Source organism: Mauremys mutica, chromosome 11 (genome assembly GCF_020497125.1).
Source record: "Mauremys mutica isolate MM-2020 ecotype Southern chromosome 11, ASM2049712v1, whole genome shotgun sequence".
Lineage (NCBI taxonomy): Eukaryota > Metazoa > Chordata > Testudines > Geoemydidae > Mauremys > Mauremys mutica.
The window spans coordinates 54,006,434-54,289,874 of NC_059082.1; the positions used below are offsets into that span (position 1 = coordinate 54,006,434).

The 283,441-nt window shown below is 51.3% G+C and overlaps 6 protein-coding genes and 1 long non-coding RNA gene across 21 annotated transcripts; 4 read left to right on the top strand and 3 right to left on the bottom strand.

The window, feature by feature from the left end:
- The first annotated feature begins 7,305 nt into the window (after nt 1-7,305).
- Nucleotides 7,306-125,223, top strand: MGRN1 (mahogunin ring finger 1). 4 transcript variants are annotated; one of them, XM_044981202.1, is made up of 17 exons: nt 7,306-7,521; nt 28,268-28,386; nt 30,227-30,315; nt 45,586-45,732; nt 53,879-53,996; nt 74,702-74,768; nt 78,452-78,504; nt 90,476-90,523; nt 98,858-98,926; nt 101,649-101,808; nt 110,622-110,731; nt 114,632-114,855; nt 117,306-117,429; nt 118,216-118,261; nt 120,312-120,419; nt 121,298-121,416; nt 122,632-122,769. In XM_044981202.1, exons 1-16 carry the CDS (start codon nt 7,434-7,436, stop codon nt 121,402-121,404), a joined length of 1,677 nt encoding a protein of 558 aa, XP_044837137.1. In that variant the 5' UTR covers nt 7,306-7,433; the 3' UTR covers nt 121,405-121,416; nt 122,632-122,769. The 4 variants fall into 4 exon arrangements, with proteins under 4 accessions (XP_044837137.1, XP_044837140.1, XP_044837136.1 ...); XM_044981205.1 differs by having other exon boundaries at nt 7,308-7,521; nt 121,405-121,416; XM_044981204.1 differs by having other exon boundaries at nt 7,311-7,521; nt 121,372-121,416.
- A 30,377-nt stretch (nt 125,224-155,600) lies between these two features.
- On the bottom strand, nt 155,601-170,608 carry LOC123344481 (forkhead box protein J1-B-like). Of its 7 annotated transcripts, none has more exons than XM_044980756.1 (4): nt 168,552-168,629; nt 167,711-167,888; nt 162,075-162,619; nt 155,601-159,563 (listed from the first exon to the last, which is right to left on the bottom strand). In XM_044980756.1, the coding sequence occupies exons 2-4, from the start codon at nt 167,730-167,732 to the stop codon at nt 158,799-158,801; spliced, it is 1,332 nt and encodes a 443-aa protein (XP_044836691.1). In that variant the 5' UTR covers nt 167,733-167,888; nt 168,552-168,629; the 3' UTR covers nt 155,601-158,798. The 7 variants fall into 7 exon arrangements, with proteins under 7 accessions (XP_044836691.1, XP_044836692.1, XP_044836694.1 ...); XM_044980757.1 differs by having other exon boundaries at nt 167,711-167,809; nt 168,552-168,570; XM_044980759.1 differs by lacking the exons at nt 167,711-167,888; nt 168,552-168,629 and adding an exon at nt 170,576-170,608.
- Nucleotides 170,609-171,055: 447 nt separating this feature from the next.
- On the top strand, nt 171,056-176,548 carry NUDT16L1 (nudix hydrolase 16 like 1). 2 transcript variants are annotated; one of them, XM_044980055.1, is made up of 3 exons: nt 171,056-171,293; nt 173,962-174,222; nt 175,422-176,548. In XM_044980055.1, exons 1-3 carry the CDS (start codon nt 171,093-171,095, stop codon nt 175,848-175,850), a joined length of 891 nt encoding a protein of 296 aa, XP_044835990.1. In that variant the 5' UTR covers nt 171,056-171,092; the 3' UTR covers nt 175,851-176,548. The 2 variants fall into 2 exon arrangements, with proteins under 2 accessions (XP_044835990.1, XP_044835991.1); XM_044980056.1 differs by lacking the exon at nt 173,962-174,222 and having other exon boundaries at nt 171,057-171,293.
- A 4,504-nt stretch (nt 176,549-181,052) lies between these two features.
- On the bottom strand, nt 181,053-206,480 carry NAA60 (N-alpha-acetyltransferase 60, NatF catalytic subunit). Of its 5 annotated transcripts, none has more exons than XM_044979574.1 (7): nt 206,323-206,480; nt 192,313-192,428; nt 191,329-191,458; nt 190,442-190,538; nt 188,414-188,648; nt 185,780-185,966; nt 181,053-185,285 (listed from the first exon to the last, which is right to left on the bottom strand). In XM_044979574.1, exons 2-6 carry the CDS (start codon nt 192,420-192,422, stop codon nt 185,810-185,812), a joined length of 729 nt encoding a protein of 242 aa, XP_044835509.1. In that variant the 5' UTR covers nt 192,423-192,428; nt 206,323-206,480; the 3' UTR covers nt 181,053-185,285; nt 185,780-185,809. The 5 variants fall into 5 exon arrangements, with proteins under 5 accessions (XP_044835509.1, XP_044835507.1, XP_044835510.1 ...); XM_044979572.1 differs by lacking the exon at nt 206,323-206,480 and adding an exon at nt 205,821-206,092; XM_044979575.1 differs by lacking the exon at nt 206,323-206,480 and adding an exon at nt 198,769-198,858.
- LOC123343952 lies at nt 199,005-204,496 on the top strand. Its single transcript, XR_006572411.1, has 3 exons — nt 199,005-199,805; nt 201,167-201,325; nt 202,864-204,496. It is a non-coding gene; the product is annotated as an uncharacterized LOC123343952 (long non-coding RNA).
- A 2,128-nt stretch (nt 206,481-208,608) lies between the features above and the next one.
- On the bottom strand, nt 208,609-223,806 carry C11H7orf26 (chromosome 11 C7orf26 homolog). Its single transcript, XM_044980568.1, has 7 exons — nt 223,656-223,806; nt 221,889-222,087; nt 220,869-221,090; nt 219,159-219,324; nt 218,034-218,561; nt 213,576-213,615; nt 208,609-210,453 (listed from the first exon to the last, which is right to left on the bottom strand). The coding sequence occupies exons 2-7, from the start codon at nt 222,078-222,080 to the stop codon at nt 210,237-210,239; spliced, it is 1,365 nt and encodes a 454-aa protein (XP_044836503.1). The 5' UTR covers nt 222,081-222,087; nt 223,656-223,806; the 3' UTR covers nt 208,609-210,236.
- A 4,980-nt stretch (nt 223,807-228,786) lies between these two features.
- LOC123344517 (deoxyribonuclease-1-like) lies at nt 228,787-244,494 on the top strand. Its single transcript, XM_044980827.1, has 11 exons — nt 228,787-228,852; nt 229,303-229,376; nt 230,040-230,267; nt 231,991-232,141; nt 234,809-234,897; nt 237,173-237,256; nt 237,875-237,990; nt 239,380-239,492; nt 240,783-240,937; nt 241,958-242,054; nt 244,333-244,494. Exons 3-11 carry the CDS (start codon nt 230,251-230,253, stop codon nt 244,384-244,386), a joined length of 876 nt encoding a protein of 291 aa, XP_044836762.1. The 5' UTR covers nt 228,787-228,852; nt 229,303-229,376; nt 230,040-230,250; the 3' UTR covers nt 244,387-244,494.
- The last annotated feature ends 38,947 nt before the right edge of the window (nt 244,495-283,441 follow it).

Here is a 283,441-nt window from a genome sequence, read left to right on the forward strand (position 1 = left end):
ATGCAGATAAAAGTGCACAAAGGGGAAGAGAGAGACAACGAGCAAGAGCCAGGGAAATGCAGCTTCAGTCTCTGACACTCCCAGCTCAGTTGCTGGACGATTACGGACTCAGCAAACAGCTCAGCAAGCCCCTTGCTTTGCTCCCAGCACTGATTAGGTTGCTCTTATGTCCCTCTGGGCCCATCTGTGGGTTGTAGTTTTTTCTACTGAGATCAGGCTGCTTTTGGCTTCTCACACTGCTCAGTGATGGTCACAGCAAGTGATGCATGACTCTGCGTAGATTTCTTCTGGCTGGCTACTTCCTTCCCAGCGAAGTAGCTGCTCATGACCCAGTCATGGAGATTGGGATGTCATCTGCTTCCTCATCCTGGTCTGGCCTGGACCATTTACAATCCTTCCCCATACCTCCACATACACACCCACTTACACATTTTCACCCACATACAGACATCCCACTCGCACACAGAATCTGCATCCAAAAACACTCTCTCCCACACTATCTGATCCACCCTCCCCTACAGCCAAACACCTAGCAGCCCCAGGGCTCCTGCCTCTTCTCTGTTGTTCATTCATGCAGCAGCCTGTGGACAAAGGTATCAGTCAGTGAGGAGAGGGCCAGGTTGGCCCTATAGCCAAGAAAGTGACAGGCCCACTGGGCAAGTGCCTGGTGGGCCAGTCTGATATAATCAGAGGCTGCAGTGACAAATGGTCGCTGCAGAGAAGAAGGCTCTTGCACCAGCAATGGTGAGACTAGGGCTGTGCCTACACTTAAAATGCTATAGCAGCACAGCTGCACGGCTGCATCGGCCCTGCAGCATAGGCAGTACCTACAGCAACGGGAGGGGTTCTCTCCTTGCTGTTGTTAATTCACCTCCCTGAAAGGCAGTAGCTAGGTTGACAGGAGAATTCTTCCACCATTCTAGCACAGTTTACACCAGGGCGAGCGCTTTGCTGGTATATCCTATACGCTAGCTTTACCTTGCCGTATACTGGTATAACCGTATGGACCCACTTGCTGGCACAGCTCCCTCAGGCCAAACCCAGGGCCTCTGTTCTTAAGTGCCATCTACTGACACCTGATCTATTAGCTAGTTAGCTGTCTACATAGGCACAGCCATAGAGCGGTGCGATGCTTGGGAAGAAGAGATGTGAGGGCTCGAGAATGTGGCTGATGTGGGAAGGGGAGGGGGAGCAGAGGACGTATGTGTGGGTCAGGGAGAGGTGAGAAGGCAGCAGCACAGCTGATGCCCAGGGAGGCGCTGATGGGATGTTTTGCCCACTTACCAGCAGGTCGTGGAAGCAGATGCAAAGCAGCTAAGGAGAAAGCCAAGCCAGGCCTTCCTCTAGTGAGGAGGGCATGCTCTTCGTCTCCACTCCCTGCTCTGGGAGTGCACACACACCAAGAGCACAAAGTCCAGCCCTGGGACTTCCTCTGCACTCAGAGCTCAGCCACTACCGGGCACAGGGAGCCAGAAACCTTGACTCTTGTGCCGTCCTCTCAGTAAAGAGTGTTAATGCTGCACTTTCCTTTGCCCTGCCACATGCCTCAGACCCTGCCTCTTGCCTTATCAACCCCCCCACCCAACACCTGTTCTCCCGATCATCCGCCTGGCCCTCGATCTCCCCATCACTCAGCTCCCCCCCAACTCTCCTGCTTACATGGCTTGTGAACGGATCAAACCAGTTTCCCTTGTCTTTCTCCCCCATCAGCTTTCCCCATGGTCAGAGCCTGCCTCCCTGGCTTTCACAGGTCCCTGTTTCCAGTCCCATCACTGCATGAAGCATAAAAGTCCCATTCAGTTACATCACATGAAGGCCAACAACTAAATAGTGACACATTTTATATGTGCTTGTATACAAATGCTAGAAGCCGAAATACTCACATGGGTGAACTTGAGTGCCTGGTATTTAATGAGGATATGGATATAACAGGCATCACAGAAACTTGGTGGAACGATGATAATGAATAGGTCACGTTAATACTAGGCTACAAAAGATATAGGAATGACAGAATAGGTCGCACTGGTGGGGGAGTGACACTATAATGTGAAAGAAAGCATAGAGTCAAATAAATTAAAAATCTTAAATAAATCAAACTATACCATAGAAATCGCTATGGATAGAAATTCCATGCTTGAATAGTAAGAGTATAGCAGTAGGAAAATGCTACCAACCACCTGACCAGGATGGTGACAGTGACTGTGAAATGCTCAAGGAAATTAGACAGGCTAGAAAAACAAAAAGCCCAATAATAATGGGGGATTTCAACTATCGCCATATTGACTGGAAACATGTCGCCTCAGGACAGGATGCAGAGCTAAAATGTTAGACACCATTAATGACTGCTTCTTGGAGCAGCTTGTCCTGGAACCCACAAGGACGGAGGCAATTCGTGATTTAGTCCTAAGTGACACACAGGATCTGGTCCAAGAGGTGAATGTAGTGAACTGCTCAGTAATAGCAACCATAATGTAATTAATGTTAACATCTTTGTAGGGGAGAAATTCCAAAGAAACCCAGCACAGTAGCATTTAATTTCAAAGAGGGGAACTACAGAGAAATGAGAAAGCTAGTTAAATGGATATTTAAAGGAACACTCACATGAATTAAATGCCTGCAAACCACATGGAAACTTTTAAAAAGTACCATGACCGAGGCTCAGACTAAATGTATACCCCAAGAAGCTTTCTAACCATGGGTGGGCCATTGGTGCCCAAACCGTGGTCCCACCAGGGCTGCCCAGAGGGGGGGGCAAGTGGTGCAATTTGCCCCAGGCCCCCACAAGAATTTTTCGGGGCCCCTGGAGCGGGGTCCTTCACTCGCTCTGGGGGCCCCGGAAAACTCTCGTGGGGCCGGGGCCCCCGGAGCTTCTTCCGCTTCAGGTCTTTGGCGGCGGGGGGTCCTTCCTCTCCGGGGCAGAAGGACCCCCCGCTGTCAAATTACCGCCGAAGCGGGACCCGCTGCCGAAGTGTCGGGTCTTCAGCGGTAATTCAGCGGCAGGGAGCCCCCACCACGGGTCTTCGGGGCACTTTGGCGGTGGGTCCCGGAGTAGAAGGACCCCCCGCTGCCGAATTACCGCCGAAGCGGGGGCCGCCTGCCACCGAAGACCCCAGGCCCCCTGAATCCTCTGGGTGGCCCTGGGTCCCACCCTCTGCACTGCCCCTTCTCCCCTGCCCTGCCCCTTCCCTCAAGGCCCCACCCTGCCCCTTTTCCCCAAGCTCCTTCTCCCCGACGCCCCACCCAGTCCCTTCTCCCCGAGCCCCTGCCCTCGCACCACCCCTTCCTGAGGCTACGCCCCCACACCGCCCCTTCTCCCCGAACTCCTGCCCTTATGCTGCCCCTTCCCCAGAAGCCCTGCTTCCACACAGCCTCTTCCTCCCAAAACCCCATCCTCCCCCCCCCCCCAGTTGTTCGTCCTTGGGGCCGATAAAAAGTGGAAGGGCATAGCCCTGCCTCTTTTAAAAGTGTGAAGGGCATGGTGCTTGGCCTCTCCTGTTCCGGCACCCCTGCTCTGGACCCCTTCCTATGGAGAGCCATCTCCTCTGCCGAGGTAAATCACTGTAGCTCATTGACTTTATGGAGCTACACTGATTGACACCAGCTGGGGAACTGGGCTGGCCCGTTGATGAGACGGCTGAACTGGTGAATCTCTGGTCCCTTTGAAGGTTAGCTGCATCTCTGGTAACACGGCCCAGGTGAATGTATCTAAACAAATATGTGTTTGGGAGGCATGAGATACTTCTGACCTTCTCACATGTCCTGCCAGTGCAGCCCTCACATAGGGCCAGATCCTGGGAGGTGCTGAGCACCCTCTTCTTCTTGTGACTATGGGACCTGTGGGCGCTCAGCCCTTTGCAGGATCAGGCCCACAGATGGGTGCTATGATGTAAGTCCCCAGGCTGGAAGGAGGCTGCCTCCACAGGTTTCCGGCAGGAGACAATTGCAGATCAAAGTGCACAATGGGGACCCACCCTGGGCAGATCACTGAGAACTTTGTATGAGGGGAGGCAGTAAAAGTCATGTGACGCGCCTGTTCCTTGGCTGAGTGTTTTAGTTAGCATGAACACGGAGCATCGTATTTCCATTCAAGTCACAGCGGGGGTCCCTGGAGACTACCTGCCCAACATAGTCCGAGGCCAAGCCCACCACGATCCAAGCTAGACACTGCACCCCAATCAGCTGCCTGGATCGTGATGGCATCTCATGGGGGCTAGTCATCCCACAGGACCCACAGCAGAGAAGTAGCATTTCCAGCAACATCCATCCCCTGTCACCAGTCAGAGCTGGAATCATCCTTGAGCCCCCTCCTTCCATTCCCGGGCTGGGACAGGACTGCTCCCTATTGCATATCTGCCAGTGCTTCACTGGTCTGGTGTTAACTGGCCCAAGTGAGGCCATTCCAAGATGATTCCACAGCCCAAGCCATCTCCTGTCCAGGGCATGTCCCCTCCAACCTCACCCATTCCTTCCATGACATCCCTGGGTCTGCACTGAGTACCTGATGGGTCCCCCTTGATCCAGGCAAAGCGAGTGGGCACAGAGAGTACCAGGCCCCTTTGGGGGAATGGCCCCATGCCTGTGGGATCCCTGCAGGTAGCACCCTGCTCATGGCTGAGCACTGCAGGGCAAGACCAATCCCTTACCCTGGCAGCTAGGTCTACCTGTCTCTGTAATGCCCCCAGCCTGCAGATCATGTAATAAGAACATAAGAACGGCCATACTGGTTCTGACCAAAGGTCCATCTAGCCCAGTATCCTGTCTTCCGACAGTGGCCAACGCCAGGTGCCCCAGAGGGAATGAACAGATCCCTTTAGATAACAGTAGTTGCTATTATCTGCATTAGATTTTGTATAGTAAAAGATAACTGCTCACATTTGAGCCCCCATTAAAAGTGGAGATGATATGCAGAAATTTTGTGTGTGTAAAATATTATATGTACAAAAAAGAGCTAGGTAAGTTCATGCATAGGTGCCGATTATCAGCAGGTAAGTATGCCCAGTGTTCTGTGATGGGATGTTAGATGGGGTGGGATCTGAGTTACTACAGAGAATTCTTTCCTGGGTGCTGGCTGGTGAGTCTTGCCCACATGCTCAGGGTTTAACTGATCGCCATATTTGGGGTCGGGAAGGAATTTTCCTCCAGGGCAGATTGGCAGAGGCCCTGGAGATTTTTCGCCTTCCTCTGCAGCGTGGGGCATGGGTCACTTGCTGGAGGATTCTCTGCAGCTTGAGGTCTTCAAACCACAATTTGAGGACTTCAATAACTCTCAGACATAGGTTAGGGGTTTGTTACAGGAGTGGATGGGTGAGATTCTGTGGCCTGCATTGTGCAGGAGGTCAGACTAGATGATCATAATGGTTCCTTCTGACCTTAAAGTCTATAAGTACAGGTAATCATCAAAAAGAGACAAAGAGTCCTATGGCACCTTATAGACTAACAGACGTATTGGAGCATAAGCGCTCATGGGTGAATTTGACAAAACACAAAGAAGGTATCGATGTGAGATTTCTAAAGATAGCTACAGCACTCAACCCAAGGTTTAAGAATCTGAAGTGCCTTCCAAAATCTGAGAGGGATAAGGTGTGGAGCATGCTTTTAGAAGTGTTAAAAGAGCAACACTCTGATGAGGAAACTACAGAACTCGAACCACCAAAAAAAGAAAATCAACCTTCTGCTGGTGGCATCTGATTCAGATAATGAAAATGAACATGCGTCTGTCTGCACTGCTTTGGATTCTTATCAAGCAGAACCTGTCATCAGCATGGAAGCATGTCTTCTGGAATGGTGGTTGAAGCATGCGAATCTTTAGCACATCTGGCACATAAATATCTTGCGACGTTGGCTACAACAGTGCCACGAGAACCCCTGTTCTCACTTTGTTCTCTTGACATTGTAAACAAGAAGCAGGTAGCATTATCTCCTGCAAATATAAACAAGCTTGTTTGTCTGAGTGATTGGCTGAACAAGAAGTAGAACTAAGTGGACTTGCAGGCTCTAAAATTTTACATTGTTTTATTTTTGAATGCAGGTTTTTTTGTACATAAGTCTACATGTGTAAGTTCAACTTTCATGATAAAGAGATTGCACTACAGTACTTGTATTAGGTGAATTGAAAAATACTATTTATTTTGTTTATCATTTTTACAGTGCAAATATTTGTAAGCAAAAATAATATACACTTTGATTTCAATTACAACACCGAATACAATATATATGAAAATGTAGAAAAACATCCAAAATATTTAATAAATTTCAATTGGTATTCTATTATTTAACAGTGCAATTAAAACTGCGATTAATCACAATTAATTTTTTCAGTTAATCATGTGAGTTAACTGTGAGTTAATCGACAGCCCTATTTTAAACCTGCTGCCTGTTAATTTCATTTGGTGACCCCTAGTTCTTGAATTATGAGGAGTAAATAATACTTCCTTATTTACTTTCTCTACACCAGTCATGATTTTATAGACTTCAGTCATATCCCCCCTTAGTCATCTCTTTTCCAAGCTGAAAAGTCCCAGTCTTATTAAGCTCTCCTCATATGGAAGCCGTTCCATACCACTAATAATTTTTGTTGCCTTTTTCTGAACCTTTTCCAAGTCCAATATATCTTTTTTGAGATGGGGCGACCACATCTGCACACAGTATTCAAGATGTGGGTGTACCCTGGATTTATATAGAGGCAATATGATATTTTCTCTTTATTTTCGATCCCTTTCTTAATGATTCCCAACATTGTCTTTGCTTTTTTGACTGCCGCTGCACATTGAGTGGATGTTTCCAGAGAACTATCCACAATGACTCTAAAATCGCTTTCTTGAGTGGTAACAGCTAATTTAGACCCCATCACTTTATATGTAGCATACCCGAGGATGCTCTGCGTGGGGGCTCCTGCCACCCTCCCCCACCCTGCTGGGGGTGGTCTGGTTATGCTATGTGGATCCCAGTGCGGGGAGGCTACGTCACCCTGCCCAGCTCTGCAGGGGCTTCCCTATCAGAGATCCCCAGCGCCCTGGCTGCGGGTCCAGGGTGGGCTGCTCCAGCTGACCCCGCTGCAGCAAGCTCAATCTTCGCAGGCTGGGCAGGGCTGCCGGACAGGAGGCAGCGCCCTCTGCTGGCGGCTCTGCGTGTTACAGCTTCCACATTCCCGGATAGTCCATTGGGTGAGGGGGCACGCACCCTACTCTCACCCCCAACATTGATGTTGGTACGGCCCGGCCGAGCCGTCGGGCTATGGTGTGGAGGGCCGGGCGCAGTGGCTGCTGGGAGCTGTAGTCCCAGGGGGCGGAGCTGCCTTGCGCGACGGGGCGGGTGGACTCGCTTTCCCGTGCTGCCCCGCGACTGGCTGTGGTGGTGCGAGTCGCTGGGTCCGGGGCGCTCGCTGGCCGCTTTCGCCGCTTCTGGGTCCCCGGCCGGTACGGGCCGGTGCCGCCATGGGCTCCCTGCTGAGCCGGCGCATCGCGGGCGTGGAGGACATCGACATCCAGGCCAACTCGGCCTATCGCTACCCGCCCAAGTCCGGTAAGGGCGGTTCGGCCCGGGGGCAGACCGCCCCCCCCACCCCTCCCCGCCTCCCCTCCGGGCCTCGACCCCCGGCCCTCCCCGCACCGCTTCGACCCCCGGCCCTACCCCTCCGGCCCTCCCCGCACCCACCGGGCCTCGACCCCCTTCCCGCCCGGCACCTCGACCCCCGGCCCTCCCAGTGCCCCTGGGCCCTGCCCCCGCATCAATCGCCTCTCAGCCCGCCCGCGCTCCCCCCCGGGCCTCGGCCCCCTCCATTCCTCCCAGCGCCCCTGAGCATCGCGCTCTCCCCTGGGCCCTGGCCCCCCTTGGCGGTGCTCAGGTTTGGGGCTTGGCCGCGTCTCTGCCCCAGGAGGTTGCTTTCACCCTGCACCCGTTCCCCGGGGCCTTGGGAAGGTTGGAGGTTAAAGGCCACCGTGTGGTGCAGTTGTGTAGGTGTGATCAGCGCAATCCCAAGGTCCACTGACCAGTTAACGCCCATCCGGCACACCCCCCCACTTGTCTTGTTGACAGTGAAGTTGTTACTTCAGACAGCACTTGCTGGGCCTCACGTGTGCAGTTTGATTGCTGCTATCACTGCAGCCAACCAGGTCCCTCTTTCGGGACCCCTGTCCTAGCCCAAGGGTGCTGAGTTTGGGTTGCACACATGATGGGAGAATTTACATCATGGGAAGATTTTTTTTTTCACCATGGAGCTTATAGAGACCTTTGCTTATCAAACACTTAGATCAGGCCTGCACAACTCGTAAAGCGGGGAGGGCCACATTCCTCCAAAGAAAACAGCCGAGGGCCGAAACCTCCAGGCCCCGCAGAAACACCCCACCCCAGGGCCGTCCAGCCCTGCAGAAACAAACCCTCCTTCCCCAGCGCCGCCCCACCAAAACAGCTGTGGGCCAAGAAGGAAGGTTGGGGGTGGGGAGGTGATACTTTATTTTAAATCAACCGGGGGCTCCCAGCTGAAGAGGTGGCTGGGAGCCCTCAGGATCAAATTAAAGGGCTCGGGGCTCCGGCGGCTGGGGGAACCCGGCAGGGCCGGCTCTAGGTTTTTTGCTGCTCCAAGCAAAAAAAATTTGGCTGCCCCCCGTCCCAGCCCTGGGCTCCTCCCTGTACCCCCCTGCTGCCCCAATCCTGGGCTCTCCCCCCACTGACCCACACCCCCTGCCGCCCCAGCGCTGGGCTTCCCCCTTTCCTCCCCATCGGTGCCCTCCCCCCACCGTGCTGCTCCCCCAACCCTGGGCTCCCCCTACCAGTGCCTCCCCCCCCCCACACCTCCTGCCTCCCCAGCCCTGGGTCACTGGTAACGCTCCCAGGGCAGGTCATTCAGCAGGAATTTTGGATGTGCACAAAACACAGACAGGATTTGTTCCCATATGGTTACAAAGCTGCAGTAAAGTGGAACAATTTTCAGCTTGTGTGATTGGAGGATATCTGGATGCATATTATAAGAGTGTCCTCCATAAATGAGGAAAAGTTGAGGTGCCTTTATTATTCTTTTGTTCCACTCTTTCTTTCTATGGGGAATTTGCCAATGCAATATCACTGTCTTCCTTTTAAACAAACAAAAAGGCAATGGCTGTTGAAAATAGCAATTCCAGTGCTAATAAGCATTTCTTGCTCAATTTTATCCTGCTTTTTCTACAGCAAGTTACAGTGGATCAGTATATTTGATTTGGGAGAAATGAAGTAACAGCTGCCCAAACTGAGCTTGAGCACTCCTGAATTTTGAGGTGTTCAAATCTGGAATGCAGGTGCTGGGCCTGTGGGCTCCACGGGGGAGCATGGCAGCAATGTGTCTGGAGCTGCATAGAGCCAGACACGCTGGTCTGAGTGGCACGGTAAGGGGGCTGGGGGTTGGAGAAGGGGTAGGGAGTTCCAGGGGGCAGTCAAGGGACAGGGAGCAGGGGTGGTTGGATGGGGCAGAGGTTCAGGGGGGCAGTCAGGGGACAGGCAGCAGTAGGATAGGCATGGGAGTCCCAGGGGTTTATCAGGGGACAGGTAGGGGGTGGGGTCCTGGGGGAAAGTTGGGGGGGGTCTCAGGAGGGGGCAGTTGGGGACAAGGAGAAGGGAGGCTTAGATAGGGGCTGGGGTCCCAAGGGGCAGTTGGGGCAGGGGTCTTGGGAGGGAGCAATCGGGGGACAAGGAGCAGCGGCATTTAGATAGGGGGTGGAATCCTGGGGGGCAGTTAGGGGCAGGAGTCCCGGGAGAGGGGTATCAGGACCAGCAGTGTTAGATAGGGGGTGGGAGTCCTGGGGGGCAGTTGGGGCAGGGGTCCGGGGAGGGGGCAAACAGCGGCCGCGTGCCAGGATTCAAATGGCTCTGGGCTGCCCGCAGCCGTGGGGAGCCCTGAGCCCTTTAAATCCCAGCCGCGGCTGGGAATCTCTGCGGGCAGCCCAGAGCCCTTTGACTCCCCACGGCTGGGATTTAAAGGGCTCTGGGCTCCCCGCGGCTGCGGGCAACCCAGAGCCTTTTGATTCCCAGCCGCGGCTGGGATTTAAAGGGCTCTACGCTCCCCGCCGCTGCGGACAGCCCAGAGCCTTTTGATTCCCGGCTGCGGCCGGAATTCAAAGGGCTCTGGGGTGCCCGCAGAGCGCCGTGTGCGGGGGATTTAGAATCCCCTCGCGGGCCGCATGTTGTGCAGGCCTGACTTAGATGATGGGCCTGTAATGCCTGCCAGGAGTCCTTTGGGTTAGTACAGGAGAGAGGAGCTCCCTGGGAAAAGAATGGGTGTGGATCTGCAAGTGGAGTTTTAAGAGCACTTCATGGGCTTTTGGGGCTTAGCCTTGCTCCTCTAAAACTCAGAGCATTTGTTTTCTTTACACCATAAGGGCTGTTCTCTATTTCCCAATCTCTGCACTTAACTTCCTTTTTGTATGGTGTAAACAATACAGAGTGTGTGATGCTCAACAAAAATTACTGGGTGGGATAATGGTCTCTGTCAGGGAAATGCTTCCTTCCAGCCAGTATCTGACCTCAGGGTTAAAGACACAGAAAGCAACACCTTGCAGTAAGAAGACAGCATCTCCTCAGACTAAATGCTTACTGCTGTCACTGCATGGGTTGGAGACAGCCCCTTGCACCATCAGAACTTAACAAGAAATGCATGCCTCCACAGAGCAGGGAGAAAACCTGATTCTTACTGAATCAATAAATCCGTAACTTCCAGGCTGTCCGGCCCCTAAAGTCCTACAGAAAGGATTTTTTCGCCTGACAGTGTAAATGTGTTGCTTAAATAAAAAGGTTCTGTTTGATTATTTTTTTCCTTTCACTCTTCCCTGGGACCTGTATGGTTGCAAAGGCTCCCAGCCTGCCACTTCTGTTTTGTTCCATCCATCGTTTTCCTTTCACCTATGAATGGGAGGCTTGTTCAGTGTTATTAATTCTGCTTACGGAGGGATTTTTGTCTATAGTCCATGGGACAAGGTCATTTGATTCTTCTGATTGGTGAATTCCTCAAACTGGGAGGTCCAGAGACCCCAGAATGTGACTACCAAGCTCCAGTCTGAAGGTTGCACAAATCTGAACTGAAGAGGCGATTGCCTGTCATTGGTTAAAGAGAGTTGGGAGTGTTCCCTCTAATTTTTCCCACACATGGGCTGGGTTGGGGCTGGGGAGGGGTGTCCCTCCACCCGCTGCAGCAGGTTTGGGCTGGGGGAGGGGTGTCCCAGCTGTGGCAGGTCTGGGGCCGAGTTTGGACTCGGGGAGAGGCACCCCTCCGCTGGCCGTGGCAGGTCCCGGCTGGGCGGGTTCCTTGAGTGCCTGTGCAGTGCTTAATAGGCACAGCTTGCAGGGAACTTAGGTTGGGACATCCAGTCCTGAATCCCCACAGCCTTCAAGACTCTAGGTTCTCCTAAAGGTTGCTCCTGAGTATTGGTTTGCAAGGGAAAATAGGAACCAGATCGATGCGTTAACTTATCTGTTAACGTGAAACATTTTTATCAGGTCTTCTAGCTGCTCTCCTAGCAATGACAAACACACACAAACATCTGTATTGCCAATGCCATGTGACTCTTTGTCCTTTGTGTCTCTTACCTTACCCCAGGATAATTAATTGGCATCCAAATAAATCAGGGGCATCTGTTGCCATGGGATTGTAGAGATGTGGGTTAAATTAGACTTAACGGTGAAGCTTTCAGTGGGGGCAGAAGTGTTTGTGTTGCACCATTTAAGAGGTGGCTGTCTCTTTTCCCAAGGGCTTCTTAAGCAGATGCCTTTGTGCTTGTTCTGGAGAGAGACTGCTGTGATCAACAAACCTGAGGCGCTGTTCACTGGTATATGTCAGCAGTGGTCAAATCAGTGTATCAATAGAATCTTTAAATGGCTGATGAGGGGGAAAGGAAGGAGGATGTTTGTGGCCTTGAGGTGATTTGAATGTATAGGGGAACCAGCCTACTAACTAAAAAAGCAAGAGACTTATGATGCTGCTTTGTGTAATTGGGATGTAATGCCAGTCATCACAATGGGTTCTAGATGTAGGCTCCTGACGGCTGTAATTTGTCAGTCATCGTGGTATTTAGATTACTGTGACATTTCTTCAGTGGGAATGATGAACTAATTCATCTTATTTGAAGAGGCTCAGAGTATGTATGGACAGAAGACATTGTTTGTGAGACATTTCTCAGTAGTTGCAGCAGTTTGATTATAGGGATGTTCATTGATTGGTCCCCAGGCAGTTCTCTATTTCCCACAGTGGGTACAGAACTCCTGACCCTGAATTTCCAGAGATGGACAGCCACCTTCAGCATTGTGTTCTGTGGGGATGGGCCTGATTCCTAAAGGCATGCACAATCCTGACCCTGCCTAAAAAGGCTTGAAACTCAGGCCTGGTCTACACTACACGGTTAGTAAATTGCCTTGCATTGATCTAGCTATGAAAGCATCTTCACTTAACTTTGGCTCCTCATGACGTAAGTGCCTCTCTACGCCGATTTAGTAACACCACCTCCTCAAGTGGCATAGAGTCATGGTCGATGTCATTAGGATGATGTGGTGTCAGTGTAGATACTGCGTTGCTTATGTCAACTGTTACTGGGTTTCAGGATCTGTCCCACATTGATAGAACAATCGACACAAGTGCTCCTGGAGAGGACACGCACCGCCAACACAAGAAACCAAGTATGCGCACACAAACGATTTAATAATTGCGATGGCTGTATGATTTTGGCACCATCCCATCTTGTCCCAGCGTACATCTACAGAAAGAGATACTTCTCTATGGTTATGCAAGTGTTGGTGGATCACGGGGGACACTTCGCCAACATCAACATGGGCTGGTCCAGGAATGCGCCTGATCCTTGCATCTTTAGGAATGCAGGACTGTTCAGAAAGCTGCAAGCAGGGACTTTCTTTCCCAACCAGCGGATTACCATTGGTGATATTAAAATGCTAATAATGATCCTGGTGGATCCAGCCTACCCCTTACTCCCCTGGCTCACGGAGCTGTATACCAGCCACCTGGACAGCACCACGGGAGAGATTCATTGGTTCAGCAGGATCAGAATCCCAGCTGAATGTGCTTTTGGTAGATTGAAGGGATGCTAACGTTGTTTACTCACCAGATTGGATCTCTGTGAGAAAAATATCCCAATGGTTATAGCTGCCTGCTGTGTCTTGCATAGTATCTGTCAAGCAAAGGGGAAAAGTTGCTGCCAGGGTGCAACTCTCCACTGAGCCAGATGCAAGGGTTATTAGAAGAGCTCAGTGCAGAGCTGTACAGCTCAGGGAGACCTTGTGGCTGGCTCACTGTTAAAACGCTCTTTCAGTAATGCATTGCGGTGTACTGTGCTCTACCTGGCTCTGCTGTTTTGGGGGACTGTTGGGAGTTGTGTGCTGCTTGGTGTACATCTGTGAATATAACACTGCCAATGCACCTATTAATTTGGTGGTGCTTGCTGTACATTTATGATTATTACACTGTCACTGATCCTATGAGTTGTGTCATGCTGACAATAACAAGTGGATGCTTTCAGTTCTGCTAGGCATTCTGCAGCATATGTTGGGAATTAATAAAGATGAATTATTTTCCGAACAATAGAATTTTATTGAGTAACAAAACCCATGTGCAAAAAAAATTTTTTGTGCGTGCAATTTAAAAGCAAATACATAAAAATCTTAATACATGAATGGTATTGAACTTAACAAGGAGAAAGAATGTTCATGTCCATTTTGGCTACACATACAGCAGCCGGGGCTTTCATAGGTCAGTGAATGTGAAGCTACTAGCTTGTGTGCTGCAATGGTGCCTGGCAATGTTATCACCCATTGGTGTGGGAAAGTGTCCTACTGCGGAGGAAGAAATAAGACTGTCATCCCTAGAAACCTTTTGGGAGAGGATTGTAAAGTGTCTCCAGGAATGTTTCATTGAGCTCTCTCCGGAGGATTCAAGGGACATCCCTGTGCACACAAATTGCTCCATATGGCCCCCTTTGTCAAACTGTACAGGGTAATGAAAAGCTGAGAACTCCTCTACCTCTCCTAGTGTAAGTAAATTAATGCAAAGTCGATAGCTGTTACATTAGGGGTGCCATCAGTATATCATTATAATGAGACATACATTTACACACTTACCTGATGTTCCTTCCCCTGCATCAGGCTCGCCTGTGCTCAATGCCATGACTGATTGAACTGCAGTAGAGTCTCAAACGGATCCTGGATCGAGGTATAGCTGGAGCCCCTGGATGCATGTAGCAGGCATAGTCGGTTGGGCAGTTGCACACAACAGTAGAGGACTGCTAGGGGTGCTTGCCAAGTTGTACAATCAGGAAAAGGCATTTCAAAAAACTGCGGGGTTTTAAAGGTCAGCTGCTGGAGGACTGTTAAGGTCGACATAGGTAACGCAGTGTCTACACTTTCACGGCATCAATCTCAGTATGTCAACCCTGGCTCTACACATCTCAGGGAGGTGGTGCTACTGCATTGCTGTAATGGAGCACTTACATCGGCGGGAGACAAATTTAAATGTAGAGACACATGCACAGCAAGTTAATGCAAGGTGGTGTACGTCGACCTAACTTTGTAGTGTAGACCAGGCCTTAGAGTGACCTTGCTTCTGGACTAGGTAAACTCCAACCCTCTGACTTTTTTTGGAGGAGAAATTAAAATGATTGAATTGGCTCAATCTGGACTGAATGTACAAACTCCATCCTCAGTGGTGGTTACTGTTTAGAACAAAGGACTGACAAAAGACAGTGCTGGGTTGAAAAGCCAGGTAGAGCTACCAGTAGACCAAGCATAATCCCAAAACACGTGTATTCTGGGCTGTCCAGCAGAGATGGAAAATCCAGAGCCTGGAGCATTTATGGAAAAGCTCCTTGCCCTAGTGTTATATAAATATAAATTTGAGAAAATAAATAATTCACCAGAAACCAAGATAGCCGCATCCTGGTTTGGAGACAAAAAGTTATGAATACAGCCAAAAATAAATCCACAGCAGGGGTCCGCAGATAGCTTCTGCTCCTTTTGCGCCACCTAAGCAGTGCAAAGGGAGCAGAATAGGGCAGAAAATCTGTCCCTAAACTGTTGATTTGTGACCCTTGACTTTTGGGAATAACATGTTTGGCCCTCAGGCTGAAAGATAGGCTACCAGAGGACATGGGCCTGAGAACTGAAAATGAAATAGACCAGAAACAAATGCAAGTGACTAGTTTTGATTTCACGGTCTAGGCTGGGAGAAACTGTGCAAAAGTTAAACTGTGCAAAGCAATTATGTCTTAATTATTTGTGGATCACAATGTGGTAGTTAAAACTTGTTTTTAATAAGATTTTTAACTTGATGCTGTCCCTTTGCATCTACCTCTGTTACTGAGAGCGATATTACAAGGAACCTTTGTTTTTTCTTTAGTTTTGCTGTGTGTCCATGCGCGCACATGCCTGACCAGTCTCCTGAGTACATATACTGTGTTTTTGGCGGTCTTTCAGAACATCTCAGCTGACATTTTTATCCACAAATTCTATCCTCTTTTAATTGCTAATTCGTCTCCAAGTGTCTCCTGTTGCACATCAGGTTCTCTGCCACCTGTGATTTGAGCCCCTACGGCTCACTGTGAGCGTGCATGACATGCTGCTGTGACAGCTCAAATCGAGTGAACCAGTCTCTGGATCATTTGCAAAGACGCAAGTTTTCAACTAGGGACAAAATCCTTTAGGCCAAAAATGGCTTTAAAGAAGGTTCCCAGAAAGGACACTGTTAGAAATAATGAAATAATGCAGCTTTTAGATAAGAAAGATGACAACCTTCATGTTGAAAGGAACATGACTGCTTGCCAGGTCATGCAGAATGACAGCACCTTGGTGGGCTATCAGTGGATACGAGGGCTGTGATGAATGCTTGGTTTTCATGTATGCCCTTCTGATGTGCCTATGCTATGATAGCAATGCAGGATAGTTAGCAGAGCACTGGTGCTGCGTCCAGCTTGGCCCATATTCTTTGCCTCTCTTTGTATTTCTGATGGATCATGTTGGAGGATGGTTACCAGTGAAGTGTTGCCAGGCCTTTTACCAGCTATCTTTGTAGAGGAGATGCTTATACACTGTTCTACAGCAAGACTTCTCTGAAAACACCATCTGCACCTCCAAGAGTTGTCATTTTTTTTTGGCTGGCTGCATTGTCTCTCATAGGGAGGTGGGGAGACAAGACAGGCACTGATAGAGCTAGGATCTTGCCTGTTGAGGGATTTGTAGAGGAAGAGAAGGACCTCTTGCTAGTCCCGCAGTCATTCTACGGTTGCTGGACATGCAAAAGTAGATTAAAGCTGTCGCTCCAGGAGCAGAGCACCATGTTAGCTATTCCCACTTCTCAGCTCCCTTCTCCATGTGCTAGCAGAAGACCTGGAGCTCTGCCTTGGTGCTGTGAGCTCCCAGTCTAGCAGAGTGGAGTGAGTTAGGATTCCGTCTAAGCCAGGGTTGAGCAAACTACGGCCCGTGGGCCATATCCGTTCCTTCAGATGTTTTAATCTGGCCCTCGAGCTCCTGCCGGCGAGTGGGGTTGGGGGCTTGCACTGCTCCGGTGCTCCAGCCGGGGAGTGGGGTCAGGGGCTTGTCCCGCTCCATGCGTGCTGTGGTTCCACAAGGCTCCTGGAAGCTGCGGCATGTCCTCCCTCTGGCTTCTACACGTAGAGGCAACCAGGGGGCTCCGCGCACTGCCCTCTCCCCAAACACTGCCCCGCAGCTCCTATTATCTGGGAACCACAGCCAATGGGAGCTGCAAGGATGGCATCTGCGGACGGGGCAGAACGCAGAGCTGTCCGGCTGTGCCTCCGCATAGGAACCAGAGGGGGAACATGCCACTGCTTCCGAGAGCTGCGTGAGGTAAGCACCATGTTCTAGATTCTGAAGCCAATACCTAAGAATATGAAGTGTTGGCTTCCAAGAGCTTGCATCCCAGCAAGGTGTTTGTTGTGGCAGTTCCATTCCTCTAGCTGCTGTTTTTTGGCTGGGTGCTCCACAAAGGGAAGGAGAGAGATGTTGCTAGCATGGAGGACAGAGACTAGGGGGCAATGAAGAGCCTGTACTCAGGAGAAAGCATGGGAGACTGGTGATGGGGTAAGGGCCAGAGCGAAGGATGGTGGGATGGGGAAGGGAGAGTTTGGGGTATGATCTGATAATGACTCCATATCAACACTCCCAAGGAAGAGAGAATAGGGTCAGATGGAAAGAGGCAGGGACCTGGAGAAGTGAGGAGCTGGGATCAGAGGGGAAAGATGGTGGGAGTGGGAAGAAAAGACAACTCTTAACCAGCACACGCAGGTGTCTAGGATGAGACTTGCAATTAAATGTAACAGAAAAGGGCACAGAGTTGCAGCAGTGTGTGGCTTTGTGCCTTACTCCACACGTTATAGATATTGGAATGTGTGATCAAGAGCATGTCTTTCTCACATTTTCCTTCCTTTAGATTCTAAGCAGTGATAGCACTTCAGTGTAGATTTCCTCATGTAATGTATTTGTAAATGCACTGCAAAGTTAGTTATGGTTTCCACAATAACTGTAGCACTGCCCATATCTAGTAGGGCTTAAATTTAACTGTGCACAAATAACACAACATACCAAATATACAGGGGGTGAAGTGACAGTCATTTAGGGAGCCCTTAAAAGTGAATCTCCTGCTCCTTATGGATTTGCTCCACTGTTAAAGGGTGGGATTCCCAAGGTACTTAGTCCCAGTTCTATGCACCCCTGTGATCTGCAAAACTCCTGCTGAGCCTGGTAGGCACCTAAGCTCTCTCGATGCCTAAATTTTCAGGGTAAAACTTCCCTCAGCACCTACATTTCTGCCTCATGGCATGCACACTGTTGCTTCCCCCTAGGTGTCCGGATGCATGTCTCCTGCCTAAGCCCCAGAGCGATCCATCTACCTGGGGAAGATAGGCATTTGCTTGCCTATCTTGCGTGCAGGACCTGATCCGGTATGTACGCTTAGAGGCCGCCTACTGGCTGATCACTGGGCAGTGGGATATTCTGATGTGGGAGTACCTCAGTGTCTCCTGCTGAAGCTGTTCCACTGTGGATAAATCATGAAAGAATGACTGGGGCCCCACCGGGAGGTAGGAGACAGGATCCAATGCCTTTGCTCAGTTACTGTCATTATATATCCCCAGTGGAACAGCTTCAACAAGAAAGAGTGAGACATCAAGCAGAGTGGACTCTGTTAGTCTGGATGGCATTGTGTTCTACACGGCTGAGGTTATGGGACAAGTGATGCTGCTTTTCCACAATTTCAGCCTGTGCACGTCGGCGAAAGCACTCTATGTAGAAGTCCAGTCTTTTGTTTTGACCTTCAGGAGGAATCCACGCAGAATCCTTCTTTTTGTAGTGTTGGTAGGAAGGTTTCTCTGGGTTAGTATGCTGTTCAGAAGTGTGTTGGAAATATTCTTTGAGTGGGAGACATCGAAAGTAGGATTCTAGGTCACCACAGAACTGTATCATGTTTGTGGGGGTGGAGGGGCAGAAGGAGAGGCCCCATGATCCATTGTCTACAGCCAAGCTCTAAGATACAACCGCATTTGCTCCAGTCCATCAGACAGAGACAAACACCTATAAGATCTCTATCAAGCATTCTTAAAACTACAATACCCACCTGCTAAAGTGAAGAAACAGATTGACAGAGCCAGAAGAGTACCCAGAAGTCCCCTACTACAGGACAGGCGCAATAAAGAAAGTAACAGAACATCACTAGCTGTCACCTTCAGCCCCCAACTAAAACCTCTCCAGTGCATCAAGGATCTTCAACCTATCCTGAAGGACGATCCCTCACTCTCACAGATCTTGGGAGACAGGCCAGTCCTCACTTACAGACAGCCCCCAACCTGAAGCAAATACTCACCAGCAACCACTCACCACACAACAAAAACACCAGCCCAAGAACCTATCCTTGCAACAAAGCCCGTTGCCAACTCTGTCCACATATCTATTCAGGGGACACCATCATAGGATCTAATCACATCAGCCACATCAGCAGGGGCTCGTTCACCTGCACATCTACAAATGTGATATATGCCATCATGTGCCAGCAATGCCCCTCTGCCATGTACATTGGCCAAACCGGACACCCTCTACGCAAAAGAATAAATGGACACAAATCAGACGTCAAGAATTATAACATTCAAAAACCAGTGGGAGAACGCTTCAACCTCCCTGGACACTCAATTACAGACCTAAAAGTCGCAATTCTTCAACAAGAAACTTCAAAAACAGACTCCTATGAGAAACTGAAGAACTGGAATTAATTTGCAAATTGGACGCCATTAAATTAGGCATGAATAAAGACTGGGAGTGGATGGGTCATTACACAAACTAAAAACTATTTCCCCATGCTAATTTTTCCCCTCACTGTTACTCACACCTTCTTGTCAACTGTTTGAAATGGGCCATCCTGATTATCACTGCAAAAGTTTTTTTCTCCTGCTGATAATAGCCCACCTTAATTGATTTGGGGGGGAGGGATAGCTCAGTGGTTTGAGCATTGGCCTGCTAAACCCAGGGTTGTGAGTTCAATCCTTGAGGGGGCCACTTAGGGATCTGGGGCAAAAATTGGTCCTGCTAGTGAAGGCAGGGGGCTGGACTCAATGACCTTTCAAGGTCCCTTCCAGTTCTAGGAGATTGGTATATCTCCAATTATTATTAGTCTCGTTAGAGTTGGTATGGCAACCCCCATCTTTTCATGTTTTTATTTATATATATATATCCCTACTTTATTTTCTACTCCATGCATCTGATGAATCATAGAATATCAGGGTTGGAAGGGACCTCAGGAGGTCATCTAGTCCAACCCCCTGCTCAAAGCAGGACCAGTCATTGGACAGATTTTTGCCCCATATCCCTAAGTGGCCCCCTCAAGGATTGAACTCACAACACTGGGTTTAGCAGGCCAATGCTCAAACCACTGAGCTATCCCTCTGGTTTTAGCCCACAAAAGCGTATGTCAAAATAAATTTGTTAGTCTCTAAGGTGCCACAAGTACTCCTCGTTCTTTTTTCTAAAAGGGCCATAACTCATAGAAATGTAGTTTTAACTTTGACCAAAATGGTCAGAAAGCTTCTAAATCCAATTAATGTAGCTTGGTGCTCAAATTGTACTGTTTTGGAAAGTTCAGGAAATATTTAGCCCCAGGTGATATGCATTTTCCTGTATTTTTCTGCCTTCGGTTAAAGCAAAGTTTGTAGTTCTATGACAGTGTGAACTTGTTTGTACCATGTAATACCTCAAAGTACTTGTCATTATTTGTAGAATGGACTGATTGGAGAGAAGTTTTTCTGTCTATTTTTATGCAGTTAGGCAGATCAGGCCTACCCCCTTATTATAAAACATACTTTTGATATATGCTCTAAAGCTCCTGTGGTACAACTGTAAATTATCTTCTTGCTATCACTGAATACAACAGTACGTGTAAATGGCGTCTAAGTCTCATTAGTGTTATATAAGGGCTGTAGAATGCTTTGAACGTACCTTGTGAATAACGAAGTATAACCACTTACTCTTATGTAATTCCTACATATAACAATGAGCTAGTGAAAGTCTAATGCAACACCCCTTCAAGCTATATTTACTCACAAAAATAGTCAAAGTAATTTGCAGATAGTTGAAACATTTCTACTCCCCCTCAGAATCTGTGTCTGATGAGTTCGTTAGTCTGTTGCTACCCTTGTCACTGTCCTAGCTGCATGCGTTGGAGCACACCAAATCTTCCCTGCAACATTTGCATCTCCTTGTTGCACTGGTACATTCTCAGCCACATTGCACAAAGGTGAGGATGGCTTCTGGAGCAGGCGGCAGCACCATCGTGTTCAGGACAAGATGTCCCGTGCTGTCTATCACCCATCTGTTGCAGACGGAACAAGTGAAGATACTGAACTGTTGCATGATTCCATATGGCTGACTGATGATTTGCATTTTTCAGGTGCTCTCTGAAGAAGGCCATTTTTGGTGGCAGTTTCTCATGTGTTTTGTTCTTCTTAGCACAAATCTCATTGCACACGTTATCCAGAGATGCTTGCCTCTTCCTTTGGCTGTTTTGTGTGGAGCAAGGCAGGTGCCTCACTCATTCCCACAAGAAACACAATAGGTGCAGCTGCCTGACTGGAGTGGGGGGGCAGGGAGAGGAGGTTCCTGTTTGTGGGTAGCTAAGCAGAGACAGGCACCTCCCTGCAGCCTGAACTTACCTACCTATCTCAGAGAGAGGGAAAAGGCTTAGCACACACCCCTCTCCTTGGCATCTCCAATTGGCAAGCTTCATTGGCTCCCTGCCTAGTGAGCTGGCTTTTGTGAATTGCCTTCTAAGGTGTCGCTCTCTTCCCATTCATTGTATAGGGAGACAAGGCCCCTAACTCAGGCTTTGTGGATTGTAGTGTTGCTCCTGATTTTTTTTTCTAGGTGCCTAAAAGTTGGGCATTGCAATGCCTAAGTCCTTTTGTGGATCTGGGCCAAAGTGTCTAATGGGCATCCATCCTAGTTAGCAAACTCAGTTAGAAACCAGAGGGGTATGGAGGCATGCTTTCACTGTACTATTCTGGTTCCATAGTGTCACCATAGTGTCGAGATACTTAAAGGGATTGCCTAGGCTTCTCCCAAATACTGACTTAACTCACTTGGATTCTGTCCTGGAGCATCACTTGCTTCTCTCCAAACCCTGTATGCATTACCCTGTTGTTTGCCTCCTTAGCTTCCTCCTCTGATCAAGCTGCTGAGCTCTAGTTTCCAGCCACTGGGCCAAAGGGTTGAGCATAATCCTTTAGCACAGCTGGCAATTGTTAACAAGACTTGGCCAGCAGCAAAGAGCGAGAGATGCTAGTCATTCACAAGACGTTCTAGCTCCTGCTTTTTTAAATAAACATTCCTTCTATTGAAGCAAATACTGTGTACAAGGAGTATGGCAAACTTCTGCTATCGCTAGTAGGCGTTTTGTTTTTATAAGCAGAGGCCTCTAACACTTACAATTTGACACACATTGACTTCAGTAGGACTATTCATGTAGAATTTATTCCTACTCGGTCCTTCATTGAAGGAGTGCATGAGTAGGTGCATCATAGGGGCAGGCTCACCGCCCCATCATGCAGCTTTCTCTGTCTCATCGTTCCATGGGCTTCTGACTACGTTTCGTGCCATTTTTCAACTGCCCCTGTGAACAGTGTGCCCGCCATCTCTGCCTGAAAGCATGGATTGCTGCACTGCTCTCCAGTGATGTGCTGAGCGTTATGAACACAGCGCAGCTGATCCTGCAGTATTTCATGAGCTGTGACTCTGAACAAGAATCTGTGCTGCCAGCCCTGCTGTGTGCCATGGAAAGAAACAATTCAAGACTGATGTTGGCATTCATGGAGCAGCTGCACACGGTGGACTGTCACTACTGGACTCAGGAAACAAGCACTGAGTGGTGGGATCGTACTGTGATGCAGGTATGGGATGAGGAGCAGTGGCTGCAGAACTTTCAGATGCACAAAGCCACCTTCCTTGAACTCTGTGCGGAGCTCACTCCTGCCCTGCGGCGCAAGGCCACCAATATGAGAGCTGCCCTCACAGTGGAAAAGCACGTGGCGATCACTGTGTGAAAGCTGGCAACTCCAGACGTCTACCGGTCACTCACAAGTCAGTTTGGAGTTGGTGATGCAAGTGTGCAGGGCCATTAATTGCTTCCTGCTGCAAAGGACTGATGCTGAGCAATGTGCAGGAAACAGTGCATGGTTTTGCTGCAATGGGATTCCCTAACTGCAGTGGGGCGATAGATGGAAGCCATATCCCAGTTTTGGCCCCAGAGCACCTTGCGACGGAGTGCATCAACAGAAAGGGCTACTTCTCTATGGTATTGCAGGTGTTGGAGGATGAGCAGGGTCATTTCACTGACATCAATGTAGGGTGGTCAAGGAGGGTGCATGGCCCACTCATCTTCAGGAACACTGGCCTGTATAGAAAGCTGCATGCAGGGACTTTCTTTCCAGACCAGAAGATTCCAATGGGGGATGTTGAAATGCCAATCGTGATTTTGGGAGACCCAGCCTACCCCTTACCTAAGTTCCCTCTAAGCCACACAGCAGGCTATCAAGGGCTGAACAGATGTGCAGCCACAGGGGCCTGGACTGGAGAGGAGAGTGGCGCCTCTGCCCCGGCCCCAGAGGAGCCACAGCCAGGGAGAGGTGCCTTTTCCCCTGGTCCCAGAGCTGCTGCAGTGCGAGAGGGCTGTGCAGAGTCCTCTCTCCTCACCACAGCCCTGGGGTAGCCTGCACCCCAAACCCCTCATCCCTGGCCCCACCCCAGAGCCTGCACCCTCCCCACACTCTTAACACCCTGCCCCAGCCCTGAGCCCCCTCCCACACCCTGAACCCCTGATCTCTGGCCCCAACCCAGAGCCCTCACCACCCCACACCCAACCCTCTGCCCCAACCCTAAACTCCCTCTCATACCCTGAACCCTGCATCCCTAGCCCCACCCCAGAGCCCCCACCCTCAGCTGGAGCCCAAACCCCCTCGCCCCCCCCGCCACACATCACTTCCATATTAGTGCACATAACAAAATTAATTCTGCACATGGATGTAATTAATTAGAGGGAACATTGCCCATTTCCCCCATAGCTCATGAAGCCTTACTCCGGAATCCTGAACAGCAGCAAGGAGCGCTTCAATGACAGTTCTTCTGAAGTAATTATGTAAGATAGACCAGGGCTAAGAGTGTCACGGGTGGAACAGATACTTCAGCATATGTACTTAGCACATATTCTAAGGGACCAATAAAGGTAAAGAGGCCCATTAACACCCCTGTAGTCATAGGACAAAAATGGGGGTTAATGGCTTACAGGCGGTTGTAATAAGCCATAAATCCCGTGTCTTTATTAAGACCATGATTATTAGTGTCTAGCAAAGTTATGAATTTAAGCTCCAAGGTTCATCTTTTGAAAGTGTTGGGCGGGTTTCCTTTGTGGATGAGGCCGGATAGGTCAGACATAGAGTGATCGCTTTGTGAAAAATGTTCACCTGCTTAAATTTTCCTGACTCTTGCACACTGTATTATGAATCTGTCACCACAGGTAACTGCCATCTTTGATTTGTTAGGTAACCATCTAGCACTAATTTAGTATATTTCCCCAAGTACCCCCAAGAGCTTCTGATGCTGTTCTGGCTCTTTTCCTCTTAACTCCTATAAACCCCTTGCCCTATGCTCTCTAGGATTTGCACAGTCCTGTGTTTCTTGCTTGGAATGTCTGCCTTTCAATGAGCACTTTACGTGCATGTGCACTCACTCTTACATCTACTAGTTGCCCTACGGGAGGAGTGGAGGAATAGTGTTTGGGGTCACATAATGGCTGTCCTCTGGACCATGCACCTCTGGCTCAAGGCAGACCCTTACTACTTTAAGGCAGAAGCGCCATCCGCAGAGCAAGAATTCACATTTTGACTTGGAAGTCCTCCCCAGTTTTGGATGGCATATACAGCCTGCCGTCAGTAGGGCAAGGTTTATTTATAGACTTCTCTGTAGCACTGAGTGCCTCACACATTCATTATCCTTCCAACACCCATCTGAGTTAGGGCTGTGATATTGTCAGATATCTTGCAAGCTAAGTGAGGTCAGGCCTGGGCAGTACTTGTGAATGAGAGGACTTTAGGGCAGTGGTTATCAGCCTTTTTTTGTTTGCAGACCCCCAAAAAATGTTGAATGAAAATTGGGCCGGCTCTACCATTTTTGCCACCCCAAGCAACAACAAAAAAAAAAAAGGCCACCCGAACTGCCGAAGGAAAAAAAAAAAAAAGCTGCCCGGACTGTGCCGCCCAAAGCATGGACAGGATGCCCCTTAGCATGTGCCACCTCAGACAGGTGCCTGGAGCTGGCCCTGAATGGAGATGCGGACCCCTTTGGAAATCTTAGATATAGTCTGCAGACCTCCAGGGGCCCAATGACCACAGGTTGAAAACCACTGTTCTGTGGTAACAACAACCTTTCATGGATCCCTTAGACCAGGGGTCTCAAACTCAATTTACCTTAGGGCCAGCGTCAGTCCTCAAATCGTCCAGTAATGTCACTCATGCCGCCCAGAACCCGCTCCCCACCTGCCTAAGGCTCTGGGAGGGAGTTTGGGTGAGGGAGGAGGTCTGGGGTATGGGATTGGGGTGCAGGCTCTAGGAGAGTTTGGATGCAGAAGGGGTGAGAGGTTGGGCTCTGGGAGGGAGTTTGGGTGGGGGAGGGGATCTGGGGTGCAGAATCTGGGATGGAGTTTGGGTGCTGGGTGCAGGCTCTAGGCTGGGGCAGAGGGTGGGGATGCAGGAGGAGGAGGTGGGGTTGCAGGCTCTGGGAGGGAGTTTGGGGGCTGGGGGGTGTTTGGGGAGGGGGTGCAGGCTCTGGAAGGGAGTTTGCGGGCGGGAGGGGGTATGTGGGGCAGGGGTGGGGATGCAGGCTCTGGGAGGGTGTCAAGGGGTGCAGTGCTTACCTGGGGCTCCAAGGTGGGGCGGGCTGGGGGGACTGCAGGCTGGGGGGACTCCACCCCTGCAGCTTCCCATTGGCCGCAGGGGCGCTCGGGGCGGGGGCAGTGTGCGGAGGCACAGCCCTGCCCTGGGGCTGCAGGGAGGGGCCAGCAGCTCCGCCTGGTGGTGGGCGGGGCCACAGGCCATTTTAAATCGCCCAGGGGACGCATAGGGGGAGGAGTGCCTGGAGGCGGGGACTAAGGGAGAGACCCGGTCCCAAAATTTCTGGAGCCCTGCGGCCCACATTGGGGAGGTTCTCAGGCCGCAGATGGCCTGCCGGCCGGGACTTTGAGACCCTTGCCTTAGAAATAGTCTGCAGACCATCAGGGGTCTGTGGACCACAGATTGAGAACCACTGCCCTAGGTAAAATCCTGGGTGCTCCAGGGTGTAATATAGTGGAGGAGAGATTCTTTACTGAGTACCGAACAGATGCTCTAGCTTGCAATTAGAGGGTGGCTGTGTTGCTAGGTGGGCCATCTTCTGGATGAGAACAAAAACAGATCCTAATCGTTTGTGGACATTAAAGATCCTAATAGCACTTCTCAGAAGTGTGAAAATACTAGCTGCAATGTCCTGGCCAGATTACAGTCGGCCAATTCTGTTTCACCTTCCTAAAATCCCTCCTGCAGTTCCAGTTGGCTATGATATTCTGCCTCACTTCTCATCCGGAACTGCTACGTAGCGTAGCATTGCTGTGCTCTTTTGAACAGCTACTGGGGCTGCATTTCAGTGGTGGGCAAAGTGATCCATATGGGGATAGTGCCTGCTCCTGCAAACCTTACTCACACGAGTAAGTCTATGCAAGGTTGCTTCATGGTTGTATAAAGCACTTTGAGTTCCTGTGGGAGGAAAAAGCACCATGGATGCTCTGATGAGGCTACTAAAGGATACAACCTCCTTTGAATATATGGGGATTTGTGTACAGTAATGTTAATGTGAACTGCACATAAATCCAGATTCATTGAGATGAGCTATAACCCCGTTAACACGTCCCATTCATAGAATACCAAACCAGAGTCAAGAGCAAGCCATCTGACACTGAGCCAGGATAATCAGCCACTGCAATTCTGAGATTTCTTGCAGAGGATTTTTCCTTGGAGTTAATCAGATCAAATGCATCAAAACATCCTCCTGCTTGACCTACTTAAAATGTAAAATTGATTCCTAAATCCTGCTTTCACAAACCACAGCATAAGCATAAATATCACAATGCATCCTTGGCTGGGTGGCAATATTGAGCAGAAAATCTGGCTTGGATTTGTAACCGGAATAGCTTTTCCTTTTGCTGCTAGTTGCCTGGGGGGTCTGTGGTTTGGGATACCTCAATACTGCCATGCTGCTGCAGTGGACTTGGTACCAGCTAGATTGTGGACCTAGGCGAAGCTTGTGATTGGTGTATCCAGGGAGCAGGCTTGTTTTTAAAACACAAACATCTGGAGGCCTGTGAGCTTGTTAGCTGAACTCAGCAGTGGGGAGCTCATCATAAAGTGATACCAGCTGTGCACGGTTTAAAAAAAAAAAAAAAAAAAAAGCCTTTCTTGGAGCCAAAAGGAACCAATATAATTGAAAAAGCAGAAACCTTTCATGAAACCCCTCTTGTTTTTAGAGAGCAGCTCACCAGTTCTGGTAGCCAGATGGATGGAGAATCCCGCCCATCAAATTCCTCTCCTTCCTCTCCATAACCTTCCAGATGCAGTCATTCTAGGTAGTGCTCTTTTGAGGGGCCCAAAATTCCTGTATATTGCACCGAGCCAAGACAGTGAAGCTATATTCGGCCCATTTCCTTTCTCATTTTGGGTGTGGAAAAGCCCCATTTCAAAACTGCGGGAAGATGGCTTGGATGGGGCTTAATAGGTCTGTGCCACCTTTTACTTCTCTGTGCTGTGAACATGTGACAGCTGCATTTGAGAGCCGCAGTTGCCCAAAGCGGCTAGCTCTTTTCTGCAAGTGACTAGATTGAGTGTGGCATTGTGAGTAATTCAGTTACTGCTGGAGGGGGGGGAGGGGTTCAGTGACCTTGCTCCCAGCTTCCTCTCACACCGTTTGCCACCTCAGTGCATCCCCTTGAAATGGAATTAGATGAATCTGTGGTGAGGGAAAGTTGTGTTCAGTGTTGGGGTTTATCTCTTACAGATGTCTGTGTTTTTTACTGTTATAGCCATCTGTGTTTAATCAAGGAGAGCATCTGTGTGGGTTACCTCTAGCACCCTATCTGTAAAGACAATGTTTTTTCACTCCTCTGACTGTATGAGGAACTACATTCATGGGATCTGAAAGGAAATGTGTCTGTTCCTCATTGGCTAGGCAGATGGCGGACCTTGAAAATGAGGATGGAAAGTGGGAGAATTCCCAGAATTCAGCAGTGTTGTAAAGAATCTGCCCCTTTCCTTCCTTGGGGGGAGAAACTTATGATAGGGTTAACAACCCTGTAATACATTGATTCCAAGGCCATGAGGCCCCACTGTGGTCATCTCATCTGCCCGCCTGTATGACACAGGCCAGAGACTGTCCGTGATGTAAGTCCCATTTGAAGTAGGGCATATTTTTATGAAAAAGTCCAGTGACTTGTTTTCTGTAGGGTTCTGGTTGCTGCTTCTTGCCCAGTGCTGTTGGCGCTGACTCCACATGATGCAGCGTTGCCAGGAGCTGTCTAATGCGGCTCTGTGATTTATGGCTGTTGCCTAAAAAAAAGTCTTGTTTGTGTCTTATGCTCCCCCGTTCAGCCGCCTTCCCCCCAGCTAAAAGCTGCACATTTCTGCCATGCTCCAGGAATGAATCTCACATGAATTTGTTAATTTTTTTCTCTTTCCAGGAAACTACTTTGCAAGTCACTTTTTCATGGGAGGTGAGAAGTTTGATACCCCACATCCCGAGGGTTACCTCTTTGGTGAGAACATGGATTTAAACTTCCTGGGGAACAGACCCGTTCAGGCAAGTTCACATGCACTGTTAATTTCACATCTGTATGTGTCTGTCAGTAGGCAACCCAGCTTTGATACTTACCCAGGAGGTGACTGAGCATTGTCTTGGAGGTGGTGCACAGTACTAGGGGATCAGGATGTTCCTGTGTTCCATTTCTGGCTCTGCCAGTGACTTGCTGTGTGATCTTGGGCAGTGGTATATTCGCGAGTGGGCATCTGGTATAATGCCCCCATCAGCATGAAGGATGCCATTTTGAGAACAAAATGGCATCCTCCATGTGGCAAAAGTGCCATCCTGCCATGAATCCAGCCCCACTGCAGCACAGGTTTTGGGCAAATCACATAGCCTGTCTCTGCTTCTGTTTTCCAATTTGCAATATGGGATAATGCCTACCCCTCAGGTGTCTGACAAGCAGGGCCGGCTCCAGGCGCCAGTGCAGCAAGCAGGTGCTTAGGGCGGCCAATGGGAAGGGGCGGCATGTCTGGTTCTTCAGCATTTCGGTGGCGGGTCCCTCAGTCCCTCTTAGAGGGCAGGACCTGCCGCCGAAGATTTGAAGCGGCGGCGGTAGAGCTTTTTTTTCCCCGCCTCTTGTGGTGGCAAAAACCCTGGAGCCGGCTCTGCTGATAAGACTGTAAAGAGGTCTGAGATCCTGGCATGAACAGCAATATAGAATTGCAGACTGCTCTGTTTGGAGAGAGATTTTTTTCATCTCGTGATTGCTTTGGTATGAACAGGAAGTAACAGTGCTGCAAGGTTCAGTTTGTCACGGGTGACAGCTCCTGACTCTCAGATTTGGCATTTTATACAAGCTTCCAAGCTTATGAACAGCCTTGATATGAATAGCCTAATTGCCATTAGTTCTTTTACCCTTTAATGCAGACTGCTGAGCTGGGTAGTTCTGACCTGATGTCAGCACTGAGGATGAGACACACTGATTCCCGTATAGGTTTCAGAGTAAATTTGTTAGTCTCTAAGGTGCCACAAGTACTCCTGTTCTGATTCCCGTATAGTTACCTTGGAGTCACTTGTAAACCTGTTGCACTGCTATGACCTCCTGGATTCTCCTGCAGGGAGGTTTTAGACCTGGGGATAAATTCAGTGCAGGCTTTCAGCCAACTCCCTGCTGCCAAAGACCCTGTCAAAGACCTTTTTCTTTTCCCCTTTGTGTGCACCTCTGAGGCTATTGGTTCTGACTGGGAGAGAAAGTAAATTGATCTGTCTTGAACAATGACGTAGTCTTGGTCCTGGATTTCCCCGTGGGACTTTTCCTCAGACTTCCCCCTTTTGAGCAGGAGAAGAGCTCAGGTGGCCAAGCCTAGGCTGTAGTACGTAGGAACGTATTGCATTCCTTCTTATCAAACTAAGGATGGAGATTTATTTTAGACTAAACAAATACCAAACTTTCCAGGAGGGGAGTAGAAAGCACAAACATGAAGAGGTGCCGCCTCCTGCCTGGGGCAGACAATTTAACAGTAGATGTGCGTGAGCTGTGGGGTATTTAAAAGATCGATGTCTGGTTGTGGTGAAAAGTGCTGCATTGGGACAGCATGGGCAGCTTCAGGACAGGCTCTGCACTGTGTCCTGTGTGCATACACTCTGCTGTGAGGACTGCTGCTGAGCTGGAGAGGACTGATTAGTCTCTCTAGCCTATTCAGCTTGAGTCTTTCTACAGAGCCTGCCAGTGAGATTCCTGGTTAGTGCCAGCTGTGGTTGGTTGCAGCCCAGTGTTGACATAAGCATGATCTCGGACAGTGTGGATATTTCTTGTATTAGATAGGTTGCATCTTGCTTAAAGTGTTAATTCTCAAGCTGGTATATTAACAAAGCAACTCCTTGCCTCTCATTCTAGTTTCCCTATGTCACACCAGCCCCACATGAGCCTGTGAAGACGCTGAGGAGTTTGGTGAATATCCGCAAAGATTCTCTACGTCTTGTGAGGTACCTTTACTGACCAAACTGTTTGTTGCATTGAAGGCAAAGGGTGGGTCATACCTACATTTGATGGCCTTCTCTTCAGAGCACTAAGTGACAAGTCCTTATTCCAGTGTCACTCCCAAGGGATTTCAGAATATTCAGGGTTCACATGTGATTATCTGAACAGGCCTGGACAGCACTAATGCCCATTAGTTATTTCCCTAGAGTCGGGTAATCGGCATTTCCAACCAGCACTGGGGAGGCATCTTTCTCCAGAGGCTGAGTAGAGCAAATGCTGCCTTGTAGGAAGGTGTGACACTTGGGTCTCACTCAGGAACACTAAAACAAATGGAAAATATTAGTCATGTCACTAAACCTGCAGACAGATTTCTTTCTGAACGTTTGTGTTTGCAAAATAGAAGTTGTTTTCGGTGCAAGGCCCAGTCAAGGAGAACTGATTAGTTTTGAATAAAACTCTGCCTTGGATTTTTCTTGCTGGCTAAGACACAGTGTAGTCCCACTTGATCCACATGCTTTTAGGTGACTGTATCCCACACTTGTAGGGAAATAGGGACCCGTTAGGCTGGATGATCTATCTCACTGCTCTGCACCTAAATCAAATGCAGCGATAGCTAGTTTGTTCTGTGAATTAAACGTAGCTGAGGAGTGTCTTAACAATCACCCTGTGGCTGTACTTGTTTAATACAGGTGTAGAGCCTTGGGGTAGATCTAGGTCCCAGCATACAGTCTGAGCAGCCTGGTAGCTGCATGGAGCATTTCATACAGCCCCTGGAGTCTCTGTGCAGTTTGTCATTTTATGGAAATTTATGCATTCCTGGCAAGTTGCCACTTTCAGGTCATGGCTGGGCAAGGTTTGGGTGCTTTGGTATAAAGTGTATGGCAGTGCAGTTGTAGCTGCTGGGAGCTTAAATGTATTACTTTGCTAGACACTAACAATCATGGACTGAACAGACACCAGATTTATGACTTATTACAACAATCTGTAACCTACTAACCCCCTCTTTCTGTACTATGACCACCTTGAATGGTCATAAGAACATATGCTAACTACTTATGCTAAACACTCTGTTCCACCTTGCATTTTGCTGTGACAATGGGAGTACCTTTCCCAGCCCTGAAGAAGAGCTCCGTGTGGCTTGAAAGTTTGTCTCTCTCACCACCAGGAGTTGGTCCAATAAAAGAATTTGCCTCACCCACCTTGTCTTTCTTGGTAGAAAAGGGTTGGGATTAGCCAGAACTGCACTTGAAACTGATCAACCTTGTTTTTCTTTGAAAACTCTGATTTGTCTTATTTAATGGTCAAAAACTCAAAGTGATGGTCTCAGAATGAGCTGGACGGATGAAGAAGGAAGACGCTACTGCTCAGATAGTGGGCCTTGGTAAACATCCATGTTCTGAAGATCTCTTGGCTCTTCCAGCTAAAGGGTATATCTGTCTCCATTGGAATAACACCTTAGTTTCTGCTTCCTTTGAAGCCAGTACTTGCTCTGTAAACAGTGTCTTAGGGCTTGGCTACACTTGCAAGTTGCAGCGCTGGTAGAGGCTTTCCAGCGCTGCAATTAGTAACCGTCCACACCTGCAAGGCACATCCAGCGCTGCAACTCCCTGGCTGCAGCGCTGGCTGTACACCTGGTCAGGTTGGGGTGTAGTGATTGCAGCACTGGTGATCCAGCGCTGCTCATCAAGTGTGCGGACACACCAGCGCTTTTATTGGCCTCCAGGGAATAAGGAGATATCCCAGAATGCTTTTAACTAAATTACTCTCTTTGTTTTGTTATGCAGCCTCTCTTTGTTTTGTTGTGAACTCTGATCGGAGCTCCGTTGAACTGCTTATCTAAAAAAACAAACACTGATCACAGCAAACAGGAGCTATCTGTACCTGGCTGTGAACGATCAAATGAGAGGCAGGGAGTGAATGTTTGCTTGACAGAGAAACAGCATTGGATGCAGGCTGTTTGCAATTAAGACTAAGGGTCCGCGAACATTTTGTGATTTTTCAATCCAGGAAGCTAACACACAGTGTTGGCTCCAAAAATCCACTCTCTCTCTCTTCCCCACTCCCTGTCACAGTACACCACCCTCCACCCCCCTCTTTTGAAAAGCACATTGTTGCCACTTGAATGCTGGGATAGCTGCCCATAATGCAACACTCCCAACAGCGCTGCAAATGTGGCCACACACCAGCGCTGGTAGCTGTGAGTGTGGCCACACACCAACGCTGTTCCTGCACAGCTGCATGACCAGTGCTGTAACTCCCAGCGCTGCAACTTTCAAATGTAGCCAAGCCCTCAATCCTCTAGGAAGCATACGTTAAGAACGCACCAGCTCTCAGATATGCAGTCTTACATCTGTGAAAGGGCCTGCTGCTAGTACAGGAATTTGTAAGTGCTAATCTTAGCTCTGTCACTGGCCTGCTGATGGACAAGTTATCTCCCTGCTTTGTGACTTAGTTTCCCTATTTGTCAAGTGCGGAGAATGAGATTGACCTGCCTTCCAGGGGAGTTGAGGCTGCATTGCTGTTTGTAAGGTGGTGCCACAGCGATGAACCCACGTAGATGCAGGTGGTAGCACTATCTGCTTTCAAGAGTTGGCCTCTCACATGGCAGCCAGTCTTACTGGTCCTGGATCAGCTCCAGAGTATGGTCAGCGCTGCGTTGTTTAATTTTCTCTTGAGATCAGTATGTTTAGAAGTTCTAGTGACCAGACACTTAAGGAATTCTTTAACACTTAAGGGATAGCAGCCTTTTTCACAAGGGAACAGTCTCAGTTTGCATTGTGCTGCCTGTCCTGAGTGGAAGTTCGACCCCTCTCTCTAGGAACATGCAAAAGCCCCTCCCTGACCTCTCCAGCAAGGGTTTCTATGTGATTGCAAACATGGAAAAACAGCTAGTTCATAGTTCTCTGGAGATTCTCCTCTTCTTCTTCTTCGAGTGATTGCTCCTATGCATTCCAGTTAGGTGTGCGCGCGCTGCGTACACGGCTCTTCGGAAGATTTTTACCCTAGCAACTCCGGGGGGTCGGCTGGGCGCCCCCTGGAGTGGCGCCGCTATAGCGCTAGATATATACCCCAGCTGACCCGTCCGCTCCTCAGTTCCTTCTTACCGCCCATGACGGCCGTTGGAACAGTGGAGTGCTCCTTTGACCTCCACATCCCTAGCTTATCTCTGGTTCTTGTTGTATTTAGTGTATATAGTTATTTAAAATAGTTAGTTTAGTTAGTTCGTTAGTGGATTAAGGGGAATCGGGGGGGCTTAGCCCCTCTTTTCCCGAACCGGTGCGGACTCATGCCCAAGGCACCGGGGTTTAAGCCCTGTTTGGCTTGCCAGCGGCCCATGCCGATCGGAGACCCTCACGACTCCTGCCTGCGCTGCTTAGGAGAGTCCCATCGTGCAGATAAGTGCCCTATTTGCAAGTCGTTTAAGCCGAGGTCAAAGAAAGAGAGAGACTTTCGGTTAAAGCAGCTCCTGATGGAGTCGGCACTTAGCCCTACGGTGCCGACACCAGCAGCTCAGCAGTCCTCTTCGGTGCAGAGTGCACCAGCGGTCCCGAGCCGGTCCGGTACCGAGACTTTGAAAAAACAACAGCCGGCACCGGCGTCCCAGCACCGTTCCCTCTCTCCTGTGAGGAAGCGTAAGCCGGCGCAGACGGCCTCCAAACCTCCTGCACCGGGACCACTCACCCAGCCACCGCCGGCACCCCTGGCACCGACTGTGGTGGTGCACAAACTGTGCACAGTACCGTCGACTCCGGCACCGCAAGAGCCGTTGAGTCCGGTACCGCCCTGCTCCCTGATGCAAACCGTGGTCGAGCTGCCTCTCCCGTCGACGCCCGAAACTTTCTCGACGGCGAGAGAGCTGATAGAGCTCACCAAGCCACCATCTCTCCAGCCCCCGGCACCGCCGGTGCGGGCTGTGAAGTCAGTGGGCAAACCGGCCATCATGAGGCCTCCTTCCCCTGACAGACGGGATAGAAGGCATTCCAGGTCCCGGTCCCGATCCCGGAGACGTTCGCCTTCTCGCCGATCCAGATCCCGGCACTGGTCACAATCCCGGTACCGTTCTCCATCTTGGTGCCGGTCGCAGTCCCGGTACCGCTCCTCATCGCGGTACCGGTCGCACTCCCGGAGACGATCCCGGTCTCGATCACCCGACCGTCGGTACCGACGAAGGTCCGGATCCCAGTACCGCTCGCGGTACCGGTCATCTCGCAGCCGCTCCCACCGACGTCAGTCGAGATCTCGGTCGACCTCCCGGCACCGGCACGGTCGATGGTCCCGTTCTCGCTCCCGGCACCGCGACGACCGGCACCGTTCCCCGGCACCGTCCAGGGACAGACCGGCGGCATCGACGGCACAGTCCCACAGTGCCTCTGCCCCCCCGTGGCCTTCCCGCCAGCCTTCAGTCTCCTCCCAAGCGGGCAGTGTGGGCGATCTACACGCCGACCCCCAAAGGCAGGACCACGGCCCCTAACAATGGGGCTTCTGGACCCCCTGGGCCTATCACGAGGCTCAAGGGGTCCCCTTCACTCAGCGACCCAGGACTTCCGACCACAGGGCGCCGGAAGCCACGGTCAGCGGACCTCCTCCATCACCGTTGGTGGAGGAACCGCCGCCACCTGTAGTGGCGGAGGCCTCACAGCCCATGGACGAGCCCCCACCGGAAGCCCTGACCCAGGGCCTGTCATCGTCTTCCCCACCAGATGTGGCGGGGGCATCGGCATCGGGCCCTCCACCGATTGACCTGCGGGCCCACCAGGACCTGCTTCGACGGGTGGCCCAGAACATTAACCTCCCTGTCAAGGAAGTTGCTGAGGACGATGACCTGGTGACCAGCATAATTGGAGCTGAGGCCCCGCTGCGGGTGGCCTTGCCCTTCATTCGGACCATACAAAGAAATGCCAATACGGTGTGGCAGTCACCGGCTTCCATCCCTCCCACCGCTCGAGGGGTGGAAAGGAAATACTCAGTTCCACCCAACGGGTATGAGTATTTATACACGCACCCACCTCCGGACTCCTTGGTAGTGCAGTCCGTTAATGACCAGGAGCGGCATGGGCAACCAGCTCCAGCGCCAAAATCAAAAGAAGCGCGGAGGATGGATCTGTTGGGCCGGAAGGTCTATTCGGCCAGTGGCCTCCAGCTAAGGATTGCCAATCAACTGGCTCTCCTCGGTCGCTACACTTACGATACCTTGGTGTCACTCTCAAAGTTTACGGAGCTGGTACCAACAGACTCCCGACCTGAATTCTCAGCCCTTATTGAAGAGGGCAAGAAAGCCTCCCGGTCCTCCCTCCAGGCCTCTCTGGACTCAGCAGACTCAGGAGCCAGAACTCTGGCCTCGGGAGTGACCATGAGGAGAATCTCCTGGCTGCAGGCCTCCACCTTGCCGCCCGAGGTCCAGCACACCATTCAGGACCTACCATTCGACACCAAGGGCCTCTTCTCTGAGAAAACGGACTCGAGGCTTCAGACTCTCAAAGATGGCCGAATCGCCATCCGCACCCTGGGCATGCACACGCCGGCTACCCAGCGGAGGTCCTTCCGGCAGCAGCCATACCGCCAGTTTAATCAGGTCAGGCCACGGCCTGATAATAGGCGCAGAGGCAGGGTGAACCGCCGTAGACCGTCGGGCAACCGGGGTAATCAGTCCCAAGTGCCCTCCAAGCCCCCTGAGGGGCCTAAGCAAGCCTTTTGATGGGACGCCCGAGGACGGCCCATCAGTGTATTCACCGGATCCTTCCCTGTTATTTTTCGACCGTCTTTCCCACTTCCTCCCGGCGTGGTCCCATATAACAACGGACAACTGGGTACTTCGCACGGTGGAGTATGGTTACCGCCTTCAGTTTGTTTCGCTCCCTCCCCGTCCCTCTTCAGGGACCCCTCTCACGAGCAATTCCTCTTGCAAGAGGTCAAGACTCTGTTGAGTTTGGGTGCCATAGAGGAGGTGCCGAACGACATGCGAGGCAGGGGATTTTATTCCCGATATTTCCTAATCCCCAAGGCGAAGGGAGGTCTACGACCTATACTAGACCTCCGAGAGCTCAACAGATACCTACTCAAGCTCAAGTTTCGCATGGTAACCCTGGGGACCATTATTCCTTCCCTGGATCTGGGAGACTGGTTTGCTGCCCTCGACATGAAGGACGCGTATTTCCATATCGCGATTTACCCTCCTCATCGACGCTACCTGCGTTTCGTCGTCAACAACATGCGCTACCAGTTTACGGTGCTACCCTTCGGCCTCTCCACCGCGCCGAGGGTCTTCACCAAGTGCATGGCAGTGGTTGCCGCAGCCCTCCGCCACCGTCGCATATCTCGACGACTGGCTGGTCCGTGGACCATCCCGCCAACTGGTAGCATGTCAACTAACCGAGATCCTAGCCCTGTTTCAGCGCCTAGGACTTATGATAAATGCCGAGAAGTCCACTTTAGCGCCATCACAGAGGGTGGAGTTCATCGGAGCGGTCCTGGACTCCAATTTGGCCAGGGCCTGCCTCCCTCGACCTCGGCACCAGACTATGGTTTCCTTTGTCCGGGACCTACAATCCTTTCCCACAACAACGGTGCGGTCCTGCCTCCGACTCCTGGGCCACATGGCGTCATGCACATTCGTGACCATGTACGTTAGGCTGCGTCTTCACACATTTCAATCTTGGCTTGCGTCGGTGTACCGCCCGCACCACGACTCCATAGACATGGTAGTCACAGTCACGAAACCAACCCTCGACTCGCTCAACTGGTGGTTGGACCCAGAGGTCGTGTGTGCCGGAGTCCCATTCCATCCTCCTCGCCCGTCAGTCACCCTGACCACGGATGCCTCGGCATTGGGGTGGGGGGCACACCTCGGCGACCTTCACACCCAGGGTCTCTGGTCGCCCCGAGAGCTCTCCCTCCATATCAATGTCAGGGAGCTGCGGGCGATCCGCTTGGCGTGTCAAACCTTCCACGCCCATCTCCAAGGGCGCTGTGTGGCTGTTTTCACGGACAACACGACGGCGATGTTTTACGTCAACAGGCAGGGCGGGGCTCGCTCCTCCCTGCTTTGCACGGAAGCGATGCTCCTTTGGGACTTCTGCATAACCCACTCTATTCACCTGGTAGCGTCGTTTCTTCCAGGAGTGCAGAACACGCTGGCCGACCATCTCAGCAGGTCGTTCCTCTCCCACGAGTGGTCCCTTCGTCCCGATGTGGTGCACACAATTTTCCAAAGGTGGGGGTTTCCCCAAATAGACCTGTTTGCCTCCAAAGAGAACAGGAAATGCCACCAGTTCTGCTCTTACCAGGGTCGCTCCCCTGGCTCCCTATCGTACGCATTCCTGCGCCCCTGGACGGGTCACCTGTTATATGCCTTCCCTCCGTTTCCCCTCGTGCACCGCGTGCTTCTCGAGCTCCGGAGGGACAGGGCCTGCCTCATACTCATCGCTCCGGCCTGGCCGAGACAGCACTGGTACACCCTGCTGCTCGAGCTCTCTGTACGGGATCCCATTCCTCTCCCCTTATGGCCGGACCTGATAACGCAGGACTTCGGCAGGCTCCGCCACCCGGGCCTGCAGTCCCTCCATCTTACAGCTTGGTGCCTACTTGGCTGACCCGCGCGGAATGTGACTGTTCGGCTGCGGTGCAGCAAGTCCTGATGGAAAGCAGGAAGCCTTCCACTCGCTCAACCTACCTCGCGAAATGGAAGCGTTTCGCACTCTGGTGCGATCAGAGAGGCCTTAATCCTTTCGTGGTCCCTATTCCTACGATCCTGGACTACCTCTGGTCCCTTAAGGAGCAAGGACTCGCGGTCTCCTCCTTGAAAGTACACCTAGCGGCCATGTCCGCCTTTCGACCAGCCGTAGGAGAACGATCCATCTTTTCCAATCAGATGGTTTCCCGCTTCCTTAAGGGTCTAGATCGCTTGTACCCGCCGATACGGCGTCCTACCCCGTCCTGGGATTTGAACCTAGTTCTAGCCAAGCTTATGGGAGCCCCCTTCGAGCCCTTGGCCATGTGTTCCCTGCTCTATCTGTCATGGAAAACGGCTTTTCTCGTCGCTATAACTTCAGCGAGACGAGTTTCCGAGCTTCGTGCCCTAACGGCTGGTCCACCGTGTACCATCTTCCATGGAGACAAGGTGCAGCTTCGGCCACACCTGGCCTTCCTCCCTAAGGTGGTGTCGGGCTTCCATTTGAACCAGGACATTTTCCTCCCGGTCTTTTTCCCGAAGCCACACGCCTCAAGTCGTGAACAACAGCTTCACACCCTTGACGTCCGCAGGGCCCTCACATTTTACATAGAGTGAACTAAGCCCTTCCGGCGTTCGCCCCAGCTATTCGTAGCAGTTGCTGATCGCATGAAAGGCAAGCCGGTCTCCTCTCAGAGGATTTCCTCCTGGGTAACATCATGTATCCGGACATGTTACGAGCTTGCTCGTGTGCCAGCTAGCCGCCTCACCGCTCACTCTACGAGAGCGCAAGCCTCGTCTGCCACCTTCCTGGCCCATGTCCCCATCCAGGACATCTGTAGAGCGGCCACCTGGTCTTCTGTCCATACCTTCGCTTCCCACTACGCGTTGGTGCAACAATCTAGAGACGATGCAGCCTTCGGCTCAGCAGTCTTACACTCTGCCACGTCTCACTCCGACCCCACCGCCTAGGTAAGGCTTGGGAATCACCTAACTGGAATGCATAGGAGCAATCACTCGAAGAAGAAAAGACGGTTACTCACCGTTGTAACTGTTCTTCGAGATGTGTTGCTCCTATCCATTCCAGACCCGCCCTCCTTCCCCACTGTCGGAGTAGCCGGCAAGAAGGAACTGAGGAGCGGACGGGTCAGCTGGGGTATATATCTAGCGCTATAGCGGCGCTACTCCAGGGGGCGCCCAGCCGACCCGCCGGAGTTGCTAGGGTAAAAATCTTCCGAAGAGCTGTGCACGCGGCGCGCGCACACCTAACTGGAATGGATAGGAGCAACGCATCTCTAAGAACAACAGTTACAACGGTGAGTAACCGTCTTTTCTCTCCCTCCTGTCCCTGTAAAATGAGGCTGAATTTGGCTCACTTTTTGATGGAAGGTGAGATCTGACTGTAAAATTCCCACCAGCTCTTTGGCTTTCCCTGGCTCTGGATTGTTAGCTGGAGTCTCACCTGTCTGGAGGGCGAGGTGATCCTTCTAGATTGCAGTTCAGAGCTTTGGGGGGAGGGTGTGAGGAAACTTCCACTCTGGCTCCTGGCCATGCTGTGACTGGTGAGCAGAGTTCAGAATGTTGCCAATCCTGAAGTATTTATGGTGGTCACCTGAAGAAATTCCACACTCATTAATGTTCCTGCCTGGACATCTGTGTCTTTGAGAACTTTTGCGAATTCCTGATTTCCTGCCAGGACCAGATTGTGTTAACTTCAGAAGGGGCAGGGGTGGACTCTCCTGTTTAATGTAACAGAGTCAGATGGCCTCACTTCCCTCTTGCCCTGCCACTTCATAAGCTGACTGTGAGTTCCTGGTAGGAACTCTGCCATCTGCTGAGTCCCCACAGGAGACAGAACAGCTGCAAGCAAATTGTCACCACGCAAAGTCCTGGGAGTCAAATGGCTGAAGAGGTTTTCTCCTCTTGGTGCTGTGAATAAGTTTGAAAGTAAGTCAGGAAGCCAGCATAGGTCAGCAGCTCCCAACCTGGATGGCATCTCCAGTTCTCGGAGGGAGATTCAGAGTCCTGAGGTGCATTATGTGTGTGGAAAGAGGCCATCTTGTGGTGGGATCTTGTTGCCCTCTGCCGCTGCTGCTTTCTTTGGACTTATCATAGAACTGGAAGGGACCTTGAGAGGTCATCTAGCACTCAAGGCAGGACTAAGTATTATCTCTAGACCATCCCTGATAGGTGTTTGTCCAACCTGCTCTTAAAAAATCCCCAATGATGGAGATTCCATAACCTCCCTAGACAATTTATTCCAGTGCTTAACCACCCTGACAGTTAGGAAGTTTTTCCTAATGTCCAACCTAAACCGTCCTTGCTGCAATTTAAGCCCATTGCTTCTTGTCCAATCCTCAGAGGTTAAGAGAACAATTTTCCTCCCTCCTCCTTGGAACAATTTTTTATGTACTTGAAAACTGTTATCATGTCCCCGCTCAGTCTTCTCTTCTCCAGACTAAACAAACCCAATTTTTTCAATCTTCCCTCATAGGTCATGTTTTCTAGTTTTTTAATCATTTTTGTTGCTCTTCTCTGGACTTTCTCCAATTTGTCTACATCTTGCCTGAGTTGTGGGGGCATAGGGAGGCTGCATGGGAATGCTGGAAGAGGCAGGCAGTATACTGCTTGGGAGTCTGCTCAGAGCGATTTACCTGGCACTTGCTAGCAGCAAATAGTTGCTTATTTGAAATTGAGGCCTGCATCTTTGTCGCATCACCCTACTTCTGTAACTCGGCTCCTGCTTCATGGCCAGCTCATGCTGAGAACCGACAGGCCAAGGGATAGAAAGTAAAACTCCTGCTGTCCCCAAGAGAGAACTTTAAGGAAGAGAGACAAGCAGAGGAACCCATGTTGCAGTGGGTGCGGCTTGGATCAAAGCAGCCCTGGAACATGTAGGTGCTCAGCAGAAAATCAACTGCCTATGCATCTTTCATTGACAGCACTGGGAGCTGCAGGGCTATTTCACCGCTGTGTGACTTCATTTAACTTGGCCCAGGTTGTTTTAGGGGCCACGCAATCCTGTTCTCCCCTTCCTTCATCACGCATGGCATTTGCTGCTCTCACTTGTATCACTTCTGGAATCAGGTGGTAAGCTCCTTGGGGCAGGGATGAGAAGGGACCATTAGATCATCTAGATATCACAGGCCATATTACATTGCACTCAGTTCCCCTGTGTTGAGCCCAATACCTTATGTTTGACTAAAGCATCTTCCAGAAAGGCAGCCAGTCTGGATTTGAGGACATCAAGAGATGGATAACCCACTACTTCCTTTGGTCATTTGTTCCAATGGTTAATTACCCTCACTGGAGGAAGGATAGTCCAGTGGTTAGGGCACTGGCAAAGGATGTGGGGAACTTGGCTTCAATTACCTGCTCTGCCATGGTCTCCCTGTGTGGCCTGGGGCAAGCCTCTCAGTGCCTCAGTTTCCCATCTGTAAAATGGGGATGATGTTTCTCCGCCTCAAGGGGTTTTGTGAAACACATTGAGATCTGCTGATAAAAGAAGCTCTGTAAGAAATAGACTTTATTATTGTTGTTAATACTGATAAATATTTGTGCCTTATTTCCAGTTTGAAATTATCTGGCTTCAGCTTCGAGTCATTGGTTCTTGTTCTGCCTTTCTCTGCTAGATTAGAGAGCCCTTTAGTACTCAATATTTGTGCCCTGTGAAGGTACCTGTTCACTGTAATCAAGGCACCTCCCCATCTTTCTCATAAGCTAAACAGCTTGAGCATTTAAGTCCCTTACTCTGGGCACTTTCTTCAGCCTTTGAATCATTTCTGTGGCTCTTTTCTGTACCCTCTCCTATTTTCTCAACATCCTTTTTAAAATGTGGACCCCAGAACTGGATGTAGTATTCTAGTATCAGTCCTGCCAATGCCATGAAAACGCTCTCCACTCCTCACTACTTCCCATTTATCTATTCCAAGGAAAACATTAGCCCTTTTTGCCACAGCATTGCACTAGAAGCTCATGTTCAGTTGTTTGTCCACTATAATGCCTAAATGCTGTTCATAATCACGGCTTTCCAGGATACAGTCCCCCATTCTGTAGGTCTGGCCTACACTCCTTGTTCCCAGGCATGTAACTTTTGCATTTGGCTGGATGAATATGTTTTGTTTGAATGGGCACAGTTTAATGAGCTATCCAAATGGCGCTGTATGACTGCCTTGTCCTCCATCATTATTTCGCATTATATCAATCTTTGTGTCATTTGCAAGTTTATCATCAATAGATTTCTATTTACTTCCAGAAATTTGATGAAAATTGTTGGCTAATGTATGCTGGCTAGCGCGCGTGTGTGTGTGTGTGTGTGTGTGTACACACACACTAACATATTATCTGCAACATATAAATATATTGGTATGCCTTGTGCACCATTAACATTTAAGCACAAATATTGTAACAGTGATATAGCCTAAACTGGCCTATATCATGCCTCCGCCGATGATATTCCTGGCCAATGTCTGCCTGCCTGCCTATGTGAAATGAGGTCTATGTTTTGGTATATTTCCCACTGAAGAGGTGTCCCCATCACCATCCCCTTCCCCCTCAAAATTGGTAGTGATTCTCTTCCTCCCCACCACCCCCACCCCGCTGGTCAGTGGTGGGTGGTGGCATGGAGACAGACCTCTCCTGAGCCGTTAGGGGGGGTTCTTCGAGCTCAGGGGCAGGCACACTGGCATGGGATGGTGCAGGGAAGCTTGCACTGCTGCTCTCTGTGTTGTACCTGTCTAGAGCCATGGTTTTCAACTGGTGGTCTGCGGCCCCCTGGAGGTCCACAGACTGTCTAAGATTTCTAAAGTAGTCTGCACCTCCATTTGAAATTCTGTAGGGATCTGCAAGCGAAAAAAGGTTGAAAACCGCTGGTCTAGAGATTTCTGCTTCCGTCAGTGTCCCAGGCTGTCAGTCTGCTTGAAATTCCAAAGTTACACTCGCTCACTTGGAGAGCTTGCTGATCTGGCTATGCCTTGCCATGCTTACAGCCTTGATCTTTGCCGTGAATTTATTCTCTTGAGTGGCACTGGTAACCACACTTAAATCAGGTCTGTATCTATTTGCATAATAGTGCAAATGCAACCTGGTCACGTTCTTCTTTGGCTGCCTTATGTAGGTCACAGCAGCCATGGTTTGAGAATGGCAGCTATTTCTTGCTTTTGTCCTTTTTAATCTAGCAAGTTGGAAAAGCTCTGGTGAAGAAGCCAGTTCCTGTTTTGACCTAGGTGAACCCTGGAGAAAGGTCTGTCATCTCCTGCTTGATTTGTGTGAAGTATTCCAGATAGCTGTGCACTAAGGAAATAAAAATAAGGCTGTAACCATTCCCTGCATTGCTTGTTTAATTTGACTATTTTTAATCTTTACCTGGCAGCTTTTATATTAAATCACTGATGCTTTAAAACCTCATACCTATTAAATTCCGCTTAAGGTGGAATTTATGTTGGTGTTGTCCGGAGGAAGCAGCAGTTATTGATCTCACTGAATGAGGTCTAAATGGGTTCCCTTGGAGACATCCTGCTAAAATTACATCTAGCTACACCTGCTGTGTATTCCGGATAACCTCATAGAGTTCTATATGGCCATTTGGGAGAGAAGATCTACAGGTGCTGTAGAACCAGAAGGATTCTAGGCAAAAGCCCCTTTGTTATCCAGACCTTCCTGAATGGTTTGTCTACCTAATTTAACCAGCTGAGCCTCAGATGTGCTGCTGGTAGAATGTTAGAGGCTGGGCTTGGGCAGGAAGCTCAGTATCATTATAGGCATTTAAAAGGCAAAACTGATCCACAGAAATAACTTTTCTACAAGAACATAAATAACTAAGGCACTGTAATGGGGCGGGACTTACCACCTCGGTGCCTCCTGCTGGCCGTGCTGGGAATTAGCTCTTGGTTGCCGGTGAGCCTTCCTCTAGTAATGTGTCACTGCCATCACTTCTGCTCCACCTTTAAGACCCGCATCACTCCCTGGTTTGCAGCATCCTCTTCTGGGCATGGCCCTCCGGCCGTGCCCAGCGCTCGAGGCCCCTGCAGTGGCAAGGAACTAAGTGAGATAGACCCAGCTAATCCTGGCAAGTGACCTGCACCTCAAACTGCATAGGAAGGTGAAAAATGCCCCAAATCACTGCCAATCTCACCGAGGAGAATGTTCTTTCTTGACCCTACATATGGCGATCAGTTAGACCTTGAGCATGTGAGCAACAGCCAGCCGTCTAAGCATGTGAGAGAGAGAATGCTCGGTGCCACCTCAGAGCCCAGTGTCCTGTCTCCAGCCATACCCATCGCTGATGAAAGGAGGAGATATTTAAAAAAAAAAACCCTCCCCAAATATGTTGTGGCGGGAATCCCTTCTTGACCCCTGCAGGTGTCCGGCTGAAACCCTGAAGCATGGCCCTAGGAACATAAAGATGGTGGTGGAGTAGCATTTTAAATTACATACTTCTCTGATTTCCAAGTGCATCTTGTCCTTTCTGTATCTCTCTCTTAGGGCATGTCTACACTACAATCTTAAATTGACCTATGTTAGGTCAGCTTACAGCCACCGCAGTAATTAATGTGATGGCTGATGTCCACACTGCCCTCCTGTTGGTGGTGTGCGTCCACACTAGGAGCACTTCCACTGACTGAAGAGGGGCAGTGGGGGGGGGGCTGCGATCCAGGGCTCTCAGCCCTGCATTACTTCCCACCGGGAGCCCAGCTGCCTGGTCAGGCCTTCTTACCTCCCTGCTGAGAGCGGAGAGGAAGCTGCCTGGTGTGTTTTACCTTCAGCGGGGTGATCCATGCCCGGAGTCTGGTCAGCTGCCATGCTACCAGCAGGGAGTCGAGACACCAGGGGACAGCAGGGCTCCCTCTGGGGAGCCTGGGTGGCAGCCCAGCTTGGGGCAGAGACCCAACAGCAGCCTAGCTGGGAGCTGGCTTTCTTGTCAATTTCATGGCTCCAGTGGAGCCGTGAAATTGACAAGAATTATGGCCAACAGCAGCTGATGTAAGGAACAGTGTCATGCTGAGGTAAGCCCTATGCCTCTGGTGGAGATGGAGTTGTTATGTCGGTGTACTAGGGCACTTACATCGGCGGGAACCAGGCTGTAGTGTGCATTGTCCATTGTGCGGATATCTTCATTTATAGTGCTTTCTCTTCTGTGGGATTGTGAACGTCACCTCCCTGGGACTGAATAGACTGACACTGAGATCAGTTAACAGACATCAATAGCAGGCATTTTGCAGTTAGATAACCTCTGAATGAGTTTCAGCTGCTTCTTAGGGCAGATCTCCTCCTCTTGGTTTAAACGCTCATCTCAGTGACTTGCGCCTCTTGGGGTTACTCCCAAGAACAGGTCACTTGGATGAGTTTAGGGAGGTATCTTGATCTGAGGCAGATAACAAGGAAATTTAGGCTGAATATCAGAAAAATCTTCCTGACAGTGAGCTCTGCCAGTACGGTGGAACTCTCTGCAGTGACATGGTGATCCATCGCTTGAGTCATTAAGACTGTACTGGACAAAACTTAACATACTCTAGGAACACTCTTGCGCTGGCCTCTGGGGATGAAGTAGGTGAGATAGTAAGTCTCTTTCATCTGTAATGTTTGTCCTGACTCTGGCTTTTTCTTGTAGGTATAAAGATGACCTAGACAGTCCTACTGAGGAGAACGGGAAGCAGAAAGTCCTGTACAGCCTAGAATTCACCTTTGATGCTGATGCCCGCGTTGCCATCACAATCTACTGCCAGGCTACAGAGGAATTCATCAGTGGCATGGCAGTGTAAGTCATGGGAAAACCGATTTAAAGGGGCACTGGCGACTTACAGGTCACAAGTCTCTCTGAAATTTTTTTCCTGGTACAACTAAAAGGAGGCAGGAGAGAGAGCGAGGTTTCTCCTTTCCAGTTTGCTTGCTTTGTGCATTTGGCAGCTCTGAATATTAGTACTTTCCCCTGTTGGTTGGTTGTGTGGGTTTTTCCATGCACATTTTGGGAAAAGAAAACTAAAACCATACGGTTTGTCAGGGAGACACGAGGTGTAGCTCCTGAAGGTGTAAACTCATTTTTTTTAAATTGACTGACTAGATTTGAAGAGGCTATCCCTTTTCATTGGGACCCCTGGGTCAATGGAACTGATGCAGTGAGAATGAGCGCCCTTCAAGGATCAGGAGAGGGAAAAATGTGTAAGGAATCGAGCCGCCTCCCCCCTCCTTTTGTGGTTAAATGACCATCTTATAAAATTAATTATACTGAAGGGGCTCTCTTGTGTTTTATAGGCAGTACTGCCTGTTAGATGTTTCCCTCCAGGTGCCTACTCTAACATTTGCATGGTCGATGGGGGTGGTCGATGTTCGACCAATGCAATTTTAGTGTGGCTTGTATCGTCAATATAATTCAGTCATGAAGACTCAAAGGCCTCAATCTGACATAGATTAAGTATGCAATGCTTAATCTAGGTCAGCATATCTAGGCTCTGTCCAATCAAGGCGGAGTGTCATATTTTTGGGATGTTTTAGTCTCAAGGGACATGCTTCTGTGTTTAAAGACCTAGGGTGCTTGTAACTTTCTTTGTTTCCATGCAATTTAAGTACACATTTGGGGGCCTGGTGACTTACTACTGCAGGCCTCTGATGGCATGATTTTTAGACCCCTCTGTTTATAAATAGCTCATGATCTTTTGTTGCTAACAGAAATCTGCAAGCTGGAGAAGCTTAATGTAGAACTATAATTGATGACTGACATCTCTCTACAGTTAGCAATAAGGGCTTCTGCAATTGTGTTCTACATCATACTGGCTTTCAAAGGAAACTTGTGTAATTTAAGATAAGTGATCTATTGATGATTAAAGCAGAAAAAAAATCAAACAGAATTCATGTCAAAAGACTTGCTTTAGGCACAATATAAACATCCTGCTAATGATCAATGAATGTTATTTTTAGAAATGGGGCCAAAGGCTGAACATTCCCATCCAGATGTGAATTCCTCCAAACTTGGAGAGTGTCCAAAGTCAGGATTTTGATCAGGCTCCTCTCTAGTTTTGTTAAAGCCTGCAGCTGTCTTTACTCTTTGTGAAAAGTAATAAATTAGCTTCTCTTACAGAGCTTTGGCTCCTCTTGGGAAGTTTTGAAAACCTGGCTCTTTAGCCCCAGTTTCTCCTGAGCAGTGCAGTATATAGGCAGGCTCCTAGAAATCCTAACTGTTTCCATGTTATGTTTTCGTAAGTCTTTAAAAATGTTTCCTGTGAATTTAGTGCTAGCAAAGGTCTTAGCTTGACACTCTTGGCACTTGAAGTCCTCTGTCCCTAAAACTGGTGCAACATGGCTAGGCAGCAGTGCCAGCTTCCCTCCTACTGCCCAGCAGACTATCCATCACTCTTGCTCTGGAAAGGGGACCATCTTTAGGGACTATGCCTTTATGTTGGGGTGGCATAGCTGTTCAGTGCGCAAGCCCTTAGACTGAAAGAGCACAGCTGGGTTCTGTTCCTGCCTTTCATTGACCCTTGAGCAAATCAACCATGCCTCAGTTTCCCCACCCATACAAGGAGGATAATGAGGGCTTATGACTGGTGGTGGTGGTTACGGTTGCAACAGAAGCCGATGGACTCTTCTGAAGCCAAGATCCTGTTTTCATGCAGATGTGGTAGGTAATAGGGATCTGGGGAAGAGAGCAGCAAATATAGACTTTATAAACTGCTTTAATTCAAGCCAGACTATTTTCCCATGTGATGGTGGCGGCGGCTCTGTAAGCACATCTTGGGGCTTGTGCAGCTGCCTGAAGTGGGTATCTCTGCTTCTCTGGATTTAGCATGCTGCTACTAAAAACCTTCTTTTAAAGCCCTGATTTTAGCTTTGCCAAGCAGTTCTATAAGGGCAAACACTATAATTACTTTGATTTATTCTCTTCAAGTTCTGGTGGAAAAAACAACTCTGGGCTGCATTTTTAGAACACCTCAAAGAGGAGAGCTGCATTTTTAGCACACTAATTGGAGTGCACGATCACTGAGGGTACTTTATCTCCATTGGTTTGATGGTAACATCTAAACTGAAGGGTCAGTGTGTGCAACTGTTGTGTGTTTTAGAATCAACACCCCCCACCCCCTTTCAGACTGATATGCCCAGCGCTTCGGGGGGGAGGAGCAGGATCTCTCTGAAAACCAAACTCACTTTTTCATCTTAAGTGGAAGCCAATCTCTGAAGCAGGAGAGGTTTCCTCCAAAGGGTGCCAAGGCGAATGTGTTCTCCTAAGCACCAGCCTGCAGCGTGCTCCTTGGAAGTTCTAAATGGCTGAAGCTCACTTCCCTGGCTGCTTTGCTGAAAGACCCACCCCACAATCCCTAATCACACTAACATGATGTTTGCTTCAGTCCCCTGCTTGGAGCATGGCTTGGGTCTCTTAGAGTCATTTTGCTGCATTTTGGAGGAGGGACTCTCAGGTCTTGGGGAGAGGTATCCTGTGCAGAGACCATTCATCCATAGACCACAACCCCCCATGGCCTGCTTATCCTGCAGCTCTATCCAGAGCTAATAGGTCTCTTTCCCTTTGCTAAGAGAACTGGGGTCCATTTCACAGACAAAAGGAAATCTCCTGGAATGGCTCAGCACTCCAATTGAAAAAGGAATGGCATCAGTACCATGGGAATCCATCTTGAAGACACAAGGAGGGAAGACTTGTCTCTTCTCTATCTGAGACTTGTCTGTCTGTTTCATGGGACCAGCTGTGTTTTCTGGAATCTGTTAGGCTGGGGAAGATGGCATGTGTGTGTTGTATGGGCAGCCTGTGTGTCTCATTGCACGATTAGTAGCTTTGAGATCCCTTCCCCCATCTGTCCAAAGCCTCTCACCACACTAGCATGTCATGCTCTTTGTTAAAATAGGGTACCTAGGGATTTTCCAGCTCCAGGTGTCTTGCTGAATGTCACAGAACCATTTCCTAACTGTGAGGTCTGAGTGTTCAGTAGTCCCCTAAGGGAAAGTGTTGGAGTCAGCCCCATGACTGGAGTCACTTAAAACTAGCCATCTGGGCTGGACATGCGCTTTAAGGAACAATTCTGTGCTGCCAAAGGTGACCTGATAGTCTTGGTTTCTAACTCTGCGTGAGGATACTGCTCAGTACTTGTGCAGCGCTTTTCCTCTCCGTGTGCTTTAGAGACAAGAGATACTATTCCCTGGATGACTTATGCTGCACTGTTTTCTTGCAGGCACAATGAAGCACAGCTGATTTCATTGGAATGATTTATTACATTTCATTTCTATTAGTATTAGGTGTTGCAAAACAACCCCACCCAATCCTCTCTCTCTTAAACTGACAGCACATGTGACACCGGGTCACTTACCTGTTACACATTCTGTTTGCACGTGGGATTTTGAACTTAATTCCTTTTGATGGCGGTGAACCAGCTAATCACATTTATGGGCTTGGCCTACTGTTGAGTGTGTACAAAAAGGAGGCAGCAGCCTCTGGTCACTTAATAGTTTCATGCTTATTCATGGCCTGTGAAAGTCCTTTCTGCTATTCATGCTTAATTTGGCTTCTCTGTACAATCAATAAGTGTGTGAAGCAGTCCAGGGCTGGGTATTTGCTGCTGGGCACAAGCCTACTTCTGTCTTTAAGGCCAAAGACTGCTTTGAGCCATACAGATAGCAGCCATAAAACTGGAACTCATATGCCATAAAACTAAATTCCAGAGATTTCACTGCTCACAGGTAAATAAGACTTTACCCTCCGCCCCCTTCCTGTTGCCTTACATGCTAGTGCAGCTGCAGAGAAACCGAGCAACTTGGGCATTCTGGGTAGAGTAAATATGAATGCAGCACCTCTTACACAGCAAGTCCAGCTCACAAATCTAATCAGCTACAGTCTTGGGATGGTGAAACCTGCCTGCCAAAGGGCAGATTTCACACACTCAGCAGGCCAGAGTTTCTCTGGGGCTGGTGCGGAGAAGCTGTGCCTCTTCCTGGGAGAAAGGAGAGAGATGACATTGCACTATGTGGCAACCTGCCACCAAGTCAGGAATGGACACACAAATGGACATAGGATCAAACCCCAAACACTGTGTGTGACCTGTCCTGCATGGGTCCTAACTGCTCTCAGAGAGACCTGGCTTTTCATACTCAGCTGTTTAGCAACATTTGTCTAGCTTATTCTGCCAATAAAATTTCATTGAATTGAAGTGATGCCTATGCCTGACTTGATACACTTACGTCTGAAGGGGAAATAAAGTTGACTGCAGATCCCTTTCCTAGGTGAAAGGAGCGGATGCAGTATAGGGGAGCGGGGTGTCAATTCCATGCCAACTCCTGGGACTCAGAACATCAGCAAAGCACTATTGGTTTTCCCAACTCTTGCCGCTCTCAGCATGAAAATCCACCAAGAACACGAAGACCAAAATGCAAGCTGCCTACACTCAGACTTGCAGGTGGAACTCAAGTGCATCCCCAAAAGGCAGACCCATGCTCTTAAATTGTCTTCTGTGGTGCTCATTGTACTACAGGCGGTACATACAGGCTTTTGAAGCAAGATAATTCTAAATGTGGGACTGGTGTGGAATGATGACTACCGTGGCTGACAGTCCATGTGGTGGTAGTTGTGCCCATCGATAAAATGTCTTCCTAGCTGCGATGATGAGAAAGTCTGCCTTTTCTAGCAGGTCTTGTCTGGGGAGCTCCAAATGCTGTGCAAGCAACAACGAAGTACAGTCTTGTGGCTGGGGAAGGCTGTCTTCTCCCTCATCTCTTCTAGCAAGTCACAGAATCATAGAAGATTAGGGTTGGAAGGGACCTCAGAAGGTCATCTAGTCCAACCCCCTGCTCAAAGCAGGACCAATCCCCAGACAGATTTTTACCCCAGTTCCCTAAATGGCCCCCTCAAAGGTTGAACTCACAACCCTGGGTTTAGCAGGCCAATGCTCAAACCACTGAGCTATCCCTCCCCCTAAGAGTTGTCTAATGATTAGCTCAGGGGATGGGGCCTGGAACTTGAGGCATTTGTGTTTCATTCCCAGTGCTGCTCCCAGTTGGATGTGACCTTAGGCAAGTCCCTTTCCTTCTCCGTGTCAGTTTCCTCATCTGTATGATGGGGCCGTTAACACCTAGCCAGCAATTGAGTTGGTTCTTTGATGTCATTGATGGAAGGAGTCAGACAGGGACACCGTGTGCTCGCTTTAGCTGGTTTGACTGTACGGTAAGTAAAACCACACTCACCTGCGTACCCTATAATTCACACACAAAGCAGCTGTCACTTCCCACCTCCCCACAGCACTTTAATAACAGAGGTTGCAGCGAGATCTCCTATTACTACAGCTATGTTATTTTTATGCTGTACTGTTCTGAACATTTTTGAGTACATTGTGAAATATTGTCATAAATCATTAAAATGAAACTACCCCAGCAGGAATGAACAAAGCACGTTTTAGTGCAGTCCCCTGGATTGTTTTTATTATTTGCCCACCTGTCAATTTGCAAAATCAGTCTTTAGCACCCCGTGCAAGTGAGTCCACTGACCGTCTAATTAGCCTGGCAAAATTCTACCAGCCAGGTCCTTAGCTGGTGTCAGTGTCGTGGCAATGGATTTCCAGTGTAACTATGCCAGTGTACACCAACTGGGGAGGAGGTCCTGTATGCTCTCTTGCCTGGGGCATGTCATTTTTGGCTCAGGCCGGCTGGGTAAGACATCCTCAGTTCTTTCTCCTCCAGACATTTATGCTGTGCTCATCACCAAGATAGCTGAGGCCAAACTGGAAGGCCTAAAATCAGAAGTTTAAACTCCTCAAATAGAAGTGGTCTCTCTTTCTCCAAGCTTCCTGCTCTCACTGGCTTGAGTGGGATTTGTAAGTGCTCAGCTTCTCTGACAATCGGGCGACTAAATCCTAAGGACTCGACTGTGGATTTAGTAGCCTAACTTTAGGCCCCCAGTTTGAAAGTAGTGGCCTGAGTGCGTAAGGGTAAGGGAAGATGAGCAGGCGCTTTCCCTGGGTTGATGCTCCTTAATGGTAGGTGTGCCGTGGTGCACAAAACAGGCCGTGGATAGCTAACTAGTGATCACGTATGTCAGAACAGCATTACATCTCTCAGCTGTTAGGTGGTTGAGTGGTGTAGCTGTCCTGGAGCAGCCTGCTGTGGACTCCAGAGAGAACATCCCCTGCTTTAGACAGCCAACCAGCAAATTGGAAATGGAACTTGTCAGCTAGTTAAAAGTTCATCTAGGAGCCAACCAACTGTACCATGCAACCATGGCAACAAAAGCATTACCGTGGAGCTCCGGAAAGCTTTAAGCTCTGAATGCAAGACAGAAAACATGAGGGAGATGACTGCTGTTGTATAAATATGTGGGAGCTGCATCGTGCTGCTGGCTGGAGCAGAGGCAGGGCACAGTAGGTGGTGGTGGCTGTTGTCGTGTTCTTTGGAGCCCTCGTGGGAGCTGTACCTTACCATCTCTTTTCTGCACACGCTGCGTTGGTTACCTTGGCCAAGTTGTACCTTGTGGAAGTTGCAAGCGTTCTTCCCAGCCACAGCAGGCACTTTAGTTCCTAACAGTCTGTGAGCTCCGCTTCTATATCACAAAAGGGCTAATTAGATCCTTAATCCTTTTAAGATACTGAATCCGGATCTCCTAGCGATGCTTAAACTCCCTGGCTTCCTCTTTCCTTGCACACTTTCCTCAGAGCCATGGTCTTGCCCTTCACACACCTCTGCCCTTCTCTCATTCTCTTTCACCTCAGGAGCCTCACCTCCCATTCTCCTTGCCTCTCTTGCTTGGTTTCTCTCCATCCTCTGCTCTTTGAGCAAGCACAAAGCCCCTGTTTCAAACCATTTGTTTTTACAGAGCCGCTTCTGTTCCTCTTCCTTACAATGGAGGATACTGAGGATAACAGCTTATTACTATGGCTAACCAGTGGAGTTTCGCCTTTAACTCAAGTACATAAAGGTCTGGACTGTAGGTCCTGGGTTTGAACTCTGCTAAACACCCCTTTGCTTCCCCTGCGATTTGTAAGACATCACTTACACCCTGGACATGGTAAATAGTTGCACCAGGCAGAAATCTCTTTGGATGCTTACAGCCCTGCTGGAACTTCTAACTTGGGTTAGGGCAGAGAACCCAGCCGATTACAAGTGCAGAGGGTAGCAGCTGGCCCTGCTGCTCCAGGTGATGCCTCGGTTTCCGAGTAAGACCCTATACAGTGAAGAACTGTCACTCCGCCGTAGATGTGGAGGGAGAGTCGGCCAACACCCCTGGATCTGGTGTTGGTGCAGCTGGTGGGGGGTGCCCTTGAGCTAGTGGAGTCGTAGATGCTTCTCTTGCAGGGAGGGTAGGGGGCACGGGGCTTGGAGACTTGGGTGTGGGAGGAGGATGTCAAATTTAGTTTCTGTTGCTTGGCCCAAATGCTGATCCAATGCTGAGCTGCCACTGCTCTCCGTGTGCAGCCATTAGAGGGCACCAAATGCCATATCGCAGGCGGGGGGAAGGTTTGGAATGATTTATCACTGTTAGATCACTGCTCAAGCTTTCAGCTGTGCGTGTGAGGGGAGGGACCAGGCTTCCTCTTCAAAAGTATTGAGGAGACCCAAGCCTGCTAAACCATGTGCCGGCAGTGCTCGTACTCCAGATCTGTGGGGTCAGCCTTTGCTAGCCTGGGCCCCTTGTCTGCAGTGCTGTGTGCTGCCCTGTTGACTAATATTCCCAGCCAGGCCACTATGGAACTGATCAACTTGACTGCAGATCAGGGCTGTGTTCCTGCACTGTTTCCCTCTTCTGAGCCCACTTTCCGTTCCTTTTTGTGTCCAGAGTGAATGGCTGTCAGCCCCTGCCAGCTTCGCTTCTCAGAGCAGCCATTTGTGATTCCTGGGAGGCTGCAGGAGTGAATGACTTTCTTAGAGTCCAGCACAGAGCAATCACTTGTTACACTGAGTTTTCTTTTTTGCCCCCTCTCCAGATACAGCACAAAGAATCCTTCTCTGCAGTCAGAGACGGTTCATTACAAGAGAGGGGTGAGCCAGCAATTCTCCCTGCCTTCCTTCAAGATTGATTTCTCAGACTGGAAGGACGATGAGGTAAATCTCTCCTTAGATTTCCCTCTTCTCCAAAACCCTATTGTTCCAGAAACACTGGGCTCTGTTTGTTTAACTTCCTGAGTTGTAGCTGGAAAATTATCAGTCACAGCTGCTGTGGCATGATCGGTCAGCGTGGGGTGAAGGGCCCTGGGAAAAATGTGTCTGAAATATTCAGGACAACTGTTGGGTAGGTACATTAAGCCCCCCGTGCCGCCCCCCCACCCCCCCAAAAAAAGGCATGGGATGGGGGCAGATGGGACTGTCTGTCGAGATCTCAGATACCTGGGGTAGGATGGAACTTGTCTACAGCTCTCTGGGTGAATGATACTGCTGCCATCTCCAAAGGAAGCTGCTTGTTTTTCAGCCAGTCTTGATGTGATGCTCTCCCAACTGATCAGGGCACTGTGGGAGCTCAGGAACATAGAGGCATTTATCGCCTAATAACGGGTCTGGTTACACAGAGCCTGCAGCAAAGTTGGTGTCCACTTTCCGTAGCAAACATATTAATCACATGTTTGATAAGTAAACTTATTTTTAAAGAGAGCATCTCCAGTTACAATATTGACTATTTTTTTTACCCCATCAAAGAAAGTCAGAATCGTCCGAGCAGGGTTGAATTTGATCACTTTGAAAATAAATACGTATCTTCTCTAGAAAAGAGTACAATACTGAGTTGTGTTCTGAGCTATGAATTAGTATTATTATTCCACTTCTCATAATGTCCTACTGATGAATCAGTGTGTTTTTGTTTTTTCCTAGTGTGTGTCTGTTACAGAATATTGAGGGGGCTCATATGTATTCATAGATTCTAAGGCCAGAAGGAATGAGGGGCCACTGCGATCATGTAGCCTGATCTTCTGTGTAACACAGGCCAGAGAACTGCCCCACAATCATTCATATTTGAACTAGAGCAGGTATTTTAGAAAAGTATCCTCCAAATCTTGATTTAAAAATTGCCAGTGATGGAGAATTCACCACAACCCTTTTGGAAAGATGCTACAAAGGTAATTGAGCCTATAAGGCATATCTGCGTTCATTCAAGATCACCATGACTGAAGCTGTGTTGGTTGGGAAAGTGAGCATTTATGTATAGCCTTCCATAAGCTTCCCTTTGCCTGGTATCTGATAGATAAGAAGATTCTTACAAGAATCAAGTCATGTGGGCCCAAAACGTAAAGGGATATGTGACCTCCAAAATCGTACTCTGTGTGACATGTTAGTTACAGTTATTACAAGTAACTTACCTACCTTCCTAGAACTGAGAGATTAGCGAGAAAAAATACCGGTATTTTTTCTGGGTTTCTTTGTATGTTTAACAGCACTTTTGGTATGTTCAATTTCACTATTTCATCTGGTTTATCATCCTTAGGGTAAGACTTTTATGTCTGCTGATTTCATTTCAAAATTATGGTGCACCTTACTGCAGAGGAGGATTGTGGGGTCAGAGGTGACTGAGCTAGTCACTGAATTTCTTTTCTTTTGTTTCCATTTTTCCCAGCACCTGCCAGTTAGGTAAATATTGCGTGGGATCTTTCTTAGTTTAAAATATTGTGTTTACCATAGCTGACGTTAACCACCCTTGGATGGCATAGTTGTCAAATTACTAAAATACTGATGGTGAATATCCCTCTAAACCTAGCTAGGGAGCTTAAAGGTTCTCTGTTCATATAAATTGCCTGGTATTTTAATCATGCTGAAGTCTATCTCAGTTGCATCTGTGGCATTGAGATCAACATGTGAACTACACTCTGTACAAAATAGCATCTTCTCTGATTGGTTTTAAATTTGCCTCATTTCAGTTCCTAAGTTCCCTTTGTTTTTGTCTCTTGGGACAAGATTAATAGGCACATCTGACTAGCTTCCTCAATACCATTTTCTTTAGCTTATCCTCAGAACTTGTCACTAGCTATGGAAGGCTGGATTTTCTTTAGCTAAGTACTTACCTCGCCTATGTGCTAGAGGAAGTGTGGTGACACGATAGTCCTTTGAGTCAGTAACATACCAGTGCCCCAGCATGGAATTGTGGGAAGCTGTGCTGCTAGAAGTGCTGGTCTTGTTGATGAGCCATAATACCAAGGTCTTGGCCATTTGTGGTTAATGTTGCTCTCTTCTCATAAGAGTATTATGAGTGCTATTAATCTGGGTGTCTTGGCCAGATTCCAAACAAGATAGGGACCTTCTCTAGCCCTCACCCTACTGTCCAAGCTCAACTGGATATGATGATGATCACTTCCTGTCATAAACTGTTGTAATGCTGCAGTGCATGGTTAAATGTGTGGGGGGGGAACCCTATATATTTTGTGCAATCCCAGCAGAGCAGATAGCCATTGGTAAAATACACCCCTAACCATAGTTTCAAAACAAATCGCAAGGCAATTACCAGCCTCTTCCCCATGATCCTCAGAAATCTGGGCTGCAGATGTTCTGGCTTCTCTGCCAATAGATGACCTCACAAGTACACCTGTGATGGCCTGAAAACTGTCCCATTCTCAGCCCCGCTTTTCGTTCCTTTTGTCACTCACTCTGAGGAAGGAAGCAGGATGCTGGCAGTCCAGACTCTCCTGAGCCTCTTAGAAAAGCAAATTTGTTCAAATCCTCTGTTAATATCATTTCTGACCAGCCAGAGTCACTTGTAGTTGTGCAAACAGGTTTTTAACTCTTAGCAAAAGTTTTGCAGCTCATCTTTAAACAGCTGTGTGTCAGCAAAGGTGGAGGCGATCTGTGTATTGCGCATCTGTTGGTCAAGTTTTCAAAGCTCTTTGGAGTCAGAGATACTATAGAAATGTAAGCTATAAATCTTCTTCCCATCCCCTTTTCAGACCAAATTCTGCTGATCCACTCTGTCGATCTGTTGCATAATCAGTACTGCCGTCTGGCAGGTGTGCAACTGACTTCACTGGGAGCTCCGCTTGGGGAGCAAATGTAGAACAGGCAGCATGGCTCAGAGGAGGGTTTCTGTGTGTGTATCTATCTTCCCTTCCCCCCTCCACGCCCAATAACATGCATTTGGCTAGGGCTTCCTAACTACTCTCTGAAATGCAGCACTCCTCTGTCTGACATCAAACTGTGTGCTGCTCTTCAGCTGTAAGCTCTTAAACCCTGTGGACTGCTTGCCAGCTTCACTGTTGGTTTGTCAGAATAAGATGGAGTTCATGCTTTTGCCTACTGACATAGCCCTTGACCAGATGACAGGATGGGAAGTGGTATTGCCTGGGGTGGTTGGTTGGATAAACTTTACTAAGCCCAGGGTATTAGCAGATATCCCAGAATGCTTTTATAAATTACTCTTTGTTTTGTTATGCAGCCTCTCTTTGTTTTGTTGTGAACTCCGAGCTCCGTAGCTCCGTTGATCCCGGAGCTGCTTATCTACAAACACAGCTCCTGTTTGCTGTGATCAATCTGTGAACAATCAAATGAGATAATGAGGCAATGACCAGCGCTGCAACTACCAGTGCTGCAGATTTGTAAGTGTAGCCATACCCTAAGTGCATGCTTTACTTTGTCTTTACAAATGTGTTGGTTCATTAGCAAACTGTACTAAGAGGCTTTCATTGTCGAAAGACTATCTTCTACACATCCAAGAGTGAATGTGAAGTGCAACCTTTGGGAGACCATACAGTCAGACGCTGCACAAATTCAGCTTGTAAAGCAAAAGTAGTTCTGGCCTATGCTTTCTCCACCAAATGTGCAAAAACGTAGCTGTGCTCTTGCAGTAGTACATTGGAGCAGGAAGCAAAGCAGGAACCTAAGAGCTGCTTTCAGCAACACTTTAGTCAATTATCTTTAATGAGTTGAGAATGTTTGGAGTGAGACATGGTAGTTTGAAAATGGCTAGCTAGAGACGCAGCGTACCCCTGCAGAGGATCTCACAATGTTTGAGGGTGAGCTGAGACAGGAAGTGGTTGCAGTCACAAGACCTTTAATAGTAACTGGTCTGAATTGATACACAGTAGTGTCATTATATAATTGAGAACTGGAAGTTTTTCTAGGAAGCCTGTAGACTAAATATAGTTAAACATTTCCTAGAACATTTGGCCTCTAATGATTAGACTGAAGCTAGGAACAAAAGGGTAGTAGATTCCCAATTTTCTATTCTCCCGCACACTCCACAAAGTAACTAAAGCCTGGTCTACACTGCAAAGTTAGGTCGATGCAAGACAGCTTACGTGGACCTAGTTGTGCATGTGTCTATTCTTAACTTTGTCTCCCACCAATGTAAGCACACCATTACGCTGACACAATAACATCAGCGCCCCGAGCAGTGAAGAGCCATAGCCATTTACTTAGGTCAATGCAGTGTGAGTGTAGACGCTCTGTTACTTATGTCAGCCTTAACTGTCCTCCAGCAGCTGTCCCACAATGCCCAGTGCTGACAGCTTTGGTCACTAATGTGAACTCTGCTTCCCTGGGGGTCACGGAGACTGGAAGTCCCTCCCTCTCCTCCCCCCCCCCCTTAAAGCCCTGCAAATTTTTTAAATTCCTTTTCCTGATTGCCTGGCTTAGCGACCACACCTAGCAGTTGTCTATTGTTGATTGAAACTGCCCAGTTGACCACGCCGGCTGCACATTCCTGCCTGGAGTAGGCAGGAGATATTGGCTCTCCTGGACCTGTCGGGAGAAGAGGCTGTGTAGGCATAGCTCCGAACCAGCAGTAGAAACCTTGACATCTATGAGCAGATTGCTCAGGGGATGCAAGAGAAGGGGCATGACCAGGGACGAGCAGCAGTGCTGCATGAAAGTCAAGGAACTGCAGCACATGTACCAGAAGGCCAGGAAGGCCAACAATCAGTCTGGTGCCAAGCCACAGACCTGCTGCTCTTACAAAGAGCTGTATGCCATCCTCGGTGGAGACCCCACCACCACCCCCAGCACCGTGGATATCTCCGAGGAGCTTGAGTCACAGGTCCCTGCCGTGAACAACAAGGAGGAGGTGGAAGAGGAGGGATATGGGAGACAGGTGACCAGGGGAATCCAGCTGCACAGTGAGGACCTGTTTTTGATTCCACCGCAATCCAGCCAGTCCCGCCTGTTGATCCTGGGCAAGCCCATTGAAGGGGAAGGAGCCGTGGGTAAGTGTCTGTGAATAAATATTTAAATTACGGGGGTGGCATCCCCAAAGTAGCAGGACATTTTTATTAATTGACTCATGTAGAAGAGGGAGTGGTACAACCAAGAGAGGTAGAGTTGCTATCAGGTTTTCATTCCCCTCTAGAGTTAGGCGAGGGGACCAGTGGAGCAGTTTGTTTATGTTCAGACGGATGTCCCTTGAATCTTCCATATAGATCTCAATGAAACTTTCATGGCGGTCCTCTTCCATTGTCAGCTGAAGGTTGCTAGGGAGGGCTGTTTTATTTCTTCTTCCATGGTAGGACACTGTCTCATGCCATTTGGTGATCATTTTAGCAGGCACCATTGTAGTACACAGGCTAGCAGCATACAGGCCAGGCAGTTTTGGGACGCCAGCAGCAGCTATGCTCTCTCTGCCTCTGTTACCCTCAGGGCTGAGATATCAGCTAGAATCACCGCCATCTGTGTCATTCAGTATTCAGTGCCATTGCCCTGTATGACTAGAATCATGTGATCAAACAATTCCCTCCTCATTTCCCCTACCCCCAATGGACCATTCTCACCATGGCTGCTGCCGTGCACAAGCAATCCCAAGTAGAAGCAAGAATGCAGAGCTTAAAACTTTAGAGGAGCAAGGGGAGTGAATTCAGCATCTTAAGTTTCGTTTTCTGTAGTGAATATGCTGACAGTGGTACCTCTGTGTGTTTATTTGCAGCTGCTGCCATTGCGACCTTCAGGGTCTCCCGCTCCACACCCATGGAGCCAGATAAGGAGGAGAAAAGGGAGATCTCAGGATGACCTCTTTAATGAGATCCTGCAAGCCTGTACTGCACCATACCATGAGCACTGGGCCTGGAGGATGAACTGTGTGAACAGCCTGGAGAAGGAGCGAGTGGAGAAGAAAGGCTCAGGAGTCCCAGCAGGACAAGGAGATGGAGATGCACCAGGACATAATGGGGCTTCTCAGGCAGCAAACACAGATCCTGCAGATTCTGGTGCAGGTTTAACAATCTCAGGCTCACGCCTCTCTGCAGCCCATTGAGAGCCCAACATTAGGACCTTTCTACACCCCCCCTGTCAACATTCCATGCGGAATCAGGGGTCACTGCAGTACCCCTGCCACTCCACCCAGGGGCACATGGAAAAACAATCACAGCTTTACATACACTGACCCGTGACAGCTACAGTTGGTGTATTTGTAGCTGAAATGGGTATGAATGTTTTTTCCCCTTCACAAGTTCTGTTCTCTTAATAAATTCAATTTTGTTCCATTTTTAATGGATTTGTTTTGAAATTGCACATGTTCTTTTTGCACTGAATTTGTTACAGAATAAAATTCTATTATTTGTAACTATTCATTTTTATTAGTTCACAACATATGCTGCTGAGTGCTCAGCAGTTCTGAAAGCAACCAATTACCTATAACTGCACAGTGTCTCACAACTCATAAGGTCATTCAGAAACAAAATTCATAGGTGCATTGACAATGTTGTATTCCTACATGTACAGCAATCACCACACGATTCCTACCAGGCCACTAAAAAGCAGGGTGAGGTAGAGCCCACTACAACAACACATGCTACTCTGGCTCACTGTTAAAATGGTCTTACAAAGCTTCCCTGAGCTGTGTAGCTCCGCATTGAGCTCTTCTAATAGCCCTTGTATCTGGCTGTTCAAATTCAGCAGACAGCTGCTCTGCCTCCACCCATCAGCAACTTTTTCCCCTTTGCTTCACGAATGTTATGCAGGACACAACAGGCAGCGATAACCATTGGACTATTTTTCTCACAGATGTCACTGAGTAAACAACGCCAGCATCCCTTCAAATGACCAAAGTATGCTCAACTGTCATTCTGCAATGCTGAAAGAAAGTCTTTGCTTGCAGCTTTCTGAACAGTCCTGTGTTCTTAATGATGAGAGCATCATGCAACTTCCCTGACCAGCCCACACTGATGTCAGTGAAGTGTTCCCTGTGATCCATCAACACTTTCTTAACTGGAAAATTAGCCATAGCGATTCAGTGTAGACCCTACCTACACCACTGGGAGGAGTTCTACTACCCATGAGGCCATCAACCTAGCGTGTTCTGTACTGGGTCAGCTAAACTACATCGGTCAGAGTGTTGATCTTTCACAACCCTGTGTGATGTAGCGGGATCGACCTAACTTTTTAGTGTAGAGCAGGCCTAAGAGAACCACTGTTACACCTTTTAATATTAGGTTATAATTAATGGAAGGAAGCACACTGAACAGAGAAAGATAATGGGATAGTGGGTCTCTGTTTTCTATAGACATGCCCCTTGTGCCATGGTTTGAAATTGAAGCCATTCTCAGCATGCTAAATGCTCCCCTGAAGGAACATCATGAACAACTGTGGGTAAGATACTAGGTATAAAATTAAGCTCATAGCAGTTAGAGATGGAAAGACACGCTAGAACTTGAAGTTCAGTACAGGATAGTTATCCATACTCAGAGGCTCTCTTGGGTATTATGCTTTTAACTACATGGGACTTTACTCTCTTTTGTTTCTCCTCTTCTGCCCCTCCCCCCCCATTTGCCAGATGTACTCAGGGTCTCCTGCTGAGAAACTACACAGCTGAACAGGAGTGCTCTGGATGTTTGGAATTCCAGCTGTCAACAGTTATAAAGCATTCTGTTTTTGAGATACTAGCTGATAAAATCAGTCCTAGATGAAGTCTGGGGAAAAAACAAGATAAGAGGTCCAATTGGACAGACTCGTGGCTGCTCCGTGAGCGCTGCTTTTTCATTGGTGGGCATCTTGTCCTCTATAAGATAAGTGTTGTTGCTTTGAAATTAAGGGCATGGCTACACTTGCAGATGTAGAGCGCAGGGAGTTAAACCAGCCCTCTGAGACCACAGCAGGGAAAGCGCTGCCATGTGTTCACACTTTCAATTGCAAGTGAAGTGGCGTGACCACATTTGTGGCACTTGCAGCGGCATTGGGAACAGTGCATTATGGGCAGCCATCCCACAGAGCACCTCTTGTGGCTTGTGAGAAGGGCGAGTGGGGGCGTGGGGCATCCTGGATCCTGTCCCAGTGCCCCGTGATGCATTGCTTTGCATCCCAGCAATCCCTGTGCTTCCATCCACATTTGGCACCATCTTTCAACGGTTTTTGTACTGCACACTCTGTCTTCCCTTTCAGTCTGCGGGAATGAATCCCGAACTTGTGAGGAATATGCTGATGGGTCTCGCCAGCACGTCACAAATTGCAGTCGAGTTACTCCTTAAGCTACAAAGTGACAGTGAGGAGTCTGACGATGATGTCGACACGCATAACGCATACTACACAAGATTGCTTGTGGTATTCATGGACATGCTTACTCAGTGGAATGCTGCTTTGGGGCTCGGGAAACAAGCACTGAATGGTGGGATCACATCATCATGCAAGTCTGGGATGACGAGCAGTGACTGCAGAACTTTCGGATGAGGAAAGCCACGTTCATGGGACTGTAAGGATTAAGGATGCCTTGAAGGAGCAATTTGATGCTGAAAGACACCAGTAATGTTTGGTGCCCTGCACAGGAATGAAGTGCAGTGGTTCCAATGCTAGTAGGCATCTGTGTTTGCTACGTATGATGCACTGACTTGCAGTGCCTGTTGCTTTCCTGGGCTATGCTATCTTTTACTTAATGCGATAAAGATAGCAAAGCCAAAAAATTCATTTATTGAAAAGAAACACAACTATTGGGGAAACACACATGGCATGACATATCTGTGCTGTGTGGGAGGAGGGAAGGAGGCGGATTGGGGAACGGGACAATCACAGATTTGCGTATGTCCTGTTGTTATATTCAGCCTTCCTGTCTGGAGTGCCGTGCAACGAGCACTACGCTTCAGGCTGGCTAAAACGCATGGTGATGGGGGTTGAGTGTAGTGGGTAAGAGTCGTAGTTTGCAGGGCTGGGTGGTGAAGCTACAGGTTGTTGGAGGCAGCTGGTGTTGGCGATAAGAAACCAGATGTTGGGGAAAGTGGATCGGCGGTGACAAGAGGGCACAAGGGAAAGAGTTTTGTGACAAGGGGGGCGGGCGCGGATCTGCTTCATCTTCAGTGCTATGAGCGCCTGCATCGAGTCCACTTGGTGCTTCATAATGTTTAGGAGCCACTCCGTGGTTTGTTGCTGGCGATCTGCATTCTCCTGGCGGAGCCTCCTTTCGGTACTTCTTGATTTTCAGTAAGGGACTGCTGCATGACTTCATGCAAAAGGCCCTCTGCTTCTTTGCGGACCCTTCCTGATTCTTTGCAGCCTTTCGGCTGTTGATAACAAGAATGGCTGGGATCTAAAGGTTGCATCTGTAAAGCCAAAACACAACATTTAACAGAGGCAGCATTGTTCACACTAGACAGAGCAATGATTCGGCCGAACTTGAAGACAAGCACAGTGCATGCAATAGCAGAAAGTGCCTGTCCCAAAGTGAGCACACATAACCCACAAGAGCCCTGAAATGATGAGTAAGCACAGGGGCAAGGTGGACTGATTGTTTCAGGGCCGTACTGTCCTCTGGGGTTCTGTGCCTTTGGAAGAGCCAACAGCTGCAAGGGGCCCCTATTTCTGTTCCCACATTTTCCACAGGATGAGTATAAGACTGTGGAGCATCATTCTCATGCCTTCATTTCCAGAGTGAACCTTGAGCATCTGGAACTTTTTCTGTAACCTCCTACAAGAATTCATTGTTCTCTTCCTTTTCCAGTGCGCGCACACGACACTGGCATGTGCGGATGTGTCCAAACCTCTTCTGGCGCCTTTCAGAACGGACACAGACACTTTCCTTTTTCACAGTGTTTTGCTTTGGTGAAGTAGCTGTGAGAGCCCTTTCTGGAATCGGGTCTTCCTGTGGCTTTGAGAGACTCCAGTGACCCATAGCATGCAGGCATTGACTTCTTTATTGTCACTACTGCCGGATTGGCAGGGCTGGAAAGTGAAGCCGTCAGGTAGCCATGGAATGAGCCTGGGCAGTGTCATCCCCTCGCACCTCTGTTACCTCCTGCCATTGTGATTCAGCCTGGCTTGAGAGTAGGGTGCCAGCAGTCCTGTATTACAAGGGACATCCCTTATTTAAATGGAAAATTACCCGTCCCATACTAAATTGGGACACCTTTTATCCAGGATTTCAACAGCAGGGGGCCAGTACTCACGAGTGCATCTTTCCACTCCCCTCCCGACTCTGGCCCTTCAGTGCTGTGCAGGGAAAGCAGACGGGGCCATGCTCAGGGCCAGGAGGGGAGTGGACAGATGCATCCATGAGTATGGCCCCCTGCTGGCCAGGGCCCCCTGCTGACTCCAGCCCTTGAGCGCAGTCCCCTCTGCTTTCCTTGCACAGGCTCTGTCTGGCAGGGTGAGTGGTCAGGGCTGCGTGCCCTGGTGCTGCGCTGAAGGGCCAGGGTCAGGAAGGAACTCTTTCTGGCACAGCGCCGCAGCAGGCAAAGACCAGCCATGCAGCCTCCAACTCGGTTCTTGGCGCCTGTGCAGACCCTGAACGGCAGTCACAGCGGCTGCTGGCCAGCTTCTGATGCCCTGGGCTCTCTGCAGCATCCAGAGCTGGGAGAGAGAAACCTAGGAAGCATGGGGGTGGGGAGAAAGGGACTTGCCCTCAGAGGTTCAAGTCAGACTGGGGCCATCTGAGGTTTGTCCCTTATTTTTTGAATACAATGTTGGCAACTTTACTTGAGGGCTAGGTCTAGGCCGAGAAGGGAGTCAGTCTCCATGAGGCACTACCTGTGGCCTCTCACTGATGGGCCCTGATTGCTAGGAACAGAATTTGCTTCACTTGACTCATTAAACAGTAGCTCTTAGATCAGAGGTGGGGAAACTACAGCCTGCAGGCCACATCCAGCCTGTGGGACCGTCTTGCCTGGCCCCTGAGCTCCTGGCCCAGGAGGCTAGCCCCCGGCCCCTCCCCCGCTGTTCCCCCTCGCCTGCAGCCTCAGCTCGCTCGCTCCGCTGCCAGCTCAATGCTCTGGGTGGCGAGGCTGTGAGCTCCTGGGGAAGTGCAGCTGCAGAGCCTGGCCTGACCCAGTGCTGTGTGGTGACGGCAGCGGCAGTGTGGCCTGGCTCCAGCCGGATGGCGCAGCTGTAGCGCTGCCAGCCACCGGTGCTCCAGGCAGCGCAGTAAGGGGGCAGGTAGAAGTGGGTTTGGATAGAGGGCAGGGGAGTTCAGGGTGGTAGTCAGGGGTCGGGAGTGTGGATAGGGGTCGGGGGGAAAACAGGGTTGAATGGGGGCAGGGCTCCCAGGGGGGCAGTCAGGAAGGAGGTGGGGTTGGATGGGGCAGCAGGGGGCAGTCAGGGGATAGGGAGTAGGGGTGTGTGGATGCGGCCCCCTTCCCTAACTGACCCTCCATACAATTTACGAAACCCAATGTGGCCCTCTGGCCAAAAAGTTTGCCCGCCCCGTGTTAAGTGGTCCCCCAGCCCTAGGTAGGATTTCAGCCTCCCAAAGGGTAAAACAACTGTATCTCATGCTTGGTGCCTGCCACTCAATTTTGTTTGTATTTGGAGAGGTCCTCCTCCTTGACTGAAGGACGCTGACCAGGTTTTGAGGGTGTCAGAGTGGAAGATTTTGGCACCGCTTTTGTGAACTGTAGCCGAGCAGAAGTAATTAAGAATCGTACTACTGAGCCCTTGGTCATATGGCTCCTAATTGCCTACTGGCTCCATTTGGTCAGTATTTTTGCCTTAGAAATGTAACTTTGCAACCTCCATAAGCAGCAGATCCAGCTGCTCTGAGCGCTGGCTTAGTTTGTTGTTGCCGCATGCCTGGTGGTTTGGAACTGGAGTATGAGCAGGTGACAGTGGGAAGGACTCTGTCCCTTTCTACTTGTGCACATTCACTTTCTTCCAGCCCCTGTTGATGCTTGACTGGCTTGCTCTGTGGCAAGGAGGATACGCAGCATTCAGCAGCACTGCAACTCCACAAACAGATGTAAGAGGAAGGGATAGAAAGCTCGATATGTTGCATTTTCCTCTAGGGAAAAGAGTGTGTTCCCTGACAGTCCCAGCCCTCTTATCAAGGGACCAACATCCTCAAATTCTTTCCACTCCTGTCTCTTGCATGGCAGCAAGTTCCCCTGACTCCTGAGCTGAGGCCAAGAATAGCCCGGTGTTATATCTGTGCTTGAGTTAAGGGACTGTCAGCTCGCTCATCATCCCCTACTTTTGGGAGTTTATATGGTTGCAAAAAACACTGAGTCCGGGCTGCATCTTTGCATAGAGGCTCCATCCAGAGGGCAACTGAATGTCTGTCTCTGAACCCTTTTGAAAATATGACTTTGAGTACTAATGGAGAACTGGTATCTAGTGTGCTCAGACCACGCCTGCGCCCTGGAGAGCTTCTCCATGGGCTCTGCGCCGCCCTACTCTTCACTGGCTCCCTCTTCTGTGTAACATTCAAGCTGCTAGTTCTCCCCTTCAGGGCTCTAATTCCCACCTGTCTACATCTCTGCCTTGATTTACCCCTCCTCCCCTTCTTGTTCCCTAGCCCCTTTCTATCCTAGAACCATCTCCAGGTCTTAGCTCTGCGCCTGCTTTCACTGCCCTCTGGGATTGGCCTTCGCTTCCCAGGTGCCCATCATCCCCTCTCCTCCTTAAACCCTACTTCTTATGAATCTCCTTGTGCAGAGGCACCTCTCCTCCCACCCAAGGATTGGATGAGATCTGGCAGAGTTGGGGTGAGCTTGGGACCCGGCCTTCTGCATGTCTAAGAAAGCACTTGGGTCCCCGTAACTTGCCCTAGTGCTGCAGCTTTGGTGCCGCCTCCTGGACATGCTGGAGTGTTTTGGCAGAGTCGCTCTGAATCTGACGTCTGTGTGTAAAATAGGACAAAGGATCCATTTATTTCGTCCATTTCTGTGAGTGGCTCAGAGGCGCCATGGTGGTAGCACCTTCTCGGAGGGGAGCACTGTGGAACCACAGCCTGCTGGGCCAGCAGAACCTGAACCCTTTGGTAAGATGCATGGTTTCAGCTGGTGCGTCAGATCAGGAATTCTGTGGTGGCAGATTTGAAGTTTTGAATGGAAGCAGGCTGGAAACGAATAATGCAGCTGTGACAGTAGTGCCTCCGTGATCTGTGTGCATGTGTTCAGTTCTATTTATTGTACTCTGTTCCCACCTTTTCATCTTAGGGTATGCCACAGCACTTTGTATCCAAAATGCATAACGGGCCCCAGGCAATGAACTGGGGATGCCAGAGTTAAAAGCCTGAGGCTCTGCAGCATGAGCTAGGCTCTCTCTGACAACTGTAACAGACTCACACCTCTGGCTTGGGCACAGAGGGTGACTCGTAACATGCACTGACCCATGGGTTACAACTGCGTCTTAGAAGCTGCTAGGAAGGATCTGAACGGCAGTGCTGAAGCAACTTGCATTCTCTTCACATTTCCAAGGTTACTTTGCTAACGTCAAGTCATAAACATAATGATGTTAGAAAATGAAGGTACTGATAGGTTCTGGAGCACAGTTGTGTGGCAAGGAATGGATAAATTACATTCTGACCTGGATGCTTGTAGGAGATAATTTCACCTTTGTGCAGGCCTCTGGGTAATATAGATCCAACCAGGCCACTCACAAACCACTCTGTGCTAAAACTGATTATGTTGCTGAAGCTCTTTGTGTGTAATCCTTTATTTAAACCAGAAGAGATGGTTTATTTAAATACATTTCCTTTTTGGTGTGAGTGAGCATGTGGGATTGTTAAATGGACTGATGAAGCCAGTTCCTGTATGGCAGGAGATGACTTCATGGAAATATAATGTCCTGGAGTGCCAGTTTGCTTGGGGGAGGCTATGGCCCCAGGTGCCAGAGGCAAATAAAATAAGCAGGGCTTCAGATGCTCTGCAATTCCATTTGCCTCACAATCCACTCCTTGCTCTAAACTCTAAGCTTTCTTTTAAAGTCTATTTCTAGTCTATGCTATGGAGAGAACCTTAAACATATGACCTCATTGTAACCAATGTAGCAACATCTTCCTGAGTCTGCAGGCAGATACAATAGCTCTGGGTGGTGGAGCTGCCCCAGGCATCTAAATAAGGTGTGGTTTCTGAAGCATAAGGGTGACTGTTATGAGCATTAATGATTTCACTGTTGATCATTTTAGCAAAAACATTCAACTAAGGTGCTCTAATCTATAATCACTAACTGCTTCTCCTAGTATCCCAAGTACCAAAATCCTCAGCTGGCATAATTTTATGCTTCCTTTTCCCTCGTTCCCACAACATTTGAGATGCAGTTGTGTCTTCAATATGTTTTGCGGCCCATGGCAGGCGCCAGTCATAAAATAAATTGACTGGAGGTTTGTAACAACTCGCTCAAGGTGCCAGTTGGCTCATTTGTTTTCATATTTAAATAAACCTCACATCTTTAACTGACTTGAAGCTGGTATAAATATCCCGCAGTGCTGCAGAAACCATGCAACCTTGTTGCAGGGTAGATGGGCTCTGTACGGACCTGTGCAAGGGGAAGCCGATGGTTATTAGGAAGGTCCGGGGAAGGAGGCAACCTGAACAAAGTTCAGAAGGTCTTTACCTCAATGTCATGTACTCCTTGAACATGCTGCACTTGCAGGTCAGGCTTCTGTACCAAATTTGGACAGAGCTTCCGTCATGCAGAGAGACACAAGAGAGAGACTCTCTTTGAGATGCTTTAATGCACTGCCTGGTGTAGCTTTTACCAGCTGAGGCAAGGTCTGTGACACATGGCACCACCTAATGGCTGAACATTACAAAACATTTTTGCCTTCCCTCTCACTCAGAGCCTGATTCGCAAAACCCAGCGAGAGTGCAGTCAGCAGGACTTCTAGTCCCTTCTCCCCCACTCAGCTTCCTTGTCCTGTTTAAATTACCCAGCACCAGGGCAGGGCAGGAGCCCTCCTTGGGTTATGTGCTCCAGCCTGTCTCTTAAAGAGGCAGTACACTCCTTCACAGGGCCTGGAAATAAGCAATTTAGGCTATAGGATGGAGCAGCAGTTTATAGAGACTAAACAGTAGTTTTTATGTAAACACTGAAACACACCTGATCTCTTTCCAAGTGTCTGAAAGTACAGAACTACCCTCTGTCCCAGGTGCACAGGTGCAGTGGACAGAGTTGAGGGTATTTTAGCAACCTCAAGAATTCCAGTGCTTTGGGAGATTTGCTTCACTTTAGATATGCTTTTACGATGAGGCCAAATCCTGTGCAGCTCCCTGTTGATCTCCTCACTAATGATTATAACCAAGATCAGTGGATGGTTCTGCTTGAGCAAGGACTACAAGATTTGGCCCGTCAGTTTCCCCCCCTCTTTAATATGCAAACTTGTGTGTGTGCCCCTTGAGCAAACTGTAGGGCATAGCCAATGTAAACAGCCCCCAGCTTGCCGCAGAGTTGCTGCTGTCTAAGCTAGGACTCAGATGTATGTCAATAACGGTACCTTGTTTGCTTTCTACTGCGGTTCAACAGATCTCATTCCAGGGCAGTGGGAAGGTCAATCTTCAGTTGATGCCTATCTAGCTGGAGTTAATAGATTACCATTAAAGAATTTGACATTGCCCTGCCTTGGCAAACAAGGTCCGGGACCTGTAGAATCATGCGGCAGGCTGAGATTTTTTTTCATGTTATCGGCTGCATTATCAGCCACTTCTGAAAACGCTGGGTAAGAAGCTCCAGGGTAGAGGTTATAAAATGCAGCATTTGTTTCTGAAATGATGCTTAAAGGGCTATAGTCTCTTCTCATACTGTACAGACGCATGCTCTGGTCTCTTTGTTCTTGTGAAATTGAAGGCACAGGAGTTCTAGGGTTTGAGTTTGGGGTGGGGGGAGCACTTCAAGTCCATTTTTTTTACCCTATTGAAAGGAAAGGCCAGATGTTCATTGAACCTCATGAGCCTGGCAACATCTTTCCCCGGCGTGTGTTGTTTTCCAGCCTCTCTCCTTTGTATCAGCAGGCTCCCCTCCTGCCAGCTTTGTTAATTCACTATATTGGGACATCTGCATTCTTAGCGTCGTGTGTGTGTGTGTGTGTGTGTGTGTGTGTGTGTCTACATCTGCACCAGGAGCTAGAGGTGTGACTCCCCTGCTCGTGTACACACGCTCATGCCAGCTCTCATCAAGCTAGTGCTAATACTGGGGTCTCAAACTCAAATGACCACGAGGGCCACATGAAGGCTAGTTCATTGGCCTGAGGGCCGCATCACTGACACACACCCCCTCGCTGCCCCCACTCCACCCCTTCCCTGAGGCCTCTCCTCTTCCCACCCCTTCCCTGCCCCCATTCCAACCCCTTCCCTGGAGTCCCCACCCCAACTCTGCGCCCTCCCTGCCTCCAGAGGGTGTATTAGGGGTGTGGTGGGGGGCTCAGGACAGGGAGTTGAGGTGCAGCGGGGGGTTGGGGTGCAGGCAGGGGGCTCAAGGTACAGAAGGAGTGTGGGATGCGACAGGGGGCTCAGGGCAGGGGGTTAGGGTGAAGTAGGGCGTTGAGGTTCAGGCAGGAGGCTCAGGGCAGGGGGTTGGGGTGCAGCAGAGGGTTGAGGTTTAGGCAGGGGGCTCAGGGGATTGGGGTACAGAAGGGGTGTGGGATGCAGCAGGGGGCTCAGGGCATGGAGTTGGGGTGTGGAGTGCTGCGGGGGCTATGGGCACGGGGTTGGAGTGTGGGGTGCACCAGGGGGTTCAGGGCAGGGAGTTGGGCTGCAGCAGGGGGTTGGGGTGCAGGCAGGGGGCTCAGGGCAGGGAGTTGGGAGGTGGGGTGAAGGAGGGCTTCGGGCTCCGGTTTGGCAGTGGCGCACACTGAGGCCAGGGCAGGCTGCTGGCCCCGCTCCCAAGTAGCTGGAACCATGTCCCTGTGGCCCCTGGGGGAGGGGGGGACACAGGGCTCTGCACGCTGCTTGCCACACCTCCAGGTACCTCTGCTGAAGCTCCCATTGGCCACGGTTCCCCATTTCCGCCCCCCCAACCCCGGCCACAGGGACGTGATGCCAGCCACTTCCAGGAGCGGCGCAGGGCTTGAGGGGAGCAATCCCGCGGGTGTAGTTTGCTCACCCCTGGCCTGGAAGTAGGCCGGGGGGGTGGGCACGGGCCACTTGGCGCAGCCCGTGGGCCGCGTGTTTGAGACCCCTGTGCTAATATAAATAGGAGTGTAGCCGTGATAGCCCGGTTAGCTGCTGTGGAGGCATGGCTGAGCCAAGCCTGCCTGAAACTAGTGGGTATGTACTCAACATGGCTCAGCTATCCCTCTGCTGCATCTACCCGTGCTACCGTGGCTGCCCATCTAGTTATACTCAGGTAGCATGAGCAGGGGAATCACACCCCGAGCTCGTGGTGTCGATGTCACTTAAGGCACTGCTCTCAGTTGCCAGCAAGAGCAGAAGGCTGACTCCTTTCAGTGCTTTTTTTATGCAGTAAACAGCTATAATGATGAGGCCATTAATGGCAACTAACAACTTGAGATGGCTTTTGAAAGCAGCATATTGCCCGCAACAGCCCTTTATGGTTCTGTTTGCAGGCAAAGTTGATTAGTTGCTAGGGAATTTCAAATTATCTGTCCGGGGAGAGACACGTGAATAGGGTCTCCTTGCCTGTGGCATTTGGTTGGCCTGGTGGCTTTGATAAATGAGACCTGATAAAAGAGGAAAAGTGTCTGCACTGTGAGGCTGTTTTGCTGCTTTATGTAAAGGTGGCCTAAAAGGAAATTTCTGCTTATTTTTTTTCCGTAGGAATATTGGGTTTTCGTTGTTATATTGTTGGTGTTGGAGGACTTGTTGGATACCTCAGAGATCTGGCTCAGGGGCTTTCTTAATGCTTAACCATGTATCCTTTCTCCCACCAAATGCAGTACGTTACCAGTTGGACTGCCATTTCTCATACCGCCATAGATGGGTGCCTGCGGGAATGTGTGTGCTGTTTTGTAGAACAATGGTGATTATCCTGAAGTGCAGGGGGAGAACTCTTGGTCTGCACATTGGAACTTGGCTGTGGTATTCTGCTATGTCTGTGTGAGCCTTGCTCCTGTAGTTCAGATCCCCTGTGCACATCTGACAGCAGGTGTGCCGTAAGTGTGTATGACATTGGTGGATCGGACACAGTGTTTGGGTACTATTGTGAGATAGGTGCTGTAGTTAAATGTTCCTATTTTCTGAACTGTGCAGGGCTCAGAGAGCAGGAAGAGGCCTTGGAAAGGTCATTTCTGATAGTCTGACCTAGGATGATCACTTGTTCAGATTAAAATAAATCTGTGGTCCCTCAAGAGGCTCCTGTGAATAATAGGCCCCATCTTTATCCAACGGGACTCTTCTTTCTTGCTCATTAGGAGCCCAAAAGAAAGGGTTTGGCTGGCTTCTCAAGTCAGCCTTCAGTTTAAATTGAAAACAGCCTTAGAGGGCAAGTGGGGCCATGGACAACACCAGCCCTGGGGGGAAGGGCATGGAGGAGGGCAAGAAACCCAGCCTGTTTTGGGTCACCCCAGCCTCAAGAGCCTCAGGTGCTGGGTTTCTTGCCCTCCTCCATACCCTTACCCCCAGGGCTGGTGCCTTCTCCAGCTGGAAGCCAGTCCCTTTCACATTGCCTTGGAGATCTCATGGCCAGTCCTGAGCACAAGAGAAGCCATGGCTTAGTGACTAACTGCAGCTACTTAAAGCTCTGTAGCTAACAGACTTCCTTAGTCATGCTTGCAAGCTGAAGCCGGGGAACTGATGCAGTAATTTCAGGAAAACTCCAGAAATGAATCCTTGAGACACCTCCTCTCCTGGCATCTGACGATACTTTAAAGTTCCATTTTCTGTAATTTACAAGATTCCCTGCAGTTCTTAAAATGCTGTGTGAAATTCAGGCAATAGAAGCATTTGGGCCTATGCTGTGCACTCTCAAGTGAGATTTTAGATTGTCATTGTCAGTTGTTTTGAAATTCATGTTCTTCACCTACTGTGTGTACAACATGGCAGGAGAGGAAAATCCGTGTGCTGTGTTTCAGGGGAGCCTTGAGTTCAGGGGGGAGAGGTTTATGCCAGATTGCAAGTTTACTGATCTGCTGTGTGCTAATCTAACATCAAGGACTGTATGTGGCCCTCTGGGTTTCTTTTGTGGCATAGGCAGGGTCGCTAATTTATCAGCTGAAGAACATGCTTTTAAAATGCTGTAGCCTATTATTACTGTGCTGAGGTATAAAGTGGAAACCAAAATCTGTACCACTACACTTAGGACATTACCGCTGTCATAGAATCACAGAACTGCAGGAGGACTCAAGGGACCTCGGTGGCTTATCTAGTCCAGTCCCCTGCACTGAGGCAGGACTAAGGATTATCTAGAGACCATCCCTGACAAGTGTTTGTCTAACCTGCTCTTAAAAACCTCCTTTGACTGAAATTCCACAACCTCCTTAGGTCATTTGTTCTAGTGCTTAACTACCCTGAGAGTTTGGAAGTTTTTTCTAATGGCCAACCTAAAAGTCCCTTGCTACAATTTAAGCCCATTACTTGTCCTGTCCTCCGTGGATAAGAAGAATAATATAACACCCTCCTGTTTATAACTACCTTTTATATATTGAAGACTGTTATGTCCCGCCTCAGTCTTCTCTTCTCCTGACTAAACAAACCCAGTTTTTTCAGTCACTCCTCCCATGTCATGTTTTCTAGACCTTTTAATCATTGTTGTTGTTCCTCTTTGGATTTTCTCCAATTTTGTCCACATCTTTCCTGAAGTGTGCTGCCCAGAACTGGACACAGTGCTCCAGCTGAGGCCTTATCAGTGCTGAGTGAAGTAGAAGAATTACTTCTCGTGCCTTGCTTGCAACACTACTGCTAATGCATCCCAGAATTATGTTTGCTTTTTTGCAGCAGTATTTCACTATTGACTCAAATTTAGTTTGTGATACTTAGTTTGTATAAAGTAGGAAGCAAAATCTGCAACACTACAGTTAGATACTGCTACTATAGTGTACCATTCCTACACATCACTAAAGGCATTAGTTATTTTCTAAATACTTTGTGCAGCTGGAAATTGCACACGAGCACCTGTGGATATGTGAATTGGTGGGATGCAAATAAATCCAAATTGCTTTGGTTCCTTAGTCTGCTAGCCATGTTTCCTGTTTAATCACCGTACCCGTAATAAATACACCTCTACCTCGATATAACGCTATCCCCGGGAGCTAAAAAACCTTACCGCGTTATAGGTGAAACCGCGTTATAGCAAACGTGCTTTGATCCACCACAGTGTGTTATATCCAAATTCGTGTTATTTCGGGTCGCGTTATAGTGAGGTAGAGGTGTATGTTCATTTCTTCCTTCTGGAAGATAAGGGTCTTCTATGTTTGGTACGGATTCATTGTATTCATTGAAAGTGAGGATTGACAGCCCATCAGAATGATGTCCTCTCTCCACAGAACAAGTACAGCACAGGAGGTGGCCGGAGGCGTCCCTCTATACTACCCTACCAGAGTGCCTCTGCTCTACTCTGGCAGCCCCACCCCCTAAAGCTGGGAGGGGAGCTCAGCCACCCAGGCCTAGCAAAGAATCATCACTTTTTGTGGGCCATGCTCTGTATCCCGGTACAATTCCCATAGCCAGCCACCAGTCTTGAGCCTTACTTTTCAATCTGTCCTGACGTTGGCTTAACGTGGGCTTTGGCTCTCATTGTTGAAACCCTCTTTTCTTTCTTCTCAGCTGAACTTTGATTTGGATCGTGGCGTGTTCCCTGTGGTGATCCAAGCCGTAGTGGATGAAGGGGATGGTAAGCTAGATTCTTTTTCGTTGATTGGTTGTTTCTCCAAGCTCCTTGTAGGCTTAGTCTGCACTGTGAGCTCGGAGGTTGAGTCCCCTTCTCACATACACATACACTAGCTCTCATCAAGCTACCTTGAGCATACATAGCAGTGTAGCCACAGTAACACAAGGGGTGTCAGCGGCTGCATGGCTGAGCTGTGCCCAGTACGTACCCACCAGTTTCGGGGGGGTTGGACTCAGCATGACTCAGCCATGCCTCCACCGCCAGTACCCGTGCTTCTGCGGCTACCCTGCTAGCTCCAGCATGAGTATATGTACATAAGCAGGGGAATCGCACCCTTGGTTTGCAATGTAGAGATAGCTGTAGAGGGGTGCTACCCCCAAACACGTGCTTCCTGCAGGGTGGGGCTTAATGACTCCATGTGTTTCAAATGTTTCAGGAATGTGACTTAAACATCTGTGGGAAAGTGGCCAAGGTAACAGTCAAATCTGCCTTTTATGCTCAGATTTCATTTGGAGAGGAAGATTGATCTTGTGGCTAAGGCACTGGCTAGGTCAGATCTTGGTTCAGTTCCTGGCTGTGCCACAGACTGGTGTGTGACCTGGGGCAAGTCCCTTCATCCCGCCGCACCTCAGTTCCCATCTGCAAAATGGGGATAGTAATACTTTCCCTTTGTGTGGTCAGACTGCAAGTCCTCTGGCTATGTGTATGTGCAGTGTCTAATACAGGTAGGCCCTGATCTGGGTGAAACCTTTAAGTGCTGTTATAATAATGTTAATGTTTCCAAGCTGTTCAAATCACTGTTAAATCAAACGTTTTTTACAGTGAAACCTAACTTTGAATGTTGAAAGTCTCTGGTTAATTTAATGGGCAGCTGAATTCTTTCGGCCCTACTTGACAATCAACCAGAGCAGCTTTTTATTCGTTGTTTTTTAATACATTCTCCCATTTAAAAACATTCATTGCTCTTTTTTTGACGCAGGGCTGGCTAATGGATATAATGTCTAGACTGCCATTCATGTTGCATGAGGTTTGTTTCTCTGCAGGCTGTTTGTGTGGCTACCACTCCTTCTGAATGTCAGCAGTTAATGGGAGACATTTCGGTTACCTTTGCCCTAAATGCAGTCCTTTCCCTATTGAAGTCAATGGGGCCAGGATTTCACCCTAGCTTTTTTTAATACTGTCTTCCAAAGCAGAGACCAACAGATTATTTACAGTAACTCCATTTCCAGCACAGACATTGCAGCGTTGTGCTAGGGCATGGGAACCAGAAACGTGAAACTGTCCAGAAACTGATGGCAAGCAAAACTAGTTGAGAAAAATCCCCAAATATGACCCAACATAAAGTTGAGCAATCAGGCGTAATACAATATGAAGGAAAGGAGTTGTAAAATGTTTGCAGTTGTAATAATCTAAGGTGCTGTCAGTAACACTGGTAAAGAAGTTTGGTTTTTCTTATAATGAACGACACTTTTACATCTGTCTGGGGAGTGCTTTGACAATATACTTGTATATTGCAGTGGTGCATACATATAAAAATGCCTGTCGTGGCCAGATAAATAGAACAAGAAGAGATGGGGACTAAGGAAGCAAGTATACAGCTGTGTGCATACTGCGGTGCCTCTTAGTCAATAGTGCACTCTCATTTGATTTAATAAACTCTGTAAATCTGTCCTAATAACCTAGACAGGCAATGGCTTTTAAATCCCCTCCTGGGAAAAACATCAATGCACACAGTATATGACACTTCAAAGGGATCTGAGAAAATCTGATATGCCCTTTTCTTTCCTTTTAATGAATGAAAGAGCTAGTCATAGGTGTTCTGATTGCCTGGTAAATTATAGGCCTGTGCATTAAATAAAATTGAACGGCAAATGAAAAGAGCAATCAGCCAAATGCTTTGTCTGTCTGAAAGCTGCCAGGAGATGCCTCCTTTCTGTGCAGAACTGAGAGTATAAAGCTACTGGGCTGGAACTGGAACTGCTCTAAGTTTAAAAGCCTTAAAGGAGGGGAGATTTCTGTGCAACGTGTGACTGTCTAGTTCTGGCTTTGCAAGCTGCCTGAACGAACAAGCATAGTTTCCGTTCAGCTTCTCAGATCTCTAACTTGGCTTTAAAATGGCTTATGAGAGAGCTGAAGTTAATTCCATTGCTCAGACTAAAATTTATGCTGGCTTGTTTGCAGAAAAATCTCCTGGAACTTGTTTCCCCCCTCACTGATAGCAGGGAGGGATCAGCCCTCCTGGCCCCCCATACACACATTGTTATCTTTGCCAACTATACTTTACCTGCTAAGACTCTCCATGAGAGCTCGGTGTGTCCCCAATCACTCTTGCAGGGGGAGTCCATAGTTTCTCCTCCCACATGTTGCTTTTTTAAGCCAGAATCAATTGAATGGGTCGCCTTGTCGTTTATGCCTTTTGGGGCTGCAAAGGAACTACTGAGCTCCCTTCCCTTGGGAAGCTCAGTCATTTCCTTCTGCTGTTACTAGCCTGGGAGCTGGTCACTCAGAACATTCCCTGCCTCCCTAGCTAGTTGGCATGTGTTTGTGTGAGTAGGACCAAAGGCAGTTATACCCCTTGTCTTGCCTCGTGACTCCTCCATACTCTCATCTGAGGTTGTGCATGTACTTTCCGGTTAATCCTCCCAGAACCTCTGAGGTAGGGAAGTGTTATCCCCAGTTTTCATAGGAGAAAACTGAGGCATCAAGGGGAAGTGGTCATAGGAATCAGTGCTGGGAGCAAGCTCAGGAATCGTGACTCCTAAAACACACTATCTTTGCCCGGCTCCTGAGTGTTGATGGAGCCATGCGTACAGTGCTGGAAGCTTCATCAGTTGCTTTTGAGCTCTCCTGGAAGAATGAGGAGACCTCCAATTGGGAAGGGGCCAAACGTGATATCTGTTTTGGGGAAGGAGGACAGAAGGGGCCAGAGAATGAAACCAAAATGTTTGTGTCCGTACTAGATAAACTGCTGGTACAATTAATAAATGCATTGGGAATCCCTAGGACTAGAGTAAAATAAGGCAATAAACATTGAGGATTTGCCAGCTGTAGATAAACCAGCCTGATGTGTCTCTTTGCGAGGATAACAAGCTTAGGGAGTAAAAGAAACCCAGCAGGCTTTTTGCTCCCACTGCTTTGGTTCACTGGTGTCTGTAAAGGTGAAGCCGGATTGTACGGAACAACTGCGAGAGATGCAGCTGGTAAAATGGATCTGAGTGGTCAGTGGTTCACAGGCTGTCTGCAGGGTGGAGGTGCCATTTGGCCCTATTGGGCTGTTCTCTGGGCCCAAGTGTTTACCATTCTCCAGGGGCTAATGTGGAGAAGCCACTAACTGAATTCCTGGACAGTATAAACTGGGAGAGCTCTTGACACTGCAGACAAAGATTAAAATGCAGCATGGGCCAGTTAAAGCGGGAAATGGGATGGAATTCGACTTGTGTGCAGCAGCTGGATTCCCAGTCATAATTACCTGGGCTGTTTCATTCTTCATGCTGAACCACTTCTCCCCAACACGCTCCAAACCATAAGGGAATTGGCCTTACAGAGCAATAGCCATGAAATCCTTCCCCCTCCCCCGAAAAATGGGGGTGAAAAGCATAACCCTCGTTCTATTCCTTCTGTGTGTGGTGGGCTTGGAGGTGCTGACCCTGTTCAAGGTTTTAACCAATGTTGTTCTCTCTTTCCAGTGGTGGTTGAAGTTACTGGCCATGCTCATGTTCTCCTGGCTGCATTTGAAAAGGTAAACGAGTCCTGCCATTCTGCTTCCTTTCCTATGTCCACATAGCCACGTGGATGAAAGTGTCCATGGTACAGAATGTCTGTCTTTTGTTCTGTTTACACAGCTCCTACTTTGCACAGTGGGCTCCCGGTCCAGGACTGGGGCTCCTGGACGCTACCATAATACGTAACATACAGGTGTATTCAGTACATAGAGTTATGGTGGTCAACCAGACAATTGTAGGCAACAGCTCCTGGCCCCCTGAGGATTGGAATGATTCCAGCATCCAGGATGTTTAAATGTGGTGGTGTTTAGACAAAAGAAGGCTGTCATGGGAGTATGGTCAGAGCCTTAAGATCCATCTGCAGGACCAGATCTGCTATGACTCTTTGGTCTGAGACTAAATCCTGTTACAGACTGGTGCTACGTCATATGTGAAGACCAGGGCTCTCAGTGTTTGGGATCATGGTAGTAGTAGCAGCTTATTCCCAGCCAGAGGGCAAGCCTAAACCATGGTATATTACAGGGAACTCTTCTGTATGGATAGGTCCTTGTATTGATTGCGTCTCCCCCTGCGGCAGGCAGATTCTGATGGCAGTGCAGCTACTGCTGCTCCATGCTGCAGCTGCTAAAGCCTCTTAGTGGGAATCTAGAGGTTGTTCAGGGAGTGCAGTGATGCAAGCTGCGCTTGAAGGCGAGGCAGGAGGGGCTGGGAGAGCAATCGGAGGGAGCAGCATGTTTACTTTTCTTTTTCCGAGCCGTGGGGGGGCCCTCCGGTGAGTGGAGAGAGCACCGCTGGGGGTGCCATCTGCCAGCTAGGGAACTGTTAGCACAAGGAAAAGGGCAGCTCTCACCTCCTCTGGGAATTCCCTCCTGCCCCTTCCCTAAATTCTCCTGGAAGCAGGAAGAGCAAACTTGCTCTCTCCCAGTATATCTGGCCCTGCCCATACTGTGAATTGGGCGAGAGGAGGGCAGGTATTGAAGCCTGCGATGGTCAGAGCCAGGCTGTTGCCTGCAGGAGGAAGTCCTCTAGGTGACTCTTTGGGACTATGACGAGATTATGGGAAGGATCAGACCCTTGTTCCATGTGAGACAAAAATGAGTGATGTTGCATGGTGCCCAGTGAATTAACATCTGTAGCCAGACGTTCACCGTTCCCTGCTCCCCGAAGACCCTTCGTTATTCCCCTCGCTGCCGCCTTCGTGCCCTCTTGGCAGTAGCTAGAGCCAAATCCACTGCCAGTGTAATTTGTATGCAGGACAGTGGGAGGGATGGGGTTTGTCTCGCCACTGTCTGCTTGAGAAGACCGAGCTCCCCACTCTCGCATAGCGCCCAGCTTCCTGTGGTTACGGAGCTGGAGTCCTGAAATGAACCTGGCTCTGCATTCCTGGCATCATATTCTAGCACCATGTGGCCAGCCTTTATAATAAACCCTTCTTATAGACATCTGTTCCCTGGGGCCTCCGGGTGATGGAGCAAGTTTTGTCTCCTGAGCTGTGAGAATTGGCACCTCACTGTGACTGATACCGGAAGGTGCAACATTCCATGGTGCATGTTAATTCTGTTAGAAATCATTAGTGCTGCTGTGATAGTTTCCATTTCAATAGCACTTTCTGCCCCAGAGTCCAACGCTCTGGATGCACAGTGACACCGACACTCAGCTCACTCTGGGGGAGAGGCAGCAGCTAGTACCCACGCGGTATGTTGCACGGTGGGGAGGAGCAGAAATTTAGCAATGATCTTGTCCCCCAACAAAGTGGCCCACGGGCTGCTTGCTCTCCAAGCAAAGCAGAAAGGATCTCGGGGATCTGAGCCCTCCTGGAATTTTCTCTGCTTCAGAAGATCCAAAGGCCGAACCTGTAATTCCAAGGAGTCTGGGTGCTTTTGACCTGATGCATAGAGCACCGAGATCTCTAGCTATTGTAATGTGGAGGTCCATGGGGTTTCAGCTGAAGGGGAAGCATGCCAAGCGCACCTTCTGCCAGGTGGAGATGAGTGGCTCCCTAATATTCAGAGAGCAGAGCAAGGTGCTCAGCAAAACTCAAAGGTACCTAAAGCTGCCTGGGCCATTGCATCAGTGGTGCTGCGCTCAGTCCAGTGCCCAGACCTCTTGAGTGCCCCATGTTTGAGCACAAGGACTGAGAGTGCACCATCATTCCTCTTCACTCCCCAGCTGCTCTGTGCTTGCTAGCCCACCAGTTGGGCATCACCACCCTTGGTGCAGCCTGCTCTGGGTATTGGTGGTTTTCCTGGGCAGTCCTGAGTGCCTGCTGCCAGACTGTTTCAGGGAACATTGCACAGCAGCCCCTGCCTTCAGTCCAGCCAGTGTGGAATGGAGGTTGGAGTCCCGGGCGATAGGGAGTCTGTGATCACTGCATGGGGCTCCCCTCATGCTGTGGAGGGGCTGATGGCCCAGCTGATCCTAGACTGGGGGTGGGACACACCCATGGCTCCTTCTCCTAAACCATACGCCCCCATCTTCCTGCCCCCAGAGCTGGCCCTTGTTTTCCTGTGTCTTGTTGAATGTCACCTTAAAGGCTAAATGCAGACCAGCCGTCCCCTATTGGGCCTGGGACAGTCAGGCAGGATACCTTCTTCTTTGGGGTGCCTCCCACGCCCTGACTATGTTATGAGGGGCCAGGTTACCTCCTTTATTTCCTTGTTTGGCCCCCTGTGTCTTGTGGGGTTACTGGCAAGTGTGGAGGCTTATTCTTTGCCTGGTGTTTTGGGAGCACGGTGGTGGGGGAGTTGGCCTGATCTATGGCCCTGTGTGAGGTGTTGCAGTGCAGGAGGGTTGAAAGAGGGTCAGGCTGGGGGCAGGTGGAAGGGAGGTGGTGCAGTAAAGAGGAGTAGCTGGTTCTCTGTTTGCAGGCTGAGGAGCAGTGTTGTCTGCACCATGCCAGCAGGCGACTTGGTAGTGAGTGGCGGACTGTGGGAGCTGTACAATTTTAACGTTAGGGCGTTTTATAGACAGGGGTTCTTTATCAGTCCATTCACTGAGCAATGTGTATATCCCCAGGGCAGCCTTGGCCTCCCTCAGACTGCTCATGCAGCAGGCTGGGACTCTCGGTGGCCTTGCATGGAATTCACGTTGCTGGCTGATGCCATTTGGGTCTTGCAGTGGCAATTTCCGGAGCATGGTACCCACTGCTGAGCAAATGGAGGGAGCAGCTAGGACCCTTCACCAGAGGGCTAAGCAGCCAGGAGTCTTGGTGGGAGATGGGGAGAGTGACAAGGGAGCCATGGAATCGGGATATGGTCCCTTGACTTTGCTTGATGGGATTGTGATGCAGTGATGAGTGATGCATCCTGCCGTGATTCTGTCATGGCTCCAAAACTCTGCTCGCAAGGCTGAGCTACCCCACTGCAGTCTGAACAGAGAGCTTGTGAGGTGCAATGACCATGAAGGACTTTGGCATCATGGGTGCCAGGTATCAGAGGCCAGGAGAGGTTGAGCCTCCCCAAACAACCCTGCATGGCCCCACCCACACTCTGCCCCAGATTCCCTTCTGCTTCCCAGCGCTCTGTGGCTCTTCCCACATGACCGGGGCCCCAGGCTGGGGCTAGTGGGGGCCAGCCTGCAGCCAGGAACTCTGGGTGGCTGGAGCTGGTGCTCGCACTACCCACCTGACGCTCTGGCCCTGGGGGCACTCAGGTGGCCTGGGGTGTGTGTGGCCTTTGGGCTCTGGTGGGAGAAGGGGGCGGGGCCTCAGGTAGAAGGGGGAGGCCGGGGGCTAACCTCCCCGAGCCCATGGTTCACCCACCACCCATGTTTGGCAGGCTAGGGAAGGCAAATCCAAGCATAGGTGGAACCTCAGCAAAATGTCTCTTGCAGCCCCCACACTGCACATGAAAGGAATACAGGCTTCAAGCAACCAGGAAGCTGCACATTTTCTGCTCTACCAGCCGCAGCCTTGTTCCTTCCAGACAACCTCCACTCCACCCATGCCCCTCCCTGACCTTGTTTGCTTAAATCACATTTACTCTCCTTAGAAAGGTCCTGGGCTGTTTGAAGTGCAGGCCATTAATCCAAAGTAGTTTTGTTTGTTAAGGATCCAATTACTGCCGGAGTCACCAGAGCAAACGGAGAAGGATGCTCGCAGAACTCTGACATACCAGCGGGCTTCAGTAATTTGCTGTTTATGTATTGGTAAAACAAACGTAACCTCGGCAGTACGGGTATAGTCTGCTGGCCTCGCAGCTCTGTCAAAGGAGTAGACTTGGCAGCTTGGTGTCTGACTGGAAAATAGGGCTCTTGAGTCTTTTTGTGTTTCATGTTAATGATGCAGTTCTTTCCTTTTTACGACTCCCTCAGTGAACAGATGTGTGCTTACATATGTACACACTTATCGATCTGCTAGATATTTCCCAGGGCTATTAATTGTCTTGCAGTAAATCTCCTCTCCCGTCCCCAAAATATCTCAATCAACCGCTTCTTTTCTGGGTTGTAACTGACTAGTTGCCCCTTGAGTGTCCCCAGGAACACGGAGGAAATGGAAAAAAGCACAGTGCCTTGGAGTCTCATCTCTAGCATTCTTTGCATGTAAATTTGTAAATGTGTTCCAACTCTAGACATGCCAGCTAGATGAGTTAAATACAGTTCTGCTCTGAAAATGGCATCATGGGGCTCCATTTTAATTGTTAATTGTGTCCATGACTCGAGATCAAATCTACACAGCTGGCAACTAAAGAGATGGCTTTCCTACCAGCCCCGCACACTCCCCCGTGCTCTCTCTGGCTCACTCTTCATCAGCAACGATTTTCCAGTGGGATGCTACTGAGATAATTTGGGTGGTGCAAGAGCCAGACTAGATTCCAGCTCCCCCTCTCAGAGCGGGGCTGGTTTTGGAGCACTCCTAGCCATAAAACGGAGTAATCACTTGTAGTGTGTAAAGAGTTCTGGCTCTGAATACCCCCAGGGAGAAGGCATATTGAGTAAGGCGGGGCTGTTTTGACACGTCCCTCTTCAGGGTAGAAATGCCTTGTAAGTTGCTTTTCAGTGGACTTCTTTGCAAGGCTACCACTTCCATTTCCAAATGTCATCTGCAACAAATGAAGTTTAACACCCTGATTTTCAGTCTTCATAGAATCATAGGGTTGGAAGAGAACTTAGGAGGTCATGTAATCCAATCCCCTGCTCAAAGCAGGACCAACACCAACTAAATCATCCCAGCCAGGGCTTTGTCAAGCCGGGCCTTAAAAACCTCTAAGGATGGAGAGTCCACCACCTCCCTAGGTAACCCATTCCAGTGCTTCACCACTCTCCTAGTGAATTAATGTTTCCTAATATCCAATCTAGACCTCCCCCACTGCAACTTGAGACCATTGCTTCTTGTTCTGTCATCTGCCACCACTGCCTAGCTCCATCCTCTTTGGAACCCCACTTCAGGTAGTTGAAGGTTGCTATCAAATCCCCCCTCACTCTTCTCTTCTGCAGACTAAATAACCCCAGTTCCCTCAGCCTCCCCTCGTAAGTCATGTACCCCAGCCTCCTAATCATTTTTGTTGCCCTCTGCTGGACTCTTTCTAATTTGTCCACATCCCTTCTGTGGGGGGACCAAAACTAGACACGATATTCCAGGTGTTGTCTCACCAGTGCCGAACAAAGTTCCTCAGTTCCTTCCTCCCCCTGTTTTTAAAAGTGTCTGAAACGCTTAGAGCGTGCCTACATGGGTTCGGTCACAGAGACCCCCTTGGGACTGTCACCTGACGTGCTGAAACTACCTCTGAGCCCGTTTTCCCTGCCAGCTTGGGACTCCAGAACCCTCTCTTGTTGAGCCAGACATGCTACTCCGCCGCAACACAAACCCAGGGTCTGAACCACGCTCCCAAAGCTGCAGACTTTAACCAAAACTGCTCAGCAGGTTTCCTATCTCCAGCACCCAGACACGCAGTTCCCAATGGGATCCAAACCCCAAATAAATCTGTTTTACTCTATATAAAGCTTATACAGGGTAAACTCAGAAATTGTCCACCCTCTATAACACTGATAGAGAGACATGCACAGCTGTTTGCTCCCCCAGGTATTATTCACTTACTCTGGGTTTAATAATAAACAAAAGTGATTTTATAAAGTATAAAAACAAGGATTTAAGTGGTTTCAAGAAATAACAGACAGAACAAAGTAAGTTACCAAGCAAAATAAAACAAAACACGCAAGTCTAAGCCTAATACATTTAGGAAACTGATTACAGGTAAATCTCCTCCTCAAAGATGTTCCAATAAACTTCTTTCACAGACTAGACTCCTCCTTAATCTGGGCCCAATTGTTTCCCCTGGTACAGTTCATGTTAGTTCCAGCTCAGGTGCTAACTAGGGGATTTCTCATGACTGCCACCCCCTTTGTTCTGTTCCACCCCCTTTTATATCTTTGGCACAAAGCAGGAATACTTTGTGTCTCTGGGTTTCCACCCTTCCTTCTAAATGGAAAAACACCAGATTTAAGATGGATTCCAGTATTGTGACATGTTCACATGTCCTGTGAGACTTCTTTACTCACTGGCTGGCACTCATTTATACAGGAAGGCTTACAAATAAACAGAGCCATTTACAACCAATTGTCCTAGTTAATGGGAGCCATCAAGATTCCAAGCCACCATTAATGGCCCACACTTTGCATAGTTACCATAGGACTTCAGAGTAATACTTCATATTTCTAGCTTCAGATGCAAGAATGATACATTCATACAAATAGGATGAACACACTCGGTAGATTATAAGCTTTGTAATGGTACCTTACAAGAGACCTTTTGCATAAAGCATATTCCAGTTACATTATATTCACATTCCAAGCATATTTTCATAAAGCATATGGAGTGCCACATCACACCAGCTCTCCTGGTTCCCAGCCTGTGTCCTCACCATGCATCCTTCCTTCCAATGTCATGCCTTACTGTTAGTGTGTAGGCCCTGTAGCATGCTCCTGATGATGACTCTACAGCATGGTCCTGTTTGTGTGTGTGGTGTGTATGTAGGTGTGTGTGTGTGTGTGTATGTGTAATATATATATATAGGTGTGTGACTGAATTGGGACCTTTTGGAGTCACTTTCGTACTTCTCTGCTCTCTGACTGGTAAATGTGAAAAGTAAATGTTGCAGAATTCAATATCTGCATATTTCCCTTTGAGAGCATCATTAGGTGACAGGCTTCATTAGGGAACTTGTATTCTCTTGTATCTGTTGTTAGAATTCCTCTTGTCTTCCATCTCTGCTTTGTTCAGACACTTCTAAAGCAAGAAGTGGGATTCAATTTGTCATTGTTGCTGCTGGAGAAAATCTGGGTCTTAGAGAGTGACAAGATAGCCATTCAAGGGCCTTAAAACACATGCTTTGGGCTGTGCATCTTCATGTTTAAAATCTCTAAAAGAGAGGGGCGCTTTCTACTTACGTGGGTATCTGTCTGTGAGTCCTGCCCTGCTCTCTTTCCTCTAGGCCAGTGGTTCTCAACCAGGGGTACGCAGAGGTCTTCCGGGAGGTACATCAACTCATCTAGATATTTGCCTAGTTTTACAACAAGCAACATAAAAAGCACTAGTGAAGTCAGCACAAACTAAAATTTCATACAATGACTTGTTTGTACTGCTCTGTATACTGTCCATTGAAATGTAAGCACAATATTTATATTCCAATTGATTTATTTTATAATGATACGGTAAAAATGAGAAAGTTAGCAATTTTTCAGCAATAGTGTGCTGGGACACACATTTTTGTCTGATTTTGTATGCAAGTAGTTTTTAAGTGAGGTGAAACTTGGGGTACTTAAGACAAATCAGACTCCTGAAAGGGGTACAGTAGTCTGGAAAGGTTCAGAGCCATTGGTCTAGGCCACAGCTTCAACCTGATTGTTATGTGAAGTTGCAAAGGGCATATTGTGGTAGGTGTTGCCCCTTTGATTACCTGACCCCTCTGTCTTGCTGACCTTTTGATGGTAAAATTACAGCTCTGGCTGCTGCCACCAGCCAAGTTCCCAACATGACCCTTGTACTTTTGCCCATTCACATCCATTCTCTTCTTCCTAGCCCACATCAATTCTCTCACTTGTCATTTTTGCATCCGGAGATGTACTTGTAGAGCCGTTAATTGTTTAACAGGTTTTTAAAAAGCTCCTAGCTTCAAAACTCATTCAGCAGGTTTGCATTTCCATCTAGCACACCCGGGTACTGAGGTGGTAACAGAAGCGGGGTGATGAGAGGTGAGCACCTCCTCAACAGAGCATTGCGAAAGATGTCACTAGAAATCTGTGGTAGTCTCACAAATAAATGTTTGATGCCTGCCTCTCCTGTGCTCGGGTGTCGATAAGTAGCAGGATAGAAACCGTAGTGAAATGTCTGAATTATAAAGTAAGACACACTGAGTTTGCAGGAATTTTTAGCTGAGACTAGCTGCTTGCTCTTCATGCCAGTTCATATATAGGGGCCTTCTTTCTAGCAGCTGAAAGACTTAAGAGTTTGTACAAACACAAAACAACAGTGTCATCCCCGTAGGGTAGTCAGACCCCGCTGTCATGCTCTGGGGGAGCTACATGGTTCTGCACACTCCACATGGAAAACCTGCCAGAGCCACTCGCACTGCTTCCCAACAAACCCTGTCTGTGACAAACCTCTAGGGCAGGCCTGCACAACTCGTAAAGCGGCGAGGGCCACATTCCTCCAAAGAAAACAGCTGAGGGCCGAAACCTCCCAGCCCGAGGAAACACCCCGCCCCAGGGCCGCCCAGCCCTGCAGAAACAAACCCTCCTTCCCCAGCGCCGCCCCACCAAAACAGCTGTGGGCCAAAAAGGAAGGTTGAGGGTGGGAAGGTGATACTTTATTTTAAATCAACCAGGGGCTCCCAGCTAAAGAGGTGGCTGGGAGCCCTCAGCGTCAAATTAAAGGGCCCGGGGCTCCGGCAGCTGGGGGAACCCGGCAGGGCCGGCTCTAGGTTTTTTGCTGCCCCAAGCAAAAAAAAAAATTGGCTGCCTCCCTTCCCCGCCCTGGGCTCCCCCCGTACCTTCCTGCTGCCCCAGTCCTGGGCTCTCCCCCCACCCACACACACCCCCTGCCGCCCCAGCGCTGGGCTTCCCCCTTTCCTCCCCCTTTCCTCCCCCTCCCTCCACCCTGCTGCTGCCCCAGCCCTGGGTCACTGGTAACTCGCTCCCAGGGCGGGTCATTCAGCCGGAATTTTGGATGTGCACAAAACACAGATAGGATTGGTTCCCATATGGTTACAGAGCTGCAGTAAAGTGGAACAATTTTCAGCTTGTGTGATTGGAGGAGATCTGGATGCATATTATAAGAGTGTCCTCCATAAATGAGGAAAAGTTGAGGTGCCTTTATTATTCTTTTGTTCCACTCTTTCTTTCTATGGGGAATTTGCCAATGCAATCTCACTGTCTTCCTTTCAAACAAACAAAAAGGCAATGGCTGTTGAAAATAGCAATTCCAGTCCTAATAAGCATTTCTTGCTCAATTTTATCCTACTTTTTCTACAGCAAGTTACAGTGGATCCGTTTATTTGATTTGGGAGAAATGAAGTAAAAGCTGCCCAAACCGAGCTTGAGCACTCCTGAATTTTGAGGTGTTCAAATCTGGAAGGCAGGTGCTGGGGGTGGGAGAGGGCTGTGGGCTCCATGGGGGAGCATGGCAGTAACTGTCTGGAGCTGCACGGAGAGACACGCTGGTCTGAGTGGCACAGTAAGCGGTTTGGGGGTTGGAGAAGGGGTAGGGGGTTCCGGGGGGCAGTCAAGGGACAGGGAGCAAGGGGGGTTGGATGGGGCAGAGGTTCGGAGGGGCAGTCAGGGGACAGGCAGCAATTGGATAGGCATGGGAGTCTCGGGTTCATCAGGGGACAGGTAGTGGGTGAGGTCCTGAGGAGAAGTTGGGGGGGATCTCAGGAGGGGGCAGTTGGGGACAAGGAGAAGGGAGGCTTAGATAGGGGCTGGGGTCCCAAGGAGCAGCTAGGGGCAGGGGTCTTGAGAGGGGGTAATCGGGGGACAAGGACCAGTGGTGTTTAGATAGGGGCTGGGGGTCCTGGGGGGCAGTTGGGGCAGGGGTCTGGGGAGGGGGCAATCAGTGGCCAGGGGCTGGGATTCAAAGGGCTCTGGGCTGCTGGCAGCCGTGGGGAGCCCTGAACCCTTTAAATCCCAGCCGCGGCCACACCTGGGATTTAAAGGGCTCTGGTCTCCCTGCCCCTGCGGGCAGCCCAGAGCCCTCTGACTCCCGGCCGCGGCTGGGATTTAAACCCAGAGCCCTTTGAATCCCGGCCGCGGCTGGGATTCAAAGGGCTCTGGGCTGCCCGCAGAGCGCCGTGTGGGGGGGATTTAGAATCCCCCGGCGGGCCGCACAGTGAGGCTCCGCGGGCCGCATGTTATGCAGGCCTGCTCTAGGGAGATCAGGGACACCAAAGGCACAGGCAGACTGTCTATTGAGAGAACCCCATTGCTGGTCCGAGTCTAGTCCCAGGGACAGATGCTCCCTTTATCTTTAGTTAGTTTCCATACGTTACAATAGCAGCTGCAGCAGTGTTGTGGCAGCTTCAGAAATCAGGAAATCACCTGCTAGAGAAACCGACTGGGCAAATGTCCCATTTTGGATAAGGTTCCACCCGCGGGACGTTTCTCCAGATCTCCTGGCTTGGTATGGGAGTTGCATGAGAACAGTCTCCTGCACTGGGGTAGCACCTAGTGGGGGCCTGGCAATAGATACATTTTGAAGGGATTCTGACTTTTTGGTCTGAGCAGCTTCCTGTGGCTGGGTCCATTATCAATATGCAGGTGATGCCCAGGATCTGCTACTGGAGGCCCAAATGAACTTGTTTTCAGGATTGTGGTTGAAAGGAAAAGTCAGTCTCTCTGCATCCCCTTGGGCGGCCTGTGTGGTTTGCTCATGAGGCCACAGGCCAATGTACAAACAACTTCAGTTTAAAAAATATATATATATATTTAATAGTTGTTTCATTGGCTTCTGTTTTTCAGTGGAGGGAGCTGTCTCCTCCTGGTAATTACAGCCCCTTATCTGCGGTGCACTTCCCCAAAGCAGGAGCGCATGGTGCTGGACGCATTACCAGTCAGTTTGACATAGTTCCATTGTCCTGCCATACAGAACTGCTTTGGGGAGTGCCAGTGTAAATGGTTCTGTTTACTTAGCTTCCTTCCTTCCCTGTAGGTCTGTAAAGGAGACCACACAAGCTGTGTGAAACTCTGCAGGGAAAGTGTTTGTATTTCCTCTTGTCACTAGGTCTCTGGAGATGTTCTTACTCCCTTCACACTCTGTAAGGCAATCCGCTTAAAATAACCCAGGTACTAGATAAAACTAATCTCCCTCATCCCACCAGGAGGCCCCTCCTGACTTCACAGCAACCCTTTGGCTTGTGCTCCCAGTGAATGTAACTTTATCCTTGGATGGCAAACTCCCAAACAGCCCTTTCTGCAGCGTGGCTGCTTCCCCAAAGCAAAAGCTGTGGCTTTTCTTTCCCCCCTGCCGATGGTAATTTTGGAGCACACGTTGCCTCAATTACAAAATCAAAGGGCTCTGCAGAGCATTGAGCCGAGCTGTGGCTGAAGGGTCTTGTGCTGGGAAGCTGGAGTAGATTCTGTTCTGGTCTAGCTTTTACAGTCGATTAAGTAAGCGAGGCCCATTAGCGCGGTAGCAGTAACTAAGTTTGCAGTCACAGGAGCACATGGTGACCATCTGTAAGTCCGGTTTGACACTCTGCCACATGCTCTGTGTGTCTGGCAAATGCTGGGAAAACCACAGCTCTGCCTGGTTGTGGGATGAGGCCCCTAGTCCTGTAATGCTTCAAGTGACACTTGCAGATAGATAAAGTAAGGGCTAGTCCTGGTGCAGCATCAAAGGATTGTCTACACAGGGAAGAAGCCCTCAGGACCTGGGGTGCACTAGCTATTGTGCACTCATTCCCTGTGTGGACACACTAATTGTGCATTGAGTGTCTTTGCACTTTGCTTTGGTTATTTCCTTATAGTCTGTTTAACTTCTCTGTCTTTTCCCCCCACCAGCACGTGGATGGCAGCTTCTCTGTGAAGCCTTTAAAACAGAAGCAGATTGTAAGTATATGGTCCTTGTTTATATCATTTACAGAAAAAAAAATGTGCTGGGTAAAGATGTTTGCTGCCATCCCAGAGATGCCCACATGTGCCCAACAGGCAGCTGCATTGGCAGATAGCCAGGAGCCCAAGGGTCTGCACCTAATTTGTCTGGATTAAGGAGCAGATTGGAGCCTTCCTCTTCTTTATTGTGCAGGTGGGGCCTGTGCAGCCAAAAGGTGCCAGCATTGCGCTGTGGGACCTGTAGTGTCACCGGGCAGCACCTTTTGTACTGGCTTAAGTGGTGCATTGTGTTTAGATCAACATCTGTCATTCTGTGCTCCTGGGTCTCCATATCAGACTTAGGCATATCAAAGTGGTAAGTGCCTTAGAAATATCTATTGTCCTGATGTCTTCACTAAGCTATATCAACATCAGTTTGAGGCCTGTCTGAATTGCATCATTGCTGGATGTGTTGGGCAGCACAAACACCACCTGCTCAGAATCTACTCTATGCCCCTTCAGCTCTGTTCTGTGAGAGAGGCTTTAGAAGTCTAACTGGGTGGACCATTTTTTGGCCATCCCAGTGTTAGCCACCTCCTCACAACTGTTAGCTCTTTCCCTTGCACATCTGCGTGTCTTAGCTAATTGCAGGGATCTCTGTACTTGTTTTCTCCCTGCACAATGTGTCAAGTCTCCTTATTCGCTGAGGAAAGTGAAGTCTTTTCCTAGTGATAGCCTAGGAACAGCTGGGGTGACAGGAGCAGCCCAAGGAGATCTAAATGGAGGGTGCTTGATCCACAGGCAGCTAAAAGGAAACCTGGGAACAACTGCAAGAAAGCAGAGATAGAAGAGCTGTTAACTCACCTGATCCACCCTCCTGCCAGTGCAGAGGGGCTTGAGAGAGATGGCATGGATGTTGCCTAGCCAGAATGAGCAACAATGAAGCCATCATATAATTCCAAGCAGAGTTGAAGGGAATATCCTGAGAGCTGGAAGACTCCCAAGACACCGAGGTTCCCAAGGAATTCAGACTTGCGGGGGAGACGTTTGGTGTGATCCCTCTGCCAGGTGTAAGGTGAGGTGGCTTGGGGGCACTTGCAGTGCACAGGGCCTTGAAGAAGATGCAGCCACGGATGTTCAGCTGAGGTAACGGAAGACCGAAGAGCAAGCTGTGGTGAATGAAGGGGCTATTCAGTCTGATCCAGAAGCAGACTGGGCATGTGCAGTTTCCACTCATACCCTTGCTGGAAGACCATTTTAAACTGGTTATATGATGTTTTTACAGGTGGCCCCTTCCTGCGTGGGAATTTGGCTGAGCTCACTGTGACATTGAGCTGGTGATCTCAACAGGTCTGCTCAGTAGGGAGGAATTAGTCCAGCACATCTCATGCTGCAGACCGGAGGCACCGGTGATGTGGAGTTTAAAAAGAGCAGCAGTTTATTTACAGTTAGACTCCTTTGTAGCATAGCAACAGGATTGATAGCATGGCAAAAACCCAGCCTGATCTTCTCCCTCATGTCGCCACTGGCAGCCTCGCTTCCCTTCCCATGGCCAAAGCTTGGAGAGTTGGTGTCAAGTCTCAGTTGTCATTTTCTATTCCCATCCAGGCCCTTCCTAAATCCTGCTGTTGCGTTCTCTGCATTTTGGAAACTCGTTCCTTCCTCTCTATCCCCACTAACAAATTCATCCATTCTGTGGCACCCTGACCAATGACCACCTTGACTTTACGACGTGTATTGCGGTTGCGCCTAGGAGCTAAGGTCATGGCCCAGGACCTCATTGGGTTAGACACTGAACAAAGACTTCTGCACCCACCCATTTCTCTCCTCTCCCCTGTTCCAGTCCACCCGCAGTGCAACTGCCCATCTCCTCCTTTCCCGCCACCGTAATCATGTCTCCCTCTTCTTTGCACCTCACTCAGCGCTCCCCAAGACTTTTGGTGCCGGGGCTTGCTCTTCCCTGGCAGACGTGTGCCTTATTTCTAATGTGAATATTCAGTTTTTGAATGAAGCTGCATTTTCCCTGAGCTGCTTTAGAGAGAGCGTTGCCTGTTAGAGCGCTTTGTCCTGATGGGCTGATAGAACTCGGTGAGTGGGGGAGGTTTAAAAACCATGCCTCTCTGGAGCTTTTAGGTAGTGCTTTTTGGTGGAAAAAAATAGCAAAGTAAAAAGCCCCTAAAACGTGAGATGATGTGATGCCTTGGTTTGATGTGGACATCATTAATAAATTGCTGTTCTGGTTGATCTTTTAGTAGTGGACTCTGTCTTTGATCCGTGATAATCATAATACTTAACAAGGGACATTTTCCCAGCGCTGTGCAAACAGCAACTCAGTTTGCTTGCCTGTTTCTACAGCCGGTGATCTAATTTCTGCACCTGTCATTTGTTCTTGGTAAATACTGTTATTGCCGTGGCACATCTGACACAGCTGGCTGGGCTGTTTCTTTATTCACTAACTGCATCCTCTCTGAGCTGAGTTGGCTCCCAGTTGCTTCTACCAGACTTGCACAAAGGATGAAATCTATCATAGCCCTTCTCTAATATAGCCATGTTAAATTTTGCTTTAGGCTGAAACTTGGGGGCGAGGGAGAAGGCTTGCTATGGAAACTGAGTTACTCAGGGAATTGGAATGGGACATGGAGCCTTACACTTCTGTTAATCCACAGCAAGGGGAGCAGCCGCATAACCTGGAGGGGTCACCTGTACGGGAGAGAAGGGAGCTCCGTCTGACTCATTTCAATCCTGGTGTCTCTCCAAAGGTTCCAACAAAGGGGAGCAAATAGTGTAAAGAAAAATATAGGCTCCACACCAGGAAACTTTGCAAATACAAAAGGCAGTTAGACTATGGCTACTTGGAAACAGCTGTTCTCAATAAACTTCTGACTCTGGAACTGATCTTGGAAACTTGTTGTCAAATAAGGCTCCTCTACTGTTCATATCAGAGCTGGCCCATTTTGCCTCCGTAGCTGCAGCCAGCAGGGAGTTAGTGGCTTAGACCATTACTGCTGGGGAAGATGAGCTGAAAGCGGTATCTTTTTTGACTTTGGTCTGGTCTACACTAAAGTTAGGTTGACCCAACTACATCCCTCAGGGGGTGTGAAAAATCCACACCCCTAAGTGATATAGTTAAGCCGACCTACCCCCTGGTGTAGACAGTGCTTGGTCAACAGAATAATTCTTCCATCGACCTAGCTATCCCCTGTCAGGGAGGTGGATTACCTACGCTGATGGGAGGACCCCTTCTGTCGATGTAGGTAATGTCTACAGCAGCGCAGTTGCAGTGTTTCAAGTGTAGAGGAGCCCTTAGAAGAGCTTTCCAGAGTCAAAGCAGTGTGAAAAGTGTCTCAAGCCTCCTGCTGTGGGACATCTACACAGCCAGAGTTGCTCGCTCTAGTTCAAGCTGCTGTAAACCTACTCATCTAAGAACTCAAGCAGTGGGGAAATGCATTCATCTGTAGTAGGCCACAATGAGGGGTGAATTGCTGATGTTCACCATAGCCCATACTCTACTCTAGGCCATTGGAGATTCAGAGAGTTTAAAGCCAGAAGGGGCCATCTAGTCTGACATCCTGTATATCATAGGCCACCAACACCACCCACTTACCCCTGCATTGAGCCCAATAACTTGTGTTTGGCTAAAGCAATATCTTCCAGCAAGGCAGTCAGCACTGATCTGAAGACATCAGGAGATGGAGAATCCACCATTTCCCTTGGTTGTTTGTTCAAAGGTCAATCATCTGCACTCTTAAAAACCGTGTGCCTTATTTCTCATTGAATACGTCAGGCTTCAGCTTCGAGCCGCTGGGTCTTGTTCTGCCGTTCTCTGCTAGATTCAAGAGCCCTTCGATACCTGGTATTTTCTCCCCATGAAGGTACTTAGACCCTGTAACAAAGTCACCTCTCAGTCTCCTTTTGGATGAACTAAACAGATTGAGTTCTGTATGCCTCTCACTGTAAGGCATTTTTTGCAGTTCTCAAATCATTTTACACCCTGGCCAGTTTTTCAACATCCTTTTTAAAATATAGAGACCAGAACTGGGCACAGTATTGCAGCATTGGTCTCGCCAGTGCCATACAGAGTTAAAATCACTTCCTGCTTGTACTCACTGCTCCCCTGTCCACACATCCAAGGATCACATTAGCTCTTCTTGCTGCAGCATTGCACTGGGTGTTCATGTTCAATTGCGTGTCCTCTCTGACTCCTAAATCCTTTTCAGTGTTCCTGCTTTCCAGAATACAGTCCCCCATTTAGAAGGTCTGGCCTGCATTCCTCGTTGCTAGATGTCTCCCTTTGCATTTGGCTGTATTAAAGCTCAGTCTCTGCTCTGGTTGTGGAGCTCCCATTAATAGGTTCAAGATATGGAGCAAGAGAATTCAGCCCAAAAAACAAACTGGTGTGTAAAGTAAAGCCCAGAGAGGGATTATCCCCAATGGTCGTTGTTCAGAATTTGAGAACTCCCAGGCAGTGTAGAGTGTAGAGAGTGCCTACAGGCTGCCCTGTGGCTGTGAAATCACAGTGAAATCAGCAGCGTCTCCTCTTCGGGGTTGGTTTTGTTTGTGGTTTTTTTTAAAGCAGGAAGAAATGTTGCATTCACAAGCTCACAAAAACAGCCTGTTCTTCTTGCCAAGTTTGCTGATGGCAAAGCATTGGCCCACATGGCAATGATCTATTCAAATAAATGCAGGTTACTGCACGGACTTGCATTACATGTGCATGGTTCTCCCTTAGTACTTTAGCCTGCTGAAGTGGCGAGCTGTTTCCTTTTAACTGGCCGCCAGGGCAGTTCTCAGCCTACCACAATATGGTGAGCCCATTCCTGCTGTGAAATGGTGTGTATTTGTCTCTCTCTCTTTGCTGACACAGTTCTCTGCCTTCCTAATTGTCCCTTTCTCTTCAGCTCATAAAATCTAGGAGTTAAACAGTCTCTCCCATAATGTTCCCAGGTTTTTAAAATAGACCCGTAAGCTGTTCCTACAAGAACACAGAGTACTGCAGAAATTAACATGGCATTAGTCTGCTCCCTGTGTGTGTAGAATGAGCTGAAAAGTAGTGGAGTGAGGTGTGTGTATATTAATGTAAACTTTTCTCCTACCGTCATTAGACTTCTTTCCTTCCCTCCCTACCGTTGTAACCATCTGTTACTCACTGAGATCTTCTGGCTGCCCAATGCTTTAAGCCCTTTGGTGGTGGAAGGGCCACAGCTAATGATCTGAGCAGAGTTCCTCTTGGCTAGATTGGGTGTAGTGCACTAATTAATACCTAAAGGTCTCTCTAGCAGGAGTTGCATTCTACCTTGGTGGAGGAGCGGATTTCCCAATCGAATGGCCCTCGTATATTTCTAACTGGCGTGTGATCCTACATTCTATTTTAGAGACCTTTCAATAAAGGGAACACATCACCCTGGTTAGATTCCAGTGCTCACACTTCCGTCCGTTGGCAACCTCGGAGCTGACCCCTTCTGCACATTTTGATCACCCAAGGAGTCAGGAGGATGGAACAAGGCCCTCTTTGAAATGTCCAGCTATAAATGCTCTGCTCCCACACAATAATTCTAAAACTCCCCAGCCTGTAGCTGGGAGACACTGCGAAGGATCTCACTCCAAAGTCCAACCACTGACCTCATTGCCTTGAAATGCAGCTCCAGCATGGATGTAGGCTCCATGCTGAGTTCAGTGGGGAGACACTGGAATTAAGCTGCTGGTTCATGAGTCAGAGCATTTTAAACTGGCAAGTGGGGTGGATATAATTAGACTTGGCCTGCATCGTCTGTGTGTGCTGCTTCCTGCAGCACTGAAGCTCATAGTCACAGACACAGCCCTTCAAACAACCAAGTTCTTGTTATTGGCTGGAGGTGCAAAACTCAGCTGGCCGACTGGTGGGAGAGTTCGAGCGTCTGATTCCAGGTAGCTTCACAGTGTAGTGGCAAAGGGTCAGTTTTGGGATATGCAGTAAAACATTTCCATGTCCCATCTTCAGGATGTCACTCTGGACAGTACTGAGGGTCGCCCTACCATTTCGCCCACTCCCCGGGCTTTTCACAGGGTGGATCCAGGAGAGATTTGCTTTTTGGTGGAGTTCACTATATAGCATCTGCAACAAAGTGCAGTGATAAATGGTTGTGTCCGCTTGGCGCTTCAGTGCGTAGAGGGCTCAGGTGAGATTAGCACTGCACCTGCCAGCGCGGCCGCCCCAGCCGTCCTCTGTAAAAGCACCTGCTGGGAAGTCCCCTGTCTGCTCTGAGCACTGAGCCCTTCTTCCTCTCCTTAGTTTTCAGCGTCTCCCACTCAACCCTTTCCTGGAACAGAAGAAAAGATCCTCTGCACTGTCTTACCCCAGCTGTCTCGTGATGCAGTGGCAGACCCCTGCCCTGCCACATCTCCCCAGTGTGGGAAACCATAACCTCAGAAGCCTTCCCCCAGTGGGAATTGCACCTATAACCTAGTTGCTACATGCACACGAGCTCTAGGCCAAGGCATCACCACACTAGCTGCTGATCCTGGTTCTCCATGGGTTTTCATGTGGAGGGGCACTAAGATGGGCACATGGCAAGGCCAAGGGTGCATAGCAGCTGCAGTACAGTCCATACCCAGTTACTGCAATTTGCCAGCTGTACCTCTTTGCGCTTGCACATGCCATCCCAGTAATTATCCATGTACAGTCCTAAAGTGGAGCCGCAGCAAGGGCTCGAGCACTTCTGTAGGTAAACTCTGAACAAAACGCACAGCACTCACGGAGCGCTCACTCTCCCAGGAGCCTGACCCTCTGGAGGAGCTTTCTCATATGGAACCATTTCTCAGTCTCTGTTGACTCATGTGTATCTGCAGGCAGAACACCACATGCTGGTAACGTGTGTTGGGGAAACTTGGCTGCCACAGTGTAGAAGTGAGGCCTGCTGCTGCTGTTTGTTCAACCTTTCCTATATGGAACGGAGCAGGCGGGTCTGAATTTCAGTATGGCCATCCATGATTAAAGCTAAGCCATCAAGAGGGCCCAGGTCCTGCAGCACCCATTGAAGCCAGCCGAAGTTGCAGGTTCCTGTTTTAGGCCTGCTATGAGCCAAGTGCGTTTTGAAGTGCAGTATTATCAGTTGTGTTTGACGTAACCACTGTTCTATCCCTGCCCCTCAGCCAGTTCTGAAGCCGAGGTGACAGAAGCTCCCTAAAAGTGGAGGGGGTCACTGGGTGCCGGAACCATAGCCCCACTTCCTAGTGCCACCCCTGTCCCCAATGCCCTGCCCCTGCCCCAAAGGCCCTGCCCTCACCCAACCTTTTTCCTCAAGACCCTGCCTCCACTCGCTCCTCTCCCCCCCTTCACCTCACTTGCCCTTACCACCAGAAATGGCCCCCTGGGCTCCCCCTTTTCTGGCATCCCTCTCTGAAGCCCCCTCCTCAGCATGAAGGTGAAGGGAGGGGCTCTGCTTGGAGGTGGCTCATCCAGACTCTCTCCTTTGCTGTATAGGCCAGGGGAGGGCAAACTATGGCCTGCGGACCGGATCCAGCCCATCAGGGCTTTCAATCTGGCCCGCGGAATTGCCAGACCCATGGCGCAGCACGGCTAAGGCAGGCTCCCTGCCTGCCCTGGCCCCACGCTGCTCCCAGAAGCGGCTGGCATCACGTCCCTGCGGCCCCTGGGGGAGAGGGGGGAGGCAGAGGGCTCCATGCGCTTCCCTCCTCGCAGCTCCCATTGGCCGGGAATGGGAAACCGCGGTCAATGGGAGCTTTGGGTGTGGTACCCACAGACAAGGGCAGGGGCAGAGCCACCTGCCCCACCCCACCCCCAGGAACCACTGTCGGACATGTTGGCCACTTCCAGGAGCAGCACAGGGCCAGGGCAGGCAGGGAACCTGCCTTAGCCCCGCTGCGCACTGCTGCCACCCCGGAGCCGCTCAAGGTAAGCGGCGCCAGGCCGGAGCCTGCACCCCAAACCCCTCCTGCACCCCACACCCCAAATCCCTGCTCTGAGTCCCCTAACCCCCTGCCTTGAGCCCCCGCCACACCCGTCCTGCACCCCAATCCCCTGTCCTGAGCCCCCTCCCGGACTCTGCACTGCCTCCTGCACCCCAACTTCCTGCCCTGAGCCCCTTCCTGCACACCGCGCCCCCTCCCACACCCCGCACTCCCTCCTGCACCCTAACCCCCTGCCCCAGCCCTACATTCATGGCCCTGCATACAATTTCCCCACCCAGATGTGGCCCTTGGGCCAAAAGTTTGCCCATCCCTTCCTCAGGCTGTGGCATGGTTCCAGGTGCCAGCCCATTCTCTCCCTTGTTGCCGGTGAAGTAACTAAAATGGAATAAATGCAAATGGAGCAGCTGTGACTCCTAGGCTAAGTGATGTCTCTTTCTTTCCTAGGTGGATCGGGTGAGTTACCTGCTTCAGGAGATCTATGGCATCGAGAATAAAAACAACCAGGAGACAAAGGTACTGGTGCCTAGAAACCCCCTTCTGCAGGCTGAGCCACATGCGGGGCCTGGCTGTGCTGCCAGCCGGACTTGGCTTCTCCTTGGAGTTTGTTTATGGGCTCATACTTTACGTACCAGAGGTGTGTGGGGGGGAAATCAGAGACTCCTCACAGTCGCTGCCCCTCACTCAGTTCAGGATTGAAATAGGCCATGTAACCTTACTACTAACCATGGCAGGCCACGCCCTTCTGTTGTGATGCCACAGTCAGTAGTGAATTTGTCCCCTTAGGTTTTGTTCAGCAGCCTGAGGATGGGGCGCTGTGCCTGACGTTCAAAGGAGCTAGAGGGAGTTAGGCACCAGCTGTTGCTGGGTTTCAGTGGGCCCCTCTCTGCATAGCTCATACCAATAACGATCCATCATGAGAAGAGTCGTGGTGGTCTCAGCTGCTGCGCGCTCTGTCTCTGGTGCCCTATACAGGCTGCTTCCCAGCCCAGAAATGTCTTCCTTTTCCTCCCCCGGAAGTGGACCCGTGATCCCACCCCCACCCCACCCTCCAAGATCACTCCTTGCAACTGACTTGTCCATTAGCACGGGGCAGGCTGAGGAGGGCTCTCTCCTCATGATCCCTGAGGTTTGCTACTGTGGCTGTGCTGTTAGTGTGTGCAGGCTGGCTCCTCACTGCCAGGGATTAAGATTCCCCATGTGCTGGACCTGCCAGTGCAGTGCATCCCTTGGGCATGGCCAGGTGTTGGAATGGACTGCTGTTCTCTGCGTGTCCCTGCAGCAGTGGAGGAGTTGATTCTGGATAGTCTCACTAGTGCCAAAGGGATTATATGGAAAATGCTTCAACTGCAAACATAATCAGCTCCTTCTTGAGAAGACAAGCCTGGAATTTGATCCTGGGTTCTTGTTTATTACATGGCCTTGGGCAAGTCATGTAACTTCTCTGAGCCTCAGTTTACCCATCCGTAATGCTGACCTTCCCAGCTCGGGGGAGGGGGAGGCTGAGAGTATTCATCTGTGAAGTGCTCTGCAGATGAGAAGCATGGTGAGTGCCAGGTGTTGGCCTCTACAAATTTGACTGCATTTGTGAGTGCTGTACTCGATTCCCCAAGGCGGTGCTTGTGGGAGGGAGCGGGGTTCGGAAGGGAACTGACCAGGGGAAGCCCTGCCCCTTTTCCCCCAGCCTCTTCCCAGTCCTGTGCTAACAATCTGTACCCTCTGTGTGGCTGCTCCACCAAGTAGCACCATGGGGAGGCTGGGAACTTTTTTCAAATCCTATTACCTGGTCTCCTAAGAGACTCCTCTTCGTGCTCCTGCTGTCTTCTGATGAGCCCTTGGACCCAGTTCTTTCAGACAGAGCCCAGTCAGTTCATGACTTCGGGCTGTTTGTCGTTCACTTCCAGTACGCTGAGCAGCCAGTGTGAAAAGGGGAGAGGAAGGATGTCCTTGCGCAACACGCAGGAGCCCTGAAATAGATCAGGAACGCACACGATGTGCGCAGGCAGCTTCCAGCCGCTTGCTAACGTGGTCAGCGGGCTGGCTCACTCATCTGGCAGGAGCAGATGCTGTCTTCTTGTTTACGTCTCGGTCATCCCACAGTGCGGCGTGTGGCCCAGCGTGCGTCAGCAGAGAACTCACACGAAAGGACGAGCATGTCTGTGCACATCACTGAGGTCACTGATGGTTGGGCCCCAACAATTGTGACTGCTCCAGCTTCAGCAAGGGGTGCTGGTGTGGGGGGAGCAGGGTCTACTGGGCTGGAAAGACACCCCCCGCCCCCGGCTCCAGCAGAGGGAGCTGCTATGACTGGGAGCAAGTTCCTCTTTGTAGCAACTGCTGCATTTGACTGTCAGCTGCAAGTTTCAGGGCTTTGTTTAATGAAAGCCATATAATAGACCCCAGACTGCACCAGTGTTACACCAAGGGGGACGGAGCCATCTTCCCTCTCCCACCCTAGGTATCTCACTTTTAACAAGGCCACAAACTCCCTGCAGCAACCTGTGGCCCCAGGGCTGCTTAGAGGCCCTTGAGGCTCTACATTGCGGCCCTGGAGGGTGACTGTCACAACTGTTGGATTCTGAATGGACCGTGCTCCCTGAGCTGCATCCAGGGCTTCGAAATTCATGTGTGTGAATCAGCAGGAGGAGATGGTAGGTGCCATCACGTCCCACCACCGCTACCCCAGCATCCCCGGTGCAGCTCTGGTTTGAGCTGTGAGCAGCTGCTGCCCCTTCCCTCCTGCTGCTCAGCAGCTCCCCTGCTGGTTGTCTGTTTGGTTGCAGGGGAAGAAGGCTGGACAGGAGCCTTGTGATCATCTAGAGGTGGTCCTGTAGGACACAGGCCAGGGACCTGCTCCAAAATGCTTCCCAGAACAAATGTTTTTCTAAACATCCAGTCTTAGTTTTAAAAGTTGCCAGTGATGGAGAATCCACTACGGCCCTTGGTAAATTGTTGCTGTGGTTAAAAAATGTATAGTGTGTTAGACCTTTCTGTGCTAGACTGGAGAGCCCATTATCAAATATTCATTCCCCGTGTAGATACTCATAGGCTGATCGTCACCCCTTAACCTTCTCTTTAAGTTAAATAGATTGAGCTCCTTGAGTATGGATTGCAGCCCCTTTACCTTTTGAGCCATATTTCACCTTTGAGCTGCAAGGACCTCACTGAATTGCAGTGTCCCTTTCCTTCCCTGCGAAGCACCTGCATTCACGTGGCACTGCCTCTCCTCTCGTAACAGCCTTCCGATGATGAGAACAGTGACAACAGCAACGAGTGCGTGGTGTGCCTGTCCGACCTGCGAGACACCCTCATCCTGCCCTGCAGGCACCTGTGCTTGTGCAATTCCTGTGCGGACACCCTGCGCTACCAGGCCAACAACTGCCCCATCTGCAGGTTGCGTGAGTACACTCAAGAGAGGGCGCTGGTCTCGCTGCCATCCAGTGGGTAGCTGCAGTCTCCCCATTCGGGTACAAAAGCCCTAACCTAGCTGGGCAAGGGTGGCTTTACCTACGAGCAACACAAGTGACTGGTTGGTGCCCTGGGATCGTGGGTGGGGCAGTAACTTGTAGTCTGATTCTCTCCCCTCCCGCTTGGCCAATGGGACCAGAATGGGAGGCAACGTCCAGATGGACCTAGTGTCCCAGCAGCATGTACCTTCATCTTCCTTTCAGTCCACTCTGTGTGTCAAGCTGGCAGCCCCATCTGAGAGAGGAAAGGGCCGTGTCTTTTATATAAGCATCACCGTTTTTCCTGAAGCAAACTGTCACTCTGGAGGGTTGATGCTAACTCACTGGCATTCTATTAAATCAATGGTGCTCTTGCAAGTGAGCAGTCTGTTCGGCTTCTGCCACCAGCCTGCTTTTCGTCCGGCATGTGGAGGTGTTAAATCCTTTCCATATCGGCTAATTCAGGGCCTATTCATTCAAAAAAATGAATGCCTGATGCAGAACAGAGTAACTGCAGCCCTGTCTCCAGCTAAGTGCCCTGTTAATATTTCAGCAGTTCCCGGGAATAGGACGGCAAATTGGATTAGGTCACAAGCATGTCCCCATACTGTGAGCTAATCAGGCAGGTTGGGGGATTGCAAGTTGGGCCTCGACTCTCATGAGCTCTTCCAGGCATGAGCATTCTTCTGAGCCTCGGGAGGGCCTAGCGTGGACGCAAGCTCGTTGAATTGTAACCAGTGTGTCTCTGGGGCTGGGTGGCTAACCTTAAACTAAACAGCTCAGTGTTATGGTTTGAAAGGGCCTGAAGCAGTTGGCTTTCCCTGCTTGTTTGTTGGCCACCCCAAAGCCATATGATCATCAGTATCAAACCATGGTATCAGATGTATTGAATCTATTCCATGCTCACCTACCTCTTCAATTACTGCCCCATCTCCCCTGTACCCTTCATCTCCAAATTCCTCAAACATGTATTTACAGCTGTTGCCTTGAGTTCTTCTCCCCCTGCTCCATCCTGGATCCCCTCCAGTCTGTCCCCCGCTCACTGTCTTGGACTGTAAGATCTTTGGGACAAGGCCTGTCTTGGTATGCATTTGTGGAGTGCCCAGCATACTGGGAAGCTGACCCTGCTTGGGGTCTCTGGGAGCTACTGCAATATAAATATTTAAGTGTCCCCAGCTGCTTCAGAAGATAGTGTTCTCTCTGGTGCTCATAAATGTACCAAATACCACTTCTGGGGGAATTCTGTGCCAAAAAAATAAAAATTCTGTGCACAATATTTTAAAATTCTGCAAAATGCTGCATATTTTATTTGTCAAAATAACACAATATAATCACACCAGTTTCAATTATTTTTGGTCATTTATTTCAAAATACCCATCAGCAACTATTTCTGTAACAATACAGACAACAAAAGATTCAGGAAATGTTTTTTGATCAATAGATTCCTTACTGGGCATATTAATACAGAACTCTGAGTAATAATTCATTTAAACTGCAATACAGAACCATATTTCCCACACCCCCCAGAATCAGTGCAAGGTTGGGGGGAGTCAGGGGTAATGGGGGAGCTGAGGGAGAGGGAAATAATTGCTGGAAAAGAGCAGAGAAATGGAGAGGGGGGCAGTAGCTTTATAGGTCCTTAATTGAAAGGATGGGGATATTTAAATCTTCAACAGAGACTTTTAAATGGTCCCACTAGACATCGTTTCTCCTTGTCATTCCTTGGGTTTCACTTCCTTGATATTTGTGATATCACCTTAGTTCTCTAGTCTTCCATAAGAATGGCCATACTGGGTCAGACCAACGGTCCATCTAGCCCAGTATCCTGTCCTCTGACAATGGCCAATGCCAGGTGCCTCAGAGGGAATGAACAGAGCAGGGAATCAACAAGTGATCCATAGAGCACTCCAAGAAAAAGAACCATCCCCGCTCAAAAGTAACCTCTTTTTAAATAGAAAACACTTACGCTTTTGCTGTTTACATAACAAAAATAATGTGACGAAGCAACAAAGGCACAGTTGAGTCCCAGATAACCATGTTAAATAAATACATGCGCGCACACACGGCCTGGCTTCATATATACTGCTGCTCTGGCTGGTTTCTGGTGGCTTCCAAGACCTAGAATATAGTGTGCACCATAGAGCACTCTCAAACTCCTCTGTTCTAGACAACACAGAATCCCTTTCAGGCATTCTTTATGCATAAAAAAGCAAACAAAGAAACCCCCCATTTGTTTCCAGATCACCCTTAAAAAGGATAGCTGGGTCTTCAGAAGATCCTGTGTTAAAAACAGCATCTGATCATGTAACTAAAGACTATATCAAAATGCATATGCATTGAGGGGCGGGCAAATTAAGGTTGTGCAGACAGGAAATACCAGATTTAAGGCTAACGTATGAGTGCTTCACTTTACAATCTTAACATTCTTTTTAACATAGTCTTTTATATCATTTTCTTTTTTTAAAAAAGCTTACTGAAAAAACTGATGCCCTCATGTGGAACCATATTGACCCTCACATGGGTCACCAGTGGGTTTGGGATCTTTAGATCCACAGCACAGATCTCTGCCACTTGAGCTGAGTAACTGGTAGTAATAGAAGGCTGTTATCTTCCTTGTGAACTGGCCACTAGAGGGAGATGAGCTGTGAAACCTACTGGCAGAGTGTTTCTATTTGCTGACAGTAGAGGAATGTAGAACTCAGGAGTAGACAGAAGTGGTGGGAAAGGATAAGAACTGGGTTGGGGGGAAGATGCACGCTGTGGGGAGACGGGCTGAAGTGTGTGGATTTTTTTTAAATAACTACTAGATAAAACGAGTGATTGTGCACATGTATGTTCCACTGCAGGCATATGGGTGCCCAGTGCCTTCAAGTCAAAGGCTTTTGCCAGCAGTACCACTAGGTGGCACATGCACTCCTACTCTCCCTGTGCATTGAGCCAAGGCCACGAAAGGGGCATGTCCGCCACCTCCCTCTCTGTTCCTTGGCACGGACAGGCACAAAAATTGCTTAACCTAACTAGGGAAAGGTCTTGTGAGGGACAGATATCCAGTTTATACCTCTTCCCCCACTAAAAGAAAAAAGCAGAAGGATTTCTGCCAAAAAGTTCACTGTGAACCTGCACATGAGATGATGGATTCTGAATCCACAAGGAATGCCCCTCCAGCTGCCTGCATCTTGGAATGCAAGTCAGGAGAAAAACACTGCTCTTCCTCTCACTGTCAGCCTCCTCAAAGCATCCGAAGCATTCCGATGCTGATAAGCGGTTGAAATCGCAGTCTTCATCGAGCAAGCCTTCCAGTAAGGCCTTCAGTACCGTTCGAGGCATTGTAAACATAAGCACTCACCAGCTCTGTCAGACTCCAGTTCCTCCAGGGCCATTGAGTCCTGTGCCTTTATCTTTACTGGGCCCCTCTTCACCTTTACAGACAATCCAGACCACCTTGGCAATGCTGGATCCACCAATGATCGAGTCAGTGCCTCTGGCTCCTTAAGCCTTCCTGTCTGCAAGAGATCTTGGGTGTCTCCTTTTACCAGCCTCTCCATAACTGCAGCACCCAGCTCTGGTATTGACTACCATAGGGTCATTGGCATTCTCAGCTCTATCAGCACCACTGGCACTGTCTGTACTGTCGACACACCTGGCAGCATCCACACAGACACATCTGGTGCAGTAGACATTGCTGGTATTTTCAACATACCCGGGACCACCAATCAAGTCAGCTTTGCCAGCGCGATAAGCACAACCGAAGCCTTTGTCATCACTGATACAGTCGACTTCAACGCTGCCAACACTCATTACCCCATTGGCATTCAGATCTCTTTATCCCATGCTATATATGGACTGCAGGGCCCATCTCTCTCAAGACCCCCATGAGCCCCAACAGGAATGCTCCCTCTGTTCCCTGAGGAGTCATACATTCCCTCTTCAGACTTGGAACCATGTCACCATCCTGACCTTTCAGATCACCTCATAGACATCATGATGGGGCACAGATTCTAAGGACTATGACTCATCTTTTTTCAAGGAAGCCCCAAGATGGTGCTCTCCACTGTGGGAGGCTCCAGTTGTGGAGTTCCCCTCTTGGCCATACTGGTTGTGGCCCATTCCAAGGGAGCTGAGACCTCCTTCAGAATCTGACCAGCCCGGGGTCCCCTTCTCCAGTCCAAGAAGCTTTTCACCAGGCTCCTCTGACTGTCCCCTATTGAGGAGGATGAGATACTCAAGTAACCCCTGGATGTCCCTCTGTGCACTTCTTCATAGTCCCCAGACAAGGCTGTCACCCGCAGAGTCACCTCCAGAGGACTTCAAGGTTGTCCAGGACCTAATGTGAAGAGTGGCCTCTTCTTCAGGAATGCAGGTGAAGTTTGTTCAAGAAAATCTGCACAGTCTCCTTGATGCTGTACAAACACCTGCTAGGGGAAGTGTGGTCCTTCCCATTGAAGAAGCCCTGCTTGAGGCCAGAGAAAACCCTTAGGCAAACCCCAGCTTCTGTTCCACTTGCAACCAAAAGACTTGAAAGACACTACCAAGCTCCTCAAATGGATTCTGATTGTTATAAGTTATCACACTCTCTGATGTCTCCAACTCACTGGTGGTTATGGCTGCCAATGAGCATTCACACCTGTCTCATCTCAAAGTCAAACTGAAAGACAAGTTGCTCGAGAGACTGGCTATATATGGCAGGAAAGCTCACTCTATAGTTACTCTGCAGATGAGGGTGGCTAACCATCAAGTTCTTCTATCCAAATATGATTGTATTAATTTTACAGTTTTAGCCAGACTACCAGAGAAGCCTAGGGAACAGTTTATGGCTCTGAAGGGCACCTCATGGCAAAAAATCCCTCCATGCAGCTATTGATGCAACTGATACGGCCCTATGATCCATGGCCACTGTCCTTGCAATGAAATGTTCCCCGTGGCGCCAGGTGTCTGGAATTCCAAAGGAGCGGCAATCTGGAATTTGCCATTTGAGCAGTCTGAATTGTTCTCTCAAAAGACTGATGTCGTCATGTGCACCCTGGAAAACTCCTGGATGACTGAGATCAATGGGGGTGTACACCCCAATCTAAAAGAGGAAACCGTTTAGACCTCTGTCCTACCACAGATCACATTTCCAGTAGAGATTCCAGGACTCTTAAGAGAGGATCCAGGCCTTCTCAGTGGCACCAGGCAGCTTTGTCTCCATCAGGCCCTTCTCACTAGACATCGACAGCCTCTTAACAGTCACTTTGACAGCATACCAGTCTCTCCATGTATCTCACCTTTTGGAAGATGCCTATTGCACTTTTACAGTGCTTGGAACTGAAATAACTGAAAGACAAGCGGGTGCTTAGCACTGTGAAGAGGAATGTGTTATCCAGTTCACCTCCCTCCCCCCAGCCCACCTTCCTTGTCCCTTTTCAGAGACCATTTCACAAGACTGTATTACTCTAAGAAGTATGGTCTCTTCTGCAATTGGAAGTGATAGAAACGGTTCATTGTCATCACAGAGGGATTCTATTCCTAATTCCCCAAAACTTCCAGGAAGTTGAACTGCTTTATTAAGAAAATCAAGTTCCAGATGGTCACCCTCACTTCCATTACCCTTCCCTGGAGAGTGGAGATTGGTATGCTGCCCTCGATGTGCAGGACACATACTCCTGGTAATACATCCAGGTCACAAGAAGCACCTTTACGTTATAGCTTGAGATACACGCAACCAATACCCGGAGCTCCCCTTTGGCTTGGCACGTGTATTGGCCTGCCTGCACTGCTAGGTGTCCAGCATTCCCCTTACCTAGACAATTGGGTAGTGGGAAGTGCCTCAAGCATCCAAGTCCACAGCAGTAGCAGAGTCCTTATCAGAGGCTCTTGTCTGGGCCTGAAACTGAATTTAAACAAAGTTGCAGCCAATGCAGCCAGGGGCGGCTCTAGGAATTCCGCCGCCCCAAGCAGGACGGCGCTCCGCGGGGCGCGCTCTGGCGGTCGCCGGTCCCGCTGCTCCAGGGGACCTCCTGCAGACGTGCCTTTGGAGGGTCCGCTGGTCCCGCGGTTCTGGTGGACCTCCCGCATGCATGCCTGCGGATGCTCCACTGGAGCCGCGGGACCAGCGGACTCTCCACAGGCATTTCTGCGGGAGGTCCGCCAAAGCCGCCTGCCGCCCTCCCGGCAAAATGCCGCCCCAAGCGCGCGCTTGGCGCGCTGGGGTCTGGAGCCAGCCCTGAAGGCAGCTCAAACTCCCTGTAACCTCTGGCTTCAGGCTGCCTCTGCTAGCAGCTGAGTGCAACAGGGAAACTCACTAATCCCTGGGTTGTCTTTAAGCATAAGCAAGCTGCATAAGTTGCAAGCCTGGTATATTCATAGGCTCCCTTTAACCTAAGTCTGAGCAAAGTGACAAAATTAGAGCTCTCCAGAGAGTGAGTTGGGGCAAGAAATGAGATAGAGGCAGGGTGAATTGACGTAAATCACCACATGGACAGCCTTGATTGCAATAATCAATTTAAATCAACTTTTCCACCTGTACTTCAGTTATTTCTACAGAAAGGTGCCATCATTGGTTGATATAACCATTAAAACATGTTGATTTACAACTAAATACCACCTTTACACTAGATTTAGGACATCTTTTTGCTCCCTAGGATAGTACACTATAACTACATACATTTATTTAAGCAATTATATAGCTTAATATTTTCAAATTCTTATTAATTGTATATTTTTAGTATGTTAGAAAATGGTGAATGATATATTGTTGTTGTTTATTTACTAGCTAATTAACTTTTTTCTCAGAATTTGTGTTAAGCTGCAATAGGATGGTAACTGGAATTTAATTAAACACACAAAACAGCACATAAAATTGATTTTTTATTAAACAAAATAAGCCCTTAATACAGAGCATTACCTAATGTGCCATATTTATAAAGCTTGACCTCAAAAGTTAGATATGTTCCCTGGATTCTTTACACCAGGGATCAGCAACGTTTGGCACGTGGCCCACCAGGGAAGCCCCCTGGCGGGCCAGGCTGCTTTGTTTACCAGCCTTGTCCGCAGGTTCAGCCGATTGCGGCTCCCACTGGCCGCGGTTCACCGCTCCAGGCCAATGGGGGCTGTGGGAAGCCGTGGCCAGCACATCCCTCGTCCCGCGCTGCTTCCCACATCCCTCATTGGCCTGAAGCGGCGAACCGTGGCCAGTGGGAGCCACGATCCACCGAACCTGTGGACGCGGCAAGTAAACAAACCATCCCAACCTGCCAGGGGGCTTACCCTGATGGGCCGCGTGCCAAAGGTTGCCGATCCCTGCTTTACACCAATAATGCGGACTTTATCTCAGAGTTTTTGATAGATGGATTCAATATATTTATTTTTTATTTAAATGTTTTTAAAAATTATAGTACGATTAGGCTTTAACGTATTTTGTATTAAATTCAGATTTCATTTTAAACAGGTTTCTTTTTAAAAAGAAAAACTTGTAATTTAAATAGCAACCTTTGATTTATAGTGAAGAAAAAAAATCTATTTTTTTCCCTCAAAAGAACCCATTGATTTGTCTCCACCCTGGGTAGAGACTGCTCTAGGGTAATAACATGGAGGCAAATGTGAGCCTGTGAATGAAATGTTCTGTGCAATGAAACAAGGGGGCCCAAGTTTAACCACCTTGATCCTTTTGTATGAGATGGGTCGGGACCCATTTCAGACCATCTCGGAGTCTTGTTCATTGGGGGATTTCAGCGCATCTGATGTGCCTCCTGGCCTCAGTGTGTGAACAAGTCATCATTTAACTCCCCCTGTTACCAGAAAATTAATGCCCCATTAACACAGTGGCCAGCTCCTCATCCCCACCCTGGCCTGGAGCCACAAATCTGAGGCTGAGAAATAGCAAGGGGAGCTGTCTCCTGTGTCATCGTGCCCCCCCCGCCCCCCCCGTGCAGTTCTTGCAGAGCAGTCACTGAGAGCTGCTGACGGTCTCCTTGGCATTCTGCGTGCAAATCTGTCAGGGCCTGGCCTGCTTTTCTTTCTCCTTCCCACTTCTCTGGGAGCAGCCCCAGGCCTGGCCCCATCCCCCCACACCTCCCAGCACTAGTGCAGCACCCCATGCACCACCCCATGCACCACGGAGTCTTCCTGAGCCATGGCTGGGGCCCCCACCAGTCTGAGGGCCTTGCAGTGTTGCCCCAAGGTGCCCGGGCCTGGTGACTGCATCTTTCCTGGGCCTGCGTTGGGGATCACCACAGTGTACTCGGGTACCAACTTCTGGCCTCCCGCCATGCGTCAACCCCTCACCTCCCTGCGGGTTGCTGGCTGGGGGCAGACTGACACAGCTGGCGCTGGCAGCAGATGTAGGGCCATGCTCAGGTGAAGCCCCACCCCCCAGGTTAGTTATGAGAATGGGCACTTCCAGAAGGGTATGGGGTTGAATTTCCATATAAATAGAGCTGCCATTTCATTCACTGCAGACGCTGCTTGGAGCCAAGGGCTCTGTCTGCTGGCAGACTGCTCCTCCCTCCAGTTTCTTGCACTAGCAGATGAGCTCAGGGGACTGGACACCAGCACTTGGCTTCCATGTGTTCAGCTGCAAGACCTTAGCCTGAAATTAGTGCCAGTCAGCTGGAGGCAGCTCCCCCCAGGAGCCCCTGCTCTCTGGGGTGCAGGGTCTCACCAAGCTGAATTCTGCCCACTAACGCAGTGTCTGAGCCATGTCCCTAGTGGAGTGGCTGTGGCACAAGGTGGCGCTGTCCAACACGCTGCTTTGGCCGTCTAGTCACCTGTACAATGTTCCCTCCTAGCCTTCCGCGCCCTGCTGCAGATCCGAGCCGTGAGGAAGAAGCCTGGGGCTCTGTCGCCCGTCTCATTCAGCCCCGTCCTGGCCCAGACCATGGACCATGATGAGCATTCTGTAAGTAACTCACAACCCTGCATGGCTTCTGGCCCTGTGTCCCACCCTCCCAGGGAGCGGAGATCGGGCAGGCTCTCTGTTCTCCATTCCCAGGCTCCATTTCAGTTGGCTTGGTCTGTCTGTGGATGTCCTTTCCTGGGGCTGTTGGCCAAGGCCCTTTGAGCTGTGTTTGGGGTGAGCCTTTCCTACTTGGATCAGCTTCGTGCTTGAGCATTCAAACCTCCTGCTCTTCTTGAACCCCTTGATAGCTGGGGGGCAGCCTTCCCCCATGGCTTGTGGCTTTTCAGAATGGCTGCTACCCCCCACACCAGGTTTATGAAGCTGTTTCAGGCCGGGTCTCCGCTCCTTTGTTAGCCAGCATGACTTTGAGCGGGAACTGCCACCGTGTGCCATTGCATGAAGAGGTTTCCCTGGGCCATGCGGGATACAGTGCCCATACTGGAGTGGGTAGCCAAGCTCTGGGGTTGGAAGAATAATTGGTTACAGTTTGAGCTTGTGTAAATCTGCATCTGCAAGTTGTTTTGATGAAATGCCGTTGGCCTCCTGATTTCCCTCTGAGGTCTGCTCGTGGGCTGGCTAATAACCCCATATGTGCAGCTCTCCCAGGGAAGCACACATCCCAACCAGTGGAAGTGCACAGCTAATTATAGAGAGATGTGAGATCTCCCAGAGCTGGTGTGATCAGCACCACTGGGGGGCTGTCAAATACAGCATTGCTAGCTGTTCTGAACGAAGGAGGTGTAACCTAAGACGGCTCCAGTGCGTTGTTCAGAGACTTGCTCCCCTTGCCCTTGTTCTGACGTATCACTATACGTACTCGTTGCTGTGCCCCAGATACTGGGACCTGCAGGTGTAAACGCAGTTCCCATCGTCCTGGTCCATTCCTTTGCGGACTCTAGAATGGAAGCCTCCATCCTGAACAATGTTCACAGGGGCTGACACCGCTCGCTGTCAGTGATGTGGTTGCAGATCAAACCACAAATAGACCCTCCTGACTGAGCGGCTGGGACCCCTTCACCCCATGAGCCTGGCTCATGAAATCTTGTCTGGGGGGGAAGCGGTCACTACAGACAAGAAGTGAATGCCAGAATGCAGAGTTTGAGCATGGTATCTCCCTGACCTGACTGAGCTGAGCAAGTTTCAGTTTAAAAAAATGTCTCTGGGCTGATTTCCAAATGGCAGTGAGGATCCAATGCTTTGCCGGGCAAAGGGCTGGGGGGCGAGACCCTCTCTGCTCAGCGTAGCAGAGAGCAGGTTTGTTTGGCCAATTACTACTCTTTGGAAAGGCAGTCAGTACGTTGAGAGAGGTGCTGCTAAGTAGCCAAGGTGGGATTTTGTGGGCAATTGTTTTACAAACTGTGACGGGAACAGAAATGGGCATTCATTGCATTTTGTAAAAACTTAGTTACAACCAGTTTTCACCCAGCAGCCTTGGAGTAGTGCTGAGACCCAGCAAATGAACCTGCTCCAGGCAGCGCGACTGCTGAAGCAGGGTGCAGAGTAAGGTGGAGACAGCCTCACGAAGAGCTAGGCAGCTAGTTATAAAGCTCTGTCCATAGGAATGGTCTCAGCTGGGAGTGACACGGGAAAGGAAAATTCTTGTTTCAAATATGATTATGATCTTAACTGTCCCTTTAAATCCCCCAAAGTGAGCAATGTCTCCCTACCCAACAGGAAATGTGCAAGGGAAACAGTGAGTGGTCGCATTAATCACCAGGAGTCTCGCTGACATGTGAGACCATTCCACGTGCGAGGGCTTGCTAACACACTGGGCATTACGAAGGAGCGAAGCCCAAAGTGCCCTGACCCCAGCCCCTGCTCCCGTTCATTCTGACAGCACTCGCCCCCTTCAGACGTTCGCTCGCCCCCACCTGCTGTGCTGGAGGGAAGCAGAATTATCCTAGTTTTACAGATGGATAAGCTGAGGCACGGAGAGTGTTGGGAGACTTGCCTGAAGTCCAAAGGGAGTCAGTATCAGAACACAGGGATTCCTGGCCCCCACCCTGTACTGGAACCCTAAGATCACAACCCCTTCTTTCTTGTTTTCCTGCTCCAGACTCCTAGGACAGGGCAAAAGAGCCTCTGTCGAGTTCCTGTTCCACCTATGGGATTGCTTGTGGGAGCTTGTCTGCATTTGTCTAGCCCCTGATCTCTTTGAAGGGCGTGCTTGGGCTTTCTTTGTAAAACTTGTTCAGAGAGGTTGGGGTTGACAATAGCAGAGTCAAACCAAGTCTCAGATGCAAGCAGAACGGACTGGGAAAGAGACTCCTGCACACCTTGTGTAAAGCAAACCAGCTTGGTTGTGAAGTTGCTTAAAAAAACCCTTGAAAACTCTTGTAGTTGACAGTTGAGTGAGTGTTTGCACCTTGGGACTTGTTCATGCTTGGGGTGCAGCACAACAAATCAGCCACCACCACTGGGCAGGGTCTGCGCCTTGGTAAGCAGGAGGGGGAAGCACAGCTGAAGTATAAATGCAAGTGATGGACCTAAGAGAGGGAGGAGCGATCCATTTTATCCCCTAGCCCTATCCCATGAGTCCTGCAGCTACCCTCATCTTCAGCACCAGGGAGGCTCCTGCTTCCTGTTGCTCCAAGCAGCCTGGGGGCTTGGCTCATGGTGGAGCGTGGCACACTGGGACCTGTGTTCTCTGCAGGTCACATCTCTTCATTAAAGATGAGGGCTGTTGTCTGATGCTGTTATACAAGCTTGACAGAGCCCGCAGCCTCCTCGCAAGCTGCAGATGCAGCCTTCCGAAGGTCACGCAGGGCACCCTGCAGTGCTGTAAGCAGAGCAATAGGCTTCAGGGACAGTTGGGTGGTTAGTGCCCAACGAGAGGGAGCCATTGCTTAAAGATATGTATAAGTTTCAGTGACTGATTCGCAGGGACCTGCGTGGCCCCTGCTGTGGAACTGAGCTACAGCACCTGAGCTTTCGCTTAAAAAGAAAACACAAAATCAAAAGGTTGGTTCTTGCCCCTCATGACTGCGACGAAAACATCCCCAATATAAACCAGTCTGTTACTGTCGCCTCATGTCTGCTGCCTCCTGAAACAGGAGCTCTGAGCTGGTGTCTGTAAACAGTGCCCCCTCCGGCTTGGTGGGGCAATAATCCTGGAACCTAGGGACAGTTTTAGTGTCAATGCAATTAAGTATTTCATTGCTCGCTTAGCCCACTGTCCCTCACTGCCTCTCCAAGTGCCTAAACCCACAATGTGCTGTACCTCGCTGCCATGTCCTCCAGCACGCATGCACCAACCTCTACCAGGCACTCGTGCTTTGTCAGTGCAGACGTTGTTGGCACTGAAAGGCATCGCAAAGTGAACTGGTTATAACAGCTCAGTCAGTGGCAGAGATGCTGAGCTGAACATATTCTTTATATTCCTCCTCCGCACAGTAAAAACTTCCCTTCGTGAATTTACCGGCCCACCCCCAAAACATGAGCACCGCGGTGCAGAATGGAGGTGCAGTTTGCCACTGATGATGGTGATTAATAATTGGGTTCAGTTGACATTGGTTTAACTGCTTTTAACAGGACACAATCAACATGTACTGCATATCCCCTCAGCCCCCGGTTTCCCACTCATGTGAAAGTCCCAGACAAACAACAAAGGAAACTCGCTATGTGGAGGAAGCAGCAGGAAGGGCTGTTGGATGTGCAATAGAAATAAACTGACAATAGCAAGCACATATGATACTGCTTTCTCTAATCTTTCCCTTAGAGAATCTTGACTGTTGTTTGAAACAGGTGTGAGCAAAACTTTAAGCTGATGGTGCCCCTTTAAATTAACTATTGAAGGAGCAAAGGATTTACTGTGCAAAGAATAAAGCAGGGATCCCAGTTTCACACTGGGTCCAGTTCAGTGGGGTTGCCTAACATTACCCCTGTTTTCCTCACCTGCAGAGCTCCGACAATATCCCTCCAGGATATGAGCCCATTTCGTTGCTGGAAGCATTGAATGGCCTCCGCTCCATCTCCCCATCCATCCCGTCCGCTCCTCTGTATGAGGAAATCAGCTACACCGGCGTGGTGGATGGGCTGCCCCCTGCTGGCCGCCCACTAGCCGGGATTGACAGAGCCATGGAGAGCGGCCCTCAAAAGAGCAAGCGGAGCAAATCTCCAGACAGGTCAGCCCCAACAAAGGAACAAAGGCGTCTGCTCCTCACATGGGCCCTTCGGGTCCTCCCCAGCACAGTACAGCCCTGTCATTAACTCCTTGGCTTACCTGGCCCATGGCTCGGCATTGCCGCCTAGCGATCCCGGCACTGCTAACCCTGCAGCAGTGGGCGGATGACAGCTCCTCAGAGCTGGGAGCTTGGGGTGGTGCCTGCATGTTAGCCTTAGGGTACGTCTTCACTACCGGCCGTATCAGCAGGTAGCAATCGATTTCTTGGGGATCGATATATCGCGTCTCATCTAGACGCGATATATCAATCCCCGAACACGCTCCTGTCGACTCCAGAACTCCACCAACGCGAACGGCGGTAGCGGAGTCGACATGGGGAGCCGCGGACGTCGATCCCGCACCGTGAGGACGGTAGGTAACTCGATCTAAGATACTTCGACTTCAGCTACGCTATTCACGTAGCTGAAGTTGCGTATCTTAGATCGATCCCCCCCTAGTGTAGACCAGCCCTTAGAAATGCCTGTCTTGCGATTGCTGGAGGACTCCATGGAGGGCTCACTGTTCACCGAAGAAAGTTGAATTTTTACCAAGCAGATCTGTTCTGCCAGCTGTTTCCAGGGTGTTTTGGCTTCAATAGCTGGTGACAGAACTCCAGAGTTTTAAACAGGCTGGAAGAAACCTCTTCCCTTCCCGATTACCCAGATGACCCTGACTTTGTATACATGATGTCATAACTCTACTGATTCTCCAGTCCTCCATGGAGTCCTCCAAGAGACAAGAGCTGAATTTCTAGTGTGAAAAACAGAGACACAAACCTTTTGTTACAATTTTTGAAGCCACCTTTATCCATCACCCAGAAGCAAAATGGGCGGGTGCACATGTGTTCCCACCGCAGGTCGCCTCTGACGTGGTTTGTGCAGGGCCAGGACGAAAGTGGCCCTGCACAAAGCAGTGTCAGAGCCAGGACGAAAGTGGGTTAGCTGCTGGCTCTGTGCTGTGCCTCCCCAGCCCTTGTCTCCTCTCATGGGCGGTGACTTCATTTCCTGCTAACAGAGAGATCCTGATCCGTGAGCTCTGCAGGCCGTGTCCGGATGAGGACTGAAAGTGGTGGTGGTGGGTTAACTAACACCTTGTTTGAAAAGTCTAGTGCAGACAAGGCAGCCTGGACTCTAGGCTCTCCCTCAGCTAGCTTCACCTTGTCAGATCCATGTGTCCACTAGGCTAGTCAGACATATTGGCCAACCCCCTTCTAACACCTTCAGTGCCAGCCTGAGCAAGGCTTATGGTCAGAAAATCCACTTCCTGCTCCGAATCCCACATTTCCCTGTTTGGAGCATCCTTCAAGAGAGCGTTTGACTTTCCCATGTGCTCTCTGCTGCACAGGGCTGGCTCCAGGCACCAGATTAGCAAGCAGGTGCTTGGGGCGGCCATTCCGGAGAGGGGCGGCACGTCCAGCTATTTGGCGGCAATTCGGCGGAGGGTCCCTCATTCCCATTCGGAGCGAAGGACCTCCCGCTGAATTGCCGCAGATCGCGATTGCGGCTTTTTAAATTTTTTTTTAAATTTTTTTTTTTTTGGCTGCTTGGGGCGGCAAAACCCCTGGAGCCGGCCCTGCTGCTGCACACATCAGTCTCCTTCGCCGCTCCTTATTCTCACGCCTGGAGCATGTGCCCCAGCTCCACCAGCAGCTGCTAACTTTGGAAACGTCCCTCCCCCAAGGCCTCTTCCCTGCACGTGCCTTCCAAAATACCTCTAGAGAGCTTGGCGCTACCAACTATTCCCCTCTGTCTTCACAGGCTGCATCACAGGAAGTCCCCAGCTTTCTCTCATCAGCTGTCCATAAGCATACTGAGCAGGGGAGTAGCCTTTCTGGCTCCTTGTCACAGGACGATCTGCTGTGTGAGGCTGGGAAGCAGCAGCCCCCGATTTTTAAGCTGGTGTTTCAGCCGTGCTCTCACACCCTGCATGTCCTGCAGCCCCAGTTCCATGCCCATGCTTCCTTTGAGCATTTTCTGGTATCGTGCGCCCCAAGCCCAGGGCTGCAGGTGAACCTCCCCTTGACACGTTGAGGCCCAGTCGGGACGCAGAGCCCTGACAAGCATTGCAAGAAGGGGCTGAAACTCCTGGGAATGCCAGGTTCAGCTCCCAACAGGCCTGAGGTGGCCCTTCGCTCTGCTGAGCAAGCTCTGTGCAAGTGACAGTTGGCGTGTGTCTCAGATGAGACGCACCAGGGGTCTGAGCACTCGGAGCAGTTGCTTATGCCCTTATGGCCGTTTCTATGAGAGGGAGGTTTGTGATCACATGTTCCCCTGCCTGCACTCTTGTGCACCTCCTGGCTTCTGCCGTTTCCACTGTGCTGTGCCTGCCGGGGGCTGGGCGATGCCATGGGAATGGAAGTCACTGTGTTTTGTGGCTCTCTGCAATGTCACTCTTCCCCCCCCTCCCCACCAGTGCGTTACGATCTCCTTCGTCTCCAATCCATGAAGAGGATGAGGAGAAGCTCTCTGAGGACTCGGACTCCCAGCCAGCGCTGAGCGGGGCCGAGCTGGGGCTGAGGGAGAACAGCTCTCCTGGAGTAAGTCCCCATCCCAAACGCTGCTCAACCCTGGCTGCTCCTTGCCCCATAGCCCTGCACCAGTGAAGGGCCACTCCCTGGGCTGCAGCCTGGCAGCTGGCTACGGGTGCTGGTCTGGGGAGCTGCATTTCGGGCAGGCTCTTCCTGAGTAACGGGGCTCAGGGTAAACCCTTTAGTGTAGGACGGGAAGGAGCCCGGAGTCCATTCCCGGAGAGCCTCGAACACTTCCCCTCCTCCCTTAACTCCACAGCTTTCTACCCCCCACCCCCAGTGCCTGGGGTTTCCCATGCTGCCAACCCCTCCCCCTGGGCACAATGGGAACAATTACAATAACAGCCAGGGAGGGCATTTCTAACCCCTTGGGGCTGGCGCCTGAAGGGCTTTGTTAACATGGGAGGCTCCTGCCGGGGCAAAAGGGTTCCTGGGTGGCATCCTTAGTGAGAGAGCTAGGTTAATTCTGGCTCCAATCACTGCAGTTGGCTCTGCAGCTTCCTAGCTCTGAACCCCCCAGCCTGGGCCTGCCTGGTGCACCCACAATCAGCATCTGACACCCGGGAACCTCCAGGAGGGTTCAGCAGGGGGTGCTGTGCCCGGACAGGTGGTCACCCTCATTCCCCAGGCAAAAACGGCACTAGTGTGGTGATAATGCTGGGCACCCTGTATCGGGGCATCAAACAGGCTGCCCCCCATCCTGGGCACAGCCTGCTGAGCACGTCGGTAGAGTATACTGGGTCCGAGGGGAGGGGTTCCAGCCTGCAGAGATTGTTCTATTCTCTCCTTTTCCAGAGCATGGTGGCTGAAGAAATCGAGGAGATCTCGTCCCTGCAGCAAGGTACGTCCTGCCCATACCTATGAGATAAGTCAGTCTAGAGGGTGGAGTTTGGGGCTGGAAGTGACCCCCTGCTAGCCTCTTGGCCCTGCTCTCGGCTTATGGCAGGGCTCCTTCTAATCCCCCGGAAGGTGCTCTTTGGGGCTGGACGTGGTCTCGGCCTGAGATCACATGCCCGGGTCACTGATCTCTGCTGAATGTGGGAATCCCTCTGCCAGGGACCGGCTTTGGGGTTTACAGTTCCCCTTGGAAACATGAGTCTGACAATGGCTAATCAGCTGAAATTCCCCAGTCTGAGGGCCTGTCTTGGCAGCAAGCTGGGGGGTAAATCTGCAGTGCACTAGCCTGCTGCGAATTAACTGGTCACATGGATCCTGCAACCATGCACTCAGGGTATGTGCATGTTTGATCTGGGAGGTGTGATTGCCAGCCTGTGCAGCTATACCCGCACTCACTCTAGCACGCTAAAAATAGTGGAGCTGGGGTAGCAGGGTCGTGGCTGGAATATGTACTTGCCTGGATCCCAGGAACATACACAGGTGGCTGGTCTGAGCAGCCCGAGCTACACCGTTGTGTTTAGCACGCTAACCTGAGCTGAGAATCTCACCTCCCAGCTCAAAGGCAAGACGTAAACATTCCCCGGTGTGCACTGAGCGCTAGGGAGCTGTGTGTGTGGTAGCAGGGTCCGCACGGCCAGTTAGCACACAGGCAGGCACTAACTCTCTAGACAAGCCTGAACTTTGTCCAAGGGATTTCCTTGGAGACTGAGCGCCCCCTAGTGCTTGTGCACAGACACAACTCCTGACCGGTGCCTGCTGGGGCCAAGGTGTGGTTCTTCATTGAAACATGCACTTTGTGCAACAGGGATCTTTGAGTGAAGAACTATCAAGATCTGCAGAGCTCTGTGCACTGCGACACTCTCCAGCGTTTCTCGTGTCTCAGATCTTCCCAAGGGAGTATTTAAAAACTGCATTTGAACAGTCGCCGAAGCTGAAGGGGAAGTTGGGAACAGGGCCGGCTCCAGGCACCAGCTTATCAAGCAGGTGCTTGGGGCAGCACTTTCACGTATTCGGTGGCAATTCGGCGGAGGGTCCCTCACTCCCGCTCGCAGCGAAGGACCTCCCGCTGAATTGCCGCAGATCGCGATCGCGGCTTTTTTTCTTTTTTTCTTTTTTTTGGCTGCTTGGGGTGGCCAAACCCTTGGAGCCGGCCCTGGTTAGGAACGAGGAAAGCGACAGTGACTGAAATTTCTCGTGCGTTCCTTCCCAGCTGGCTCTCCCTGGAGCTCAGCTCTTCCAGAGTGGGCTGATGGGGCAGATCAGTAGTGCAGCACCAGGCTGGCTGTGTGCATTTCCCTCCCCTTTGCTGCTGTCGCCATGTTCCCCAGCCTGTGCCCGAGGGCCAGGAGGGAGGCAGAGGCTCTCAGTTGGCCATTGTGCCAGGCAGCACCCACCATTCCCAAACACTTGATGGGAAATTTCACTGCAACTTAAAAGCCTAGATCTCATTCCCTAGACAAACCCTAAGTAACACCTGCCTGTTGATCCGCTGTGGGAGGTGGCCTCCACATGGGGAGAGAGGAGAGCACCGGGGGTGGGTTCTCCATCCTGCCCAATGCCAGGTGGCCATCTCCTCGCTCCAGCGCTGCTCGGTGCGCAAGACCCAGGCTGTGTCCTGCATGCGTGGGGCTGGCTCAGTGCTGCTAAGATTTGCCCTCTGGTGCTGTGATCAGTGCCCAGGGCAGGGCTGGCAGGACAAATGGCAGGAGGCACTGCGCGACTTCGCTGGGCTCCCTAGGCCTGATGTGTCTTCAAGCGTCTCGGCTGCAGACAAGAGAGGTGCCTTTTTCAGTCGCTGGCCGTGTCACCTGGCAGCGTTTGCAGGGCGCGGCAAGGGGCAGTGAGGAAGGAACCTATTCTCCCCATGCGGAGGGGGACGGGGGGGCCTTGTTGGCACTGGCCTCTCCTCTGGAGGGAAGGCAGCACAGGGCCCACTGTCTCTCTCCCGCTCGGTGCATCGGGACTAAGCTGTCCACATTCTCTGCTGACTCCAGGTAGCCGCCTGCCCTCCATGGAAGACATCCTGCCGGAGAACATCTGCAGCGAGCACAGGAGCCTTACGCAGTCAGAGAGTGACCCCGCAGTCGATGTGTACCTGCCAGGTAACAGCCCAGCCTGGGGGCGGGGGGAGGTCTCCTTGTGCTGGCACAGCGCTGATTGGTGGGGGGCTGCACTGCCGTGGCTTGGCAAGGGGTCTGTGCTGTGTGTACTTGCTGCGGGCTGAGCCACCCTGCTTGCAGCTTACTTGCCTGGATCAGCGCATCAGGCAGCTCGTCTCCAGCAGAGAGCGAAACTCTCCCCTAAAGCACCCACTTGCCATGATCATGTGGTGCTAACTGCTGCCCCCAGGGGCATGGGCGAGCGGGGCTTCCAGAGAGGTAACTTGCCCTATATCTCTGCTTCCCCTCTCTCTCCCTTTGCCGTCCCCTCCTCCCCCACCCTTTTGTCTTGCTGCTTCCAGCCACCCACCCCACCCCACCTCACCCCTTTCCTCCTTTCTGCTCTTTGGGCTGCAGCCACTAGAGGGCAACACAATTCCAAGTGTGATAGTGGCTGCCCCATGTGAGTTGGTGAGATTCTCTCCCCACCCCCCAACCAAAGATTCATGAATACGTGAGCTGCCACATCTGATCACTGGCCCTGGCACTCCAGCTGTGAGCTCCCACCGAGAGGAAGAGCCTACCTGGCAGCAGATGCCGGGCACACTGGGATCTTTATTGCTCCTTGTCTCCATACTGCTGACCCAGGAGGGAGAGGCAGGGGCTGCCACGCTGGAGCCCCTGGGCATGCATGCTGTCACCACGATCCACACGCGGCGCGCTGGGGTCATCCTGTGTGGGGGAGGGGCCTATCTCTGGGCAGACCGGGCCCCACTCACTGTGCCGTGGGTCGGGGATTGCGCTTCGGGGGGCTTCGTGGCTGAGCTGCTCCCAGCGCAGCTCCATCAGCTGTAGTCGTTGCAGCCTGTTCTCTCCCGTAGAGTCGCGGTCTGTTCTGAGCATCTCTCTAATGTCTCCTTCCTTCTGTCTACCTCCCTGCTCCTGCCCTGGGCAGCACTGGGTCCTGATTCCTGCTCTATTGGGATAGAGGAGTAAGCTGGTACGTCATCTCATTCTCTCTTACGTGCAGGGAATTGCATGGGGCGGCAGGAGCCTTTCAGGGTGGGGGCAGACTAACTGAATGTGTCACTACCAGGCTGGCCCCTTCTCCCCTCCCTGCCCTTCCAGCTCAGCCCAGGATGGTGCATTGTTGCAATGGTTTCCCCTCACCACAGGGTGGCAGTAACAGGCCTCAGAGCAGGGCGTGGGAGACAAGTATGTGATGAGCCAACTGGCCTGAAATCCTGGAGTTCAGCTGCTCCCAGGGCTTCTCTCTCCAGACTGCTCAGCTTGTGCCTCCTTTGTATACTGTCTGCAAACTGACCTGGCAGCTCTGATCCCAGCCCCTGGCAGCAACTGGCAGCATTCCTGAGTCCCCTCTGCCCAGCGCTAGCTAGGCCAAGCACCCTGCCAGGCTCCGAGGGGAGGCTGCTGGGCAGAGCACCCAGTGTCCCTCTCCCCAAGAGAGCGAGGTGAGTTCAGCCCACTCCTTGCGACTCAAGGCACATGGTGCCTTCAGCCACTGCTGCTGTGACAGGAACAGAGGAGCCCGGTCCCTGCTATGCTGAGCACCCTCCCCCAGTCCCTCACTGAATGCTCCTGCAGGAGGCCCTTTGGCTGTATGTGAGCCCATAAGCGTGTGAGTAACTCAGCCGTTAGCATGAGTGACCAGGGTGCGGAACTGGCCCAGAGACCCCCTCTCTCCCACACACAAGGAGATCTGATCTGATCTGCTTCCACTTACCATGTGCAGGGTTCCCCAAAGACTGGGGGGCCAAGAGCCTGAAACCCGTGGGGGTTCCTATCTGGGCCCCGGTGCCTGCTGGGCCCATGTCCTGCTGAACTGTGGCAGAGGGCATGGGGCTCATGCACTCATCAGCAAAGCCGAGAAACTGGACAGGAAATCCTTGTAGGTCCCCACCCAGCCCCTCTGTCCTGGGAGCCAGTGCAGGGCAGTCCCCTTCCCCAGCAAAGGAGAGCGGGGCATACCTGGCATATGCTGGAGTGTGGGGAGCATCCTGTTTGCAGCATGAGTCCCTCTGGCCCACCCAGAAAGGTCCCGGGCCCACTGGGCTCCTCCGGTGCACACATGCTGGCTGATTTCCCCCCAAGCTGTGGCTCAGCCCATCCTGCGCCCGCCTGCTCCACCCCTAGGCTGATGAGAGGGCAGCAGGGGTTGTGACATCTCTCTCTCTCTCTCTTTCCTCTTGTTCAGGGTTGTCCGACTCCGAGACCCTTCCAAGCCATGGCACCAACAGTCCCACTCAGCCCCTCCTCTTCAACCAGCCCCGGCTCTGCCCGGAGGACACGCACAGCCTTTCCTTCCGCCCAGGCCTACGGGGGTCTCAGCTGCGTCCCAAGCCACACGCACAAGCTCTCCTTTCCCCGAGGGAGCCAGGAGCCGCCCGCGTCCAGCAGGGCCCCCAACTGACACTCTGATCATGGCTCGGGTGTGTTAAATGAGTCTGTAAATGGGGCAAGGGGAAGGCAGGCGCTGCCTCCTGCAGCGGGTTTGAGCCAGGCTCCCTGGGGCCCTGGCTCCCACTTTCCTCTTGGGACTGGCCCCTCTCCTCACCAACGGGCACAACTTTTGCACAGGTTGGTTTTTTAAAGTTTAAAGTACTTCCCGTTCTAACCCCTCCGCCCCCCAGAGGAGGGGGCTGGTGGGGGGGTGCAAATGAAGGACACTCCCATGTATATTTTGTACACACGATGACTGCTCGCAGCTGGGGGCTGGAGCTGCCCCTCCCCTGTAAATACGCCTTGGGCCAGTCGCCCTTTGCAGGCCGGCCAGGCTCTGCTCTGTTTTCTCCTGGGGGCACCCAGCCCAAGGGGGTCTCCAGCTGTTTTCTCCATGTGGCACCCCCTCTTCTCCAGGCGTCGCTTCCCTGGGAGTGGCATTGCCTCCTGGCCAGCTGGTGATCCCATGATTGCTTTGCAGCTGGCGCTCACTCCCCTGCAGCCTTGTGTGGGAGGAACAGGGTGGCCGGGCTCATGCCTTCCCCTGCAAAGGGACAAGGGCCCCGGCTGCACTCACAGCGGGGGGAGCCTGCTCCGGGTCAGTCCTTCCCAGGGAAGATCCAGCCAAATCTCCAGTGTGGGGCACATGGGTCGCCGCTCCCCTTCCTGATCCTGCACCAGGGCTCTTGGATTCAGCTGCCCCTGCTACCCTGCCCCCTCCAGCCCCTTTGTGGCTCCTCCCTGCCAGGCCCTGGTTCCTGGGCCCTAGGGTGCCATGCATGGCTGCAGGCAGGCTCTTACCTAGCTCACAGCCAGCTGCCTGCGCTGTCAGTGCCGGCGGGCTCCAGGGCGGCTTTTGGAGCTCCTTAGACACAAGCACAAGCATCCTGCCGGAAGGTGGGGACTTTGCCCTGCCAGGCAGCCACCAGCAGCACCCACTTGGCTCCCTGCAAGGCCAGGGCCAGCAGAGCCTTGCTGAGTGACACTGTTCAGGGGAGCCCTTAGGGAGACTAGCCCGTTCCTCATCCTTTACTACTCTGCCCACTTTCCCTGCTGCGGTGAGGCCCGGGCACCTGCTCCTCCCAGCTCTGGAGAGACCCTTCCCTGGCCCCAGTCCCAGCCCCTGGCATCTCCCCATAGTCCCTGCACCACTGTGGTGTGTCTGAGCCCGGGCAGGGGCAGGGAGCCTGGCCTGCAGAGAATGGGGAGCAGCGCATTGGCAGTGCTAGGCCCTGTTACAGCTGGGGGAGGAGCAACCCGGCAGCTTGTCTCACGCTGGCTGGGGCAGGGCCGATGAGTCAAGCGCTCGGGTCTGGGTGGGGTGCGGCCCAGCATCTCTCCATGCTCAGCATGCGGCATTGCCAGCAACGAGGCCCAGGGAGGGCGAGAGGGGTCCTGCCCCCTGCTATGGGATTCCTGCCATGCTGGGGCCTGGGAAAGGCCTCCATGGCAGAGAACCACCCCCCAACAAGGGCCCCTTTGAGTTGCAGCCAGCTCCCCCCACCCAGGTAGGGCCTTTATGAGGCAGGAGCTCAGCCCTGGGCCCCCACTGCAATCCTGGGCTCGTGTGTGTCTGTTGCTGAGGAGATGGGGTGTGCATGGTAGCAGCGGAGGGGGCAGTCTTCCCAATACTCCTGTTGCGGCCCCTGCCCCAGAGAGCAGGCGTGGCCGTGGCACAGGGAGATGCCATGAAAAGCACCCCCCAGCCCTCGCTGCTGACTGCGGTGACTCCCTTTGGCAGCAGGGCAGCTCCCATCACCGCTAGCTTCAGGGGCGTGACTCTCTGCCCCTCGTCCTGACCTGCTGCTGCATGGTCACTGGGCAGAGTTGCTAGCGGGGTGTGGGGGTGCTGGCAGCCTACGGGGCTGAGGGAGCTCTGCACACAGCTTCACACCGGGACCTGGAGCAGGGGGTGTTTGGGCACCTACCTTTCCCCACTGTACATAGCCAGCACCCATGGCCTTGTTGGTGCCCCCTTTGCCCGCCTTGATCGATGTCGCTCAGTGCGGTGACCTTGCCGTGTGCCTTGTTCCTGCTTTCTGTGCTGTGGGGAGTCCCCCACCCCACCCCTGGGGCTGGCCCGGACCCTGCAGGAGTCTCCTGTCCCTGCTGGGAGCTGTGCCCACAAGGACGCGTTCCCGTGGGCAGGTTTGTGTGCATGGCTGCTGGGCGCTGCCGTCTGTTTCCGTTCGCTGTCACGCCTTTCGTTCTCTGCTGCTCCCCAGCGAGATGGGCCACCTCCCTGTCTCTGCGCCGGGGCGCAGAGCCGCCTGTCTCCCCCGGCAGGGATTTCTGGGGGCTCCTCCCTTTGTTCCTCTGTTTAGAGTAATAAATCCATGGAGCAATAGCCTCTGTTTCTCTGTTATTGGAGTCGCCGTGTGCATCCTCTGCTCCATGCAGGGGGAGCAGAGCATTCCAGAGCAGGCGCCTGAGAAGAGCTCTGGGTTTGTTCCAGCTTCACAAACCACCCGTTGGATGCTGGCCCCAGCTGAAACTCCTGCAAACTCCAGCCTAGTCACAGGGCAGGGCAATCACTCCCCTTCTCCAAGGGCAGCCAGCACTGGGCCCTTCTCATGCCTCTGGGAAGCACATATCAGTCTCCGGTGCTCTGCCCCTACAGCAGCCCAGACTCAGCCCTGGGTTTGCCCTGTCACAGGGTGACCCCCTGCAGGACACCGGATGGACACTGACTCCTCTGCAGAGGCCAGGCCTCCTACCCCATGGCTCTCAGACCCCAGGACGTGCACAGCGGGCCCGGGAGAGGTCTGGTGGAGGCTGGGGCTGGAGGGGTCTCCATCCTGCCAGCCCCGCACTCTGAGCGCAGCACCTGTCTCCCCAAGCAGCTCTCTGCAGGGCCCCAGGCATGGGATCTGTCTGTGGGCAGGGAGGCTCCACATGCCCAGGGGGCTGCTGGGGCCCTGCCGCTCACAACTGCTTCTTCAGGCCATGGCCCTCCCCACCCTCAGGCCAGCTCGTCTACTGGTGGTGGGGAGATGTCCCTGCCACACAAGCAGGATGGGCTCTTTCCATCTGGTGCCTGGACTCTCTGCTGCTGAGCTGGTGGCACCTTCCCCCCCCCCCCAGCTGTGCACTGGGAGTGGGTGCCCTGGTGTTCCCCTGAGCTCTCACGGTGCCCACTCACTCTCAGGCATCAGGCTTCTCCTGGCACTCCCTGCTGCTGCCATGTGTCCCCTAAGCTTGCTCCTAGCCAGTAACAGTGGTGATAACTGTGACTTCCGGAGTCAAAGGGTTAACTACAGGTCACAGTGCAGAAAACACCCTGATTACAGACAGCTGTGAGGGGCAGGTCCCTGTGGGGGTGGGGGGCCCCTTGGTCCCTTCCCTCCCACTCCCATGTTGGAGCAGGAGCTCAGCCTGGCCTCCCTGCCCCCAGCTGTCAGAGACCCCAGTTGCTGTTCACTGGGAGCCAGGGAAGCTGGAGCCGGGGGACAGCTTAGCCATCCTTGTTCATTGCTGGAGCCTGGGGTGCATTTGGGGGTGGGATGAGGGGTTCCAGAGATAGAAAGTTCAGCGTGAGCTGCTTTTATCATTTTTGGATTCTTATAACTGGGTTGCAGAGGAAGGAGACAAAACTCAGGCCCTGACCACCCCCCACCCCCAAAAATATACAGCCCCGGCCTGCCCTGAGACACTGAGCAATGGGACCAGGGGCCAGGCTCAAGATGTTTCCAAAGCTATTGCTCTCTGCCTGGTGTCCAGGAGCCCCTGACGGAAGTGGGAAGCTAAGAATGGGTATGTCTGGTGTGTAGCACAGTGTGCAGCTCTGAGATCATAGTTGGGAGCTGAGAATGGGCATGCTCAGTGCCTGGCACAGGTCCACAGGAGGGAGAGCTGAGAATACCAACTAAGGTGAATGCAGCAGTTGACACCTCTTCTTTCAGGCTGCATTCAGCTGCATGGGTGTTCTCAGTCAGCTGAGAACACCTCATTGAGATGAATGGGCCACTTCACAGCTCCCAGAACTCCCTGTGCTGCAGCCACAGATGGATGTGCAGAGCCCCCTGTGCCTCACAGGGCCCAGAGCTGGAGCAGAGACTTTGCATCTACACTCTGCAGCCCCTGCCTGCCTCTGGCGGGTTCATGCGCTCCTCACAGCCCCACCACCTCCCCTCAAGGCGTGGCATGGGCCTGCCAGGGGGGCATAGAGGGGCCAGGAGAAAGTGGAGCTGGCAGCTGAGTGGTGCATAGCTCAGTGGTCAGAGCAGTGGGGGCTTGGTCAGAGCAGCAGGTGAGAATCTGGTGGGTTGGAGATGATGTAGGGGACCAGCCAAACCCTGTCTTTAGAAACCCCAGTTCAGTGACTAGAGCTCTGCTGAAAAACTGAATTTGATCCCTTGGTGAAAAAGGGATGGTCTTCAAAGGGGCCTTTGCTCCCCCAACTTTCCCTTTTCTGATTCTGTTCTGGCAGTGGTTTTGAGCCCCAGAGAACAATCTGTTCCCTCCCCTACAAATACCCGCAACATCCTCTACACTCCCTCCCTGTGGCTGCTCCACCAGGTGGGGGGTGAACCCAAGGGTTTCCACTTCCCTCTGCTGCTCCCCAATAGGGGAAGGGAAACTAGAACTCCCCACTTCCCCATGCTCCCTCAGGCATGGGGACAGGGCACCAGGCTTACCCCTTTTCCCCCAATGATGCTGTGTCTAGGGAGAAAGAGGAGCTCAGAGCAGGATAGGAGAGTATGGGGTGGAAAACGGGTCAGAGTTGTGCAGGAAGGTATTGGGGGTCTTCAACTGTGCCTCCCAACTCCCACATCCTTGCCCTCCCTCCCCCATTCCTCCCTTCAAAACATACTGCCCACCACTGGCTCCAGGTCAATCCCTGTCTTAATCTGTGGGACCCTCACTGATGCCCTGCCCCCATGACTTTAGATGGCCAAAAACTATTATTCTAACACTGAGAAAGAGGACAACTTTGGTTAAAAGCCCATCCTTTTTCAGTGGGGAAGTGAAATTATATATAGATAAATATAGATATATATAAAGTGCGTGTGTGTGTAGGTGCAAGTGTAGAAGATTGATAAGGGAAGCTCATACACTCATAGACTTTAAGGTCAGAAGGGACCATTATGATCTTCTAATCTGACCTGCACAATGCAGGCAATAGAATCTCCCCCACCCACTCCTGTAACAAACCCCTGACCTATGTCTGAGCGATTGCAGTCCTCAACGTGTGGTTTAAAGACTTCATGGTGCAGAGAATCCTCCAGCAAGTGACCCATGCCCCACGCTGCAGAAGAAGGTGAAAAAAACCCAGGGCCTCTGCCAATCTTCCCTGGAGGAAAATTCCTTCCCAACCCCAAATATGGCGATCAGCTAAACCCTGAGCATGTGGGCAAGACTCACCAGCCAGACACCCAGGAAAGAATTCTCTGTACTAACTCAGATCCTACCCTATCTAGTGTCCCATCACAGGCCATTGGGCATATTTACCACTAACAGTCAAAGATCAATTAATTGCCAAAATTAGGCAATGCCATCATACCATCCCCTCCATAAACTTATCAAGCTTAGTCTTGACGACAAGCTTAGTTTTGCCTCCGCTGCTCCCCTTGGAAGGTTGTTCCAGAACTTCACTCCTCTGATGGTTAGAAACCTTCGTCTAATTTCAAGTCTAAACTTCCCACATTGGTACTGAGCTTAAATAATTCCTCTCCCTGATATTTATCCCTCTGATATATTTATAAAGAGCAATCATATCCCCCCTCAACCTTCTTTTGGTTAGGCTAAACAAGCCAAGCTCTTTGAGTCTCCTTTCATAAGACAGGTTTTCCATTCCTCGGATCATCCTAGTAGCCTGTCTCTGTACCTGTTCCAGTTTGAATTCCCAGCATTACTGAGCTGTGTGTCACACTGAAGCCTAGAATATTGAGTCAGTGTGAAATGATGGAGACAGCTACAATCAGGAGCTTTTTGGGTTCAGAATATCACTAGGGTCAGTTGTCACTGGGCTTAATGATCTGGTACTGTCACAGTTTTTAAGTTCTCAGCCGTTTTGACCAGGAATTCCACCCTTGTGACAGCCAGGCTTGCATCTATGCCATGTCAAGAGTAATAGCGGAGGGAACTCAACCAATCACCACCCTTACACTACCACTCATTTGCATGCAACAATTCCATTGGTTGTATGAAAGACTGCACAGATGATGGATTCTTGTCTCAACTGCTACCCGCACAAATCAACACAAACCTCCCAGCACAACCCACTTAGACACAAAGGAACACAACAATATACCCAGCACACACACTGACCACAAACACAGGTAGCTCTTATAGCAGCCCCCACCACCACCACCCTTCATCACCCACCCAGATCTACTCCATTCTCCAGCAGCACAACACAAGTAACCACCACCTACTCAGCAACACACAATACACCTTAGAGCAGGGGTGGGCAAACTATGGTCTGGGGGTTGCATCTGGCCCTTTAGATGTTTTGATCCAGCCCTCAAGCTCCCTCCTGGAGTTTGGTCCGGGGCTTGCCCCACTCCAGCCGGGGAGCAGGGTCAGGGGTTTGCCTTGCTCTGTGTGTGCTGTGGCTCTGCACAGCTCCTGGAAGCAACGGCGTGTCCCCCCTCTGGTTACTATGCATAGGGGCAGCCAGGGGGCTCTACATGCTGCCCCCTGCCCCAAGTGTGGCCCCCACAGCTCCCATTGGCAGGGAACTATGGCCAATGGGAGCTGCAGGGGCGGAGCCTGTGGACGGGGCAATGCACAGAGCTGCCTGGCTGCACCTCTGCATAGGAGCCGGAGGAGGGGCATGCTGCTGCTTCCAGGAGCTGCTTGAGGTAAGTGCTGCCCAGAGCCTGCCCCCTGGCCCCCCTCCCAGTCCCCAACTCCCTGCCCCAGCCCTGATCCCTCTCCTACCCTCCAAACCCCTCGGTCCCAGGCCGGGGCACTCTCCTGCACCCCCAAACTCCTCATCTCCAGCCCCATCCGAGAGCCCGCACCCCCAGCCAGAGCTCTCACCCCCTCCCACACCCCAACCCCCAATTTCATGAGCATTCATGGCCTGCCATACAATTTCCATACCCAGATGTGGCCCTCGGGCCAAAAAGTTTGCCCACCCCTGTCTTAGAGTTATCACTTTGAAGGCTGAAGTGTCTGGTATGAGGGACCGGTATCAGAGGACGAACTCCCCTCTCCCGCATGGCCTAGACAGGTGCTGGGGTTATTAAGACCTACCTGAGAAGTTGTCAAGGGTCAGGATAGGGTGACCAGCTAGTGTGAAAAATTGGGACTTTTTTTGGGGGGGTGGGGAGTGTAGTTGCATGTATAAGAGAAAGCGCCCCTCTCTTCCCCCATCCCACAGCAAGGTCCCTGCGTGCCTTCTGCCTGTGATCGGAGAAAGCTACAGCCAGGGCAGTCCCCACTGTCCTGTGAGGACAGGGAACTACACTTCTGTGTGGCCTATGTGCAGCTCCCCACATGACGTGTCAGGACACACACTCACTCCCCGCATCACAGAACCATTGACTGCCCCAGATCCACCTGCATGTTCTCATGGGTGCCAAGAAGTCACATTGGCTGGTCTGAAGGCTGCCAGAAGCCTTTCCAGTGCTTGAAATCTGCCCTGCTGGTGGCACCAATACCAGCCTACCCAGATTACGCCCTTCCCATCAAATGCTGCCACGTGGGGTGGGTGCGGGGCTCCCCCAGGACAGGCAGGTGGGGGGTAGCATATGCCAGCTTGGGACTGAGCAGCTCAAATATGGCAAATGGCCACTACAGCAACTTCCCACTAGAACTGCTGGCCCTTGTCCGAGGTTTCAGAGGTACCTGGCAGCTGCTCACTTTACAGTATACACAGACAACAACCCCCGGCACAGCGACACTCTGCCAGGTGAGGAGCACCGGGAGGATGCTGGGCATCACAACTGTGCAGTTCAGGCAGATGCTCTGTGTAGGCGCAAAGCACATGGGGTCTGGCATGGAGTGGGGGGCCTTGGGGGAGAGGGGAGAACAGAGCCCCTGGCAATGGGGGGAATGGTGCACACTGAGCCACTGGCCTGGGGGACCCTGGAGTCGGGGGAGCTGGGACCGGAGGGTGCACAAAACTCCAGGCAGGAGTGAGGTTGGGGTCTTCCAGGGATTCCCTGCAATAGAGGTGGTGGGAGCGTAGCCCGCAGGGAGCTCCTGGGGCTCAGCCCACAGAAGCTACGCGAGCACCCCTCTGGTTTGTTAAACATCAGCTGGCTCCCAGAAGAGTCCTATGCCCCCCCCCGCACCCACGTCTGGGGCGCCACATGCCTCCTGAGCACTGGGTGGTTCACGTGCACGCTTCCCCAGCCTGCCAGCTGGCCTGATCGGTGCAGGGTCTCAGCCCTCCTTGTGCGGCTGTGCCCTGGCTGAGCTCTGCCTCGCAGCTGCTCTCCTTGACTTGGCTGGAGCCTGCTTTTTGGATCACCCACCTGGTCATCTGCCCCTGCCCTTGACCCTTCCCCGATGGGTCTAATCCCCCCAACTCCTGCCTGGGCTCATGGGGCGCCAGGCTGCCCTTGCACCAAGGCACCTGGCCTCAGGCCCTGGAAGGAACAATGGCCTGGGTTCTCCAACCCCATCTTCCTCTCTCCCAGTGCCTAGTTTGATTATTCCTTCAGCCCCATTCACCTTGCCTGGGCACCTGGAATGGGGCGACTGCCCTCCTGGCCTGGCTCCGAGAACCAGTGCCCGTGACGAGGGGTCCCAACTCGCACAGCAAGAAAGACAGCTAAGGAAAAGTGAGGTTAAAAAAACAACCTTGAATACAAGTGACATCAAAGAGCTCTTAACAGAACAGAAGCGTCCCAGCCCAGGATAGGTGTGAGGAGCCCAGCTTGGCAAGTGCCTCTTGCGTCTGCATGGGGCCATGTCTGGGGACTGCTCTGAGGAACGGGCCACTCAAGCAGGGCCCACTGAGCCACATCGATTCACTCTAAAAGACCTGGGCTGCTTCCAGGCCAGGGACCTCAGGGCTTGGCTACACTTGCAGATGTGCAGCGCTGGGAGTTAAAGCTGTCTTCATACAGCTGTGTAGGGAAAGCGCTGGTGTGTGGCCACACTGACAGCTACCAGCGCTGCAGTGTGGCCACATTTGCAGCATTTGCAGCGGTGTTGGGAGTGGTGCATTATGGGCAGCTATCCCAGCGTTTAAGTGGCTGCAATGTGCTTTTCAAAAGAGGGGGGTGGGGTGGAGTGTGACAGGGAGCATGGGGGAGAGAGAGAGAGGATTTTTGGAGCCGACACTGTGTCAGCTCCCTGCCTTGCAAATTCTGACCATTTCCCCGACATCTCATTCACTCTTAAAAGCAAACAGCCTGCAGACCAGATAAGCAGCTGCTCCGACAGACTCCCTTCCCCCCCCCTCCCCCCGCCGTGCTGTTTCTCTCCTAAAGCAAACACTAGCTGTAGACTTTCATCCCCCTGCCTGCCTCATTCACAGCAAACAGGAGCTGTGTTTGTTTTTTAGATAAGCAGCTCCGGCCTGAGTTCACAACAAAACAAAGAGAGGCATCATAACAAAACAAAGTGTTCTTTAGTTAAAAGCATTATGGGAAAATTCTGCTGGAGGCCAATTACAGCGCTTTTGGTGGCCACACTGGCAGAGCAGCGCTGCATCACCAGCGCTGCAATAATTATACCTGAGGCAGAGCAGGAGTACAGCCAGCGCTGCAGTCAGGGAGATGCAGCGCTGTATGTGCCTTGCAAGTGTGGACGGTGTGTAAGTTGCAGCGCTGTAAACCCACCACCAGCGCTGCAACTCTCCAGTGTAGCCAAGCCCTCAGAGTCAGACTGCACCAGTCTTAGTTCTGCCCGCCTGATGTCTGTGCCTGTGCTTTATGGAACTGCTTCACTTTGACATTTTGAGCAGGATTCACGTTGCACCAGCACCCCCCACAGGCCTCTGTGTGAATTAAATTGTTGGACTTCCCTGTTCCCACTGGTAGTAAATCAGCTACTTGGTGCCAGCCAGGGCAGAAGCTACCCCCCAGAGGGCCAGAGGTGAGCAATGCCCGCTGAAGTTTGGGCAATCCTCAGGAGGGGCCTGGCTCATATCCAGGAGGGCATCTCGTCCAGCCCCACTACACACCCAAAGCCGACTGACCCAGCCCAGCTTAGAGCCAATCCTTATCCCGATCTGGCTTGCTGACTTCCCTTCCTACACATGCCAGAGGCTGTTCCATTGGAGACCTGCTGCGGATATGGGTACAGCTAACACGAGGTTTACACCATCTGCTCTGGATTTTCAAGGCCCAGCGAGAGCTCCCCGGATGCTGCTGGAACCGCGACGCTTTCCAAGGCTTGGGCCCCTCTCTCGGGGCGAACCCATTCCAGGGCGTCCTGCCCTTCACAAAGAAAAGAGAACTCTCCCCAGGGCTCCTACTGGCTTCTCCGGGATCGGTTGCGTTACCGCACTGGACGCCTCGCTGCACCCATCTCCGCCACTCCGGATTCGGGGATCTGAACCCGACTCCCTTTCGATTGGCTGAGGGCAACAAAGACCATCACCCATCTCTTCGGAATGGCTCTTGCCCGTCCCTTCGGACCAACCAAGCCTATTCACCCTTCGCCACTCCAGCCTTCAGAGTTCTTGTTTGAATATTTGCTACTGCCACCAAGCTCTGCACCTACTGCAGCTCCCCCCGGCCCCATACCTCAGCGGCCCTCCTACCTGTCACAGCATAGATCCCCCAGCTCTCATCACTGGCAGTGACTGGGGATGGCCCCAAAGCTCCAGCATCTCTATTTTCCAGGCAGGTGAGTTGTTACATGCTCCTTGGATTCCCACAGCCAACGTCCTGCTGTCTGTGCCAACCAGCACCTTTTCTGAGCTCTGATGAGCATCGGCATCAGGTGCCTAAACCCAGCATTCAGTTCATGCCGCAGTGCTCGAAAGCGAGCACCAGGCACTCCCGTCCCACACCTGGCTCCACGAAAGCGAGCTGGGCACCTCACCCACGGACAGCCTGAGAACAGCCTGAGATCATTTCAGGCCCACAACCTGCAGTCATTTGCTGTGCCAGATAAAACTGCTGATACAGATGAGCACCAGCTCCCTGCAGGAGCCAGCTACTAGATGGGTTGCTGAGTCTGTGCCCCATGCCCAAGATGGACGACTGACTCGAGTGTCCTCTGGCTTTGCCCTGCCCAGGCATGGTCAACGTCTCATCGCCAAGGGGCTGCAGGTCAGGACTGAGAGGCATCAACAGAGCTGCAGGAAGAGCTGTGTGGGTCCCCATATTGTCTGGAATCAGTGTCCCTGAGTCTAGCCCCTACCATCCTGCCTGGTCCCGCCTCCACGTGGGATCATCCACTGTGTGACCCCTGGGTCTGGGCCGAGGGGGGCAGTGGCTGGGCTGGGGGGGTTGCTCTGTCCTGGGGGGTTCCATACAAGACCCTTTCCCAGCAGGTGGGAGGGGAAGCAGCACAGAGAGGGCATGGGGAGCACAGGGCTGGGGGGCACAGATTCCCCCAGACACAGCGGGGGTGCTGGGAGGGTACACCCCCTGAGTCCCTGTCAAGCAGCATGAGGTTCCCCACCACCTCCCCCATACACACCCAGCACTACACAGAATTGGGGGTCCCAGAGACAGCCAACCTCACTAGGCCCATTGCTTCCCACTGTCCCCTGCAGGGACCTCAGATTCAGCTTCCCCGAGGGGGCCTCCGGGACAGAACTAGCCCCTGGGACAGGGAATGAGGCACAAGATTCAGCCAAGGTCAGAGAGGGGAAGTCGAGCCCAAGGCTGGATCCCCACAGCCCAGCACCCCCCCAAAGGGGCCCCGGCTTTCCTCCCCAGGCCCTGCCTCCCCCCAGGCCCTGCCACCTGGGACTGGGCCTTGCTCCAGCTGCTGGGACATGTGCGTGGGGCACAGCGCCCTAGTCCACACGGGACCTGTGCCATACAGCTTAGGCCAGTGACCAACCCACTGAACAATGGCCAGGCGGGGAGGGGGAGGCGGTGGTTGGAATGCGGAGCAGGGCAGGTGCGTCTGTCTGGTGGTGCAAGCAAGCCCCAGCTTGCCCTGTGCTAAGTACCTCACACAAACCCTGGCCCAGGGACAATGGGCAAGGGAGAGGCAGTCAGAGGGATCTGGTTTCCCTGCAGCCCCGTCCAGCAGGGCCAGCATGGGGAAGGGACCCTTTTCTTCCTCCCAGACTCAGCCTACTTCGCTGCTGCTCTGGCCCATGGCTTTGGTGCCACGAGGGGCAGGTGCATGGGCTCCTCTTCCTCTCCCCCACTGGCCCAGGGCCCAGACACCCAGGGGCTGGGCTGGAAGAGACACTTTGAGGAAGAGACCCGGCTCTGTGAGCCCCAAATGAGAGGGGGAGGAGGTATCTGGGATGGGGGGGGGGGGGACATCTCTGCCTCCAAACTAGCCAGCCAGTAAGAGCCTGGCAGCGCTCCCATCCAGACTGGCAGAGACGAGCCGGGCAAGCCTCTTGTTTGGGCCCAGTGGGCACAGACAGCCCCTGGTGCTCTCACCGCACCCTGAACCCTACCAGACATTAGCCAGGGGTTGACCACACAGCCTCTGGCCATGGGCTGAGCCCGCCGGACTGTGTATGCCCCAGACTCTGCCGGATGGGCACAAGGGCCAGGGGAGCCCCCCTGTCCCCTCCAGGGTCCTGAGCCTCATGATCCCCACTAGCAACCTCTCACCTCGGGACCAGCCTGTGCTGAGGAGGAGCCTCAGGCCCTGACTGTGGTTCCACCCCACCCCCCACCCCCCGGGCTAGAGCCAGGCAGCGACAAGCCAACAGGCCAGACTTGGCCCAGGGGCTTACCCCAGCTCGGGGTTTGGCCCCTGTACTGGCGGGGGGTGGGGGGACGTGACAGATGGCACAGCTGGATTCCCATGGGTCGAAAAGCCTGGAGCACATTGTCCCACACATCTAAGGGGAGACACCCCATCCGGTGCTATGACCAAACCTCATCAGCCCTGTGAGAACAGGCCAGACAGCTGCTGCATTGTGCCTCTCCTCCCCCTCCCCCTCTTAACCAAGGAGGGCACAGGGGCTACTGAGCCACAGGCCAGAGAAAGCCCCACCCCAGGTCTCCAAGTGACTCCTCTGCAGACTGCCCCAACTCGTTAGCCCCACAGCCTGTCTGCTCTCAGGGGCTGAGCTTCTGTGGTGCTTTCCCACACCTCCCAAGCACCTTTCTTTGGCTTCCTTCTTTCTCGCTCCAAGTTTTGCTTCCGCCCTGTTAACTCACCGGGTTTATTTCCACCCCCATTAGCACATCGAAACCAGCCCTGCGTTTGGGGGGGCCCCTGTTCTCCTGGGGGAGGGGGCAGCTCTCTGCTGGCAAAATCAAACACAAAAGCCAGCGGCCTCCCGCTCATTAATCCTGGAGAAGGCAGAGGGAGACTGGGGGGGTTGGCGGAGCACTTTGGAGCCCCCGAGTCTCTCAGAACACGGCAAGGCTATTAGAGCATCAAGAGTCGAGCAGCGGTTACAGCGAAGCAATGGGGCTGCGAGGTGCCACCAGCCAAGCCGCGGTGGGTATCAGCCTGGGGGAAGGGCTCCCATGGGAGATGGCTCAGGCCTCTGTGGGTCTTGGCGGGTGCTGCTCGGGGCAGCGTTGGTAACTCATTGGTCCCTGCCCCTCTGCAGCGTGGGGGGCAGCGCGCAGCCTTTCGAAGGGGATTTCAGACGGCGCTTCGGCTCGTTAATGTCTATGTGACACAGAGTAGGGGTGTTAGCCCTCCCTGCCCACACTGGCCAAATGCAAACATGGGCAATTGAATTTCCTCTCCATGCATCACCCGGCAGTTTCAGTGGGAAACGGCATCCTTCCCTGCTCTCCTGAACTATGGGATAGCATTGCTATGCTCTGTTCAGCAGCTGCTTCCTCCCACCTCAGAGACTGCTGCATCTCAGCCGGGAGGGAAGCAATTCTTGGGCACGTAGTTTGCAAAGCACATTGCAATCTTGCGGGCTTCAAGGTGCTTGAAAAGCAAGTGGAGATGGAGTCCCTGGGGGTCAGGCTTGGGAACAGGTGCCCCACGCTAAGGAGGAAGTCCAGGTGCAGTGACAGGCTGACTGGGCTGGGGCGTGAAGGTGCCAGGAACAGAAGAAGTGGTGCCTGGAGCCACTTCAGGAGCAACAGCCAAAGGGAACAGGGCTGGTCTCTCCTGCGTCAAAGCTCACTGGCTTGGCCTTAGTGCCCTGCTCAGCCAGGGGCAGAACTCAGCTCCAGAGCCCCAGACCTGGCCCAGGCTACTCGTCCATTCTGCCTGGCACTTGTGGGGTGATCTGGGGACTCCCCCAGCTCTCCACGTCAGGACCCCATCACTCACCCTAGTGGCTGTCCCTCACCCAGAGGTCTGGCAGGTGATGGTCACAGAGGAATCGGTTTGCAGAAAAGATGCGATGGGCCAAGCAGAGACAGACCGAACCCTCCAGCCCTGTGGCCCTATGAAACGTCCCGGCTCAGCCAGAAGGAGCCTCCGCCAGGCTCAGCCAGTTCCCAGAGCTGAGCCAGGTAGTGGGGTGGGGTCAAAGTCCTCACTCTATCTTCTTGTAGGAGCACATCACGCTTGCAGCCATGGAACACTGCTGATTCCCGGCCCAGGGACAAGGGCTGAAGGTGGCTTGAGGTGACTGATCAAGTTGGGGCAGGCCAGGCCAGGGCTGGGGCCGCACCTCTGCAGAGGTGCAGGCGAGCTGGGGTTTGCTCTCAGGAGCAGACGGAGTCCCAAGGAATTTCTCCATGACATGCAGGAGGGTAAATCACACCTCGGTCATGAAACGCAGCATCTCGGCCACCCATAGGGCAACATTAACCCATCCAGGCAATCCTCAGCCAGGCCTAGGCTGAACTCTCAGGGTTGTCAGAGCCTGTTCAGAGACCCCCTCCCCTCCCCATCCCACCTCACCCGCCATCTAGAGCAGGGTTCCCCGTGCCCTGCCTGGCAGTGCCAGCACTGCGACTGCACACTAGCTGTGGGGCATGGGCAGGCCCATGCTGCTTGCAGCTAACGCGGGGAGCTGGTAGGTGAGATGGCCCTAAGAGCCTGTGGCCAGGGGCAAACCAGGCCCTGGGTATCGGCTCTGCACCAAGTCCCAGCTGCTTTCTGGAAGTATCCTGGGTGGTTCAGTGCCGGGTAGGGTGACCAGATGTCCTGATTTTATAGAGACAGTCCCGATTTGGGAAGCTTTTTCTTATATAGGTGCCTATTACCCCCCACCCCCTGTCCTGATTTTTCACACTTGCTGGCACCCTAGTGCTGGGGCAGGCTGTGACCCTCTTAGTAACCAGCCCCCATGCCCCTGACCCCACCCACGGTGCAGGGCTGCTGCTGACCCCAGCCTGGCGTCTCCCTGGTGGTGGGTCCATGCTGTGCTACAGCCCAACCTGTGCAGGGGCTGAGCAAACCTTTGCACAACTAGGTCCAAATTCAGCCAACCCCTCCCCTGCCCCGAATTCTGCCTATGTGAGTGTTCCCCCAAACTCCAGCCCAGAGCCTCCTAAACTGACCCCTGGCAGCCTCCGCTGGGGCATGTTTGGGCTGGACCCAGACCCCAGATCAGACCCCTGAGGAAGGGCTGGACCCGGCCCCCGGATCAGACCCCTTGGGGACGGGCTGGACCTGGCCCCCGGATCAGACCCCTTGGGGACGGGCTGGACCCGGCCCCCGGATCAGACCCCTGGGGACGGGCTGGACCCGGCCCCCGGATCAGACCCCTTGGGGACGGGCTGGACCCGGCCCCCGGATCAGACCCCTTGGGGACGGGCTGGACCCGGCCCCCGGATCAGACCCCTTGGGGACGGGCTGGACCTGGCCCCCGGATCAGACCCCTTGGGGAAGGGCTGGACCTGGCCCCCGGATCAGACCCCTTGGGGAAGGGCTGGACCTGGCCCCCGGATCAGACCCCTTGGGGAAGGGCTGGACCCGGCCCCTGGATCAGAACCCCTGGGCATGGGATGGACTCGGGCCCTGGATCAGACCCCTGGGGACAGGCTGGACCCGGCCGCCAGATCAGAACGATGGGGATGGGTTTGGAGCAGCCCTCAGGCTCCCCAGGAGCATTGAGGTGGTTTGGACTCAGAGTGGAGACATGCAGCACACACGGTCGGGTTCACAGCCAAGCCTCATGCAGGCAGAAACAAAGGTCCCCAGGAAGCAGAAAGTCCAGAAGGAAAGAGGTTCTCCTGGCCTGCCCAATCTGGAAGAAGGAATGTGCAGGGAGAGCCTGCGCTGAGCAGATTCCCAGCCCAAAGGCTCGGGGGGCTCTGCACCGGACCTGTCAAGGGTCAACAGCGCTGGTGGGGTGAACGCACTGTTCTTAGGGCTCATTGTCTAGCATGCTCCTTTCACAGCCTCCATCCCCTAGGCTCCCAGCATGTCACAGGCAGCAGTAATTAATCCCTGTCGCCCCCCAGGACAGGTCAGCAGCAGCATCCCCATTGTACAGTCAGGGAAACTGAGTCACAGAGAGCCGGGAACTTGCCTGAGTTAGTGGTAGAGCAGGGACTAGCACCAAGGTCTCCTGAATGTTAACCATGAGAACAGCCCCTTGCGCAGTGCTAGGCACCAACGTTATCACCATGTTGGCTGTGCCCGGCCCCTCCCCCCCATCTGGCTGAGATCTCAGTGCCACTGGGGCAGCTAGTCTCTCCCCCAAAGCTGAGCCTCCGTGTGCTTGATGGGAAAGGGGCTGCAGCTGAATAACGGGGCCATTTTCACTTGCAGAGGTGGGGGGGGGAGATTTGGTTCAACGCTGACCTGTTCTCAAAGGAGAATGGACACTGTTTACTTTAAAAACCTTCCTGGTTCACATTTGGTGAGTCCCAGGGGCGGATCCTGGTGTCACACAGGCTGGGACGATGCCGTTAGCCCTGCTGGGGCTTCGTGGGCCTCTCCGTGGACTCCCCACTCCCGCGCAGCTGCCCCTTCCCCTTGGCATTGCTCCTGCCTCAGCAGCAGGTGAGGGGGCTAGGAGAGCAGGGATTGTCCCTGTGCGCTGCCGCTGGCGCTCTGGGAGCTGGGTCGGCCCAGTCTGAACAGCCCCTTTTGGCGGGTTGTTGCTTTGGTCGGGGAGCAGCTGTTTCATTCCTTCCCCCTGGGAGTGCAGAGGAAGCAGCAGGATGTGGCCACCCACCATGCTGTGCTGCTGCCATAGGGAAGTCCAGGAGCTGCCCCACTGCAGCAGGGGTCCTGCACACTCTGGCTCTCGTGACAGTGAGGCCTGCCTGGCACAGCCTTGTTCACATAAGAACATAAGAACATAAGAAAGGCCGTACCGGGTCAGACCAAAGGTCCATCTAGCCCAGTATCTGTCTACCGACAGTGGCCAATGCCAGGTGCCCCTGAGGGAGTGAACCTAAAAGGCAACGATCAAGTGATCTCTCTCCTGCCATCCATCTCCATCCTCTGACGAACAGAGGCTAGGGACACCATTCTTACCCATCCTGGCTAATAGCCATTTATGGACTTAGCCACCATGAATTTATCCAGTCCCCTTTTAAACATTATTATAGTCCTAGCCTTCACAACCTCCTCAGGTAAGGAGTTCCACAAGTTGACTGTGCGCTGCGTGAAGAAGAACTTCCTTTTATTTGTTTTAAACCTGCTGCCTATTAATTTCATTTGGTGACCCCTAGTTCTTGTATTATGGGAATAAGTAAATAACTTTTCCTTATCCACTTTCTCAACATCACTCATGATTTTATATACCTCTATCATGTCCCCCCTTAGTCTTCTCTTTTCCAAACTGAAGAGTCCTAGCCTCTTTAATCTTTCCTCATATGGGACCCTCTCTAAACCCCTAATCATTTTAGTTGCTCTTTTCTGAACCTTTTCTAGTGCTAGACTATCTTTTTTGAGGTGAGGAGACCACATCTGTACACAGTATTCGAGATGTGGGCGTACCATGGATTTATATAAGGGCAATAATATATTCTCAGTCTTATTCTCTATCCCCTTTTTAATGATTCCTAACATCCTGTTTGCTTTTTTGACCGCCTCTGCACACTGCGTGGACATCTTCAGAGAACTATCCACGATAACTCCAAGATCTTTTTCCTGACTCGTTGTAGCTAAATTAGCCCCCATCATGTTGTATGTATAGTTGGGGTTATTTTTTCCAATGTGCATTACTTTACATTTATCCACATTAAATTTCATTTGCCATTTTGTTGCCCAATCACTTAGTTTTGTGAGATCTTTTTGAAGTTCTTCACAATCTGCTTTGGTCTTAACTATCTTGAGTAGTTTAGTATCATCTGCAAACTTTGCCACCTCACTGTTTACCCCTTTCTCCAGATCATTTATGAATAAATTGAATAGGATTGGTCCTAGGACTGACCCTTGGGGAACACCACTAGTTACCCCTCTCCATTCTGAGAATTTACCATTAATTCCTACCCTTTGTTCCCTGTCCATTAACCAGTTCTCAATCCATGAAAGGACCTTTCCTTTTATCCCATGACAGCTTAATTTACGTAAGAGCCTTTGGTGAGGGACCTTGTCAAAGGCTTTCTGGAAATCTAAGTACACTATGTCCACCGGATCCCCCTTGTCCACATGTTTGTTGACCCCTTCAAAGAACTCTAATAGATTAGTAAGACACGATTTCCCTTTACAGAAACCATGTTGACTATTGCTCAAGAGTTTATGTTTTTCTATGTGTCTGACAATTTTATTCTTTACTATTGTTTCAACTAATTTGCCCGGTACCGACGTTAGACTTACCGGTCTGTAATTGCCGGGATCACCCCTAGAGCCCTTTTTAAATATTGGCGTTACATTAGCTAACTTCCAGTCATTGGGTACCGAAGCCGATTTAAAGGACAGGTTACAAACCTTAGTTAATAGTTCCGCAACTTCACATTTGAGTTCTTTCAGAACTCTTGGGTGAATGCCATCTGGTCCCGGTGACTTGTTAATGTTGAGTTTATCAATTAATTCCAAAACCTCCTCTAGTGACACTTCAATCTGTGACAGTTCCTCAGATTTGTCACCTACAAAAGCCAGCTCAGGTTTGGGAATCTCCCTAACATCCTCAGCCGTGAAGACTGAAGCAAAGAATCCATTTAGTTTCTCCGCAATGACTTTATCATCTTTAAGCGCTCCTTTTGAATTTTGATCATCAAGGGGCCCCACTGGTTGTTTAGCAGGCTTCCTGCTTCTGATGTACTTAAAAAACATTTTGTTATTACCTTTGGAGTTTTTGGCTAGCCGTTCTTCAAACTCCTCTTTGGCTTTTCTTATTACACTCTTGCACTTAAGTTGGCAGTGTTTGTGCTCCTTTCTATTTGCCTCACTAGGATTTGACTTCCACTTTTTAAAGGAAGTCTTTTTATCTCTCATTGCTTCTTTTACATGGTTGTTAAGCCACGGTGGCTCTTTTTTAGTTCTCTTACTGTTTTTCTTAATTTGGGGTATACATTGAAGTTGGGCCTCTATTATGGTGTCTTTAAAAAGGGCCCACGCAACTTGCAGGGATTTCACTTTAGTCACTGTACCTTTTAACTTTTGTCTAACTAACCCCCTCATTTTTGTATAGTTCCCCCTTTTGAAATTAAAGGCCACAGTGTTGGGCAGTTGAGATGTTCTTCCCCTCACAGGGATGTTGAATGCTATTGTATTATGGTCACTATTTCCAAGCGGTCCTGCTATAGTTACCTCTTGGACCAGCTCCTGTGCTCCACTCAAGATTAAATCTAGAGTCGCCTCTCCCCGTGTGGGTTCCCGTACCAGCTGCTCCATGAAGCAGTAATTTAAAGTATCGAGAAATTTTATCTCTGCATTTCGTCCTGAAGTGAAATGTTCCCAGTCAATATGGGGATAATTGAAATCCCCCACTATTATTGGGTTCTTAATTTTGATAGCCTCTCTAATTTCCCTTAGCATTTCATCATCACTATTACTGTCCTGGTCAGGTGGTCGATAATAGATCCCTACTGTTATATTTTTACTAGAGCATGAAATTTCTATCCATAGAGACTCTATGGAACCTGTGGATTCGCTTAAGATTTTTACTTCATTTGAATCTACACTTTCTTTAACATATAGTGCCACTCCTCCCCCTGCACGGCCTGTTCTGTCCTTCCGATATATTTTGTACCCCGGAATGATTGTGTCCCATTGATTGCTCTCAGTCCACCAGGTTTCTGTGATGCCCATTATATCTATATCCTCCTTTATCACAAGACACTCTAGTTCACCCATCTTATTATTTAGACTTCTGGCATTTGTGTACAAGCACTTTAAAAACTTGTCCCTGTTTATTAGCCTACCTTTTTCTGATGTGCCAGATTCTTTTTTATGTGACTGTTTATCATCTGATCCAGCCCTTACATTATACTTCTCATTCCTCTGCTCCTGACTATAACCTGGAGATTCTCTATCATCAGACTCTCCCCTCAGAGAAGTCTGAGTCCGATCCACACGCTCCTCTGCAGCAGTCGGCTTTCCCCCATCTCCTAGTTTAAAAACTGCTCTACAACCTTTTTAATGTTTAGTGCCAGCAGTCTGGTTCCACTTTGGTTTAGGTGGAGCCCATCTCTCCTGTATAGGCTCCTCCCATCCCAGAAGTTTCCCCAGTTCCTAATGAACGTGAACCCCTCCTCTCTACACCATCGTCTCATCCACGCATTGAGACTCTGAAGCTCTGCCTGCCTACCTGGCCCTGCGCGTGGAACTGGGAGCATTTCTGAAAATGCCACCATAGAGGTCCTGGATTTCAGTCTCTTCCCTAGCAGCCTAAATTTGGCTTCCAGGACATCTCTCCTACCCTTCCCTATGTCATTGGTACCTACATGTACCACGACCACCGGCTCCTCCCCAGCACTACACATAAGTCTATCTAGATGCCTCGAGAGATCCGCAACCTTCGCACCAGGCAGGCAAGTCACCATACGGTTCTCCCGGTCATCACAGACCCAGCTATCTACATTTCTAATAATCGAATCTCCCATTACTAACACCTGCCTTTTCCTAGAAACTCGAGTTCCCTCCCCTGGAGAGGCAACCTCAGTGCGAGAGGTAACCCCAGCACCATCTGGAAGGAGGGTCCCAACTACGGGAAGGTTTCCCTCTGCTCCCATTGACTGCTCTACTTCCCTGAGCCCTTCTTCCTCCTCAACAGCACAGGAGCTGTCTAAGCGGAGGTGGGACAATTCTACAGTGTCCCGGAAAGCCTCATCAACATACCTCTCTGCCTCTCTCAGCTCCTCCAGTTCCGCCACCCTGGCCTCCAAAGTCCGTACATGGTCTCTGAGGGCCAGGAGCTCCTTGCACCGACTGCACACATACGCCACCCGCCCACAGGGCAGGTAATCATACATGCGACAGTCAGTGCAATAAACTGGATAGCCCCCACTCTGCTGCTGGGCTTCTGCCTGCATTGTCTCCTAGTTAGTGAAAGGGTGGTTTACGGAAAGTAGTTTTAGAATGTAGTTTGGTATATAGGTTTTAGGATTTATGGGGGGGCTACAGGGAAGGGGTTAGGGCCGGCAAGGGACTCCCACTCCCTTTCCAAACTCCCTTGCGAAACTCCCTGTTAGCAGCCCCTGGTCGCTTGTGCGCGGCTTTATAAAGCCCTGGCCTGAGTGAATGCCCCGCCCACTGATTAAGGCTCAGCCAATTACCAGAGGCTTCGAGCTTTCAAACCTGCCTCCAACTGCCAGCCAGAGCACACGGTCCCTCAAACAACCAAACAAACAAACAGACTGACAAACACAAGCTCAGCACACAGCAAGTAACCCCCAAACACAAACAAACACACACTACAGACAGTCACTTACCCCACAGATGCTGTATTAGCTCCTCCTTCACCTGGAGAACTCCCTTGCGAAACTCCCTGTTAGTCCTGTTCACCTGGACTAAAGAAGGGCCCAAGCCCCAAGATGCTGAGCTGGATCCAAACTTTCCCCATAGGGGCCTTGTCCAAGCCAGAGTTTTGCTTCAGGCTCATCTCTAGGCCTGAGATATTCCAAAGCGCTTTACTCACTATAGCCCCAGGAATCACTTTGCCCACCACTGAACTACAGCCACCTCTAGGGTGGAGCAGGGTGGCTGTTTAACACTGCACAGCAGCACCACCCAACAGTTCAGAGCAGGAAGCAAAGAAGAATGTCTCCAAATTGCAGCAGGAAGGGAACTGGAGAGGCACACACGGTAACTAGAGTCAACTGAAAAATCAAACTGTGCCAAAAATACTGCCCTTGCGGCATTGGTTCCCTTTGAAACGGAGCTGGTTTTCACTGTTTGACATTTTCTGTGTTTCCCCCGCTAATATTTCTATTGGAAAATGTTATTGAAAAGTTTTGTTCGTTTGGAGAACCGTTTGGCCGACAATTCTGGGGGAAAAAATATTTTTTAAATGGAAAAAGATTTTTCACAAAACAATTGACCATTTCTTTTGCTCAACTTCTCTTTTCTAAACTTGGCCATTTTTTTCATGGAAAACCTTTTCGCTGGATACCTTTGGAGCTGCTGTAATACTCCTCCGGGGTGGAATGCGTCTGGACAACTTAATCAGCCCCTCTGCTCACGTGATCTGTGCTGGGGACCCCCTGTGAGCCACGTGCTTAGGGGAGGTCAAGTATCCTTCATCTGAAACAGCAGCCCAACCTCTGCAAGCACCATCCCAGGGTACAGGAGCTTGCCGGTCAGACCCCAGCTCTGCCATAGATGCTCTGTGCAACCTAGGCCAGATCTCCCTGTACCTCAGTTCTCCACCTGTCAAACGAAAATAACAGCCCTGGCCTGCTTTATAGTATTGACTTGAAGGGACGAGCGCCCCCAATGGAATAACCCACAGCAGATGGTGTATGCCAGGGCCAGGCCTGAGCAGTGCTAGGGTCTCAGGCAGGGCTGGAACTTGCTTTCAACCCACAGGCCTTTACCACCTGGATCCAGGGCACCTGGTGGAGACCTCAGGACTGACAGCTCATTACAGTGATGAGTCTCCGCTACGGTGTGGCTTTGCCATCACCCAAAAAGGCCGGCCTAGCCAATCAGCGCTCACTGCCCTTGCTCTGTGCCTGGGCCCGGTAACTGCTTAGCGAGAGAGGTTCCCCCCACTCCTGCACCTGAGCAGGGACCGAGTAACAGCAGGACAGCCCATCTGGCCTCCATCCTCCCATTGCCTTTGCCAGGCAGAGGCACAGCAAGCTGGCTCCCTGCCCTCCCCGCTCAGCATGGGTTGCCAAAGCTGGCAGGGCAGGGAGCCAGCATAGGGTGTTTGTGCCACGGGGAGCACAACTACTGCCCATACTCCTGCCATGCTCGGCCAGCATCTGGTGTGCAGTGTGGGCACAGTGTGTGGCACAGGCCATCGGTCTCACACTGGCAGGTGGGGGTGGCACCTGGGAACACTGCTGTGTGCTGGGGACCCTCCCTCCCTGCCAGCACTTTCTACGTTCCCTGTAGCCCCCTGCTGCCTATCCCCGCCCCCGCCCCCAACTCTCTCCTCCCAGCCTGCTACTGGCCACACCTTGGCTTCCCCAAACAGCAGGGTTTGAGGGGCAGGTGGGGGGACGGGGTGGGCTGGCAAAGGTTTAACTGACTTGACCCCTGGTGGTACGAGAGCCCTGGACTTGGCATAACCCGCTGCCATTTTGTGTTCTTCCCACCATAAGCTGAGAACAAGAAACCCACATAGTCAGAAAAGATAATGTGACCTTGCTTAGGCAGCCAGAGCAGCACAGCTGCAGCTTTGGTTAATCAGACTAATAAGTGACAGCCATGAGAATGGGAGTGTGACTAGCTGACCTTGGAGCTGGGTGTCTGACTGTTACGGCTAGAAGTTGCTTTGCAGATCAGTGGAAATGATGAGGGTTGTTTTTGCTGTTGCTAGGGAAATAGCCCATTAGGTATTATTCAGGGTTCTTCGAGTGCTTGTGCGTGTCCATTCCACATTGGGTGTGCGCACGCCGCATGCCCGGTGCCGGAGATTGTTCCCTCAGTGGTAGCCGGCAAGTCGGCTCAAGCGCACTCTGGTGCCGCTCGCTCATGCGCTGGTATAAGGAGCACCGCTGGCCCCAGACCCTCTCAGTTCCTTCTTACCATCTGTGGAACAAGATGCTGGAACAACTCCCCTTGCTTAGGCAAGGAGGTTTCAGTGGTTTTCATGTCAGCTTAGTTTATTAGTCTTAATGTAATAGTATAAATAGTGTAAATATCGTGCGAGTAGCTAGCCTGCCTCCTTTAGGGGAGAGGGATCCCTTTGCCCCTGGGGCCAGGCATGCCTTGGTCCCCGGGCGCCAAACCTTGTGCCACCCGTGGCAAACCTATGCTGGTGAGCGACCCACGCTCCAGTTGGCCGAAGAGTCTGGGAGAGGCTCACGCTCAAGCGTGCTGTCAGATTGGTTGTACGAAGAAAGAGAGAGGCTAGCTTAGGGCTCTCTGAATGGAAACTGCTCAGACCGGCGTCGGAGTCAAGCTGCTCGGATTCAGCACTGAGCACTCCGGGACGAAGTGCCCCTCCAGCGCCACGCAGCTCGGTGCTGGTCTCCAGCTCCGGCGCTGAGGAAAAAAACCCTCAGAAAGAGTGCGCTGAGAAAGGCCCTGGAGTGTGACCCATGTTGGGCCATTCCTCCAGCCCCGGCCCCCTGGCAGCACCGTCAACTCCGCCCCAGTGAGTCTGGTGTGGGAGCCCCCGCCGACGCCAGGAATTCATCGCAGCACCAGTGGGCTCACTGGTTCACCCCCTCCCCCCACTTCTGGCCAGGTGTGATAGAAAAGTCAGTCGTTAATGCACACACCAAAATCTCCTGTCCCTGGCTGCTCAGATGGAGACCCCACTTACCCACCCTGCATGCCTAGGATAGGGGACCTGCCATCCACTTGATTCCTCCCCCGTCCTCCCCTGGCTTGCTGCCTCCTGGGCTTCTCTCCTTCCCTGGCCCACCAACACCACCTCACCGACTCTCCCCTCCCCGGCAGCTCCTCTCTCCAGATCCCAAGTAGAGGAGCGGGTCCAAAGCAGCGGGAGGCTCCAACAGCAGCTTTTCCTTGACTTCCCTGCTCCCTCCTGCCCCTGGCCTCGCTCTGCTCTAGGGCCATACCTGGTTCAGTGGCAGGGCAGGTCGGTTTCCCTAGCCCCAAGGCTGCCACACAGAGCTCTGCCATGGGCCCAGGCCTGTCATCGTGACAGATCCTGGCTCTAGGGTGACCAGATGTCCTGATTTTATAGGGACTGTCCCGATTTTTGGGTCTTTTTCTTATACAGGCTCCTATTACCCCCCACCCCCGTCCCGATTTTTCACATTTGCTGTCTGGTCACCCTACCTGGCTCCTGCAGGCCCCAAACTCCTGTGACTCGCAATCAGATGGCAAGAGTTGGCAACTCTGCCACACTGCCTTTCCCTGGCTACTGCGAGGGTAACCCCCCCTCCCCACCATTACCCCAGCCTGGGGCCTTGCCATACAAGCCCCTCCATCTCCCACTCCATCACTAGCCTCTGCCACCGCCCCCAGCCTCCTTCCTGGGGTCCCCACATCCACCTGCACCCCATTTCCCTGCAACTGCTAAATCTGCCTCCTGCTCCACTCTCCACATTCCCTTTTCACACTGTCCCTGCTGCTCCTCAGTCCCTGTGTCCTGTTTCGCTGCCTGAACCGTAGCGTGCCAACCATGTCGCTTGTGGGGGTCTGCAGGAGTGGTGGACGCTCCCACAAAGTGGGTGGGCCATCGGCGCCCGAACCATGGCCCTGCCCCACATTACCATTCCCCTTGAGGCCCCGCCCCTACACTGCCCCTTCCCCCAAGGCCCCACCCCCTGCTCGCTCTTCTCCGACCCTACTCCCCATCGCTTGCCCTTATGGCCAGTAAAAAGTGAGTGGGGGGGCATGGCCCCCTGGCCACTCCTGTTCCGGCACCCCTGGGTGCCTCCATACCTCCCATGCCATCCTTACTTCTGCTCTGCTGCTGGCGGCAGTGCTGCCTTCAGATCTGGGCACCCAGCCAGCAGCCGCTGCTCTATGGCCACCGAGGCTGGACTGCACAGGGAGGCGTTTCTGAGCCTGGGAGCTCCATTGGACACCGCCCCCCCAAGCACCGTGCCCATGGGAAGGAGGATCCAGAGGCTGGCCTGCTGTAGCTCCAAGGGGCATTGCCCGCTCCCTCCCAGCTGGCCAGGGGTTCCAGCCCTGGGATCATCTGCACCCCCACCCTGTGAGTGGCACTCAGATGCCCCCCCACCCCCACCCCCATCCCATACTGCCCTGGGTGGTCACCTACCCCTAAGGCTGCCCCTGTTCATGTGAATTGCACCAGTAGGAAAAAAAACCCCAAGATTTGAGAGTTCTATCACGGGATTCCCGGATGAGGCTTAATTTTACTTAGAGCTCACATCTCTCATGATACATTTGTGAGAGTTGGCATGTCTGGAAGTGTCCCTGCCCAGCTGGCTCTGGTGCCCTTGGGGCTCAGGGTCCTACTTCGCAGTGGGGCCACAGATTCCTCCCCATCACATCCTCCTGGTCATGCCCAGAGGCTGTGGGGCCCTCCCTGAGGTGTGAGCCCTTTGTGCCTCTCCAGCAATCTGCGGGGGGAGGGGGACTAACATCTTAAGGGGTGGAGGAGGGAGAAGTGGGGTGAGAGAAGGGGGGTGGATGGGAATGTAGGAGCCTGACCTGTCCAGTGACCGGCGGGTGGGGGGAGCTGTGCTGGGGCCATGCCCCCAGAAGCTGCACATGCTGGTGCCAGGAGGGCCTCATATGGGAAGGATTAGTCAGCGCCTCGTTTGTGCCAAGTCAAACAGGCAGGAACGATGTGGCTGCACCAGCTGGTTGGGCCACTCCCATGTGGGCCAGGACGCTGTGCACCCCATGCTGCTCTCTGAGCCCGCGCCTCCCGCTCACTCGCGCCCTGGCACACTCGGCTCTCCTGAGCGCCACGAGACATGGCGGGCACTGCCGGGCGAGCCCAGACACGCACAGTGCACATGATGGGCGGCAGGGGGGGGGGTACACAGGGGGAAGGGAGAGAGAGGCACACACGGAGCGGGAAGGACACACTGTGGGAGGGAGAGCAGGCAGAGCAGCATGGTGCCAGTCTGTGGGTTCAGGGTTGTGTCCTGCCTGCAGCTACCGGGGGGGCTTTCCCTCCTCAGCCTTAGCCCCCACACCCGTGGCCCCTGCCCCAGCTATGTAGGGGAGGGTGAAGTGGGGGCCTTACACGCATACCGCACACTGACCCACCAGGGCCTGTGCACCACATTGTCGTGTGCCCTCCAGTGTGGACAGCCGCGGGGCGCTGGCTTTTGGAGACTCCCCCACGTGATGCTGGGCAGGCTGGATAGCCATGGGCTGCCCTGTCTCAGCACTGGGGCATGGGAGGCCTAGGCTCCAGCACTGGCAGGGATGGCACCAGACACCTGCTAACGGGGCCTTTCTTCAGCGAGCCACTCCCTGCCCTGGGGCCATGCTGGTGCCGTAGGCTACCTGGAGGGACAAGGGCAGCACGCCTGGCACCTCCCCCGCCCAGCCCCACCCGGGACACTGAGCTGGGGAAGCTCCTGGACCTGACCCATGACATGCCCAAGGGCCGAGACTCCGGAGCGATGGAGGGGCCCATTTGTGTCCCAGGCAGCCTGGCCCCAGGGCTGGGTCAGCCCACAGCCTGCTCCCCGGGGCTCCCTCCAGCACCTGGTGCTGAACCCCTGGGCCCTGTCTCTGGAGAGGCTCCGGGCCAGTCCAGAGAGCTGAGCTCTCCACTGGTGACTGGAGCTCCCCGCCCCCGCCCCCGCGAAACTACACCTATGCCGCCCGCCTCTGCTGCTGCCCCTCAATCCTGACCCTCATCTCCCCTGCTAGTCTAACCCTAGGCTGCCCCCCAGCGCTGCCAATACCCCTGAATCCTCTGTCCCCAGCTCTGCCCCTCAACCCTCACCTGCAGCCCCCCCAGCCCAGCCCAGGGCTCCCCACACATACAGCTCAGCTGCTGCCCCTCAATCATTACAGGCAGCCCCTTGCCAACCCCTGCTAGGCTGGACCAGAAGCTGCCAGGTGTGCAAAGGGATGTGGGTCAGCTCCTGCGCGCGGCTCTTGGTCCCACAGTAAACCCATCCCCACCAAGGGGCTGTGCAGGACCCCACCGTGCTGCCCTGCTTTAGGGAAGTGGGGCGGGAGCTCAGGTTGGTCCCAGGCCCCAGTGGGATGTGCTCTGTGGGGCTCAGCTGTGGGGATTCCCAGCCCCATTCCTAGGCAGGGCTGGCCCAGCTAGTTCTGCCTGCTCTGCTGTGCTCCAGGAAGCAGCACTTGAAGCTCAGCCAGCTCGTTCCTGCAAGTAGCTTAGCGTGACATTGCAGGTGACAGGCCCATGTTCCCGGCACCCGTCTTCTGCACCTGTCCCACAGCCCGGCAGTTAATCAGCCATTGTGTGCCCGGGTTCAGTGCCGGTCACCCTGGCACTGGTTGAAACTGCCAGCACCCACCCCCTGGGCTCTGTTCCCGCTCGCAGCCCGCGCCATGCAGGCCCGTGCGCTCGTGCGTGACATTCACAGTTACCGCCTGAGTGCAAACATGCCACCCACATTCCACCTGCCAGCCCCATGCAGCGAGCCCAGCCAGAGAGCCAGTCCGCACGGAGGGCAGGGGAAAGGGCCCTGCAGAGAGCCTGGGGGGCGGGGGGAGGCCCGCTGGGTTACAGCTTCCAGCACAGGCCCGTGATGCGATCCCCCATCCCCTTGGCAGAAGGGGGACCAGTACCCCCTCACACACACTGCCGGGTCTCCAGTGCCCGTCTGCCCAAGGGCTGCTCAGAGGAGGTATGAAGGAAATGCGGGGCCCAGGTTGGCCAATCATAGGGCCTCGGTCTGACTGTCCCTGGCAGCACGTGACCAGCTCGGGGGAATTGCCCCTGTGTAGGTTTGCGTGCCCCCCTGCCCCACAGGAATGTGTGGGGAAAGCCCAGCTGGGCGGGGCCATTCAAATCACTGGGTGTGGGGAGCTCAGAGGGCCCCACAAGGCAGCAGGTTGGGCCTCACCAGGTCCCACAGGGGCGCTCACCGTAGTATGTAGGTTCTTGTGCCCAGAGCTCTGGGTGCCATGGGTGGGTCTGTGCCCGGTGTTAGGTGCTGAGATTTCAGCAGGGCTTGTAGCCCGTTAGCCCCCCCATGCCCAGCCCTGGCTCTCCAAGCGCCTAGGGACTCAATCCAATGGCTTATCAAATGACACTGAAAGCAGAGATGCCCTAGCACGAGCCCCCCACCAATGGGCGGGGGGGGGGGGGGCTGGCCCTGAGCCTCATGGAGGGAGTTTGCTGAGCTCCAACACCCCCAGGATGGACAGGGCACCAGGCATGTGCTGGGTGAGGCCTAAAGATGGGGGATGCGTGTCCCATGCCCGGGGCTGCCAAGGGTCCAGCACTTCATGTGGGCCGATAAGCGTGGCAGCCTAACCACGCCTGCTGCAGCCCAGTCGCAACATCACGCACCCAGCTGCAGGGGTGGGTAGGGTCATCGCCCCCCCCCCCCCCCCGCAGGCTGTAGGCACAGGTGTTGCCAGAGAAGAGGCAGCAGCAAAGAGGGGGAGAATGGGGATGGGGGCAGAGTGTGAAAAGGGACAGAATGGGGGGCAGTCACCCTAAACCCCAATCCCTCAGTGACCCCTCAGGCTCCCACTGCCCCCAGAATTTCCAGATCAGGCTGTGCCAGGCTGGTGGGGTGCGGGGGTGGAGGCAGGGTAGCTTGCCCGAGGCCCTGCAGGGACACAGAGGGCCGTGTTCACCAGGGCGGTCACCCATGCCCTCACCAGCTGCAGCAGCAGGTATGAGTACGTGTCGGTTCATTTCAACTGTGCCAATCAGCTCATTAAGTGATTTACCTAAAATATCACCCATGGCACTGCCCAAAATGTGATCACATGGGGCACCTACCTAAGCCAGCCCTCAGCCGGAGGGGGAGTGGGGGGCAGTGGTTAGAGCGGACAATGGCAATAGCCTAGGCCAGTGTGATAAATCTCAGTGGTTCAGGAGGCAAATTAGCGCTCACCATTGCCCAGAAGAGCCCTGGCACAGTGAATTCATTGTTTCTGGCACTATCGCGCTATTCCTATGTAACCAGCATGACAGGGGAAATACTGCGTTTCTATTTATAGAGAGATGGCTCGCAGCAAAATCACTGCCAAGGTTTATTATTTTATCAGCCATAATTGGTTAATTACATAGTAAAAGGCTCCTCATTGGTTAATAACGCCAATCAGTTAATTATTAAATCACACAGGGGTTTAATATCGTGGGCTGCACAGTGCAGCAGGAGACACATTAAGGAGTCACATGAGGCTCATGCACCGCAGTCTGCAGCTCACTGGCCTAGGCCATCGGCCTTGCTAAGCAAGCTCAGCATTCCCAGCAATCTGAACCCAGCCAGTGCCCGCCTTCCCCCTCCCCTGCAGCCCCAATCTCTGTTCCTAGCCTGGCTCTGGGGACCCCTTCAGCAGCCAGCCCAAGTGCTGAGCCTCCAGGCGCAGCCCACTTCACATTGTGCTGAGCATTTGCTGACCAGCCCCAGGGATGGGGGCAAGTGAGGGGGATTTGGGGCAGCAGTTCCCAATGGTGAGATGCAGCCATTGGCCCTAGTTCCAGCTGGCTGAGCCAGCCCCACCGCTCAGGGACCCTGCTAGCTGCCCTGGGAGGGCCTCTGAGCCAGTTCTGGCTCATGCGATTCAGCCTCCTGCTTTAATTTACAGCTCCCGGCTTCAAAAGGCCGTGCCCTCTGGGGCTATGCGGCCACGAGGGGCCTGGGCCGCTGGGCGCTTTGGCTTATGCGGGTCAGCGAGCTGTTGGCTCAGTGACCCAGACTAACACTAAGCTGGTTAGGCTGAACAGTACCATGGGGAGTAGGGAGGGGCAGGGAGAAAATAGGGTTTTGCCTCTGTCCTGATTCCCATGGCATTGCTGCCAGGCCGGGTGCAGCTGCAGCTCTGAGGGCAGGGCCAGCTGGGCTGAGGATGGCCCCAGGCGGATTTCAGCATGCTAACACCCAGAGCAGCGGTGCCATCTCCCACAGCCCAGGGGCAGTCTCTGTGTCGTGTCCCTCAGCCTGGGGGCGTGAGCTGAGATGGCTAAAAGGGCCAGACCCCAGGAGGCCTCTGCCTCTCCTGGGCAGGCTGAGCCCAGCTGCCGCTCTACTGCGGCACTGACACTAGGCAGAGCAAAGAGCTCTTTCCAAACTCCTCCTGGGCGGGCTGGCACAGCGACTCAGGCCTTGCACCTCCCACTGGCTTGAGCAGCCACCCCCTGGGTTGAGCTTTCAGTGAGAAGCCCCTTCCCCCGGTATTACCCCCTTCCCCTGCATCATGCCCCTTGCTGGCCATGGTCACCCTGAGTGGCCCTGTCTGTGCCCCAAAGAACTGTGGGGGAGGCAGGGGGCAATGGTGCAGGGCATGGCTCCAGCGAGGTGCCCAGATGGATTTGAAATGGACCATGGCTTTTGCCCCTTGTGCAGAAGAGGCAGGTGCCCAGGCAAGTGTGATGAAACCCCCAGGGCCTGGCACTTTGTGTGGCCATGTGCCCCTGGGCAGCCTGAGTGTGAAACGCTCCCAGATCACACCTCCCCTGCACCAGGCAGGGCAGCACCCAGCTCAAGCTGGTGGCACAACAGAGGTGCCAGAGTTGCAGCAGGCTGGTGAGGCCCGTGCCGTGCAGGCTTGTGAGGGGCTGGTAGGGTGAACTGTGTGAGGCCTGGGCTGCCCGGGGCTGGGAGCTGGGGCCACTCAGCCACTGCGCAGGAGGCAGCCGTTCAGCTCTGCTTGAAGGGTCCCTCAGTGCTCAGCACACAGAATGGGGTGGGAGTGGGGGATCATGGGGGCCAGCAGCCACCTGGCTAAGCCTGCCTCTGGCTGGGTGTGGCAGTGCCAGGGCTCTGGCTGGTCAATGCAGGGGAGGCTCAGAGAAGGAGGTGGGGCTGAGGAGCAGTGAAGGGGGTGTGAAAGTAGAATGAATTATATTGTAAAAATAGAAAGGATTAAAGAAATGCTGTCTGTACCTTTAAGCAAAATTGCTGGAATGCTGCAATCCAGGTGTCAGGAATGCAGACATTAACGTAGAACAATTGCACCATTTAAGGGCAATTGGTGAAGCATTGGCCTTAGATTGATAAGAGTTAGTAAGGAAGTAGGATATGCACGCTGTGCCCCAGGTGAATTTTACTGTTTTGTTCTTTGTCCCTTTGTCTAATTCCCGCTCTTTTATCTGTATAAATAAGACTGTTTGGGTCTTGCATGGCCGCTCACATTATCTGGTGTTATTGGCAGAGCGCAGTGCTAATAAAACAGAGTGGGCTGACAAATTGAGAGTCCTGATTCTAACTTTGTCAGGGGAATGACCTGAAGCTCTCTATGAGGAGGGAGGGGCAGAGGGGCTGGACTCCACCTGGCTGGAGGTGCTGAGCACCTGATTGCTGCCCAGATGGTTCAAGCAGGGTGAGGCCTGGCAGCCTTGGGACACAGAGGCTCCTGGCACGTTCACGTCTGGAACAGGGAACCCCGTGCTGGAGATTTGCACCCCTGGATGCAGCAATGCCCATATTAGCCAGCCCAGCCGGCATCAGCCCTGCCCGCCACACCAGGCTTGCTCAGCTCGGCTGCCCTGCCACCTCCTCCCCGTCGGGGGTTAGAACTGCCTGGCACACCAATGGGCTGGTGTGTTCTCAGTCTGGCATTAGGAGCCATGCCGCTGTGTGCTGGGTGGCAGCCGGGCACAATCCCAGCACACGCAATGAGCTGTGAACTCTGGAACTGAACGCCACACTGTTGCAGGGATCCATTTTTATTCTTTTTGTCTTTTACAATAAAAACAAAACAAAACAAAACCCAAGGGAAATAAACGCAAAAATCCACACAAGTCCGAGACTTCAGCCTGTGGTTTCTCCCAGGAAACGCAGCGCCATGCCAGGTCGGCAGGCCCGTTCCCTGCATGCTCAGACACCGGCAGGGAAAGAACACAGTCAGCAGCACCCAGCACGTCATCCAGGGAACAGGCGCTGCCCGGTCCATGTCACTTCGGCACAGGTGCACTTAGCGCTGGTGGAGAGTTAGTCATCACTGTGACCTGAGCAACACGTATGGAGCCGTTTGCATGACGCTGTGTCCGAGGCCCAGGAAGGGCAGGGGATGCGAGGATGTGGGTGGAAGTGGGAAACGTTAAGTCGGACTCTTCTGACACACGTGAATGTGCATGTTTACAATTTCAGCCAGGTTGCAGGGCCATTGCAAACCCAGTGATTTCAGGCTAAAGGCTACAAGGACGTGCTTCAGCCCAGCTCATTTGCCCTCCGGGAGCTCAGGCACGGCTCCCACGGGCATGGGTTTGAGAAGACTCCACAGATCCATTGAGATTTTGTGCTTTGTTTTTGAAATCTCCAAGAATGCCTGCGGCCTGGCCCTGCAGAGCTGGGCTGCCAGCTGAATCGCTCAGGTGGGGGGGAGGGAGGGGAAGGGAACAACCACAGCCACACTTTCTCCCTCTCCCACGCTGCTTCTGTTCCCTCTTCAGTAGGGATGTAAATATCCATTAAAAAAGTTAACTGTTTAAATGATTAAAATTAGGTCACTTAAACGGTTAGCCAATAAAAGGGAGAGGGGCTGGGGCTGCTCTGGCTGGCTGGCCCATGGGGCTGGGGCTAACGGTTGGGGCCGGTTAACCGTTTAGTATTTTACATCCTTACTCTTAGTACCATTGCTAGCTAAGGATAACAGCTCTAAGCCGATCATCCTCAACCCAGCTCCCACCTCCCTCCCTGCGTGGCCACCTTGGGCCCTGGACAGGAGCTGAATCTCCCAGGAGCTGTTGCGTGAGGCCACCTCAGCCCCAGCTGTGGGGACTGCACCAGTGGGCAGTTCACAATAAGCACTAGGAGCTGGCAGCACCAGCAGGGTCAAGCCCTCGGACCCCTCACCGCTGCTGGCTTTAACCTCTGTCTCCTTCGAGCAACCCTGCCCCCTTCACAGCCTGCAGCATGGCTCCAGCGGCTCGAGCAGGTGGAAAGGGGACCTGCAGCAGCAAGAGCCATGTCGCCCCCTGACATGACTGGTGTTTCCCAGCCTGGCAGGGGCCACAGCCGCAATTGCACTGTGGGTGGTGCTGGCCCTGGGGGTGCCTGGGAAAGTTCAGCTCAGGGCATGGGGGCAGCTGGGTTCATACTTGGTCAGTAAGCCAGGCAGATGACAGTGCTTCACCCCAGCTGCTGGCTAGCCTGGGGTTCCCTGCAGCACCCTGCTTCTGCAGCCTGGGCAGGTCTCTAAGTGGCCCTGCGTTGCCACCATCCTCCCTCCCAGCGGTAAGATCCTTGTCCTGCATGCTGCTGGCACTGCTTAGTGCATGGCCTCAGGGCTGGCAGCGCCATGGGACAGCTGCCCAGTTCCCAGAATGCACCATCTCGCAGAGCTGCGGCACGGTGGCAGCAGGGCCCCCCCTTCGGAGAGTTTGCGATGTTCCCCTCTGCCCCAGTTTTAACCCAGGCTGGCTCCCCACTGCCACTTTCTTCACTGTGTGGCCATCCCACCATGCTGCCGAGCCCTGGCTGGAGCAGGGCATGCTGGGAGCTCGGGCCAGCCTGTAGCCCCACGTGGGATGTGGCCAGTGTAAACTCAGGCTCACTGACTCATGTGCTCAGCTAAGACCAGAGGTGGCTCAGAGAGATGCTCTGCTGAAGTGGGGCGGTGCCAGCCTGGCTCTGTGGGGCAGGCTGGACAGTAACAGTGTCACTCATATGTGTGACAAGGGGGCCCAGCATCATTCTCATTTCACAGATGGGGAAACTAAGGCACCAAGCTGCACGTGCCCGAGGTCACAGTGCAGGATAATGGCAGAGGCAGGAGGGAACAGGACCTAGCTGGTCCGTTTGCCTCTGCTCCTCGCTGGCTTCCTGCTCCAGAGGGTAGCACAGGCCACTCCCAAGGCAGGGTGAGCTCTGCCATCTTCGCCCTGAGGGGGAGGGGAGGCTGCTATGCCTAGCAGCCCGCCCGGATGAGGCCCAGTGTTCCTGGGGAGAGGTGAAGCTGGCTGGGGCCCTGCTGCAGAGCGAGGTGCTTCCCTCGCAGGCGCAGAGCAGCACACAGCCAGGGGAGGCACCTTTGGGTTGCCTGGCAGACCTGCAGCTCAAGGCTCAGCTACTGCAATGGGTGAGTGCAGGAGGGGATTTCACTGCCGGCTCATGCCCCTCCCTGGCTGGGCAGCAGCAGCTCCCAGCAGGAGGAGCAGCTGGGTCTCCATGCCAGTCACTGAATACCTGGGCCCTGGCAGCAGGGCTCACCCCATGGCAGGGCTGCTCCCTCCTAGCCCCTCCCTCTGCCAGGCTGGGGCAATACCAGGAGGCCCCTCCCAGCCCAAGGAAGCAGGTCACCCAGAGCGGTGTTGCTTGGGCAGGCTACGCAACTCTGGTGCCAGCTCTTCCCTCCTGCCCTGGGCCGTCCTGGCCTGTTTGGGGCACGATGCCATTCGCGGAGCTCCCTCCCCGGCAGGTTCCTCAGGTGCCCCCGTGGTCTTGTCCCACAGCTGCTGCCCCCTTGGCCTCCCCTGCAGCCTGGGGGCCATGACGGGGCACAGAGCCTCCTGGGGCTCAGGGCCAGGGTCCAGCTGGCCCTGCAACAGTCACTTCCCAGCCGAGTCACCGGGCTGCGGCATTACAGCTTGCTGGGGGGGTGTGTGTGTGTGGGGGAGATGGACTCCCAGTGTGACCCCTGCCCAAGGGCTCAGAAAGCTGCGGGCGCTGGCAGTCGGGGAGGGACAGGGCCTCGCCCACGTAGTGCTTGGGAGAGCAGGAGGGACTCAGCCTGCCTTCATGCCAGGGGGTAGGAGAGGGGCAGGGGCCCAGCGCTCCCTGCAGGGGAACGCTCGCACCTCGGCAACCTGGCAGGGCTCGGCTCCAGCTCAGCTGAGCGAGGGGCAGTCAGAAGAGCAATCAGTTGGGGGGCTGGGCGCTGCAGCCCAGGGGCCCCACCCCAGAGGAGAGAAGAGGATCACATGAAGGTGTCGACTTTGTCCCAGGGCTGCGTCTCACTGAGGAAGCCATCACAGAAGTTGAAGCCCTGCTCAAAGCCCCAGGGGTTGCTGAGCGCCTCCCCCCTCGCCTCCTCCCAGGGATGCTGGGGGGTGTCGGCAAAGGGGGTGAAATCCTCCCAGTGGGAAGCCCCTGGGCTGGGGTGACTGGTAGCCGGGGTGCCCCACTTGCCAGCAGGGGGTATGTACCTGCCTTGCATGGCGAGGTCCATCTCCGTGGACAACGAGCTGAGTGCTGCGTTAATATCCAGGTCCTCAAAATTGCTGCCGTTTCCCCGGAAGACGTCGTCAAAGGCATCGGCCCAGTCGAATTCTCCTCGCAGGGCCTCTGCATCTCTGCCACTAGAGGGCAGCAGAGGGGACTGGGCAGTTCTGGCTGCTGGGCAGCTGCACTTCGGCAGAGGGCTGGGGGCATCCAGCAGGGGGCAGCGTTGGCTGTGCTGGTGCAGCAGGCAGCGGGTGGCCTGGTGAGGGGTGTGCCCTGGCTGCCCATCCCCCAGGTGGGGCATGGGGGACAAGAGGCTGCACTCAGCCTCCAGGGCAGGGCGCTGCCGTGCTGGGCTGTAGGGTGCGGCTGTCGGCCGTCTCCGCTTGAACACACCGTCGACGAACATATGGGCATACTGAGGGTCGATCTCCCAGAAGCCCCCCTTGCCTGGCTCGTCCTTCTGCCGCGGCACTTTCCGGAAGCATTTGTTCAAGGACAGGTTGTGCCGGATGGAATTCTGCAGCCAAGAGAAGGAGGAACAGGCCCATGAAGGACACAGCGGCATGGAGGGGCCAGCAGTACCTGGACCTGCTGAGCCCTCCCAGCACCTAGAAAGTGCATAGCACTAGCCCCATTGGACAGATGGGGAAACTGAGGCACTGGGCATTAGGGACCATGGGAGTTAGGCACCTAAAGATCTTTGAAGATTTGGGCCTAAGTGACTCATGTGGGGAGGAAACTGGATCAGAACCAGGTCTCCTGACTCCCAGTCCCAACCATTAGCAGCATTTACCCAATCTAACCAGTCCCTTCACCGCTCCATGTCCCACTAATGTGCATGGGGTGGCCCCATATCCCTGCAGGGTTGCCAGCTTTGCACATTGCCAATATCCAGGCCTCATTGTACAGATGGGGCCAGCAGGGTAACATACATGTGACTCACTATTTGAGTGTTTGGGGTTGGGGGCCAGGAGATTCAGGTGCTACAGGCCAGGCAAAGGTCTCAGTCACATGCAGAGCAGAATCTCCGCTTTCAGTCCCGGCTGGGAAGAAATGTGTCCAGAGTGCGACCAACGCGGGGCATCTGCCTGAGTCTGCTGAGAGCCTGACCCCGGCGCTCTCTGATATGGGAAAATGCCCCGTGCATCTCAATGGGGCCTTAACACCAAGCCCTTCTGCTCTGGGGGCTGCCCTGCAGAGGCTGTGCTGGAGCTGAAGCATCCTCCACCGGTCAGGGCTGTCCCTTAGCCTCCAGATATGGATACAGGGCCCTTCCCTGCCCCCCTGACAGGCAGCTCTGGGCCGAGTGCAGAGAAGAGCCTGTCCACTTGAGGAGTTAAGGCAGCCCTGGTCCCCAGTGCAGTGACACCCCCACCCCCAAGGGCTATGCAGCGGCTGTTGTGAAGGCACGGGCAGGTCCTGAACCAACTCCCCATGTCACAAACAGCCCCATCCAGCTGAATGGGCCACAGACGCTGGAGCACTCTCCCCCACAGCTGGGCTCAGGAGCGAAGGGTACATAGGCTGCAGCCAGGGAGATGCCCCACCCCAGAGCTGCCCCTGGCACCTTTCTGAGCCCGAGGCTTATAAGACCACTGGCAAGCTAAGGTGGGGCCTGTGGGGGAAGCGCTGGGCTGGATGTGCCATGTTGGCAGCGAGGGCTCTTTGGGACACGCTGGGCAGGTGTCACCCCCACCCTGCCCAGCTCCTTTCCTGCAACACTCCAGGCGTCCCAGCAAAGAGCCCCTGTGGGCTTAGACACCATGGACTAGTCCTTTGTGTTTGAGGCTCTCTGCCCTGCCCCCAGAGAGCCGGCTGGGCAGAGCAGCACCTGCTGCAGGAACACCAGGGGAAGGGGCCGTGTGGAGCCAGGACTTAGCTGCATGGGCTTGGCTCCCCCTGGAGCTGGGGGTGGCTGGGTTGGAATTAAGCTGCAGCCGCCAGGGGGTCTGGCAGCAGCCCCACGGATTGGCACTACTTAGTCCAACCTGCCCTGACGCCACCCAGCAGGAGCGCGCAGCCTTGGTGTGTTGCTAATGGGGACCTCAGCTCGGTCTAAGAAGAATGCGTGTTGGGGGGAGAAGCTGGAAAACATGGTCCGTAGTGGCTCTCACACCCAGAGGGGAAAAGACACCCACTGCTTCCTGTGTTAGGATCACAGGCTTTCAGTGACTCTCCCGAGTCTTTGGGACCGGCACGATGGTGTCGAAACGCTCGGGGTGGGTAGCATGGGTGCCTGGAAGCATTACGCCCTCTGAGGCAGCTCCCAGGAGCAGGGACAACATACCTGGGGTCAAATCTGCCCCTTTCTCACTTGTCAGCATGGTCAGAGACCTACCAATGCCTCCTGGGACCCCCCGGCCGGAGCTCAGATGGCCCCATTAGCAGCCCTGGGTCTAGACACACAAGCCAGGTTTGTTCATCCCCCGTTCTTTATAGCAAGGGGCTTTTGATGAACCCAGGGACACTGGCTCTTGCCCCCCCTCCCCCGTCTTGTCACTTATCCCTCTGAAATCCCAGCAAGCTCCTCTCCACACAGCAGAGGGCAGGGACACGATTCGCATGGCCGTGACGAGCAGGCAGAGCTGACCCACTGAGTGAGGAGACTGCTCGGTAGGTTTGCTAGGAGCTCTCCCACAGCCGTCACCCGCCCCAGAGGTGGCTGCATTTCAGTCCCAAGCAGACACCCGCTCTAGCACCTGTAGAGTGAAAGGCCCCATAGAAAGAGAGGATGGATGAGCCACCTTTCCAGCATCCCCCACTCCAGATGACACCTGTGGAGGAGCAGCCCCACAGCTAAACACGGTGTTTGCTGGGGTCTTCCAAGAAGCAAGAGAGAGAAAGGAACAGTGCCCTGCACTCCCCTTCCCGGCACAAGCAGCCTTGATGGGGGTGACCGAGGCAGAAGGAATCAAATACCACGGCTCATTTATCAGCCTGCGGAGCCCCGGTCCTCGTGGTGACAGACGGAAGCCTCCATTGTCCATCGCCTCAACAGGGCTGTTAATTATTCAAGCCACTAACTCACCTGCCAGCTGGGCTCAGCGTGCCGGTAGTAGCAGAAGTTCTCCATGATCCAGCTGTAGATGGCTGACAAGGTGACCTTGGCCTGCTTGCTGGCCCGTAGAGCCATGCAGATGAGGGTGGCGTAGGAGTAAGGGGGCTTCATCCCAGGGTTGCTCTTGTAATCGATCTCTGCGGCGCCGAGGCCAGGCAGGTAGCTGGTGCCAGGGGAGGTGGCTGTGGAGGTGGGTTTGCCTAGACGTGGGGGCATCCCCTTGGCTGCAGTGTCTCCTGCTGGTGGGCTGGCCGGGGCCTCGGACCCTTGGAAGAGCTGCTGGGGAGGCTGCTGGACAGGATAGCTGGGGACAGGTGGTCTCTCTGGATCAGTGGTGACGATGGAAAAGTCTTGGAGCCACTGCAGGCTGGTGAGGCTGTCATCCAAGGTCACAGCCCCACCTGCATTGTCCCGGTCCTCGGGGTGCAGCAGCAGCCACTTCTCCTTGAACCGGGCAGCGATGTCGGGTGAGACGAGGATGGGCATCCTCTGCTGACACGCTCCCTCCAGTCCCACTGCAGGGCAGAGCAGAGGCACATCAGCCATAGGCCAGCCCTCTCCCATGCCCTGCACAGCTCCCTGTGAGAAGCACCCCAGGGGAGGACAGCTCGGGGTGGAGGGAGGAGAGACCCAGGCTGCAAGTATGGACAGCTAAGGCCAGGGCTTCCAGGAGCTGCTGGGGTCAGCACAGCCATGTGGATCTTTCCCTGGGAGCATAGCCCTTCTGCTGGGTGGAGTTGGCAGCAACCAGGGCCGGGTTTTCAATATCCAGGGGTCCCTCTTAACAATGCAACACAGAACTGGCTCAAGCCCCCGCCCAGTAATCAGGGAAAACTAAACGGTGGAGGAAAGAAACCTCAAGCAATGCCTTCCCTGCAGCTGCATTTGTCTGCTGCCCCTGGCCTCTCCCCTGTGCGCCCAGTGCTCAGTGATTTCAGCTCTCAGTGGGGGAACCTCGCTGCTGCAAGCAAGTCAGCACTAAGACCTGATTAGCAGGAATTCTAGCAACCAGTTGTGTGGAACAGGTCACCTTAGGCAGACCCAAAACCTACAGGCACAAACTCCTCCCCCTCTGCTGGCAGGGGGCATCTGAACCCTCTGCTTAGTGAGTTCAGTTCAGTGGAGGGTGAGCCCCCTCAATCAGGCCTGCTGCCCTTCACTCATACACTAAGGATAATGTTTCATGATCCCTGTATTCAGCTCTAAAGCTATTTGTACCCGAGCACCAGCCAGAACTGAGAACTTGGGCAACACAGCTCTGCCTGCTTGCACCTAGGCAGAGTGGGTGTGTTCATGTAAATACAGTCTGGCCCTGAAGCCCCCCACCCCCAGCTCATTACTAGGTCTCAGGGAAGAGCTCAGTCAGACCTTGCTGGAGGAGCCTCCAGCACAATATAACATGCATATCTGTGGCACCTTCAAGCAGGGACCTCAAAGCCCCTTCCAACCCTGCGTTACCATCTGCATTTACACCTGGGGAACTGAGGCAGTACAGGGACCTGCCCAAGGAGCGCCAAGGAGAATGGCAAGGAATCAGCTAGTTCGCACCCTTGGAAAACGCTCCCTCAAATGCACATGCCCCTTTTGCGCTGAGTGAGCGCAGTGCCCAGACTTGGAGTCCCCTGCTCCCCAGCCCCAGCCCCACAGGCAATGGACGGAGCTGTGCAGCCAGCACGGAGACAAAGACCGAGCAATTGCCACCTGCAAACAAAACAGAATCCACCTGCTGAGAGATGAGTTACACTGGCAGCTGGCTCTGCCCTGCTCACCTGGGACGTGCAGTGTGGAAAACAAAGTGCTGAGGAGGCCTCCAGGGAGGCGTTCTCCTGTTCCCACAGGTGGCCAAATGCTGCCACTAAAGGGCTCACATTGATGCTCATTACAGTAGTGCACCCACAGAGCGGGCGTGCTGCACAGCAAACGGGGAACACAATGCCACGGGGGAGGGCAGCTCAGGGTGGCCCCAGGCACTAGCAGCTTGAGAATGGAACAGCAGCCACAAGCGTGGCAGAGAGCCTGGAGAACCAGACCCATCGCTAGCTGCCCAGCAGACCAGAGAGGTGGCAGGATGGGGCAGCCCAAAAAGTCTCCTCTCACTCAACGGCTCCTGGGCTCTTCAGCAAACCTTACAGCAGGCAGCTTGGAGCCAGGCAGAGCCAACCTGGGGCATCTACAAGAGGGGCCCTTCCACTCTATGCCTGACACAGCCGGACCCACAGCAGGCTTCATGAGAGTCCCTGACTGCATTGCACTCAGGGGTTACTGCCACCTGGGAGGCAGGGCAATGTCAAGCGTAGCCTGTTACAGACAGGGAAACTGAGGCACAGAGCTAGTCTCTCCAGGTCACACAGAGCCAGGACACAAGAGTTCCTGGCCAAGCCCCAGACCCCCCGCTGAAGGCAATCTCCCCCTCCCCACCCAGGCAGGGGATGAAGAGCCCTCACAGCTCCTAACGTCTGAGAGACCCCCTCTGCCACCACCCACAAAGTGAACACGACACTGGTTATGCAACTAGGCTAGAGGCACGGATCCGATCGGACCCATAGCTCCAGCTCCTGGTGCCTCCCGACAGAGCCAGCGTTGCAAAGCCAACCCCCCCGCCCCGGGACCTGCTCTCCCCATCCAGCCTTTCCTTTGGGGGCGGATCAGGAAAGGAGCCACGTTCAGACGAGATCCAGATCCAAACCCGATGCCTGCACGTCTGCCCAAACCACCCGATGCGCTCGTTGCGTGCCTCGCAGCCCGGGTGCTGGGGAACAGCAGCCCCTTGGGGCAGTGCCCGAGCGGGGAGGGGCGTCTGTCCCTCGAACTTGCCAGACCCAGGGCTGAACTGCAGGGGACTAACCCGGGGCAGCGGAGCTCTTACCTTTGCAGAGAGGTGCGGGCTGGGGGCGGCGTCCCCAGGGGGGGCACCTGGCTGGCCTGGTACAGACACACTCCGCGCCTCCTGCTACCGCCCCATCCGCCCAGCTGGCCTGGCAGGGCGCCCGCATCACCTTTTGTAGGGCTGCAGGGGGCCCTTTAAACCGATCCCGGGCGTCCCATTGGCTGCGGGTGTCTGGAGTCCCTTGTGCCTTGTGGCCAATGAAACCCGGAGGGAGGCTCCCAGCCCGCTCGCAGTTAGGGATCCTCTATAAATTATCATGCTGGACAAAGAAAAGCACCTTGACTTGAGGGGCAGGGAGCAAGAGCACAAGTTGGGCCTCCAGACCACGAGGTTGGCTTAAACCTCAGGAGATTTTTAGAAATCCTACATCTGGCTTCGTCTCCCCGTTGGTCTCCTGGTCTCAGAGCCTTTGGGGGGGGTGTCACGTTTTCCAGCTTTTCTCCACAACCACCAGGGCTAGGAATGGATTTTAAAATGCAAGCTGAGTCTCACATCATCACCTGACTCCAGGAGCCCAGGCTTTAAGAAAAACACCAGTTGTTGGGAGGCTCCTGTTGAAATCGCCAGAGCTGGCTGCCTGTGAAACTCGGGAAGAGGGGAAAGCGTCTTCCACATAGCTCCTTTGCCAGTGGGCGGCTTGTGTGAGAGCTGGGGAATAAGAGATGTTCAACCACCTGCAGCTTCCAAAGCCTCAGGACCTCTGAAAATCAGCCCTTCAGAGGAGGCCCAGAAAAGTCTCTAGAGCGACGCCAGCTGCAATGCATGTTGCAGCTCCCAGAGCCTGCAAATCCCAGCATGCAGCAGCCCATACAGGCCAGAGCAGGGGCCATGGAGACCACAGGCACAGCTCCAAGCACATGGGATGACAGTGTGTATATCCTACCCCAAATGAGGCCTCTGAGTTGCATCCCAGATGAGCTGGCTGCTGGCAAAGGGCAGTGTGACTGTATTTAAATGTGGCACCTTCACCATGTTCCATCCACAGACAAAACCCAAGGTAGGGAAACTGAGGCATAGCCTCAGAGGGAAAGTTACTTGCTCAAGGTCACACAGCAAGTCCAGGACAGAGCTGGAATGGAACCCAGGAGTCCTGTCTCCCAGTCCCCTGCTCTAACCTTCCATGAACAATAACAGACCCCAGACTTTTCTTAGCCCAGTTTAAACACCAGCTACAGCATTTCCCTCCCCATCAAAGCACATGATCCAGTCCTTGGATGTTATAGGTCCCAGCATGGTCTTCAGGGCTGCAAAGCTTGGACACCTTAGCCTCTGCTTCAGCACTTCCCCTCACCAGTCTGATACACTAAACAGCCCCAGCCCTAGCTACTCAGAGGCCGGGAGGGGGTGCAGGTGGAGGAAGGGCAGAGGGGGGTCTCTTGGAAGGAAAGAAATCAAACAGCCTCAGGAGGCACCGGCAAGGACCTCAATGCACATGCATGCCACACTGCTGCCTCCCCCCAAGTCACACTGTGTTTAGAGTCTTCTATTTGCACCCACTCCCTGGTGAGCCTTGGCTCTGGGGCAGAGTAGGGCTAGATAGGAGTGCAGCTCTGCCTGGCAGCAGGACTCTGCCTGAGCAGCTTTTATTTGACCCAAACTTATTGAAGCAGCTCCTGGGGCCAGTCCCAATGCCTGACACATTCACTCTCCCCTGGACTCTAGTCCTAGACCCTTCAACCCCAATATTCCTCTTTCTCCTCCCCACCCCAGGGCCTCAAAGGGGAGGCCAAATGCTGAGCTTTGGCCACCAGAGCTGGACTCTGGAAGCCACCAACAGCCAGCAAGGGCTGGGGAGAGGGAGGCAGGAAGGGGGCCTGGGCCAGGGACCCATGGCCAGGTCACCGGTTCTGACCTAGCCCAGGGAAGTTGCAACTAGGTGGTGTTGGCTGTCCAGGATGTGGGGGGAAGCTCATGGGATGGGAATCCACCTCATTCTCTGCTGTGTTGGCACAGACGTGGCCAGATATGCTGAAGGGTTTGTGAGATGCAGAGACAGGGATCACGCTGGGCTGGAATATGCTGGTGATTGAAAGGCTTTGGGTGTTAGCTGGCAGCACCCCCTGTCCCGCCCCACCCTGTTTGACTCTTGGCCAGTGTAGGCTGCCAAGGATACCAGTCGCCACTAGACCTACAGGTGACCAACACTGGGGCCCCCCAACCAAAGCTCTGCCACAGCATCCTGGGGACCTTTCTGCAGCCACAAATTCATCCCATACACATCGGCCACCAGAGGGGTATGTGACCCCTCACCCATGTGCAAACACAGTGCTTTTATTGCTGTCACTCGTCAATGGGTCACCCCCTTCCCCTGGCATACAGGTCAGTAGACATCACTGAATGTCCTGGCTATGGTGGGCCAAGGTCAGATTGCACTGTGGGATTTTGGGCTAAATAAGGTCAAGGTCTGAGCGGGAGGCAAAGAGCCATGGCCCTAGGACTATAATCCTGTGTACACTCATACAGAATCTACCACCTGCATCCAGGCAGGCTGAGTGTTAGGTAACCAATTCCTTTCTGCAAGAAACAGGCTGTGGAGCCGGCCCCCGAAAAGAGCTTGTGAAAATAAATGCATTTCCCGTGTGGGATTTCAAACTGCGTTCAGAAATCCAGACACTCAGGGCACACCACAGGCTGTGCTGGTCTAGGGATACCTGCCAGACTGGGGTAGGAGGGGAGGGGGTCAATTCCTGGTGAGTGTGTTGGCCCAACTCTGAAATACCTGTGGCACATGGGTGGCTCATTCCTCACAGCACTACGGGAAGCAGCAGGGTTGTTGATCCAAGGTTCTGGCTCTGGGCGGGACAGCTGCTAAAAGAACCTGCACAGCAGCTGTGATAGTTGAAGTCTCAAGCAAGTTTTGCACTAAAGCTTCATGGCACATTACCAAGGCCCTTCCCCTGAGAGAAAAAGTCAAAGCCCAGCACTTCAGTGCCCCCAGGCAAACATAGCACTGACTACCTGGTTCAATCCTGACTTTGGCAGGCCCATCAGGTGCCTTTGCCAAAGGAGGCCCTTTTCAATGAGGACAGCTTCATACTCAGCACCTAAGTGCACTCCCCCCTTTGTGAAATAGGGAGGGCGAGGAAAGAGCTTCTGCCCCTACCTGGGGGTGGAAGGAAAGGAATCCTTATGGCCAACCAACCAGCTGCAGGAGTGCTCTAAGTGCCTGGCTCGGTGCCTGCTGCCTGGGAGATGTGAACCCTTTATGTTCCTGTGGTGGGACAGGCCAGTTCTCACCCCTCAGGCAGGAAGGGGTTACAGAGCTCAGCTGGGCACAGTCAGCCCCAACCTGGCACAGGTGGGAAGCTTGTCAAACTTGGAGAGGGGTGGCCCTTTAAAAGGGAGGACCCAAATTACATACAGGTGGCACTCAGAGAGAAGAGTTCCCCAGCCCAAGGGGCTGCTTACCCAGAGGGCTGAAGAGCCTCTGCTGTCTGCATCCCCTGAAGTAGAGGGATCATCCTTACTTGGTTTGGAACCCAGGGCCCTCAGCCTAATGTCCTCAAGACAGGAGGGGTCAGGGAGCCAGGCCCCCTTCCCAGACACCCCAGTCCTCTTACCTTTCAGGCAACTGCTGGGGGAGCCTGGACTCTTTGTGGGCTCCAATGTTATTTGGTTTGCCCTTGCTGGTTTTGGACTGCTTTATTCCTGGAACGGGGGCTGCCTCCCTCAGACCTACAGTTGGAGAAGCACCCTCTAAACTACAACATCTATAGCCAGAGAGCGATGTCTGGGACAGGCCCACCTTCACCCCATGGGCTGCCCTCGAGGTACAACCTCCACATTTCTATTCAGAGAAGGCCCTGGGTGTCCTTGCTTCATCCAGTCACTCCTTCACTCACAGATCTCCTTACATCTCTGCTTCCAAAGGGAAGTCTAAGGCTTTGGCAGCAAATGCCAGGCAGCTGTTAACATGCTTTGTGCGAGCGGCCCTGGGAGAGCTGTTTTTCAGGAGAGGGACCATTCCTCCCAGCTGGACTCAAACCAGGGATCCAAGGGCATCATTCCAAGCACACTACAGCACCCTGCGTGAACCATGGAGCTATTGAAGGGCACCAGGCAGGGCAGCCCATATATATGCCTGTGCAAGCTCTCCCCAGGTGGACTGCAGGCACTCCATTTAACCAAGAGAAGGTAACTAAAGAGGGCAGTATCATCCCGTGTGGGCAGAGCACTCTCCCCTTCCCCAGCCCCTTAATCCCTCCATCCCCCTCAATCCCAATCATTTGAGGGTTGATTCCCACCAGAACCTCTGAAAAGAACCCAACAAGAAGGGCTGAGCAGATGCTATTGACAATTTGGTCAGAGCCAGCTGATCTGGAGACACTTCAGCCACGGCTGGTGCACCAGGGAGCTGGAGCTGGGCTTTTGCCTTTGATTTGTGAAGGAAATAGCGACCTCAGTCTCCTCCACTCCCAATGTTTTGATACCAACTGCAGAGACAGGAGCCTGTCCAGTTAGAACAGGAAGCTCTAGTCATCCCCTTCCAGCACCGCAATGTGAGCAAACAGGCCGTCCCCATGGCAGGGTGAACAGGATGGCCGGAGCTTTCCCACCTCAACTTTGCAGTAACTGAAGCTCGGGGGAGCGTGAGGGGGTGGGAGCGTAATCCTCCAGCCAAGGCCACCGTGCTCCCTCTGAAATCCCCAGCCAGGAGCAGACACCCACACCCCAGCATCTGCACAGCGCTGTCCAAGGTGCACAAGAGGAGCGATGTGCTGGGCCGGAAGAGGGATCTGGGGAGAGGGAGGGCAGCCCTCCAAACCCAGCTGCAGTCCCAAATGCCCATCTCGCCTCACGTCTGTCACGTATACCAGATGTAGACGCCGGCTACAGAGCTCCCTCACACCCCACACGTGTTCGTCCCTAAAGCTTTGCCAGGGACGGCTGCGGGGAGCTTAAGTAGGGTATGTTACATGCAGCGCCACCTAATGGCCGAACAGAATAATGCAGATTAGTGGCCAGACCTCGTGGACACCCCCCACGACCCAGTTTTCTCCATCCAGCTACTCCCCCCAATCGCCAGCCACCGCACAGGCCCCCTGGATCACAGTGTGCCCTCCCCAGCCCCTCTCGCCAAGGGTCACAGTGCAGCCCCCACATCCCCTCCTGCCTGGGGTCACAGTGCAGCCCTCCCACCCGGGGTCATGGTACTGCCCCCACATCCCCTCCCGCCTGGGGTCACAGTGCAGCCCTCCCACCCGGGGTCACAGTGCAGCCCCTCCCACCCAGAGTCACAGTTTGTCCCCCCAGCCCCTCCCACCCGGGGTCATGGTACTGCCCCCCCCAGCCCCTCCCACCTGGGGTCACAGTGCAGCCCCTCCAGCCCCTCCCACCCAGAGTCACAGTTTGCCCCCCTAGCCCCTCCCACCCAGGGTCATGGTACTGCCCCCCCCAGCCCCTCCCGCCTGGGGTCACGGTGTGGCTCCCCCAGCCCAGGGTCACAGGGTGACCAGATGCCCTGATTTTATAGGAACAGTCCCAATTTTTGGGTCTTTTTCTTATATAGGCTCCTATTTACCCCCACACACACCCCCTGTCCCAATTTTTCACACTTGCTGTCGAGTCACCATGCCCCAAATACCTCCCCCAGCTCCTCCATCCAGGCGCACTCGCTGGTAACAGGCCCGGGAGCTCATTGAGTGACCGCCCCCCGTTGCCTTTCCTCACTGCCCCACCTCTTGGTCCCAGCAGCCAATCACGACTGTGGGTGGCAGACTGAGGTCACGGGGAGGGCGGGGCCTTAGCCCCGCCCCCTCCCCCGGGGAGGGGGCCCTGGTCAGTTGTGCCAGGGCGTCAGGATCCCCTGTCCGCCCTGGCCCGAACCCAGCATGCCGCGCGGCCGCGCCTCGCTGCCCACAGCTTTGATCTGATTGGCTACTAGGGCCACTAATGGCGTTACAGTGCCCGCCTCCTGGGAATGGCATTGGCCGGATTGGGTGATGGCTGTTGCATTGGTGTCACATGCCGTGTTGTGATTGGCTGGATGCGGACAGCGGGCTCGGTGATTGGCTGTCACAGGTGTGGCTCCGCCCCGCAGCGCTGTGATAGGTCAGCACACAGGAGGGTTGGCCTCTCTCTGGTCGCGGCTCCGTGTGGTGATGGCGGCTCTGACGGGGAGCGCGGGCGCGGCGGGGCTGTTGCCCTCCCTCTCGGTGCCCGGCGTGACCGAGCTGAAGCCGCTGAGCCGCTACGAGGCCATGCGGCTCGGGCCCGGCTGGAGCCACTCGTGCCACGCCATGCTGTACGCGCCCAACCCGGGCATGCTCTTCGGGCGCATCCCGCTGCGCTACGCCGTGCTGGTCAGCGGGGCCTGGGGCGGGCCTCGGGCGGGTTCCGTGGGGCGGGGCCTGGGGCGGGGCTCGGGGGCTGGGTCCGGTTGGGCGAGATGGGGAGCCGGGCCTGGGGCTGGGTCTGGGGTAGGGCCTGGGGTGGGTCCGGTTGGGTGAAGTGGGGAGCCGGGCCTGGGTCTGGGGTAGGGCCTGGGGCGGGTCCGGTTGGGCGAGGGCTGGGGTCGGGAGTGGGGAGCCGGGCCTGGTTGGGTGGCGATTGGGGCCTGTGGTTGGGAGCGGGGAACCGACCTTCAGGGTGCGGGACTGTCATGAGTCCCCTTGGCGGGATGGAGAGCTGGGACCCCCGCTCAGGGCTAGGGCTGCGGCCTTCCCCGGGCTACTGCACCAACTCCCTGCGGGCTGCTTGTCGCTGCCCAAACACAGATCTGCTAGTTCTACCCTGCCTGGCCGTGCTAACCCTCTGCCCCTATACACCACTAGCCATCCCAGCGTGTTTAGCAGCGTCGCCCTAGGCCTGTGGATTCTATGCTGGCAGCTGCTGCAGAATAGGCCCTTTAATCCATAGAGAGGGGCTGTGTGTGTGCATATGTCTTTACCTATTGTTATATGGCCCATATGGCTGTGAGGATGGCTTTGCAGATGTGAACCTCTGCAATTCTGTCTGCCAGAGTTTGCAGATGGGGTGTTCCATTGCCTCTGCTGTCGCACAGGGTTTTGCTGAGCAAGAACAAAGTGAATAAACAAGACTGGTGGGTTTTGCTGTTGCTCTCCACAGTGCTGTAAGTGACATTGAAACTGACAACAGTCATGTCTCTTTCACTCGGCTGCACTTTGGGAAGGGCTGAGCAGAGCCCGGAGGTAGTCACTGAGGGTATGGCTACACTTACAAATCTGCAGCGCTGGTAGTTGCAGCGCTGGTCGTCCAGCTGTGAAGAGCCAGCGCTGGTGTGTGGCCACACTCACAGCTACCAGCGCTGTAGTGTGGCCACATTTGCAGCATTTGCAGCGCTATTGGGAGTGATGAATTATGGGCAGCTATCCCAGCATTCAAGTGGCAGCAACGTGCTTTTCAAAAGAGGAGGGTGTGGGGCAGTGTGACAGGGACTGGGGGGGGGAAAGAGAGAATGGATTTTTGGAACTGACACTGTGCAAAATCAGAAAATTTTCCCACCCCCTTACTGTTAACTGCAAACAGCCTGCATCCAACATACTCTTTCCCCCCTCTGCCCCCTCCCCCCGTTTCTCTCAAGCAAAACGCAAACACTCAACCCCTGTGAATCACGCAGGGAGGAGGATCTCATTTGATTGTTCACAGATTGATCACAGCAAACAGGAGCTGATAAGCAGCTCCAGTAGAGCAGCTCCGGTAGCAAGGGAGCTCCGGAGGTTCACAACAAAACAAAGAGAGGCTGCATAACAAAACAAAGGGAGTAATTTAGTTAAAAGCATTCTGGGATACACCCTTATACCCTGGAGGCCAATAACAGCGCTGGTGTGTGGCCACACTTGATGACCAGCGCTGCAGCACCAGCGCTGCAATCCTTATTCCCCATGCTGAGTGAGGTGTATGGCCAGCGCTGCAGCCAGGGAGTTGCAGCGCTGGAAGTGCCCTGCAGGTGTGGCCACTTACTAATTGCAGTGCTGGAAAGCCTCCACCAGCGCTGCAACTCGAAAGTGTAGCCATACCCTGAGAAGGATTAAAACCCAGATGTAGGGGAGGAGCAGAGCAGCAGAAATGCCCCCTTCACAGCAGCCTGCAGAGGAGAGCTCCATCTCCCTTCCTGCAGGTACAGAGGCTGGAGCTTCACATTTTTCAACCATCCACTATCTGAGGCTGATCCAAAACATGGAGCTCTGAAACTAGCACTCTGCTCCTGGACAGTAGCTAGGAGGTGGGGACTGAATGAGCCCCTTGAGCTCACCAGTGTCTGTGTCTTTTCTGTGTATCTCTGGTTGGTAGGCTTGGTCCTCTGGCTGTGATGTGCCTGGTACACTTGTCAAGACTTGGTGCTGGCTGCTTGCAGGTCACCTGACTCCAACAGTGGCACTAGGCTGATGGGTTTCCCTTTTAGGCTCTCCATATGGTGCAGTATTGATGTGTCAGGATTCCCCAGTACTGTTTTGTCATTCTCTGGGTATCTCATAAGAAGGCGACCCGCTTGAGGCTCAGCTTCGTCCTGCAGAGAAGTAGGAATGGGCTTTCTGGGGCTACCACTAGGTAAAAATTGGAGGGGTAGGCAAGACTGACAGTATCAAACTGCTCAAATACCAAGGCAGCAGGATTTTTTGCTAAAAATGATTGCAGTGAAAGAGCTGTTTGGCCTTCAGCACTTATTTCCTAGTGAGATGAATGGGGCAGTTCACACTTCTCAGCTACAAAAACTGTCTGACAGCCCAGCACTGGGTCAGGTTTTAGGTTTTCCTTCACAAAGGCAATTAAAAAAAGAATATTGTGCCGAAGCAAATGGGGCAATGGAAAAGGGGTACAATAAAGCCTCAAACCTCTCTGATTAGGGTATAGACTGTCTTGTGCCTCACGTGGTTTGGCCCCTTTGTCTTGGAGAGGTTTCCTGTGGTGGTAAGTGTCCAGCTCTTGGCTGGGGGTATCCTCTCCTCTCCCACAGCATCCCTGGGGCTATGTACTGTGCCCCATTAACGTAATGCGCCTCTATTGCAGATGCAGATGCGATTTGACGGACTACTGGGCTTTCCTGGGGGGTTCGTGGATCGCCGTTACTGGTCCCTGGAGGATGGTCTGAATCGGGTGCTGGGCTTGGGTTTGGGCTGTGTGCGCCTGACGGAAGCTGATTATCTGTGCTCGCACCTGACAGAGGGGCCACATCGCGTGGTGGCGCACTTCTACGCCAGGCAGCTGACCCTGGAGGAGCTGCACACCATCGAGATCTGCGCGGTGCATTCCCGGGACCACGGGCTGGAGGTGGGGTATTCGGGGGGGAGGTGTCTGGAAGCTCTGAGACTTCACATCATCAGGGAATGAAACTTCCCTCACTAGGCCTGCTGGGCTGCTATCCATTGCAGCTGGGCGGGGGAATGCACCGCAGTTAACAGCTGCCAGTGGCAACTGGCGAGTGCTATGCACTGCCACATGGCAGTCCCTAGGTGTGAGTCCTGGCCCTTCACTGGGGAGTTGGCAAGGATGTGGTAGGATAGGGAGGGCTTTGTGCTGCACTTTGAAGGGGAGTTCTGATTGCTTTTCAGTCATAAAGATAGTGCCTCTGACATGGGGGTTGGGTGAACTTTAAGTAACCCTCAGCTCTGGTGGGCATCACGCGAGGTCTGGATGTGTTGTCTGTGACTGGAACTGTTATCTTCTGTGTGGCAGTGCCTTGCTTTAATCAACAAGGTGTTAGGCCCAGCTTGGATTGCACATCAGTTGGTAAGAAGTCAGAGAAAGAGACATGAGTTTCTTTCTGGGGAATCTGGTGCTACAGGATTCTCTGGCAGGGTTGGTGAGCTTGTGCCAGGTCATCTAATGCCCCTGATGTAGAACACAGATGGTGGAGGACTCTTTGTACAGCCTGGGTACGATGCTGTGATCTGCCAGGAGTGATGCTGCGTGTGCACTAAATGTGACCCTGGGTTTTGGCACCTGTTGAGGGGGACTTGGAGCCACAGCATTCTTGCAGAGTGGTATGAAGGGCAAGGCATAGACCCAGAACATAGGTCATCCCTGGGGGGCAGTTGGTGGTACACCTGGGGTGTTGGGGGTGTGGTGGTGGGGAGTGGTAGGGAAAGGTGGGATGGTAAAATGGGTAAGGAGTATGCTGGAGGGAAGAAGTGGTCTTCGTTTGGGTCAGGTGGGATGGGTAGGTAGGGTGGGTGGTCAGACTGGGGCTAGAGTGCTTCTGCAGAGGGTATGTGGGGCATCACCTGGGTTTGGTATGGAGTAATGGGCAGGGGTGTGGTATTCATGCTGGGGGTTGGGCATGTCGGATGTGGCACCTGTGCTCATCCTGGGGAAGGGAGCTGGTATGGGGAGGGCATGCATGGTCTGGGTGCTGGGGTGTGGTCTGGTGAGGTATGGCACCTTCATGGATCAGGGTGGCTGGTGGGGCTTGTGCGGAGGGTGGGCTGAAAGTGCAATTTGTTGTTACTGAATTGCTTGTGCTGTTGCAGGTGATGGGAATGGTCCGTGTCCCTTTGTACACCCAGAAGGACCGCATGGGCGGGCTGCCAAACTTCCTGGGGAACTCCTTCATCGGGACTGCTAAATTCCAGCTGCTCTTTGCCCTGAAGGTCTTGAATATGGTGCCTGAGGAGAAGCTGGCAGAAGCGGTGGCTGCCACCCAGAAGCAAAAAAAGCCGGCAGCTGAGCCCACAGCTGTGACAGCCAATGTGACAACAGCCAATGTGACAACGACAACAGCAGCTGTGACGGCCAATGTGACAGCAGCTGTGACGGCCAATGTGACAGCAGCTGTGACGGCCAATCAGATGGTGGCTAAGCCAGCAAATGAGTTGGCAAATCAGCCTGTAGCTGTGTCAATGGCTGAGCCAGCAGCAGAGCCCGCCGCTGAGCCAGCGGCTGAGGCTATGGCTGAGTGATGAATTTTTTTCTTTTTTGACTTGGTTAAAAATGGGCAAAGACACTAGAGACTTTCTTCTAACTTTCCAGACAGTCACTGGCTGCAAATGCTGCCCAGGTGACTGCTCCTCAGGTGTGATGGGATTAGATTTGCCTGAAGCAATGGAAAGCTATATTTTTTAAGGCCCATAAACAGTACCAAGCTTTCCAGTTCTCTCTTAACTGCCCCCCCTCCGGAGTCCGTGTGCTTACCCGAGGACTCTCTTAGATTGCTTTAATTTACAGGGATGCTCTGCTCCATTCATGTCCCAGCTTAGGTATTGTTTTAATGAACAGAAATGTTACTTTTTAAATTGTTCCAAGGAGGGGTTTTAGGCCCCTGCTGCAGTATTGTGAACCCAGTCACAGCTGTGTTGGGGAAGGGGTGGGGGAATAAGTGAACCCAACTGAAAAGAGGCATGTCTGCTAGCTCTAGCTCCATGCCAGGTGCAGAAATGAAACTGCCTCCTGTAGGAACAGTCCAGGGGTGCTCCTAGTGTTCCCAGGTTTCATGACTTTGGTATCACATGGAAGAGTTGAAGGTGGCAGCTTACCTGGCTAGTGGCAGTTCCCAGGTGGCTTAGTTGTTGGTGCCCCTGTGGGGTGCAGAAAGGCAGCGTGTGGCTTTGCATATGGAGAGTTGGGGGAGCAGGAAAATGAAATAAATGGCTTTGCTGTACTTGTTCACTGTTGGGATCTTTTCTTTCTTATAATGAAAACTGGAGAGCAAAGCTATTCCCGCTAGCACACTTTGAGTGGCTGTACACCTTGGTGTCTGCATCTACGTGGAATGGCGCAGCCAGAATTTGACTGCTGGGAGCTTTCCTTTGCTGAGTTGCCAGGCTCATAAGAAGTTAGTAACTTTTGATTTCATTGTAAGGTGATCCTCGGCTTTGTGCCCCCTCTGACTACAGTAATAGCGCTTGATGGGCATCTTTCCTTTTTCCACTGGATTTGCCATTTTCAGTTTACCTTTAAATTTCTCACCCCCTTTTCCTTTAGTCCACCCTGGGCCACAACCTTAGTTCCCTTATTCACTTCCAAACTCTTAGGTGGAACTGGAGCAGTCCCTATTTGGAAATCCACCAGGCATCACCACATCTGTGCTGAACTGTGGTTGCCATGCTGGAACCCACATTCTGAATTCCTTCCCCAATATGGTTAGGAACTGTTCCCAAGTCTCCAGGGGGTTGTCTGGAGCTATCTCAGTATCTCGTAATTTGGTATTTTCAAAGAATTGCCGCCTTCACTTCTGCATAACCATTTACCAAATCCTTGCTGATGGCACGAGTTGCATCCAGAGCTTTTCCTGTCAACAGGAGAACCAAACAGATGGTCCCCTCCTCCTCCTGTGGCCAGGCATGTTACTTCCATTCATTCACACCTGGCGCTCTTGTCTCCTGCTCAACAGATGGGATAATTTCAGCTCTCTATGCACCATCCTACAGCAGATTCTCCCAGCCCTGCAGCCCAACCTTGCCCTACTAAGGGTCATAGGGTGCAGCCCGGTGCTGCCCTATCCATGTTTCCTACCAAGCCCTTTGCTTTGGTCACTGAACAATCACTCTGAGCCAAGGGAGTTCTCTAAACTGAGACACTAGCTCCCCACTGGGGGCCTGTCTCTGTATCCCTCTTTTCCTGATGGCTCAAATTGCTGTAACAGGATACTTGAGGCAGGCTTCAAACCCAAGAGTGGCCAGTCCTTCACTTTCTTCCCATTCATCCTCTTTTCCACTCCCTCTTTCTCCTGCCCCCTCTCCCACTTGGAGTGGAGAATGGGTTTCCTCTAGCTTGAGAGCCAGAGTCTGACTATCTCCTGGGTTGTGCCCCCCTAGGACATCCCATTTTTCACACCAAATGTCACCAAGCTGTTACCTGGTGGGTCACCGAGATGAGCTGACCAGCCCCTCCACTTCTTCCAGTTTCTACTCCTCAGGCTTCTGATCCCAGTCTCCTTGCCCAGTAAGTTCTTGTCCCACCTGTCCAGACTGTCTTCTCCCTACTCCCAGTCTCCTTGTCCAGTCAACGTTGGTTCCCTCTAACTCCCTACTCTGCCTCCTGCCCCATATTCCCCCAGCTTCTCATTCAATCTGTCCTCCATGCTTCCCCCAGCTCCTTGTGCCAGCCACTCAGTACTCCCCCTGCACCTCTTTGTCAGCTTCATCTCCCCCAAACTCTGCTGGTTCCCAGGCTCCTCATCTGATCACTGTTCCCTCTCCTGCCCTACCCACTGGCTTCATCTCCCTCCTCCCTGGCACCCAGCCTCCAGACCCAGTCTCTGTTCCCTGGCTCCTTGTTCTATCTACTCCCCTGAGCCCTCCTCTGCAGCAACATAGGTCTGCTAGTCACTTCAGTGTTTCGGTGGGATGGCTTTGCCCTTTACAATGCCTGGTTGCCAGTGAGAGTGGGCAGGGGATGGCACCTAGCACACAGGAAAGACAGCTTCTCTACTCTCTGCTACCTGGCCCCATTGCACCCAGGAACAGCCATTACAAGGAAAGTTTGGCTTTGCTCCCATAGCCCTGGGCTTGAGCATGCTCAGTGGGGCTGTAGGGTTGGTGCATGCAGTCAGGTTGACATTAGGGGCTGGAAGGGGAGGGAAAACACACTATAACTATACAGACAGTCTTTGGAGATTTTTTCTCTCCAGTGTTGGTCCCAGATATTAGACAAGATGAGTCACATTTTATTGAACCAACTTCTCTGGAGATTTTTGCAGTTAAACTTTAGCAAGTCATCACAAAGAATAGGCAAGCTCCTTTTCCCAAAGGCTTAAGTGGCCAAACGGGTGGATTTTTACAGATAAAAATGGGGGATTGCAACTTTCACAAGAAAATCTGTATGTGTCTAACATTGAAAAACAATGTTTTGCCTGCTTCTTAGGGCTTGGCTACACTTACGGTTTGCAGCGCTGGTAGTTTGCAGTGCTGGTCATCCAGCTGTGTAGGAGCAGCGCTGGTGTGTGGCCACACTCACAGCTACCAGCGCTGGTGTGTGGCCACATTTGCAACATTTGCAGCGCTGTTGGGAGTGCTGCATTATGGGCAGCTATCCCAGCATTCAAGTGGCAACAACGTGCTTTTCAAAAGAGGGGGTGGAGGGTGGTGTACTGTGACAGGGAGCGGGGAAGAGAGAGAGAGTGGATTTTTGGAGCCAACACTGTGTGTTAAGTTTCCTGGATTGAAAAATCACAAAATGTTCGGGGATCGGAGTTCACAACAAAACAAAGAGTAATTTAGTTAAAAGCTTTCTGGGATATCTCCTTATTCCCTGGAGGCCAATAAAAGTGCTGGTGTGTGTCCACACTTGATGAGCAGCGCTGGATCACCAGCGCTGCAATCGCTACACCACAACCTGGCCAGGTGTACATCCAGCGCTGCAGTCAGGGAGTTGCAGCGCTGGATGTGCCTTGCAGGTGTGGACGGTTACTAATTGCAGCGCTGGAAAGCCTCTACCAGCGCTGCAACTTGCAAGTGTAGCCAAGCCCTTAGACAGCTAGAATAAAAAAAAAAATCACCTGGAAGCAGTCAACCAGAATGGAAATGTGGAATAGTCAATGGTTTCCCCAGAGAGATGTTAACCATCTCTGCTAGAGCTGGTCCACTGCTATTGGCAAGAGAGGAGCTAGGTCCAGCTCCCCTGAAGTCACAGCAGGGGCCCTTAACTAGATTGCCTTGGAGACTGGGAAAGAGGTCAGGTTAGCATTAAAAATAATCTTACCACAGCCCAGCAGAGGTGTATGTAGATTCAGGGAAGTCCCTGTTAACCTTGATCACTGACAATCCTGGACATTCTCTGCAGCATGTGTGTCATCCCCATGAATTACAGCAGGGGTAGGCAACCTCTGGCACGCATGCCAAAGGTGGCACACAAGCTGATTTTCAGTGGCACTCACTGCCTGCGTCCTGGCTGCCGGTCTGAGGGGCTCTGCATTTTAATTTTAAATGAAGCTTCTTAAACATTTTAAAAACTTTGTACTTTACATACAATAGTTTAGTTATATACTATAGACTTATAGAAAGAGACCTTCTAAAAATGTTAATGTATTACTGGCATGTGAAACCTTAAATTAGAGTGAATAAATGAAGACTTGGCACAGCACTTCTGAAAGGTTGCCGACTCCTGCACTACAGTGATAGGTGTCACCCCATCAGTCTGTCCTTGTAACCTGCTAGATTCATTACTAAGGTTGTGTAATGCCAATGCTATGGGGCTAGGATAACTGGCAGCCAGCAGGGCTGCACCCGGGATCCGGTTAGTTCAGACAGATTGCTCTGGTGAGGCCTCACTGGAGATCAGTGGCAGCTACAATAGGGCTGAAATAGAGGCAGAAGCCTCCTCCCATTACACTTGTGCAGGTTGGGTACTGTCAGCAAGGGAGGCTCCCCTAGGTCCTTTAAGGCTATTGGCTCTATGAGCTCTGACTGAAGGACCAGAGAAGATGGGAAGGTCTTGAGATAAGAGACAAGTATTACATCAGCCAGCCCCCATGGAGCTAGAGAGAGTAGATGCTGGGGTTATGCTTGCCCAGGAAGGGGGTAGTATGACTTCCCCATAAGATGCCATTCTCTGCACCCCCCCCCCAAATCTACATGAGGGGGAGAGGCAAAAATAGCAGCAGCACCAAGGGATGTGCTTGGATCAGGAGCAGTGAGATGCTTTTGTCAATACAACCCCCTTAATGCAGGCATCCAGAAAGTGTGTGTTAGGGTGGGGAGGAGGGGGTGAACTATGAATCTTACTAGCCCCCCAGGAGAGACCTGCTGATAAAATGGTGCAAAGGGGCTGATGATGAGACAGAAGAGCTGCTATGCAGAGAGCCCTGACAGTACCAGGAACAGTACCACATGCCACTGTCAATGGAAAGTAGCGCAAGTCACTTCAACCAAAATTAATAGGTGTGCAGGATTGTGCTGACCCTGGGCAGGGTCTCCCCAGCCACTTTCTAAAGGGAAATGACTGTTCCAGCAATAGGGTCACTGAAGCCTCTCAGCAATGCTGCCTGCTAGGGCTGACTGGGGCAAACCTTGTCTGTGAGGATGGCCCAGCTGTCTCATCCAGTGCTTCAAGGAGAACAGCTGCTTTTTGCCTGGCACCTGTGTTTATAGAACACACTAATGTGCTTGCCATTGGCAAGAGCAGCAGTTTAAATCCAGACTTGTAGTTGAAAGCAAGCAGGAGAATCACAAAAGAAAAAATCATTTTAATTAAAGACATTTAGAGAGAGAGGCTGACCGGGGCAGCAATATGCTCTTCAATAAATACAGGGGGCAGGAGGGTTGTGACAGGGTGATGTGTGGCTGACAAGCCTTTGCAATGAGGACAGTTCATAAAGGGGCATTGCAGGTAGGACAAGTAGCTTGGCTCTTCTGGACATACTCCATTGCTGGGGCATTGGGAGTTAGAATGGACAACAGCCACAGGTACAAAAACAGTTGGAAGAGTTCAAACCTAGGCCCACAGGAAAAAAGATTCTGTATTGTACAGCCATTTCAGAGAGAGAGAGAGAGAGAGAGTAAAGTGCAAGGAAAACAAACCCAATGCGCACTGAAGCATGTTTAGCAACTAACTCCTCAAGCACAAGTGTATACACTTTTTAAAAAATGTGCTACGTAAGGGAAAAAATACAAAACCAGTTACTGCAAATTAGGTTAAGCTGCTTTGAGAAACCACAGCCTCTCCCTCTGGAGGTGAGGAAATGGAATCTGCCAGGAGCCACTAGATCAAGGGTCATTTACATTGGTATATTCACTGTCCTAAACACTACAGTGTAGGATACATGATTGGGAGCTCAAACGGAGCATCTGGCTAAGTCTGGGAGCCTCTATACAGCATTACCAGGAACAGTTTCAAGCCTGGGCCAAAAGCAAATTGTCAACAGCTGCGCTGCCTGAGAAGATCTCACTGGCACAGAAGGGAGAGCTCAGGGGTTTTTCCACTGGGGACCCAACTCATTTACGGTGGGAAGAACCAACAGTCCCCATCTAAAAACACGTTGAGAATAAAGCCATCTGTCACACCACTGAATGGCAAGGCCTCTCCACGAAGGGTCTATAATAGGAGTTCAACCCAGTCTCTCTGAGTGCCTCTGTGGCAGCCCCACAACTGAAGGATTGTTGGTGACCTTACTGGCAGCTAGAGAACCTGTTCCTCTGTGGCACATGCTAATGCAGTAGCTGCATCCCAAACAGACTGATCACTCCCCCTTGTGGTTCCTGTGTGTAGAAGAGCAGGCTAACTCAGCCATGTGGCCCTCCGCTTCATTAGTGCACACAAAGTACAAATGCAATACTAGGACACATGCATTGGGATAGGGAAAGGGAGTGAACAAGGAGGTTCCACAGGGTAACTTTCCCTCCCCAGGAAAAGCCTATCAGTCCTAGGTTGTCCACATTTCCTCCACATCCTGCCCACAGCAGCTAGAAAGATTCCACTCAGGCCCAACCAGGAGCAGTACAAGTCTCGGCAATCAGGAGGAAGCTGCATGGCACCCACTCCTAACTACCCAGACCGCAGGTTGCCAGTGAGGGGCAGATCCAGTCTATTTCAGAGGTCTCAAGTCTCCTCACCCTCTTAGCTCCCATACCACCAACAGCACAGGTCCAACAGGGGAAGCAGGATGGCATTTCTTGGCTAGAATGCAGATGGGCACTGAAGGGAGAGGAAACCTCAGGCTGCTGTAAATCAGCCAGAGTCTGGAGACCTGGGCTGGGCAGATCAGAGGGAGGCTGCCCTTCCCATTAGCATAGGGATGTGCCCCACAAGGGCTGCAGCCCTTAACATCCCATGTGGCCCAGCACCTGAGTGCATAATGAATACTGGGTTAGAACTGCTTTACACTGATAAAATTTGCTAAAAGTTTCCACTGGATGATTAGGAAACAGTTCTTTCTCTCCTCCCCCCCTCAAAAAATACAGAGCACACTGGTATCCATACCAGGCAGGTGGGCCAGGGAAACAAGAGAAAAAACAAGGTGATGGGAGAACAAGGCTGAGAAGTTCTGCTCTGAGGTGGTGTCGGCCCAACCCAAGGAAACAGGCTTGGCTCAGAGTAGCCCTTTCTAAAACCCACTTCTAAGCAGCTTAATGGTCACCTCTGGACCAGCTACCAGCTGGATCTAAGACATTTCAGTGTCAGGAAGAGAGGACTGTCATTTTGCCCAGCCTGCTGGGTGGGCTGGCTCTGGCTGCAGAGCAGGGAGTGCACATACATTTGCAGAGATTCCATTCCTCCTGGGAAGGCAACTTCTTTGCAAGAGAAGGGCCCCCCCAGCCAAAAGACTTGACATGCACAAAAACAAAGCAGAGCTGGTGGGGGAGGGTGACTGATTCTCAGTCTGAATGGGTGAAGATCACTGCATGGCACTGTCTAGATCTCCCCTCCTCACTGGAATTTTCCCCACAAAACTGGTCACTGCCCTTTCTCTGGCAGGGGCTCTACCTGCCTCACTGCACTGAATTAGACACACAGCGATGGCTGCACAGCGCCACCACCAACCCATCCTCTAGTTCCCCCCCACCCCCCAGGCTCTCTCCCTTGAGTCATTAGCTTCCTGGGCTTGGCTCCACCCCACATGGGACAGGGTTACAGAGTGCAAGCTGCATCGGCAGCACACATTCTGTATTAAAAACAGGCTTCTCGGGGCTTCCTGAAGAGGGGGTTGCCAAGACTGTCCTTTACCTAGGATGCTAGCAGTGCCAGGCAGAGGCCTCTGACAAGATAAGACACTATTCCCACCCCACTTAGATAGCAGCTGGCATGGTAATAGCAAGGGGATAGTTATCCTCTACAGTTAGGCATTGACTTGTCTTTAGGTGACATCTGGAGAACTAATTCTTCCAGCAGATTTAAGTTACTTTAAGAGGCCAACTTTGTGCTGTAAGACCCCATCAGTCCCTGTCTCCGTAGTAACCTCCTAGTTAACTGCCACCTGCACTGCCAGCAGCAGGAGACAACACCCCAGCTTTAGTTCAAGACGTCCTCTGCCAACTCCCAGTTTCAAAGTGGGCACATGAACAGTGAGGATGGGGGTGCAGAGCCAAGGGGGCACAGCCTCCGCCAGGGGAAGAAGGAGCTTGTTGACAATTGCTGGAAGGAGGCCAGGCATTTACCCACAGTGTATGCTTTGCTCCTATTTGCTCAGTCCTAGCTGATCCCACTAGCAGAGCCGATGGGACAGCGCTATTGCAATGTCCTGCTAGCACTCGGGTGCCCCTCCTGTGGCTATGGGGTCTTTTTGCACACTAATTCAGTATGTGGGGAGGTCAATGTCTGGCAAGCTCCACATAGGGAGACAAGTGTCCTGCACAAGTCTTGTGCAAACAAAGCAAGCATTTCACTATTGATAGTAACGATGCAGCTTCCACAGGGACTTCAATACCAACCTCCTGGCACGGACCGAGCAAGGCTGCCCATCAGCGCACCCCCTCCACACCTCTCATGGCCTGCAGTCTCTAGAAACACAAGTGGGGCAGCAGCTAATTTTCTTCAAAAGCAGCGATCTGTGAACAAGTCTCATTCCTAAACAGCCTGAGGGAGGTTAACTCAGGTTCCAATAGTGACAGTGTAAGGGAATGGAGGTGGCTCACGCTTCCCTCTGGGGCTCCAACTACAGGAATAACTCTGTACATCTCCCCCACTCCTATCCTGGTGAGCTCTAGCTCAGACTCAAGGCAGAAGGATCTACACAGTATATTATATACATATATTTCACTATGAAACAGCAATTTCAATCCCTGTCTTCTACTTTAGAGCATCGTGAATCAGATGCTTCTTTTTAAGTCATGGGGTGATGACTATCTCTGGGCATCTCAGCAGCAGTTTCCTTCCTGTGAGTGGGCAGGAGTGTTACCAGCAGCAACACAGACTCAGCAGGAGCATGGGAGCCCAAGAGAAATGTGCCCCATTTCCATCTGCCCTTGGACTGAGAGGACATGGCGGGCCCACTCCAGCCCTGGCCCTCTGATGTATTGTGGGCTCTAACATGGTTGGTCAGTGCATGTTGATTGCCTTATCGTGCATTCCTGTCATTAGCTATGCTATGGCAAAGCAGATGACTACATCCTTGTCCATCTCATGTACAACTATGTGCATCTATGTGAGTACTGGCCAAAAGCAAGGAGAGAGGGAGGGGAGGTGTAAAACACAGAGATGTAATGGGAAGGGCCACTTGCCTACAGCACAGTGACACCCCTTATAAGACAGCAATGACTGTCAATCCACACAGGATTCCTTGGGACTCTGGGCCAAGAAGATGGCAAATCGGGGCTGCAGCAAGTCAAGCATATGGTCTGCCAAATCTCAGTCAATCCACAGCTGAGTGGTCAATTTTAAGAGGCTGGGTTGTTGATAGGAAGCCCGCATCACTGGAATCAGTGCAGAGCCAGATGATTCAGGAGATAAAGGGAAGAATTATCCTATTAAAAAGACAAGAGAACAGCTGTCTGAAAACCATGGAAAGGACAGGACAGACATTGTGCTTTACAGAACAAAGTGGGAGCCCCTGTGCTGAAGAGCTTACAGTCTAAGACGCTGGGGCTTTGCACATTTGAACCAGTGGGAGGAGAATGGGGAGTTTGCTATTCTGATTTCCAGACCCTGCAGAACTGGAGGGGGGTGGGGGGGGGCACACAGGCTCAAATGCTCAGGGCCCAGCTGAGCTGCCCTAAACACTCAAGGAAAGGGGTCACCTGCAGCAGGGATCCTGGAGTGCAGCGTTCCCAGAAGCTGGGCTCTAGCTGTTTCCAAGAGGCTGAATTGTACATTGAGGCACACAGTCTATGTTGCAGTGACCCTCGCTTTAGGCATCTTGCCTCATGTGCCCCAGGCGCTACGGTGGATCTGTTATGCCACTGGCTTGTTGCAATGCAGGGCTCCAGAGAGAAGGTAAACCCCATTCTCAGCTGCCTACCTCTCGCTTTGCCGACACCCTCTGACTAGGTCACGTTGTCCGGCTGTATTCAATGCCGCTCTTTGCGGAAATGCCAGACCATGGCAGCAGGCTGCGGAGGAGACTCTGGGCTTGGCGGTATATCCGGTGAGGAATGGAACATGGGCTCAGGCTGGCGAGCGTTGAGCCAATATGCTGTAGGTAGTCAGTGAGCCTCAGTTAAGGACAACAGGGACATTTACAGTGAAATGTAAGAAACAACCTAAAACACACTGTATTGACAGCAGCTTGTAGGACAGTAGTAGGCAATGAGCGCTAGGCCAGGCAAAGCAGCACTGGCCAGCTAACTGCTCAGGTGCAAAGCAGGTCTGTACCGCACAGTAAGAGTAAGACACTTTGGGAACACTCCTTACAATATGCCCAGGAAATGCTAGCTGAATAATCACTTTCATTCCACAGCACTCCAGCTGCTAGAGCCATGGCCCGTCTGGCAACAAAGACATTTTGATTGCTCAGTTACAACTAAACATTACCATCAGGGCTTTGGAGCGGAGCCCGGAGCTGGAGCAGCGGAGCTGCAGGTTTTTGCATGGAGCTCGAGCGGAGCTGGAGCACAGCTCCAAAGCCCTGGTTATCATTCAGGAGTTAGGGAAAAGGGACTGCTTTACGCTCCCCCCAGACTGACTGACCTGAAGCATATCCTATAATTTAGTTTGTCATCTGTGTTCTGTACCCACCCTGCCTCCCTGAGGAGTGTGAGAATCCCTAGAGCTGTTCAGAAGAGTGGAGTAAGATACCTTACTGAATAGCATGCTTCCAGCTGCATTTGGAGCCTAACACACCATTAGCGTTGGGAAGGTTCCATCTGCATGATCTACAATAGTTAGCAAGTTTCTGATATACCCAACAAAGGGCAGACCCTGCCTGTCTTCTCTGGACAGGAGGAGAACAGCTCACTAGCCCTTCATTTCTGAGACCAGACTTCAAGTCCCCAATCACATCAGTAGTGAAACCATTTGGAAGGCACCTGGTAGAAGCCACCACACAATGGAGCAGTCTCTGCTCAAGTGGAAACCAAGACCAGATCTGAAGATGATGCTGTAGGTTGGGATTAAGGCTTTGGATGCTAAGTGTTGCTAGCACGGCTGTGTCAGCTAGGAGCGTAGGGGGTGGGAAATCACACCCTCTAGCCAGCACAGCAATGCTGGCAAACCCCCCAGTGTAGACACCACTATGGTGACTGAAAGGTGCTTCTGTTGGTATAGCTATACCAGCTCCCCGAACAACATTAGCTATGCTGACAGAACAAGTGTTGGTTTGTACTCCATCTCCACTAGGGGGCTCTGCTGGCACAGCTAGGCCAGCAAAGCATATGTAGTATATAGGAGCCCTTAGATACATTGACAGAGGGCTTGGCTACACTGGAGAGTTGCAGCGCTGGTGCAGGCTTTACAGCGCTGCAACTTAGTAACTGTCCACACCTGCAAGGCACATCCAGTGCTGCAACTCCCTGGCTGCAGCGCTGGCTGTACACCTGGTCTGCTTGGGGTATAACGAGTGCAGCGCTGGTGATGCAGCGCTGCTCGTCAAGTGTGGCCACACACCAGTGCTGTTATTGGCCTCCAGGGTATTAGGAGATATCCCAGAATGCTTTTAACTAAATTACTCTCTTTGTTTTGTTATGATGCCTCTCTTTGTTTTGTTGTGAACTCGGGCTCCGGGAGCTGCTTATCTAAAAAACAAACACAGCTCGTTTGCTGTGAATGAGGCAGGCAGGGGGATGAATGTCTACAGCTGGTGTTTGCTTGAGGAGAGAAACAGCAGGGGGAGGGGGAGAAAGGGAGTCCGTTGGAGCAGCTGCTTATCTGGTCTGCAGGCTATTTGCAGTTAAGAGTGAATGAGGGGTCGAGGAAATGTTCAGATTTTGCAAGGCAGGGAGCTGACATACAGTCTTGGCTCCAAAAATCCACTCTCTCTCTCTCTCTCTCTCCCCCACTCTGTCACACTCCACCCCACCCCCCTCTTTTGAAAAGCATGTTGCTGCCACTTGAACGCTGGGATAGCTGCCCATAATGCACCACTCCCAACAGCGCTGCAAATGCTGCAAATGTGGCCACACTGCAGCACTGGTAGCTGTGAGTGTGGCCACACACCAGTGCTTTCCCTACACAGCTGTACGAAGACAGCTGTAACTCCCAGCGCTGTACAGCTGTAAGTGTAGCCATACCCAAAGCCATGTGGGGAGCCCGGGACTGGAATAGCAAGGGAGGAGCTGCAGGTCTTGCCTCAGGTGCAGTCAGCAGAGCTGTGCTGAGGGAGTTTTGCACAGTGCCCATCCACACCTAGTCCTAGCTAAACAGTTGTATTACCATCAGTCACCCAATGTAGAAAAGATATATATCCCTAACCTCACAAGAGACATGTACTGTTCTACTGAACAGATCCCATAGCACTCCTGAGGAAGTCAGGCATGAACATGTCAGAGACAAATCCAAATCTCCTCTGGAAAGCAAGGAATCCAGTTCAGTGAAGCCTACCCTTAAACTGGGATCAGTCAATTGCAAACAGACTTGCTTTGCAGGGTTTGTTTTAACCAGACACATGGTATTTGGGATATCTCGCTCTGCAGCTAATCAGATCCAGGGTAAAGGATATAAGATTGTCCAAGGAGGATGTCCACCATTGATGTATAGAACGTAGGTGAAGCCATCTTTGAGGACCCCTCTGATAGAATAATAATAGGGCAGGTAGTGGTGCTGTCTAAAGTCTCTATTTTCATAGAAGTTAATTGCCGTGTTGTTGGTGGTGAGGACATGCAAGTAGATGGCTTTACAGTGGTCTTGAGCAGTTGTCGATATATGATCCTTCAAGCTTTCAAGTAAGAGGGAACCTATCAAAGGAAGGAAGGAAGAACAGCATTACACAGAGCAGCAGTGCTCTTACTGGGACAGGGTGGAGAGTGCAACCAAGCCTCTGCACCAGCCATCAGTGCCTCTGAACAAAGCTCCTAGAATAAATTCCCTGTAAGCTGCACAACTGTGCAGCAGGCTGCCAAGGGCCACGCAGGCAGGCGGGGAGAGGAGCCCCTCCCCCGGCCCAGAGCTGCTGCAGCAAGAGAGGGCTGCGGGGTGTCCTCTCTCCCCACTGCAGCCCCAGGGCACCCTGCACTCCAAACCCCTCATCCCCAGCCCCACCCCAGAGCTTTCCCCAGCCACAGCCCTCACCCCCTGCACCTCAACCCTCAGCCCCACCCTCAAGCCCCCTGCCTGCCTGCCCTGGCCCCAGCCCTGCGCCACTCCAGGAAGGGCTGCGGCCCCTGGGAGAAGGGGGATGGAGGGCTCTGCATGCACTGCCCTTGCTGCCCCTCCAGGTACCTCCCCCAAAGCTCCCATTGGCCGGGGTTCCCCATTACTGGCCAATGGGAGCTGTGGGGGGCGGTGCCTGGAGGCAAGGCCAACGCACATGGAGCCCGGAGGGCCGCTTCCGAGGGCCACTTCTGAGGGGCCGGAGTTTGCCCACCTCTGGTTTATAACATGAAAGACAGGCCTTGAAGCCCAGTGACTGAGGTATTCCTTGGTCCCAACAATGGACCCCCAAATTGGGGAACCAAGAAAGTAGTAAACATTGGTTAGTGAAAGTTCCAACACTAAAACCCATACAAACAAGTAACTATAACACACAGAGTTCTTATTAAAGCAAGACAAATAGATTCCAACAACCATCATGGGCAGCAAGGAGGAACTGAGGGGGGCTGGGGCAGCTCCCCTCTTTATATCTGCATGCAGTAGCGAGTGAAAGCAGAGGAAGCTTGAGCTGTCCCAACAGATACCACTGAGGGAAAATTTTCCACCAGCTGTGCACACTCCCCAAGAGTGGAATACACACGTGCAAATCACTTGAAGAAAAGCTTTTTATCTGGCCTTGAAGCGTACATTCTGCCACATCAAAGAGGCAAGACTTCTTACTCTAGGATTTCCCCATGGCAGTGAAATTGTTGTGCTGTAGCTGGGGTTCACACTGATCACTGAACTCGCTTGACGGACACATTCTGATCCACATTATTATGCTACTTCTTGAATCCCTCTTGTTCCTCCCCCCCCTTTTTAACAGCTGGAGAAGATGTCACACATTTGCAGCCTCCGAGGCCTGTAATTCTCCCCCACAGCACAACACAGGCACAGTATGAGTTCCCCCTTCTCCCCCCACCATCAATATCAGCATGCCGTAACCCCATCCTGGAGGGAACAGCTTCATGGGCTTGAGGAGTTCTGTCTCCATAGCCATTCAGTCCATAGCAGATAAACTTGCTCGCAGTGCCAGCAGGACAGTTTATGACAGTGTTTTCAGCATGGTCAGCTATCCGTTGGGAATGGGACTGAGATCCATCTACTGTTTTCAAAGGCCACTGTACAGCCACCAGATGGAAAGGACTCTCAATCACACTGTAGATGCAACAGTGAGCTAGTGTGATGTAATCTGTATCCTATTTCCAATTCCTTGAGACATGACAAGTTCTATACAAGCTTAGTGTGCAAGCTACTCTCTGAAGTGGGCAGAGTCAAGGCATTCTTAGTTCTATAAGCTTCACCCATATACCAAACATGAGTCACAAGGGGTAAATAAACCACACAATGGATTGGTGCTCAGCAACAGACATAGAAAAGCTATTTAGAGTGTTCTTACCTATTCCATGTTTTCTAAATTCTTTCACCACTCCTAGACTTAAAATGTAAGCAACTTGAGTATCGACTGGAAAATTGGAAGCTAGAATATCTCCATCCTGAGTAGAGACATGACAAAGCATTTAGTAGGATACATGTGTATAGCACAGTGTATAATGTCAAAACAAAGCAAGCATCTATTCACAGAAGAGTTTTCTTATCCCAGGTGCCTTTATGGAGCTGTTGGAAATGGGGAGATAAACACAGCCCCCTAAATGGAGGAAAAGGAAAGAACCTATTTGGGCTGGGGGAGGGGTTTCTGCTATTTTCATATTTCTTGCCAGTTGGGGGATAGTAATCATTTAGTTCCTTTAATGTCTTCCACAGTTAACTGTTAACTAAACACTTGTTTCATGTTTAGTCGTTTACTGAAAGGTGTTAAATGTGGAACCCCACAATGCCATTTGAGTGTCCAGATCAAACGTCAGCAGTTTACCAGCTAGAATGTGCTTTTTCTGCCAACTCTGCATAAGAATGGCCATACTGGGTCAGACCAATGGTCTATCTAGCCCAGTATCCTGTCTTCAGACAGTGGTGATCCATGCCCTGTCGTCCACTCCAGCTTCTGCAAACAGACTCTAGGCTCTGAGTCAAGTTGGGATCCTCTTTCTTACACATCAATAGTAATACAAAGTTCTACAGGCCATGTTATGCCCTCAGCAACATCACAGCCTTCAAATGGGGTTTGCACAGGTGTAACCAACTGGAGCTTAGTAAAATGAACTGCTGGTGGTGCACAATAAAAGGTCTTGAAAAATTTGGTCTTTTGACAGCTCAAATGAGTAGCCAGGCAATGAGAGAAATGGGCCCCAGAGCAGGTAATCTCATCTTAGACTAGGGCTTGCCTACCTCTTTATGCACTTTTGTTCTGCTCTTTATCTCAGCTACTATCATTCCCACAATGGTGCCTCTGTAGGTGGCTCCAAGGGAAAAGAACTTCTTGTTGGAAGTGATGTCCTGATACCATGAGTCAGGGTACCTGGGGGGGAAAAAAAAAAAAGAGCAATATCCATGAATGCTTAGGGAACACACAGCATTTCAAATTGAGCCACGAGCCTGCAGTCAGGCCACCCTGTGGAATCTGGCAGGGTTACAGCATAAGCTGGGCCAGAATAAGACTTCAGTGGGAGACCGGCAACGAACACTCAGATGCTGAAGGAAGTAGTGCTGGCAGTCTAGTAGGTGGCACTCTTCTACAGGAGTCAATAGATATCCAAGCTAGGAAGCTTTGCTGATGGAGGGAATCTCTTCCGGATGGAGTTAAAACTAAGGCCTCTGCATGTAATCATTAAAGATCCCATGGCACTTTTTGTAAAGGTGTGAGTGTTAACCCAGGTGTCTGGACCACATCCAAGCTTGGCTAATTTCCTTCTATGCTATCAGTAACCCGACTGACAAGGATTTCATCATTTCTTGTGGAAACATGACTCCCACCTCCCTTCCCCCAAAAGTATTCCCTTAATGGGGGGGTGGGGGGGCACGGAAGGGGGAGAAGCAGCCCTCTCCAAGATTTCCCCCCTTTATTACAAAGCTCCTTATAAGATGCCCACAGTTCCCTTGGTGGGGGCTTTGGGATTATTTAGAAACAAGAGAGTTTATCTGTTTCTGCTGTTCATTCTCAAGATCCCCTGAATTCTGATGGACAATTGGCAGTGCTGTATAGGTGACACAGGACTGGACAGGCAGTAGTTGATAGTCAGGACTGAAGTACATCGGAATGTGGGGCAGCTGTCACAGTACCTGCCTATGCTCTCAGCTCCACACTTTCACACTAATTGTTTATAGACTGTCTCTCCGCATGCCCCCTCCACCCTCCGCAGGAGTGTAACATACTCTATTGGGAACCAGTCACCGCAGAGCTGTTTCACTACATCTATGTCATCGTGGCAGAGAAGACGCAGGTTTATGTCACTAACTGCAGTTGGGGGCACCTCCTCTGTCATTCACACCTGCAAAGGAAAAGGAAGAATATTAGGAAAGACGCACCTGAAAGCTTCAGGTTTGAGACCTGTTAGTATCTGGAAAAAAGGCAACAATGGGGCTAGGGGGAGTCTTCACTGCCAAGCAAGTCATTCTTAGGCTAATCTGAGTTCTGCATGGCACGGGGAAATAAAAATCATAATTTAAAAAAAAAAATGATTTTTTTTCATTTAAATTACAAGTTTTTCTTTTAAAAATAATCTGTTTAAAATTAAATCTGACGTTAGTACAAAATATGTTAAATAAAAAAAATAAATATGCTGAATCCATGAGCCTCCACCAAAAAAGCTTTGGGTTAAAGGCTGCTTTTCTACATAAAGCCAGAATTAGGGGGGAAATGTTCAAATTTGGAGGTCATGCTTTATAACTATGGCACAATAAGTCATGTACTATATTAGGAGCTTGAGCCTGTGGGAGATCCAGGCCCGTGCTACTGGATGCAAGAGACGTGCAAAGTCATCACAGGCATTGAGACCTGGCCTCTAACTCCAGGAGACACCATCTTTGTATCTCATCAGGATCATCCGCTGAGCCCACCTGGGTGATCTCACATTCCTATGTTACAGCTTCTCTGTACCTGAGCTGTGATTGGCTCAGTTCTCAAATATTAGTATTTATGATTCCACTCATCATGGATACTTACTCTAGTTATGGTGTACCCTCCTAAATGGCAAAAAAAAATATGTATCAAATCCAGTGTAAAGGCTCTATTTAATTGTAAATTAACAGGTTTTAACAATTCTGAACCAATAAGAAGCACTTTTCTTTAGAAAATAAAGGAGGTACAAATGGAAATATTGATTTGAATCATCAGTTTTAATCAAAAAGTTTCCACTTGGTGATTTAAATTAGGATTTAACTGACTGATGTAAATCAATCCACCCAGGAGGGAATATTTAAATACAAACCTTGACACCACCATCTCTTCCCACCCCAGAATCAGTGTAATTATAGCAAAACTATAAATGAAAGTTTTCTCTGACAATATTGTCAAATGTATTTAAGTACTAGGGAATAAAGCAGTCAATAGGTGGCAGAGCAAACATGCACATTGGTATGCATGAAGGAAGCACAGAGCCAGGTTGCTAGTCAGAACAAGCGTTCTCTACAAGATGCCAAGTGGCCTAGAGCAGTGGCTTTCAAACTGCGGGTCGTGACCCAGTACTTGGTCGTGGAATGTAAGGCACTGGGTAGCAGCAGCTCTGGTCAGCACCACTGACCGGGCCATTAGAAGTCCCGTCGGCGGTGCTGCCAGACTAAGGCAGGCTAATCCCTACCTGTTCTGACACCGCGCTGTGCCCCAGAAGCAGCCAGCAGCATGTCTGGCTCCTAGGCGGGGAGGAGGCCACGGGGCTCTGCGTGCTGCCCTCACCCCAAACACCAGCTGCACACAGGACAGGGGAGGGTGCCTGCAGGCAAGAGCCGTGTGGAGCCGCTTGTGCATCTCTGCCTAGGAGCCAGACCTGCTGCTGGCCGCTTCCGGGGCACAGCGCAGTTCGCGGTGCCAGGACAGGCAGAAAGCCTGCCTTAACACCCCCACTGCGTCACTGACCGGGAGCCACCCAAGGTAACTCCATGCCCCAACCCCATTCCCCAACCCCCTGAGCCCCCCCAAAACCACTCATTCTCAGCCCCACCCCAGAGCCTGCACTGCCAGCCCAGAGCCCTGACCCTCTCCTGCACCTCAACCCCCTACCCCAGGCCAGATCCCCCTCCCATACCCCTGAACCCCTCATTCCTGGTCCCACCCTGCAGCCCTCACTCCTGCACCTCAACCCTCTGCCCCAGCCTTGAGCCCCTCCCACACCCAAACCCCTCATCCCCAGCTCCCCGGGCCATAGGTATCCATTTTCTTCAACTGGGTTGCCAGAAAAAAAAAGTTTGAAAACCACTGGCCTACAGTAGTACACATGTTATGCGGAGCCAGAGCAACAAGAAGTGAATGAACAGCAACTGTTTAATCTGAATCCCCACAAGCCATCTTTAGTTATCAGTATCTCTATTGGTCCCTCCCCTCTCCAGGATCCTATAGCTTCAGAGTTTTTTCCTATTACAGCAGCTCTTAGATGATCTGTGGAGCTCTCGGTCACAATCATGAAGCATTTCTTAGGACTTCAAGCAATGCCTTCTACTAGTTGTAATCCAATTCAGGACTCTCAAGATTTCTTGTTTGATGAATACTCAAAACCAGACGGCTCCCTCTTTTTGTCTGGTGCTTCTCTGGGTCAAATTCAAGTGATCAAATATCAGAACAGCAAAACTGCAAGGGAAAGCAGTGAAGGACATAATGGGGGCTGCAGGCACCCTGCAAAAATCCTAGGGTATATCTACACTTGCAGAGTTTTAGCACTGTAAGTTTCACAGGTGAAAATACAGTGTTGGTTTGTGTACTCCCTTAATTCCTCAGGCATCAGAATGTTTACATTAGCAGCACTTCCACCCTGGATGAGAACAGCTGTCTAGGACAGCTATCCCACTGTGCAGCTCTCTCCAGTTTTAGGATGAGTCTTGTGTGAAGGGGGCGGAGGTGATGGGGGGGGCATCCTGGGTCCCTGCACAGCCTTCTCTCCCCAAACACTGATCAACTCCAGTAGCTCAGCATTGCTCCAAGCAGGGAATCATTTGCTCCGGGGAGCAGGCCTTGTCACCTGGTCATAAAAAGTGAGTATTTGCCAAGAAAACAGGAAAGGGATTTTCAAAGTTCCCGAGGCTTTATAGGGGGAAGGGATGGATGTCTGTTTACCTGATGAGTTTCACTTCACAAAGTCATTGACAAATGTAGACGCTCCCATGGTTTTTGGGCCAAAAAAGGGACTTTTTCTGCTTTAAATGGCAAGTGTAGACATGCCCCTAGAGACAAACAGATGCACAAAAGAAAAGGAAGTACCCAAGCAGCCACACATCACATTGCTGTAAATTTATTTTCATCTGATCTCTCTAATTCTGTCCTAGTGACTCAAATTGCCCTCAGGAAGGCATAGAGCTGGAGGGGAGTGGTGGTGTCTCCCAAAGAATCTCTGTCAAGACATGGTCTATAGCAGGGGTCTCAAACACGCAGCCTGCCAAGTGGCCCCCGCCCGCCCCCGCCTACCTCCAGGCAAGGGGTGGGCAAACTACACCCATGGGATTGCCCTCCTAGAGCCCCACGCCGCTCCCTGAAGCAGCTGGCATCACGTCCCTGCGACCAGGGGAGAAGCAGAGGGCTCCATCAGTGTGTTGCCCTGGCTTCCAGGCACCGCCCCCCCCCGCAGCTCCCATTGGCTGGGAACGGGGCATCACGGCCAATGGAAGCTTCGGGGGAGGTACCTGGAGGCGCAGCAAGCAGCATGCAGAGCCCTGCGTCCTCCCTCCCCCAGGGGCCGCAGGGACATGGTTCCAGCTACTTCCCGGAGTGGAGCGGGGACCAGGGCCAGAAGCCTGCCCTAGCCCCACTGTGCACCGCTGTCACCCTGGAGCCCAAAGCCCTCCTGCACCCCGCCCCCCAACTCCCTGCTCTGAGCCCCCTGCTGTATCCCACACCCCATCTGCACCCTGAGCCCCCTGCCTGTACCCCAACCCCCTGCTGCACCTCAACTCCCTATCCTGAACTCCCACCACACCCCTCATGCACCCTCTGGGGGCAGGGAGGGGGCGGAGTTGGGGTGGAGACTTCAGGAAAAGGGTTGGAATGGGGCAGGGAAGGGGTGAAGTGGGGGCAGAGCCGGGGGCAGCGAGGGGGTGTGTGTCAGTGATATGGCCCTCGGGCCAATGAACTAGCCTTCATGTGGCCCTCATGGTCATTTGAGTTTGAGACCCCTGGTCTATAGCTACAGCATAAAATAGTCTGAGAAACCCTGTCCTATGAACTTGGATGTTTCATGAGTGGGGCACTCACAGAACTATGGCATGCACAGATACAGAATGAGCAATGAGACAGGATGCAGACACTCAAGCCTCTGATTGCAGTCACTCCACCCATCCATCAGATGTCACCCCATTAACTTGTTTGAGCCCAGTGATAGTGTAAAGACCAAAGACCCCAACTGCAAGACAGAAGTCCTTTTCCTTTTGTCTCGTGGCTTTGATTGGTTACAGGTACATTACCACAGGTAATGGTATAGAGAAAAAGGTTATCTTTAGAAAGTATAGTTAAGTATAGGATTAGAATAAGGTGCCCCAGAGACAAAGCATCCCGGAGTCTATATTTTGCTTTGCTGGAAATAGAATGACTACCATTAACCTCCTTGTATTGGGCTGGTCCACAGCACATGGTAGTTTAGTAACAAGGAGACAGACAACAAAACCAACGAATACTAAGAATCAGGAAAATTACTGATCCATCTGTAACACTGTGGGAAACCCGAGAGGATCATGCTCTCACGTTCATAGATTTTAATGCCATAGGCGACCACTGGATAATCTAGTCTGACCTACCACCGGGGTTCCCAAACTTGGTTTGTGGCTTGTTCAGGGTAAACCCCTGGCAGGCTGCGAGATGCTTTGCTTACCTGAGTGTCTGCAGGGATGGCCGCTCGCAGCTCCCAATGGCCACGGTTCGCCATTCCTGGCCAATGGGAGCTGTGGGAAGCTGTGCGGTGGACGCTCAGGTAAATAAAGCGTCTTGTGGCCCGCCAGGGGCTTACACCGAACAAGCCATGAACCAAGTTTGGGAACCCCTGACTTAACATTATTCTGATATTATCCCACTGAGGGAATCCCCAAAGCAGAAGGCTATGTCTGTGCTTCCCCAGCTGGGCCAGCAAGAGCATACACATGATCCCACCATCTGGTATGTTTCTCTAAATGAAGAGGTGCTTGTCTCACAGCCCTATGCACAGAATGGGTACAGCCAGAGCAGAAACACAAAGTGTCCCCAACCGTGGCTCTTCCACAAATTGGAAGGTTCATCTCTTTGGCAAAGAGGAGAATACATGGTCCAGAGTCCATTCATCCTTGATGCATTTGCTAAGAGGGGGCTAATTCAAGTGTGGTTTTTGTAATGTAGATATCTGTTCGATCGGAAGCGGAGAGAGGCCAAAAAATCATTTCACACAGGCCACTGAGCAATCTTGGTCAGTTATACTGCCGCAGGAGGTGTGGTTACCAACTCTGACAATTTTACTGTGAATTTCAAAATATTTGGTGTTTTTCTTAAAGACTCAGCTCCCAGGTTCATATAACCAAAAATCTCCACATCTTTCAAAAAAGCTTCTAGCCCTCATATTTAGAGAAAAGCCAGGAACATGAATAGAGTACAACCTAAATGCTCAGAAATCAGAAGGCCAAAGGGAAAAAAATTCCATTTTTTTTTAAACCAAAGATTTTAAACCCAGTTTTCTAATTTTTGGAGGGCTAACTCGTGATTTTTGAATGGTTGGGGTTGGTGATACCGAAAAGAACAGTGTGTGAAAGCAAGTGCATAATCCCCTACTGTTGAAGAGGGGGCTCTGCCCAATTTACAGATGCTCCAGTAAACCTCTGATCCTAGTACTCTGAGATGGAAGAGATTCAATTCCAGCCCATGCTGTGATTGTGCAGGGTGTGCGATTTAAAACACTGTCATGATTACAAAATCACTTCAGTTACATAGAGCTCTCTACGGCTGTCAAAGAGAAGCAAGCAACTGCAGCAATGATTTGGGTTTGAGCTGCTCTGACAGCACATTCAGTGCTGACCAATCCTCCAGGGAGCTGGGAACAACATGTTCCTTGAGGTCCTTGGGAACAATTTTGGAGAAAACATTTTTAAAAGTTGTGGCTGTAGCAAAGCATGCATTCAATTCAACTCCCTGCTGAAGAGCCACTGAAGCTATCCAAAAATAACAGCTACAATCGCAATGTAGAATATTTCCATGCAAGACCAGAAGATTCCCAGGATACCTGGTCCTTGGAATACAGTGAAAACCCTGAGAAAGGGATACAGTTACCGATACTAATGAGAACAACTGTCAGCCATGACCCTGGCATTCTTCCACTGCACTTCTGCAGTCCACAGGCATGTTTCTGGAAGAGTACTTGGGAACAGATGACCATACATCATTCTTCCAATAATATGGGGCTGCTGTGGCCTAGCAGACTGAGCACCACGCTGGGAACTAGATCAGCCATTGGCTCATTGTGTGACCCTGAACAAGCCACACCACCTCTCTGAGCCTCAGATACCCCAAAATACAACAGGGATAAATGTATTTTCCTATCCTTTAAAACACTTTGAGATCCAAGGATGGCAAGCACTATACCAAACTACTGAGTATTATTATTAGTGTTTTCTGCAGTTCTCACTTTTAAGAATAAAACTTTGCTAACCCTTCCCCCACCCAGAAAAGCTTACAACAGTCCTGGGGCAGTGTTTCCCAAATGGTGGCTCCATCAGTAGGTCACAGGAAGGGTCTTGGGTTGCCTGTCACTGCCCCTCCCATCACGCCCTGTGCATACCCCAGAAGTGCCCTCCTCTTCCCCCCCTCCCCCCCGGCAGGGGCAAGAGGGGCAGTTTGACCTGGGCCCTCACACTGAGCGGCATTGTGACATGGTGCACGGGGTTGCAATGCCATCCAGGTTTGGCCCAGCTACTGCTCCATTATTCAGTCCCATACTTCAAGAGGGCAGTTGAAATTAAAAACATCACATTTAAACAGATGAGAAACTACTTTTATGCAGCCTATATTTAACATCTCTCAGGATATTAAAGGAAATAACTTAGTAAGTTTCACATATGAGCAAGAACAGCATAGCAATGATACCAGCTAGACTACCAACTACAAGAGCCATCAAATCCTCAGACTTCAGCAGATTACCAGCTGGAACAGCATTGTATTCACAGACAGACACTTTGAAGGGTTTTACATCTACCTCCCATATTGCTATTATGATAGAAAGGACACTTGACTAGAAGGATCATTGGTCCTTTCTAGTCTGGCAGATCCTGTGCATTCTGAAAGATGACAACCTAACATGTCTCTGAGCCAAGATACCAAAGGTAAAAGAGATTAAGCTAAAGCCAGCATGGACATACTCATCCAGTTACATTATTTCACAACATTCAGCAGCAGTCTCCAGCGGAAATACTGTACAGTATTTGTATTTTATTACTACACCTTCTGGTTTGTGCTCTGTTTGCGTAATTGTTCCCTGTGTATCTTGCCTCCTGGGAACTCCTGAAGCCAAGTTTAGTCTGGTCTGTCTGTATGTAACCCTCAAGCTCCTTCTACAGCAGCTGGGAAGGGTTTCAGTGTTCTCCAAGGACATGTAACTGGAGAGAAAAACAACTGTTTCCACTGGTGATGGGTCTGGAAATTCATAGGAAAGTATACTCAAGAAGAGCTACTGCCAACAAGGGAGAGAAACAAATGGATCAAGTTACCAGGAGAGGTAACTAAAGAAAAGCATGCCAGTAGGATTTTGTTTTCTTCCAGATTAAATTTAAAAAGTATTAAGAACCAATCCCTGTGGAACCCTAATACACCCGCTCAATGATGATTCCCCATTTACAATTGCATTTTGAGACCTATCAGTTAGCCAGGTTTTAATCCATTTAATGTGTGTCATGTTATTTTATATTGTTCTAGGTTTTTTTGGTTTTGTTTTTTTAATTAAAATGTCATGCAGTACCAAGTCAAACACCTTATAGAAGTCCACCTATATTATGTCAATATTACCACCTTTATCAACCAAATTTGTAATCTCATTGAAAAAGACAAGTTAGTTTGATAGGATCTGTTTTTCATAACTGCATGTTACTTGGCGGTACATTACCCTCCTTTAATTCTTTATTAATAGAGTTCTATATCAGCCCCTACATTATCTTGCCCAGGATCAGATTGACAGGCCAATAATTATCTGGTCATCCCATTTACTGGCACATTAGCTTTCTTCTAGTGTTTGGACCTTCCCCAGTGTGTCAAGGCTTATGTGCGGGGAGAGGAAGGAAAAGAGGAACCAACACCACCAACAGTCCAACAAGCTCCTAAACCAGTTTGGATGCAAGTTATCCAGACATGACAATTTTAAAATGTCTAACTTTAGTAGCAGTTTAATATCTTCCTGAGATACTAGTGGAATGGAACAAGTACTGTGATGTCATTAGACATTTCCCCTCTTCCCCAATTCAGAACAGAGATATTTATTGAACATTTTGTCCTTTTCTCATTATTGATAATTCTACCATTTCCATCTAGTAACGGACCAGTACCATTGTTAGGATTTTTTTGTTCCTAAATTTTTTGTCCTTAACTGTGCCAGCCACAGATTTCTCCTTATGCCCCTTTGCTTCCCATATTAATTTTCTATAATTCCTAGCTTCTGATTTATATTCATTACTCTCAACTTCCCTTTTCACCAACATTTTTTGTTGCATGTCTGGATCATGCAGTTATGCATTTGAAAAAGACAATTGTTTTCCTTCCCCTTATACCTTTGGGCAATGGCACTGACCTAAATTTTAGTGGAAGGGGCTTAATAATTCCCCTAAGCCTACAGATGTCAGAAGGAGGATACAACATGTTATGGTGCCATTGAATTTTAAACAGTGCAGAAAAGCTGTGAAAAATACAGGAAGGGAAAGATCATGTGAATCTAAACTAATTTTATGCCTCCCCCTTCAGTGATATAAAAAGTTTAGCAAAATAACTCTGGTTTTAGGAAGCAGATTTTTGTCGCATCAATGTGCATTAGTTATAAGGGAACCCACCAAATATTTATTTATTTATATTTTAAATTCAACTGTCTAACAGGAATCAATTGCAGCTGGAGGGGGTTTCCTGAAGACAAGGAGACGGTGGCAATTTGCATCAGCAGCAGCGGAGAGGAAGGGAGCATAGCAGCAAGGGAGGGTCAGGAGATGGAGGAGAAGCATACAAGCCAACAAAGAAGCAGGAGCACAGGGATCCTATGTAAGCACAACTCCCTGATCTGAACTATGCTGCTGCACCGAATATCCTTACTATAGCAATGGAAGGGGGTTTTCCCTCACTGAAATAAATCCACCTCACCAAGAAGTCCTCCATTGACTTAGCTGCATCTACAGTGGAGAGTTAGGTCAACCTAACTATAACACACAGGGTGTGAAATTTTTCACACCCCTGACCAATGTAGCTAAGTTTTAGGTGTAGACCAGGCCTAACAACATTGGAAAAGTGGAACAGAGGTAACAGTGGAAGGAAATGAGGGTGGATAAAAGGGTAAAGAACAACTAGATTTCTTCAGGTTAGTGGATCCTATAATTTAGGGAATGTTATCCTGATTTTCTCATGATCCAGCCATTCTGTTCTTATGGACAGTTGAATCAGTCAGTGCTACAAGTCATTCTTTAGTTGTGGAGGGTGCCAGACTTGAGAATTACTGTGGATCTTCATTACTGGGCATAGCTGCTCTGGATGGGGAACATAACTGTTTAGCTGTTACCACTCAAGAAAGATCTTGGAGTCACTGTGGATAGTTCTCTGAAAATACCCGCTTGATGTGCAGTGAATGTCAAAGAAGTGAACAGAACCTTAGGAACCATTAGCAAAAGTATAGATAATAAGACAGTAAATATCATAATGCCACTATATAAATCCACAGTATGCCCACACCTTGAATACTGCATGCCATTCTGGTGGTCCCCATCTCAAAAGAGATATATTAGAAATAGAAAAGATACAGAGAAGGGCAACAAAAATGATTACTGGTATGGAGATAAAAAGACTGGGACTGTTCAGTCTGGAAAGGACAACACTAAAGGGGGATATGATAGAGATCTATACAATCAAGAATGGTGTAGAGCAGGGGGTCAGCAACCTACCGCAAGCAAGCCGATTTTGAGTGGCACGCTGCCGCAGTCCCGGCACCCGGCCCCCTCTTGCGGGGGCAGTAGGCGTAAGCTTGGTCCTGCGGCAGCCAAGCTTCTCCCCTCCCCCGCTTCTTCCCCCAGCATGGTGCTTTCCTGCCCCTCCCCCTCTCCTTCCCTGTGCCAATCAGCTGATGGCCCTAGCGAGGGGGAGGGGGAAGAGCTGCAGCGTGCACACAGCTGGTAGAGGCGGCAGAGAAGAGGTAGGGACGGGACAAGACGCGGCTTTGGGGAAGGGGGGTGGAACAGGGCATATCCCTTCAGAGCAGGGGGCTGGGAGCACCCCTACGAGCCGAGCACCCCAGCCCTCTGCCCTGACCCTCTCCCCCACCCCCCCCCCCAACACACAAACGCAGCCCGCAGTTTGCAGTCCCCTGGTTCTATAGGCAGAAGATCCTGGAATACACAGGTATGTGCATTCCAAGCCTTGGAAAACACTGTGCATGGACCTTCCATCACACCAATGGACTGCATTCCAATGAAGGACAAGGCTCCCTGAAGTAATTTTCCAGTTCGTTTTCTACTGCATTCTCTCTCATTGGTAAAATCTTCACCTAAAAGCATCACTACAGCACTCTTCTCAGTTTCACGCATTTTTTTCAGCACTGGCTCTATCGGCTCATCCAGTTCAGCCATGGCACTTGGAGGTTCTTCTATTTCTAACATCAATGCAAGTTGCAGAAGCTTTGATTTAGCAGCCATCTGGACAATCAGCGATAGAAACTGCATGTGTTTATGATGTGGATCTAACAAGGAGGCAATAAGTGCAGGTTTGGCAGTTATGGCAGGATCATTGGGTTTCATGTGATGCTCCAGAGAGTGACAAACAGCAGCCTTGAAATCAGTGACTTTTCCATTTTCAACGGGAGTGTCGCTTCTGAGGGGAGTTTGGATAAGACTGACTGTTCAGCAGACCTGGCAGTTGTAGCGCATTTTAAAGTGGAAAATAGCAATAAGATATCCTCTACTAATTACCAGTGCTCATCTTGCAGCTGAAGTGTTCAGGTATCAGATTGTTTTGTTACAGGGCTATCTGAAAGCACAGCTGTTATGCCTACCTTTGCTCACTGAGTCATATACTGAACATGCCACAATGAATTCGAGTGAGTTTTACATGACTGAATCAGACAGTGTCACTTACCCTGAAGCTGTGTTTGTTTTCTTTCCAGAGCTTTTGCAGCCACAGTGCTGTGGTGGCAGTGTGCAAGTAGTCTACTTGCAGCTGCAACAGCACGATCCACGCTACTTGAAGAAAACTCATGATTTATGGTTAGCTGCAATGTAACATACCTCCGTGTGTTGGCGAGCATAATGTTGCTTGCATTATTGTGTATACACGCCAAGACACAGCCTGCCAGACCCTATCTTTCCACTGTAGCATTTAATTTTTCAGCATGGTTTTCCACTACATGTCATTCTGCCATACTTTTAGTTTGTAGAACCGCAGATTGAATCTCCCAATTTTCCATATAATAGCAAATGACAGTCATGTAGCTTTCTGTAGTGAATGCTGTCCAGTAGTCAGTGGTGAAAGCTACTTTAATGGCATTTTCCAATTTTTCCTGGACAGACTTCACACAGTCCTCATAGCACTTCTCTAGTCACAAGGTTATAGTCTGTCTCACAGGCACACAGTATTCAGATTCTACCAAACTTATCAATGCACAAAAACCTGTATCCTCGATGACACTTACAGGCAGCATATCTGTAGTGATCATGTTGCACAACAACTCAGTTTTTCGTCATGTTGTGTGTTACATTTTCTTGAACTGCCAGAAACAAACACTGTCAGTGTTGTTTGATTTTTGCCTTCTTTTTCACATGAACAGAGGGATGTTTCAGCTTCAGCATTGCTCCAGTTCTGTTTGCATACTTCAGCTCTATCTTACACAGTTTACATTTAACTGCACTGTCTGTTATTTTTGTGAAATGATTCCAGGCATTACTGCTTTTTGATTGCTCCATCTTCACTATGGAAAAGTAGTCACCAAAAATCACAATAACCTACATGATGCTGTTTGAAGGTTTAACACTACCAAAGTGTTATACCAGTTCCATAGCAATGGTCCTAACAATGCAGAACCTAGTTCCACATACACTTTGAAATGGTATTGCTGCAGCGTTTCTAATGTGTGCATTAGGTATTACAATGTCATGACATTATTTTACCAATCTGTTTTAAACGTTTACTGAATACACTAACAGTAAGACTGATGCTTATCGGTTAACCATTTAATATTTTACATCCCTAGTCCTAGTCTGTTGTAGCATTGCTGTGAACCATTAAAAAAAAATGCAGCAATGTACCCCAGGTGGCTGCATTTCAGTAGAGGGTGAAAATTCTTGCATATATGTATAGATACATACAGAACAAAAAACACACCTGTGTATTTACCATATTAAAATACAATCATACTAAAAAAACAGAACAAATGCGGCGGAGGAATCTACTCCAGCCACAAATCCCAGGCTCAGCAATGTCTGAAAAATTGTAAAATGCTAGGAGATCCTTCAACTGAAAGACAATGGACAAAATAAAACTGCTTCACCTCAATATGGGGGGGGGTGAGCCCTTCAGAATGAGAATATACCTTAAAACTTGTAGGTGTTGCCTGCCTAATCTAATTTTAAAAGCAAGCTCTCCCTTCACAATATTATAGGTAAAATAAAGTTGCACCTTATAGCAGCTACCAAAGTATAGCCTGGTAGTCTAGAGCAGCAAACAGCACTTCCAACCACGAATCAGTGTTTAAAAGTGACTATGCAGGAAACAGTAGGAAATGCTTAATTTAAAATCAGTTCCATCCTCTTTGCCTAGATAGTTAGCCATGAGACAAGGTGTAATTCCCTTTAAAACTTGATTTATAGAACTTTTCTGTTTCTCACACTAAAGTTTATATTAGACAATGAGGATTTAAGTTGTCACACTCATTCCAGATAGGTTTCAGTGGTAGCCGTGTTAGTCTGTGTCAGCAAAACAAAAAACAAAAGAAGAGTCCTTGTGGCACCTTACAAACTAACAAATTTATTTGAGCATAAGCATTCATTTCATACCAAATAGCGAATCAACTATGAAACTGAACCATAGTAAGTAAAAAAACCACATCCACTATTACAAACATTAAGTAAACACACCCCTCTAGGGCAGGGAAGTAGTATTACTATCAAGTTTACAAATGAGGCAAGGCACAAAGAAATTAGCTTGATTTTCTAAGGAACTGGACCACTGCAGTCCATGGGAGCTGCACGTGTTCAGCACCTCTGAAAATTGGGCCCAAAGTGACTTGCACGGGGCTACATAATGACTCAGTGACCGAGTTAGGATTACAACTCAGGCATTTCTGTCTCAAACCACTACAGACCTGACCCACACTCATCAGCCCAAATCTTTCCATTAACTCTAGATTCCAAGATACTTGTATCACAGCAACAAGCGTCCCAGACTAGGCTAAAAAAAGCTTACAAATTACAGCAATAAGATCCATGAAATGGTGACACCAGAGGAGGAATGAATTCCAGGAAGTGTGTGATCCTTGAATTCTCCGCATCAGACCACTGACCTGATACAATCTAGACGAACAGAGCTGCCTGACAGGGGACTCTGCCGGGAATCAAGAAATCCCAGTGCCGGCACTGAAGACATGGGGCTGTTTCACGAGACATGATTCGGAAGTCGCTTCCTTTACCTCTTCCCACAGCACAAGAGGAACATTTGGAACCAAAACTAAGGGCGTGTCCACACGGCGTCACTCTCCCCGACCAGGAGCCTGGCACTACAAGACGCGAGCTCGGCCAGGGAGAGCTCCGTGTGCGGACAAACCACTACGCGCTTGGAAGCGGCGCCACGAGACGCCGGCGGAGGCTCCGGGCCGCTCCTTGCCCCGCAGGGCCGGGGGACGCGCGGCTGCGGCTGGCTCCCGCGCTCTCCGGGCGGGGCGGGGCGCGGCGGTTCCGCGGGGGCACGGACTCGGGGCGGGCCAGAGGCTCCGGACCTCAGGCTCGCTGAGGCAGGGCCGAGCCTGGCGGTCCCCGCGGCCGGGGCTCCAGCGCCGCGTCACTCACCTCGGGCGGGGGGGCGGGTGCCTCGGCCTGCGGCGGGAACGCGGCGGCGGCGTCACTCAGCACATTCCGCGCCTGCGGGGCCGCCCCTGAGGAACCAGCAGGAGCCGCGGCCACAGGCCCAGACGCCTCCTCCTGGCGACCCCGCAGCAAGCCACCGCCCCATAGGCTCCCCGGCCCCACGTGACAGCTGGACCGCCGTCTCAGCCGGAACTCTGTTTGCGCATGCGCGCCAGCTGATTCTCAGGCCGGGGGTCCGGCCCGTGCTGTGAGCGCCCCGCCGGTCAGAGGCGGCTGCAGGCCTGTAGCCGCCCCGCTACAGCGCTAGCCTCGAGGCTCTGCCCGGCCCTTGGAGTCCCTCCCTGCAGCGCGCCCGGCCCCAAGCGGCTGTAGCTCACTCCTGGGCGAGGGCTCTGCCGGAGCGTAGTTAGAAGGATAGTGGTAATTCCCCTCCCCGCCCCATTTAGTGCAACTCGCTGTAATTCAGGCTTTTTAGGGGGAAAAACCCACTTGTCCTCAGCACAGCTTCTTCTCGCATGAGGCATGAGTCAGGAATCAGTCCCTGGTGCACAGCATGAACTCATGACTTTTTACCAGTCAGCAAGCTGTTTCCAAATTTATTTACCTAAAAATCATGTTGGGCGCGGCTTCGCTAGCAACGTTAAAGCACTGCTGGGTGGGGCTTGTGTAGTTGCATTTCCCAGCGCTTTAAAAAAACCACCTCCAAGGGAAGAATAGCTACCGGCACGGGTGCAGTGTCCGCACGGGCACTTTACAACGCTGAAACCTGCAGTGCTCAAGGAGTGTTTTTTCAAGTGGGTTTTTTACCCACGAAGGCGTATGCCCAAATAAATCTTTAATGTAGCTCTTGCATAATTCAGATTTCTGTCTGGGTCCAGAGACAAAATCATGCATTCATCTAGAATTTTAAGATGAACATTTCCCCTTCATGCCTATGCACTGGGAAAATACAACCTGACAGAATTTCTCTGGTGAAAGAGCTGTGCCATTGGAACTTTGTAAATGTACCTTGGAAGAATTTATTACAATCACAAAGCTGATGTACATAAACTTTTGCAGTGAGATAAGCCAGTGCATTTTAACTTCAGAGACCCTTTTACTAGCCCCTTGCACCCCATAAGCCTCTGCTCCAGTAGCCATGGTGCTTCAAAGGTGGCTCAATGGCAATCAGTGCAGAGGTGTATGGAACAAATGACAGGATCCAGTTACGAGTGGGCAGACAACTATGGACAACTGCTAATGACAAAAGGGTCACCATACACAAAGTGAGCACTGCTGCTGTAAGCTATCTTGCTGGCTTTTCTCAGAACTCTGCAGATCACTACATGACAAACAGAAGATGATGTAAGCCCTTCCTGTACCAGATGCAGTTTGATGTGACAGCAGCTGCTCTCACCCTTCTACTCAGTCTACAGTAAACTTTGCCTTTTAAAGTTCAGCCAATGGCCAGAATGGTCCCCAATACACAGCAAGAATCCATCATGCACATTTTCATTTTGAATGGAGAGAGCATCACGGGATATTCTATACTTGTTGAATACCATCATCAAAATTACTACAAACTTCACTGACATAAGAGATGTATAAATATGACATGCCAACTGGCTTAACATAGGAACTGGAGCAGGGGTTCTCAACCTTTTCCTTTTTGAGTCCCCCGCACCGTGCTATAAGAATTCCACAGCCAACCTGTTCCACAACTGTTTTTTGGCAAATCTAGTAGATTAATAGCCAGGGCCTGCATTAGGTGGTAGCAAGCAGGGCAATTGCCCAGAGCCCCACACCATGGTGGGCCCCCGTGAAGCTAACTTGCTCAGTCTTCAGCTTCAGTCCCAGGCTCAGACTTTAGCTTCCCGCCCTGGGCCCCATTGTGTTTAACCCCAGCCCTGCTCTCTGGTTTATTTTGATGGCCACCCTGAAACCTGTTCGTGCCCCCCCCCCTCCCCCGGGAGCCCCAGACTCCTAATTAAATGCTCTAGTTCAGCGGTTTTTAAATTCCTTCTAGAACCATTTGACAGCAGCATGGAATCCAGGCATGCATCATGCTATGCATATCCAGGACCCCCTTTCTCAAACCCAAATCACCAAGAGGTAGAGGTTAACGGTCCCTCCCCCCATAACAAAAATCCCCATTCATTTGGTAGGTTAATTATCTGCTGCCACCCATCTAATTTGAAACTATAATCCTTCAAAGCCATGATGATAGGAAAGTTTTAAAGTAAGGTTTTTAATTTGAGTGTCTGAAATAGGTCAGAGATACAAAACAAGAAAGAAATCCAAGAGTTTTAATTAAACAAAAAAAATGGAGGCCCATCCTTGAGCACAAATTTTGAAAAACAGGCTGCAGACAATTTAAAATCAAGTAACTACAGGTAAAAATAAAATAAACATGGGTGTTACACATCAGGATTACCACCACCTCCACTTCCCCCTTTCAAGTAACCTTTCAAAGGAGATATGGTACAATGAGTATTGATAAATAACTTTCCATACTCCTTTATGCTGAGTAGTTCTTAGCTTCAGGACCATTTTCATCTTGTTGGAGCTTCTACCAAGTGATTAATTTTATCTTTCCAGGGAAAGAGAAGTAGACAAACATCAGGATTACTCTCCAGTTGTAATTTATTGAGTGAATTACAAGTGCCAAGCCCCAGCTTCCATCTCTTTGTCCTTTGATTTTAATGTGTAATTGGATAGCTATTATTGCCACACATCTCTCTGTCCATTAGCATGACATCTGAAATATGTATAAAGAAATAAAGTGATTGACTCCTAGAAACAGGATGCCCTTGCTTCCTCCTAAAGCCAATGAAAGGGGCTTAGAGAATTGCATTATTGTCACTGTGCTAGAAAACAACCCAATTCTGAGCGGGGATACATTATATATTTCACTGCACTAATATAGAAGACAAACGTATTATCCTGACTAGAACACTTTTCCACAGAGTACACCATTTCTAATTAAAAGCCTGTGGTACTGGGAACCTACCTTTTCTGGAACAATATTGGTATGTATTTTTTGTGTGGCTGCAAATTAATTGCAGTAAAAGGTTAAACTGCTAAACATCAGTAACTAATTTGTTGCAGTAAACCGCTGAGCCATTTTTGCCAACCAGCATTAGTGATACCAGATTTGATCTCTAAATTTCACAAATTTGTTGATTTGAACATGTGAAAAGGATATTCCAGAGGCCTACCAAAAAACGAAGGATGTTGCAATTGCAAAGGAAGTAAGTTCCTTCCTAGCAGAGGCCTAATACAAATTGGATTTGCTGAACACCATTTGAGAGATAAAAGTGAAGAAAGTGATCACTTCTCACGCTTTTCTTTAGTGGTTTCCTCTCAGAGGAAGTGCTACCCTCTCCTACCTTGTGCTTCAGAAGCAAGCATTCGCAGTACCAAAAATATACAGTGTACACACACTCTATTGGCATGGGTACAAATGTTTACAAAGAGAAAGAACAGGGGCAAGGGACTAACTTGCAAGTCTGGGTATGGTTTTCCTTCTGTCCTTCACAAATGAGAAGGTGCAAGGAAGTAGCTGGTCTCACTACCGAGTCAGACAGATGTGTACCCGTGAGAAACACCAGATCAAGAAATACAGTGGTACTGCTCATTAGATGAGTTATTTGATATTAAAAACCCCCATACATTCCAGAGGGCTTGTTTTTTTTCTTTCATCCATAAATATGGATTAATAAGAAATTGTCCATGTTTAGGGCTAGAGCAGCCTAGCATCTGCCTCTCCCCTACTCCTGAAGAAACTCCATCTTTTAGACACCACACAACACAATATTAAAGAGGAAAATATGGTTCCATAAACGTTTGGTTTCCTCTGTAAGGCTTCCCCAGTCAGGGGAAAATGGGTGCACATCGTACAGTTTAAGTTGGGTTCTTTAGCGAATAGGCCTGTATGGGAAAGTCATGCCTGGTATAAATGTCTGCACAGGATGGGCTGGGAGTGCTGGATGAGCCGGATGCGCAGGCAACGCAGGGTGTGCTGCATGTGCAGGATAGCCCAGCGGAGGGGTGTGGATATGAGGATAAAATCCTGGTGGCAAAGCAGCATGGGTTGCTTGTTGCACTGGACCTGAAATCACCAGCTGGAGTAGGCTGTGAAAAGAAGACCCAGATAGATGTAAGTATTACTCCAATAATAAATTGTCCAAACAAGGAGCAGCTTGGCAGAAGGCCGGCTCCATGACAAGAAGAGTCACTAAAAAGCCCTTGCCAATGCGTAGCAACATTCATAAGCTCAAACACTGGAAAGCGCTTTAGGGAGAGAAGGGGGCAGTTATACTTATGACATCCTGCAGACTCATTGTGTATGCTGCAAGGTATATGCACATGACAATCAACAGAGTTAAGTATTTTCAGTAATCCTGGTTGAACAGCTGGCTTGTCAAGAAAGAGGGGGCTCTAGTTACCATCTCTCCAAAGGGCAATGCTCTGTGAGGCTCTACAGCCAGGCTGCAGGAGAGAGGATGAGGGCTCAGGTTTCAGAGGGATGATAAAAAGGAGTGAGACTGTTAATGGTTTATATAAGATAGGGTTTAATACCCAAAATTGTCAAGGTTTCATTTTTTTAAAATAGGCAAATGTTAAGCCCAACATTTTCAACCCCAGGTGCCTAAAGTTAGGCTAAATCCACACTTAGAAACCTAAATAGAAATGGCCTGATTTTCAGATATAGAAGCCTACCTTTAGACACCCAGGTTTTAATATTTTGACTAATATTAAAAAGAAAATATGTAACAGTTATAACAAAAACCAGCACAGTTAAGCATGGAGTCTAAGTACAATAGGTGGGAATTACGGATGGGGCAGAGGTAATTTTTAAAATTGCATTTCACTTTCACCATCTTGTTAGTCTAATTGTCTTAATCCAGACTCTCATCCTGCAAACTGATCTGTGTGGGTGGACCAAGGAGGAGCCTCACTGACTTTAATGGGGTCTGTCTGGCTTGGGGATTTGTACATATTTTAAGGCCAGAAGGAACAATTAGATCATTTAACATGACCTCCTGTATACCAGAAGTCAAACTATCTTGAATTATAGTTGGGAATCTTTTAAGAACAACTTAATAGATTCCCAAAAAGCCAGAATTCCACAACTGAGGAAGAAGGCAATGCTGGTTTAGAGGGGATGTGAAGGCAGTTATAAAATATATAAATAAAATAAAGGGAAAAAAGGGGAGCTTGATAGTAATGAATACAAATCAGAAGTTAGGAATTGTAGAAAAATGACAAGGGAAGCAATGGGACACAAGAAGAAATCTGTGGCCTGCAGAGTTAAGGACAATAAAGAGGTTTTTTTTAAAATGTATTAGGAACAAAAAGAATCCTGAAAATAGTATTGGTCCATTACTAGATGGAAATGGTAGAATTATCAGTAATATGCAGAAAAGGCAGAAGCCTTCAATAAATATTTCTGTTCTGTATTTGGGGAAAAATAGATGATATAATCTCATCATATGGTGGTAACACTCCATTCCACTAGTCTCTGGAGGATATTAAACAGAAGCTAGTAAAGTTAGAGATTTTTAAACAAACAGGTCCAGTTAACTTGCATCCAAGAGTTTTAAAAGAGCATCCTGACGAGCTCGCTGGACCATTAATGTTGATTTAAATAAGTGTTGAAACACTGAGGAAGTTCCAGAGGACTGGAAGAAAGCTAATGCTGTGCCAATTTTTAAAAAGGGTAAATGGGATGACCCAGGTAATTATAAGCCTGACAGCTAGATTTGTATCCTGGGCAAGATAATGGAGCAGCTGGTACAGTAATCGATTAACAAAGAAAGAAAGGACAGTAATGTAATTAATACAACAAATCAACACGTGTTCACAGAAAATAGATCCCGTCAAACTAATTTGGTTTTTTTGAAAGAGAGATTATAAATTTGGTTGAGAACGGTAACAGTGTTGATCTAATATACTTAAGACTTCTCTAAGGCATTTGACTTGATACCACACAACATTCTGATTTAAAAAAAAACACTATAAAATTAACATGGCACATATTAAATGGATGAAATATTGGCTCACTGATAGGTCTCAAAATGTAGTTGTAAATGGGGAATCATCATCAAGCAGGTGTGTTTCCAGTGGGCCCCCGCAGGAATGGGCTCTTGGCCCTACGCTACTTAACATTTCTGTCAATGACCTGGAACCATTTGCAGATGACCCAAAAATTTGGGGAGTGGTAAGTAACAAAGAGGATAGGTGGGTGATTCAGCACGATCTACATTGTTTGGTAAACTGGGCACAAGCAAGCTATATGCGTTTTAATATATCTAAATGTAAATACATACATCTCCGAACAAAAGAATGTAGGCCATACTTACAGGATGGGGGACTCTATCCTGCTAAGTAGTGATTCAAAGAGATTTGGCGCCGTGATGGATAATCAGCTGAATATGAGCTACCATTGTGACACCGTGGCCAAAAGAGCTAATGCCATCCTGGGATGCATAAACAGGGGTCTCTCCAGTAGTAGAAAGGTTAATTTACCACTGTATTTAGCACTGGTGTGACTGCTGCTGGAATACTGTGTCCAGTTCTGGTGCTCACAAATGCAAGAAGGATGTTAAATTGGAGAGGGTTCAGAGGCGAGCCATGAGAATGATTAAAGGATTAGGAAAAACATGCCTTACGTATAGTGTTTGAGCTCCAGGAGTCTGTCTATTTAGCTTAACAAAGAGAAGGTTAAGAGATGACTTGTCACAATCTATAAGTACCCACATGGGAAACATATTTAATAAAGGGCTGTTCAGTGTAGCAGAGAAAGGTATAACACAATCCAATGGCTGGAAGCTGAAGCTAAACAAGTTTAGTCTGGAAACGAGATGTTAAATTTTTCACAGTGCAGATAATTCAACATTGGAACAATTTACATAAGGGTCATGGCAGATTCTCCATCCCTGACCATTTTTAGATCAAGATTGGATGTTTTTTCTAAAATATACGCTCTTAAGAATTATTTTGGGGGTAGCTCTCTGGCCTGTGTTAAACATGATCACAAAGTTCCTGCTGGCCTTCGAATCTATAAATCTGTGAAATTTCACCCAGTTGCCCCTGTATTGATCCCCAAAACTTGTGTTTGACTAAAGCACACCTTCCAAAAAAGCACACGCACATTATAAGCTCTTCAGGGTAGAGGTCTGCTTCAAACAAACATGTAGGAAATGCTTTGAAATATGCATTAAAATAAATACAAGTTTAGAAAGGTCCCTTACTTGTTGTGGGGTAGCCGAGCGCACATTGTTCTCAAGTCATCTGAAATTCAAGAGGATAGAAAAACAAACAGTGGATAAAGCAAAATAAAAGATTTTTTCCCCTCTACTTTTCATTCTGGGAACTTTTAGTCAGATTTCATAAAATGACTAGTAGAGACCCAAAATTTCATCCTTTCATGCATAAGATATGTATAGAGAACATTTCCCTATAACTTTTACATCACAAACCATTTCGTACATCATCCATCTGCAGTTGAGCATTCTCTCTCTTGCCTTATATTTAAGTTAAATGGACAGAAATTCACATCTGTTGCAAGGCAGACAAACCCTAGCACAAAATTCTCAGCGGATTAAACAGACAGAACTTTGCCCAACTAGGGCAGCCACACTGGCAACTCAACGAGCCAGGGGAGCAGCACCCAATTCATATAAGGGAAGACTGCTATGGTCATCTCATCTTTAACAAGAAGTAGAGTTAAAAATAGGAAGCCTGAAGACTACATGTCCCATCATGCAATACTCCATCTTGAGCAAGACAAGGAATGGAGACTCAAAGTACCTCCTTATCAAGTATTAGACTGCTTCAGGTCATGCTGAGGTAGAAGAAACATGTTTGGGAATGATTCAGGCAAGAAGGAAGAGCAGATCTTCAAAATCCCTGGTATCAAAGGCTAGAAATTGGCTAGTTGTACTCCCAAGGAATTCCAGTAAAGTCATAAGAAACAAGCAACCAAGATGTAGGCAATACCAGAAATATCACTGCCCAATGCAAAGTGGTGCTTACATTTCGTAAGGCACCAGCCTCTGCTTTTTCCCACTGTTGTAGCAGTACTCCGCTTGCAGCCCTTTCTAACTGGTTTTCTTAATTATAACTCAGGGGTGGGCAAACTATGGCCTGGGGGCTACATCCGGCCCTCCAGATGTTTTAATCCGGCCCTCGAGCTCCGGCCCTCCAGCCGGGGAGCAGGGTCAGGGTCTTGCTCCACTCCGCACAGCTCCCAAAAGCAGCGGCATGTCCTCCCTCTGACTCCTACACATAGGGGGCAGCCAGGGGGCTCCGCACGCTGCCCCTGCCCCAAGTGCTGCCCCCACAGCTCCCATTGGCTGGAAACTGCAGCCAATGGGAACTGCAGGGGCAGCACCGGCGGACAAGGAAGTGCACAGAGCCGCCCGGCTGCACCTCCGCATAGGAGCCGGAGAGGGGACATGCCACTGTTTCTGGGAGCTTCTTGAGGTAAGTGCTGCCCAGAGCCTGCCCCCCGACCCTCTCCCTTGCCCCAGCCCTGATCCCACTCCTGCCCTCTGAACCCCTCAGTCCCAGCCCAGAGCACCCTCCTGCATTCCCAACCCCTCATCCCCAGCCCCACCCCAGAGACCACACCCCAAGCTGGAGACCTTCCTCACCCCAACCCCAATTTCGTGAGCATTAATGGCCCGCCATATAATTTCCATACCCAGATGTGGCTCTCGGGTCAAAAAGTTTGCCCACCCCTGTTATAACTGAACTTTATGTTGTCGTATCAAAGTTTGTTATTGACAAAAAAGTGTGCTGCTCCTTCCTTCCTCTTCCCCAATTGTTACCTGGGGAGTAGGACACCAGTCCTGTTTGTACCTTTATGTGCCCCATTCCTCTATGCACTGCTTCATTTATCCACCAAGGAAAGCTGCACCCTGCCAAGCAGGCTTGGAGGTGAAACGCTCCTCAAGAGGTATTTTCAGATTTGTGTTAAAAGACTCCAGTAACAGAATCTGGGACACTGGCTCTATTTGGGGAAAATAGTTTCCAACCAATTTAAAAAGAATCCTACTCTAAAGAATATACAGTCATCAGGTCCTTTTAATGCTGGTGTAAACAAATTCTTCCCAGTTCTATAGAAAACTGAATGCCCAAAAATGCAATTAGCAGCTATTTATACTGAATTCCCTTCCTCTTCTAGTATAGCAATCCCCACACACGATGGGCCAAATAAGTAGTTAGGAAATAGGGAAGTTTAAAGGGACAGCTTAAAAGAACAAACAAAAACAAAAACACACACAACCTCATGTTTTGGCTTGCTACGATTACAAAACAGACCTAAGATTACTACAACTAAAATCTTAGAGAAAAACCTGATTTATGCACTTGATAATACTGATAACACTTGATAATACTGTGTACAGTCAGTGTAACAGGTGCTGAGAGGAGTTGATTCAAGTTCACACAGGCACCTCAGGGAACAAAGGCTGTTCTCTGAACCTTTGAGTCTGGGTGAGACGCCCTGAGCTTGGGAAGGTTTGTTAGATTTCTGGTGTTATGTTAACGGATGTTCTGTTATAAAGTTTGCTCTGAGAAAATGGTATGATTGGCTGACCTTGCATTTGGGTTGAATCACTTGACCAGCCATTTTTACTTTTTGTTTGTGTGGGTCTTTCAGACGTTTTGGGCCACACAAATTCGTAGGGGGACTTTACTTCCAGTTATTACACCTGCCCCACTTTTAATACAGCTTTTAAAAGTTGACTGGATTTTCAAGTTGGTCTCCCTTTAATAAATTCACCAAGATTCAACAACAGGTCTCAGATTTATAATGATCCAAATGCTTAGCTAATGAAATAAGTTTACCATCTTGTGCAAAAAGTACTAAAAATTATAGGCCAGAGGACATAAAAAAAACCACCCAAACAAATCTTGCTTCTCCCATGATGAAAAAGACTAGACCTGCAGGCTTCAAAAATGTTTCAGCTAAAACCACCACCTAGATTTTCCATGTCCTGTTTATACCCTATGCTCTAGTTCATGGGCCCTCATCCAGTGCAGAGAAACCACTGAGTTGAACAAACAGGATGCCATTTCCTTTTAAACAACTGAAAACGTGTCCTTCCCCAGAGCTCCTTTAGAGAACGGTGGTTCTGCCAGAGATTTTGTTGGGAGCAAACCGGTAATTTTTTTTAGTCATATGGACCCACCCACAGAGCCACAAACTGTGGTCTTTCCTACTCTGAAATGTCATGAAAAACTGTCTCCCTGTACCCAGAGTCAGATATGGCAAAGTAAGATTGACTTCTTTTAAAACTGCAGAACCAATATACCGGCCAAAGAGCAGTCTGGATTCTACTCTGGCTCATGAATCAGAATTGTTTACTAACTTCTAATTGCAATGCAAAACTTTGCCTCAGTTAATACTTCGAAGGCATGGGCTGTACAATATAACTCAAGGCAGCATCTTTATTATATATGATTCACGTGTTCAAAAGAACCTGGATCAACTTTCACATTTCAGGGTGTTGGAAGGACTAGCACACATTTTTAATGTATGTAAAAGGGCAAGTTTACCCTGGAGTTACTGGGGCAAAATTTGCACACGCTCAGCCTCTGGCAGAGCTGGGAACCGAACTCATGTTACCTCCCCATAAAATGACATACTGTTGTAATGAGCCATAAATTCAATCTGTAACCCACCTAACCCTCCCATTTCAGTCACTCCCCCTCATGACTGTAGGGGTGCTAATGGGCCACTTCACCTTGAAAGGTCCCTTGAAATACATGAGAGACAAGGTGGGTGAGGTAATATCTTTTATTGGACCAACTTCTGTTGATATGAGAGACAATCTTTCAAACTTATACAGAGCTCTTCTTCTGACCTGAAGAAGAGCTCTGTGTAAGTCCTCTAATATCCTGAGACCAATATGGCTACAACACCACTGCACACCTTGAAATATGTTAACTACTTATGCTAAACAATCTGTTCCACCTTGTATTTAGCTGTGACACTCTGACTCCTTTTCACAGACCCAAAGAAAAGCGCTGTATAGCTTGAAAGCTTGTCTCTCACACCAATAAACGATATTACCTCACGTGCCTTGTCGCTCTAATTTTCACTGTATCATTTTTCAAAGGAGAATCATTGTCTGAATCCTTCTCTAACCTATGCTGCAAGGATGTACAATGGATGGCTACACTGTAATTCTTTAATTTGATAGTTTTAAACCAGTTTAGGAAACAGGGTTTAAAGACATGTATCTGGAACCATAAATATCTAACTGTGTAGGAGCTAAAGCAGGCCACAGACCCATCATCTTTGGAGTGTTTTGACGTCAACTGTACCATTCAGGCTCTGTTTATGGGCCCAGAAGAGGACAAACATACTCCCATGTCAAAAAACAAACTACAAACCATCAACACAGCCTGGCAGCAATAGTGCAAGTACGAAGAGAATATTCCCTTCCAAATCCCCAAAGCAATAAGCTTTCTTGATAGTCCATAGCCCTTATTTTCATCAATGGTCTTTCCTTTCTTACTCTCTGTCCTGAGCTGTTTGCTACACCCAGCTTGTAGCTCTAGCAATCTCTTATTTCCTAAGACTTGTGGAGTATTTCTTCAGTTAATGCATTTACCCATGTATTATCCCTCCCTCCCCCACATACTGGAGAAAAATGATCTCAGGCCAGGCTCTTCACAAGCTGCTTTCAGCAACATACCTCTCGTGCACAGCAATGCTCCTGATGTCATGGCCACCTGCAGAGCCTGAGCCAATCTGTCTAGAGCCAGTTCAATCTCTTTGGAAGCATTGAGTGGATTGAGTTCGTCAGACAGTCTGTTAATTTCCTCAACAAGTGGAACCACATGGTCAAAGGGCACTAGACCCAGTCGGCCATATAGGTTCTTCTCTGTTAAGTGCCCCTGAAGCATCATGAGAACCTGTAGGACGCTTAGATGCAGTTTGGAATACAGCAGGTGGCAGTCTCTCTCAGCTCCAGTGGCTGAGTCCTTGGCAATTTTATTGGTGAGGTGACCATTTGAGAGAGAGGCCTTCTTTTTTCTTTTGTAAGCCAAGGGGGCCTTCACACACCAGCGGATCAGTCCAGTGAGGGGGGTGAGCTCTAAAAATCCTATTGGCAGGTTGGCTGCAATAGGAGTGTTTAAAAAGGTTATGAGTATCAAACGGGGGTCCTCAAAGATCCAAGAGACAACCATCTCGAGCAAGTCCGAAGGGGGGATGAGATCATCTGAAAGAAAATATGAGACACTGCTCAGCAAGTCCCCTTCTCTGGCATAGGGACAGCAATTTCAGTCTCCTCCCCTCTCCTTCATCTGTAAGTCTGGGCCCAGCCTCTGCTAAAATCTTTATTCATGCATCACTCTCTTCCTACCACACCTACTGCAATTATTCTTTTGTCTTCCTAAATCCCAGCTCTCTAACCTTCAGAATGCTAGTCAGATACCCTCACTCCAGGAAGTCTGGGCCAAATTACCACCAGCTCTAGTCCCCTTCACTGGCTTTGTAGCGACATCTGAACCTAGTTCGAGAAGACCCCTTCATTCCTTGCCCTTCGTCAAAACCGTCAACAACAGGGCCAATCGTTACATGGACAGTTGTCTATTACAAACTGGACTGAGGTCATTCACCACTGTGTTGTACATCTCAGCTTCCCCCACACACATCAAAGGATAAGTGCTGCACCCAGCATTGTGTCTAGCAAAACTATAGTGCTGAGTGCCATTAAAATGCCAATAGGTAGCTGAGAACACAAACATGCCCATAACAGCCAGCGGGCACTGCAGCATTTGTTTCGAGAAGAGAATACTGCCTATTTGCAGTTTACCTGAAGAAAGGTCGTAGAGCGCGGTAACTGACGTTATGAACTGGCAGCAGAAGCGAGGACTGGCGCTGAATATTTGTTTCAATGTCTGAATGGAACCTGGCACCAAACAGCAGTAGTCATCCACTAAGGCACGGGCTAACCTCACAGAGTAGATTGCAGGTGTTCGCTGAAAGAGATTTGCAGTACCAAGTGGTAACAAGTACGCAAACCAGGACATAAGACATTATGCAGAGCCCAGCCCATGGGGAGATGCAGAGTTTTTCACTAAGGCTGTTACATGAAAGAGAGGGTAACTTCATTAAAATGGATACAAACACCACTTTGAAACAAGACAATCATTTTTTACCATGACTGTCACTATTACAAACTCATCTATAAGCCGCTTTTTAGCTTTACTGCAGTAGACTATAATAATAATAATTCTGTGCCAAAAAACAATATTAAAGAAACACTATTAACTTGAAATTTACTATCTATTCTAGTCAAACACGATTTAAAAGGTGTTTCAGACACCAGACCTGCCCATGTCGCCCTGCCAGGTTTTTTTTTTTTATTTCAACTATTATGCGTCCCTATTTTCTAAAAATGTTTTCTCGTTCGCTACTGTATGAAAGACCGATCTGTAAACTGACCATTCCCACACAAAAAATATTTAAGGTCTAGGGTACAAGTCAGTAACTGAATGGTAAAAACCTTTGCAAGAATTTCTACAGCTGGCCAAAGTTACACATATCTGATACAGAGTGTGATGTTTAATCACCACACTAACCTTTGCTCTTCGCATGAAAGTGTTCTACTTTTATTAACTGAGTACAGCAATGTCCTCTGTCCACTGCTGTCCAAATCCTCTTAACCACAGTCCCTCACTTGACACTCATCCTGATTCTGAAGACCACCCTGGCCCAGAGGAAGAAAGCCACGCTCCCAGGGATTTCTGAAGGGGATCAGGATCAGGGCTCCCCTGCCTAAGGTTCTCAGGAAAATGAGTGAGTGGGAGGCATGTGAGAAACAGGAGGGCAGTTCACCAGGAGAGCACCATCCCTGCAATGTCTTTTAAGCACCAAGTTTTTTACATGGAAACCTTTATGTACTTAAGTGATCTGAAGGAGGCAGTGCACCACAATAAGCCACCCCCTCAAAGTCTCCTGCCACCCAGATTACACCCCTTCCTGTTCCTGCAGTTTTTAGGAGACCTATATGGAGAAACAGTTACACTGCAGATCTTAGGGGGATTCCCCTCTGCTGCCCTTCTCCACCCCTCCCATTCCCCTGTCTGCAGAACAGCCTGATTCTGCACATCTCCTGAAGAGTGCGGAAATGAAAGCTCACTCCTGTGGACCTTAGGAGGCACATCAGGGTGGGGCTCCCCTAAGGCAGACATTAAGAAATCCACAGGAGCAGGGGCATGAGAGCTCGAGAGGCTTGGAGAGCTAAGAAGTTTTGCCTGGCATTGACCTCAGTAGGAAGAATGTCCCTCGCTGCATTGCCCTGTCAACTTTCCTAAGCCACATGGGAGTCTGCAATTGGAGGGTCCACGACGGTTGCACTGCAGGTATGAGTTCTGTGAACTGAAGTCTAGAGCCCACCTCTCAGTACTAAACCTGCAATGTTTTGGCCACTAGACAGCCCCTTTTCTTCAGTTCACCCACTTGCACACCATGTTCACCTAGTCAGCTCTTCGGGACTGTCCTATCCATGTACCAGCTTTACCTGCAGCCACGACGCAGCACATTCCAGAACGGGAACTCTGCACACAGCTACTGCCATAGAAACCAATTTTCCTAGCAAGACCATCCTGCCGTCATCTGCTTTGTTTCCTTGAGGGCTGAAAAGGGCTGAGAAAATGATCTGCCGGACTGAATCCTTGGTTTGCTCTTGGAAATAACTGCACATGATCTCAAGGAGTTGAAGCTCCTGAAGAGAATTCAACCTCTAAAAAACAAAACCAGAAAATAACAGAGTAAATCCCAATGTAGCATGTCCAGAAACAAAAGGAAGCATTATAAGAATATGTCTCTTTCTCCCTTCCTTATCACACTTCAATCTCCTGCTCGTGGGCAAGCCTGGCCATACCTCTCCGTGAGCTGCCTGTAGAATAGGGTACACACACACTGACCAGCAATTTCAGGAACCATATAAATTCCTTGGCTGAAAGATCAAACAGCAGCAGTGGAGTCTGAGGGCTTCTGCGCAGTAGCAGAAATTCTGGCCCAGCCTTCATAGCCTGTCACTCGTGTAGCCTGCCTTATCACTTTTTAGTTCTTGCATCCTCTCTGGTACAGTGTGCACATGCTTGGTTCCGAGACAAACATTACATTTACTTATCAAGCTAGAAAGTTTATTAATCATATTATTTGCAGGGTAACTGCATGGAGCTTGTTGTCAAGGCAAACGATAAAATCTAGAGAGGGACCCAAGAGAACTCCCAAAAGAAACTAAACCAAAAATAATAATAAAAAAAAAAAGGTCTAAAAGTGACTCCTTTCCCTGGTTTTTCCAGTGCCTATTGTCTATCTAGGCCCTGATCCTGCACCCAGATCTACATGGGTGGACCTTTGCACCTACATGTAGCCCCAATTTAATCGGTGGGGCTCTACAGAGATACAAGATTCCAGCTGTGTAGATCTGATAGCAGGAATAGGGCCTAGATTGTAAGTATAAGACAACATCAAGACATTATCAGCCAATTCAAATGCAGTTGTATTTTTGCTCATAGGATCTGTTACCTACTTTAGGCTGAGAGTTGCGCTCTTTGGGAACCTGAAATATGAACTCTTCCAGCAACTCAATTGGGCCTTTGTCCACAATGGGAAGAGGTGCATTTTGGAGCTGACTGCTGAAGTAGATGTCCAAGTGATACAGCACTTCTTTGGCAGCACTCAGGGCATCCCGGCGGAGCAGGGAATGGCGAATGTCACTCATTGTGCTCCTGCAAGAAAAGAGACAAAAAATTGATGAGTAAACCTCAATATCAACAACAATTGCACCTATCTCAGTTCTTCTGCCTCAAGGAACTGAGAGGCTTCTGCTTTTTATGTGGCAGTTCTCTTGTATCTGCATGTAGGGACTCTTGAGCAGAACAGCCGGGACTTAGACAACAGGGGTCTGTCACCCTTTCCCAAAAGGCCTTTGATTTTAGTTTTCTTTGGCCCACAACTCACTCTACTTTTATTTAAGCAAACAAGCAAAGCCAAGAAACACAAAAGTGTTTTTCATACTGAAAGGATTAATGGCATTGGCTCCTGAATATGCTTAGAAGTCTTGAGAAAACAATGAGCAACCCCTAAAGGATGTAGAATGAGCTGCTGTACTGCTGTCACAAAGTCAGGATCACAGCACAGAGGCAGCACATAGACATATATGTGCCTTGAATACAGCCAATTTGTGGAAATGGGATGAGAAAAAAGAACTTCATTCTAAAACTAACCTAGGGCAGCACAAAAATGTCACCCTACGTATATCTGCAGCAGTGGTTCCACTTGAAAAATTTATCAGACACCTAGCAGCCTGAAGCCTCTGCATGTGGGGAAGACGACCAGGGCCAGTGGCTCCAGATCTCCTTCTGCAGCTTAGCACTTTCCCAAATTGCTTTGGAGTGAAATATACCTGGTTCTTGAGTTTCACTGCTACAAAGTTCTAGACAGCCACCGTGAAACTGACCAGTCATATTAGCTTCAGTCTGGGCAGCTCTGCAAACCTCCCAGGAGCAGGCCAGGGCAGGAGCCCTCTCTGCAGACTCAAGATGATATCAAAGTGCCAGTTACACACAGGTCCCATTTGGAAAGTTTTCTGGGCAACAGCAAGGGCTAGGGGCCTTGCTGGTAAATGAAAACTCAGATACTGCAGAAAGTGCTGGCATAGCCCCTCCACCTCTGCCACTGTCAGGGGCAATCACATCAAAAACCCTGTAATGTTTCTGTGCCACCCCTGCCCTGCTTCAGGTTCTCTACTGGGGTGCCAAGCACAGCAGTGTCTCTCCAGCTACCGGGAGGAGGCTAAGGCAAGGTAGAGCAGCGTTGCGCTCGCTGGGCACAGTTATAGGCCCAGGTCATGGGTGTGTGATGCCCCCACATGTCAGAAGAACAGGCATGAAACCTGCTGTTCCCCACTCCCGTAGGTGCCTCCTCCCTATACCCAGGCCTCCCAAATCCCCCCTCCCCCCGGATGCCCCTCCCCCATCCTCTGCCCCCAAATTCCCCCGGCCCCCAAATCCCCCCTCCCCCATCCTCTGCCCCCAAATTCCCCCTCCCTCCGGCCCCCAGGTGCCCCTCCCCCATCCTCTGCCCCCAAATCCCCCCTCCTCACCCCGGCCCCCAGGTGCCCCTCCCACATCCTCTGCCCCCAAATCCCCTTCCCCCCAGGTGCCCCTCCCCCGTCGAGGCTACTAGCAGCCCCCGGGAAGCCACGAGGCCGCCCCAGGCCCGGCCCCAGAGGCCCCGCGCGGCTCTGGGGCTCGGTCCGGGGCCAAGCTGAGCGCGCACCCGCTCCCGGCCGCACCTCCTGCCGGGCCCGCTCAGGCGGGCATATCCGGGCGGCCTCCGCGGCGGGGCCGGGCTGAGGCGAGGGGAAGCGGCGGGGCCTTCCGCGGCCCGGGGCGGCGCAAGGCGGGCGGGCGGCACGGCGGCCCGGCCCGGCCAAAAAGGGGGATGGGGCGCGGCCATCCGCCCACAGCGCCACCTGCTGGCCGCGCCGCGCGGGGCGCCCGAGAGGGGCGGGGCCAGGGGAGGAGTTTGTGGGGTCGTGCCCGGAGGGAGGGGGTGTGTAGGGCTGGTGGGCGGGGGGAGAGGGTGTGGGGCCATTGCCTGGGGAGGGGAGAAGGAGGAGCGGCTGGGGCCTAGGGGAGAGGGAGTTGTGGGGCGGGTACCCCTGGGGGAGAGGGGTGTGTGGGTTGATGCCCGGGAGGGGCCAGGACCATGCTATAATGTGAGTGGGGGACACACAGAGGGCTGGTAAGAGACTTAGGGTGACCAGATGTCCTGATTTTATAGGGACAGTCCTGATTTTGGGGTCTTTTTCTTATATAGGCTCCTATTACCCCCACCTCCGTCCCGATTTTTCACATTTGTTGACTGGTCACCCTAAAGAAACTGCTCTTTATTTCCCCGTGCTGTGTTGGCGTTAGGAAGGGATGGCCTGGTGCCCCTTGTGTATGTGGGGTTGAGAGCAGCAGGGTGTATCAAGTTACCTCCAGCCCTGGGCACTGCAGTGCCATGCTCCCTGCTGACTCTCACAGGGACCAGAGCCAGCTGCAGACCCTGAGGCACCACAGAGTCTGTTCTTTTACATTGCACCATGAAAGTTGGCTAAGCTAACCCCCAGTGAATACCGCTAGTATAGGGCCCTCCTCCAGTGGCATAGGGCTGAGACATCTCCTTGTCAGCACAGGGGCGCATCAGAGGTGTGTCTGGAGCAATGCTGCAAGATAGCTAATCTCAGTTGCTGGAATGGTCCCTAGGAACCATCGCAGCCCAGCCTAAATTATAGAAGCCCTGGGAGCACCCCTTTTTTATGCTGTGGTCTGGGCTGGCACCCACCCAGCCCCAGAATCCAGTGGCAGCAAAAGGGGCATACAGCCTGCAGCTCAGAGCTGGTGCTTGAGGATTTAATCAAGGTAGATTACAGCACCGTTAGTGCTTGGATTGCAGGCTCTTCGGGATGGGAACTGGCTCTCTGTTATATTTTTACACAGTACCTAGCACAGTGGGTTTGGGGCCTGTAGGTGTGACCACAATAAAATAAATAATAATGCGAGCACTGTGTTTACTGTATCAGATACTTCTTGTTGTTGGTTAATAAGCAAATAATACTCAAACCTGCTTCAGTCATCAGAGATACAGCCAGGTGTTACATGCCAAAGCCCATAGACACACTTTCTAGTAGCTGCTCATACAGCTTTCCTCTTTTTTAAAATGTAAAGGAAATATTGTAGCTCCTAAAAGAACAACAGCAGACCAATACGGCCAGTTAATTAAATACAGCCCTTCAAGTGAGACCTCCAGGAAGGGTGGAAAGGGAGTTAGCCTGAACCCATTGCCAGAAGTAAAGATTAGCCTCCCTTCTGGGACATAGACCTTCCATCTCCAAACCCTGATGGCTTTCTGAGTACATGGCCACTTCTTGTTCTCAGAGTGGTTCCTTCTGCACTGGCCTGTCCGGCCACCAGCCAGAGCTGGCATTTGCTGCTCCTGGTGGAGTTGTGCTTTCTGAATTTGAGGTCAAGTATCAGAGCAGTCCCTGCTTATTTACAGCAGCTCCCTCACCCCACCAGCCATAGGCGCTGCACTGCTGCCATAATAACTACAATGCAGAATGCTCTGGCCTCCCTGAAATGTCCCTTCCCACCCCTGGCCTGTGCCTATGCTGTCTGGATAACCCCTGTGCATCAGTGGAATTCCTAGCTGGGGGCCCTCAGCCTCTTTCCAGGCCCATATGCCTCAGGAGTGGAGAAAAGGGGTCAGATTGCAGTTCATACCTGGGTGCCCAGTGTCCTCCTTGGTTTTGTTCAGGTATCTGACATTCTCTTGCAAGGGGGTAATTGCTGGACACTCCTGTCATAATATTTCTTCTAGTTTCCTTCCAGAAGCTTGTTAGATGTTAGCACCACTGGGGTGGTGCTGTGTCCCTAGAGACAGTGATCCTGCCACCCACCCACACCAAAATCTTCAACCCCATCCCACAGCCACAACTTTTAGATTACATCTACACTACAAGCTAGGGGTGCGATTCCCCAGCTCATGTACACTTACTTTTGCTAACTGTAATTGAGTTAGCATGAGTATAAATTGCAATTTAGCAGGAAACAAAGGCGCCGCTGAGCTGTGCCAAGTACATGCCCACTGGATTCATCCCACTTGCCTTTTTTGAATATTGGCACATCCAGACTTCTGGAATTTTCTCAGTATTCTAAGATTTATTAAACATTAACATCAGCAGGCCAGGGATCTCCTCAGCCAACTCTTTTAGGACTCTTAGGTGCAAGATACTTGGACCTGCTGATTTAAAAATGTTTATCACTAATAGATTGTGTTTAACATCCTCCTTGGTTACTAATAGACTGGAAGGTACTTCATCATCTTTGTGTGATATAAACACTTCATCCTGCTTCTTTCTAAATACAGAACAGAAATATTTATTGAACACATCTGCCTTTTTTTTGTGCAACATTATCAGTTTTACCATCTCCATCTCTGTCACAGGGTAGCTGGTCCTTAAAGGGAACTTGGGCCAAGCCTCACCTGTGATGGATCAGTTACCTCCCAGCTGAGACTGATCATCTAGGGATCAGCTGATTATGAAAACCTGCAAGCAGCTTAGTTGGGGGTGGAGAGTTGCAGGGACTTGGCTAACTTATATGACAGGCCCTGGAGCAATGTGATGCTCTGTAATCAAACTGGTAGAGAGCTGTAGGGGGTAGAAAGGCTCCTGCAAGAGAACTGTTTTTGTGGGCTAAAGGATTATTGATGTGCTGAATTGTGTTAATTAGAAGAAATAAAGTCAAAACCCTGAGAAAAAGGGCCTGAAACAGACTCTGAGCGTGGTAGGGACATAACAGCATTCTGCAGGGTTTATACCATTGTTAAGAGTATATCAGCAATAGAAGAAATCCTAAAAACTCCTTATTGTTCTTAGCCTTGTTAATTATGAATTTTTCCCCTGATGATTTTAGCTTCCTGTATCAATCTTCTACACTTCATAACTTCTAATTTATATTGACTGCTATTTCCCCTTTTTTCCTTTTGTTATATATTGCTTTTTTTATTTCTACTTGCAGTCTTTACATTGTCACTGAATCGGAATGGGTTTTTAGCCAAAGTTGTCCTCTACTGCTTTTTGGCCATTTAATAAACTTTTCTTAAAGCACTCTCAGAACTCTCTAATTTCATTTATATTTTTCTGTCTACATTTTTCTACCCAGTTAACTTTGCTCATCATTTTCCTCTGCTTGGGGAAATTAGCCCTCTTGAAGCACAAAGTATATAATGACCAGTTGGGAGTGGCCTTCATTTGCCCATATTGAATGTAATCAAGTCATGGTTGCTGGACAGTGGCAAGGCAACCACCACTGATTCCAGTCCAACGATTAATTCATCATCTTTATCTGTCATAATGAGGTTCAAAATGGTTAACTTTTTGTTGGAAAGTCATCCTCTGTTGACCCAGGCTGGATATGAATCAGTAACATAGCTCCGGTTCCAATTATAATCATGCCCCTGTGTACTTTGCAACTCGCTAGGCCTCAATCAGCAACAAAGTCCCCAGATTCCTCTTCCGCTAGAGGAGGCAGGATGGAAGTTCTGTGGCAGAGTCAAGTCATTTTAAGAATGGAGGCTTATGGAATGAAACCTGACAGTGAATCCTGCAGTCAGCACAGCAGACACTTTGTTACTTATCCAGTGCAATTCATTCCATGTTACACCCACATTTTCAAAGGGCTGCAGATTTTCGTGTTGTCCTGGATCATGATCATTATTCAAAACTAACATTCCACGGCAATTAATGGAGCTGCTCATCCAGCTCACAGTTAGTGTTTCCAGCTGCCTGGAAGCTCCAGCACCAGCAGCCAGCTCTGTGTCCTCTGGACACTGCATGGCTGGAAGATTTTCTTCCCACTTGGCTGTTTCAGGAGGCATGCAATGCCCTCTAGTGGCACAAGTTTGCACAGGCACTATCACAGCCCAGCATCCTATTTTACATTCTCCTGTCAAGGTAGGATAACAATGGTGAACAGTGAGCAAGGGAAGTAAGAGCCAGATGGTGTTTTCAAGCCCTGGCCTGAGTTGTGAAAAGGATGTAGGGGAGCCTTGCTGCAGCAGAAGCCTGTGACTCAGCCAAAATTCTACCTGTGGGACTGGGAAAGAATGTCCTGACACTGCAAAGAGCAGTGATGCTCTTGCTGTATGTGCTCCCTGCTGCACTGGTTCTACTCTGCTGCCAAGCCCCTCCCTGGGAGGATCCAACCCCACCCTTGTGAGAAACTCACCAGCTGCATTTCAAGGATGAAAAGCTCTTGGCAGATAAAGGGATGTAAATAAAAGCAGCTGTTCCAGTCAGAGCGGCACTCACAGTGACCAAAGGAGAGGCAACATGGGGACAGCTGTAATATGGCAGGGCTGGGAGCAGTGCAGAGAAGCGACATGCAGAGCCTAGGGGAGATGAATTCCATCATGTTGCATAACTGACCTACCCAGCCCAGACTAGCCTCCACAGCTGCTGCCCTCAGAGATTCCGCAAGCTTGGGGATAATCCAGCTATGGAGGCATCTCCCACGCCCGAGGTGGTGGGGCTGTGGGGAGCTGCACCACCTGGGGAGGCTCTGGGCCTTGCTCTGCTCCCACACACATTGATGTGCATGAGAGCACAGAGAGAAAGGAGAATCAGGTCCTGCCACTACCCAGAGCCTAGGGAATGAGGCTGGGTGGGTGGGGCTGGGGGGGAGGGGATGGATATATCCTCCATGAGATGGGTTCTTTCCTGACCACCATATCAGGGGGGAAGATTTATAAATGGGCCATAGAGGCTGAGATCTCCCTAGTTGACAGTGCCACTCAAAGAGGCATTTGGGGCTAAAGATTCACCCCTCCTCTGGAAAGTAGCAACTGGGGAGGTTGGAGGGTCCTGGCTAGGGACTGGGGAGCAAGCAGCCTAGAGTTGCCAATTTGAGTTGGCTGTATTCCTGAAGATTTCATCACATGAGGTAGCCTTTAATTAAAGATTAATCTTTAATTCCTGGAGACTCCAGAACAATTCTGGAGGGTTGGGCTCTAGGTCTGCAGGCATAGGAGGAGACTGGGGAGATTGAGCCCCTTGAGAAGGGTGCAGCAGATCAGATGGGCGCCTGCCCCCTGAGTTCTGTGTAGGAGCTGAAAGGAATGAACAACCCCTCCCCAGCTGCCTCTTCCTGTCCCTGGAACAGCTGGCAAGCCCAAGTCTGCTCAATAGCTGCCAGAACTCCCAATGAGTTCTTCAGTGGGGCCAGGATTTCCCTGCCGGAGTGGGGTAAAACCTGGGAGGAGATGGGAATGCTCCGAGTTGGGATAGACTCTCCTAGTTTATTTTAGTGACAGTATGAACATAGTTCCTATGAATGCTTCTCACAAGGGAAGACAAATGAGTATGTGTCTTATCCTGCCTTTACCTTCCACAGAACAGTGAAGTCCCTATTGGATTTTATGGAGTCTCTGGCTCTTCTCCCTTCCCAGAGTTAAAACTCTGCTTGGGGTAAGATGTGTTATATATACACATTTAATTTCCTTTGTTGTTGGTTGTGGTCTAGGGGCATGAAGAGGTATCCATGGCAGCATCAGACTTTCCCAAACGGGGCTCTAGTTGAGGGCTTCAGGTCTGTGTTGAAAACCCCCAGCGCAACTGCTTCTCTCCCCAGATGCTCCTCGGAAGAAGTATGCACATCTCTGTGTGTCTTACCGCCCCTCAGACGTTAACATTCTTTTACATGAACATGGACTTGGTTTGCTCCCAGCCACAAGGTACCATGGAGCTGGTTTCACTCTGTATCTCTGGTTTAAACCAAGCAACCCACTTTTTATACTGTTACATTTGGGAAGTGACAACAACATTTTCGATAACAGTTGAACCAATGTGGTAATGATTGAAATACTGCACTCGTCTGCCTTTAACAGGGCATTGGGAAGGAAGCCTGGCTCGTTCAGACTGGGGGGATGTTGCCAATCCTACACATTCAAAAATCATATGTCAGGCCCCAAAATCTCATGAGATTATTCTTTATTCATGAGATTTGTAAAGAATAATCAATGCTGGGTTTTTTCTATTGATTTTGTGATTTTTGAGCCTTCTGGGTTTGTGTTTTCAAGTTTTTCTCTGCCACCACAAGGGCTGTTGGTATTGATTAGCATCCTTTCCTAGAGTTATGTTGGACCCCATGGCTGGAGATATCGTTATCAACTCCGATAGGAAGAGCTGTTTTGTCACTGAGCAAACCTTTGCTTTCCTGAAAGTGACCATATGGAGCCTATACCAGGCCTTGAGCAAACAGTGGAATCTCCCCTTGGCAAAGTCAGGACTTCACAAACTTTCATAAATAGGGGCCAGGGAACTTCTGCTCTCCGTGGGGCGTATGGAGCAACGTCAAAGGTAAGTTGCACTTTCATTTCCTTCTTACAGATGTAGACTTTGGCTGTTCCAACTAATTTTCTGGAGATCAGATTTTTCTCCACCAGACAGTATCTAAGGCCAAATCTTCAGCTGGGGTAAATCAGCCAATTAACAGCCGTTGGGGAGATATGTGTTTTCTGGATTATAGTACTTCCCTATAGGCCCTGATCCTGACCTCCTTACTTCAGTGGAAGTTTTGTACTGAAAAGTTAGGTCGGTATACCTACAGCACTTGGTGTGTGTGTGTGTGAAATTCACACCCGAGTGCTACAGCTATGATGACCCAATCGCAAGTGTAGACGTGGCTAGGTCAACAGAAGAATTCTTCAGTCACCCTAGCTACAGCTGCGCAGAAAGGAAGATTTCCTACAGTGATGGGAAAACCCCTTCCATCGCTGTAGGAAGCTGCTCCACTACAGTAGCACAGCTGCAGCACTTTAGCTGTGCCATTGTAGCACCCCTAGCCTAGGCATGGCCTGAATAAAGAGGGTAGAAAAGTGTGCATAGCATTTCTCTTATATTTACAAACACCTTGGGTGAAATCCTAGCCCCATCGAAGTCAATAGCAAAATTCCCATTGATTCAGTGGAGCCAAGACTTCACCCTTTATGTGTAAGAACCACATGTACCTTCTAGTTTCTTGGGACACCAATCAAAGGGCCAACACAAGGTGGTGGCAAAACAGTGATGATCTTCTACTGAAGGTACCACACAATTGTCTGGATGGAAGAGTGCACGGGGAGGGAGCTCTCTTATGGAGGTGTCGAAAGCAATGACCTTTGAATGAGCATGTGAGATATTTTAACGGGAGCATGGGGAATCATTCCCCTGACAGCTGTGTAGGTGGAAGTGACAGTGCTGGCATAGGGTGCTGGGGGGTACGGCTGGGTTTACTGGAGTTGGTGCATCAGGATTGGCTCAATGAATTTTGTCAAAGTTAGATTCAGGACTCACAGTTTGTCAGACCACTCTGTTTTATTAGCACAGCGCTCTGCTAATAACACCCAGATAATGTGAGCACCATGCAAGACACAAACTATCTTGTTTATACAGATAAAAGGGTGAGAACTTAACAAGGTAACAAAGGAAGCAGAATCAGATAAGTTTACCTGGGCTAGGCAGGCATATCTTATTTCCTTACTAACTATTACCGATTTTCTCTTAATGTTTCGCCATTAGCACCATTGTTTATGCCTAATGTTTCTTTTCCTGGCACCTGTATTTCAACATTTCTTATTTCTGCTTAAAGGTACATACAACTTTTCTTTAATCCATTCTTATTTTTACAATATAATTCATTCTACTTTCACAATTTCAATGGGCATTTCACCTGTGTAGGATGCTCAGGGAATGGCCCTGTGTTAATCCAGTGGCATAGGTGAACTGAGAACTGCATTGAAGTAAGAGCAGCCCCAGGGAAGGATCCTGCAGCATCAGCCTGCACTCCCCCTCCTTCCGCCAAACAATTGAGCCTTTCTCTTGGGCTGAGTGACATTGGGAAGATGAATCCAGGGAGTGTCAAGGGCGAATGTTGGTGAGGGTGAACTCCAAGGAAGGGGGAATATCAGGGGCTGCTTTCAAGATTATTACCTGTGCCAGGTAACATCGTTGCATGGCACAGGGACTGGAGGCAGGTGATGCAGTTCTTACCGTAACTAACCTCTCTGCCGATCCCTTGAGGCTTTGCTTCCCTTCCTCCCAGCAGGATGGGGGCCATGAGGCCAGTGCTGGCTTTGCTGTCCCTGACCTACCTGCTGCGCACAGCTGCCACCCTGAGAATCTGCGCTTTCAACATCAGGAGTTTTGGAGACAGCAAGCTGTCCAATGAGACCATTGCAGGCATCATCGTGAACGTGAGTGCTGGGGGTTTGGGGGGAGGTCCCACATACCAGCAGTTCTTGGGAGCTGGGGGTGCCCAGGACTCCATCAAACAGCTGGCCCAGGGGCTCTCAGGAGTGTGCTTTCTTTGGGCCTGGAGAGTATGCTATCATTTGGGCTGAAGGCTACTTAGAAACCCAACTGAAAGGGCAGCAATGAAGGGCCAAGTGCTGAGTTGTTCTTCTGCTTACTCCAGCATGATTGGCTAAGAAATGGTAAAGCTGGTTAGTGGCTCCTCCATGGTGGTTATGCCCTAGACCTCTCGGTTACAAGTGGAGACAGCCTATCTGAGCCCTGCCCAGGAACCCTGTGGGGAGACACTTTCCAGCCACACTGTGCCCCATAACACTGAGAAGTGAAACCAAGGTCCAAGTGAGGAGGTGATAGATCAATGGATGGTTATGTATGGGCATAGATGGTCTATCAGAACAAAAGAATGGCCATTCTGGATCAGACTAATGGGTCCATCTTTCCAACAGCGGCTGGTGCCAGATGCTTCAGAGGGAATGAACAAAACAGGGTAATTACTGAGTGATCCATCCCAGTTTCTGGCAGTCATCAGCCACACGGTCCCCTATAACACTGAGAAGGGAAGCCAAGGTCCTAGATAGATAAAGAGACTGATAGATCATTTATCTATCTGTAAGGGTAGGGTGACCAGGTGTCCCATTTTTATAGGGACAGTCCCATTTTTTGGGACTTTTTCTTATATAGGCGCCTATTACCTCCCACCCCCTGTGCTGTTTTTTCACATTTGCTATCTGGTCATTCTATGTAAGGGGGACTGTTGTCCCCTTTCTAAAACTCAGTGGGGGTGTTTTGGTTGGCTAGCTCCCCGTACCAAAAGAACTGGGAAGGGTCAATGGGAAATCAGGAGCCTGAGACTGACAGTCCCCAGGAACAATGGGGAGAGGCCAGTGCTCTAGGTCAGCCTGATTGACAGGGTGGGCAGGCTAATCAGGGAGTCAGGAGGCCAGGGGAATCCCATTCTCTATGTGAGCTGGAATTGCCTGGGTCAGACAGAGTGGGGCCGAGCTAAGGAGAAAGCAGGGGCCCGAGCTGAGGTGGGGAGCAGAGCTGTGCCAGCCAGAGAGGCCAGAGAGCAGAGTTACAGAAGCAGCCCACAGAGCAGACCTGTGCTGCGAGCAGAGCTGTAGCAACCAGAGCTAGAGGGGCCAGAGAAGCAGCCCAGGGAGCTGGAGGCAGAGCACCAGCAGTGCTGAGGCAGAGTGGAGCTGCAGCAGTCCAGAGCCGAGTGTGGTGAGCAGCTAGGGAGAGTGAGGGGGACCCTGGGCAGTGGGGCCAGCGCAGGGAGATGCCTCCAGCCAAGAGGCCCTACATGCCAGACTTGGAGGGGGCAATCGTAACCCCAACGGGGCGGGGCGATGCTGGGAAGAAGGGTCCTGCCACCTAAAGCCTGAGGGCATGTGGCCACCGCCAGAGCAAGTGTCCAACCCGCAGCATCCTTGCAGCACAGCCAGGGCTTGAGGAGGTGGCCTGGGACTTGTGAGGAACAGACTGAACTTCTCTTACATTCCAGAGACGCTGCTTGTGATGTCCCCGTGCCACAGAGCAGGGTGATGTGTTTTTCTTTAACCTTTCCCATTTTTTTCCTTATAACTGACTGCTGTTTAATAAACTGTATTTGCTTTGAACTGTATGCAATGATCAGTGTGTCAGGGAAGCATCCAGTGCAGAGAGAGCACCCCGGAGTGGGGAACACACTAGCCCCTGCCCTAAGTGACCACGACAATGTTGAGGGGGTTGAGACCCTCAGGAATCCTGGGTCTGGCCTTGTTGGAGTTACAAGGACTCTGACACACAGGAGAGGGGGAGCGGAGCCCTTGAGGTCAGGCAGGCCTCTGGGTAAAGGAAATGGGAGCGAAGACTCAGATCCTTTCGCTAGCCCATTTCACCAGGGTAGTGTATAAGCCAGGAAAGATCCCTACAATAGCGAGACCATTCCCCTGCTTACCTATCTATCTTTCTGGGACCTTGGTTTCACTTCAGTGTTATAGGGGACCGTGTGGCTGATGACTGCCAGAAACTGGGATGGATCACTCAGTAATTACCCTGTTCTGTTCATTCCCTCTGAAGCATCTGGCACCAGGATACTGGGCTAGATGGACCATTATCTATATCTATCTATCACCACTTCAGATTCCAGTGCTTTTAGAGACAGACAGAGGGTAATCCTGGCAGCTTGGCTGGCATTCCCTATTGCAGTAAAACTCATCCTCTACAATAACTGCTGTGTTGGTCTCCGCTCTGTTGGGATCCCGCTGGCTGATTTCAAACCCTTCTGGAACAGCAGCAGTCTGAAAGCTGCCATTTCCTCCTGTTCTCCATTTTCCCATCTAACTCACCCCAGGGCTCACCTCCTTCCCCCCAGCTTGTGCACTGCAGCAGAAGAGAGGTTAAATACCCAGCTCAGCTGGTGGTTGAAGGGGCATGTCAGCCCTGGGGACACCACCCTTCTGGTGGCTGGCTGCAGCCTGGGATTTTGCTGGGTGTTCAACAATTTTCCCAGTGTTTGTGCATCTCTAAGGGAAGCTGGGGAGAAAGGTGAGGGGTGTTAGGCACTGCACACACAGCCTGCACCAGGCTCAGCTTCACAGCACGGCACTTTGTGTTTCCCCCAGATCGTGCAGACATACGACGTCGCTGTGGTGCAGGAGGTCCGTGACTCTGATGGGAGTGCTGTCAGGAAACTGATGGACCAGCTCAACAGGTGCTTTCCAAACCTATGTGGAAGGGGGTGGGGAGGAGCCTAAAACATTGCTGTGGTCTGGAGTGTTTTAGAGCAGGTATAAACAAGGCCCCTTCAGGTGCAGCAGCCAGCCAGCCACACAGGGAAGGCTCCATTGCTGCCCACAGAAGCTTAGATGAAGGGAGTGCTGGAGCTGTGGGTCTGGCATAATTGACTCAGTGACAGTGTCATGGGGAGCATCACTCACCACTGGTCCAGCACCTCCTCCTGGTCATTCTGGGGATTAGCTCAATCCCAACAATCCCCATCCACAGTCTGCACCCCTTCACTTCAGCTGCAGTCCACCTGCAACCCCTCTTGCAGCATCAAGTACCACAGCATCCTCTTCATGGCACAGCCCTCCAGCCATATCACTATCTGGGTTCCTCCCTTCCAGGGGAGGTTTACCTCTTCAATAGTCCTCCCACTTCCCCAGTGGTGAGTGGGGGGATCTAGGCCCACCCACTGCTCTGGGTCCCAGCTCAGGAACCTTCCAAACTACAGTCACTTACTGCATTCCTTTGCCTCTACTATCATTGCATTTCCCTGGGCCACTTCCCTGCAGCCACAGCTCCTTCCTCAGTCTCAGCAGCCTCCTTCTCTATCCAGAGCTCTATCCAGAGCTCCTTCTCTTCTCCCCAGGTTCCTGCCTACACTGTTGTGTCCAAGGTGGTACCAGGTTGCAACCAACTCCAGACACAGTCTTTCCTTCTCAAGTTCCAGTCAGCTACTGACCCTGCTCAGCTCTGAGGGTCTTTTATATGGGACTCCCAGTCCCTGATTGGCCACTCCTCGCACCCCCTCTCCTATTGGCTGCTTTTCGCACAGCCTCCCTAGGGCTCTATTAACCCCCTTACTGGCCAGTCTGGGGTAAATGCCACATCACAGACACCCTTGTGGGCCTCTGGAGCTTTTCACCACCAAAAGGCACATGCGTGAGAAGGGGTATGGGGCATCCCTGCCTGGTGCCACACGCTGCCATTCTCACAAAGCGAGCATGATATGGGGTACAGTGGTACCAGGGTGGCACATTTCAGGGAAATAATCTTGTATACAAAAGACAGCACAAACAGAGGAGCCCAGAACTCCCTGAGGACATCAGCAAGGTGCAGATACGGAGTGGGGCATGGTGCAGCCGTTTACACCATTGCAAAGTGACTGTATACACTGATTCTGATCTCATGTACTCTGGTATAAATGAGGGGTAACTCCATGACAGCCAATGGAGGCCATCCAGTGTGAAACCGGTGTGAGGTCAGAACTGGACCCTACCATATGTGTGTGAATTGGGGACAAGGGCCACCAACCCCTCAGGAGAAGCTTGTCAAAGGGGTGGAGAGGGCTCGAATGGGCTTGGGAAGCGCAGTGGACAGATCTACAGCCTCAGGCCAGGGGTAACATGACACCAGTGAGGTCTGATTCTGTTGGTGGTGGTATGAGAGCTGAGGCCACCTGCAACTGTCCCTGACATGGAGGGGGGTCACAGGCGCTCAGGACCTCTGTGGCGGAGGGGTTCCCACAAGACCTCTTCCACTCAGCTTCCCAAGAACTCAGTTCAACTCCATTCCCGTCACTCAGGTCACTACATTGAGCCTACAGCGAAGCTATGCTGAGTTGATCAGACTCAAGTGGAAGGGGTGAGGATAGGGCATACCGGTACCACCCATCCATAGTGACCCAGCCACCCTCTTTTTTATAGACATGTATACATGCCATTGCATCACCTGTTTGGGGATGGGCGTGTTCCCTTTGCGGGACCCAGTCCTCGTACAGCATGCACTGTCCTTGCACAACATTCTCTTTGCCTCAGCTCACCTTCCAAGCTTCGCTTATCCATTGTTATCTTGTCCATTGTCAGTGGTTCCTTGAGGGTCCCCCCTTATCTTAGCTAGCACAGACAATCTGTTTCCAGCCTGCTGCTCCACTTACCTCCCTAATCCTGTCTCCCAAGAAATAAGGCCTCACCCATGTCCAATTACTCATGTCAAGCCAGCCTACATATTGAACGATGCTCCCTGAGGCACCCCCACCCTCCAAGCTTGGCTTCCCGAAACAGAGTGGCAAGGGGCCTGCATGGAGGGAGACGTCTCAGCCGTAAAGCAGGCAGGGTCACTCCTATGCTGGCTGGGAGATCGGCTGGGGGTGGGACGGGAATGGTGGGAGGTGGTGCAGAGCAGGGAGATGTGCTGGACGTGTGCACGCCCTCCCTGCTCCAGCACTGGCCTCACTGCCGGCTTCTCTGCTGCCCCCATTCTAGGGCATCTCTGCAGCCATACAGCTACGTGGTCAGCGAGCCCCTGGGCCGGAACTCCTACAAGGAGCAGTATCTCTTTGTGTACAGGTAAGGATCCAGCAAACAGCCAGAGCTAGTGACAGTACTAGGTGTTTTCACCTCAGGTGATGTCCAAAGCATCCCCCACGCTCTTGAGTCTCCTGCCCAGCCACTGCTGCTCTCTGCACGCAGGCCCCTGGGCTAGGGTTGCCAATTTGGTAATATTTAAAAAACGGAACCTTCCCAGCCCCGTCCCTTCCCCTGAGGCCACACCTCTGCCATGCCTCTTCCCCAAGGCCCAGGCCCTGCCCCTTCCATGCCTCTTTCCCCTGATGCCCTGCCCCGTCCACTCCTCTTCCACCTTCCCTCCTGTCGCTCACTGCTTTTCCCCTCCCACCTCACTTGCTTTGCTGGTGCTTGGAGCTGCAGCCACCTGATGCAGGTAGGAGGTGGCCCTGACTAAATAGGGGCTGATGTGGGTGATGACTTGGCGCCTACCAGGCCTGCAGTAACCGGACATTGGGTGTCTGGTCAGTAGATCTGACTGGATCCTATCAGGTCTCCTTTTCGACCGGACTTTCCGACAGAAAACCAGGCACTTGGCCACCCTACCCTGGGTGCACCAGGGCCCACCCCATAGTGGAGCCACCTGACCGTGTGTGGTCATTCCATCTCTCCTCCCGGCAGGACGGGTGTGGTGTCGGTGGTGGACAGTTACTACTATGATGATGGCTGTGAGCCCTGCGGGAACGACACTTTCAGCAGGGAGCCCTTCATTGTGAAGTTCTCCTCCCCCTACACAGGTAAGCGGGGCCCAGGGATCTCTCTGCCCCATGGCACTGGGAGCAGCAGCACCCCAGGCCATCCTGCATCTAGCTAGAGAACTCCCTGCTCCCCCACACACTGATCCCTCCCTCCAGGGAACAAGGAACATTACCATGGAGAGTTCGGCAAAGTCTTTGGGAATGATGCTTCAACTCAGAGACAGGCCTAGGTCCAAATAGAGGGAGTGTGGGGCTGGATCCGGGCCTGGGGACTTATTCTGACTGGTATGTAGGCAGCCTGACCTAGTGGTCGGAGCGGCATTGGGCGTCAGAGCCAGTCTGATACCAGGAGGTCAAAGTCTGCAACAGGCCAGAGGGCAAACTGAGGTCTGGGGTCAGGCAGGGCCAGGTTACCAGGAGCTTCTTAGCAGGTAGCAGAGGCAGATATGGCAGGGAAAGCAGCCCTGAGCAGAAAGATCCCAGCTGCACGGGCAGCTTCCTGTTCCTGTGCTGGGTTTATATAGTCGCAGTGAAGCAGTGAGTCCAGGACTGCGTGGAGTTCAGTTCCTACTCTGACACTGCTTAGCAGGTCATTGTTTGGTGGGTTGGTGCTCACTGGTGCTGAAGCGCCCTGTGGACCAGGGTTCAAGACCTGCAGTCCCCAATGGGTGTGGGTCTGGATGCTGGCTTGGGGAGTGCGTGCCTGGGCTGGGGGTCAGCAGCTGGGGATCAGTTCAGCTCACTGTAGAGCCAGGTGCAGTTGGGACCCAGAGCTCAGCTTGGGGTCATGGGGGTTCACTGGGCTGTGAGTATACCCGCCCCTCCTCCAGCCCACGATCCCATTGCTCCTTGGGGTACGGTTTGGTCACAAGGCCGAGGGAGGGGAAGGGTGGCTGTGCACTGATGTACAAACCCCACGGCAGCCATTCTCATGGGGGCTGAACTCCTCAGAGCAGCCAGGAAGAAGCAGCGACAGTCCTGGCCAGTGGGAGCCCAGCCCAGAGGCTTCGCTGGCAACTAACCCCCTGCTCTGCAGCTTCCTTTGACACCTGCTGCTTCGGCACAAAGCCAACCAGGAGCACCTTTGTGGGTGGCGCTGACCTGGGTGGGTGGCGATGACCTAGGAGGGCAGCGCCCAGGTGCAGAGGGACCAGGAGAGGCTAGTGTAGCTGACTGGAGCTGCTAGCACTGTGGGAACTGCCAAGAGACAATAGAGCGAGCACGAGTAATGGGAGACCGGGGTTCAAGTCCCAGTCCTGCCTGATTCTGAGGGGGATGGGAAGTGTCCACATGGAGAGCATGGTCTTGGGAACCCCAGAGTGGAACAGTCCCAGATGTGTGTGAGAGGGAGGGAGATAGCAGGGGTGATGGGTGATGGCTCTGCGTGCACACAGAAAATGGCTGTCTGTGTAACTTGTGTCTCTGCAGAGGTGCAGGAGTTTGTGCTGGTACCCCTGCATACGCCCCCCAGCGAGGCTGTGGCAGAGATTGATGCCCTCTATGATGTCTACTTAGATGTCATCGACAAGTGGGGGACTGACGTAAGCAGATGTAGCTGGGCGCAAACCCAGCGCCTGCCATGTGAATGAACTCACTGGTGTTCCCTCCCCGGCTCGTCTTGTCTGAGGCGACTGCTGCCTGAATGGGACGCCAGCTGACTTGGCTGTGGAAGGTCCTAGCTAGTCTATTACTCATGCCGACCTCCCACTTCCTGCACACAGCCGCTCTGTCTGCCTGGGCCAGTGCAGGTTACCGGGAACAGCCAGACCTGCTGCACTCCACTTGCTGTGGTTGGGCACTGAGCTCTGGAGCTAACCAGCAGGGTTCCCCTCTGGGGAAGCGAATCTCCCTTTGTCCATATCCATAGGCTGATCTGTGTCAAACAAAGCTGTGGAGCAGAGAGGCCCATCTGCGCTGCCCCCAACCTCTTCAGGTGCAGGCCTCAGAGCCGCACCCCTCCCCAGCACACAACCCCTCTTGCCTTCCCATGGTCGCTGTTCGCTCAGCCCCAGCCCCACCGTGGGCAGAGTGCCCAAGGGTGGGGAGATGCAGGCTCCTTCCCACTCCCCTGCCAGGGTCTCATCACAGGGATGGCGAACAAGGATCCTGGACCTGCTTCCAGCTAAATTGATGGGTTCTGCTGCTCAGCCTGGACAGCACGGTCCCAGTGTGCCGACAGCTCGAGCAATCAGGAATGGGCTGTAGGCCCTTTCACCTGCTGGCATCAGGCCCAGGGCAGTGGTGACCAAAGCCAGCTGTTCCCTGATGACATTGAGCCAGGGAGGTGCATACATCACGTCACCCTAGGAGTAGTCTTGAGACCAGAGCCCTGGCACCTGCACTGCGCTCCCTCCCCAGAGCTGCTCTCTCCGGGGCTGGGCTGGGTACATCAGCAGGAGGCGTGGGAGGCCCTGCCTGTGCTGCCCCTGCTCTGCAGATGAAGTGTCAGCCCCATAGGCTAAGGTCATTGCAGTGCCAGGACCTTACGGTGTAGCTGAGCACAAGGAAAGCCTCATGACCCCAGCCCCAGAGAAGACAACCCCCCTGTGCAGAGAAGGAACCAGCAGAACGGTGAGAGGGAGTGATAGACCCCCAGACCACCCTGTGTCAGATCCTGCCCCTGCCTTAGCCACAAAGACAGACACAGCCAAGGAGAGCAGTGGTTACCCAGCGAGACCTCAGCTCATGGCACTGGCAGGGCTGCCTGAGACACTCCAGAGCGAAGGGCTTGGGGAGGCTGCCGTGCGTGAGGTTCTTGCCTTGAATGTGTGCTAGGTGTGGGGGCTGGCCTGGCTGGGCCCCCTCTCACTGACCTGGCACTTCCTTGGCAGAACATCGTCTTCCTGGGAGACTTCAACGCCGACTGCTCCTACGTCAGGCCGCAGGACTGGCCTTCCATCCGCCTGCGCACCAACGACGCCTTCCAGTGGCTCATCCCGGACAGTGCAGACACCACCGTGTCGTACACAAACTGCGCCTACGATCGGTGAGGAGAGCTGCTGCTGCTGATCATCATCCCTAGTGCTGCTACTGGGCCTGGGCCTGGCAGCTGTATGAAGAAGCCCAGGGCTACATGGCTTGAGGGAGTCTCCGTCAGCCCTTGGGGGTTGGGCCAGTGCTGAGGCAGATGGGCAGTGGGGTGTCACGGGAGCCTGTGCTGCCACTGCCCAGGCTGTGCCTGTTCCACCAGTCAGTAGTGGGTTTCAGTCCCTGGGGCTGCCGGCCCCTCAGCAATGCAGCCCGATGGCAGGAGGGTACCACATGCGCGCCACGGTGCATCAGATATAGGAATGACAGCAGCCCCAAGAGACAGCCCAGCGCAGCCAGTGCCAGCCCTGGGGACAGGAAATAACGGGGAGGGGATGAAAAGGGACAAGGAGAGGGCTGCAGGTGGGCAGTGCCCTAGCACAGAAGGCCATCACTCATAGGACCACATCTGGGAGTACTCAGAGACCACCTCAGCTGTGGAAAACCACACCTCTGGCACAGACCCCAGACCAGAGAGGCTGTCTGTAGCCCAGCCAGGACACTCATTAACCCTGATTGCCCTGTGCCGTGCTGTGGGCATGTGCTCCCCACACACCCAGGTGCGATAGAAGGTTCTGGAATCAGGTGTCGCTGGAACTTGGCCCTGCACATGGCGGTTTCTTGCCAGTTTCACTTCCCCATGTTCAGCTGTCACCTGCCTCCACTGAGCGCAGGTCCTGCACCAGATGGAGTTGGCTGAGAGCCTGGGGTTGCTCTCGGGGGTCTAGCTGCTGGGGAGAGGGATTCCCCCCCAGGACTGCACAAACCAAGCCACCCTGTCAGCTCCCCCCAGCACTCTCCCTAGCTCCACGACTCAGAGAAGCTGGTGAGGAACCTCACCAGCAGCGCTGCCATCGCTAGCCCTGGGCTCCAGCCTGGCTCTGGGGCAGGCGAGGGCATTCCCTGCAGGGTGTGACCCTGAAGACCAGCTGCCGGAGAAGTGCAGTGTTTAACCCTAGTCCCTTGTGGCGTGTCACAGGATCGTGGTGAGTGGCTCTGAGCTGCAGCGTGGTATGGTGGCCGGATCTGCCAAAGTCAACAACTTCCAGGAGACTTTCCACCTGCAGCGCGAGGATGTAAGTGAAGCTGGCAACCTGCCTGCGTACTCGCAGAGCAGCTAGCTGTGAACAGGGACAATAGCTGCTAGCTAGCCAGGGGACAGTGACAGCTGGTCAGGACTGGGGCCAGGCTCAGAGATCACTGCACCCAGCTTTGCGGGGAGTCTCCTAGAGTTAAAGGCTAGTCCAGCTCAGCTACACTAAGGCCTGCTCTACACAGAGGTGTTGTCCTGCTATAACTGTGTGGGTTTGGAGTGTGATTTTTTACTGCTGTAGTTACAGGGGCAGGAACTCGTGTGGATGCAGTTATACCATATAAAGGGGCTGGATAGCTTATTCCTCTTCCCAGATGGGAAGAGCTATCCCGGGGTAAGCACTTTTAGACCAGTCTAACTCCATCCACACTAGGGGACAAAAGGGGCACTGCTTGTGGGTGTAGACGAGGCTGGAGGCCTGATTCTCCATTGTCCTGCACCTTGTGCAGAGTGAGAGCTGGGGCAGGGTAAGAGCGCAGGATCTGCAGGGCAGCCTTTCACACGCATTTGGCTGTGGCATCACTGACTGCCCAAAGGGCAGGATGACGGGCCCCAGACGTAGTTACATCGCCTCCTGGCCAGGACACAGCATTTCCATTTGAAAGGCCCTGCTGGCTCTATGCTGTACAGCTCGCACCGCCCCAGCTGGTGGTTGCTAGTGGCCATTTTCTTATGGACATTGTGTATAATCTTCCCACACCTGCAGTTAGCCCCTGCCATTGGTTAAAACCCCAGGCCTGATCCTGCTCTCTCAGTGGGGTAACCATTGTTCTTGGCTGACCAGCAGTAAACTGGTATAGCCATAGGCGCCGACTCCGTGGGTGCTCCAGGGCTGGACCACCCACGGAAAAAAAATAGTGGGTGCTCAGCACCCACCAGCCACAGCTGTTCGGCAGTGCCCCCAATCAACTAATCCGGGGCATTGCCAAGCTGCTGATGGAGATGCCGCCAAACAGCTGATAGGTGGTGCAGCCAAACAGCTGTTTGGTGGCTGGGGGAGAGCGGAGAGCAGCGAGTGGGGGCCTCGGAGCAGGGGTGGCTTGGGGGCAGGAAGAGGTGAAGTGAAGGCGGGGTCTTGGGGAAAGGGATGGAATGGGGCAGGGCTTCGGGGCAGAGCAGGGGTGAAGCACGCCTTGGGAAAAATAAAAGTTGGCGCCTCTGGGTGTAGGTGAGAGAGGAGACTCCGGCTCCTCCTTTCACAGCGCTGGGGAATTAGAGGGTGAATTACACTGAGGTCTTGGCTCTCCTCTCTGCAGTGCCATCCACTGCAGCGCATGCGTCCTGTGCTCTTACCTGATTGGATGCCACCACTCCGGCATCATGCAGGGGGCTCACTGCACAGAACCATTCAGCCCCTCGGGAGGCCAGCTCCCCTGGGGACTGTGGCCGTGTTTTGCATGTGTCTAGACGGCAGTGCTCTTGGGGGCGCTGTGAAGGCAGCATGGCCCAGTGGCTAGGGCGCAGGAAGGGGCGTCGAGAGGCCGAGGGCCTGACAGCCCAGGACCTTCCTCTTGTGTGGCTGGTTAGAGTGGTTGTGTGAAGTGACAGTAACACGCTCCAGGTCAGCTCAGGCTGGAAGCATTTTACATATTCTTTGCACTGGTCTGAAAGACTCCCCAAGGCGCAGGGCAGGAGAGGGTTAAACCTTAGGCTTGAATTGCATAGCCAGTTCTCCTCACCGCTCCATACCTCAGTTTCCCCTCTGTAAAGGGCTGTGAGCTCGAGGGAGGAGCTGGGGGAGCCTTGGCTCATTCTGGCATTGGCCTCCTGTTCGTCACGTGCCGCTGGCCTCGATGTCTGTGGGGTGAGCGCAGGCCAGGCATCCCCTGGTTTGCGCTCACACTCCTGATGGGAATGCCGCTTGGGAATTAATCTAAAACCATGCAGGGCGCTCTCCTCCCCAAAGGCAGGGAGCTGACGGGACCTCTGCGTTTGACGAGTCCGCCTTGCATAGGAGGATCTCAGACCACCTCATTAATATTAATTGACTCACCTTGGCAGAGCCCTGTGATGGGGGAAACTGAGGCCTGGAGCAGTTGGATGATTTGCCCAAGGCCATGCAATGAGTCAGTATCAGGGCACAGAAGAGATCTAGACATGTCCTCTGCCATTAGCCCATTCTGCCTCCTGCTGCACCTCAGGAAGTGCCAGGATCCATGTGACAACAGGAGCCATGACACAAAGTCATGGACAAGCTGTATCTGATGCCTGCTGAGCAGTCCCACAACTTAGGGGCTGTGATTTCTCCCCTTTGTGTCCAGGCGCTGGCTGTGAGTGATCATTTCCCGGTGGAAGTGACTCTGAAGACTCGGTGAGGCTCGCCTGCTCCTGCCTTGCTCCATCCCCCGCTAAGCCAGGAGACGTAGCAAAGCAATTTCTACCGCATTCATATTCCCTTTGGCTGCTGCTGGCTGCAGCGCCAATGCCTTCAGACGAGCTCCCAAGGCTGAATCTCAGCGTCTATGATTATAGCCAAATACCAGCCTCCTGGCATCTACCTGCTGCTCCTGGCACATCCTCATGGCTGGTCACAAACCCACCTCTCTAGGTGCTGCATCAAATGGCCCACCAGCGTCACTTACTGGGTACTTGGATAACTGGCACATCCATGCCATTGGGAGATCCCTTCATACAATATAGTTAGTAAGCTTTGAAATCTTTGGTCTCGAGGCATCCTGGAGTGTTATGCTGGGCAACAGGGCTGTGGGGGGGAAGCTGATTTTGTGGCCAATGGGTATGTGCAATTAACATAGAATGAATGAGGGGCAGTTTTATAAGTGCTTGATGATTGGCTAGAAGCCAACTCTTGAGTCGTGTGATATCTGGTGTTTTCCATAAAGCCCTACCTCTTGGAGTCATGTGATTATAGGAGAATCTCAGCTTTCATTAAAAGAGCCAGGGTCCAGCCTTCATGTGTGTGGAGAAAAGCTGGAAGGTGTGACTAACCTCTCAGTGCTCAAACCCCACCAGGCCAATAAAAAGAACCCACCACTGATTTTTTATCTCTCACGATTTTTAAACCAGTCTCATGATTTGGGGGGCCTGGCTCATGAACTCTGAACACAACATGGAACATAAGAACGGACACACTTGGTCAGAACAATGGTCCATCTAGCCCAGGATCCTGTCTTCAGACAGTGTCTGGTGCCAGATGCTTCAGAGGGAATGAATAGAACAGGGCAATTATTGAGTGATCCGTCCCCCATTGTCCAGTCCCAGCATCTGGGGTTGCATCTGTGACCTAACAGCCATTGAGGAACCTGTCCTCCATGAACTCCGTGAACCTGACTGTTCTTGTCACTGTCTGTCCACATGGAGTCATTCCCTACAGGACAGCATTTGTGGTGGTGTCCCATCCAAATTTCGGGGCAGAGATTCTATTCTGTGTCTAATACAGCTTGTCTTTTATAATCTCCCACCTGCACTAATGACACTATGTATATAATATGGACTAATAAGGGGAAGTGCTGGTCATCTGCAATTTGATTCTATTACATGCAATCAGTATGTAATCAAAGGGCCCGGAGAATCAAATGGATCCATCTGTATCTGATTTGGAGTGTTTTTTGGAGGGTTATTTATGCTCTTGAAGGCCTCTGCCATCTGAGCTGCCAGATTCTGTAATGAGGGGCATTTCTCTGCTCATGGCAGGGTCCCTATTCAACAAATGCTCCTGCAACAGCAAAACTACAGCTCAGCCCTATGAGGGAAGGGACTAGGCTGTGGGAACAGGACAGGATTTGAGATGGGGGGGCCTGGGAATGTAGTGGGAATGCTTCTGTCTATTGCACTCAGTCACTCAGCTCCCACAATGCATGGAAAGCCCTCAGAACAGCTCAGCGGTGGCCCTGAGTGAATGAAACCAACCTCTGTCTAGGCTGCTGTGAGCATCCTGTTTGTTTGGGGGGTACCTAGCATCTCGGAGAGCCTTTGGGGTGCTGGAGGAGCTGGAGTTCATTAGTGCAGTGTTTGTGTGACTGCACACCTGCTAGGGTTTTACTGCCGTGTTACAAAATGTTTTATTTTAGAACAAATTAAACCATGACTAATGATTCTTCTAATTTATTAAATAAGGCACCAAAATATCCCATGCTCTGAGTGTCCCTAGCCTCTATTTGCCAAAAGCTGGGAGTAGACAACAGGGGATGGATCACTCAATGATTGCCTGTTCTGTTCATTCCCTCTGAAGCATCTGGATTGGCCACTGTCAGAAGACAGGATACTAGGTTAGCTGGACCATTGGTCTGACCCGGTGTGGCCATTCTTAGGTTCTTTATTCCTTGTGACAGGAAAAAATGGGAAAAAAATAGTCATTTCTTCTCTCCCATGTCCATGATCTTTGTTACTGGAATGAGTTTCCTGCTACATCTCCCTTGCCCTCTAGGTGGCAGTGGAGACTGTTTGCATCTGGCTACAGCAGAGTTGGACACCTGCATATAACCCTTGTGCCAGGGGGTATCAGCAGCACCAAGGGCTGGGTTCTATATCTAGGGGTTCCTCTTAACATTACAAAACCAGATCCGGCTCAAGCCCCTACTTAGAAATCTGGGGAAACTAACCCCGCAAATCCCCCCACTCCCGGGCCTGTAAAGAGGCAAAGCAAATGTTCATTAATAGGGAGAGGGAACTCTGCATGAATTTGGGGAAACCCCGCACCAATGAGTCAAAAGCATGCAAATAATAAGTAACCTCCCACCCCGCCATATCCTTTGCCTCTGTTTTCTACCTTGCCGTGTGGAAGTCCAACAGACGAATATCCCTTTAACACAGCACTCCGTTTCCCTCTGCTGTACCCCATTCACAACTGGCTGTCCCAGGTCAGCATAGTCCCAGAATTCAGGGGAGCATTTGCATGGATTCACCACCCACCCTGATGGGGGTGGGGGGTCAAGCAATGCCTCAGCTTCTACCACTGCTGTTGCCTGCCACTCACTATTGCCCTATGTCTAGCTGCAATGCCACGTTCTGAGTTTCCACCACTTAGCCCAGTTCTGAGTGATTTCACCAGGCTGTAGAGAACCTGACTGCTGCTGCAGCCTCTGTGCTGCCTTTCACACCAGGTCTAAGGTTCAGCCCCCTGGTGATCACTCAGCAATTCATTTGGATCAGCTCTGTCTTTAAACACTAGAGAAAGAGAGGTCAAATGTGATCTAAAACTACCTATACAAAATCCTCACCACCACCTAAGAGCATCTGTTCCCATTTCCTTTCTGTTCCCTTCTGCCTTTCACTTATATTTAGCATCACAACCTCCTGCTTAAGTTAGGGTGACTGCCTCAGTCAAGGCATGTATATATACAGTTCTGCTACTTCTTATTCATACAATCAGGATAACAAAATTTCCTCACTCCTGCGTTCAAAGCTAAAGTGAATTTTAAACCAGAAGAGCCAAAACTGATCACTTTGGCAAAGCAGGCCTGGCTGCTGATCCCCTAGGCAGAGTAGGTGTGGCTATGCAAATACAGGCTGCTCCTGAGGTCTTTCCTCCCAGTTCGTCAATAGATGGGAGGGAGAGCTCATTCAGACCCTCGCTTTTACACACCCATACACATACACACCCTCACACATGCACCTAGAGCCTGTCTGTGCATGCTTGATGCTGGCAGTAGCACCTGCCTCTCAGCGATGTTGCCACATGCCCACAGCCAGCCATGTGGCAGTGCCTATGCTGGGTGCCCAGCATCCCAAGCTGTGGACCACACAGATCCACAAATGCTCATGTACCAGTAGCTTTGAGACATAGTCCCCACTCCAGGACAGCCCCCGCTGCTGAAAGACGGTTGGTGTCCAAAGCTTTCCCTCTCCCTAGGACAAGCTTCCTCCACAGGGGGGAGACTCCCTGGGGAGCCAAAACTAATTACCTGTGTCTGGCAAAAAGTGTCTGTTAGTTTTGCATTATTGAATGAAAGATTCAAATGGATTTTTAGTGGTATTTAAAACAAAACCAAACCAATTCATCTTAAACCTACAAAACAAGAGTTTTACAAACTAGGAGTTGATTTAGGTCCTTAAAAATACTCACATATTTACACACACACACACACACACACACACACATTCTCTTTTTCTTAACATCCCTTGAACCGCTCTAATAATTTTTAGACAGATTACATTCCCTTTTATACATTTGGAGGCAGTTAAATTCCAATAGAAAACCCTTATGTTCTTTTAGTGATTTTGACTACATTGTCCAAAGTCAAATGATTTAAATCAGATTGTCTCCTTGCCTGGATTATTTACAGACATTCCTTTGGAAAAGGGCCCATTATTCCTTCAGAATGGCTGCAAAGAAACCAAGAATTCTCTCCCTATAATACTTTCCCTTTTGTAACATTTTTACAGCATTCAGCTGCTCAGTTCCCTCCAGCCTCTGCAGAGTTAACTTCTCACTCTCTTTCCTTAAATCACTTGCTTACCTCCCAGAACGACACCTTCATCAGCCTCATCACCATTCCAAGTATTGTTCCAGGGATCTGAATTCCCCATGCCTGCACTTACTGCTTCCCTTACTCCTGCCACTATGCCCCCTCAGAGCTTCCAACCTGTTTTCCAATCTCTTTATCTGTTGCCTGCCTGCTTGTCTGGCCCGGTCCTGCTTTCCTTGCTGAAACCTCCTTTCCCATGGACACAGGCATTGTCCAACTACCCATTTAGCAAAGAGGGTGGGCTCCTCAACTAGCCCCCACCCCTCCTGGTCCCTTTTCTTCATTCCCTTTCTCTCTTGTTGCTCTGGGGTGGTCATTCTGCCAGATAGGTAGCGGCCCTTTCTGACAGAAGGCACAAGTACTCTGCTATTATTTACTGTCTTAGGCTGTGGCTACACTTAGCACTTCAAAGCGCTGCCGCGGCAGCGCTTTGAAGCGCTAAGTGTAGTCAAAGCGCCAGCACTGGGAGAGAGCTCTCCCAGCGCTGTCCGTACTCCACCTCCTGTGGGGAATAACGTACAGCACTGGGAGCTGCGCTCCCAGCGCTGGGGCTTTGACCACACTGGCGCTTTGCAGCGCCGCAATTTGCAGCGCTGGAGAGGGTGTGTTTTCACACCCTGCTGAAGCGCTGCAAATTTGTAAGTGTAGCCAAGCCCCTAGACTCTATCAGTTCAGCCCAAAAGACCTTAGGCTGCCCAGGCATTCTCCACCAAATTTGTTACCCGCACAAAATTCTCTATTACACACACTCTAGGGGCACCCACCCGTACCCTGCTCCTAGGGCTCAGGCGTAACCCTCTTAATTTAGACACCCACCCTTACCCTTCCATGGGCTCAGGCATAACCTTACACTCTGTGGGTTTGCAGGGTCTTTTACCTTACACAGTAATATCCTGCTTACCCTCTATTTATAATCACCAAAAAACAGAATGCACAAGCTACACATACAATGCTCACCACCCCCAATAAGACAGATGAACTTTTCTTGATGGCCAGTCAGGATCAGGTCCATATGCACGGTGTCATTGGCAGAGTGTTGAGGTCTGGAAGCTCTGGTCTTAGGACTGTGTCCTGCAGTTGGTTCCCAAAGAACTTCCTTTTGGACCTCAGTTTATATAGTGAAAATCAAGTCCTGCTTAGCTATACCTTAAGCAATCATTATACTAAAATTTTACTAACCAATCCTAACATATATTAACAACATTCTCTAACCAATCCTACCCCACCACCTTAATTGATTTATACCTAGCAAAATTAATTATGTAACAGACAGACTCTATCAAAGAACCAGACAGATCATACAGACAAATAACAGAGAAGTGGGGACCATAAAGATAAAACAATAAAGAAATGAGGATTTCACAACCACAATTATTGATATGTGATTTCTTGCCAGACAGGAGGCTGTCAAACTAAGTTTTCTTCAACCATCTTAAGATCTGTTTCTTTAGCAGGTGATAGCGGGTGCTATTAGGACAGGATCTCCTTTTTACAGGCTGATATTACATTGTTTTAATGTAATTTAGATGGAATGTGAGGATGTGACTTCCTGCTTCTCAGGGTATGTCTTCACTAGCCACGTTAAAGTGCTGCCCTTAATGTGGCTGTGTAGTCCCAGCGCCGTAAAAACACCACCCCCACAAAGGGAGTAGCTCCCAGCGCCTGTGCACTGTCTACACTGCCACTTTACAGTTCTGAAACTTGAAGCGTTCAGGGGGGTGTTTTTTCATGCCCCTGAGCGAGAAAGTTGCAGCGCTGTAAAGTGGCAGTGTAGGCAAGGCCTTAGCTAATGGCTGCTGCTCTCCTAATATGGCTGCAGACAAAGGCCTTAGGCTTTAGAATATGGCTACAGGAAAAGGCCTTATCCTTATACCTGGCTCCCTCCTGGAAGGCATCACTGTCACTGATGCCTTCCTCAGAGGGGACAAGCGGCTGGAGACACTTAGACAGCTGCAGACAGGTCTCTGCTAAAGAAACCAGCCCTGGCCTCGAGAATCCCAGCCAGCTGTCGCCCCAGCCACCTCTGGCAGGGAGGGATCTTAGGGCTGGCTGTGGCAGGCCAGCTGCGGCAGGGTCAGAGGGCCCACAGGACAGGAGCAGCACTAGTGCCAATGGGGAGGAGGGTCCTCTCCGGATGCTGGGCCTGGCTAGGAATGCTGAGCTCTCTGGTGCTGCTGACGCACCTGCAGGCCCCAGCAGATGGGCAGGAATTCCCGTGCTCTGCGGCATGGGCCTGGGCGGTTCTTCTGTCCCTGTGACACTTCTCAGCCCTGTTCCCTCCTCTGCTCAGCAGCTCTGTGCAGCCAGGAGCGGAGCTGGGAAGAAGGGTGAGGCTCCAGGGTCACCATCAGCCTGATGATACCCAGCTCCACCCTAGCACCAGCCCCAGGTGGAGCTGGCACTGGGCTCCCCCACTTCTCTCTCCTACTGGGGCATGGAGGCAAGCTGGCGGAGAGGAGCTCCTCCTGGGGGAGGTAGCAGAGAGGTTGATTGGCAGGGGACGCTGACACCTGTTGACAAGCAGTTGTGGGGGATGCCTGGCCAATGTCAACGTGAGCCACAGTCTTTACTCACCATGGCTCCTAGACTCACTGTAATCAAATCTAACCTGTCCCTCTCCGTTATTCCTACGGCATCCACCACTGTGCCCGGCTGGCATCAGTAGCTGGCAGAGCAAGGTGGGCACAGAAACCCCCCCCATCTCCTCAGGCACTGACCATGCCTTAGCCATCCACGTCCTTGCCACACAGCCCTGACGACGGCCCAGGGCTCTGGCTGTGCCCAGCCAGGACCGTCACTCAGGCGGGTGGGTATTATTATCTGCCCCAGTTACAGATGGGGCCGCCATGCATAGAGAGGGATTGACTTGCCCAAGGTCTGTAGCTGAGCTGGGAGGCAAGATCTGACTCACAGCCCCATCCCGTAAGCACCAGCCCATCCTTCCTTGGGGTGTTGTATGTGCGTAGGCTGCCCCACACTCTGCAAGCACCCACAGCAGGCACCGGTCAGGAACCTCCGCCGGGAACCTTGGTCCCAGATGTCGTCTGGGCCTGTACTCGATGGCCAGCCAGCACTACGCAGTGCCAGACTGACAGCCGTCTGCCGCCCCTCCCTTCCCAGGGACGTGCCAGCGCCTTGTCAGCTGTATTTGGCAATGATAATTGAACCCTGCCATGCGAGTGTTGCCTGGGAAAGCACCCACACCTACAGGTGTTACCACACCTGCTGGGCTGCTCCATTAGCAGATGAGTAAGAAGGGACATGCTCAGTGGACACAGGTATGTTCTATCCCTCCCTCCCCTGGCTCTTGTATCTGTTCAGCTCCTTGGGGCAGGGACTCGCCCTGTGAGGGTGCCTTGCCTGGCACAATGGGGCCCTGACCTCAGCTGGGCTCTCTCAGCACCACCATCATACAAATACAGCCACCATCAGATTTAATAATAAGCAACGGTGCGGAGTGACAATCCATCTCTCGGGACAGAAGGTGACACGCTGCTGGCTAGAAGCATTTCCCTTTGTAGGGATGCAGACCCACCCCTGTGGAGCCTCCTGCTGGTTGTTCCTGGGAATTAGCTTTTTCCAGCCAGGAGCGCCCTCTGCAGGCCGGTGATCCACCTTACCGCTGGCCCATGTCCCTCCCAGGACCCAGTGCCCCTTTTACCCGGGGTGCTGCCCCTCTGGCAGTAACCCCTCACAGCCTCAAGGTCTCCCCCTCCCAGGGGAACCCCCACCCACTATCCCCAATTCATCTCAGTGCTAGGCTAGTGCCAGTCTCTATCTAGCCCCCGCTCACTGGGGTGGACTGCACTGTAAGCCACTCATCATAGGCAAAGGGGGTTCAGACCTGCTGCCTCTGCCTACCCATGGGCTGCCCCCTACAACCCAGTACCTAATAGGCCTTTTCAGGCCTGCAGCCTGGGGCTTTCCTAGGCCAGAGCTCCCAGCTCCTCTGGCCCTTCCCTAGTCCTACTCCAATCTAGGTTCCCTTTTTGGCACCTTGCAGCCAGGCCTTTCTCCCTCTACAGGCAGAGGGAGACTGACTGGGTCCTGGCTCATTGCCTCTTATAGGGGTCAGCTGGGCCTGACTTTCCCCAATCAGCCCAGGCTTCTTGCTCCAGCCACAGCCCTCTCCTGAGCTGTTTTTAAACCTCTCAGGGCAGGAGCGGGTAACCACCTCGCTAAACCCTCCCATTTAAAGCGCCAAGAAAGACAACCATTTGATGCAGAAGCCAGCCTGTGCCTGGAGCAGTGTCCATCCCAGGGCTGAGTCAGAGCCCCAGGGAGCACCGGGTTTTGCCCTTAATTTGCTCACAGAGTACAACCAATGGTGGCGAGGGTGGCTAGTGGTTAGATCTGGGCACAGGAGTCCTGGAGTCTAGTTCCAGCCCTGCACGGATTCGCTGTCTGACTTTGGCTAAGTCACTTAGGTCCAAATTGTCACAAGTGGTCTCTCGCTTTGGGAGTTCAGCTTTTTGTGCCTCGGGCCTGTGCTGAGTGGGAGCTCGTTTACTAGGAATCTAGGAACCTGAACATAAAAATCAAGGTCCCAAATTATAGGCCATTTTAACAATGTGGGCGACATCAGCTCCTCCCTGTGGGCAGTGGAAACAGCTTCCCCCTCCCTCACGTGAGGCACATTAACATGCCCAGGGACTCTCAGGTGAGGTGGGGGAGAGGCAGAGCATGGTATGGCCCTGGCAGACTCACCAGATTTGGAGCCGGCTCCAATGGCCCTTTCAGAGGCTGTCCCATCCCAGGTGGGACTAAGGATCTGAGCTGTGAGCATGTTACAAACCTTAGCAACTCAGCCCTGGGGTAACCCTCCAACTTCTCTGAAACTAGGCATTGAAACACCTCCCTGGCTCCCAGAGTGCCTGGCCAGGCCAGGCTGGTCCTGCGGGATTCACTGGTTTAGAACAGATTCCCCTCCTCTGTGTCATGGGCTTTACTGCAACATGGAGAAGCACAAGCAGGACCTGATGCAGCGAGGAGGGCACTGACTTGACCCTACTGGACCAGTCCCCAGACGTGGTGGTGCTGGTGCTTGGTGCTTGGCACAACAGTCCCAGGCACATGCAACTCGCAGTTCCTGCCTGACTAAAGGAGAGTGCACATGGACCAGCAGCTAAAGGAGCCACCCTCAGGGTGAGCAGGGAAGGAAGGAGGTGGGTGGGAGGATGTGGGTCCTTTTAAGTTGCTCACCTGCAGAGACCAGATACAGGGCAAGTATTTTCCTTTCTCCACAGGGACGTCTCTGTAATAGAATCCTCCTTCCACTCTAGGAATGCTGTAGGGTGCCCCTGACTCCATAGGTCAAAGGAAAGCAGTTAGTGCCCTCAGGGGCAGTGGGTGCCCGACCCGCAGCAGGTGCGAGTCTACTCCAGCCCCAGCTACAGAGCAAGCTGCCAGGAGTGGGGGCAGGGCGGTTAGCTCTGGCAGTCCCGGGGGGCAGCCCAGGTGACGACAGTCGTCACACACATCATAGGGGATTGTGGTTTACAGGTGGGATTGTCAGACTCACTCAGCGTTGGCCTGACGCTGCTCCCCTTGGAGTTCCCATTGGCTTCCACAGGAGCAGGATGAGGCCATATGTCATCAGAGGCAGTGGCGCTGACCGGAAGCTTTGCAAACCACAGCAGAGGCCTGGAGCCAGACTGACTCCACAGCCCTTGTCAAACACTAGCCACAGGAATACGGGGCAGGGAGCCACAGGGTGGGGGAAAACCATTCAGGAAGGCGCCCTAACGCTCCACCACAAACCTGATGTGATGGTGCGGAGCAGCCCTGCTTTCTCCCCAGCACGTGGTGTCTCTTGGAGCCCTTGGGAAGAGAGAGTGCAGAAGGGAGGGATGGAGATTGTGGAGATGGTGAGAGGCGGGTAAAGAAACTGATAGGGACCAATGGCCGATTCTGAGCATGATGAGAGGCTAAGAGGAATGTGACTGGGGTCAGGACACTCGCAGGCAGCCTGCCAGAACAATGACTGGTGAGCTTATGAGACCTGCTGGTGGCACAGTCAAAGCTAGTGAAGAGCAGGGAACCCAGTACAGAGCAGAGCGACATGCTGGGAGGTGCCTGGCAGAGCCAGGGAAGGAAAGTGAGTGTGTGCTGGCTGGAACCATGCAAGCTACTGGGAGGTACCTGCGTTCTGCCTCCTGTGAGAGGTAGTATGGCCTAGTGGATAGAGCACTGATCTGCCGCTCCTCTGCCACTGAGCGACTGTTGACAAGTCGCTGTAGCCGCTCTTTGCCTCAGTTTCCCCACCTGTAGCATGGAGCTAATGATACCTCCTTCGTAAAAGCGCTACAGAAGAGCTAGGTGTTACTATTACACTGGATGTGGGAAGTGAGTGTTGGTCTCCGCTGGGCAGAACGAGTCAGCGAATTCCCCAGGGAGTGAGCGACTCAGAGCTCTCCGCGCGTGGTGGGTGGAGAAGAGCGCCACCCAGGTGTCAGTGCCCCTTGCTGGATGGAAGCTGGCAGGCTCACCCGAGGAGTGTGGGGCCCTGGGTGTGAGAGTGTCAGAGTGGGGCTTTCTCCCAGGGCTTTGCTCCCCCTTCTCCTCTAGTGCTGATGGTGCTGGGCTGAGCCCGCGGCAGGCTTCTCTGCTTACCACCCCTTTGGAGCAATCAGGGAGATTCAGGTATTTCAATAGTCTCAGAGCTGGGTGGCTAATTAGCTGAGAGTAATTGTCCTGGTGGATTTGGCCTTCTGTTCGGCCTGCGGAGTAGCCACAGACACAGGTTGAGCTCCTTGGACTTAGCCTGATGCTAGGGTTTGTGGGGGCCTGGGGCAGAACAAGTGGGGGCCCCTCCCCATCCCTGCCACCTGAAGTCCCCCTGGCCTTCTTCCCTGCACTCCTGCCAGGCAGTAGGGTTGGGGCACAAGAGCTTGCCCTGCTCCCCAACAGGAGTGGTGGGGCAGAGCGGGGCAAGCCCCTGTGCCCCGCCACTGCTCCCTGGCAGGATGGCGGGCAGAGCAGGCAAGCCCCTGGGCCCTGACCCCATTCCCCGGCAGGAGTGGTGGGCAAGCAGAGTGGGGGTGGGGAGCCCATTTTTTCTGGGGGCCCCAATTGGCCAGGGCCCCTGGTCATGGGCCCCATTGGCCCAGTGGCTAATCTGCCACTGGCCAGGATCACACCATCATGTTTGCATTAGAATTGTTCCCTGCCAGGAAAGCTCCAGGTTCCTGATCAGGGCTCCCTTTGCAATACCAACTGGTACAGTCTTGGTTATTTGTCATTGGCCAGCTCAGGAACATGGTGTTGTTTCTGTCCCTCCACCCCATTGGAGGAGTATGCCAGTGCTTCAGACACAGAAGAGACCTGCCTGCTCAGGAGAGTTGGAAATTTGCTCTGTGTCAATAAAATTAATCTGTTGCTCAAATGCTACCGGGATGTGATATTTTTTGAACAAATTCCTTTGCATGAAGCTGTGACAATAAATAGAGAAATGAGTGCGGTTCCTCCAGGGAGTGGCACTTACCTATAGAGAAACAGCCCATCTATGGGTGAGTCTGCACTTATAATGCTACAGCTTCCATGTAGACACACCCTATACGGACGGAAGGGGTTCTCCCTGCAGCGTAGATAATCCACCTCCCCAAGAGATTTTTCACACCCCTGACGGATGTAGTTAAACTGATCTAATTTTCAAAGGTAGAGCAGGCCTAGGTGTGGCAGACTGGCTCATTAGAGGAGATTAGCAAAATCCCTGGTTCTGGTTCCTCTATTTTGTGAAGCTAAAACACACGTGGTGCAAAATCTGTCCCTGTTCCATGGTGCTATTGTTCTCACTGAACTATCTGCACTGTGATTTGTGTGGCTAAGAGAAAGACCTTGATGGGCCTTTAAAAAAAGCAAAGCATGATGGGATACACTGCCAGAGTTAGTGTAAAAGAATAACTAAGGCCTGGTCTATACTAAGGGGGGGGGTCGAACTAAGGTACGCAAGTTCAGCTACGCAAATAGCGTAGCTGAACTCGAACTACCTTAGTTCGAAGTACTCACCCGTCCAGACGCCGCGGGATCGAAGTCCGCGGCTCCCCCGTCGACTCCGCCACCGCCGTTCGCGGTGGTGGAGTTCCGGAGTCGACGGGAGCGCGTTCGGAGTTCGATATATCGCGTCTAGATTAGAACTCCGAGAAGTCGAACGCTAGCCGCCGACCCGGACGGTAAGTATAGACGTACCTTAAGACACACCATTTCACTTCAGAACTGAATCCAAAACAGGAGGGGTCTGGAGCCGTTTCCTGATAGTAGAAGAGAGTCTCATGGCCTAATTCTGCTTTCCCTTCTACCTGTTTTGCATCACTGACTCCAATAGAGAAGCTCCTGATTTCCAACTGGGTCAATGGGATCAGAATCAGGCCAAGAGGGAGTGCCCACCGCAGGAGACGTTTTATGTCCACTCTGCACAGGACTTTGACCGTTGCAGGGCCAGGGTTCTGGGTTTGTGAGCCAGGGGTTGCAGAGTGAGATTGTCTCGTCTCATGTGCAAAGAGTGTCTAACAACAAGCTCAACATCCTTAGGCTTCCAGGAATGAGATGATCACCAACTTGGGGCTGGGTAAGGAAGAAATTGGGGATTTGACATCTTAGAGAGGAGAGAGAGAAGAGAGGACACGATAAATGTCTATAAAGTACTGACTGCTGTAGAGCCAGGAGATGGGGAGCTTCTGATCTTCCTGTCTCCTAGCATGAGAAGAAGGGGACATTTGGTGATGTTGTGGAAAATTGACCACCCAGTTGATTTTGGATTAGACAGCCTGAGGCTCCTTTATTGATTAATTAAACATGCATGCATGGGGGAGTCAGCCAAGGCAGCCGAACCTCTTCCCCTCCCCCCTCCCCGACAGATAAAATGCGAGAGCTTATATAGGATAAAACCACAAAAATTACATATGCTTCCTTTAAGTTTTACATCCATATAAGGGATGAAGCCAAGCAATCCTTTCCTGTTTCTCTCTTACTTTTGCCCTTTGCGGTTTCTTGCTCCATCACCTGGCAGTGATTAATCATAAACTGTTACAAATGGTTAGTTCTGCTTCTATAGGTTCTACAGTTAGTTCTGCTTTTATGATTTCTCTTTACCCTTCTTTTTCTACCTCCCCCCACCCTTTTCTACCTTCAGGCCATACTATACAGACTGCTTAAAGTTTAGGCTTTGACCATTCCCCCTGCCCCCCCCCAGTGAGAAAGGTGGGAAATTCAAAACTGGGAAAGGAAATGCTTTTTCACACAATGTTGTATAATTAGACAGTGGAACTCCCTGCTACAGGAAGTAGTTGAGGCCCAAGAATGTGGCAATATTCAAAGAGGGATTGGCCATGCCTGTGGACAATGAGAATATCCAGATTGAGCATCATTAACGACAGCAGATGCTGGAAAGGATATTAAGATAATCTGTAACTGTTACAGACCAGGATGAAACCTAGCATGCGGGCAGATAATCCCACATCTGCCACATCTGGGATTCTTACACCTTCCTCTGCAGCATCTGGTGCTGACCACTGTCAGAGACAGGCTACTAGACAAGATGGCCCTTGGATCCGATTCAGTCTGGCAATGCCTGTGTTCCTCTGGAACTGGTCACGGGCCAGGACACTCGGCTAGGGGGCCTGCCCCCGTGTGGAACCCCAGTGTCCCTTCCTCACCCAGGAAAGGAAGAGATTTGCAACGAGGAATAAGATTAGATGTTTTTTTTCTGGCTCTCTCTGGTGCGTCCCTCCTCCTCTCTCAGACACAGTAGCCCCTCCGCTGTCATCCTGAGCTGGTGCATGCTGCCATCAGCCCTTCCCCATTGCTCTCCCCATCTCTCGCAGGCATGTCTGACATCTTGGTGAGCAGCAGCATCCTGAAGTCTGTGGTTAATTTCCTATTCCTTCTGGACTCCTACCTGCTGCAGCCTCCTCTGCAGGGGTCTGTTACCCTGAGCCAGTACAAGAGGCTCCTTCACCCCACAGCCAGGAGACAGCACAGGAGAGCAGGCCAGGTTGAGATGCTCTGAGCAACAGTGGGCAACACCTGGTCCCATCCATTCCTGTGCCCTCACTCGCTCTCCCATTCTTAGCCAAGGGGGCACTGTCTAAAATAGAAAGTGTGTTCTCCCCTCCATTCCCTGATCCTTGAGCTGTGTCACTAGCGTCCGTAGGATCCTGCCCACCTGTGGGGGCGCGAGCTGTTCCGGAGGTCACAGAGTGTCTCTCTGTAGAGTTCTGAGCTGGGTTGTGGCATCTCTGCTGGCATCTCCTGGAACTCGGGAAAGCCCTGGGGTAGATGGGAAGGGCAGGCTGACAGGGGAAACGTTTGCGCTTTAAAAACCCTGCTGCCATGCTGATGATGTGTCATTGCTAGAGCACTTTAGGATGCATAGCACTTTGCAAAAGTGGGACATGGGGGGGCCTTGCTCTGGGGGGTGAGTCGGATACATAGGACAGCAGCTGCAGCTCAGGGTGGCACAGATCTAGGGCGGGGTCCATATGAAGTTGCCCTGCAGTGGCTCACGAGCGTGAGGACCAACCTCAGGGCAGACTGGGAAGAAGCAGGGAACAACCCTCAATTGGCTGTGAGTTCCATGCTTAGATTTCACCCACCGGTTATCAAGTATAAACCCCTCAGGCGCTATAACAGCCTTAACCTGGAGTCACAGACAGTCCCATTAGGTCCTCCGATGTATCTCACCTCACAGGTAAGCCTATATTTGTAATAGATGGTTCCTAACACAGATTCACAGCATTATTCAGGTTATTCCCAGTCCCACAGGGCTGATGAATTGCACCTTAGATCTCACACGGAACAGAGCTGGTCTGCCAGCATTACTTTCCAATCTCATCTTACCTCTACCTCTGTCTATCCCCTATTAATCCATGCATCCACCTATCCATTTATCTATCCAGCCATCTGGGTGTCCAGTTTATGATTTTATATAGCACCTACTACTGTGGTACTGAGCACTGAGCAAAATAACAATGTGCATAAGTTTCAGTGCAATGTAGTAGGGCTCAGCATCTAGGACTTTGTCTGAGGAGGATAGTTATTCCCTTCTCACAGTTCTTTGTGGCTGGGACGGAGCAACGGTGCCAACCCCAAGCATTCAAAAATCTTAAACCAGGCCCCCAAAATCACGAGATTTTCTTTTTAAAACATTTTGGGGGTTCTTTTTTTTTCTTTTTTTTTTTTTGCATTCGGGTTTCGTAGCCTTTATGTCACACATGAATCACATCTTCAAGTTTTTCTCTGCACCCATGAGGGCTAGAAACAGACTTTGTTTTGTTTTGAACGCAAGCTGAGATTCTCATGTCATTTCCTGATTCTAGGAGCTGGGGCTTCAAGAAAACCATAAAAAAATACGAGACTCACGATCCTGTCAGAACACTGATGGAGCCCTGAGGCCTTGGCATATCTCCTTTAAAGAACATGGACTTACCAGAACATTACAGAGATCTCAAACGAGGAGATGAATTTTGGTGTAAGCACTGTCGTGTGCTGGGCAGGGAGCATGGCTCAGGGTGGGTGAGACTTGCCTGCCAGGCAGAGCTGGTGCAGGCAGGGTTGTACGGGGAGATTTTTGGCAAACCAGTAAAGTGCCTGAAACCACTATGGCTTAGTGCTAAAAGCAGCCAAGTCAGCAGGCTGTAAATTGGCCATGTCGCAGCCTCAGGTTGACCAAGTCAGGAGGGGAGAGGGTTTGGGGTGCCACAGAAAGGGCAGCTTGACCCTACATCCTTCCTGATAAGAACTGTGTTGAAGCTGCTAATACATGCATTTTAGAAGAGCAGGATGTGCCCTCAGGAATGTGTCTAACAGGGTCTCAAGGCTGCAAACTCTGGAAATACACATACCTGGTTAATCAGTAATCAGAAGGAACCTCTTGCTTGGCCATTGAAACTGTTTTGCTTGACAAGTTTTCTTTAAGGCACATGTCATTCTATTACTAATGTATAAATAAGGGGGAAAAATTTGAGGTAGTTGGACTCTCCCTCTGGATACATCTTGCAGTCCCCAGTGGCAGACAGGCTGCTGCTGTGCCACTCGAGAGCCACACTCAGCTTTGGTAATTATCGAGGGTTGGGGGTGTTTTACTAACCTGTTGCGGACGTGTGTAAGTGCTTGAGACTAAGTAAAGTATAGCTTTAAGTGAAAGCACTCTTGTGTTGTCCTGTTTGTGCCAGCCATCTATCGGTTGGACGGCCGTGTCTCCCCTGATTAATTTCCTGACACCACCTCACATAGAGTAAAAGTTACCAAGAGCTTTGGGTACAAGAACCCTGGGTAACAGGGTGTGAGCACAGCAGGTGTTTGGGGGCTTGTTAGTTGGATTATGATGAGTCATTTCTGAGAGGGGGTACCAACAACACAGACACTCAGCCTGACTAATACTGAGGAAGGAGACATGACCCATATGGCTTCACTTCCTTGCTCATCTCCCTGGGCTTTGAAAGAGAGCTTTCAGGGCTGAATCACCTTTAACAAGCTCACTGCCTTTTGATGCTTTGCCATTGGCTGAGTGGCCCTTGCAAAGCTGGGGAATTCTTTTCCTGGCTTTGAAACTGTCAAAGACAAACCAAGTCATAATGATTTCCAGCCTGACCCTTGTCAGAGGTCAGGATGAAGGAGGGAGAAACACACATTGCGGGTGGCTTTTGGAAAACCACTCTGAGGGGTCAACACAACCCAGTCGCGTGCTGCAACAAGCCAAAATGACTGCATCTCCTTACTGAGAGGAGAGCTACAGAACTGCTGTGTCAAGGAGTGGCTTGTTATCCCCTCTGCAGGCTCAGCACTGCCCTGGTGACCCGTGCTTATGGACTTGTTCCCAGCAGATTGTCGGGTAGCTGATACCCCCACAGTAGGTTCTTGTGGTTTGAGCAACCCCCAGATTGGCCACAGGAATGTTTCCTTCTTGCTTTCCTCTTCTCTGGGCCTGTGGTCCCCTTTGTTTTCCACTCTCTATATCTTCGTTCAGAGAATTTCACCACAGCACCACTCCATAGGTGCTGACTCCAGGGGTGGTCTGGGGCTGGAGCACCCACAGAAAAAAAATGGTGGGTGCTCAGCACCCACTGGCAGACCTGCCAATCAGCTCTTTCTCCTCCCTTCCAGCGCCTCTCGCCCGCCAGTGATCATCTGTTCAGCAGCATGTGGGAAGTGTGGGGCAGGGGAGAGGGTGGAATGGGATGGGAAGAGGTGGGGTGGAGTGGGGTCGGGGCCCTGGAGGAAGGGGTGGAGTGGGGGTGGGGTCTGGGGCGGAGTTTGGGTTGAGCACTCTCGGGGAAATCGGCACCTCTGCCACACACTTCATTGCCATGCCATAGCTCTGGCACAGCCAGCCCAGTGCCATCTCTTATTTCCTGTCTGTAACAGGGCCGGCCACCACCCCAGTGCCCCCTCGTGGCCAAAGATGCCTCTCTGCAGTGCCCTGCCCCTATTTCCCCCTTCGTCAGCCTCCTCTGCATATTCTGCACAGTCCCTCTGCCAGTCACAGCCTGTCTGGGGCTGGGTTTTTAATTAACTTAACAAAGCTCTGAAAACAAACACAAAAGACCATTCGTCCATTCAGGCTTAAGCTGAGCACCGCCCCTCCTCTCTGAGGGGACCACTCGGGGACCACTGCAAGAGCCCCTCCCAGCAGCTTCCCGCTGCCTTTTGCCCTGAGATCAACACAGGCATGACTTGCCCTGGAATCAGGGCTGGCTTAGTCCCAGGTCTCCATCCCCTGACAAGCCATCCTGTTACACTCTCTCTGTCTCCTATAGTGATCAGACCCCACTGATGCCCTAGTGATGAGACTCACCCCGGCTTTCACTGGACTCCCCAGTTCACAGTGTCTCTTCCAGGTCCCCCTCCATGTCCCCAATTCCTGGCCACAGTGCTTAGATGCATCAATACATCAATCCTCCTCCACCTGGTGTCTCAGAATAATACCGTCTCCTGCTTCGCTGGGGAAGTTAATTTGCCCCAAGAGCCAATGCCCGAGGCCTCTGCCCAAGTGTCACTCTGGCCTTATGATGCCAGGGTGACTTTGCTGTCGAAGGGCTGAGTAAGACCTTTATGATTTCCCCCTTTTAAGCCACAACTTCCCTTCTCCTCCTTGATTGTCTGGTTTGCAGTCCACCAGGGACCATTGGCCAGCTGGGAGCCAGCAGGCCGATGCCCCTTCCCCTTTGATCCGGAAAGGATGGCCACGCATGGAGCTTGCGTTCCCACAATACTATGACAACACCATGAGCAAGCAGCTCTCTCTGCTCTGCCTAGCTTGCACGGAGTTAGCGTTCCCATGATACTATGACAAACACCATGAGCAAGCAGGTCTCTCCACTCTGCCTAGCTAGGGATCATCCTGCTGCTTTCTGTGCCACCCTCGAACTAAATTAGCTGCTCCTGATTAGGCAATGTATCGGTTTTCCCCTTGAGCACTTTTTTATTTAATTCTATTGTAAGAGAGAACTCATTAAAGCAGCCTCACCCTTCCAAGGGATGAATGTTTGCTTCCCTGTCTACAGAGAAGCATCAGTCCAGAGCCAAAACGTGCATCGAAGAGTCCATCTCATTCCGCCTGCCCCTGGCCTCCTGTCTGTGCTCCTGCCGGGGCAGTTGGAGCAGCAGAATTGTGGGCCGTTTGTTATCAGCCAGGAGAGCAGGGAGGCTTCCTGCAAATTCTCCCTCCAGACCCATGCCTGGGAGCTGCTTACAGAGTAAGAGCTAGCCTCTCTTTTTAAAGCATGCCTCTTTTTATTTTTCACAGGCAACATGATCTTTGTAGCTTTGGACTGGCTGTTAACGAAGGCAGAGGTTTGTCTGCACTCTTGAACGTGAGGTGTATTGTTATTAGCAGAGATCAGCACGACCAGGTGGGATCAGCTATGAAAGTCCCTGAAGATTTGGAGTCAAATGGGATGAAAGTTTAGGGGGAAACACAAGCAAGGCAGAATTACTGTGGATCAAGGCTGAGACCTGAGCATTGGCAGGGCTGGCTTTAGGAAGTGCGGGGCCCAATTTGAACATTTTCGGCAGGGCCCCGGTGGGGATGACTAAAAAAAAAAAAAACCATGTAAAAAAAGCCTTTAATTTCTTCGCAACCAGTTCCCTATAAAAAGTTCTGGTTTAAGGGATGTGCCACAGTATGTAGTTTTTTGTACCAATAGAGTTACCATACGTCCGTATTTTCCTCCTGGATGGCGATTTAAGAACCAAAAAGCCTGACATGTCTAGGAAAATATGGATGTATGTTAACTCTACCTAAAGATCTTTTTAAAAAAGATGGGCCTGAACTAGAAATGAGCTCTGTTTCACATGTGTGGGTCCCCGCCACTCCCTGGGGGTGTGCTAGGGTGACCAGATGTCCCGATTTTATAGGGACAGTCCTGATTTTGTGGTCTTTTTCTTATATAGGATACTATTACCCCTCACCCCCTGTCTCGATTTTTCACACTTGCTGTCTGGTCACCCTAGGGTGTGCACATGTGTGGGTCCCAGCTGCTCTCTGCCCCCCTCATTGAAGCAGGTGTGCAGGGAGGGAACTGCAGGGCACCAGTGGACATGGGGCTGGCTGGAGGTAGGGTCCGGCTGCAGGCAGGGCAAGGGGTGCGGGGTTGGCTGAAGACGGGCTGATGCGGGGCTGGAGGCAGGGCAGGGTGTGTGGGGTTAGCTGGAGACAGGGGCTGGCTGTGGGCAGGGGGTGCAAGGCTGGCTGCAGGCAGGGGCGGGTGTGGGCAGGGGGTGCGGGTACAGGGGGTACAGCCCACCCTGTATGGTGAGTGCCCCCTCCTCCTCCCCCCCCCCACCGGGGTAGCAGCAGCAGCCCAGGGGCTATTTCAAGGGCCCAGGGCTCTCCTGCTTCTACCACCCTGGCCCAGTAAATAGCCGCGGGAGCCCTGGGGAAGCGGCAGGGCTTCGGCGGCTATTTAAAGGACTGGGGTGGCAGAGGCAGTTGGAGACCCGGCCTTTTGAATAGCCCCTGGAGCCCCCTGCTCCCCCTGCTGGGAGCCCCAGGTGCTTTAAATTGACCCCTGGGGAAGCCGGGCCACCCCAGTACAGCGCACTGGCTCTTGCTAGTACATCATACTGGGGCTTGGGTGTGGGGCCCTCTTAGGGGCGGGGCCCGATTCAGGGGAATTGGTTGAATTGGCCTAAAGCCGGCCCTGTCTACCGCATTCATATTCCCTTTGGCTGCTGCTGGCTGCAGCGCCAATGCCTTCAGACGAGCTCCCAAGGCTGAATCTCAGCGTCTATGATTATAGCCAAATACCAGCCTCCTGGCATCTACCTGCTGCTCCTGGCACATCCTCATGGCTGGTCACAAACCCACCTCTCTAGGTGCTGCATCGAATGGCCCACCAGCGTCACTTACTGGGTACCTGGATAACTGGCACATCCATGCCATTGGGAGATCCCTTCATACAATATAGTTAGTAAGCTTTGAAATCTTTGGTCTCGAGGCATCCTGGAGTGTTATGCTGGGCAACAGGGCTGTGGGGGGGAAGCTGATTTTGTGGCCAATGGGTATGTGCAATTAACATAGAATGAATGAGGGGCAGTTTTATAAGTGCTTGATGATTGGCTAGAAGCCAACTCTTGAGTCGTGTGATATCTGGTGTTTTCCATAAAGCCCTACCTCTTGGAGTCATGTGATTATAGGAGAATCTCAGCTTTCATTAAAAGAGCCAGGGTCCAGCCTTCATGTGTGTGGAGAAAAGCTGGAAGGTGTGACTAACCTCTCAGTGCTCAAACCCCACCAGGCCAATAAAAAGAACCCACCACTGATTTTTTATCTCTCACGATTTTTAAACCAGTCTCATGATTTGGGGGGCCTGGCTCATGAACTCTGAACACAACATGGAACATAAGAACGGACACACTTGGTCAGAACAATGGTCCATCTAGCCCAGGATCCTGTCTTCAGACAGTGTCTGGTGCCAGATGCTTCAGAGGGAATGAATAGAACAGGGCAATTATTGAGTGATCCGTCCCCCATTGTCCAGTCCCAGCATCTGGGGTTGCATCTGTGACCTAACAGCCATTGAGGAACCTGTCCTCCATGAACTCCGTGAACCTGACTGTTCTTGTCACTGTCTGTCCACATGGAGTCATTCCCTACAGGACAGCATTTGTGGTGGTGTCCCATCCAAATTTCGGGGCAGAGATTCTATTCTGTGTCTAATACAGCTTGTCTTTTATAATCTCCCACCTGCACTAATGACACTATGTATATAATATGGACTAATAAGGGGAAGTGCTGGTCATCTGCAATTTGATTCTATTACATGCAATCAGTATGTAATCAAAGGGCCCGGAGAATCAAATGGATCCATCTGTATCTGATTTGGAGTGTTTTTTGGAGGGTTATTTATGCTCTTGAAGGCCTCTGCCATCTGAGCTGCCAGATTCTGTAATGAGGGGCATTTCTCTGCTCATGGCAGGGTCCCTATTCAACAAATGCTCCTGCAACAGCAAAACTACAGCTCAGCCCTATGAGGGAAGGGACTAGGCTGTGGGAACAGGACAGGATTTGAGATGGGGGGGCCTGGGAATGTAGTGGGAATGCTTCTGTCTATTGCACTCAGTCACTCAGCTCCCACAATGCATGGAAAGCCCTCAGAACAGCTCAGCGGTGGCCCTGAGTGAATGAAACCAACCTCTGTCTAGGCTGCTGTGAGCATCCTGTTTGTTTGGGGGGTACCTAGCATCTCGGAGAGCCTTTGGGGTGCTGGAGGAGCTGGAGTTCATTAGTGCAGTGTTTGTGTGACTGCACACCTGCTAGGGTTTTACTGCCGTGTTACAAAATGTTTTATTTTAGAACAAATTAAACCATGACTAATGATTCTTCTAATTTATTAAATAAGGCACCAAAATATCCCATGCTCTGAGTGTCCCTAGCCTCTATTTGCCAAAAGCTGGGAGTAGACAACAGGGGATGGATCACTCAATGATTGCCTGTTCTGTTCATTCCCTCTGAAGCATCTGGATTGGCCACTGTCAGAAGACAGGATACTAGGTTAGCTGGACCATTGGTCTGACCCGGTGTGGCCATTCTTAGGTTCTTTATTCCTTGTGACAGGAAAAAATGGGAAAAAAATAGTCATTTCTTCTCTCCCATGTCCATGATCTTTGTTACTGGAATGAGTTTCCTGCTACATCTCCCTTGCCCTCTAGGTGGCAGTGGAGACTGTTTGCATCTGGCTACAGCAGAGTTGGACACCTGCATATAACCCTTGTGCCAGGGGTATCAGCAGCACCAAGGGCTGGGTTCTATATCTAGGGGTTCCTCTTAACATTACAAAACCAGATCCGGCTCAAGCCCCTACTTAGAAATCTGGGGAAACTAACCCCGCAAATCCCCCCACTCCCGGGCCTGTAAAGAGGCAAAGCAAATGTTCATTAATAGGGAGAGGGAACTCTGCATGAATTTGGGGAAACCCCGCACCAATGAGTCAAAAGCATGCAAATAATAAGTAACCTCCCACCCCGCCATATCCTTTGCCTCTGTTTTCTACCTTGCCGTGTGGAAGTCCAACAGACGAATATCCCTTTAACACAGCACTCCGTTTCCCTCTGCTGTACCCCATTCACAACTGGCTGTCCCAGGTCAGCATAGTCCCAGAATTCAGGGGAGCATTTGCATGGATTCACCACCCACCCTGATGGGGGTGGGGGGTCAAGCAATGCCTCAGCTTCTACCACTGCTGTTGCCTGCCACTCACTATTGCCCTATGTCTAGCTGCAATGCCACGTTCTGAGTTTCCACCACTTAGCCCAGTTCTGAGTGATTTCACCAGGCTGTAGAGAACCTGACTGCTGCTGCAGCCTCTGTGCTGCCTTTCACACCAGGTCTAAGGTTCAGCCCCCTGGTGATCACTCAGCAATTCATTTGGATCAGCTCTGTCTTTAAACACTAGAGAAAGAGAGGTCAAATGTGATCTAAAACTACCTATACAAAATCCTCACCACCACCTAAGAGCATCTGTTCCCATTTCCTTTCTGTTCCCTTCTGCCTTTCACTTATATTTAGCATCACAACCTCCTGCTTAAGTTAGGGTGACTGCCTCAGTCAAGGCATGTATATATACAGTTCTGCTACTTCTTATTCATACAATCAGGATAACAAAATTTCCTCACTCCTGCGTTCAAAGCTAAAGTGAATTTTAAACCAGAAGAGCCAAAACTGATCACTTTGGCAAAGCAGGCCTGGCTGCTGATCCCCTAGGCAGAGTAGGTGTGGCTATGCAAATACAGGCTGCTCCTGAGGTCTTTCCTCCCAGTTCGTCAATAGATGGGAGGGAGAGCTCATTCAGACCCTCGCTTTTACACACCCATACACATACACACCCTCACACATGCACCTAGAGCCTGTCTGTGCATGCTTGATGCTGGCAGTAGCACCTGCCTCTCAGCGATGTTGCCACATGCCCACAGCCAGCCATGTGGCAGTGCCTATGCTGGGTGCCCAGCATCCCAAGCTGTGGACCACACAGATCCACAAATGCTCATGTACCAGTAGCTTTGAGACATAGTCCCCACTCCAGGACAGCCCCCGCTGCTGAAAGACGGTTGGTGTCCAAAGCTTTCCCTCTCCCTAGGACAAGCTTCCTCCACAGGGGGGAGACTCCCTGGGGAGCCAAAACTAATTACCTGTGTCTGGCAAAAAGTGTCTGTTAGTTTTGCATTATTGAATGAAAGATTCAAATGGATTTTTAGTGGTATTTAAAACAAAACCAAACCAATTCATCTTAAACCTACAAAACAAGAGTTTTACAAACTAGGAGTTGATTTAGGTCCTTAAAAATACTCACATATTTACACACACACACACACACACACACACATTCTCTTTTTCTTAACATCCCTTGAACCGCTCTAATAATTTTTAGACAGATTACATTCCCTTTTATACATTTGGAGGCAGTGAAATTCCAATAGAAAACCCTTATGTTCTTTTAGTGATTTTGACTACATTGTCCAAAGTCAAATGATTTAAATCAGATTGTCTCTTTGCCTGGATTATTTACAGACATTCCTTTGGAAAAGGGCCCATTATTCCTTCAGAATGGCTGCAAAGAAACCAAGAATTCTCTCCCTATAATACTTTCCCTTTTGTAACATTTTTACAGCATTCAGCTGCTCAGTTCCCTCCAGCCTCTGCAGAGTTAACTTCTCACTCTCTTTCCTTAAATCACTTGCTTACCTCCCAGAACGACACCTTCATCAGCCTCATCACCATTCCAAGTATTGTTCCAGGGATCTGAATTCCCCATGCCTGCACTTACTGCTTCCCTTACTCCTGCCACTATGCCCCCTCAGAGCTTCCAACCTGTTTTCCAATCTCTTTATCTGTTGCCTGCCTGCTTGTCTGGCCCGGTCCTGCTTTCCTTGCTGAAACCTCCTTTCCCATGGACACAGGCATTGTCCAACTACCCATTTAGCAAAGAGGGTGGGCTCCTCAACTAGCCCCCACCCCTCCTGGTCCCTTTTCTTCATTCCCTTTCTCTCTTGTTGCTCTGGGGTGGTCATTCTGCCAGATAGGTAGCGGCCCTTTCTGACAGAAGGCACAAGTACTCTGCTATTATTTACTGTCTTAGGCTGTGGCTACACTTAGCACTTCAAAGCGCTGCCGCGGCAGCGCTTTGAAGCGCTAAGTGTAGTCAAAGCGCCAGCACTGGGAGAGAGCTCTCCCAGCGCTGTCCGTACTCCACCTCCTGTGGGGAATAACGTACAGCACTGGGAGCTGCGCTCCCAGCGCTGGGGCTTTGACCACACTGGCGCTTTGCAGCGCCGCAATTTGCAGCGCTGGAGAGGGTGTGTTTTCACACCCTGCTGAAGCGCTGCAAATTTGTAAGTGTAGCCAAGCCCCTAGACTCTATCAGTTCAGCCCAAAAGACCTTAGGCTGCCCAGGCATTCTCCACCAAATTTGTTACCCGCACAAAATTCTCTATTACACACACTCTAGGGGCACCCACCCTTACCCTGCTCCTAGGGCTCAGGCGTAACCCTCTTAATTTAGACACCCACCCTTACCCTTCCATGGGCTCAGGCATAACCTTACACTCTGTGGGTTTGCAGGGTCTTTTACCTTACACAGTAATATCCTGCTTACCCTCTATTTATAATCACCAAAAAACAGAATGCACAAGCTACACATACAATACTCACCACCCCCAATAAGACAGATGAACTTTTCTTGATGGCCAGTCAGGATCAGGTCCATATGCACGGTGTCATTGGCAGAGTGTTGAGGTCTGGAAGCTCTGGTCTTAGGACTGTGTCCTGCAGTTGGTTCCCAAAGAACTTCCTTTTGGACCTCAGTTTATATAGTGAAAATCAAGTCCTGCTTAGCTATACCTTAAGCAATCATTATACTAAAATTTTACTAACCAATCCTAACATATATTAACAACATTCTCTAACCAATCCTACCCCACCACCTTAATTGATTTATACCTAGCAAAATTAATTATGTAACAGACAGACTCTATCAAAGAACCAGACAGATCATACAGACAAATAACAGAGAAGTGGGGACCATAAAGATAAAACAATAAAGAAATGAGGATTTCACAATCACAATTATTGATATGTGATTTCTTGCCAGACAGGAGGCTGTCAAACTAAGTTTTCTTCAACCATCTTAAGATCTGTTTCTTTAGCAGGTGATAGCGGGTGCTATTAGGACAGGATCTCGTTTTTACAGCCTGATATTACATTGTTTTAATGTAATTTAGATGGAATGTGAGGATGTGACTTCCTGCTTCTCAGGGTATGTCTTCACTAGCCACGTTAAAGTGCTGCCCTTAATGTGGCTGTGTAGTCCCAGCGCCGTAAAAACACCACCCCCACAAAGGGAGTAGCTCCCAGCGCCTGTGCACTGTCTACACTGCCACTTTACAGTTCTGAAACTTGAAGCGTTCAGGGGGGTGTTTTTTCATGCCCCTGAGCGAGAAAGTTGCAGCGCTGTAAAGTGGCAGTGTAGGCAAGGCCTTAGCTAATGGCTGCTGCTCTCCTAATATGGCTGCAGACAAAGGCCTTAGGCTTTAGAATATGGCTACAGGAAAAGGCCTTATCCTTATACCTGGCTCCCTCCTGGAAGGCATCACTGTCACTGATGCCTTCCTCAGAGGGGACAAGCGGCTGGAGACACTTAGACAGCTGCAGACAGGTCTCTGCTAAAGAAACCAGCCCTGGCCTCGAGAATCCCAGCCAGCTGTCGCCCCAGCCACCTCTGGCAGGGAGGGATCTTAGGGCTGGCTGTGGCAGGCCAGCTGCGGCAGGGTCAGAGGGCCCACAGGACAGGAGCAGCACTAGTGCCAATGGGGAGGAGGGTCCTCTCCGGATGCTGGGCCTGGCTAGGAATGCTGAGCTCTCTGGTGCTGCTGACGCACCTGCAGGCCCCAGCAGATGGGCAGGAATTCCCGTGCTCTGCGGCATGGGCCTGGGCGGTTCTTCTGTCCCTGTGACACTTCTCAGCCCTGTTCCCTCCTCTGCTCAGCAGCTCTGTGCAGCCAGGAGCGGAGCTGGGAAGAAGGGTGAGGCTCCAGGGTCACCATCAGCCTGATGATACCCAGCTCCACCCTAGCACCAGCCCCAGGTGGAGCTGGCACTGGGCTCCCCCACTTCTCTCTCCTACTGGGGCCTGGAGGCAAGCTGGCGGAGAGGAGCTCCTCCTGGGGGAGGTAGCAGAGAGGTTGATTGGCAGGGGACGCTGACACCTGTTGACAAGCAGTTGTGGGGCATGCCTGGCCAATGTCAACGTGAGCCACAGTCTTTACTCACCATGGCTCCTAGACTCACTGTAATCAAATCTAACCTGTCCCTCTCCGTTATTCCTACGGCATCCACCACTGTGCCCGGCTGGCATCAGTAGCTGGCAGAGCAAGGTGGGCACAGAAACCCCCCCCATCTCCTCAGGCACTGACCATGCCTTAGCCATCCACGTCCTTGCCACACAGCCCTGACGACGGCCCAGGGCTCTGGCTGTGCCCAGCCAGGACCGTCACTCAGGCGGGTGGGTATTATTATCTGCCCCAGTTACAGATGGGGCCGCCATGCATAGAGAGGGATTGACTTGCCCAAGGTCTGTAGCTGAGCTGGGAGGCAAGATCTGACTCACAGCCCCATCCCGTAAGCACCAGCCCATCCTTCCTTGGGGTGTTGTATGTGCGTAGGCTGCCCCACACTCTGCAAGCACCCACAGCAGGCACCGGTCAGGAACCTCCGCCGGGAACCTTGGTCCCAGATGTCGTCTGGGCCTGTACTCGATGGCCAGCCAGCACTACGCAGTGCCAGACTGACAGCCGTCTGCCGCCCCTCCCTTCCCAGGGACGTGCCAGCGCCTTGTCAGCTGTATTTGGCAATGATAATTGAACCCTGCCATGCGAGTGTTGCCTGGGAAAGCACCCACACCTACAGGTGTTACCACACCTGCTGGGCTGCTCCATTAGCAGATGAGTAAGAAGGGACATGCTCAGTGGACACAGGTATGTTCTATCCCTCCCTCCCCTGGCTCTTGTATCTGTTCAGCTCCTTGGGGCAGGGACTCGCCCTGTGAGGGTGCCTTGCCTGGCACAATGGGGCCCTGACCTCAGCTGGGCTCTCTCAGCACCACCATCATACAAATACAGCCACCATCAGATTTAATAATAAGCAACGGTGCGGAGTGACAATCCATCTCTCGGGACAGAAGGTGACACGCTGCTGGCTAGAAGCATTTCCCTTTGTAGGGATGCAGACCCACCCCTGTGGAGCCTCCTGCTGGTTGTTCCTGGGAATTAGCTTTTTCCAGCCAGGAGCGCCCTCTGCAGGCCGGTGATCCACCTTACCGCTGGCCCATGTCCCTCCCAGGACCCAGTGCCCCTTTTACCCGGGGTGCTGCCCCTCTGGCAGTAACCCCTCACAGCCTCAAGGTCTCCCCCTCCCAGGGGAACCCCCACCCACTATCCCCAATTCATCTCAGTGCTAGGCTAGTGCCAGTCTCTATCTAGCCCCCGCTCACTGGGGTGGACTGCACTGTAAGCCACTCATCATAGGCAAAGGGGGTTCAGACCTGCTGCCTCTGCCTACCCATGGGCTGCCCCCTACAACCCAGTACCTAATAGGCCTTTTCAGGCCTGCAGCCTGGGGCTTTCCTAGGCCAGAGCTCCCAGCTCCTCTGGCCCTTCCCTAGTCCTACTCCAATCTAGGTTCCCTTTTTGGCACCTTGCAGCCAGGCCTTTCTCCCTCTACAGGCAGAGGGAGACTGACTGGGTCCTGGCTCATTGCCTCTTATAGGGGTCAGCTGGGCCTGACTTTCCCCAATCAGCCCAGGCTTCTTGCTCCAGCCACAGCCCTCTCCTGAGCTGTTTTTAAACCTCTCAGGGCAGGAGCGGGTAACCACCTCGCTAAACCCTCCCATTTAAAGCGCCAAGAAAGACAACCATTTGATGCAGAAGCCAGCCTGTGCCTGGAGCAGTGTCCATCCCAGGCTGAGTCAGAGCCCCAGGGAGCACCGGGTTTTGCCCTTAATTTGCTCACAGAGTACAACCAATGGTGGCGAGGGTGGCTAGTGGTTAGATCTGGGCACAGGAGTCCTGGAGTCTAGTTCCAGCCCTGCACGGATTCGCTGTCTGACTTTGGCTAAGTCACTTAGGTCCAAATTGTCACAAGTGGTCTCTCGCTTTGGGAGTTCAGCTTTTTGTGCCTCGGGCCTGTGCTGAGTGGGAGCTCGTTTACTAGGAATCTAGGAACCTGAACATAAAAATCAAGGTCCCAAATTATAGGCCATTTTAACAATGTGGGCGACATCAGCTCCTCCCTGTGGGCAGTGGAAACAGCTTCCCCCTCCCTCACGTGAGGCACATTAACATGCCCAGGGACTCTCAGGTGAGGTGGGGGAGAGGCAGAGCATGGTATGGCCCTGGCAGACTCACCAGATTTGGAGCCGGCTCCAATGGCCCTTTCAGAGGCTGTCCCATCCCAGGTGGGACTAAGGATCTGAGCTGTGAGCATGTTACAAACCTTAGCAACTCAGCCCTGGGGTAACCCTCCAACTTCTCTGAAACTAGGCATTGAAACACCTCCCTGGCTCCCAGAGTGCCTGGCCAGGCCAGGCTGGTCCTGCGGGATTCACTGGTTTAGAACAGATTCCCCTCCTCTGTGTCATGGGCTTTACTGCAACATGGAGAAGCACAAGCAGGACCTGATGCAGCGAGGAGGGCACTGACTTGACCCTACTGGACCAGTCCCCAGACGTGGTGGTGCTGGTGCTTGGTGCTTGGCAGTCCCAGGCACATGCAACTCGCAGTTCCTGCCTGACTAAAGGAGAGTGCACATGGACCAGCAGCTAAAGGAGCCACCCTCAGGGTGAGCAGGGAAGGAAGGAGGTGGGTGGGAGGATGTGGGTCCTTTTAAGTTGCTCACCTGCAGAGACCAGATACAGGGCAAGTATTTTCCTTTCTCCACAGGGACGTCTCTGTAATAGAATCCTCCTTCCACTCTAGGAATGCTGTAGGGTGCCCCTGACTCCATAGGTCAAAGGAAAGCAGTTAGTGCCCTCAGGGGCAGTGGGTGCCCGACCCGCAGCAGGTGCGAGTCTACTCCAGCCCCAGCTACAGAGCAAGCTGCCAGGAGTGGGGGCAGGGCGGTTAGCTCTGGCAGTCCCGGGGGGCAGCCCAGGTGACGACAGTCGTCACACACATCATAGGGGATTGTGGTTTACAGGTGGGATTGTCAGACTCACTCAGCGTTGGCCTGACGCTGCTCCCCTTGGAGTTCCCATTGGCTTCCACAGGAGCAGGATGAGGCCATACGTCATCAGAGGCAGTGGCGCTGACCGGAAGCTTTGCAAACCACAGCAGAGGCCTGGAGCCAGACTGACTCCACAGCCCTTGTCAAACACTAGCCACAGGAATATGGGGCAGAGAGCCACAGGGTGGGGGAAAACCATTCAGGAAGGCGCCCTAACGCTCCACCACGAACCTGATGTGATGGTGCGGAGCAGCCCTGCTTTCTCCCCAGCATGTGGTGTCTCTTGGAGCCCTTGGGAAGAGAGAGTGCAGAAGGGAGGGATGGAGATTGTGGAGATGGTGAGAGGCGGGTAAAGAAACTGATAGGGACCAATGGCCGATTCTGAGCATAATGAGAGGCTAAGAGGAATGTGACTGGGGTCAGGACACTCGCAGGCAGCCTGCCAGAACAATGACTGGTGAGCTTATGAGACCTGCTGGTGGCACAGTCAAAGCTAGTGAAGAGCAGGGAACCCAGTACAGAGCAGAGCGACATGCTGGGAGGTGCCTGGCAGAGCCAGGGAAGGAAAGTGAGTGTGTGCTGGCTGGAACCATGCAAGCTACTGGGAGGTACCTGCGTTCTGCCTCCTGTGAGAGGTAGTATGGCCTAGTGGATAGAGCACTGATCTGCCGCTCCTCTGCCACTGAGCGACTGTTGACAAGTCGCTGTAGCCGCTCTTTGCCTCAGTTTCCCCACCTGTAGCATGGAGCTAATGATACCTCCTTCGTAAAAGCGCTACAGAAGAGCTAGGTGTTACTATTACACTGGATGTGGGAAGTGAGTGTTGGTCTCCGCTGGGCAGAACGAGTCAGCGAATTCCCCAGGGAGTGAGCGACTCAGAGCTCTCCGCGCGTGGTGGGTGGAGAAGAGCGCCACCCAGGTGTCAGTGCCCCTTGCTGGATGGAAGCTGGCAGGCTCACCCGAGGAGTGTGGGGCCCTGGGTGTGAGAGTGTCAGAGTGGGGCTTTCTCCCAGGGCTTTGCTCCCCCTTCTCCTCTAGTGCTGATGGTGCTGGGCTGAGCCCGCGGCAGGCTTCTCTGCTTACCACCCCTTTGGAGCAATCAGGGAGATTCAGGTATTTCAATAGTCTCAGAGCTGGGTGGCTAATTAGCTGAGAGTAATTGTCCTGGTGGATTTGGCCTTCTGTTCGGCCTGCGGAGTAGCCACAGACACAGGTTGAGCTCCTTGGACTTAGCCTGATGCTAGGGTTTGTGGGGGCCTGGGGCAGAACAAGTGGGGGCCCCTCCCCATCCCTGCCACCTGAAGTCCCCCTGGCCTTCTTCCCTGCACTCCTGCCAGGCAGTAGGGTTGGGGCACAAGAGCTTGCCCTGCTCCCCAACAGGAGTGGTGGGGCAGAGCGGGGCAAGCCCCTGTGCCCCGCCACTGCTCCCTGGCAGGATGGCGGGCAGAGCAGGCAAGCCCCTGGGCCCTGACCCCATTCCCCGGCAGGAGTGGTGGGCAAGCAGAGTGGGGGTGGGGAGCCCATTTTTTCTGGGGGCCCCAATTGGCCAGGGCCCCTGGTCATGGGCCCCATTGGCCCAGTGGCTAATCTGCCACTGACCAGGATCACACCATCATGTTTGCATTAGAATTGTTCCCTGCCAGGAAAGCTCCAGGTTCCTGATCAGGGCTCCCTTTGCAATACCAACTGGTACAGTCTTGGTTATTTGTCATTGGCCAGCTCAGGAACATGGTGTTGTTTCTGTCCCTCCACCCCATTGGAGGAGTATGCCAGTGCTTCAGACACAGAAGAGACCTGCCTGCTCAGGAGAGTTGGAAATTTGCTCTGTGTCAATAAAATTAATCTGTTGCTCAAATGCTACCGGGATGTGATATTTTTTGAACAAATTCCTTTGCATGAAGCTGTGACAATAAATAGAGAAATGAGTGCGGTTCCTCCAGGGAGTGGCACTTACCTATAGAGAAACAGCCCATCTATGGGTGAGTCTGCACTTATAATGCTACAGCTTCCATGTAGACACACCCTATACGGACGGAAGGGGTTCTCCCTGCAGCGTAGATAATCCACCTCCCCAAGAGATTTTTCACACCCCTGACGGATGTAGTTAAACTGATCTAATTTTCAAAGGTAGAGCAGGCCTAGGTGTGGCAGACTGGCTCATTAGAGGAGATTAGCAAAATCCCTGGTTCTGGTTCCTCTATTTTGTGAAGCTAAAACACACGTGGTGCAAAATCTGTCCCTGTTCCATGGTGCTATTGTTCTCACTGAACTATCTGCACTGTGATTTGTGTGGCTAAGAGAAAGACCTTGATGGGCCTTTAAAAAAAGCAAAGCATGATGGGATACACTGCCAGAGTTAGTGTAAAAGAATAACTAAGGCCTGGTCTATACTAAGGGGGGGGGTCGAACTAAGGTACGCAAGTTCAGCTACGCAAATAGCGTAGCTGAACTCGAACTACCTTAGTTCGAAGTACTCACCCGTCCAGACGCCGCGGGATCGAAGTCCGCGGCTCCCCCGTCGACTCCGCCACCGCCGTTCGCGGTGGTGGAGTTCCGGAGTCGACGGGAGCGCGTTCGGAGTTCGATATATCGCGTCTAGATTAGAACTCCGAGAAGTCGAACGCTAGCCGCCGACCCGGACGGTAAGTATAGACGTACCTTAAGACACACCATTTCACTTCAGAACTGAATCCAAAACAGGAGGGGTCTGGAGCCGTTTCCTGATAGTAGAAGAGAGTCTCATGGCCTAATTCTGCTTTCCCTTCTACCTGTTTTGCATCACTGACTCCAATAGAGAAGCTCCTGATTTCCAACTGGGTCAATGGGATCAGAATCAGGCCAAGAGGGAGTGCCCACCGCAGGAGACGTTTTATGTCCACTCTGCACAGGACTTTGACCGTTGCAGGGCCAGGGTTCTGGGTTTGTGAGCCAGGGGTTGCAGAGTGAGATTGTCTCGTCTCATGTGCAAAGAGTGTCTAACAACAAGCTCAACATCCTTAGGCTTCCAGGAATGAGATGATCACCAACTTGGGGCTGGGTAAGGAAGAAATTGGGGATTTGACATCTTAGAGAGGAGAGAGAGAAGAGAGGACACGATAAATGTCTATAAAGTACTGACTGCTGTAGAGCCAGGAGATGGGGAGCTTCTGATCTTCCTGTCTCCTAGCATGAGAAGAAGGGGACATTTGGTGATGTTGTGGAAAATTGACCACCCAGTTGATTTTGGATTAGACAGCCTGAGGCTCCTTTATTGATTAATTAAACATGCATGCATGGGGGAGTCAGCCAAGGCAGCCGAACCTCTTCCCCTCCCCCCTCCCCGACAGATAAAATGCGAGAGCTTATATAGGATAAAACCACAAAAATTACATATGCTTCCTTTAAGTTTTACATCCATATAAGGGATGAAGCCAAGCAATCCTTTCCTGTTTCTCTCTTACTTTTGCCCTTTGCGGTTTCTTGCTCCATCACCTGGCAGTGATTAATCATAAACTGTTACAAATGGTTAGTTCTGCTTCTATAGGTTCTACAGTTAGTTCTGCTTTTATGATTTCTCTTTACCCTTCTTTTTCTACCTCCCCCCACCCTTTTCTACCTTCAGGCCATACTATACAGACTGCTTAAAGTTTAGGCTTTGACCATTCCCCCTGCCCCCCCCCAGTGAGAAAGGTGGGAAATTCAAAACTGGGAAAGGAAATGCTTTTTCACACAATGTTGTATAATTAGACAGTGGAACTCCCTGCTACAGGAAGTAGTTGAGGCCCAAGAATGTGGCAATATTCAAAGAGGGATTGGCCATGCCTGTGGACAATGAGAATATCCAGATTGAGCATCATTAACGACAGCAGATGCTGGAAAGGATATTAAGATAATCTGTAACTGTTACAGACCAGGATGAAACCTAGCATGCGGGCAGATAATCCCACATCTGCCACATCTGGGATTCTTACACCTTCCTCTGCAGCATCTGGTGCTGACCACTGTCAGAGACAGGCTACTAGACAAGATGGCCCTTGGATCCGATTCAGTCTGGCAATGCCTGTGTTCCTCTGGAACTGGTCACGGGCCAGGACACTCGGCTAGGGGGCCTGCCCCCGTGTGGAACCCCAGTGTCCCTTCCTCACCCAGGAAAGGAAGAGATTTGCAACGAGGAATAAGATTAGATGTTTTTTTTCTGGCTCTCTCTGGTGCGTCCCTCCTCCTCTCTCAGACACAGTAGCCCCTCCGCTGTCATCCTGAGCTGGTGCATGCTGCCATCAGCCCTTCCCCATTGCTCTCCCCATCTCTCGCAGGCATGTCTGACATCTTGGTGAGCAGCAGCATCCTGAAGTCTGTGGTTAATTTCCTATTCCTTCTGGACTCCTACCTGCTGCAGCCTCCTCTGCAGGGGTCTGTTACCCTGAGCCAGTACAAGAGGCTCCTTCACCCCACAGCCAGGAGACAGCACAGGAGAGCAGGCCAGGTTGAGATGCTCTGAGCAACAGTGGGCAACACCTGGTCCCATCCATTCCTGTGCCCTCACTCGCTCTCCCATTCTTAGCCAAGGGGGCACTGTCTAAAATAGAAAGTGTGTTCTCCCCTCCATTCCCTGATCCTTGAGCTGTGTCACTAGCGTCCGTAGGATCCTGCCCACCTGTGGGGGCGCGAGCTGTTCCGGAGGTCACAGAGTGTCTCTCTGTAGAGTTCTGAGCTGGGTTGTGGCATCTCTGCTGGCATCTCCTGGAACTCGGGAAAGCCCTGGGGTAGATGGGAAGGGCAGGCTGACAGGGGAAACGTTTGCGCTTTAAAAACCCTGCTGCCATGCTGATGATGTGTCATTGCTAGAGCACTTTAGGATGCATAGCACTTTGCAAAAGTGGGACATGGGGGGGCCTTGCTCTGGGGGGTGAGTCGGATACATAGGACAGCAGCTGCAGCTCAGGGTGGCACAGATCTAGGGCGGGGTCCATATGAAGTTGCCCTGCAGTGGCTCACGAGCGTGAGGACCAACCTCAGGGCAGACTGGGAAGAAGCAGGGAACAACCCTCAATTGGCTGTGAGTTCCATGCTTAGATTTCACCCACCGGTTATCAAGTATAAACCCCTCAGGCGCTATAACAGCCTTAACCTGGAGTCACAGACAGTCCCATTAGGTCCTCCGATGTATCTCACCTCACAGGTAAGCCTATATTTGTAATAGATGGTTCCTAACACAGATTCACAGCATTATTCAGGTTATTCCCAGTCCCACAGGGCTGATGAATTGCACCTTAGATCTCACACGGAACAGAGCTGGTCTGCCAGCATTACTTTCCAATCTCATCTTACCTCTACCTCTGTCTATCCCCTATTAATCCATGCATCCACCTATCCATTTATCTATCCAGCCATCTGGGTGTCCAGTTTATGATTTTATATAGCACCTACTACTGTGGTACTGAGCACTGAGCAAAATAACAATGTGCATAAGTTTCAGTGCAATGTAGTAGGGCTCAGCATCTAGGACTTTGTCTGAGGAGGATAGTTATTCCCTTCTCACAGTTCTTTGTGGCTGGGACGGAGCAACGGTGCCAACCCCAAGCATTCAAAAATCTTAAACCAGGCCCCCAAAATCACGAGATTTTCTTTTAAAACATTTTGGGGGTTCTTTTTTTTTCTTTTTTTTTTTTGCATTCGGGTTTCGTAGCCTTTATGTCACACATGAATCACATCTTCAAGTTTTTCTCTGCACCCATGAGGGCTAGAAACAGACTTTGTTTTGTTTTGAACGCAAGCTGAGATTCTCATGTCATTTCCTGATTCTAGGAGCTGGGGCTTCAAGAAAACCATAAAAAAATACGAGACTCACGATCCTGTCAGAACACTGATGGAGCCCTGAGGCCTTGGCATATCTCCTTTAAAGAACATGGACTTACCAGAACATTACAGAGATCTCAAACGAGGAGATGAATTTTGGTGTAAGCACTGTCGTGTGCTGGGCAGGGAGCATGGCTCAGGGTGGGTGAGACTTGCCTGCCAGGCAGAGCTGGTGCAGGCAGGGTTGTACGGGGAGATTTTTGGCAAACCAGTAAAGTGCCTGAAACCACTATGGCTTAGTGCTAAAAGCAGCCAAGTCAGCAGGCTGTAAATTGGCCATGTCGCAGCCTCAGGTTGACCAAGTCAGGAGGGGAGAGGGTTTGGGGTGCCACAGAAAGGGCAGCTTGACCCTACATCCTTCCTGATAAGAACTGTGTTGAAGCTGCTAATACATGCATTTTAGAAGAGCAGGATGTGCCCTCAGGAATGTGTCTAACAGGGTCTCAAGGCTGCAAACTCTGGAAATACACATACCTGGTTAATCAGTAATCAGAAGGAACCTCTTGCTTGGCCATTGAAACTGTTTGCTTGACAAGTTTTCTTTAAGGCACATGTCATTCTATTACTAATGTATAAATAAGGGGGAAAAATTTGAGGTAGTTGGACTCTCCCTCTGGATACATCTTGCAGTCCCCAGTGGCAGACAGGCTGCTGCTGTGCCACTCGAGAGCCACACTCAGCTTTGGTAATTATCGAGGGTTGGGGGTGTTTTACTAACCTGTTGCGGACGTGTGTAAGTGCTTGAGACTAAGTAAAGTATAGCTTTAAGTGAAAGCACTCTTGTGTTGTCCTGTTTGTGCCAGCCATCTATCGGTTGGACGGCCGTGTCTCCCCTGATTAATTTCCTGACACCACCTCACATAGAGTAAAAGTTACCAAGAGCTTTGGGTACAAGAACCCTGGGTAACAGGGTGTGAGCACAGCAGGTGTTTGGGGGCTTGTTAGTTGGATTATGATGAGTCATTTCTGAGAGGGGGTACCAACAACACAGACACTCAGCCTGACTAATACTGAGGAAGGAGACATGACCCATATGGCTTCACTTCCTTGCTCATCTCCCTGGGCTTTGAAAGAGAGCTTTCAGGGCTGAATCACCTTTAACAAGCTCACTGCCTTTTGATGCTTTGCCATTGGCTGAGTGGCCCTTGCAAAGCTGGGGAATTCTTTTCCTGGCTTTGAAACTGTCAAAGACAAACCAAGTCATAATGATTTCCAGCCTGACCCTTGTCAGAGGTCAGGATGAAGGAGGGAGAAACACACATTGCGGGTGGCTTTTGGAAAACCACTCTGAGGGGTCAACACAACCCAGTCGCGTGCTGCAACAAGCCAAAATGACTGCATCTCCTTACTGAGAGGAGAGCTACAGAACTGCTGTGTCAAGGAGTGGCTTGTTATCCCCTCTGCAGGCTCAGCACTGCCCTGGTGACCCGTGCTTATGGACTTGTTCCCAGCAGATTGTCGGGTAGCTGATACCCCCACAGTAGGTTCTTGTGGTTTGAGCAACCCCCAGATTGGCCACAGGAATGTTTCCTTCTTGCTTTCCTCTTCTCTGGGCCTGTGGTCCCCTTTGTTTTCCACTCTCTATATCTTCGTTCAGAGAATTTCACCACAGCACCACTCCATAGGTGCTGACTCCAGGGGTGGTCTGGGGCTGGAGCACCCACAGAAAAAAAATGGTGGGTGCTCAGCACCCACTGGCAGACCTGCCAATCAGCTCTTTCTCCTCCCTTCCAGCGCCTCTCGCCCGCCAGTGATCATCTGTTCAGCAGCATGTGGGAAGTGTGGGGCAGGGGAGAGGGTGGAATGGGATGGGAAGAGGTGGGGTGGAGTGGGGTCGGGGCCCTGGAGGAAGGGGTGGAGTGGGGGTGGGGTCTGGGGCGGAGTTTGGGTTGAGCACTCTCGGGGAAATCGGCACCTCTGCCACACACTTCATTGCCATGCCATAGCTCTGGCACAGCCAGCCCAGTGCCATCTCTTATTTCCTGTCTGTAACAGGGCCGGCCACCACCCCAGTGCCCCCTCGTGGCCAAAGATGCCTCTCTGCAGTGCCCTGCCCCTATTTCCCCCTTCGTCAGCCTCCTCTGCATATTCTGCACAGTCCCTCTGCCAGTCACAGCCTGTCTTGGGGCTGGGTTTTTAATTAACTTAACAAAGCTCTGAAAACAAACACAAAAGACCATTCGTCCATTCAGGCTTAAGCTGAGCACCGCCCCTCCTCTCTGAGGGGACCACTCGGGGACCACTGCAAGAGCCCCTCCCAGCAGCTTCCCGCTGCCTTTTGCCCTGAGATCAACACAGGCATGACTTGCCCTGGAATCAGGGCTGGCTTAGTCCCAGGTCTCCATCCCCTGACAAGCCATCCTGTTACACTCTCTCTGTCTCCTATAGTGATCAGACCCCACTGATGCCCTAGTGATGAGACTCACCCCGGCTTTCACTGGACTCCCCAGTTCACAGTGTCTCTTCCAGTCCCCCTCCATGTCCCCAATTCCTGGCCACAGTGCTTAGATGCATCAATACATCAATCCTCCTCCACCTGGTGTCTCAGAATAATACCGTCTCCTGCTTCGCTGGGGAAGTTAATTTGCCCCAAGAGCCAATGCCCGAGGCCTCTGCCCAAGTGTCACTCTGGCCTTATGATGCCAGGGTGACTTTGCTGTCGAAGGGCTGAGTAAGACCTTTATGATTTCCCCCTTTTAAGCCACAACTTCCCTTCTCCTCCTTGATTGTCTGGTTTGCAGTCCACCAGGGACCATTGGCCAGCTGGGAGCCAGCAGGCCGATGCCCCTTCCCCTTTGATCCGGAAAGGATGGCCACGCATGGAGCTTGCGTTCCCACAATACTATGACAACACCATGAGCAAGCAGCTCTCTCTGCTCTGCCTAGCTTGCACGGAGTTAGCGTTCCCATGATACTATGACAAACAACCATGAGCAAGCAGGTCTCTCCACTCTGCCTAGCTAGGGATCATCCTGCTGCTTTCTGTGCCACCCTCGAACTAAATTAGCTGCTCCTGATTAGGCAATGTATCGGTTTTCCCCTTGAGCACTTTTTTATTTAATTCTATTGTAAGAGAGAACTCATTAAAGCAGCCTCACCCTTCCAAGGGATGAATGTTTGCTTCCCTGTCTACAGAGAAGCATCAGTCCAGAGCCAAAACGTGCATCGAAGAGTCCATCTCATTCCGCCTGCCCCTGGCCTCCTGTCTGTGCTCCTGCCGGGGCAGTTGGAGCAAGCAGAATTGTGGGCCGTTTGTTATCAGCCAGGAGAGCAGGGAGGCTTCCTGCAAATTCTCCCTCCAGACCCATGCCTGGGAGCTGCTTACAGAGTAAGAGCTAGCCTCTCTTTTTAAAGCATGCCTCTTTTTATTTTTCACAGGCAACATGATCTTTGTAGCTT

Coding starts and splice junctions, on each gene's coding strand:
- NAA60 (XM_044979574.1), bottom strand. CDS start 192,422: ATGACAGAGGAGGTGCCCCCAACTGCAGTTAGTGACATAAACCTGCGT. Junction 190,539..191,328: donor GAACAAAAGTGCATAAAGAG/GTAGGCAAGCCC, acceptor GTCTCTACTCAG/GATGGAGATATTCTAGCTTC. Junction 188,649..190,441: donor ATTTAGAAAACATGGAATAG/GTAAGAACACTC, acceptor TTCCTTTGATAG/GTTCCCTCTTACTTGAAAGC.
- MGRN1 (XM_044981201.1), top strand. CDS start 7,434: ATGGGCTCCCTGCTGAGCCGGCGCATCGCGGGCGTGGAGGACATCGAC. Junction 30,316..45,585: donor GATTCTCTACGTCTTGTGAG/GTACCTTTACTG, acceptor TTTTTCTTGTAG/GTATAAAGATGACCTAGACA. Junction 120,420..122,631: donor AGTCGATGTGTACCTGCCAG/GTAACAGCCCAG, acceptor CCTCTTGTTCAG/GGTTGTCCGACTCCGAGACC.
- C11H7orf26 (XM_044980568.1), bottom strand. CDS start 222,080: ATGAGTGACATTCGCCATTCCCTGCTCCGCCGGGATGCCCTGAGTGCT. Junction 221,091..221,888: donor AGCGCAACTCTCAGCCTAAA/GTAGGTAACAGA, acceptor TTTGTTTTTTAG/AGGTTGAATTCTCTTCAGGA. Junction 210,454..213,575: donor GCTCGGCTACCCCACAACAA/GTAAGGGACCTT, acceptor TTCTTTTCACAG/CCTACTCCAGCTGGTGATTT.
- LOC123344481 (XM_044980753.1), bottom strand. CDS start 165,097: ATGCGGGCGCCCTGCCAGGCCAGCTGGGCGGATGGGGCGGTAGCAGGA. Junction 162,623..164,970: donor GCCCGCACCTCTCTGCAAAG/GTAAGAGCTCCG, acceptor TGCTCTGCCCTG/CAGTGGGACTGGAGGGAGCG. Junction 159,564..162,074: donor ACGCTGAGCCCAGCTGGCAG/GTGAGTTAGTGG, acceptor TCTTGGCTGCAG/AATTCCATCCGGCACAACCT.
- LOC123344517 (XM_044980827.1), top strand. Junction 237,991..239,379: donor GTTCTCCTCCCCCTACACAG/GTAAGCGGGGCC, acceptor GTGTCTCTGCAG/AGGTGCAGGAGTTTGTGCTG. Junction 242,055..244,332: donor TCCACCTGCAGCGCGAGGAT/GTAAGTGAAGCT, acceptor CTTTGTGTCCAG/GCGCTGGCTGTGAGTGATCA.
- NUDT16L1 (XM_044980055.1), top strand. CDS start 171,093: ATGGCGGCTCTGACGGGGAGCGCGGGCGCGGCGGGGCTGTTGCCCTCC. Junction 171,294..173,961: donor CGCTGCGCTACGCCGTGCTG/GTCAGCGGGGCC, acceptor CCTCTATTGCAG/ATGCAGATGCGATTTGACGG. Junction 174,223..175,421: donor CCCGGGACCACGGGCTGGAG/GTGGGGTATTCG, acceptor GTGCTGTTGCAG/GTGATGGGAATGGTCCGTGT.